The following is a 285,214-nucleotide window of genomic DNA, read 5'->3' on the forward strand; positions in this document are numbered from 1 at the left end:
CGGTGTGCAGCCAATCTCGTAGCTTGGTCCCGTGACCACCTGGCACTTCAGAGCTGAGGCCTTCACTGAGGCCCCGCCGCCCAACCACATCTAAACAGAACCGCAGCTGCACAGCCAGCTCTCCCCAAGGCCCCGGCTGTTCGCCGCAGGACCCTTGGGCCCAGAGCTCTGCACCCGGGACTCCCATTGCTGTCACCTGGGAGCTGCACTCGCTCCTTCACCTTCTCGTTTGATTCTCAAACGGACTCTATGAGCGTCTATATCAGTGATGGCAAAACTTTTGAACTCGGCGTGTCAGCATTTTGAAAAACCCTAACTTAACTCTGGTGCCGTGTCACATATAGAAATGTTTTGATATTTGCAACCATAGTAAAACAAAGACTTATATTTTTGATATTTATTTTACATATTTAAATGCCATTTAACAAAGAAAAATCAACCAAAAAAATGAGTTCACCATCACTGGTCATAGGTTCACCATCACTGGTCTATATGGACGATGGCCCCCTCAGTGGGGAAACTGAGAATTAGTGACATGAGGTCACTTGCATGACCACGTGGTCCGTTAGTAATAGAGCCAAGCGTCAGTGTCCATGCTCTTCCCACTCTCCCCTCTGCCTCCACACCCCGCTCCCAGGGCCTCGGCTATAAATAGTGGGGAGGCCGGGATGCGTGTGCGAGGTTAGCCAGGCCCCCACACAGACACTGACGTCTCCAGCCGGCCTGGCTCGGGCCTATCCCCTTGGCCTCACCAGGACTCGGGCCCAGACAGGCCTCAGCTTATCACCAGCTTCACTCTCCTGGGTTATATTTAGCTCCAGACCTCAGAGAAGGTGGGCCAGCCCCTGCGACAGGGCACCCAGGCCAGGTTGTCTCCTTCTCCCTGGGGAGGGGCCGCGGCTGCTTATCGCTGTATCTGTAACACGGCGTGTGCCGGGGGCTCCAGGCTGCCTTGTTGGATGAACAAATAAATGACTGATGTTCATGTCCTAGAAACCTGGACATCAAAAACAGAGGCACACAAGGTCCTGGGGGAACGTCTTATAAACCCAAATGCATTTCACTCTATTCAATACAGTCAAGTTTATTCAGGAATGGACCCAAGTCATCATCCTCCCACCCCAGTTCTCTTCCCTCCCCCTGATCAGGCATGAAGGCCACAGCGGGAGAGGGAGAGAGAGGAACATCACATCCCAGAGGGTGGGCTCCGAGTGCCCCACGTAGCAGCCACCAGTGTTGGTGGCTCTCGGAGTCCCTGTGCCTGTAGGCGTCCCGATGACAGGCCTCCCCTTTCTCTGCCGTCCTTTACAAGGCAGCCACCTGCAAGAACCTGGGCGGAGCAACTCCATCCGTCCTGCTGAGCACCTGGACCCCCGGGGAGGTGGGTCGGCTGGCAGCTGGGCCAGAGCTCGGGAGCCTGGCTGGGTCCTGACACCAGGGCTGAAAGGGCAGACGCTGGCAGCTCTTGGCTCTTATAAAAATGGAAAAAGCCGCTTTTTTACAATGTAGAGAACCGTAGCGAGAAACAGGGCCAGGGCCAGGAAAATGAGCAGCTTGTCCGTCAGCTCTCGGCGATTGTATTTTGTGATGAGCTTCCGTCCCAGCTGGATGGTCCCCGACATGGACTTGAATTCTTCGTTGGCGTCCAGGATAGTCCGGGAAGAGGTGACTGAAACATAAGAGGGAGGGAGCCTGACTCAGAGGCTGCAGAGCGGATAGTCCAAAGCTGGCCTGCTGGCCGGGCTCCCAGCACGCACACTGCTCTCTGAAGCAAGTTCCCAGAGCAGAGACTGTGAACAGAGACAACCAGAGTGGGGACCAGGACAAACTCCCCTGGGTCTCACCCGGCTCGAGAGCCGTTGTTTCCTATATACAGCGTCACAGGCCACGGCGGGGAGCCCCAGGTGGACCCCCAGGGAGAAGGGCAGAGAGGCTCTTCCTCACCGCAACCTCGGCTTCCTGCCGCCGCCGGGCGCTGCTGAGACCACCCGCCACAAAACCAATCCCGTGACCGCGGATGGCCCCACCAGGTCCGTATGGGGACAGAAGCTGGAGGGCACCAGGCCCTTTAACCTGTGGGGGCGCCCTGCCAGGACACCTGACGGCCAGGTCGCTCTCTGTGGGATCAGGAAAGGCAGGGCTTGGCCCTGCCACCAGCCCTCACACAAGCAAGTCCTTCGGTCCCGGGACACGGCTGTAGCTTTTAAGACGGGGCGCCTGGGCTTGGACACCAAGTGACACCTACCAGGAGGCACTTGTCCCCTCAGGGTTGCTGTGCCCGGGAGTCGACTTTACCGCTGAGCATGGGTACCTGGGCCTGCCACTTGGGAAGAAGGTTACCTGGCACGATTCCCCCCAAAGTAAAGCAAAGCATCACCGGAAGAGCCACAGAAGGCACGTGCTGTTACGTGGACAGCGAGCGTGAAAAAGGTGTGTGAGATGCTTCCATTCAAGGAAGAAAGAGGCGGATGATACCACCTAATTTGCGGTGCCATCCCTGCTAGAGACCGCAGATCGATACAGAAGCAACTGGGAGCCGTGGGCAGGGCAGGCAGCGTGGGCGGGGCGGGGCGGAGGGGCCTGGGCAGGTGCCGGTGTCCCGGGAGCAGCTTCCCCTCCAGCCCGGCGTTACCCAGCGTCTGCATGGCTTCCTCGCTCTGCTGCACCTGCTGGGACATCACCCGGCTGATCCCCATGAGGTTCTCGGTGATGGTGCTGGACGTCTGCGCCAGGTTCTCTTTGGCGGTTTTCCTAGGAGTCCAGAGGAGGAGGAGGAAGGTCAACAAAAGCCTGGCTGCGGGGAAGCCCGTAGGCAAGGGAGACCCGTGCTTCACTCTCTCGCGCACATGCCTGTTTGCTGCATGCTCCTGGTTGTGCCCAGGAGTGTGCCGAGCCTCTTAACGACGGCCAGCGGGGCGTGGGGCTGCCTCTGCAGCAGACAGATACCTTTGCCTCAAGAGGTCTCCTCCCTGGAGAAGCTCTGCCTTCTCTAGGTTGTCGATGGCGATTTTGCAGGTAAGGTTCGCTTTCCTCCAGGACGTCTGATTGCTGGAATCACAAGGGGCACGCATGAGTTTCTGCTGACTCTGCTGGGCTGACAGTTCCAGTCACAGCAGGTCTTCCCTCCGGCAGGTGTGGTGGGGGAGGGCTCGCAGGGGCGGCCCACGGAGTCCTCCCCACCTCCCGCCGCTTCCTCCTCTGTTGCCCCAGCAGTTGCAGCAGCTCAGGCCCCGGCACCTCTCGTCTGGACCCCGGCCGCCTCCGGGTCAGTCTCTTACTGCCTGCACTGTCCCTGTCCCCCGGGAAGCCCGAGGGAGTCTGGCCTTGGCACAGCTCTCTATGCAGCCCACATGGCTCCAGAATTCAGGGTAACCTCCGATCCCCAGCGGGGCACACGAGGCCCGGCTCTGCCTAGCTCTCCCCACACTTCACTGCTCTGCCCTGCGTGTGGTGGGCTCTGCCCCGCGAGACCATGCCTCACCCATGTTTGCATTACCAGCACCAAATTGACAGTTTCTGGCCCCGCTGTTCAGCCAGTATATGTTGTAAGAAGTAAAAAAATCATCAAAAGGCAGTTTTCCTCAACATTTTCCAAGGTCTGCTGTTCTTTATGTCCCATAGACAGATCGCGGATGACACAAACAATGGACCAGCAGGCTGGTGGGACCTGATTTATTGACATGCTTTACCCGCTCTCCCTGGGAGGGACAGCTCCGACTGGGTGAGTGGCGGCCGGGAGCCAGCAGGGCCACCTTTGTGGGTGGACCAGAAAAAGCGATTGGGTCCCTCAGAGAACCAAGCTCGTGCGCTAGAACGCGTAGGCAGCTGGCTCACACCCACCGCGCTCCCCCTGAAACATCTCAAGTCACGCGGAGAGTGCGTGGACTGACAGGCGGTCCTCTACAGCACCCGAGGCTGAGTTTTCAGATTTGTCCCTGATGCCTGACCTGCGGCTGCTATGCCATTTCATGGCTAATGTTCTAAAAAATCAGTGACCCTTTCAAACTGTCATTAGCAAGGGAGTCTGCGTGCCCCGTGATGCAAGATGAATGAGCAACAGTGCCCGTTCGAGGGGCTCACATTTCCTATGAAGAAAGACAAGCAAGTCAACATTCACTGTTCGGTGTGACGAGCACGGGCACCCAGGCAGGCCCAGCTCCCACACACCATAGCCAAATCCTTGACTGACTGCTCGCTCCTCTGCCCTCGACTCCACAACTTTCAGCCCACGCTCAGTGATTTTGTCTGGCATAACTTGCTGTACATTATATGGCGATCCTCCTTACTCAATGTTTGTCATCTAGTGCCCTTGGTGGCCCTGGGAAGCAAAAGGCGTCCTGACACAAAGTATCGCCGAGCCAAGCACTTTAGCTCTGGTCACCGCTCACACCTCCCCCCCCACTTAGACCAGCCTCCGGCACACCCACGGCCTCCTGATCACTGGGTGTCAGAAACACAGCTGCCATCGGTGAGGAGGATGCTGGAGCGTCTCTCAACTCAGAAGCAAAGCCGCAGACAAACATGGATGTGGCAGAGTTCGACCACCTACGCAGGATGAAGGGAACCCTCGGGAGGGGCCCGCAAGGGCTTTCAGGGAGAAGAACGGGCCCCCGTAGGGCTGGGGAAGGTGATGGAGCCTCACAAAGGCTTTTAATTTTTAACATTTTATTTTTATTGATCTCAGAGAGGAAGGGGGAGGGAGAGAGATAGAAACATCACTGATGAGAGAGAATCATTGATCAGCTGCCTCCTGCACTCCCCCCACTGGGGATCGAGTCCGCAACCCAAGAATGTGCCCTTGACCAGAATCGAACCCAGGACCCTTCAGTCCGCAGGCCAACGCTCTATCCACTGAGCCAAACTGGGGAGGGGGTCCTCAAATACTTTTGCAATAAGATCCCTCTTATGATTATGGTACAAAAGTCAAAAGTGAAGGGACAGGTACTGTTTCAGACAATTTTGCTGGAAAAGTCCCCCAATTCAATACCAAGAAATAGCGCATACCTTCAATTACAGAATCAAGCATTAGCGCACAGTCAAATCACCTCAATTTTATATAACATGAGCTTATTTACATGTTCTTGTTTCACTTTTAAGATAAAGTCCCCTTCAAAATTTTCTAAATGCAAATATAAATGTGCTTTTGTAAACTGTGCCTTTTCCACCTACCCAACAGCCCCTGCGTGCCCTCCCCTTTGAGAATTACTCATCTCGAGAGAACATCCAGTCCGTGTGTAAATGACACAATAAGTCACTGACCCCAGGTGTCTCAGGCAAACCCAGGGAGTCTCCCAGGGAGCACGTGACCAGCAGAGGCCACTGGCGGGAGGCCAGGCCGCCTACCTGAGCATCTGCTTCTTGTGGTTCTCCACCTCCTGGAGCAGAACTTGCTTGTCCGACTCTTTGTCTTGCTCTTTAGCCAACTGCTCCAGCTCCTTTGGGGGAAAGCAGCTCTGTGTGAAAATCACTGCAAAGCCAATACGAAAACCAGGGAGCACTTCTGGTTCTAGCCAGGCCATAAGCAGCACTGGAAAACCCTCCTAGAGCAGGGCACTGAGGAATGCCAAACATCCCTTTAGATACAGAGCCGTCGGTAAGAAAATAAGGACAGCCCTAGCTGGTTTGACTCAGTGGATAGAGTGTCAGCCTGCAGACTGACGGGTCCCAGGTTCAACTCCAGTCAAGGGCACGTGCCCGGGTTGTGGGCTCCATCCAAGCAGGGGGTGTGCAGGAGGCAGCTGATCAATGATCCTCTCTCATCATTGATGTTTCTCTCTCTCTCTCCCTCTCCCTTCCTCTCTGAAATCAATAAAAAAATATATTTTTTTTAAAAAGAAAGAAAATAAGGACAATCCCAAGACCCCACAGCGAGGAGGAGCCCAAGACCAGCGCAGACAGCCGTGAGTGGCATGGCTGCCTGAGAGGGCAACATGCGCCTGCCATGCAGCCATGCAGCACAAAAATCTGAACAGGAGACAGACCCCACTTAGACATCATGGGGATCAAAAACCGGATTCTGAAAACTGCCCCGGAAAGTTCCTTTGGAAGACAACACGCAGGGCACAGACATGCCGTTTCTGAGGGTCCAAACAGCCCGTTTCTCCACCAGCTCTGGAACAGACTGTCTTCTCGGGTTCAGTTGTTGGCTGGCATCTGGGGCCTTGCAATATGAAAAACCTAAGGCTTTACACCCCAGCACCACATGCAGGCAGAGCAGGTGCCCAACACCTTCTGAGAGGTGGGCGGCTCTCTGCCATCCTCACTGAAGGCACAGCGCAGAAACACCTATGTCACCCACACCGGTACCTCTCACTGTTATGTTTTGAGATGGCACATATACCATAGTCGCATTCAGGAGCGTATATGTGCATATGATGCGACTGGTGATTACAAAACAGAGGGGTGGAGGCTGGGCAAAGCGACAGCCTCAAAAATTTACCCAGGAGACACTGGTGATGGACTGGGGTGAATGGGTTGGAGAGTGGGAGAGAAAAGAAAGTAGTTCAAGTGACCGCAGAGCTTGAAGTTGAAAAATTCCAAGGACAATGGTGTCCCTGCCACCGTCTGTCACAGCTGGCTGTGCGCTGCATGCCTAAGTTCCTAGCAGTGACCTGGATAGCAGGTTAGTACAGCTCCCTCCCTGTCTACACGTTTAGGAAGAACCTGGACAGCTCTCTGGCAGAGGTCTGTCCCAGGACCGAGCCCCCTCCTCGTTCCCCCTTCCTTAGCATCTCAGTTCTTGGCATCACAGTTCTGTGCTGCTCACCTGTATTCTGTGCCGCAACTGTTGAAACTTCTCTTTCACTTTAGCGTTCAGTTCAGTAAGTGCACTTAATGGTCCTGAACAATCTCGAATATCCTAGGAGACATTGAAGAGATGAGGGGGCCTTTCTCAAGGCAACGAAAGAAAATGAAACCATCAGTACAGGGAGAGCTGGCTTACGCCACAGCTAAGGTTGGCCCCCCGACCGTATTTCAGCCTGGTCTTTGCTGTTTACCTCTGCAACACAAGCAAACACATTATAATTTACACTTTTCTCATCCCTCTTTAAATTGATTGTGAATAGGTAACATAAAAGCATAGAGAGAAACGCAACTCTGTCCTGACTTACTAGTTCCTAAAGTTTAACAAAACGCCACCTGGCAAGTATGAAAGCCTTAAAGTAGCTTGTGTATTCAACTAAAATGTAATCCAAAGCAGATACTACTAACTTGAGACCTTTGGAAATCGGGGCGCTGAATTCCGGGCATCAGATGACAAGATTAGCTTCAATCTGATTTTACAAACCATCTATTATAGAGCGCAGTGTTTGTAGACAGACTCAAGGGTAGGTTTAGAATTCATTTCTGGACAGTCAGAATTAGTGGAGCCAGGTTTTAGAGCCAGACTATTCGGATTCAGATTCTGGCTGTGTATTAGCCGTGCAACCTCGAAAAAAAATCAGTTGAGCTCTGAGCCTCAGTTCTGTCCCTCATCGTATTACCTACTGCATAGACCATGCATGTACAGAAAGCATTTAGCAGAGGAACTGAAGCACAGGAAGAATGCAATGAATCTAGCTATAACCGCTCGTTCTCATTAGATTTAAGAACTGGCCCTGCACTTGGTGGTTTACACACGGGAGAAGGGGAGTGTAAATGTTTACATTAAAACTTGCTCACTTGTTCTCTGGCTTAATCATTAAATCACACTTCCTGGCAACTCATTCGGTTTATTTTGCATCTGGTTTCGGGAGTGGTGGTGGTGGTGGTGGGAGGCCCTACTGTCCTTCTCTTTTTGTCCCAGCTAGTTGCAAACTCTGAATCTACATCTGATGTTTAGTAACATTTATTGGAAATGGAAACGATTTGCCTAAAACCGAGGTTTAAAACTCTTGGTTTCCTTCTTGCTAAACGAAAGGAGCTGTGTTTACATTCCTACCCCTTGCGTGTGCCAACTGGTTTATTGCACTATTACCTTCCACCCTTCAACGGCTCAATGGAGCTAGCGCACCTCGGTGCCCTGAGTCCCTTCTCGGGGTCCCAGTTTGGCCACCACCTGCCTTCAGCTTCAGGCCTCGCCATTGGACTAGGTTTCCTCATTTCCTAAATCACATCTTCGGCCGGGTGACGTTCATTTCCCCCGTGACGTGGGACCCTTGGGGGCCACGGGTCACGGGCAGAGGAGCTGGCCAGCAGGGGGCGAGGCTGAGGCCTCCGGACGCCCCCCAGCGGCGGGGACGGCGGGGACGGCGGGGCCGGGGGGAGGGCTCACCAGGTGGCAGGTACGTGTGAGGGGGTCCAGGGCGAGGCGGCGGCCGGGGCTCCCTACGGGGGGCGGGGGCCGTGGGGGGGGGGCGGGCACAAAGGGGAAGCCTGGGCAGGGGCGAGGGACATGGGAGTCCCGGCAAAGGGCGAGCCAACGCCACCCGGATGGAGGCTCAAGACCAAGGGTCAAGGGGAAGGGGCCAAAGGGGGCCGGAGAGGAGGGAGCCGGCCATAGAGCGGGGCCAGCGACCAGAGAGAGAGACCGGACCGAGCGGGGGAAGCTCGGGAGGGAGCCCGCGGGCTCACAGGAGGCCGGCGGAGCTCGGGTTTAGGGCAGCCGGAGCCCAGCAGGGGCCCCGGGAACCAGTACCTGGATAAGCGCCTTCACCTCCAGGTCGAATTTGACAATCTCTTGGTTACAGATCCGGACGTGGACATCTTGGGCAGCCGCCATGTTGGAGACGCCGGCTACGGGCAGCGGCGGTGGCCAAGTTCAAACGCGTTTCCGCGCCGCGCGGCCTTGCGCCAGCGCCCCCTAGAGGCCGGCCCGAGGCCCGCGAGGGTGGCGGCGCTGAGCCCAGGACTTCCCTCGGCTCGTGGCGGGAATTCAGCCTCGCCTTTTCGTGTGGTCCTAGGGAGAAACAAAACGGAGAGGAAGAGGAGGGAACATCAAGAACACTTTCACGGTGGCCTCTCCCCATCTCCCGCAGAGCAGCCATTCTAAGGATGGCAGATTTTTTTTTTTTTTTTGCATAGAGAGGAGGGAAAAGTTTAAAGCCTGGAAAAGTATCAGTTGGGATGTCCCTGGGAGGTGGCATTGACAGTGTTTTCTATTTCTTTAAGCTTTCCTATTTGACAGTGCACCCACATCCCACCTCTGTGGCCCAGTCCCCCCAGGGGCCACCTGGTGGGAAGCACAGGGTTGGCCGAAGGACACAATGGGATGGGGGGTGGGGGGAGCACCCAGCGCAGCGTGGGAAAGTGGCCTGGGCCGGAGCGCATGCGCGCTGGCTGCTGTTACTACATTATACTGACATTTTGGAGCACTTCCTGTGTGGCAGGCTCTTTGTACAACGTGCTATATGTGTATCATCTAACTTAACTCTCACGACAGCCCCAGGAGGTAGAATTATCCCCTTTTTACACGCGAGGAAACCGGCACAGGGAGTGACGACTGGCCCAGCGTAAATGGAATTGCCAGGTCCAAGGGCATGGGCATTTGAAAGTTCTGGCCCTCGCCACCAAACCGCTCTTCACAGAGCCTGATCTGTGAGAGTTGACCCTCCCTCCGGCATGCCTGCTTCCCACGGCCTGGGCAACATGGTGTGTTCAACACTGGGATGTTTGCCGATTTGATCAAGTGAAAAATGCCATTTTTAAAATCTGCATTTCTCGTGAATGCAGTTGAGAATTATTTGTATTTATTGTCTGCTCATTTCTTCATTGGGTTGTTGGTCTTTTTCCTGTCAATTCCCGGGAGCTCTTTATTTACTGAAGGATTAGCTCTTACCAATGAGCTTTTTTCTTAGTCTATAGAATTTTTAATTGGCTGTTTTTTAACCTTAGAGCCTGCCACACAGGAAGTGCTCCAAAAATTATGTGTTTAATTTTTGTTTCACATAGAATTTATCAATCTTCTTTTATGACTCCTGGATTTGGGATCCAAGTTAGGGAAGGCCTTCGCCCACCACCGAGAATTGTTTCTATGGTTTCTTCTGGGTTTTTTGCTTTTTCACATATAGGTCTTTACCAAAACATATGGTGACTTATTGGTATGAAGTATGTAGCCTTTACTTTTTCCAGAGGGGGGTTACCCAGTTGTTCCAACACTATTTTCTGAATAATCCACTTTTTTCTCACTGGTTCAGGATGCCACATTTACATACTACATTCTTTTTTTTTTTTTATAATATATTTTATTGATTTTTTACAGAGAGGAAGGGAGAGGGATAGAGCTAGAAACATCAATGAGAGAGAAACATCGATCAGCTGCCTCCTGCACATCTCCCACTGGGGATGTGCCCGCAACTCAGGTACATGCCCTTGGAATCGAACCCGGGACCTTTCAGTCCACAGGCCGACGCTCTATCCACTGAGCCAAACCGGTTTCGGCCATACTACATTCTTAAGTTTGAATGTATTTCTAGTCTGTTGGCCTACCAAGTCATTCATGCACCAAAATGACACTTTTAATTATTATAGTTTTGTGTGTCTTAATATCTGTTGGGGATTAAACACCAGCTGCTTTGCCCCCAGTAGCTCCCACCTATAATTTTTCCTATGTGAACTCATATTAAAGTTTGTTTTTTTAACCCCATTGGTATGTCCTTACTGGGACAGCATTCAATTTTCTATTTAATGCAGGAAGACTGACAACTTTGTGTTACTGACTGCTCCTGTTCAAGAACTTGGTCTATCTTTGCATTTGTTCAAGTTTTCTGTGTCCTTCATAGTATTTTCAAGATTTCTTTGGACCTTGTACATTTCCTGTTAACTCCTGGCTGTTATTTTAAGATGAAAACTTTTTAAAGAAATGGAGGTTGGCATTTTTCAGGTCAAACGTTCTGGATCCTCAAACAGACGCTCCCTATTTAGGACAGTGAAGAAGCCTGAAGTTGGCCAGCAGATCTGCCCGAGTGACCTTGGGCCCCTTTCACATCCTGCTTCTTGCTGCAAATTCCTATGCAATCGACAGTCTCCAATTGCATCTCTCTGCAACTAAAAAAGAAAATACAGCTCCCCTTTTCTCCACCCTCCCACACAGTCCCTTCTAACAAAGTGACCCAGTTCTAAGCCCACCAGCTAGAAGCCATCTTTGAGGGATAGGTATGCAATCTGGGGACCCACAGTCCCAATACAACTGCCAACGCTGTTTTGTTCCCTTCGTCTTTCCCCACTGATCCTGAGGCGCTAGCTTTTGGTTCCTCCATCTGCTACACTTGGGCTCTGGTTCTTCCTGGTTTTCAGATTCTAAGCCCTTTATTTCCCAACAGTGCCTGCGACACGGCCTGGTCCCTGAGAGATGAACATGAATTGTCTCACGTCGGCTGGGTCCGGGTGAGTCCCCTCCTCTAAGTCTAGTCTGATGACTACCCACCTCGCTGGGCCAATGAGAGCAGCCGCTGGGTTCCCTGATGGGACAGCACCTGGCGGGGGGCGGCTTCCTGGGCCCCACCCTCGCCTTCTCGGACTTTAACTCCTCCTTGCTGTTCTGAACCTTCCAGTCGAGACACTAAAGTATTTCCCCACCAGTGTTTTCCTTGGTGGCTGAGGAGCTCTCCTGGTTCCCCATCCGTCGGTGAGCTGCAGCCACTCCCAGAGGGTTAGTTTCCTGAGAACCGCACTGACCTGGCTCCCCCAGCTCCCGGTTCCTGGGCCACGGCAGAGGCTCCCATGAGGGGCGGTCTCGAGAGATCAGGTCCTGAAGCAGAACGAGTCCGTGCGAGGCCATGTCCATCTGCTTCCTGTCAGGCTCAGTGTCACTCAAATGGAGCAAAGAGGGCTTCTTCCAGGGCCCAGGCACACAGGCTGGTCAATTCTTCTCTGACACCCCGCTGACGTGGCACCTGCGTCCTCACCAACACTTGGGTGGTAACCTGCCTAGAGCCCTCTGCGCATGTAACAACTCCTGTGTTGTTCTGCAATCCTGTTCACCGCTGCCCCGGTCAGCAGGCCGCAAGTTCCTGCGGTCTCTCGAGTCTCCTCGGAGCCCAGCACCCAGCACAGGCCCTGGCAGGAGGAGCACTCTGCTGTGATGGTGTTCACGCCGGTCCCGGCTCAGGCTCTGTGTATTCTTACTTAAATTATTAAACAGGCAAACGTTTGAGTGAGAAGAGACTCAAAATATTTTATTTCCCACAGAGAAATCGCTTGCCCAAAGAATCGAAGAGAAATAAGTATAAACAAAACTATGCTCTGAGCTATGAAAAATGCCCACGTTTATCAATACACCTACATAACAGCTCAATGTTCCTCCAGGTCCCCGCTGCCTCCAGCTGGGAATCCCCTTGCAGTGGGTGACCTTGGTAAGCCTCCAAAAAGCCAGAGACAGGAAGGGCGAAAACATGAGGCCAACAATTCAAAACCTTTTCATCTTTTTTTTTTATTTTAAATTACAAAGGATGTTGCATACACAGATGAGTCTGTATCTGACTAGAAGTGCCGAGGGGTTGGAAGGTGACAGAGAACAAAGGCAACATTGGAATTGCCTTTTCTTCTGAAAAGAAAAACTGCACAACTATTAACCAACATTTAATAGAATAAATTTTAAACAGCTCATGCGTCAACAAGATAAAATTCTTTCTAGACAAAAGACAAGACTGAATCCAATAAAGTTTCATAGCTCCAGTTGTGGGGGTGTGGGGTAGGGGACCGGGGAACAAAATGACAGAATCTGATAGCATTACAAACAGGATCCTATGCGGCTATGCAAGAGAGGTGGCCACATGGCATGAACAAATGCTCTGAATTCTTGCCCTTCTGCTCCTCTGTGACTTCTTATGCACGGTCAGCCCTAGCATCACTTAACCACCAATGCTAAGTTACAGGACGAACCCTAGGGACAGAAGGTTAAAAAGGCAGGCAGTGGAAAACAGTGTCATAAAAATGTGCTGGGAAGGCAGATACAGTACACACATACACATTTCTGTTATTTGGTTCTGGAAAAAAAAAAAGGGGGGGGGCGAAGGGCAAGACACAGTAATCAGTCCCGCTCCCATCCACCCAGACTTTAATGAGTGACACCACTGTGTTTACATCGTTATGAAAGAGGCAAACCTAGTTCACCTAGAACTTGGCACACGGTTCTGCACTGGTCACCGACAAGTCTCCAGAATACTATCTGAAAGTAGTTTTAAGGTTCTATTCCCTCACGACTACCCCCAAGTCTTTCTTTTCTAAACGAAAATGGCAGTTTGGCAGAATTCAGTTCCTAGGTGCAATGTCTACAACGTCATTCAGTTTACTAAGCATGAGGATTATGCTTCAACACATAACCCTGCCTGCCTATTGAAGCGTTCCACATTCAGTAGTACATTTCATCATCTTTCCCCCACACGCTTATTCCTTAAAACGAAACAACCATCCCTACAGCTGACGGTCATTGTTACATCCCAATGTGTTTGAAATATTAAAAAAGCATGGAGTCATCTTCTCATAATGCCCTTATTAAGATTACAAAGATTACAAAAGAATCCACAAGTATTACGGCACTGTGTGAGACGTATTTGTCATGATTCAAGGGAAGAACAAGACTGGAGTTTTGTGCAAAGTTGTGGAAATGGCCTCAGTTCCATGGGAAATGGTATTCCACAATAGACTTCACTAGAAGGATAACTGAAACCTTTTACTTTAACACTGAAAGCATAATTCAATGCATTCTCAAAATTCAAGTTTCAAGATTTGGAGAGATGCTAACATTCTGTTACATAATGAACTAGAAAATACTTAAACAGAATTTCAGGAAGACTATATAAAGAAAGGGAACCTAAGTTTTTGTTAATTCCTGCTGAAGGCAACTTGAATTCATCTCTTAGAAAGTGAACTAAATCTTAGCAGCTAAAATATTTTTAAATGTATGGAATAAAGAAAAGCACATCCATTCTTGACATTTTGGTGAATAAACTAACAGCTTTATTAATGAAGGCAAACATCAGATAATTGTATGAGTATTATATATAAAAAAGAAATCCAAACTAACAGCATTGTATTTCAAAAGTACTGTACTTCTGTTTCTTTTAAAGAGACTTGTCATCTGTTTTATAAAACAAACAAAACGGGTACTCTTCTAAAAAATTCTGGAAAAATGAAAGAGTTAATTTCAAGCTGATGAACGGAACACACCTTTCTTTAAATGCAGACTATTGCGAAGGAGCAAATAAAGTCAAGCATCAGAAAGAAGATGTATGACAAATTCATGAAAGTCAGTAAAAAGGGATGTAGTGAAATTACCGCTAATCTTTCCCCCTCATATTCAAAGACCATTCAAAACTGGTCTTTCATACAAATATAAAATAACTCTAAAGAGAGGGAATTTGAAACCGTACCCATCTGAACTCCTTCATGATGTTTTTGTAATAGCTCTGATTCTCTTACCAAAAAGGTCAAAGTGAAAGACTGAGGAAGTGGAGGGAATGAAGACGTTTTGTTTCCATGTACAAGTAAGGCACAATATAAAGCCACATCATAATCTGTCATGAAGAATAGAGGAAGGGACAAGAATCATACATGGTACAGTAGAACAAGCAATCGTATTGACTGAAAAAGTGTGGCACCCAATTCAAAACTTAGACAAGATCTTAACAAGAACAACTGGACAGCATGCTTTCGTATGGAGACAGACTCTACAAAGATCCAGTGTATTGAAAACGAGGAAGAACTTTTTTGTGTTTTTTTTTTTGTTTTTAAATCATAGTAGTACTAGAGTCAACGTTCCTATCATTGCTTTTGGAACAAGGGGTTCACTGGAGGTGAATTCACAATGCCTTCACTGAAAGTAGGGTTCTGGACTTCATTATGACTATCTGGATACCATGTATGAACACAGAAAACCGTTAGAGAACTCTTCTCCAACGGTCTTCGCCCAAAAACACATGCCACAATTTCAAAAACAGAACATGTACAATTGTTGGGGTTTTTACATTACCCTTATAAGATCTGTTTGTGTGATACACTAAACGGATATATTTAATGACAATAGAGGAAGCAGATTATTACTGGCATTAAAGTACAACCATTTCTAGACGGTTTTAAATGCCACAGAGTCCCCTGGTTAAAATGTAAAGCTGCACAGCTTGCCTATGTCATCTTTATGATAAGTTAAACAGCAAGAGGATTTAACTTCCACTCTACATTTTACTGCCAGGTTTTTATTGAGATCAAGTATCGCTGCAGCATTCTGACCAGCCCAGATTTAGCAGCAAATGGCAGGAATCATATAAAATGCATTTTTTTTTAACAAAGTGCTTTTCTAAGATATACATACATATATAAATAGGTACAAAATAAAGTGTCAACATTAAAAAGCTCAACTATTTAAAAGCTTTTAACTATTTAACTTAAGTAGTACATATAAAACACTGAAATGCAAGGATATGGAATCTACTAAACAGATTCAAAGTCTTTTTTGAAATGCAAGACCAAAAAATCAAATTCTGGTTTGCAGAGAGGAAAAAAGTATCAAAAACCAGAATTTCTAACAGAGCAGCTAGAAAGGGGCAATTTTATAAACCTCATCAGCTGAATCTCTATCATGAAGTGATTTTCACCTGATTGCAAAACTGCCAGATTTTGGGATACATTTTAATTTGCCAGACACACTCTGTCAAAACTTCATATACTCCCAAGTTACAAACTTGTGCTTTGCCTTCTCCCACTGAAAAAGGAAACACTTTAAACAATGAACTTATATACTCTATTCAACCATCGATCTGAGCTTATCATCTGTTCAGTGTGAATGCACTAAGCAGGTACATTTCCACCCAGCACACAGGAAATCTGGTGCATCACAGTTCACAATGTCAAAGAAGCTTGGTAAGCATTGCTCAGACGTAGCTGCGTGTTTTAGATCCAAACCTTTGTAAGCTATAGCTTCATGTGCTGTCACTTACAAATGGACGGGGGTGAGGTGAGTAAAAGAAAATGAAATACACTATACAGACAAAATATAACTAAATAATAAATTCTCCGACGGGTAATGGAGAAACAGATACTCTCCCAGCAGCTAGGTCTGAAATTTTTGGTATTATTTTTTTCTGGTTAGGTAGGAATTTTTTTTTAAAGTATAGTTTTTTCAGACTTCAAACCACAAGATTTGAGAATAAAACAGTAAGAGAGATAGGATGGAAAGATCTGTGGAAAGGTTTATAATGTTGCCTTGACAAAGAAATTTCTCCTCAAGAGATAAAGCTTTAACATAGTTAAAACACTGACTAATGAAGCTGTTTTATGTGAGCAAAACAGAGCACCTAAAAACTAAATGTGTTAATAGTTCTCAGTTCTAGAAACTATAAAAGAAGTCACATGTAAGTCTGAAGAAGCTAGTTTGAAAATACCTGTACAAAAATATAAAAATCTATAAATTTTTTTGTTTTTGTTTTAAGCTTGTGTTGATCTTTGAAAATATTACATGCACAATAATACATCGATTGGAAAAGTGGCAACTAAAGAATTAGATATTTTTAGCTTTTCTCTTTCTTTACATATATATATGTACATAATGCAATAAAAATAATCTGTATTTTGGTTGTTTGGTGGAAGTATACTAAACCTTTAAATTTTCAAGGCCAAAAACTATTTTATCAATAGCTTACTAAAATGAAATATATTAAAATTTCCTACAATAAGTGCAGAAATAAACAGACAGACACCTAAATGGCCACCAACTTATCTACTATGGAAGCGAACTAGAGGAACAGCAAAATAATATTTCTATGTGTGGATGCTCCTTCTGTAGATAATTGGACCCAAACAGAAATAAAATTCACAGTTCAGTAAGATCCCTAACCCTGACCTTCTCGTTTTCTTCTCTTCTCCTTTCAGTCATACATTCATACAGTATCATGTAAGCTGTGCAAAACTTTACTTAGACTGGCAGTTTGCCATATCAGTTGCATTTGTCTTTGGTACAAAAAATAAAACAATCGTAATAATGTGCAAGTATTTGTCTTCTTCCGGTCAAGTACCGAAATATGAGTTTTCTAGAGCCATCTTTTTTTTTGTTTTTGTTTTTGTTTTTTTTGTTTTTTTTTATACAATACATAGACTCTGTGGCATATATCTACATTTCAACATAGTCCTATATACATTCAAAAAATCTGAAAAAGAGTTGCAACAAAAAAACATTTAAACCCCATAATTTTTCCATCTATATATCTTGTTTTTCCTCATTAGGGTTTTCATCATACAAAATATTACCAGTTTTATAGTTTCCCCAAAATACAAGGCACAAAGAATATGCTTTTTTTCTTACTTGCACAGACATATACATATATATATGTGCGTGTATATGTGTGTGTGTATATATATGTACACATATATATATACACACACACACACACACCATATTGAGCTCAGAAAATGAATATCTAATATGGCACACGGGCATGAGTGCTGGGTTGTGCCATGTACAAGTGACATTAATGGTTGTGGAAAATTCGAACAAAAAGCAATAATTCTAAAAACAATCTAAACTGTTTTTTAAAAATGCTTCCTCGATTTTTTTGTGTGGTTCAGAGCATAAACCTGCCACAATATATGGCATTTACTAATATCTTCACCCCTCCAAAATGTTTTTCTTTAACAGATTTTTGAAATCTGTATCTAAACATTTAGTTAAATATACGAGTTTCAATTCTGATGCCAGTAGCAGTTGTAACCATGGTTTATGCTCTGAAAATGCAATAATCAAGTATTTTGGATCATGCGTCGCTTATGCTACTTAGTTCTTAAAACAGTGTAACCTAATTGTAAATGTGTACATAATGCCAAACTGACATGCAAAACAGAATGAAAATTTACAATGAATAACATAACAAACTCAGACATTTCTGACCAGTGGTCCAATGAAGCTGATTACACTTTTGATGCTGGTATCCTTAGTCCTACAAGGCCTCCGGTGGGGTTGCCTTCTGCGGTCTTCTCTAACACTTGGTTAACAAATTCTGATGTTTGCCCAGCAACTGGGAGACCTGAGGGGAAGAACAAAAGGTGCACTTAGACACAGGAAGGAGAGGGCATTGGTGGGAGTGTGCTGGCCCTCAGCTGACACGGGTCCCTGATGAGTGCTCTGCTCCTGGTTACTGCAGCCCAGAAAATACTTCCACAATTAAATTGGAGCCCACAATTTTAAGATTAAAAGGGTCAAATCAAGGATGACCATAAAGAATAGTTAATCAACATTTTAAAGTAGGGTAGATGACAAGTAATAACAGCCCAAAAGACAAAAATGCAGAGCTTGCAAATTATCAGACCATACAAAAATGAAACTATAAAAATGGATCATACAGTGAATGACATGGGAGAGGCAAAAAAATAAAAAAGCCATATGAACAAATCCTAACAGATCTTTAATGACAGAACTCAAACCGAACATATATCAAGAATAAAGATGAGCTAAACTCACCTATTGGAGAAAAACTGCCAGATTCACTAACAAAGAACATCCAACTATGTATTATACATAATAATCTAAGAGTGAATTTTATGGTATGCAAATCAAAAATTAAATTTTAAATGTGTTTTTAAAAGAGATGTATCTATGTTCAGTGATTCAGAAAGATAGAAATTAAAAGGGTAGGCAAAGGGATATCAAGCATATACAAATAAATAGTAAGAAAGCTGCATTTATGATTATAATATCAGATAAGACCGAATTCACAATGATAAAGACTATATTCCATCATTAAGACCTAGCCGTAGGAATCTTATTCAAACGGCCCAGCATTCAAAAGCAAGACCACAGAAAACACGAGAAGACACTGAAGCACCTTAGAGGGGCTTTGCTCCGTGCTACATAATGTAGACACCCCTACAGAAATAAAGAGGAAAAGAAGACAAGACCTAATTAACCCTTTGCACTCCGCTGACCCCTCTCAGGGGACATCGGAATTCTAGCATATCACTCGGATGTCCCCTCTCAGGGGACATTGCAGTTTATTAGTGATTACGGGGAATTGAGTTATTTCAACGCAACTTTTTGAGACATGCATGTTTCCCTGAAGTTTTATCTTGAAATGGCACAAGAAATTAAATCAAAATATCGTAAAATTACTAAGATATATACAAGAAATGTCAGCGGGTTTTGTGTCGGATTAAACAATAAACTACACATTCCCGATGTGGGACAAAGAAAACGGGACTGCATTGTGTGTTCTAACAGGAAAACACCTGGTGGCAGGCGTCAAACCACTTATTACTGTCAAACATGCACTAATCAGCCTGCAATGCATATTGGGGAGTGTTACAAAACTTATCATGCTGTACAAAATTATAAACAATAAAATATTGTTTTTTTGGCAAATATACATTCCTCGATGTCACCCAATTCATATAAGTCCAATATCATTATAATACGTTACTTGGTTCCAAAATTATACTAAATAATACGAGGGTCTGTAAATGCACGTTTCCGCCGCAAAGTAGCGTCGAGTAGCTGGTAGCCAATGTCCAGAATGGTTCGGAGTGCAAAGGGTTAAGAACATCTAATAGACATGTACTAGAATCTTGCTATAAAATAGAAAATACATCTTCTTTTCAAAAGCCTACAAAACATTTAAAAGTGTAATGATATATTAGGTAGCTAAAGAATCTCAATAAATCACAAAAAATAGAAGTTAATAATAAAACTAAGAAATAACGATCCCTACCTTCTGGAAAATTTTTAATCTCTCTCAATTCTTAGGTCAAAGAGTAAATCAAACCTAAAGTTATGAAGAATTCAGAAAACAATTAAAATACGACATCAGAATTTATGAAATACAGCTAACATAGAGGTTGAAAGAAATTTCAAAGGCTTTTAATGGTTAATAATAAGAAAATAAAAAGAAATGAATTAAGCATTTAACTGAAGAAATTAGAAAAACTAATAAATTCAAGAGCTGGTTCTTTGGGAGATTAAGTAAGACATATTATAACTGACTGACTCAAGGAATAAAGAACACAATAGGTAGCAAATAAAAAATAAAAATGGAACACTAGCCACTGATAAAGAGGAAATTAAAAAACAAAGGCAATTTTAATACATTGAAGGGCCTAGAGGAAGGGAATAATTTTCTAGGAATATATAAATTATCAAAACAGTCCAGAAGGTTATAATCTAACTGACAAATTATCATAGAGGGCATAGGATGTTTTCTAAGTTAATTACCAAAAAACCCACTGGACCAGATAGTTTCAAGGAGTGTTCTACCAAACCTTTAAGAAAAAGAAACTGTATCCTGGCCAGTTTTGCTGGGTGGATAGAGCGTCGGCCTGCAGACCAAAGGGTCCCGGGTTCGATTCCAGTCAAGGGCACGTACCTTGGTTGCAGGCTCCCGCCCAGCCTGGGCCCTGGCCAGGGCTCATGCAGGAGGCAACCAATCGATGTTTTTTTCTCACATCAATGTTTCTCTCTGTCTTTCCCTTTCTCTTCTACTCTCCCTAAAAATCAATGGAAAAATAGCCTCAGGTGAGGATTAACAAAAAAGTAATTAATTAATTAATTTTAAAAAAAGGTCACCAGTTTGATTCCCAGTTAGGGCACATGATCAGATTGCTGGCTCAATTCCTGATAGGGGGCATGCAGGAGGCAGCCAACTAATGTTTCTCTCTCCCCCTCTCCCTTCTTCTCAATAATAAAAAAAAAAAAATCAATAAAAATATACTTGAACAAACAAACAAAAACCCCATAAGCCCATGGAAAATTTAAACAAGTGACAGGAACCCAAAATTCAAGAGGATGGGAAGAGACTACGAAAAGCTGTAAAGCCTGCATGGTATCAACAATATCAATGTTTGTGCGGGGTGAGTCAGAAGAAGTAATGGACCTGGGAACAAAGGAAGTCTAAAACAGCCAACAGGTGAACCGCCGGAAGGCACAGGAGGCCGACAGGAAGACAGCTGGACTGTGAGAGATCTAGTCCAACTGAACAGTGAGTCCGGGCGAGTGCAAGGAGCCCACAGGAAGAGGAGAAGGGGCTGCAGTGTGTAGCCTGTGTGAACTCAGAAAACTGACCAGCCATGACTCCCCTGCAGGACAGGAGCCAATATGGATAAGAATAAAAACTGAGCAAGACAGGGACAATCGGTAAGAAAGAATGGTCCACACCAGATGGGGAGGGACACAGAAGAAGTCTCAGGAAGAAAGCTGCCGTGTGCACTAGTGTGCCAGGCTGGCCCTGCCAGAGCTCCTCTTCTTGCCTCACCTGACTGTGGCCTAATGACTCAAATGAATCAAATAAACCCCCACACCTTTGCTTCTGTACCACCTTGACCCCTGTGAAAGGCACTTCCCTGGTTTGCTTCTCTCTCTCTCTCTCGCTCTTCCCCACCTGCTTGCTCGGGTGCTCCCTAGACTCCGGCCCTGTGCCTCACTGTGGCCTCACTGTGGCCTGCAGTGACCGGTCTCTCTAGGATGAACTTTCTTTCCCTGCTCCTCTCCTGTGTCCTCTCTTGTGGCTGGACATGAATGACCATCTCATGAACAAATACAAATTTTTTTACATTAACCGAAAACAGGGGTTTCTGTGAAGTTTGAAGTTAGAAAAGCTATCGTGAACAAAACTTTCTTTTGAAAGTTCAAAAAACTAATTTCACATACAAATAAATAACAGAAAAGTATCAAGGTCAAAATCCCATAAAAAGTAAGACCGCCGAAACCGGTTTGGCTCAGTGGATAGAGCGTCAGCCTGCGGACTGAAGGGTCCCAGGTTCGATTCCGGTCAAGGGCATGTACCTGGGTTGCGGGCACATCCCCAGTAGGAGGTGTGCAGGAGGCAGCTGATCGATGTTTCTCTCTCATCAATGTTTCTAACTCTCTCTCTCTCCCCCTTCCTCTCTGTAAAAAATCAATAAAATATATTTAAAAAAAAAAGGTAAGACCAAAGAAAATAAGATTGCTACAAACAATAAAACTGTGCCTAAAAGGCATGAATAACCATAAAAAGGATGAAAACTATAACCCATTATTATTTCAAAATGAACTGGAAGACATTAAAGAAAATGATACAAAATATGACAGAACAGCATAATGAGAAATAGAAAAACAGAAATAAGACAGAACTCAGAAAAGAATTAGAAATTTAAAAAAATTAACTCTTGAAATTAAGGCAAAACTATAAGGAACACAAGAGCAAATAAATGTAACAAATAATGCTTTTAAGAGAAACAGAAGTGAAAGGGAGAAAGAATTTTAACATTAAAAATAGGCAAAGAAAAACCAACCCACAGGTAATAAGTCCTTAAAGAAGAAAACCAAAGCACGGGAGTGAGTCCTAAAGAGACTGGGGGCTGAGTTGGGCCGCAGCCTCTGCCCGTGGGTTCCCGAGGAAGCTTGTCCTTCCTCAAGTAAAAAACAAAGCTCTACCTTTGTCCCCGCCAGGACACCCACCGCCTCCAGCTCTCTCCTTTGCTGCTGCTAATGACAATATGACTTGCTCACGAATCGAAAGCTATTTTTATGTAATTAATGTATGCGCTCGTTTATAAATGCCTGATTTAAAGAGGAAAAAAAAAAGAGATTGGAAACTACATACCGAAAGAGCACACTGCACACGAGAATAGCAACCTAAAATTACCAATGCCAAGATACAGTCTAGTAAAACTACTGGGATTTAAAGAAAAAGAAAAAAAATCCTGTCAACTTCTAGGCAAAAATAGCAAATGACTTATAAATAAAAAATTAGGCAATTATTAGCTTTTCAATAGCAACACTTAGTGCCAGAGAAAAATGGAGAAACATATGTAACATACTCAAAGAAAGAAAATGAGTCAAGGATTTTGTATCTGGTACAACTGACTTTTAGATGTAAAGGGAATATACAAACTTATCAACATAGAAGGCCTTTAAATTAAAAAATAAGAAGGCAAAAAAATTTTTCTTACAGCACTAAATTCCTCCCTTTATTTAACAAAGAAAGACTGAAAAGCATTTTGGAGAAGAAGAAACAGAAGACAGAATGTACTGAAAGAATATAAAACAAATGCTTTAACACAAAGAATATGTAACGTAGCCAAAGCCATTTTATGCCGCCTTAGGGTCTTCACGATCGCGCTCTGCCTCAAAGCCCTAGGGATGCTGCTGATCTGTAAGTGATCCGCTCCGGCGCCAGCGCTCTCACGCCTATGCCTGCGTTAGCTGCCCGTTCTCCCGGTCAGGTAGCTGTGCCTGACTTCAGGATGCCCACCTCTGTTCCTCCCCATGTTGTATAATCTGTTCAGGGATGGAAATCAGGCAGTCAAGTTTGTTAGAATCCTGTGGCGTGTATTAGGGGTAAAACGAATAGGAAAGCACCTTGACTACAGTATAAACTGCAGGCCTGACAGCTCAGAGATCTTTGTTTTCCTTTTCCCCAGAGAAAGTTAAGATTGCTAGAAGTTTTTCTTCCTCAAGAATTAAAATAGTTCAGTGATGAGATCTAAGTACAACGTGTGGTAGTGGGCAGTAGATGCTAATGAATGATCAATCTCAAAAGACAGAAGTAGGCAGCCAAGCAATGATTCTCTCTCATCATCAATGTTTCTATTTCTCACTCCCTCTCCCTTCCTCTCTGAAATCAATAAAAATATATTTAAAAATAAAATATATATTTTTAAAAAGAAACAAAACTACTTGTAACGAACAGTAACTACAATGAGATCACTTGAGTTTTTTCTTTTCCTCCTGAAGCATGTATTTTACGCTACATGTTGTTATTAATTATCCAGTATTCTTCTTACCAAGAGTATCTTTAATGAGGATTTCAAGCTTCTGCCCCATGTTGGGTCCTTTCTCCTCTCTTGGATTCTGTACTCGGTTTACAATCTCTTGCTTGATGGAGTTGATTACAAACAATAAATTATCTGTAAGACAGAACAAGACACTTGGAGTGTGTCACTAAAATAGAGGAATTTGCTTTTAATTATGTAATAACAGATATTCAATTAAAAAATGGAAAATGTTTAAGAAAACATTAAGCAGTAATAGTTATAAGCTTTCTTATCCAAGCAGACTAATTTCAAATGATGTGCACTTTTTTTAAAATTTATTTTTATTGATTTCAGAGAGGAAGGGAGAGGGAGAGAGACAGAAACATCAATGATGAGAGAGAATCACTGACTGGATGCCTCTTGCACGCCCCCTACCGGGGACCGAGCCCGCAACTGGGCATGTGCCCTTGACTGGAATCAAACCCAGGACCCTTCAGTCTGCAGGCCAAGGCTCTATCCACTGAGCGAAACCAACTAGGGCTGATGTGCCACTTTTGATGAAACACTGAAGACATGTATCAATGTCCACTATCCTGTAAGCAACTTGCCCTATTTGTCCTCATAGCTTTAAGAACTATGACAGTACCTAGTATATCGATTCATAAGATCTTAGTAAATGTTTATTAAATAAATCAAACAAAGACCTTCAAAGACTAAAGATTTAAGCACAAATTTCCCTATCTTAAAAAAAGCTTAAACAGAAAGAGCAGAATTAACCAAAAGTAAATAGAAGGAGGAAAATAATAAAGATAATAGCAGAAATCAATGAAACTGAACACAAACACAAAAGAGAGAAAGTTAACAAAGCCTAAAGCTGGTTCTTTGAAAACACCAACAAAATGGATACCTCCTCCTACCCCCAATCCTCATCCCCAGCTAGACCGATCGATTATCTCTATCTAGAATGAAAGGGGTTATTACTTCAGAATCTAGAGCCATTAAAAAGATAATAAGGAAATGTTATGCCAACAAATTTAACAACTTGGATGAAATGGACAAATTTCTTGAAAACAAGAAGAAATGGAAAATCTAACAGCCTATTTCTAGTAAGGAGTTGAATTTATCAAAAAATATTTCCCCCCGCCCCCCCAAAAACAGATGGTTTTAATGGCAAATTCGATCAAACATACAGTGAAGAAATAAAATTGATCTTAAAGTTTTTTAAAAAGATAAAGATTATGGCTCACTTCATTCCATAAGGCAAGGAAAGCCCAAAACCTAAACGTGACAAAGACATTATAAAAAGGAAAAATTATAGACTAATATCCCTACTGAATATAGACACAAAAATCTTTAATGAACTATTTGCAATAGACTCTACTATAAAAAGGAAAATACACCATATCTAAGTAGAGTTTATTAATAATGCAAGGTTGGTTTTATATTAAAAAATCAGTTAATGTAATTTACCATATTAACAGGTGAATATGTGATATATTAGTAGGAAAGAAAGGATAATACAACATGATTATTCTAATAAATGCAAAAAAATCCCTTATATGACAATACTAAATACCTATTCTTGATCAATGAAACTAGGAAAAAAATTCAACTTACTCCAAATGATAGAGGCATCTCATCTGCAAAAAAAGCCTACAGCTGACATCATAATTAAATGTGAAGCTACTCACCTCCACCCCAAAATTGCAAACCAAGTAATCACCACTTGTGTTCAATGTCCTAGACCAGCCGTGGGCAAACTACGGCCCACAGGCCGGATCCGGCCCGTTTGAAATGAATAAAACTAAAAAAAAAAAAGACCGTACCCTTTTATGTAATGATATTTACTTTGAATTTATATTAGTTCACACAAACACTCCATCCATGCTTTTGTTCCGGCCCTCCGGTCCAGTTTAAGAACCCATTGTGGCCCTCGAGTCAAAAAGTTTGCCCACCCCTGTCCTAGACATTGCAATAGGCAATGAAAATAAATAAAAGGCATAAAGATCAGAAAGGAAGAAATAAAACCTTCCGTATTTAGCCCTGGCTGGTGTGGCTCAGATGGCTGGAGCATCATCCCATACACTGAAAGGTTGAGGGTTCAATCCCTGGTTGAGGTGCATTTCTCTCTCACATCAATGTTTCTCTCTCTCCCTTCCCCTCTATATAAAGTCAATAAAAACCTCTGGTGCAGATTAAAAAACACAATCTTTTCCCTATTTGAGAATGATAACTGCTTCAATAAAAATCCCAGAGCATCTACATACCTACTACTAGAACTGGTAAACAAATTTAGCAGATAAGATATAAGAATAATACTAAAAAATCCATTTCATATGCATTTATAATCTGCAAAGAGTTTGAAAATAAAGTTTCAAAGATAATTCCATTTACAGCAGTACCAAAAAAATTTAAAATACCCAGGAATAAATCTCACAAAAGATATTCAAGCACTCTATACTGAAAACAATAAAAGAAGATGGAGAGAAATTAAAGAAGCCTTAACTAGATAGAAAGAGATACCAAGTTAATGAATTGGAAAACTCCATTTTGTTAAGATGGTAATTCTCTCAAAATTGATTTACACACACTCAGAGCAATCCAAATCAAATTTCACTAAGCTTTTTCTTAAAAAGATGATACATTAATTCTAAAATTATATGGTCATGCAAAGGACCTAGAATAGCCCAAACAACTTTGAAAGGAAAGAACAAAATTGGAGGACTAGCAATGACTAACACTCCCTGACTTTAAGATTTACTATAAAATACAGTAATCAAGATCGTTTACATAAAATAAAGATAGACAAATAGATCAATGGAACAGAGTACAGAGTTCAGAAGTAGACCCATACATACCTGGTCAATCGATTTAACAAATGCAAAAATATACAGCCACAGAGCTGTATAAAATTATGGATAAATACATTAACTGAACAACACAAAGATAGATGCCAACATGTGTCCAAAGAAACATAGACCCAGAAGGCTCCCGGTGGCCCACCACATCCCCCTGCAGTGTGAGCCAGCTGGGTTCTAAAAGACATACAAATGCAGTGACATTACAATAATTACATCTATACATATTCACAGAGCTCAAACTCAAAATCCTTCAACAGCAAGAAAGAATAGTAGGAAAATGGAGTAGATTTCCATTCCAAGAAGCCAACTATTGTTTCATCTAATTCATTTACCTTGATTAGAATGGCCATTAATAAATAAAAACATCAGTTCGTTTAACAAGTTATAAACTTCACAGCTGGAAATTCTCTTTCTGCCCTCACAAATGGAAACAAGATAATCAAGATCAAGGATTAAGAAAAACTACACAAGTTTACGAGCACCTATGTGCCAGACATCATGCTGGACTTAAGAAAATCTCTAGACACAAATAATAATTGATCATTTGCCACTGTTTCACTTTCTGATACAACTTAGTCGAAAAGCTACACAGTGAAGTTGACAATTTTAGAGGCAAAGGAACAGTAAGAGAGCAAGGGAGAAAGGAGGGACACAGATCAAGCCAGAGCTTTCTAACCCCCTAGTGTGCTATTAACACGTTAAGCGCCAAGCCTATCTTGTCTTCCTTTCCCTTTAGCCCGAGATATCCGATTTCACCAATATGCTGGCGGCACCAGTGACTGATGAGTTCTGAGTTCCGGATGCAAAGTATAGTGTCAGTCATCCGTGACTAACATGGCGCTTAATGTGTTAAGGGCTCTAGATGTATGAAAATGGTCCTCTCTGCCCACAGGGGCCTCTTCCTATGAGTGGGATACCATTATATTATATTCCAGGATGCCTTAGAGATGATAATTTTCTACATGAGCCATGATGTGAAAGGTTGGGAAGTACTGATCTAAACCAACGATTCCCAAAATACGCTAGGAAGGTTGCATAAGAGTAACCAAGATGGTGTTCAACATGTAAATTCCTGGGTACTCCTTGCACAGATTACAATTCGGAGGATCTGGGAAGAAGCCTAGGAATCTGTATTTCAACCTGCACAGAGACAAATCCAACGTGCAATCAACCTTGTAAACCAGAGATCTAAACTATCCATTCAAAGACTAAAATAAACAGTAGTCAATACATCTGGCTAACCCAGCAACACCACTATAAAAGTAAGAAATGACCATGCTCACAAGTAAATGAGCTCCTCAGGGCAGAGATGAGATCTGTCTGGGAAGCCCCAGATGGAGACACTCATGCTAGGACAGGAATGAGTGAGAAGAGCATGTAGCTTACTGAGTGGATTAACAAAAAGGAGGCTGGGCAGAATACAGGGAAAGCAAATAACATAACCTAAGGAAAAGAGTGGTCAGCAAAGTAAGAGGAGGTTAATCAAATTCTTAAAGGTGTAGGTTTACCATATTCTGTGTTGAGGCCCCATAATTTCACTTTATTAGCTTCATACTGGGCTTTTTTCTTTAATCGACAAGCCCTGTGAAAGGAAGAAACAATTAATTCACTTTTTTTAAGTGAACATTCAGAATATAATTCTCTTTATCGCTGTCAGACATTTTCTAATGGTAACCAAAAACCACTGCCTAACAATAGTAACTCATTTACCAAAACCCACAATATAGTAATTTATCCGAACTGATTTTTAAAAAATTTTAAGAAATTCAAAAATAAAGCCCTCATAGATTGCTGGTGGGGATATAAAATAGGACATATAGCTACTTTGGGAAGTAGTAACTTCTAAAAAATTTGCTTTATTACTTTGGAGATAACTACTTAGACAGTTTTTCTTATAAAATTAAACATACACTCCTGGGTATTTACCCTAAAGAGTTCAACTTATGCTCACACAAACACCTCTAAGTGAATGTTTGTGGTGGCTTTACTCACAATGGCCCCAAACTGTAAACAACCCAATTGTCCTTTAACTGGTGAACGGATAAACTGTAGTACATTCCTACAAAGGAATACTACTCAGCAATACAAAGGATCAAACTATTACTCCTCACAGCAACATGATGAATCTCAAATGCATCATGTTGAACCAAAGAACTCAGTCAAAAGGCTATCTGCAGCATGACTCCATCTATATGACATTCTAGAAACTACAAACAAAACACAGATTGGCCGAAACCGGTTTGGCTCAGTGGATAGAGCATCGGCCTGCGGACTCAAAGGTCCCAGGTTCGATTCCGGTCGGGGGCATGTACCTGGGTTGCGGGCACATCCCCAGTGGGAGATGTGCAGGAGGCGGCTGATCGATGTTTCTCTCTCATCGATGTTTCTAACTCTCTATCTCTCTACCTTCCTCTCTGTAAAAAACCAATAAAATATATTTAAAAAAAACAACAACAACAACACAGATTGGTGGTAGTGAGGGGTTAAGGGCGGGAGAAGGGTTTACAAAGGACCATGAGGACATTTTTGAAGGTGATGAAAATGTTTAATATCTTGATTGTGGTGGTGCTTATATGATCAGTCTGTTTGTCAAAACTCATAGAAGTGTACATTAAAAGGGGTGAATTTTAATTACTACAAAATAAACAAAGCACGAGGCTATGATAAAAATTTTCATTGTTATACTAGACTTGTGCCCATTTACCTCTCCCCTTTAAAATCTTTTTCCATTAAGCATAAATAGTGCCTTTTACTTTCAAAGGAAAAATAATTCTCTTTTATAAAAGTTCATTTCTGAATACATGGTTGAGGGTCACATGAGCTTCTACACAAGCTCGCTGCCAGGCTAGCCTCACCTCCTAGACCAGTGAGCTCGGCGTGTCAGCATTTTGAAAAACCCTAACTTAACTCTGGTGCCGTGTCACATATAGAAATTTTTTGATATTTGCAACCCTAGTAAAACAAAGATTTATATTTTTGATATTTATTTTACATATTTAAATGCCATTTAACAAAGAAAAACCAACCAAAAAAATGAGTTCGCGTGTCACCTCGGACACGCGTGTCATAGGTTCGCCATCACTGCCCTAGACTTCACTTACATGAATGAGCATGACCAGCACTGACCTGGAAGCCAGCTTGTTCTTTTCCTTCCTTGACCGTGGCCGGGCAGTTAAGGGGAGCTCACTGACTGGAGTCAGGTCACTGATGACTTTGTTCAGTTTCCGCAGCTCATTGCCTATCTGCAGCAGCTTTTTAGGGTTGGGAGTCAGGTCTTCTACGTCAGTTCTCCTTGACTTCTTTACTGCGTATTTTCCTACAGATGGTTTAAAAGAAGTTTAAGTTACACCGTTTTATTTAACAAGAGATACATTTTCTACAGCCATATTTTAAAACCGCATCTCCCTCGCCCCCCTTTTCTTGCTCAGAAGTCTTGGCATGTTTCAGAAGTCTCAGAATGTTAGCACCCTCTGCTAGAACTGCTAGCCTTCTCTCTTTCCCACCTTGTGACGGCAAGAAATGGGGGTAATATGATGCAGCTCCAGCCTTTCCATTCCTCATTACCTCTAGGTTTCCAGCCCCAGCATGACAGATTCTTATTATTTGCATGATAGTAAAAAGCATCTCAAACTTTAGGACTGGAGTACAAGTTCACCTGCACACAAACATCAGGGCTAGGGTGTAATACCGTATATGGTCAGAAAAAGATTTTGGAGATTTTAGATCTTTGATGCTCTGACTGAAAGTGTGTCAAATATATAGAGTCTTGTGTTGGATTCAAAAGTCCATCAAGTAAAGGCTGCCTTTTTTGAAAGGTCTTCTTTGGTTAGTTTGGTATATAACTCCTGGAAGACTCCAGGGCTCCTGCCCTGTAACAGCAGGCACGAGGGATGGCTCTGTCCTCAGAACCACGTACACCACACAACTTTCCTAGTCCTCTCCACATGCTTTCTGGACCTATTTATTGGTCCTGTCTTTTCACTGAGGTAGAAAAATTGATCTCAAGGCAAAAACTGGATTTTTATTCATTGAGAGACAGTGAAGTATAGACCTGGGTACCAGGGAAAATGAGGCACACATATACTTCTGATCCAATTCCAGTGTCAAAAATGCTTAGCAACTGAAGTCTGCAGCATGAGTGATTATTAAACTGTGTACTGAGCACCAAACTTACTAATGCCCTCCACTATGGGTTAATGTAAAAGGATGGAACAGATTTTGGATTAACATAAAAATAACATTTTTTGCAGAAGGAATTCTATTTAATATCGTCCTGGGTTCACAATTCGAAATTTGACCTAAGATTATAAGCTTCTCTCAACCCTTATTTTCCACTCCTCTCTCTCCATTCCTTCTCACACAACTATTTTTCCTTTCTTTTCCTCCCCCCCTTCTTTCTCCCCACCACTGTGTGGATCCCAATCTCCCCATTTATATTAGGCCTCGAGACTGAATGAGAATGAAAGTGAGTGCTGGAGCCCGTTCTCTTTCTTCCCAACCCTATGGTTTATATAGCAACTGTGACAGGCCAGAAATCAGCAATTCCCTAATCATTTCTTGGAAGTAGCTAGACATGAAATCATTTTTGCACAGGCTTGCCTCCCTGTTTCGGTAATGGTTCTCAACCCTGGTAAAGCAATTTGTGCCAACACAGCAGCTCTACTGCTCTGCTCTCCAGTTTGCTAGGAAGGGTTGAACACCTACATAAAATGATTAAACATGTAAAGTGACACAAAACCTCTGATCACAATACCCTCTTACCATGATGTAAGCCATTTTTCTGATACACATTACTTGGCAAGGTGTCTCGGTTCCATTCAGATGGCCTTAGCATCCTCTCTTGCTGTGATGGTGTGAGCTGTTCACTGTACTCCCAGAAGTACCTTCTCTTACCTCTCTTCCGAGAGGATACTGAAGTCATCTCCTTCAAGTCTTCCATGGAATCATTTTCATAGCCTTAAAAAAAAAAAAGCCCCCACCCCAATGTTTAAGTGCCACAGATTTCAATAAACCCATCAGGACAAACAAAAAGATCCTTCTATTTGTCACTTGATACATTTCCTTTCATCTGAAAACATCATTGCTTATCACTGGCATGTCAAAGATTATAAACCAGGTCTATAAAATAACTTTTCATATAGAATCTCTAACTCAAAATATTCAGACAGAGATACTATCCTCTTGATGTTTCTCTTTGGTTTTCATGCGTTGGTATATGACACTCTGTATCTTCACAGAGGATTGAGAGAATAATGAAATACAGCTACAGTAAATAGATCCAGTCAACTCTGAGCTCCATGAAGACGAGGATCATGTCTATTCTGCTCATCTCTGTACAGCCAATGCCTAATACACACAGTGCCAGACACAAAAGGAGGCACTCAAACATTTCCACGAGCCTTTTCCCTTTTTTTTTTTTTCATTTAATGGGTCACCATACTGATCTCATTCCTTCCTGACATGATTATCAAAAGAAAGTAAAAAAGGATTATTTATTGCCTAAAATTCCAATCACACATCTTTGGCTAGTGAGGATTACTGCCATTAAGCTGGTAAAGTCGATCGTAAAAATGTTTAGTAGGGATTACAAAATAAACTCTCATTCTGGGGGCCCAAGTCTTAATCTTACCCCATGTAACTCCATGACCCCAAGCCATGTAGCCTGACCACAGAATAGGCTCTATTAAAACTTGGGAGCCAGTCCAGAGTCGGGACTGAAACTCCATTTACACCTCTGCTAGAGCTTTGTAGGCTTGGGCACTGTAGCAGCGGACTGCCAAGAACCAGCATCCAGGGAGCTAGTCACCACAAAAGGGCCTTTATAAACTGTCCGCTGCAAATTAAACCAATCAACCCACTCTAAAACTAGCACTCTGAAGAAACTATAACTATTCCCACTTTTCAGCTTCAAAGAATTCCTTCCTGCTTCTCACCAATAATTCGCTTTTGCATCCCTAAAGTCGCTTGCTTAGCTCTTTCTTTCAAGAAACAGGGAAATTTTCATTAGCAAATATGAATAAAGCCCAGTTACAACCACAAAACTGTACTGACTTAAGAATATCATTCATTAACATTTGTGGGAACTAATAAAAGTGATACTAACCAAGGAGGTTGTACTTGAAGTCAACTGAGAGTGAGTGAATTCAATGCCATCCAAACACTCAGCACTGTTAAGTTGCATCAAGAGGAGAGCCAGCCCTAGCTCTGTTTTAAAGCAGCGCTGGTTGCTTCTTCACACCAGCAAGGAAATGCGGCCTAACAGGACAATACCAACTGTAACACCGGTTCCCCTGCCTTATCAGAGTCAAAGGCTGAGAAAATGGAAATGAGGGTCAATCTACCAAGTGCCTCTCTTCATGGACCCACGCAGCTCCCAACACAAAACCAAGTCAAAAGCTCAAGAATGAATTTAAAGTGAAGTTAAAAGTCAAAGAAAAGGAAAGCTAAGACCAGGAGTGGGGCAGATAGCACAGTTCCTTGCCGGGCTGGTGGGACTCACTCACTGATTTATCTGTTCCTTTAAACACCAGCTGGCACTTCCTCTCTCCCACTTTCCATTTCCTTTAGTTACTACCTGTCTCCTGTTGGTCTCCCTTCCCCTACCCTCCTATCCTAATTCTAAACATGTACTCAAAGCAGTAGGGCTGACCTGCCGGACGTGAGGACCACACTGGTCTTCCTATGGGAGGGAGCTGAGTAAACCACCAGCTACAAAGACAGCTTCCCTTGAAATATTTCAAAGCAGATTTCATTAGTTTGTTGAAAAATCTTCCTGCTAAGGAGGAAAGACAATTGTTCTATCTAGACTATACAGAGTTCTACACTAAACCAAAGAAAAGGCAAAACCTCCTTTCCTCCACATTAAACTTAATGTACCTTTTCCTTAGTTGCAACCCCACACCCAAGTCAAACAACTTGGTTGTATCAAATACATCAAGCTAAGCATTTGTGTAATAGTAAGATTGCACTAAAAGGAGTCTTTCAGTAATAACAGTGCTTCAGTGCCTACAATATAGCTACTATGCCTTAAAAACCCTTCCAAAAATTAAATAGCGATGTTTATACTGACTGCTGGCAATTCCAGCAATCATAACAACAAACGGAAAGGGATTTCTTTGACAATGTGTAAGGTTTTGTAATAACTTGATATTGTAGGCGTTACAATATCAACATTATTTCTGAAAAAAAAAAACTTTTGCTTAAACTTGAAGATCTTCACTTCTTTGTGTATTAACTGTGTTCCACTTGGCAATGCCATTTTCATAAATAAACTGCACAAGCCAACAGCAGCAACAGCCCAAGCATGTAAATGCTGAAGTGGACCACTTCCCCACAGGTTTCGCTTTCTCCCTCTATTTGTAAGCGCTCTATATAAATAAAACAGTCTCCTTCATGCTTATTCAATTAGAGCAGGTATTTTTCTTAAGTGGAAAAATACTGTGCAAACAAGAGATGCAGCAGACAAAGAAAAAGCTCTCTTTTACATTATTCACTCAGTAGGCTTTGTTGGTTATAGTCATGAGTAACATAAACCATCATCCCTTGGTTCCCCATTCTAGGGACTCGTAACTTACCTCAACAATAACAGAGGGACTCGTGCATAAAAAGCGAATATTTTTAAGCCAATCAATTCTTGGCATCTTTGCACAGCTGCTCAAGAGAATGATAAATCAGGTCACTTAGCATAAAATAAATTTAGAAGTAGCCCTCGAGGAATCAGCATATGAGCCACAATATGAGCAAAAGTGGTTATTTTAGAGCTGTCTGAATAGATAAAAAGCAATTACATATCCGAGCCAAGATATTAAGTCATTTAATCCTCACACTAAGACAAAGAAAGCATCCACAGCAAAACTTCCTATTTCCACATAAGAGGAGATGACAGGTCAGTCTGTAAGCCTCTAAGCATTATAATACCTGGTTCAGAGAAAGTGTCACTAATATCATCATCCTTGTCATCTTCATAATCTTCCTCCTCCTCCTCCTCTTCCTCCTCATTTTCAGAAAGTTCGTGCTCGCTGCCAAATCCTTCATCATGGTCCTCATCATCGACATCCTCCTCGTCGTCCTCCTCTTCTTCAGGACTGCATTTGGTTGGCTGTTCACCCAAGTTGTCGGAGACAAAAAGGGAATAATTGTGCTCTTCTTTTTTCTGGGATGAATCTGAGACCGATGTGCTGGCAGAAAGGCTGCTACTCTCTCCTGCAGCAATGGCCCCAGGACCCTCCTGGGGCAGGGGACTGAGTAGTAGTTCCTGGGTTTCTTTAAAAGGCAAAGCTGGAGTGGCATGACCCTGGAGAGGCTCCGTCCCTTTCTTTTCTGGCCTCTTTGCTACCACCCCACAGTAGCAGGTGTTCTCCTTTGCTGCGTCTGCGTGAACCTGGCTCAGCGATGGCCGGCTCTGCTGCACTGGGTTGATCTTTACTTTTGCCTTTTTAACATAGTCTTTACATTCAACATGAACGTTCACCTTCTCAGTATGATGCATGTTGGTCTTCACCATGATTTGTGTGCTTGAAGTGGGTTTACTGGCTTTTTGGACACAGTCTGACAAAGGGACCTCAGCTTGGAGAATCTTAGAAGAACACACAGGGGCGGCTGCTCTGCTTGCAAGCTTTTTACCAGGGAATGAAGAAGGCAAAGGATTTTGTTTGACACTGAAAAGTGAATCTGGGTAATACAGGGAATCAGAAACAGACTGCGAGTCTTCACTATTAAGCTGGGCCAAAGTTGGAGTTTTACTTATGACCTCTTCATCTTGGTAAGGGCTGGAAAAATCATCAAGACCCAAGTAATCCACTTCTTTTGTTCCCCAGATGTCACAGCTGGTTAGCTTGGTGTACTTGGTTAAGTCTTCACAGTATGTATCCCACTGCTCCCAGTTGGAGGTTAAAGTGCCCTCGTTATCCAGGACATCTGTGAAAGACTCCAGGTTTTCAATGTCTTTGCAGTCCTCCAAAGAAAGGAAGCTGTCTCTAGGATTCTGCTGGTAGTTCATCTCTCGATCCTGAGAAAGGTTTAAAAAATAACACACCATATTTTAGGAAAGAAATATTCACCTCCATCCACTTTCATATATCAAATTGATGAACAAGTGCTTGAACTCTGCTCTGTTTTATTTTAAGATAAAGGCTACTTACATGAAACTTTACCATTCCATATACGTAACATCATTTCCTTGGGCAAGAAAAAAAAAGAGGGAAAACATGTCCCTTGAGAGGTTGAAGTACGGTGCAAATATCAAGGCCTATTAAACTTTACTTTAAACACTCTTCCTGAAAAGAAGTTTATATTTCCTGATCTTTGACCTAGAAGGATAGTGGAACCTCCTTAGAAACAAGCTCGTTTACAAAGCAAATAGTAAAGACCTTACCTTCATCACAGAAGAATATGCCTTCTTAAATGAGAACTTAAAGTTAGAGGCAAAGAGCAATCCAAAGAGAGTTGGAACTCAGCCACAGAAAAAGAAGCTCTTTGAAGACCTTGTAACAACTTTTAGCCTTGCAAATAAAATACTCCTCATGAGTAGAGATGTAATTTTAAAATGTGATTAAGACTATGCAGCCATTACAAAGAATTCAGTTAAGCTCTAATGGACTAACATGAAAGGCTGCTTGGTCATATACTTTTATGTTAAAAAACAGATATTGCTTGGAATTGCTACTTTTTATCTCATATTCTGTGTGTGTATGCTTTGCTCAATGTTACCATTTTTAAATTTCCCAGCTGAAAAGTCCTTTAGTATTTAGACATATTAAAGAAAGACTGTTTCCCATCCTCATCAAAAACCAGACTAAGGTTATTCAGAAAACCATTCCTCTTACTATTTTCAATGGGCTCATACATCCTTCTAAAATTACTAGACTGACAATCACAAGAATCAAATTTGGCCTTTATAAGTAAAAATCTCTACCACAACACTTTTTACCACAAATCAAAGAATACAAGCAAATGTTACTTACCAGTTCATACATGAAATCTGGATCTGAACTGTTTGCTAAGAGATCTGTGCTCATTAGAGTCTGTTCCGAAAAAGTGTGGCTTCGAAAGGCATCCCCAAAAGGCGGATCCATTCCGCTTACACTAGGCTACAACAGAGAGGTTTTAATTTTAGAACATGAAAGACTACTCAAGACCAATTTATTGCAAATTTGCCCCATCCCCACACCTACTATTTTCAGAAAACAATTGTTTCTTTACTGTTTAGTAGTACATCTAAGACATTTAATTAGCATTTAACTGTGGGCTTATATTAGGAAAATAACTAAATGCATAAAAACAAAAAAAAAAAAGAAATGAGTGCCAATTGTTCCTAATATTTAACCTCTAAAAACTAAAGCTTATTTAGCCACCAGTCAGCATACAGTACCTAATGAATACTTTCATTAGGCTATAAATATTCTTCAAATCCATCTCTAATTACTAACTCTCTGTACTAACTCCCTGAGGAGAAGAACTGCCATTTCCTGGGGTCTACGGAGGTAGCGGGTCAGTCCAACTCTGTACTCCTAAGTGAGTCCTCAAAACAAGCCTGAAGAGAACTTGGGCATCTCTAGTCAACAAATGCCTCCAGGACCATGATGGAGATACAATTAGCCAAATATCCAAAATCCCTGGGTGGCACCAGTAACTGGGAGCTCAGGAGCTTTATCCTGACTCCTGAAAAGCATACAATTCATCCTATAATAAATAAGAAAGGGAAAAAAAGCCTCAGCACCCAGAGTTAATCCATCCCCCTTTTCCATTTCAACATCTCTATAAATCACTCTAGAGTAAAGGCGGGCCTCACACGCCTAAATTGGTCCAAACAAGTAAAAGGCCTCCCTCTGAAACTGAATTTGCATAAAGGGAGAGGATGGGGAAAAATAAAAATTCCCTCTTTGCCTTTTTGTTCTTCTTCAGCAAGTTTCTGCTGAAACTTTAAAAAATTATTAGTCTGTTTACATTTTTGTATACATATGCCTTTATACACTATCATACATACTCTCTCATCATGTTTTCCTTCATTGGAACATCCCACCCCATTCTTTTCTTTCTCCGATTTTCCCCAACCCTACCAGACTGCAAACTCAAAATAAGTGTCTTATAGTTCTAAATTCAAGTATTTGATAAATAGCAAATTAAAACTTGAATGAGAAAGAACTCTGAATGGGTATGTGTGGTCCACGTGGCAGGGAGGCTGGGGTGGAGGCAGGCCGCTGGCCTTTTTAACATCAGCCAGCAAATCCCATTCTTTGCCTCTGCTGCCTGCCTCCGAGTCACTGCACAGTCACAGCAAGTTTCTGACTCCCTTCGCTCGGGGCATAGTTCTGCCTGGCCTCACATAAAGCCACCTAAGCACCCGGGCCCTCTCATTATTTTTAGATCTCTCCCCAGCACTGAACACAAAGAGGGGAGAGGGTAAAAGATAATGACAGGAGGAAGGGAAGAAGTTGTATATGCAAAGTGGGGACTAACAGGGCTTCATTTATTGTTTCAGTGATTGCCTGAAACCAGAATTGATGAGTTCAAAGTAGTAATATAAATGGATATAATCACTCTTAAACATGTTTTGTGGGAGGTATATACAGAGGTGGGCAAAGTAGACTTACAGTTGTTTGGAAAATAGAGTAAATAATACAAGAATAAACTTTTGCGTACTCACAACTGTAGACCTACTTTTACCTACACCTGTATATATGTGTGGGGGGGTGTATGTGTATGAAAGACATACACAATTTCCTCTTACTTTTAAATTCAACAGGCATGAATGGGAAGGAACAATTGTGAAGTAGAAGACAGAAAGAATAAAATAGGCTTTTGGTGGCAGGTTAATTTTCAGGGGAGTTGGTTTAGCTCCCATAAAGCCAGCAGATCTGTACACCTTTCTAACTAAACTTCCATTCACCGAGTTCCCTGTGCCACGCTCATTATTTAAAGCTATATAGCAAAGCAGAAAATAGAAGCAGCAATAGAAAAAAGTTCATATCTTCAAAACTAGCTGAAATCAGAAGGATACTGTCTTAAAAAGATAGTGTGTCAAGTTGTGTTACGAATTGGAGAACTTACAGAAGCAATGATATGGACTTTCTGCCATGGGAAAACAGAAAACCTTACACTTGCTCTAGATGATTTACCTGAGGCATTTCCAAGCCCAGATCCTGTAAGTCCGATTCCAAACTTCTTTTTTTTCTTGTTTGTAAATTCCTTTCCAGCTTTACTTTTAATTTCAGGATCGAAGATGATTTTCACAACCAACGGCAGGTTTCCCTGGAGTGCCTTCAGTTCAGCTGCTGAGATCCCTGCTTTTCTTTTCTGCACGAATCTGTCAAACAGCAACACACAGCAACTTCACTGAGCACCATTAAAAAACAAGCTGACCTTTCAAAACGACCTTAACAAAGAACATTTTAAAGAAGTCAGTCTTGTGGTTGCAATATCAAAAATTTGGTCCTTTCTTAGTACCAACTATTCTGAAATTCACCATTCCTTCCTTTATTTGTTCTAAAATGGAATTGGTCATTAACAACTAGTGACATTAAAAAAATTCTTAAAATATTAACATAGGCTGGTTTTTCTTGTGATATAAAAGATGTACTATACTTAATGTTAAAGTAAAGCTCCCACTCACTTTCTCTTCCGTATGAGAAAATACACTGCAACATTTAATTCCATCTCTTGTATAATCATTTTTATTTCCTGGCTCTTCATTGGGCTCTCCCCTCTGGTGGGATGGCATTCTGAGCTACTGTTCTAGCCTAAGAAACACCGTCAAGTGCCCAGCCTGGGCCTAGAAAGACAATTACTTATGCATCTCAATCCAGTGCTGCAGTCTAAGTGGACTGACTGATCCCTGCTCCTGCCAAAGGCTAATTCTGGCCCAGCTTCTCCTTATGTGGCCTCATGCTTGGTTGGTCCTACTGCTGATGTGTATTCTCAGTCCTCACTCTTCCCCTGGTTCCTGTGAGAAAGAGGTCAGCTGCATTATCTAGAACTATTACTTAGACCCCCAAAAGGCATATAATTCAAGTGAGGCATTCCACAAAGTGGACTAGTGTAATCCTGGCCTACAACCTGGATCTGAGAGAGAAGTCTGATACTCTGTAAAACCTGAAACTTAACCTTCCTAGCAAGGGTCGAAGACTTAAGAAGAGACTGAGTTGTATTCAACATATATTTATTAGCATCTACTAAAGACAACATCTATCAACAGCTTGGTTTATCAGGGAAACACTGGATTAAAAAAGGGCTAAATGCTAGTTGTAGCTTTCACTTGCAAACTTTACAACACTGAATAGATCAATCTTTCTAAGCCTCATTTTTCATCTCTCTGGCTACTGAATTTTCTATGCCATAATACTTTCATACAAATACAAGTATTTATTTAAAATTGTACTTAAACACTTGGCCTCAAAGAAAACTTCAGTCAATGCAGTTGGCAAAAAAGACCACTTGTTTGGGAGACAGGAGACCTGGATTCCAGTTTTGATCCCATACTTAAAACTAAACAGACTTAGGAATTAGAACTTAAATTTTTGTTTTAGCTCGCAGACTGAGGAATTATAATTATTCTCCCTTAACATATAATAGGGATGTTATGAGAATTAAATGAGATGTTAAATTAGGATGTAGTAATAAAATAAATCTAAAAGATGATTATTATCAATAGGTATATTATGCCAATGATTTCTTTTGTCCCACAGCTAATCCAGCTCAGAAACTCAACATCTGTGAGAGCTACTGCAAGCAAGGCTGAATGTATTAAAGACACCCATTCCCAAGAGAGGGCATCCACTATGTAAAGGGTTGAGCTCATTCACCTGGGATACATCAAGGTCCTTAGTTGCCTCTCTCCTAGTCTCTCAGGTAGCAGCAAACAGGATGAGGGGGAAAGGCCAACTCTACCCCAAGCAGTAGAACCTCTTTTCAGTGATAAACTCTTATAATAAATCTCTAAAACTAATGACCCAAGTTCACAACAAATTATCCTCATCCCCGAAGTTTTGCACCCATTTCCCAGAAATGCTTGGTACCCTTCCAAATATGTACTGAGAAACAACATGAAGAACAAAATCTCCCACCCAAAAGTGAAAGGGGACAAAAAAAAGGCTTCTACAGCAATTACCATTATACAGAAAAAAGCCTCTATAGCAGTGGTTCTCAACCTTCTGGCCCTTTAAATACAGTTCCTCATGTTGTGACCCAACCATAAAATTATTTTCGTTGCTACTTCATAACTGTAATGTTGCTACTGTTATGAATCGTAATGTAAATATCTGATATGCAGGATGGTCTTAGGCGACCCTGTGAAAGGGTCGTTCAACCGCCAACGGGGTTGCGACCCACAGGTTGAGAACCGCTGCTCTATAGTAATTACCATTACACAGACTTTTCCATAACGACACAAAACTAACTCCTATACCAGGAAGCCAGATATAAAGGGTACATTAATACTAAGATGGTGGAGTGACACTGAGGAGGAAGGTATAGTAACTTGCTTTTCGGGATGCCTTCACACGTCTTTGGGCTCAAGAAAATCCCTATTTTACTTAAGGCTTTAATATAAAAAGCAGTAGTCTTAATGTGTGACCTAAGGAATAATTGTTCCAAGGAATGTCAGATGTTTATTCAACAGAAGGGTTGTATTGGAAAACACCATACTAAACAAAACTGTTATATTGCCTTTATGCAGGACTTCCTGAAAATTTTAGGGTGCTGGGTGCTAATGCACGTTATAAATCACCAATAGGTGAATAGAACAGACTCGATGTCCCAAACTTATTTGATCATAAAATCCTCCAGTCTATCCTCAAGCTGAACTCAACACTAGTGTTTCTTAAAAAAAAAAAAAAAAAATTGGGAAAGACTTAAATTAATTCCCCTTACTTCTTTTATTCACAGCTCTGTCTCACCAGTTCCCAGTACAGGTTTGTTTTTCAAGGAAGAGAAGACTGTGATCCATCAGAAATAATATTTACCAACAGATTTTCTATACCAGGACTCATTCAAAGCTATTCAACAACAGCTCCTTGGTGCAAGAATACTCTGGTAACCGAGACTAGCTCTCTGAAGCAATGAAATGGGCAAATGATTGATTTATGAGCAGCAATGGTACCACTTGGACACCCAGAGCTTCCATCTTTTTCATTAATAGCCCTTCCACCAGGTCCTACTCTAGATTTTTTTGATTCTCCATTTGAAGATACATTAAGGCTTATATGTACATCAGGCAAGGAGGCAAAAGGTAAAGTAAGGTTTTAAGTAAAGTCAAAGGACTTCTTACAAAAGCTCCTCCCTAGGACTGCTCAAACCACTAATCCAATCTTTAAAAGCCAAACCCAAAAGCTGCCTGGTATGCCCCAGGAAGTTCACACACATCCAAGAGCTCCTAAATTATTCCCCTTCTGAATCTGAGAGTTTCAGCTGATCCCTGACCATCCACATAGAGAAAAAAGTTCAACACCAACCTCTTTGTAAATGAAAATGTCTTATGAATAAGCAGATACTGTCTAGGATGGCCAACATCTCCCTGCGCCCCTCTTAGAGGGCACTGGCTTAGGCCACTGTTCCCTTTAGTAACTTGAGGTAACTGGATCCTCACAATGGCAAACAGCACTCTGAGTCCTCCAACATTCATCAGAGTAGATGCTCAAAAATTTCTGACACGCCCATTAGAATGGCTATTGGAAGGAAGGAAGGAAGGAAGGAAGGAAGGAAGGAAGGAAGGAAGGAAGGAAGGAAGGAAGGAGGAAGGAAGGAAGGAAGGAAGGAAGGAAGGAAGGAAGGAGGAAGGAAGGAAGGAAGGAAGGAAGGAAGGAAGGAAGGAAGGAAGGAGGAAGGAAGGAAGGAAGGAAGGAGGAAGGAAGGAGGAAGGAAGGAAGGAAGGAAATAAGTGTTGGTGAGGACAGGGAAAAATCGGGAACCTTGTGCGAGTTGCTGGTGGGAATGTAAAATGGTACAGCTGGGAAACAGTTTAGCAGCTCCTCATAAAGTAATTCCACATCTGGATATATACCCAAAGGAACTGAAAGTAGGGATTCAAACAGATATATGTCCACAGCAGCAATATTCACAATAGCCAAAAGGCGGAAACAACCCTAGTGGCCATCAACAGATGGACAGATAAACAAAATGTGGTCCACACATACAAAACATTATTCAGCCATAAAAAGGAATGGAATGCTGATACATACTATATCATGGATGAACCTTGAAAACATTATGCCAAGTAAAATAAACCAGATACAAAAGGACAAATATTATATGATTCCAATTATCTGGGGTACCAGAAGAGGCAAATTCAGAAAGATAGAAAGTAGAATAGAGGTTACCAGAGGCTGTTTGGGATGATGATAATGTTCTGGAAATAGTGGTGATAGTTACACAAGATTGTCAATGTACTTAATGCCACTAAATTGTACACTTCAAAATGGTTTAAATGGCAGGATTTGTTTAATTTACCAAAATGAACCATCGACAGATTGGCTGCTTCCTGCGCACCCCCTACTAGGGATCAAGTCCACAACCCGGGCATGTACCCTGACTAGGAATCTAACCAGCAACTTTTCAGTGCACGGGATGGGATGATGCCCAACCAACTGAGCCACACCGGCCAGGGCTAAATTTTTTTTGAGGTAAGAAATGCCGACACATTTACACTGTTATATAATTCATATACCATGGTTTATTTTGATCTTTCATAATCTTTGCTGGTTTATGCTCATCCTTTCTTTCATGTCGGCAGAGTTCTTGGATTCTTTCTTTGTTGTCTTTAAACTGTGCCAGATTCAAAATTCTAAGAGATGGTAACTGTTCTGACCCCAATTTAAATAAATTATTTGAAGCTTAATCCCCAAGTACAGTTGAAAGAAAGGGAAGAAAGCGGAGGGAAGGGGTGAGAGAGGCGGACAAAGGAAGAACCACTGACTGGGTAATCTAAAGGTTTCCACAATATGTATACCACATGAGATTCCCTTGTTTGACAAGAAAGACAGTTATTCATTTGCCCAAGCTCTTTCACAGACCAGGACCCATCGACCACATAGTCCATCCATTCCGCTATACTCCATATGTCCCATTCAGTAATTCCTTTGCTTTTGAAAACGATTCAACAAAAGTTGAACCAAACAGTCCTTCCGATGCTTACTAAATCAAGCCACTACCTGTTTACGGTGCAGCAGCAATCAGAGATCTCCAAATCTCTAAACCACTGAGGAAGCGGAGGCTGCCTATGCAAGGAGCACACTGGGGGGAAGGTGGGGGTTTGGCTCTCTTTTTATTATGTAATATAAACCCTGTGACTATGCCCTGGCCGGTCTGGCTCAGTAGGCTGAGCGTCGGCCTGCGGACTGAAGGGTCCCAGATTCCATTCCGGTCAAGGGCACATGCCTGGGTTGCAGAATCGATCCCCAGTAGGGGGCGTGGGGCGTGCAGGAGGCAGCTGATCAATGATTCTCTCTCAACATTGATGTTTCTATTTCTCTCTCATTTTTCCTTCCTCTCTGAAATCAATAAAAAAATTTTTTAAGAATAATAATAAAAATAAATAAATCCTATGATTACAACTGCAGGCGAAGAGGGATTCTCTATCCTTCAGCAGCAGTTCTCTGAACTCCAAATTTTATAAAGCAGGCAGGTAAACTTCAAGTGAGATGGTTATAGTTTATGTCAGGAATTATTAGCACAAAACCTGCATTATTTATTTTCCAAATCCTGAGGCTGTTGGTCTTTAAGGAGGGAGAGTAGGGGAAAGAGGTAAGGAAGGAAGGAGAAGACAATCTTTCCCCTCAGATTGAGTGAGGAAAGAGCATTTCCTAGCCAAGGAGTACTTACAATGTGAGCCTCCACCATACTACCTAGTGGACTCTGTCTCTGGGTCAATCCAAAGTCTCCTTTTATGCTCACATTCTGAGAGTTTAAAAAATATGGGGCTTGAATTTGTTTTGCCACAAAAACTTAGTTGAACAAAGTAATTTTACTGAGAATCCTAAGGAGCTAAGACACTAAATCTCAAATGTGATCTCTCCTTGGAATGCGGTTTTGGAGGAAGACACAAGACCCCTCAGAATTTTATTTGATTCCTTTCCAAAGGCTTTGCCCAACTTTAATCTTTGGGCTACAGAGGTAACATATGGAAGCTTGGTTAAAATGCTTTGGGAAAGACCATGAAAGCAGGGCTTCTGGAAGAGCTACTTTTTATTCTGAAAACTATCGACTATAAGATATTAGGGGCTTTCTGAAGCCTTGATACCTGTCAATTAAGTTGTTCAGAGTATAAGAATAAAAGCATGGGACAGTTTTAGACAGAACCAAAGAATGCATTTCTAACCCCAGCCACACTTGGTTACCTCTGGCAACAAAATATTCACAAATTTATATTGTTTATAGATTACTAAGGCACACTGCTATACCCTGTCATTTCATATTTGGCGAAGTAGAGTAAGTATTAGCATCATTACCATCCCCCACCCTCTGTCTAACCATTTTTATATTAATAAAAAAGATCAGCAAGGCAAAGAGATTTGCCCAAGGTCATTCAGTAAATGGATGCCTCTGTGCAAGCCTATCATCATAGAGACCATCTCTACTCTCAGTGTCTCAAAGATCCTATCTAGAGGACACCCAAATCTACATCTTCATCTTAAACACCCAAGTGCAGCCTGGCTGGTATGGCTCAGTGGTTGAGCGTTGACCCATGAACCGGTCACAAGATCAATTCCGGTCAGGGCACATGCCTGGGTTGCGGGCTCAATCCTTGGTAGGGGGCATGCAGGAGGCAGCCACTCAATGTTTCTCTGTCATCTATCTCTCTATTCCTCTCCCTTCCCCTCTCTCTCTAAAAATAAACAAAAACATATTTTAAAAATAGTTAAACACCCAAGTGCACAAACCCTGCCATCTGAGATCCAGGTACTTCCATGTTCATTCACATCCCATACCACAGACACAACATGCTACCTCCCCATACAAACATTCTTGTTCTGTCAATAGTACCATCATTCTCAGCCATCCAGGCATGGAACACGGATCTCAGCCTTGACTTTTTCTTCCTCCTCCTCACTCACTGTGTTAAATCATGCCAGTTCTCTTGTAGCAAGAATACACCTATGTTTCCCTTGGCCATTCCCACTTTCTCAACACTTACTTGCCTCCTCATTTTATATTTACTAATCCAATATTTGACCTATATATCTTCCTGCCTTCAGCCCCCCCACCTCTTTTCAGTTATGTCCCATTATAAAATTATTCTTCCTAAACTAACACATCATGTTAGCACTGTGCTCATGTTTTCAGCAACTCTCAAACATCTCTTGGATAATGTTCAAGATACTCAGACACAATGAAACTGTCTTTCCAGCCCCATCTTCTACTACTCTTCTATCAATATAACACTAATATTTATTTGATCTTATAATTTCCACCAAATCCTTGAGGTACTTAAAATCCCACTTCATTAAGGATTTCTAACAATGAGACTCTGGCCTTTCATGCTTTTTTTTTTTTTTTTTTTAATGTTTTCCCTATTCTTCCTCTACCAGATTGTAAAATCTTTCCTGACCATTATATTTCTTTTTTTTTTTAAATTTTTTTAATACATTTTAATTATTTTTTACAGAGAGGAAGGGAGAGAGACAGAGAGTCAGAAACATCGATCAGCTGCCTCCTGCACATCTCCCACTGGGGATGTGCCCGCAACCCAGGTACATGCCCTTGACCGGAATCAAACCTGGGACCTTTCAGTCCGAAGGCCGAGGCTCTATCCACTGAGCCAAACCGGTTTTGGCCTGACCATTATATTTCATGTATGTTTCACTACAATGCCAAAAGCAATGCCTTGCCCAGACAAAAGCTGACTGACAAGAAACAGGAAATCCCTAAGATCATAGGTCCTTCTGGATAAGGAGGTTGGATGACCTTCATATACAAAGGCATTGCAAATAAGTCAGTCATTCAATATATGTTTACTGAACATCTTTTATGTGCTCTGAAGTATCTAATAAGTAGCTTGTTAATTTGAGGCTTCAAACATTGTAGTATCATATATTAAATATATTTTAAATTGTACCCCTTAGTTTTCTTTTAAATTTCCAGAGAGAGAGTGCTATTAGAATTTCAATTTTAAAGACCTGAGATAATTCTTATCTAGGGAGGAGAGGGCAGAGGAAGGAGGAGGATTAAAACTTATGGAATCCACAAGTTACACTCTATCCCTCCCCAACTCTCCCTTTCTCCCCCGCCCCCCACACAGATTTTTAAAATTAAAACAAAATAGTCAATGCAGGTGAAGACGGGAGCTTTATAGAATCATTTTGTTTTAGGAGCTGTTTTGCAGAAATCTACAAAATGTAAAAAGGAAACAATACAATGAAAGTCAGCAGCATAGAAAGACAATGGTGCAGGTGGGAACTCATTTGAGCCATACAGCAAGATTCCGTGGAAATACCCATCACAGGACAACCTGGATGTACCCTAACAACCTCAGTACTCATGTTAGCAAGGATCTGGGCTCTTCCTCAAGATGTACTGTCTCCTTTCTTAGATCTGAACTTTTCAAAAGTAGCATGAATATAGACTAGAGACAATTTGAAATTCCCTTAAAATTCCCCCCTATTCTGTGAAATGGGCTATACCACCAGCCAAGACTATAGAACAGCTGATACAGAGGTTATGGGCTGGGGACACAAAGAGATGGCTAATATAGTTTTAAAGTCATTTCTTTCAACACTGAGAAAAGCTGGCTGCCTCTTTGACTCTAATACTCCTAAAAGGCTTGTTCAGTGAGAAGAAAATTCTAGATTCAAGATATTTGGAACTGATTTTCGCCTTCTTTTATTTGTAAATACAAGAATTCCACTTCTTTCTTTGCAGGGATACTGTGATTCATGATATTGTGTAAAGTATCTAGCCCTGGCACAAAAAAAGACACTCAATAAATGATGGCTGTTTTTTATTCTCAGAATTCTTCCTTGGAATAAGGTGTTCTGGGATGTTGCTGCTACTGACAGTATAAATCCAAACTCAACTCAGAATTCTAGGTTATCTAAATTCCAAACTTTATCACAAAAACCCAACCACCTGGAACGAGGGTGAATAAGGGACATGCAGGCAACACAGGTCATTTAACACCCAGCTTTAAACGGGTGAATGTCAATTATGCTGGTTTAATCAGCAAAAGATCTTTGGGTTCACAGAGTAATTAATTCATAAAGCTGCAAACTAGTCATCTCTGTACACAATAAAGAACTGGCAGATACGTTACAAGGGGAAAGGGCTTCTCCGGAGAGATTATTGTTATTACTGTTCAAACAATCTTTTTTTTATAGTTACACGGCTTCACTAGAGATACTGGGCAACTCGAGAGAATGCACTTATACAAAATTTATCTTTATACCCATAACAGCTTACACAGTTTCTAATAGACACACGCACATACATAGTTTAATGTATACCATATTTGTCTCAACAGGGTTCTGAGTAAGTCAAACAAAGGTGGCTGACTATCCCAAATGCTGGGAAAACATAGCTTGGAATAGAATCAACAGCTATCAGAGAAGTACAAAGTGTAACAAGAATCTGGTCCCACTCTCCCACCAGGCACTCAGAATTCTTATATCCCTCCAATCTAAGGAAATAATAAAATTCACTCATAGTAATTTGTTAGTTTTCAAGTTGGAAGTTTGGACAACCAGCAAATTATGATGCTAATCTATAAAACAAAGGTAACACAATCCTAACAAGTTCAAGTTCATTCTACTAGAAGTATGCACATTTTAAAACAAAACACAAAATTAGCTGAAGATTTAAAGCAAAAGTCTCAAACTGTCCTGCAGCCACAAATCAATGCCTACATATGGGTTTTTGTTCAAGTCACACATCAGTGCTTCCAAAACATTACATTTTAACTGCCAGTACTTACACTGGAAATTTCATATAAAATTTCTAAATCCTGCCGAAACCGGTTTGGCTCAGTGGATAGAGCGTCGGCCTGCGGACTGAAGGGTCCCAGGTTCGATTCCGGTCAAGGGCATGTACCTGGGTTTCAGGCACATCCGCAGTAGGAGATGTGCAGGAGGCGGCTGGTCGATGTTTCTCTCTCATCGATGTTTCTAACTCTCTATCTCTCTCCCTTCCTCTCTGCAAAAAATCAATAAAATATATTAAAAAAAAAATTTCTAAATCCTATTATCAAATGCCACTCTCTTAGGGAGAAAGAAATTAGACCTGATAACATTGGGTACATATTCCTGGCAAGATCACTTGAACTGAATCTCCTGCACTTAAGTCCGTTATTCGTTTAACTGGCCTGTGTTCTCCAACTGTTCCAATCCCCACCCAGTCCCATTTTACAAATGGGGAATTTAAGTTTAGAGATTCTCAAAACCAGAGCTAGCAAAAAGCCCCTTTGTGATTACAGCTAACTCCAGGACTTCCACTCTTACCTCCAAATAAAAGGTAGTTAATGTTAAAAAAAGGTATTTAAAAAACTACACATGAATGTTTACCACAGCTTTATTCACAATAGCCCACAATCAGGAAGCAACCCAAACATCCATTGACTGGTAAATGGATAGACAAATTGTGGCACATCCATACAATAACAAGTACTCAACTGATACTCAAAACAACATGAATAAATCTCACTAACATCCTGTTAAGTAAAAGCAGTCAGACTCCACAAACAACAATTTTGTGACTGCATTTATATGAAATTCCAGAAAAGACAAAACTATAGAGATAGACAGTAATTAGTACTTGGGGTCAGGGTGCAGGGCGCATGAGGGAACTTTCTGTGGTGATGGAAATGTTCCATCCTGACTGTAGAGGTGGTTAGATGACTGACTGCATACATTTATCAAAACTGAAAACTGGGTGAATTTTATTTTATGTAAATTATACTTCAATAAAGCTGATTTTTAAAAGAGATATTTAGAAAATACTTTAAAATTACAGAGAAGAGTACTACCATCTCGACCTGGGAAAGTTGAGGAAAGCTTCGGGAAAAGGTGAGGTTTGAATTGGATCTCATCACAGTAACAACTTTACGGTGCAAAAGAAGTAGAAAATAGCATGTAAGTAGTCATATTCTGCACTGTAGCCTATGAGAAGTAGTATCTCTGAATACACAGGAAAATGCTTCACAAAAGGAAATTCATAGAGATGGATAATTAGTACTTTGATAGGTATCAAAGACAAGTTGAACTTACAAGATTTCCCAAGAGGGAGTCAACTCATATATATTGCTGTTCATATGCAATATAAGCAGACAGTGTGAAAGAATTTTTGTTCTTTTTTTTTTTTTTTAATAAAGCAAAATGAAAGAAAAAGTCAAACAAGCAAGTGAAAGGGAGGCAAGAAATGCACTAGGTCAGAATCAAAGGTACGTTGATACTGACACAGATTAGAAGAGAAAAGAGAGGTAGGTACATCAGACCTTGATAAGAGGCTAAAAGTAAAACTAAAAACTAGGAAAAAAAGAGACCAACCAACCAAAGCAGAGCTACAGAGGAGAGACCAGAGACCTGACAGCAGGCCCAGGAGAATGAGGACAAGGGGAAGGCGAGAAAGTTCTTCTCTCCTAAGTCTCACAAAGTAGTCACCTCCTCTTCCATCTACTTCCCACCTCCATCCCTTCCTTAGGTGAAGCCCTCTCATTCCTAACCCCACCCCACACCTCCTGTACATCGTTCATACCTCCTTGCCGCACTAGAATGCTTCCGTCACTGATCTTCAAACCCCAGTTCCTATGCTGCCTTTTCTGTGAAGCTTTTCCAACTTTCCCATGCAGAGTTCGTAGTCCTTCTTCATTATTTTCAGAATATGTTGTTCTAAATATTATCACAATGTTGAACTGCAATATCTGTCTCCTCCCTCTGCTAGTCCACAAGCAACTCCAACTGAAGATTCAATAGTGAGAACAAAAACCCTTACTAAAAAGCAGTTCAAAATCTGTAAAGTTCCTCACCTTATACAACTCAGGTAGGACGCTAGAAGCCTTGCTGTTGGAAAGGAATCCAAAGTGAATTGTTTGAACAAGAGCGCATCTGCCCTACCTTTCTTAAAGTTTGATTTCTGTAATGCTTTAAGTTTCTCAGTGAATGGCACACATAACAGAGAACCAAGCAAACTGCATCAGGAAGGGCAGATAGCAGTCAAAGAAGGAATTTCCTCTATGAATGAAAGGAGCTCCTTAAACTCTCAGACAGAAGATCTCACTGAAGAAAATAAATGTACAAGAACGTGAAGAAAGCGGGAGCAGGACAAGAAGTCAGCAAGCTCCTGAAGCTTCCATGGGAAACTTAAAAGTCAACAATTCCCAAAGATAAACAAGCAACAACATGACTTTGTAACAAAAGATGGGAAGGTGGTTTTGGTGCTAAAGGGACAGAATGATGGGAAGAGCAGAGTTGAATTAGCAGGGAGATGACTAAGTTAGAAAGCTGTTTAGGGAGCACAGCTTCAATACATCCAGATTTTAGAAGGAAGGTCATGAACTGGTGAAAAGGCACACAGGGCTTGGCTGGAGATGGAATGGGTAGCAGTCACAAAGTACCACTGAAGTCACCTGCATCAAACTCCAGTCCTCACCACAGCGGTGAATCAGAATTAACAAGAATGATTTTACAGTACTAACAGGCAAGAGTCTCTGATATATAGATGAACAATAACCCCAAACCTCTAAGAAATGAGATTCTGCTCATATTTGCCAAACACCCGGAGAACCAGTGTGCCAAGAGCTAAAGACAACTCCAAAGGACAAAAGACAAGGTTTTTTGTGCCTGGAAGGAGTATTCAACAAGTCTAACTAATGGAATTACCTGAAAAAAGTTAGCAAAAGAATTCAAGGAATTTTTAGATATCATCAAAATAGCTTCTATGTAAACCTTCTTAAAAGAAAGGGCCAAAATGTAGCAGGATACAAAATTAACGCCAAGAAGTCTATGGCATTTCTATACACCAATAATGAACTTACATAAAGGGAGACTAAAAACAATCCCATTTACCATCGCACCAAAAAAATTAAGATACCTAGGAATAAACTTGACTAAGGAGGTAAAAGACCTGTACGCAGAAAACTACAGGACACTGAAAAAGGAGACAGAGGAAGACATAAACAGATGGAAGAACATACCGTGTTCATGGATTGGTAGAATCAACATCATCAAGATGTCCATGCTACCCAAAGCAATCTATAGATTCAATGCACTCCCCATTAAAATACCAACGGCATATTTCACAGACCTAGAATGAACTTTCCAAAAATTCATCTGGAATAAAAAAAGACCCCGAATAGCTGCAGCGATCCTGAGAAAGAACAACAAAGCAGGTGGGATCTCAATACCAGATATCAAGTTGTATTACAATGCCACTGTTCTCAAAACAGTCTGGTACTGGCACAAGAATGGACATATAGATCAATGGAATAGAATAGAAAACCCAGAAATCAACCCAAACCACTATGCTCAATTAATATTCGACAAAGGAGGCATGAACATACAATGGAGTCAAGACAGCCTCTTCAATAAATGGTGTTGGGAAAATTGGACAGATACATGCAAAAAAATGAAACTAGACCACCAACTTACACCATACACAAAAATAAACTCAAAATGGATAAAGGACTTAAACTTAAGACAGGAAACCATAAAAATGCTAGAGGAATCCACAGGCAGCAAAATCTCAGACATATGCGGAAGCAATTTCTTCACTGATACTGTTCCTAGGGCAATGGAAACTAAAGAGAAAATAAACAAATGGGACTACATCAAAATAAAAAGCTTTTGCACAGCAAAGGAAACCATCAACAAAACAACAGGAAAGCCCACTGCATGGGAGAACATATTTGCAAATGTTATCACCGATAAGGGTTTAATCTCTAACATTTACATGGAACTCATACAACTTAACAAAAGGAAGATAAACAACCCAATCAAAAAATGGGCAACAGACCTAAATAGATACTTTTCGAAAGAAGACAGAAGAAAGGCCAAGAGACATATGAAAACATACTCAAAGTCACTAATCATCCGAGAGATGCAAATCAAAACGACAATGCGGTACCATCTCACACCTGTCAGAATGGCTATCATCAACAAATCAACTAACCACAAGTGCTGGCGAGGATGCGAAGAAAAAGGAACCCTCGTGCACTGCTGGTGGGAATGCAGACTGGTGCAGCCACTGTGGAGAACAGTATGGAGTTTCCTCAAAAAAATAAAAATGGGACTCCCATTTGACCCAGTAATCCCACTTCTAGGAATATATCCCAAGAAACTAGAAACACCAATCAGAAAGGATATATGCACCCCTATGTTCATAGCAGCACAATTCACCATAGCTAAGATTGAGAAACAGCCTAAGTGCCCATCAGTAGATGAGTGGATTAAAAACTGTGGTACATCTACACAATAGAATACTATGCTGTTTGGTAAAAAAGGAGTTCTTACCATTCGCAACAGCATGGATGGAGCTGGAGAGCATTATGCTAAGTGAAATAAGCCAGTCAGAGAAAGATAAATATCACATGATCTCACTCATTTATGGAATATAATGAACAACATAAACTGATGAACAAAAACAGATCCAGAGACAGAGAAGCATCGATCAGACCATAAAAACCTCAGAGGGAAGGTAGGGGAGGGAGGGGGTAAGAGGGAGAGATCAACCAAAGGACTTATATGCAAGCATATAGGCCTAACCAATGGGCACAGACAACAGGGGGGTGAGGGCATGAGTGGGGGGGGGGGGGAGGGTAATGTGGGGATAAGGACACATATGTAATAACTTAATCAATTAAGAAATTTAAAAAAATAATAATAATAAAAAGAAAAAAGGGCCAATTTTTAAAAGAAGGGTTTTGGTTTTGGTTTTTTGAGCCGATGGTGATTAATTCCTCCCTTCTAACCAAGAAAAGTCCAACTTCTCTACTAATAGTAGACTGACTTTGTTACCTTCCAGATAAGCAGTTTTTAGCATCACCTATTTAAACTGCTCAGAAGCACTAAAACGCGTCAGGCACAGTGGCAAGCACCAAGCACCGGGGATATAAATAAGAAGCTGACTCTGACCTTCAGCCCATGTTAAATGGGTAGAGAAATACTGCAGAGGGGGGCAAATGCTACAAAGACTAGTACTGAGAGGCAGTAAGCTAAGGGAAAAGGGAATCCAGATTGCAGAGGTGGTTTCAATCAGACTGAAGTATAAGCAGCCCCAAGTATTAGCATATTCAAAGTACAATAACAAACAATTGTCCAGTATCTGTGAGCTAGAGATCATCATTAATCCCCACTATTACAAATTAATTGAGTTACTTACAGTCCCCCAGCCAACAGGAGGTTAACTAAAACTAGAAACAAGGTTAAAGGCCACTTAATGAAACAGTTTTAATGAATAAGTCATTATAGTCTCCTTTCTAAACTCTCAGGCTTGCAGCACTTGAAATCCAGTTCACGTCAACAAAACTGACAAAATAACACATTAAAACAAAGCCGAAAGCTACCCATGAAAAAGTATTGCCTGTGTAATATTTTTAGGTTATGGTATATCTCTGCTTCATTTTCCAAGGGAGGGGAAGGGGGGCAACCTGTGTCTTTTTAGGTTCTATTTGAAAAAGTATCCTACCACACAAATATCTCAGGCACTGACACAATCAATGTGGCTTCCAAACTAACTTTATGACATTTATATGTGCCAAGTGTGTTGACTAGTGATTTGACTAACATCTCTTAACCAGTTAACTGCCACGATATTTTGAATTAAAAAAGGTCCACCACTTGCGTCTATAGACGCTTATGGCGTACCAATGGTTAAAACAGCTATACATGGTTTTGTAAGGAATGATATGCTAAATGCACTTTTAAACCTCAATAGGACCATACCCTTGAATACATTAAGGTTCTTAGATATCATATCTTAAAGACAAAGTTTTTTCAATCAGAACGCATTTCTTAATTATAACTTCTTAATATTCCAACATTTGCTTTATATGTTTTTTTTCATGAAAACAACTATTTTCAAAGGAAATAAAAATAGAGAACACAATATTGCCATGTGCTCTAATTCTAAAAACTCTTCAAGGCATGTGCTTTAAGATATGTACACTATGCAAGTGCTCAAATGTTAGCACAGGTCATGTTCTGAACATCGAAGTTCTCAAAACCCAATGACTGACTGATGTCTTGGAACAAGGGTTGACACTACAGCCTTTGACCACAGATTATTCTTATAAATCAAGTTTTATTGGAATATAGCCCCAAACATACAATCTATGGCTTTTTTCATGCTACAGTTTGCAGAGCTGAGTCCTTGTGACAGAAACGATATGGACCACAAAGCCTAAGTATTTACTACTTGACGTCTGTTGATCCCCTATATTAGAATCAGCAGAACCAATGATCTGACATATGTATGGCTAGCCTAAGAGTTTATCTATCCCAGAAGATGAACCACTGAATACAATGAAAAAGAATTCTTCCCCAAAACATCCAAATAGAAACCCACATGGAACAACCTCTACTAATTCAAAGTCACACTGTCAATCTTAACTAAAAACTAAACTTTAAAGGCAAAGAGTAAATTTAGTTCTCTTAATCTTTTCACATCTGTGCCGTGTTCGTAGAATCAACATACAAATTCAATGTACTTCCGTTGTCGTGTGTACTCAGTTAAGCACCACCAGGAACCCTATTAATTACTCCTTTCCTCCTTACGCTGACATCCCAGAACCCACCCACCATGAACGAGGAAAACTATGTAGGACATAGTCTCTGTAAAAGTCTGCTTTCACCTGTTATGACGGAGACTGGGATCGTGAGTGAAGCAAATCTCTTCTTCTGGATTCATTTAGTCTCTTCTATGCTTACTAGCCTAAAAATTCCAAAGCTGCTGTAGCAGTCATATAAAAGAATTACACCCAAATAACTCCTGCTAGATCTACTTGCCATTCTTAAACTAAGAGAAAAAACAAGCTAATATTTTTTACTTGCTGTTATATTTAAGAACTGAAGTCTATCAAATAATCAGGATATATTTTCACATATTCTTAACAGTCAATCATGTCAAATTAATATAGACATCAATAAATCATTTACCAATTATTATTGTTCTCCAGTTAACAAAATAGGAGATGATGCAAATTCCTAAATAAATACAGTCAACTCCTGAATAGCCCCTGCTATTCAAGATATGATATATCTAAGGTGTGTTCCCACCACCCCTAAGTGCTTCACCGAAGCAGCATCAACAGCCTGGTACCCTTGACAATACCAATGCAGTCACAGCTTGTAAGCTGATGTTAACATAAAGCTAAATTAAGCATTTCACAAGGCCAACATGATGCCAAAATAATCACGAGACAAAGTAAAATCAGTGATTTTCTAATTACACATGCCATTTCCCCTTTCACCATTTTTTTTTGGGTGTTTTTCCTGACTATTTTGGATTAAAAGAGGGAAAATATTTAAAAGTATGAGACAACCAGTTTACCACAGATCACAAGATGTATATAGACGTCTTAATTCTGCTTTTTTAAAAGAAAAAGTCAGATCTTGATCCTATTTCTCACCTGTAGAGTATTCATTCACAAGACAAAATCCTAAAGAACCTTCAAACCTAAACACTTTTCTCAACGCTCAGTTTTCTCATGAGCTTCATTTACATGAGCTGCCAATGTGAGGAGGAGCAAACACCGGAGGGCCTGATCTTTAGAGGTATTCGGATGGGGGGGGGGGGGGGGGGGGAGTAAATGGAAATCCCGCCCTTAACTTTCTTTGCTTTTCGAGTCCTGGTGTTCTCTGTGCAAAATCCAGAAAAGCAGAACTTCCTCCTCCCTGCCTGCCTCTATCTGAGGCCTGGTGCAGAAATTCAGACCGCTAGTTAGCCCGGTACCTTCTTAAGGCGGTCTCAGAGCTCAAGTCCGCTCAGAAACAGCAGAAGGTTTGCTTTCTTGGATTAAAGGAGGGCAATTGGGGGGTTGGCGGCTGAGTTTGTCAGGAAGCGTAGGGCCGAGAAAGGGGGAGAATCCGGAGACTGAGCTCCATCCAGTCCCAGGAACCACCCCCAGGGACGGCTGGACTGCCCTCGGTACTTCCCTGCCTCCTCCGCTCGGGCGGGGAGAGCGGCGGGTCAGGGTCAGGCTCCCCTGAGCTATTTCCCGGTCCAATCGGACTCGCCTACGGACACCCGAAACGCCCCCGGCCCGGCTCCCTCGCCCTTTGCCCTGTCTCCTCCCCTCTCAGTGACCCACCACCACTGGTCCCCTCCCATCTAACATGGCCGCACCGCCCGGCCCACTCCCGGCACAGCCTAACCAATTGGGGGGGGCCCGCGGCACCGCCTCTCCCACAGCCATTGGCGAGGCTGCCTCCGTCCGCCTGTCCCATTGGACGGCTCGGCCTGCCACTCCGAGCTGCGGGCTCCGCCTCCGAGCCGCTCCAAGCTGCTTTGAGAAGACATATAAACAAATCCCCGGAGGGAGGCCCCTGCAGCCTGTCGCTGGGGCGGGGACGGGAAGGGGGAGCGGCTACCCCCGAGGCACCCCTGCCCGAACCCCCCACTCCCAGCCCGCGCCTCCTCGTCTACTGCCAGCCCGGTTACAATCTTCGGGGCCCCGGCTCTTCCTCACACGCCCCCCTCTCTCTCCTCCTCCCCCGCCAGCCTCGCCTCCCCTCCCTTCCCCGGCCCCTCCCACCCGCTCGCTTCTCTGACAGGCCGGTTGCCGGCAGCCACGACCCCGGGCTCCGAGGCAGCAGTGAAGGGCCGGGCGGCCCGGCAGGGCGTACGCCCGGCGCTGCCCACCCCTGACCTAGCCTGCCTCCCGCCCGGGGGTCCCTTCCACCGCCGCCCCGCGCTTTTATATAACCGTCCCGGGCCGGGGGTGGGGGAGGGGGCCGGAGCCCCCGTGACCGGCAGGCGGTAGCGGGCGGCCCGCGCGCCCCCAGCCTCGGCCCTGGTCCCGGCCCCCGCCCCGCGCCGGCCCGGTCCGGAGCCCCAGCGCTGCTGCTTCCTAGGCCGGCGGCCCTCCTCCGCCCCCCGCCCGGCTCGTCCTTCAGCCCAGGCGCCTGCGGGGTCCGGGCGGCCGGCAGCGGTGCTCACCTGTGGGTGTGGGGCGGCTCAGGGACTGGGCCCGGTTCCGCTGCAGGGGCCGCGGCCCCTCTCCATGCTGCCTCGGGTTTGTTTTGTTTATGTCCTTCCTGACGGGTTCCCGGAAATCGCGTGACTCGCCCCCCTCACGTGGGCCGCGGCGAGGAGGAGGAGGAGGGAGGCGGGGGCCCGCCAGCTTCGGGCCAATCACGAGGCGTTCTGCAGCCCGGCCAATCGGGAGCTCGGCCTGGCAGGGCACCCCTGTCACATGACGCCGGAGGGGCGGGTTGCCGGGAAAAACCAGGAAGAGGGGGCGGGGCGGGAGCTCGGCGCCGGCCGCTGCGGCGTGGGCGGGGCCGTCTCCGACACCCGCCACGCTCACCTTGTGGATGTTCGTTTACAAAGCGTTCACGCGCGGTGTTTTCTCTGATCTCAAATACGCGGTTGGGCCTCAAGTGTCGGCATGCCCATTTTACAGTTTAAGTTCCCTGAGGCTTGAAGGGGTCCACGGGAACAGAGGGCATTAATTTAAAGGGGGACTGTATCGACTTTCTGCTTTAAAAATGCCCTATCCACCTGAACTTCAGTCACTGAGAGACAGACCTTGCCTTCAGTTGTTCGTTCATTCATTCATTCAACTACTATTCAATGCGTTATTAGACTGTCCCAGACACAGGGATCAGATTGTGTGCACCTTTAAGAGAGAGAGAGAGAACTGTACACAATTTCAAGCCTTTATAACACAGTGGCTTGAGGTCTTCTTGGGCTCCCTAATCCTACTAAAAACAACAGCGATCCTTTATTATTGAACGTGTCCTATGGGGTGGGCTTATCACCTTACCTAGTTATCCCTACAAGCACGTGTACCAGTTTTCGGATGGAGAAATAAAAACTCAGAGGGATTAAGTTATTTGCTTAAGGTCAGGCAGCTAGGACATGATCCAGCTACCACAGCTTGTGCTTCCAGACTGCTCTTTAGACTTCTTAAGGTCTCAGACTATATATTTTGAGCACAGACCAGAAATCTGATCATAGTAAGCATAGGGAATGTTCGATTACAGAGCAGAAACGCTTGGCCGGATTCCTTCAGGATGCCAGTTTTCTCTTAGGAGTAATTGCTTTTGAGATGTGGCTCCTCTTTGCACAGATCTAGGGAAGTAGTATAACGTCGATGTTAAAACTATGGACTTTGGAGTCAGAAAGACTTCTATAGATCACAAGCTTCAAAAGGGCAGGGTTAGCTGTGTTGTTTATCCTCTACCTTTGGTGCCTGGCAGGTATGCAGTCATTAAATACTGGTGGAATAACAACCTGGATTTGAATCCTTGCTCTACCATGTGTGAACCAGCACAGATTATTTGGTCTCTGTGAGGCTTCCATGTAAGTATCTCATGGGATTGAAGTGAGAATTAAGTGAAAAACATAATATAAAGCATTTACCATAGTGCTTTGCATATAGTGAGCAACTAATAAATGATAGTATTACTAGATTGTTTCAAGGACATCATTTAGAAGATCTGCTGTGGGCTAAATAGCAAGTAAGGATAGCTCTAGATTTAGCAGTTAACAGCCGCTAAAATAATGCTTTTGTACACAATAATAGGGAGGTATATGTAGAAACCTAAGAGGAAAGTTAATCTCACCTCTGTATCCTTCAAAATGCCATAGATTCTCAATACCCAATGAGAGAATAAGTATTTTCACTACTACCCAGGAAGTAGTATTTTAAGTCTTACATATACATTCTAATTTCCCATATCAACTAGAGTTTCGATTGAAATCCCAATTGAAAAACTAGGTTGGAAAGTTTGAGCCAGGTTCTCTTACTCATTCAATGAGATTCATGCATTAAATCTCCTTGGAATACATCACATACGATCCTCTCTTGTAAATACTATTTTTAGAAAAACTCCCAACAGATGGTTAGCTCTTCCACTGTTACACTGGCCTCTGGACAGACATTTTCACTGCCTCTATTGGGCAACAGCTCCTTGGGTCAAGGAGCCGCTCGGTTCTTCTAGCACAAGGCTCTACACAGTGAATGGGCTTACTAGTGAATTACAGTGGATTCCCGCCTTTGCATCTTCCGTTGTCTTGGAAAGGATAGAGTTTTGGCTAACAGAGACCTTTCCATCAAGGTTTGTTAATGACTGTATCCTGCTCTGAAGTGAATGAAATCACTGACTGCTCATTGATTTGTGTTTCTCTGGGTTTTATCCTGCCAGATTGTGCCACAAAGTTGGCAGGAAGCTGGGACTCTGGAATAGCACTGGCTTGAGGTTCAGGAGGCTCTTCTTGTTCTAACCACAAAGCAGTAACCAACTGCTATCACCAAAGTGTTTAACCTTGCTCCTGTAGGATCATTTACATACTGGGATAGCCTGAGTCAGGAAACTGTTTTACACAAACACGAGACAATGGGGAAACAAAGCAATACTTAGGATTCCATTGTATTCTTAAAACTAAATTGATTCTTTTTTGATTAGGTAACATATACATGCCACAAAATTCAAAAGGTACAAAAAGGTATTCAGTGAATATTCAATTTCCCTCCCACCCATGTTCCCCTTCTCAAAAGCAACCACAATTGCCCACGCTCTGTAACCTTCTAGAGACATTTCCCCCACTTTAAACCTCAATGTATTTGGAACACTGTTCTTGGACCCAAGACCCCAATTTGAGCTTGACCAACTATGAGATCTAGGGTGAGGGGCTGGCCCTCTCTGTGTTCCAGCTTCTTCACTAGCAGGAATCTGGACTAGAACTGAATGTTCTCTGTAATCCTTCTAACTTGAACACTGAGCTCCTGAAAAAAATTAAAATAGTTGCCACAGGTCCTAACTTTTCTATGACCCAGAGTTTGCACTTTACATGTCATTCTTCACTGGTACCCAGACTAAGCCCTACCTACTGTTCAGGCACCTGTCTTCTAAATGAGTGCTATCCTTTTGAACCTCAGTGTCTTCTTTCCAGACCCTGCTGGGCCGGTGTGATACATTAAGATCTCACAGCTTCAGAACTGAGATTAATTAAATCAAAGCTGGGAGATCTCCAGGAAAGCTGTGTCCTCCTGACACTTGTAAAAACTGATTTCTTTCCTGAGCAGACTTTGCTGAGGGCGAGTCTGAATGACATACTAATTGATGGCTCACAGTTGGCACCCATCCCTCATTCATCTCTCCTAGAAGACATTCGTTGAGGAAGGAGGAAGATCACATCTTCCCATTGCCTTCACGTCTCAAGAGGATACCGTGTTCCTGGTCCCCAACATTCTTTATGTGACAGCTCTGAGCTTCAGGTTCTTACTTCTCCCAGAAAGCAACAAGTTCAGTCCCAAACGCCCTTCCCTAGTCTATCATCTACTTATTTAACCTGATTCCTCACTCTCCAGAACTAGCCCACCATGGGACAGGAGCTTAGTAACAGCTTGTGGTCTGAATGCACAGATTAACATCCAAATCCTATTCATCCTCCATGACTCGAGATCCCACATCCTTCACAAAATCTATTGCTACTACATCTATTTCTGCTCTCATTAATCTTTCTTCTACCACCCAAATGAGCCCTTAATGTACTCATCACTTTTAATATCCACATCATGTATGCTGATATTATTTCCTCAATTAAATCAAGTTGCCTACACACAAATATATCCTTGGATTACAGAGAATTCGAGGTGCATCATTAGACAGCATGTGCTAGCCTGTGTTAAGTGATGAGCAGGGGAAGGGAAGTGAAAGAAATAAGGAAATGGACATTCTTGAGTGTCTAATGCAGCCGTGGGCAAACTACGCCCCGTTTGAAATGCATAAAACTAAAAAAAAAAAAAAAAGACCGTACCCTTTTATGTAATGATGTTTACTTTGAATTTATATTAGTTCACACAAACACTCCATCCATGCTTTTGTTCCAGCCCTCTGGTCAAGTTTAAGAACCCATTGTGGCCCTCGAGTCAAAAAGTTTGCCCACCCCTGGTCTAATGTGTACACGAAGACACAGCCCTGGCCCTGGAGGGACTCAGAACCTCTCGAGGAGGACTGACATGGAAAGCCGACCATACAAGAGCGTTCATAAGAGGGGTGGCTCTGGCGGTTGTTAAGAACATGACGTATTTCAGGGCCGTTTTCTTCCCTATGTATTTGGGTAAGTTACTAACCTGGCTTTCCCCTGATTTCTGTCATAACCGGCCTCTGAGGATTAAATGCAGGAGCTGCTGCATAACGGGTGCTCAACAGCATCGGTTCCCACCTTCCCTCTCTCCCTCCCAGGGGGGATGTGCCTGGAAGCTTCTGAGAAGAGAAGCAGCAGAGAAGGGAAAGCAGCCTGGCCGGCGCAGGTGGCAAGCCCTCGGACTGTTTTAGGGCTCACTGTCTTCAGCATTCCTGTCCAAATGGTTTTGTCTGTTTCACTAGGACTGAAAGCTTCTTGGAAAAACTAATGGTGTCTGTGGGGTTCTGTTTTCGGTTTGGTTTGGTGTCTTGTCAGTGCTGAGCTTAATGTGCAGTTGGGATCAGCAACTCTAACTGATAGCAAAGCAGGAAGCCAAGGGAGCGAGAACAATGTTGTGTTTGTTGTAGGAAAGGCTCCCGAAGGACAGGTACAATGAGACCTTCTTGTCGGCTTGGCCAGAAGTAGGACGATAAAACAGAAAGTGGAGGAACAGACTGATAAGAAGCAGGAACCAAGACCTGGAGCCGCGATAACAGTTCGTTGAACTACAAGTGGACACACACTCTGAAGGACCCAATCCGGGTAAAACTGCGAAGCGGGGTTTCCATTACAGGAAGCAAACCGTTCAGGCGGAGGGCTGACGTGGGGAAGAGTAAAACTTCCACAGAATGGAGGCGAAGTCGGAGGGTCCTCTGTATCTAAGTTCACAAGGTCGTAAATTCCCCTCATGCTGCAGCACAACCAGGGATGGTGCCCACAGTTCTGAGGTGTCACCCTGTGCTCACAAAGCCCAGCCCGGCCAGGAGTGAGATACGTAAGAGCGTGCGAGAGGCTGTACCTGCATTCACACTCCAGTCACCGTGAGACATAAAGCACATTAACAAACCCGCACGCCAACTGTGGGTTCTATCCTGGTAGGAGGGGCAGTACCAGGGGGCCCCCACAACTCAGTGCCCACCTGGGCTCCTGCTGGGCTGTCTGCCTTTCCACACACACCCTGAGGGCGGCTGCTACCTGCCAACCTGGGTGGTGTCACTCAGGCTCAAGCCAGGAGGGTTCTGGCTGCGGGAGTCCTGTGAGCTGACTGCAGCTCCTTCCCGCTGCCCCTACAACCAGCTAGCTCCACAGGGAGGCTGCCCTCCCACAGGACTCACTACAAACTTATGGAGCACCTACTTTCCTACTTTGTGCAAGGCTGCAGGGATCAAACGTTTGAATAAGCCAGAGATCCGGTCCGGCAAAGGGTTCTGCCATCTCGGGGGGGGGGGGGGAGGGGGGGGCATGTGTAAGTTACACCGTAGTGATGGCAGAAAAAGCAAAGGATGGAACCCGAAGGCCACAACCTGCAGAGCGTCCTCAGCCGCTAGCATCCTCCTGCTGGGAGCTGCCTGGGAGTGGGGAGGAGGAGTTGGGGAACTACATTACACAAGGAGGAGGTTTAACCGGAGCAGCCTGAATGAAAGACGTGCCGGAGCAGTTGGGAGCGGAAGAACAGCGGGCTTTTTCTAACCCAGGCAGTACCCCACCACATGAATACCCCGGGCTCCCACTTGTCTATGTGGGTAGAATCCAAATCAATGCTCCCTTTTTATTTCACGGTGCTGTCGTTATGAGCACCTATACAACAGGAGGCCAGTTTTACAAGCTGAGTGCTCTGCCCTCTGCCCTCCACAATGGACACAGTTCATCAGAACTGCTGTGTGAACGTGCTAATTTTCATCGATTGAGAATAGCCTCAGTGTTTGAATAAATCTGACTTCACTTCCCCTGACCCTGAATTACTCTTTTCAGAAAAGGGGGTATGTATTATATTTTTGAAGGAAGTACTAACACTATTATTGCTTCCTGCCCCCTCCCTCCAAAAAAACCCAAAACCCACCATTTTTTCCCCTGATTATAATACTAACACATATTCTTTGTGGAAAATTTGGAAAAAAACACAAAGTTGTAAAAGAAATAATCATTATCAACATTTTGATCTATTTCTTGCCAGGATTTTTGCTATGTACATAAGTTTAAAATCTTTTTTTTTCCTCTTAACATAATGTTCTATTATCTTTCGTTAGTGCCTTTTATTGTTTCTTCTTTTTACTGAAGTGTTACATTTTCACTGGAGAAAATGCTGGAAAAAATATTAAAATCATCTGCAATTACCATCCAGAGGCAGCGTGAATAGTTTTGTTGTCTTTTCAATCTCTTTTCTAGGCATGTATTCTGGGGCGGGGGAAATTATTAAATGCACCACAATACCCCTCCATTTGGATGTAGTATGACTTAGAATAATCATTAGGTCAGTGATAAGGGTGTAGACACCATTATAGGTTTAAAGAAGAAAACAAAAACAATGACCCTGCAAACTACACCTTCAGAAAGCATGCCAGGAAGACTCCCATTCTCGCACAGGAACGGGTGGAACCTGGGAGGACATGTCCCGACACTTAATCTCTGATTGTTCCTAAGAGATCCATCTCCCTGTCAGAGCTCAGGCCTGGAGCCTGGCACAGGCCTTTACTTTTTCTGTAACCCAAAACAAAAGGGAAACCAGAAGAATAAACAATCAGTTGGCTGCCCCCTCTGGGGCATATCTTTATAGAAAAGTAAAAAATAAAATTTAAAAAAGAAAGAAAAGGACTGTCATTAGGTCCAAGGGATTTTGTCATTTCTTTGGCAGATACCCGTCGAGTATAATTATAATTTACAAATCATCTTCACCATCAGCATCTCATTTGTTAACACCCTCATACAGCAGAACGGGCAGGTATTATCCCCATTTTATAGACGAAAAAACTTAAGGCTCAATAATGAAATGATTTGCCCCAAGTCACACAGCTAGCGAGTGATGGAGTGAGATGCAAAGCGAGGGCTTCTCCTAGTCTAACGATCACCCCGAGAGGCCACGCCATGTCCACCTGGACAGGCTTTGCAGGAGGGACCTCTCCAGAACCCTTTCCAAGGGCCGGATGGAGCTTCTTCCCTCTGCGCCGGGCCAGCCCCAGAGCAAGAGAACTGTCAGAGAAAACGATTCACCAGCAGCCAAGGCAGATGCTGGGCCATATTGTAATTAATGGGTCAGTTATGAGGGATTCAGTGAGGAGAAAATACACATCTGAATTTACCTATTAATTGCATTGAATCTTCTCAAGCATTTCCTAAATGAGGAAACAGGCTCAAGGGTTAAGTGACCCGGGGGGGGGGGGGGGGGGGGGGAATTTTATTACGTTCCCTACACAAAATCTGAGTTGATTTCATCATTCCCTCATTTCAACAATAGCAATGTAGCTGGGTGGGGACAGACTCAGTACCTGGCCTCTAGGAACTTGCAACCGATCTTCCTGGAAGGGCTGTGATCTCCAATTTGGCTAGAAAATGAGCTCTTCTTCACAGGCTTTATGCTGAGGCCATTATGACACCATTGGGAGTCCCAGTAGGGTTTGGAGAGAACCCTCTAGGTTCGAGCCTGAACTGCTGCCTTATTAGGGCCTTTTCCCTCCCTAGAAAGCTCACTGAGCCGGATGTCCCTTCTCGGGGACGATCAAACCTCTCGGGCACAGCACCAGCCCCTTAGTGCTCCCGTCCCCATGTCGTCAACACACTCACAGGAATCAGATTCCACCAAAGGGCAAGCAAGCCCGAGTGCAAAAAGCAGTGTAACCCAGTTTACTTCCCACTGTCTAGCTTAGAGCAAATGAAGGTAGAAAAAGGGATCAGTACAGAACGAGGCCAACGCAGGGATGTGGATCAGCCAGGGTTGCGACCTCTGCCTTCAACTGCGCCCTTGAACTGCAAATGTGTCAAACCATGGTCATGACTGAGAAGAGCCCCCAGCAGCCCTCCACACCTGCGGGCACCCTAGCAGCTACTGCCGATGCTGAACTCAATACAGGCAAAAGCAACACTCAAGGGAAGGGCCCTACGTTAGGGACAGCATGAGGCTCAGATCCAAAACCATGGTGGGAGCTGGGAAGGTTTCAGACTGACCCCCAGCGACAATGCACTGACTCGAGAATGCAGGTGCACAGCTGTGCTGGTCACACTTCCCTCCGAGGTCAGGGCTCAGAGACTGCGGCACCCTACGCGGCCACAGTAACCACCAGCACTGCTTTCTTAGGTTGCAAATACTGATTAAGGGTCAGTGAGTTGCTCTGATGGGACTGAGACACAGAGCTGGTTCCTGGCCACAACTGAGCGAGGCAGGGTGGCAAGTGGGAAATGCTGTAGATCAGTGGTTCTCAACCTTCTGGCCCTTTACATACAGTTCCTCATGTTGTGACCCAACCATAAAATTATTTTCGTTGCTACTTCATAACTGTAATGTTGTTACTGTTATGAATCGTCATGTAAATATCTGATATGCAGGATGGTCTTAGGCAACCCCTGTGAAAGGGTTGTTTGACCACCAAAGGGGTCTCGACCCACAGGTTGAGAACCGCTGCTGTAGATCCTACTACCCCCCCCCCCCCCGCCCCGCCCCCCAGCCACGTCCCCATCTGCGTCTAACGAGCTGTGCTGAATTGGGCAAACGATTCTCCCTGTTTGGGCTCCGATCCCTTACCTATGAAACAGTGGGCTTAGCATACACCACTATGGTTGGTCCCTTTGGCGTCAAGTAGTCAGTTTTATGCATTCCATGAAATTAGCTAAACAGGCTCCTTTGCTGGAAATGTAAAGTACTGGTATTGCCTAACGCTCATGAAAACTTCATGTTCAAAATGAAAGTAAAGAATGGAAAGAAAAAAATGAAAGCAGAAGAGTCATTTCAACTTGAAACTCCCTTCGGTTGTGAGACTAGCAAAGCAATGAGTTCCGAGTTTGGGAGGAATAGAAAAGTACAAACTGCAAAACAGGAAATCCATTCTTGGCTGGCTGTCAAAAAGCCTCGAGCTGGTGAAAACTTAGATCCATTTTAATGTCTAAAATGAAAAAAGCCCCCCAAATAGTGCATTACTGAGATGCTTGCTATCGAGAATTGCTGCCCCTGTGCCAGGCTTTTTAAATCACTCCGGGCTTTTCCAGTCCTAGGTCTGAGGGTGTGATGGTACAATGAACCACTGGTTCCAAGTCATCCCTGTGGCTGGTACCGACCTGCTACCTGCTCACCATCACACCCACTTTTTTACGCACACTGGTTCTACACAGACTGATCTTCCTCTCCAAATAGCATAACAGCTCTTGCACTTGCACAGACCACAGATTCTACATCTTTGATTCCTGCAGTGCCTTGGCTAGGGTAGGCCCTCAAATGCTTACTGAACAATTAAGAAAAGTACTTACCAGTCTCTTCAGGCACCTCAAACTACATGGCCACTGTTACCCATTCAACCTGAGTTCGAACTGCAAGGCCTTTGTTAAAGGCCTTATTTAGAGACATAGAAGCTTATAAAAATGAGCTTAACAAACACAAACACCAGATTTCCATAGAAAGCAGGAAAATAATTTATTCCAAAAGATGGCAGAAGTAAGAAATTCATCCTGAAAATAGACTTTGGTGTAGTTCTGTCGGGACAGATCTGCCCTTGAACATGCTCTCCTACGGCTGCTGCACTGGAGTCTCACTGTCTCGTGACAGCGTTTGAACACGTCACTGGTCCCGTGTCATGAGCAGGCAGGAGCCATCTTCAGGTCCACAGTCCCAGGAGAGTGCCGTGGTTCCAGAGCACCTTCTGTCTCAGGGGAGCGCATGAGCATTTGATGGCATGGGCACCGCTCAGATTAAGGAGGCACATAATTCATCAAAGTGTAAAAGGCTAACAGGAAAACACTGCACTGGAGAATAAGAGTCAACTGTGCTGTGGGTGTTTAAGGCAGGATGGCCAGGGCAGGCGAGCCAAGGAAGGCGGCCCAGTGTGGAGGTGACTGCACATCTAGAGGAATTCTCGCCATGACCTGCAAAACAAAGCCGGGCTAGTCACTGGTCCCCCCCACCCCCCAACTCGCAGGAGGGCGCAGGCTGACATCAACGAAGTCAATCAGGCCCGTCACTTAAAACACCCAGGTGCTCAATGAACAGTTGAGGGAGAAGTGGGCTCAGTCAACCTGCAAACGTGGGTAGGCACTGCAGGGCTGTGACAAGAGGTCCCGTTACCAAGGACACTGCTACACTGAGGATCACAAGTAGGTTTGACCGTGTCACAGAAAGAGGAAGAGCCAAGTGACTAAGACTGATCGTACTGGAATCTAATGAGTTCCCTTTGGTTTCAAGAGTCTCTTTCCCGTCCCCTCTCACAGCAAGGAAGCGAGGCTCCCGCAAGCTGTTCTGTCAGGCATCTAAGGAGCACACTGCTCGTCCTTGGAGCTTGAAGTTGCTCCTAGCAAGCTCCCTGTTCTCGCCACCACAAGTGTAAGTGACAAATATGAGTCTTTTTTGCTTGAAGCTTCAAGCTGCAACCCCACCTTTGCAGAGCCAGTAAACATCCAGACCAGGCATCTTCACACATCCAACTGCTAACGTGGTCGCGGAAACGCCTTTATGTAAAGCATGTTTTATAACACTATATAAATAAAGCCACATATGCTACTTCTGAAGTGAAAAAACCAAGTAAGAGAAAATGTCCTTCAGAGGCAATTTCCACACACGGCTGAGCTGGCGGTAAGAGAACGAGCTGGTTATGACCAGTTTGCCAGAACGTTGAGGGTAAGCGCAAGTGGGAGGGGCTAGTTACATTTGGATGAGACGTGGTTGTGGCATGCAGGTCTGACAAGACTGAAGGTCAAACTGTGCAGAGAGAACTGATGGGCCCTTGAGGCTTTCCAAGTCAGTGGGCGGAGCCAGGAGGATCCACAGTGCAGAGTGGCAAAAGGCTCCCAAGGCCGGGGCTCCAGGCGCCCAGAAGCGGACAAGAGACTGGTGCAAGCTAGGGCAGCGCAACTGCCCTGGGTGGTGGCAAGCACCAGGCTGCCGGGACGCCCTACGGCAGGTACATTCACCCCAAGACGGAATCAGAGGACCAGTTTTACAACGTAGCAGGAAAGAACCACAGCAGGTGCAGAGGGGCAGTTCCGGAGCCAGTGGCTCTTGTAGCCCTTCCTCCCCCCCCCCACCCCCCCTCCTCCCATCTAAGGAGCGTCTCTCTCCTCCCCCAGCCAGCAGCACGGCTCCTCTGCACAGACCTGAGCTCCAGGCCCAGTAGGAATTTACTTGAGGATACTGAAGAGTGGGTACAGATGTCCTGTCTGGTCATTTTCTAGGAAGAACATACTTGTTAGACTCCCCAACGTTGAGGCCTTTTTGGACAAATAATCACAAAATGAAAAAGTAGGTCTTCAATTTTGAAAAACCACAAAGAAACCGGGAATAATTTTCACTCAAGCTCAATGATAGCCAATTTAAGATAAATGTGAGTGAGCATTATGTTAAATGGCATACACTTAGGGTTTGCTTTTCGAGTGAATTAAGGAAGCCCGTATTCTAATCATCTCTCTGATTAGACTGGGATGGGGGAGGGGAACTCGACAAAGAGCCCACACCGTCGTTTTAGAAAATAAGGAGATCACTGAGGCTACTTTCAGATAAAACTGAGAATGATGACAACATCAAAACACCAAGGCAGACTAGGAAATCTGTTCAGGGAAGGATGAGTGGAAAAAAAAAAAAAAAAAAATATATATATATATATATAGTTAATCCTCATATGAGGATATTTTCCCATTGTGTTTCAGAGAGTGGAAGGGAAAGGGAGAGATAGGGAGAAACATCTATGTGAGAGAGACACATCCATTGGTCGCCTCCTGCATGCACCCTGACCAGGGCCAGAGAATTGAGCCTGCTATTAAGGTATGGCACTTGACCGGAATCGAACTCGCAACCCTTCATTCCGAGGACCGATGCTCTATCCACTGAGACACACGGGCTAGGGCTCAATATATTTTTATTCAAAGACAGATATCACAAATTCACAAAATAATTCCTTGTCTATTGTTATGTGTAATGTATGTACTTACTACCGGAGATGAATAAGAGGCAGTCAAGCAAACTAAGGGTGTGTATTTAACAAGTCAAGGCAAGGCACCAAATGAATGGCAAAAACTGGGGAGCTAAACACATTTAGGGGGAAGACATTACTTTGAAACCAAGTGGCCAGGAAAGAAGTGCAAGGCCTTGCAGGCTGGACACACCAAGAAGCACCAGGAAGAACCCCAAGAGAATGGGGGAGCAGAGTAAGACAGAAGAATGAAAAATGGTGTTTACTGATCTGCTTTCTAAATTAATGAACGTTGTAGGTAGCGAGAGGCAGGAAAAGGTAGATAAAGCTAAGTAGGTCAAGATCATGAAAACAGTGGGGCTGGAACCACAGGTCACGGAGGAAAGCGGAGCAAAGGCTGCCAAGGCGGTCTGAGGGCAGACCGGGAGGCCTTGACCGCCAGGTCAGAAAGCTGGATATACCAGCAGACTAGTCCTTCTTATCTTTTGTGGCTCAGGGACCTCTGGTGACCCTGACAAAGCTGAGCTTACAACATGTTACAGTGCATTTCAAGGGGCCTGTACCCGCCGAACCCATGGGCCTCAGGTTAAAAAGACCTGCTACAGCCCACGGAGAATGGCGGAGGGTTCCGGGCAGGCCATGAGCTGTTTCAGGAAGTGCTCCCCCAGGAAGACACACAGGGCGCGGTTGTGGATACACTGACTGTAGGAACAGGGAGACCGGATGAGGAGCCATGCAGTAACTCGGAGCTGAGTGATTGGGTCAGAAATTAGGGTGTCGGAAGGAACAGACAGAGACATCAACAGGATCAACTGGATTCCAGGAAGAGGAGAAAGAAGTCATCGGCAGGTTCTGAAGCTAAGTGACAGAAAAAACTGTAACATCAGGAAGTGAAGTGGAGACATGGCTGAGTCTGAAGTGGCAGCAGAATACGCAGAGATCAGATCAAAGACATGCTTTGCACCCACAGCAGCTCGCACTGTTTCGCCGGTCACAGGCCTGGCTTTGTTACACAGGGTTCCCTGCAGTGCCCGCTCAGGGCCATGAGCCTCAGGAACCCTCCCATCTTTTTGGAATGCATAGAAAAACAGCTCCCCCGGCAGAGGCCTAACTACCAATGCCCTTTCTTCCCCTCCGTCCAGACTGTGGACTAAAACAGAACTGCTGCCCTTCAGGGCCACGGCAAACCATGTAAGCTCATCTAACACAGGACAATGATGTGGCAAACCAACTAACTCCGGGACACGGGCTGAAGCCAAATCCACCCCAAGGAGACTACAGACTAGCAGGACACCCCACGGCTGCAGGAAAACGGCACCCGGACAGACACAGCAGCCTTGCTGCGACAGTTCCATAGTGAGGGGGGCAGGGCTGGCAGGGCGACGATGGAGAGAGCACTGTTCTGACCAGTTCTGGGCAAGACTTCCAGCCAATGAATACAACGCGCTAGCACTCAGCCTATCGATACAGGAAGAAAATCACAGCAGGGAAAGTGATTAAAGTAGCAAAAGGTGAACGAGGTGTCAACTGTACTGTTCAGATCAAGTTGACTTCACCTGGATATAAATTTTCTAAAGCTTTCACAACTGCTTCTCATTTTCCTCTTGCTGAATATCATGTCTAGCTTACACCTGCTAATTTCCAAACCTGGGTTCTTAAATCATGCACAAGATCAAACACTTTTCCTCACCAGATGAAGAAGGCCTGCCTGCAGCTGGATTCTACACCTCTTCATCATCCCACTTCATCATCAAAGTTCAAAGCTCAAAATTAGCTCAATCTTTTGAGTTTACCACCAAGAAAAGTGAAGTCCTGTCTTACGAGTTCTGCCTGCTCCAATGCTACACACTCATTAGATCTCTTGATGTGGCTGGTCACTCCAAAGGCCTAGAGTCCCGGTACTGCCATAATCACCACCTCAAACGTGGAATAAACATGACAGGGCGTTCCTAACTACGGTTCGCCTGGCTGTGCCCTTCTACTTCCTGGCACTTTGCTTTTAAAGGAACAACCTTTTAATATAAGGGTTTCAAGCAGCAGCCCCAGTTGGTGCTGTGGACCAGAGTGCAAACGTTAGGAATTCATCAATTAGGTTAACACACACACGAGACCGAGAAGAACGGCCAATGAAACCTTCAGATCCACACACCAGTGTATTCAGGGCCAGAGGCCCAATTCTAAGGGAAGGAGGTGAGGCTCGGAGAGGTCACGAAAGGCAGTGCTGGAAGTGCTCAGCTTTGAAGCCCCATCGGCATCTTTACCTAACATTCACTACAGTTAAAAAGGTTAGAAAACTGGAGACCTTGCGGGAAAAAAGGCAGGTAAGAAGATGTTATGAATCCGATCTTTTAAAAACATCTATGTAAGAGGGAAATCAAAACACCTTTGGGCAAAGAGGAAAAAACTGACTATTTACCTACCAGATTGGCACAAATCCAGCTGAGGAACAGGCTATACTGTTGGTGGGAGTGCAAAAACAGCACAATCCCTAGAGAAGGGAGTGTGTAATATCTAAAAAAAGTATTTTTACCTTTAACCCAGAGATTTCATTTTCAGGGAATCTAACTCAAAGATCACTAGCAAAAATATACACTGTCGCCCTGGCCGTGGCTCAGGTGACTGTCCCATACACTGCAAGGTTGTGGGTTCAATTCCCAGTCAGGGCATAGGTTGCAGTTTCGATCCTCGGTTAGGTGTGTATAGGAGGCAACCTATTGATGTTTCTCTCTCATATCAATGTGTTTTCTTTTTTCTCTCTCTCCCTCCCTTCTACCCCCCTCTCAAAAAAATCAATGAACATGTCCTTGAATGATTAAAAAATATATATAATGTCATATGCACAGGATATTATTGTGGCTTTATTAACAATAGCAAGAGACTAGAAAAACCCAGGAGGACCTCAATGGCTATGAAAAGACTTGCGGAAGATCTCTATAGACTGACAGGAGCAAGCTCTAGGCTTCTGTGTTCAGGGAAAAAGCAAGCTATAGAAGAGTATAGATATCTTTTCCGTAATAGCTGTGTGTGTGTGGGGGGAGGATGGAGATAACACACACACACACACACACACACACACGTATGTATTTGCTTATCCTAAGCAAAATGGAACGCTTAAAGGATAGACTTCTCTGAATATATCTTGCTTACAATTTTGACTTTGGAAATATGTTTTACATATTCAAAATAGCAGCAAATAAAAAAAATTACCATGAATTGAACACAAAATAAAACTTAATCTAACTACATATCAACTTGATAATCCCCAGAAACAATAATTATTTCAAGGATTTCAGAAAACAGCATTCTGTTCTTTATTCATTCTAAGGACAAATAAAGCAGAAAAGATATCCTAAACTGCACTCAATAAAGTTATACTTGGTAGTTATAATGTTATTTTGAAACTATTTTATATGTACTGTAGGATAACGAAAGTAAATAATAAGTTACCGTCTTTAGGAACTAAAATTTTCAGTATATGTGAATGATACTCAAGTATAAAAAACCAAACAAGTAAAAAACCTTAATGTCAAATTTGAATTAGAAATGCTAACATGAACTCATGATCTTTTTCTTCTTAAAAGTACACACCTCTGGCTCTGTCCATTGTAAAGACTTAGAAGCAACAACACCCCAGCAGAAACAGGCGCAATCAGATCCTGACTTGCAAATACCATTCCCACTGAAAGGAACCGGGGTCAGCCAGGCTGGAGGACTGACGAGTGAGCCAGGATCCTTTCGGTGGGAAATTCAGAAAGCAATTGGAGGAGCAGTTGGTTCAAAGCCTGGGCCAGGACACATACAAGAGAGGGGTCTGATGTTGCCAGAAAGTAAGGAAACGAACAAAGACTAATATAAAAGGATATATAAGCCCATCTAGACAGGCTCCCATAGGCCAAAGAAAGAACAATCTATAATAATCTATAATAATAAAAGCATAATATGCTAAGTAGACCAGACAGCCGAACAACCTTTGGGATGAAGCCGGGGCTGCAAGGGCGGCGGCTGCAAGGGCCAAGCCCCTTGCATGAATTTTGTGCATCGGGCCTCTAGTTGAACATAAAAAGGATAATAAATGTAATTGATTACATTTAAAAAGGGGAAAATAAGAAACCTCTCTGGGTATCCTCAAAGGAACTTGAGCACCAACAACTTGTAGTCTGAAAATTTTTAAAAACTTAAATATGTATTCTGCTTTTCCTGTATGATCTATATTTCAAGGTTACTCAATAATCCTCATTGATGAGGGGAAGTTCTTCTTTTTGAAAGAGTTCATTGAATCAAATGTACAACTAGAAACTCACCATTTTGCAATTTCTACGGAAACACTCAATTCAGACTATGCTCAATAATGGATAAAATCACTGGGTGGAAGGCCGACAGAGAACTTCACAATTGGAGGACCAGACTGCCATTACCTGAACCCATTGATCACCTTAGCATCACTAAAGCCAGGGAGCCAGACACCATGTGTCTCCTGACAGGCACAGTACCACCAACGAGGTGCCCTTGCCCCAAAGCTGCACCAGAACCCAGTCAAACATTTAGCACTAACTCCACTTTATCAAAATGATGGAGACAGAGGAACAAACTACATGACAGGCTGTCCGCCTCTTAGCTGGTGTTTAAATCTTTCCGCTCTACCACTCCTGACCTCTAATACTCAGAACGAAATAAAAGCTGCAATTTGAAGACCAATTTTCAAAAAACACCTGTCTCTCTCTATCCAGAGCATTCAGAAAGGCTAATTTCAAAGGCACTTCTTGAAGCTGCTGGGTCTTGTAACATCAACTACCAGTGGTCGCTTTCCTGAACTGTGCCTACAAGACGGCATGCAAAATCAATCCTGTACATCAAACTGGATTTTAAATGGCAGGGTAACAGGAGAATTTAAGAGAATCTTACGGATAAATCCTTCGGTAAAGCAAATGACCTAAGTCCCAAATTTGCTTCTGCTCTTCATGAGATCATGTTTGCTTTCAGTGCCTGCCCTTGCCAAGTGTTAAAGTGGCCACAGAACTCTGAGAAAAAGTCAAGGCAAACTCTAGCTGAGTGACTGACAACACTGATGAGAAAGGTCAAGGGTATAGTCACCTCTATGGCTGGGCAGCGGGTCTTCATCCTCAAGGCCAGTGATGCTTGAGATACCAGATGGTTTCATTTTTCAACTGTGGTCCAAAGAGAGGGTTGAGTTGGGCCAGAATTGCAATCAGCCAACTGAAAGAATAATGGGGGAGGAATGACAACGAAAGTGGTGAAGTCATGCGGGAACAGGACCATTTTCAATCAGGATGGGGGGAAAGGAGCTTTAATAAAACTTGAGTCTACTCTGTTTAGACCAGCCGTGGGCAAACTATGGCCAGCGGGCCGGATCCGGCCCGTTTGAAATGAATAAAACTAAAAAAAAAAAGACCGTACCCTTTTATGTAATGATGTTTACTTTGAATTTATATTAGTTCACACAAACACTCCATCCATGCTTTTGTTCCGGCCCTCCGGTCCAGTTTAAGAACCCATTGTGGCCCTCGAGTCAAAAAGTTTGCCCACCCCTGGTTTAGACCAACCTTCAATACAAGTTCCTAACACACTGTGCTAAAGGGAGCCCAGCTAACAGCTTATAACAAACTGGTTCACAGGACACACCTGGCCTTGGTTTCGACACATATTACAAAGTGAAGCTTCCTCACAGTACAGCTCTGTCTTTTCTCAGTTTCTTCATTCTTCATCTAAGTACCTAAGATTTCCTGAATTCATGTATCTTTACCTCAGAGTGTGTTTTTTTATTCTTTATTGTTGAAAGTATCACAGTCCTCCTTTTCCCCCCGCTACCCCCTCAGAGTGTTTCTACCTAATCTCAAACTCGGGAAAAACTGGTGTTCCTTTATCTATTCTACAAATGCTAAGACCCACAGCCCAGATGCCACACCCACTTGTACTGGTATAGTCAGGTTAAATTTCAGCCCACCATCTCCCAATTAGGCTCTAACCCTTGAGTGCCCCTTCTCTAACCACCACCGCCACTACAATGAGCCCCAGGAAAGGTGAACCAAATGGCTGGCTTTAACAACTGCTCGTTCAGACTGTAAGCGACAGGAGTGGCTCTGGATTATGGGCTGCTTATGCAGGAAGTACAATGGTGTTACATAGAACCCCAGCACAAACTGTCTTTAACGTTTTCTCATACTGTTCACAGTGGTTTTCTATCTGGTAGAATTAGTCACAAACCCAATGACGTCTGAGAATGACGGAGCTAGAACCAAAGCAAAGCAATGTCAGGACCTTGAACTCCCCCGTAAGAGGGGAGCTAGCCGAGCCCCACCAGGCCATTATCTGGTTGGATCTCTATTTTTTCATTTACTGTCATTCTTAGAATTCTTCCAATCAAAGGATCCAAAGGCCGGTGCTGCTCACCTATGACCAGCACTGCACAGAAGCTCGCGCCCACAGAAACAGTGCACCTGCCCTCCCCACCCCACCCCACAAAAGGCGGTTTTGTGACAGGTAACCTGACACCTGAGAAGACGGGGCCAAATCAGATATCTCCAGCTGACTCACTTCATAAACAAAAAGCTAATTCAGATGAGATTCTCTGATCTGTCCTGAGAACTAGAGTATTAAACACAAACAAAATACCAAGACGTGTAGTTGGGGTGTAACATCTCTGACACTGTAATAAAGGAGGCAGGACCGCGCAGGCAGGCACACCGGAACACTCTGTGACTGCAGCGAACACTCACTCACGGTGCGGAGCTCAGTCATGGAAAATTCCACAGACCCAGGACTTCCCCACGCCCAGCAGGCAGAGAAGCTGACCGTAGCAGCAGCCGCCCGTCCTTTCCTCAGGGACTGAGGTAACTGGCTAACGCTTGGACACGTGAAAAAAAGGATGTTAGAACCTAAACGAGACTGTCCCCTTTCTTCACCAAAAACGTACAGCGCTGAATGAAAGCCCAGCTCCCGGCACTTTCTGTGCTGCTGTGCAGCGGGTTCTCCCTCCTGGCTGCACGCTGGAATGACCAGCGAGCTTGTAAAATTACTGACGCTCTGCTTCCCCTGGAACCTTTCCTTTAACCCTCCCATAACACAGTTAAGGAAACGGAGGCAGGCAGAGGCTAAATGATTTGCCTGCGCTCACACTACTAATTAGGTGGCAGCAGCTCCTGAACCAGAAATCCAGTCTGACTAATGCTCCACTACAAAAGCTACCTGGTGAAGTACTGACATTTCGAAGGCATCCCTTTAGCAAAATCTAAACTGATCTGGGGAATAAGGAAATAAGCCATCTGCTGATTATTGATTAAATCCAGGGCAAGCCTTTGGTACCTGAGGTAAGGAAGAGATATCTAGAAGCGAGAACAAAGGCTACTTTGCTTGCTCAGGTCAGTATTGAGAAACTTTTTTGAATTTAATTTTCCATATTATTTTTAATGTTTTGATTCAAGCAAAACATCTCACTTAAAAACCCCCAACAAACCACAGTTCAAGAAAGTTCCTTGGGAAATGGCCCAGGCCTTCCCTCTGAAATTTCATGGGGGAATTGTCCCCCTCTGACCAGCTGAGCTCTGTGCCTGCCCTTCCGACTCCGACCCGACTTGAAATTTCCACAAACACAGTGGAGAACTGGGAGGGGAAAATCCAGTCTGAATTGATGGAAGTGGGTGGAGGAAGAGGTCATATTCCAATGATCCTATTACTTCATGTGTCCAGGAAGAGAGAACGAAATGTACCCTTCAAATCTGCCAAACTGTTCCCCATGTCCCCATAACCTAAGTCCAGCCTCATAACCAACCATCTGAGATATTCAAATGCCTGGGGCAGCTATGGTGCCATGACATCAGCCTGCAGAGCTGGCATGGGCCAGAAGTCAAGTCCATGCTCCTTATTCTAAAGACAGGACACTAGCCCTAGAGAACATAATCCCCCCAGTGAGTCCGTGAAAGGGCCGGCTGGGACCCCGGGCTCTGGGGTCCCACTGTGCCAGCTGACACCAGTGTCCCGGTCTATCCCACTATCGTTACCAATGCCACGCTCCAGGTCAGCTCTGGGGATGCAAAGAGGAATGAGAAGAGGGACCAAGCCCTGCAGGGCCCGTGAACTTGTGAGAGAGAAACCAGGAAGCAGTGGCCTCTGCTCTGGGAGGGTTCATTCTACACGCACTCCCGGCCACTTGTCAGCTCAGCTCTGGGTGATTAGGGTGCTCCAACCAGACGCATGTCCTCCCCACAGAAGAGGCAACACCCAACTCTCTCAAATCTCGCTTTGTTCTTTTGTTTCACACTCAGATATGAGAACAGGGAGCAGAGCGGCATGGTTACTTCCCGGTGACGCACAGATCAAGCGGATAAATGCCTAGCTTCCCTGTTGGTAAGAACTTCTCTTCTGATCCACTGTCCCTCCGGCGAGGGCAATGACACGGGTGACCTGTATCAGTGGCTTCCTTAAGAGACAGCAGAGACACAGAAGAGTGACTTGCACTATGTCCACCGAGATAATTTCTATTATCTGCCCTCATCCCAATCCACTGAAACAAACCCCTTCAAGGGCACATATTATTGGATGCTATTAGAAAATATGAATTCAGTATTGGGCAGGGTTGGGTTTTAAATCCAGCTATCTCCCTATATATATGAAAGGCTAATATGCTAAATGTCCGACTGTCTGACCAGTCGCTATGATGCGCACTGACCACCAGAGGAGCAGGCGCTCAACGCCGGAGCTGCGGAGCTGCGGTGACTTGGCAGCGGCAGTTCTCGGGAGACGCACCCCGAAACCAGAGAGGAGGGAGCCCGATTCCTCACGGGGCTTTGCGATTCCACCTTCGGCCATGGGTTATGTTGTTGCTGGGGCACTGTCGGCCCTAAATCTGGTTTACTGCACTATTGCATTTGCGTTCCACATGCTGTACAACAGCAACTTTGCAGAGTCCCTCTCGCACTCGGGGACCCCTCGGGGATGTCTGAGAGCCGGTTTCGGCCCGATCCCCGCAGGCCAGGCAGGCCGAGGGACCTCCACCTGCCAGAGGGACCCCCTGCTCACTCCGCAGACGCCGGGGAGGGACCGTGGGAGGTTGGCTCCAGGGAGTGTCCAGCCCTTCTCGCCCAGTCCTGCCCCACCGGCTCCTTCTAATTAATTTCCTTTCAATGTGCACAAATCTGTGCACTGGGTCACTAGTAATAAATATTAGCTGACTATCTCCAGGCAAGTGGTCTTACAACCCCAAGCCTCAGTTTCCCCTTTTGTAAAGTGAAGATAATAAACCCGCCTCAAGATGTTAAGAAATAAAGAGAGAATATATGTAAGTGCTCTGTGGAGTAGTTGACAAACAGAGGTTTAATAAATACTAGTTACTCCTTCTCTTTCTCGTGAGACAGCTACAATGCACTGAGGCATGGAATGAGATACAACCTGTGTGCTGCACAGAGGAGTCCCTCAGGCAGCACTGAGTCATCTCCGTCTCCGCCTCTCCTCCCACCCCTCCCCTCTGTGGCAGGCGGAATTCTTGGATGTCCCCCAAGATATCTAACCCCTGGCAGGCTCACCGTCTAAACCCAAGACAGTGAATACGATGATGGTCACTCCTGCGATCAGTGTCTAACAGGCAGCTGGCCTGAGGGAAGGGAAGTCATCCTGGGTGGACGTGACCTACTTGGGTGAGTTCCTAAAAGGGACAGGGCTCTCCCTGACAAAAGGCATGTGGAGCGTGTGTATCACTTATGAGTGATTAGCTCGGACATACCCTTTAGTATGCACTCAGAGAAACTGAATTCCTTTTTTTCTCCTTAAAGAGAGCACGGTGATAAGCTGTCTCGGTAGAGGGAGCTGGAGGGACATTGTAGGCGGGGGCAGGGAGTCTGGGAGTATATTTGGCGAAGCCCAGAACATGGTTGCTCTTTGGTCTCGTAGAATCAGCCTGGAAATAACCTTCCTGCAGGCCTCTGACCCCACAACCAGAGTCCCTGCATGGCCCGCAGGCTCCGGAGGCCTGCTGCACCGGCACAGGCACTGGGCTACACACCCAGGCCCTGGCCACCTGCTCTCCTGCCTGTACTCAGAAGGTGGCACACTGCTTGCCCAGCAGCTCCAGACCAACTCCAGCCTGGCCAAACCAACAAACTGTCTCTGCTGTCGGGTGGACTGAGCCACACCTCCTCCAACAAGGTCTGAATCCTTTTTCAAGTTTGTCTTTCCTTGGGTCTCCCTCAGCCCGAGGATCATATAGAGTTTCCTTATATCTTATACTCCTTTGTCAGAGCTTATAATTTTGTTACACTTCCCCTGCCTAACCTACTGTGTGGTTTTTATCTCCTTATTAGACTCAGACTGCTACAGGATGAGAAGGATTTTACACAAAGGAGACTCTATTGCTGGCTTTGAAGTTGGAAGGGCTGCTCCACAAGGAATGTGGGTAGCCTCTAGGAGCTGGGAATGACCCGCAACTAATAGCCAGCAGGTTGTAGGACCTCAGTCCTACAACCACAAGGAACTGAATTCTGCCACAGCCATAGGAGCTTAGAAGAGGACCCCAAGCTCCAGATGAGAAGGCACAAAATGACTTTTCATTAACCTTATGCCAACCCTATCTCTAATGACCCTTTCATACGGCAGGGATATGCCCTATTTTTGCCAGCCCTTGAAATAGCTTTCCTTTCTTTTCTACATACTTTCTATATCAGGCCTTCCAGTTCAAAGTCTGTAACAATACTCTTACTTTCCAAATTAGAAAGGAAAAAAATTATACAGGCAGAATAAGAAAAATACATTTTTCATCTAGCAGATTTCCCTTCCACTATAAATAGTCAAGAGAGCCAAATATTTTCAATGTATCCGTGAGAGAAATGTAAGTAATTCTCAGACCAAAAAGCTAAGTGAAGGCAAGTACCCAGAGAGGAAAGGAAAGTGACTGCAGATAGCTTTCTGTACCTTGAGACTATATACTAACACAGATGAACTTGAGACCTCACAGGACATGGGGAACAGCAGATAAAGCCCAGGGCCCATGTAAGGTAAAGAATCTAATACAATTTTCACATACCTCCCCGCAAAAACCCAAGACCCCAAGGTAAGGATAAATCAAGCAGAACCCCCTCAAGAGAAATGCTAGGAAAATCACCTGTCTCAAATATAAGTACCAAGAAGGAAGAATTGGTCGCCACTGAGAATTGGTTATCATGATGGTTTACAACTCAAATTCATTCTGTGGTTTTTTAAAAGTAAACACACATCAAGAATTTTACTTAATTTCAGCCACACTGGTGATGGCCTTAGGCATCTAACAGAAGCCATGTAAATCCTTTCTGGGAGGAGCCCACCTTCATACCAGACCTCAAAGAAGTCATACATATAAAATTAAAGGGAAAATTAACAGTTTGCAGTCAACCATAAATAAACACATATGGAAACAAGGTACCATGAGTAGAAGGCAGCAAAGAGCAGACACAGACATGTAAGGGCTTTCAATACTGGAATGATCAGATACAGGTTATAAATAAACTCTGTCTTAAGAAATAAGCTTAAAATATGTGCAGGGAGAAAGAAGGAAGAGGGGGAGGGAGGGAAGGAGGAAGAAAGGAAAAAGGGAGGGGGAAGCAAAACGATAAAAGCAAAAGAACTTCTACAGAAATAAAAACTATACTACCTGAAAATAAAAATGTCAATAGGTGAGGTTCTGGTTCTGGTAATAGCAGAGTATCAAACTCATCCCATAGACAGTACATTAATAAACTCTAATATCAAAATATGAAAACCAACTATTTGATAGTACTAGAGATTGGAAATCTCAGAAATAAATTAAAACAAGAAAAAGAAGAACCCAGTGGAAATTTTAGAACTAAAAAGTATAATACACAAACTGAAAAAAAGAAAAAAAAAACATTGGGTGGGCCTACTAACAGATTGGAAATGAAAGAAGAAATAGTGGACAGGCCTTTTTGGAGAAACTGACAAGGGGATTCTGAAACGTATGTGGCTATTTTACAATAGCCAATAACCTTGAAGAGCACACAGGGAGGACTCAGACTTCCTGATTTCAGTACAAAGCTACAATACCCAAGACAGTATGGTATTGTCATAAGACAAAGAGATCACTGAACAGAACAGATAGTTTGGAAATAGACTCACAGGTATGTGGTCAAGTCATTTTGAACAAAGATGCCAAAGCAATTGAATGGAGAAAGGAAATTCTTCAATCAATGGTGCAGTTGTACTGGGAAACAAAACTACCCAACCGCCGGCCTCTCGACTGCCCGCTTATGGAAAGCCTCAGGTGCAGTTCTCGCCTAACAACAGGAACTGTAAGAACTAAGCTCAACAGATCTCTTATCTTCTTTTATCTCAATTTTTGCCAGAAAAAAATACTTTCCCCCAAACCTCCCAGGACCATGTACCATGATCTAAATTCCTTCCCAGACTGCTCTGCTCATCTCACAACCTGACCCAACATCCCGCCCTTTCCCTTCTCCCACCCGCTTCCACTGGGTTCTCTGTAACTTGCTCCAAGAGCTGCCACTCACTCACACAACTCCTCCTGTTCTCACACTTAGGCTGCCTCCAGCTGCCCTGAAACCTGGCTCCCTGGAAGCTCTCAATCAGAAAGGGCTGACACCGGATGGCTCAGGTTTGGCGATGGGAGTACGAACTTCTTTGCTCCTCTCCCCCCGCCTACCCCCAAATGCTGCCTCCAGAGAGTTCTCTCCCACTGTCATGGAATACTGACTTCCACTTTGGGGAGCATGCCTGCTGAGTTTACTACCCTCTGATTCCTTCATACATTCTGGCCACTCCCCCTACTTCAACAGGGAATGCTCAAGGGTGCCGTTTTCTGGCCCTCCTCACCTGTACACCTAAATGCTGGCACTCCTGAGCTCTGGCCTGGCCTCTCTTTTTAGGGCATGTTCCTCAACGGCAGCGGTACTGACATCTGGGGCTGACTGGTTCTTTGCTGGGAGGAGGGGGCTGTCCTGTCCACTGTCGGAAGTACAGCCGCATCCCTGGCCTCTGCCCCCCGGATGCCAGCGGCAGCCACAGTAGACAACCACTGCCTGAGGAAATCAGTATCAGGCCCTCAACTATCTCTCCTTATATCCGGTTTCCCATTTGACATCTCTCCGAAGTTTCACCAGCATGTCAATCTTAGCCTGTCTCCAGTTGCATTTCTTTTCTCTTTTTCTAAATATATTTTTATTGATTTCAGAGAGGAAGGGAGAGGGAGAGAGAGATAGAAACATCAATGATGAGAATCATTGATCAGCTGCCTCCTGCACGCCCCACACTGAGGATGGAGCCCACAACCTGGGCATCGAACCGTGACCTTATGGTTCACAGGTCGACACACAACCACTGAGCCACGGTGGCTGGGCCCCAGTTCGATTTCTGTTTTGAAACCGACTTTCCTCTGAACTATGAACACAAACTGGTCACAGTGGCAGAGATCCTGGCTTATTCAGAGTTCAGACACGTCACGCCCTACAGAATCTAACCTTCAACTAGAACTAACTGGGAAGAGGAAAATATTGCCACAAACAGAAGGCAATTAAAAAGTCCATGAATGTATTTCAAAACATGACCTTGTCTAGAAAATCCAGTTTCTTCAGGTGTGTCTTCCTTCAAGAGAGGTACTTTCAAGAAATAACTGGTACCTACTAGCACCAAACAGTGAACTTTTGACTTTCTGATTTATTGCAGAATCCCGACCCTTTGTGGAAGCAGGTATGTAAAATATTTAGGGTTGAGTTACACCCATATGTTTTAGACAGATAACTTGCTAATAACTAGGACATATAATCAGGTTTCCAGGAAAAGAAAAAAATAATTTTGGAAATAGGTGCACTACCTCTGTGAATACACCGATGACAGTATGAACCCAGTCAACAAGCTGTCACAAGCACGCTGGTGCCAAGGGAAAAACGGGCTAAAATCTAGACAGCAAGAGGTAGGAGCTCGCCTGTGACTACTCTGCAGTGGCTGTTTTCTCCACGAACTAATACTCAGATTTTCCCCGGGGCTCGCCTGGTGCCACCCCCCATGGAAGGGGAGAAGGTGGACAAGAGCTGGAAACATCTTTCAAACAGTTAAGCTGCAGATCTGCCACTCATGAGGCTAAATAACAGTCTCCCAAAAATATATGTTGAGGATTACCTTACATACCCTAAAATAGTATTCACTCAACAGTTTTTATAAATGAATATAATCTATTCAAATAGATGCTAAGTATTACACTTTTAAATTTAAAAATGTTTGCCCTAGCCTGGATTGCTAAGTGGTTGGAGCGTCGGCCTGTGCACCCAAGGGTCATGGGTTCAATTCCTGGTCAAGGGCACTTACCTGAGTTGCAGGTTTGATTTCCAGCCCCGGTTGGGGTGAGTGCAGGAGGCAACCAATCGATGTCTTTCTCTCTCTCTCTCTCTCCCATCATGTTTTCTCTCTCCTCCTCCCCCTCCTCTTCCTCCTCACTCCCTCTACCCTCTCTAAAGAAAATCAATAGAAAAAATATCCTCTGGTGAGGATTCACAAAAATAAATTAATTAAAAATTTTTTAATTTAAAAAATTGTTCTTACCCTACTTGATTACAATTCTAGCTCAACTTCTGTTCAGCAGATGAACAAAAGTCATAATAAAGAATGGCTTTTGCGGGCAGGGGAGGGGGAATTAACCAAAGAACATATATGCATAGTCCATGGACACAAACAAACAAAAAAGAATGGCTTTATTTAAGTGAGATGGTGAAATATTTAAGTGAAACGAGGCCTAAATACTTCACAATAGTGAAATACAAAGCACTACAATACAATTTCTGGTGAGTATAAACTGTACTTGGGTTGACAGAGGGAGAGAGTATCTGTACAGTTCTTATGTAATTATACTTATATTTAATTATGTAATGGCATAATTATAAAAATTATGTAAATATAAATATTGAACATAGAAAATGTGTTATTTTTTCTTTTTAAAAAATTTTGTGGGGTTTTAAAAATTTTTTTAAAAGTATGCTATTTTTATTCTTCAGACATTATTTTATTCTTCAGGCATGAGGGATAAGCTTCAATGAAACAAAGCTGTAAAGTTTCACAACAACCATGCTCCACTTATTTCATTTCCCATCACATACATTATAAATGCCAAGAATAATACTTATTATTTTAGGAAAAAATTACTTACAAGAGAAACATACTTACAAGAGATAGCAGCAAACTGAACAGGTCACCAACATGGTGATGATAACTCTAAAAAACAATAACAAACAAAAAATTAGATCACTTGCAAACTATGCAGACACTGCAGGATGGTTCAGGTCCCCTTCCCAAGTGATCACACAAGCAGGGACTGTGCACCCAGAAAAGGCACCCCAACCTGTCCCAACACCCACAGACTGCACTGCACCCTGGGGTGCATTTGGTAGAAGTTAAAGTAAATAATTAAACATTATTTGTATGTGAAGGGATATGCACTTATGTCACAGCTTAGATGTCTAATCCAAACCCACCTGAAACTGAACGCAACGGCTGCAGCGACAACTCATTTTGACGTCCAAGCCACTACCCTGTTTGGCATTTCTACCACAAAATGACACTGTGCTGCTGAAAATGGGGCTCTCTAGTGTTGACCTCTCCCCATCTCCATTCCTGTCTGAAAAAGTTAAACCTGGATCTGGAACCTGGCGAATGTCAGCACTCTGAAACTGGGTCCATGCCAACCTCTTCCCACCGCGCCTCCCAAAGGCTCCCCTCTGACCCTCCTGCTCCCCCGAAGCAGCTCTGCCTTCCACCCACACCCCACCCTCATATCAGTCATCTTTGTGCTCATGCCTCCTCTGCACCCTCAGAGTCACCAAATGCTGTGAGTTAATCCTTCTAAAGCATCCTCCCCTATGTGGACGTCTGTCTTCCTTTCCGTTCCCACCCTTAGCATGAGAATGTATCAAGTTTGTCTAGCTGTATTCCTTCCCTTTCATTCTATCGGCAACCACCGGGATTAATCGTTCTAAAACATTCCTTTCACCACATCACCCTGCGGTGTCACACCTTTCAGTGCCCCCACCATCCACAAGAGTCGTGTCCAAAGAAAGGTCCCCACACCCCACAGAGTAAGAAGGACTGTCTCCTAGAAGGCGGGAAGCAAATATCAGAACTCCTATTGCTATTTTTAACTCATCCTTTGGAAGTGCTGTGCGTTGTATTCTCTATGGTTATTATACTGGCACATCCACTCATTCACTCAACAGATTTTCATTGGGTGTCCGGTATGTACAAGGCTCTGGGGAGACAGGAGGGAAGGAAACGGGAAAACCCCTGCCCTGGTGAAGTCTACATGATAGTGGGGGAAGACAGACAACAAACAAGTGGAACAAGAAACAAGATAGATCTATTATCTATCTATCTATCTATCTATCTATCTATCATCTATCTATTATCTATCTACCTATCTATCTATCTATCTATCTATCTGCCAGAAGGTCAGCAGTGCAGATGGAGAACAAAGCAGGAAAGGAGGATAAGGGTGAACAGGGGAGTCTGAGATAAAAGTGCTGTGAGATGTGCACACACAGATACGCACACACTCACTTATTCAGAGATGAAGCAAAAGTGAATACATAATTCCTGGATCTACGTGGTGGTCCAGTATACAGCAGTCAGACTACTCTTCCTACTTTTCCGTATGCCTGAAAATGTCCTGCATGTTTGAGAAAAATGAGCTTATAACTCCTGGCACATCAATTCCTGTGCTTCCTCCCCCAACCTACTGCTAAGGGAGCCGCCGTGAAAAACCTGAAACTTTTAGAGATGTGTGGATTCCTAGAGAGAAACAAGGGAATCATGGAAACAGGAATGGCCAGGAAAGCGGGTTCAGGCACAGACTTGATTTCATCCTTTTATCCTACACTTGTTCAGTCACAGGAGAGAATGAGGAAGGGGCTTTAGGTTACACATAGATTCCGAAGTTTTCCCTTTTGCCCTTTTCTCTCCCTGCCTCGCCAGGTCCCGAAAACCTCATCACCCTATTTTCGGTCTTCTGATGTGCAGGGGTCTCGCAGGAAAGAGGATGGAACCTCAGTCTCCCTTCCTCCCCTCACACGGGGCACCTTTATGAAGGTGCTTTACTATCTCCTTAATGAAGATGTCTTCATGCTTCAAATCAAAAAGGCTCTCCTAGCCCCTGGCTGGTTTGGCTCAGTGGATAGAGCATTGGCCTGTGGACTGAAGGGTCCCAGGTTTGATTCTGGTCAAGGACACATGCCTGGGTTGCCGGCTCAATCCCCAGTGGGGGGCGTGCAGGAGGCAGCCCATCAATGATTCTCTCTCATCACTGATGTTTCTATGTCTCTTTCCCTCTCCCTTCCTCTCTAAAATTATATATATATATACACATCTTATATATATTTATATATATATATTATATATATAAAATATTATAAATGTTTTATATATATTTATATATATAAAATTTTATTTACACACACACACACAGGGGCTCTCCTGTTTTAAAAATTCACCATAGTCCTTGAAGCAATTCATCTCCTTCATGTATTTTAAAAAATTAACTTGCAGTCTTTACAGGAGGCAAAGGAAAACTAGTACTAATTCCGTACTAACATTTCTACTTTACAATGAGGAAATGGGAATGTGGAAAAGTTAACTAAATTGCTCAAGGTCACGGGGATCATCCAGCTAGGGGCAGTGCTTCTCAAAATGTAATACAGGAACTCCTAGGAGGCACTGTGTTTCAAGACCTGCTCAGTCCTGCCAAGAGCAGGAAATATAAGGATTGGGGTGGAGGCTGTGGCTTAGACCCAGATAACGTGTCACTAGCAGGTCAAACCTGAATCATGACACTAGGGCTAGAAACTTTGTAGCCATGCACATTAGGAGGCATTTCATTACCCAGATAACAGCATGGGCATCAAGTCCCCAGGCTGGGCGGGGGGTGGGGTGGGGGGGTGGGGGGGGGCGGTGGGGGTCTTTAAGAAAGGAGTGGTCAATGCTACAAACACATTAATAAATGCTTTTCTGAGTATGAAGGCTGGGAAGGCAGACAGTTGTGTAATGCAGCGATTTTCAACCTTTTTCATCTCATGGCGCATGTAAAGTAATTAGTAAAATTCTGTGGCACACCAAAATATATATATTTTTGCCGACCTGACAAAAATATAGGTGTAATTTTGATTTACAAAAAAATAATAATAAATAATAGTAATTACCTACCCCTTTTGTGCCAAAGTGATTTTTTAAAAAATCAGGTGCCTAAGGATTTTTGGTACCAAAAACGAACCAATCAGATGTAACCTTATCCAACCTGACCAATAAGATGAAACTCGATTATATGACCTATATTTATGGTTCACAACAGGGCATTCTCCCCTGACGGCTATGGTTGTGTTGGCTGCTGTCAAGTTTTTATTTGACAATCCAAGGGGAAGAGGTCAGTGCCCCTGACTGAATAGCCAGGTATTCATGTTTTAAAAATGCTTGTGGCACCACGGTTGACAATCGCTGGTGTAATGACAGAGTTGAAGGCAGAAACTCTAACCCCAGTGGGAGAAACCAGTCTCAGAACTTACATTCGGTGACTATAAACTGCTTTCATAACCCCTGAATTCTGACACTCGATTTCACCTATTACTGCTCGGGAAGATGGGAGGGAGGGAGGCAAGGGGGACCTGATGCTACCAAATGATAGAAATTCATGTACCAGTTTCCCTTCTTGAATTACGTTTTACTTTTAAACTAGCTGGAAGTAACGGGCCTCATAACACACGTTTATTTAAGAGAGCAAGAAAGGGTCCCGGGCACAGAATATTAAGAAGGTAACAGCCTTTCCTTTCCTTCCCTGAAGGCCGCAGAAGTATCCACTCGGGGGATAGTTACTGAATGCTGACTCTGCATGCAAAGCACTGTGAAGCCACCGATTCATGTCCAAGAAAAAATGGTGTTTCTGACAAACGGTGACTTCAGTCTAAGTTTCACCTCACATGACCCTGCAGAGAAAAAATGACTAAGAGGCAAAAGAGGAACGAAAAGGAAAAAAAAAAAAAAAAAAAAGTGTGCCAAAGCTCCTTTGAAGATAAGCCTCTATTTCACACAATAAAAGTTTACTTACAGAATAGGTTAAGCTCTATTTGACCTGGGGGGCGGGGGGAGTGTATTTCTTAACCGATCACCCTAAGAACTTGTTACTCACACACAAGGTCGTGGGGAGCGCCCCCCCGACGGCATGACGCAGGGGTTTCTACACGATAGTCCTGCTCTGCGGTCCTCGTCTCGCTGGGGATCGGGCCCCAACCACCCCCGGCGCCCGCGGGGGGCGAGGCCTGGGCTGGACGTCGCCGCACGAGCCTGCCCCGTGCGACTGCGACAGCGTGAGAAGCGCCAGGGCAACGTCTGCTTCATCTACCCGACCCCTTCCTCGAGGCCGGCCAGGCCTCGTTCGGGTGGAGAGCAGGAGGCCGAGCCCCCACTTCTTCTTGGGGCGGCATAAACCCATTTCCGACGACACCCCCCCCACCCCCGCCCGCCCGCGACGGTGACGGGAAAACATTCCCCGAGAACTGCTGCCCAAGAACGGCCCGCCGGAGGTCACCCTCCTCGCGCTCCGGCCGGGAGTCCGCGACGCTGCTGCGACCGGCTAATCGCGGCCAGCTCGGGGCCGGGGCCACCCCGGCGAGGTCTCCGCGGTGCGGCCGCCCCTCCCCCTCCCGGCCGCCGCTCCGGGCCGCGCGTCCCCCCCACCCCCGCCCTCCGCCCTCCGCCTGCGGGCCTGGCGCACTCACCCCCGGTTGGGACCCTTGGGGATGAACCAGGGCACCAGGAGGCCGACGATGCTCCAGAACACGCTCATCACGATCAGAGGCACCGTGAGGCCGCTGTACGCCATGCTGGCCGCCGACCCGCCAGCCCCTGCCCCTCCGCCGCACTCGGGTCCCACCCGGAAGTGTCAACACCCGGCCGCGTGACCAGCGCGCGCAGGGCCCGCCTCCCGCGTCCTCACGTGACCCGCGCGCCGACTCCGCCCCTCGGGGGGTCTGGAGAGACCGGCTCCGCCCCCACCTGGCGGGGCTGCGGGCCGCTGCTCCCCGGAGGGACGCCACTCACCCCAGGGTCAAGTCACTAGCTGCTCAGCAAGGTTTTCTCATAAGAACGTGGCCCTTATAGGAAAAGAGTGTAGTTATTTACAGCTTTATCTTTTTTTAATATTAACATATTTTGATTGATTTCAGAGAGAGAGAGAGAGAGAGAGACATCATTGATGAGAGAGAATCATTGATGGGCTGCCTCCTGCACGCCCCCCACTGGGGATGGAGCCTACATCCCAGGCATGTGCCCTGACCGGGAATCCAACCGTGACCTCCTGGTTCACAGGTTGACACTCAACTACTGAGCCACGCAGGCCCGGCTTTTATTTTCTTTTTATACAACAAACCTGAACAATTGTGAGTTACTGTGAAAGCTCATAAATCCCTGTATGCGCTGTAACTTAGGAAACATCCCCACTTTGCAGTGGAAGAAACTAAGGCTCAGGGAGGAGGTTCAGGATCTTGCCCAAAGCCACAAAGCTGGTCAGTGGCTGAGCCGGGATTCAACTTCTCATGGTGTGATATTCAAAGCCAGTGGTTGCTTTTTTAAAAAAAATCCTCACCTGAGGGTATGTTCATTGATTCTAGAGAGAGGAAGGGAGAGAGAAACATCCACCTCTATGTGCCCGGGTCGGGATCAAACCCACAACCTTTTAGTGTGTAGGACGAGGCTCCGACCAACCGAGCCACCCAGCCAGGGCAAAGCCAGTGCTCTTATCCTGCACTATTGTGTGCCTTGTGCACCGTGCCAGGTTCTGGGGTTCCAGAAATCAATCAGAACCCCCTCCCGGAGTTCACAGGCTGGTGAGGAGAGGGACTTGCCAAGGGCCACTCAATGGCAGTGGAAGATACAGTGGACAGTAGTGTGGGACTTTCCACCCCAGCCGGTCCTGAGCTGAGCCTTGAAAGAGTAGGGATTAGCCAGGATAATGAGAAGATGAACCTGGAGTACCTAATGCTTGCCACAGATTCTCACATGTGTTGATTACAGCGTGCCACAACCTTGGAACAAGGAGTAAACCAATTCTCAGAGGTCACGGAGCTTGATAAAGCTGGTGGGCAGAGGCAAGGAGGAAAGCAGATCTATAAACCAAATCCAGCGTTGTCCTGCAAGTCACACTTCCGCCCCTCACCTCACTTCCTGATTTCTTTCTTCAACTAGAATGGATTCTTGCGTTAAATGGGAAGTTGGACTGACAGTCTTTCACTCTGTACCAACTCTTCAGACACGATGCCAAGCCTTCATCTGCTCCCCCAAAACTAAGCCTCGGTAGACATTCTATTGTCCTTGAGCCCCAGTCCGAGCACCTCCTCCTCCAAGACCTGTTTCATTCTGTTAGCGCGTCTTTTGTGGCATTGTACTTGTTGGTGTGTATCTTCTTTTTATTAAAAATATATTTGCATTGATTTCAGAGAGGAAGAGAGATAGAAACATCAATGGGCCACCTTCTGCATGGCCCCTACTAGGGATCAAGCCCACAACCCCGGGCATGTGCCCTTGACCAGAGTCAAACCCAGTACCCTTCGGTCCACAGGCTGGCAACCTATCCACTGAGCCAAACCAGCTATCGCTGTGCGTGTATCTTAACCAGCCTCTAAAAGGGGGCGAACTCCTTGAGAACAGGCACTGTGTAACTAACCTATGCTCTTAAGGGACACTGTATACAGAGAATGTATCAATAAACACTTGTACAAATGCAGTGAAGAGTGAAGAAGGGGTGAGATCAGCCAAAACTAAATTAGAGGAAAAAGTTTGCTCCTACTTCCCATTTCCTTTCTTAAAATTTACTCAATTTTTTATTAAGTTATTTTTAATTGAATTTATTGGGGGTGACATTGGTTAATAAAATTATATCGTTTCAGGTATACAATTCTTGTACAATTCTATAACACATCAACTGTATATGTGTTCACCACCCCAAGTCAAATCTCTAAATTTATTTTTAATTGTGGTAAAATATATGTAACATAACATTTACTGTCTTAACCATTTTTTAAAAAATATATTTTATTGTTTTTTTTTACAGAGAGGAAGGGAGAGGGATAGAGAGCTAGAAACATCGATCAGCTGCCTCCTGCACACCCCCTACTGGGGATGTGCCCGCAACCACGGTACATGCCCTTGACCAGAATGGAACCTGGGACCTTTCAGTCTGCAGGCCAACGCTCTATCCACTGAGCCAAACCGGTTAGGGCTTAACCATTTTTAAGTGTACAGTTCAGTAGTGTTAAGTATATCCACATTGTTGTACAGACAATCTCCAGAACGTTTCATACCCATTAAACAATGCCTTATTCCCCCTCCCCAAGCCCTGGGAACCACTATTCTAACTTTTGTTTCTCTAAGTTTGACTCCTCTAGATACCTGATATAAGTAGAATCATACAGCATTTGTTTAATACACATCTGGCTTAATACACTTAGCATAAGGTCCTGCAGTTGCAGCCATTTGTAGCACAGGTCGAAATGATGAGGAAGATTCCACTGTTATGTATAGGCCATACTTTGTTTCTCCACTCACCTGTCAATGGATGTTTGTGTTGCTTTCACTTTTTGACTATTTCGAATTTTTTCCTGATTCTTAAATCAATGCAAAATTTTTTTTAAGTTGATCTCGTTAAGTCTAACTTTGTCTTCCTTTTTGGCAGCCTTTTTGAGAAGCAGATGTTGAGGAGCACAGGGAAGTGACTGTCAGACACCAGTTCTGCCCGTTTTATCCTCTGTGAAATGAGGAAAATTCTAAATCTCGGCATTATATGTGTGATCTAGTATTGGCCAATAGCTCCCTCTACCAGTGAATCTGTCAAAAACACTTTCTCACACTGCCCAAAGGGAAACTAGGGAAAGCCAGCCAGGATTTAGTGATCCACCGAATGCAGAAATACCATCTGCCTTAAAGGCGTTTAAAGACACCTTCAGAAAATAAGCCAGACTCTGGGCGGTGTGCACCAGGGACCCTGGGCAGCCCCTGGGACTCTGCCAGCGCCCCGAGCGCCTCTCTTCCCAACCATCAATCTGTGATGCAGAATTTCCTTCTTGTGCTTCGCCCAAAACATCTTTTGGCAGATTGAACGCAGAAGCACTGTAGGAGTCCGCTGGTCAGACATCAAGGAATTCTGCAACAATGTTAACACCATGTCACTCTTCTCGCCACTTTCTTTTCATTTTATTTTGGAAAAGATAGTTACTTTATATAAAAATGTTAGTCCTGTTAACATGCTTTGGGTTTATTACATTTAAAAATTATTTTTAAATGGATTTAAAGGTCAAGATTTTGTTTTACTTTCTAATGTGGTAAATCACGTGATTGATGGAACCCATATAAATGTGGAAATAGGTGTTGAGACCCAAAAGTGTGAGAGCCACTCCTAGAGGAAAAGCCTCCGAGGCAGCCACCGTGGAATAAAGAAAATAAAGGAGCTGCTCGAAAGGCTATAGGGCGACCCCCGAGGAGCCCCTTCCCCAAGCCCAGCCCCGTAAATCAAACCTGGCCCGCGGAGTCACAAGGCCACGGAGTCATCAGGCTCCTCCTAAGCCAGTGATGGCGAACCTTTTGAGCTCGGCGTGTCAGCATTTTGAAAAACCCTAACTTAACTCTGGTGCCGTGTCACATATAGAAATTTTTTGATATTTGCAACCATAGTAAAACAAAGATTTATATTTTTGATATTTATTTTATATATTTAAATGCCATTTAACAAAGAAAAATCAACCAAAAAAATGAGTTCGCGTGTCACCTCTGACACGCGTGTCATAGGTTCGCCATCACTGCCCTAAGCTGACCTGGAAGGCCTGAAGTTACGGGAGAAGCTGAATGCCCAGCACACTTCACTTCTCATTTGCTCAGCACATATGAATGGAGCACGTGCTGTGGGCAGCCACCAATGATTACAGCATCTACCATGTGAGTGACACCCACGTGCCACTGACCTAGGTGCTTTGAATGACCTGCCTCATTCAGTGCTCACAACACCTAACACTGAGATTATTAAGTCCATTTTACATAGTAGGGGAAAGAGACTCGTATTGTAACTTGCCCAAAGGGTGGCTGTTTTAAGGGGCAGGACTGGGATCTGAATTTGAGCCTTCATAGCTCCTGTTCTTCCCACTAAGCCATGCTGCCTCTCCCAGTTCAAATAGTAAGTCAGCAAAAACCCCTAAAGTACACACTTCTTGACAAGATAGACCTCTATTGCATAAGATGAGACCTCTGAAACCTGTTCCAGATTTAGGATGTGCTTGACTCTATTATTTCTAATGGACAAAGAATATTTTATTTAATATTTGTGAGAGGAAGAGAGAAACATCGATGTGAATTGATTTGAGAAATACAGATTAGCTGCCCCTACCCCCAAGCTCTGCACATGCTCCTGGACCAGGGATCAAAGCTGCATGTGCCCTGACCAGGAATCAAAACTGCCACCTTTTGGAGAACAGGATGATGCTTCAACCAACTGACCCACACTGGCCAGGGCTGCACGTTTCCATTTTAATTACGGCGTTCAGGCAATAAACCTCACACGACTGTTTCAATCTGGATGGCCTACCTTTCTCGGAAGACTTCTTCCTAGATCAAACTTTCAGTAAACACCCATTGTGTATGCATAGGCTACTTCTGGGAGGATACAAAAGAAACTGGAAACAGTTGCTCCTCCTGGGGAGAACTGAGTGCCTGAGAGTCGAAGTGACCAGGAAGCTTACTTCTCACTGTATGCCTTTTGTACCTTTTGATGTTGTACCATATATAAGTATTCTTTTTTAAAAAAAATACTAAAAGGACAATGAACAACGACCAAGCTACCACCAGATGGGAACAGCTCGACGTCTGCAGCATTGGCAGAGCCCGGCGGACTCTCGGTCAGTAGAGTTCTGTCTGGTCGTCAGAGGATTCAGTTCGTGCCTCCCCGGCTCCCACGGGCAGCTCTGTGGCTGAACATCTCGTGCCTGAGCGCAGTATGAAAGCAGGCATTCAGGAGTGTCTGTCTGAAGTTTCAAAGTTTGGAGTCTTCCCAAAATAGCACAAGGGGACTCACTCAAGTGAATGGACATGTGCAAATTTGATGAAAAGGTCAGTAGGAAACTGCTTAATCCAGTCATTCCACAAAACATGCTAATAGCCCAGGGCCTGAACCTTGACAGGCAGGCCCACCCAGCTGGCATTCTCCAGTCCCCATTCCTGCAGCCAAAACACAATACCACTACCCTCAAACCCGCCCCTTCCCTTAAGAACCAGCATTTGTCTGAACTTCCTTGAGAAAAACTTTTCCCTCTGCACCTGTAAACAAACCCACTTCCATTCTCCTTTAAAAGACAATAGCTAAAGTTTTGCTCAACTCTGTGCTTTACATGTAGTATCTCAAGTAATAAGCTCTCAACCTCTTATCCATATCACTTGTATTGAACAAGTTGCTGAAAACAAGCCAAGTCTGACTACTAGAAAACACAATTTTATCAGTATTGGCTGCAGCCTAGGGCTCAGATCAGGCATCAGAATATGTTGTCATGCCCTAGCCGGGTAGCTCAATTGGTTAGAGTGTCATTCTCATATGCCAAGATTATGAGCTTGATCCCTAGTCAGGGCACATACAAGACTCAGTGAATGCATAAATAAGTGGAACAACAAATCAATGTTTCTCTCCCTTCCCTCTTTCTCTCCTCTCTAAAATCAATTTAAAAAAGAATGTCATCCTTAAACCTAATCTAGTATGAAATATGATTTTCATGCAACTTTTGGGGTTCTACAACACGTTGGTTGAGAATAAAGACAGCCCGGCCGGCATGGCTTGGTGGTTGAGCATCGACCAATGAACCAGGAGGTCACGGTTCAATTCCCAGTCAGGGCACATGCCCGGATTGTGGGCTCGGTCCCCAGTGTGGGGGCTGTGCAGGAGGCAGCCAATCAATAATTCTCATCATTAATGTTTCTCTCTCTCCCTTCTCCGAAATCAATAAAAAAAATATTAAAAAATAGTAATTAAATAAAAGAGAATAAAGACAAATCTCAAATACAAACAAACTACAGACCTTACTGGTTGACCTACTCATTATCCTGACTAGACATATAGCTCAGCATGCTAATCACATAGCTGCTGTGTGGGGCACCTTCTCTATTTCATATGCTGTGTAAATTATGGATACATTCTAATCTACAATTCCCCGATCTCAACTGATGCATTTTAATAAACAGATCACTTATCACAGGGGAAAGGCAGGATTTCAGACGTGACCCTGGAGCTAAATTTGAAGAATAATTTTAAGTTAGATGCGGAATCTGAAACTCAGATGCCAGTGGGGGGCAGGCACTCAGGGGCATGAATGGAGTGAGCTGGAAAGGGAGCAGCCAGCCCCTGGCTCCACAGCTGATGCTGGGCAGCATCCGGGCCCCGTGCGGCCAGAGGAAGCACAAGACCTAGGTTTCTCTATGGGTCTCTTAAGCTTTAAATGTTGGAAATTAATTTTTAAAAATCATGAAAAGCAACAGGGCAAACAACATCTATCTGTGCGCTGTTCCTCGCCTACAGGCCATCTATTTTCTGAGTTAGCCCTGGGAGAGAGGAGGGACATTTTAGTAACATGGAAATGGCACTTGCAAAGTCAAGACCTAGACCTAGGGCAGGGCAGCCTGGCTAGGGAGCTGCAGGCCATTTGGTTTGGTGGGAGCATGAGGGAGAGGAGCTACAGGGCAATCCGTCAGGCCCTAGATGTGTGTATGCAAAACAGCACCAGCTGCTCACTGGGGCCGTGTATCTCAGTTCACACCATGACGGCCACTGAGTGGAACGAACCCCTGCACCAGGCAGCAGCCCTATCCTGTCCACCCCATCAGTGTGAGGGTCCAGGCAGGAGCAGGGCCATCCCACCACTATTGTTCTGCTGCTCCACAGATTAAACATATGAAAGGATGGCAACAGGGAATTAACAGTGAGATGGACTTTATCTATAAAACAATGCAAAATCCACTTGAATTAAGAAACATTTCCAATTTTTATTCATAAAATTAATCCAAACAGCAACAATAGACATACAGAGCCACATATCAATAACAAACCAGGAAGGAAACAAAATATTCCAGAGACATCTTGAACAACTTTAAAGGAATACACACCAGGCTAAAAACCTACAGCTAAACCGTGGTTGCACAACAGGTTACGTTTATTCCTGCATTTTCTCAATAAGTTCTTCCTTATATTTGCCTTTCTCTTTTCCAACTTGCCGAGATTTGGCTTTGCGTTCAAGAATTTTTTTCCGATCTTTGTCCAGTTTTAGCCTGGTGATAACCACCTTTTAGGAGTAAGGAAACAAACAAATCTTTGTTTTTTAAGTGTGAAGGTTTATAACCACAATTAGTTTGTACAGAGCGGCTTAGGTTCTTTCTGGCACCCGAACTCCTACCCCTCCAATGCTGAGGACTAGGATAGGAAATGTCGTTCGGGCTGGGAAAAATTACATGACCAGCATCTTTCTGGTTTGTCTAGCCTCCCTTGGCTGGCAAATGCATTAAGAAACATCTGTATTCCCCTGCCAGCTACTGGGCAATACAGAGATTACAAGGTATGAGCCCGACCATTCTGCCCTAAGGATCTGAAACTGGGGAGAGACCCTGCAATTCAGTGTATAAAGTGGGAGTGCAAAGGAGGAACATCATATCCCTCAGGGTGAGTGAGGGCCACGGGAAATGCTCTCTTCTCCTCTGCACATGATCTAGTGGGGAAGTGAGGTCTGGAATGACTCTATCAAGCCTTCCTGGCCTCCCCCAGGAGGTCCCTGCCAGGTCACCTGAGTAAACGGCACCAACACGTCAACAACTCTGACAGCTACACTTGCTGTGACCACCACCGCCCAGTCTCGGGCCTACCTTGCTGGGGTGAATGCCCACGTGGACAGTGGTGCCGTTAGCCTTCTCACGCTGCACCCGCTCGATGTAGATGACATATTTCTTTCTGTACACCTGGACCACCTTGCCGATTTGCTGACCTTTGTAGTGTCCTCGAACCACCTGAGAGAAAATACAAAAGAGACCCCCCCCCCATTTCCAACGCATGGACATTAGTGAGGACACGATCAGGAACACACAGGCTAACATACTTCATACAAAACAGATTAATCCAGGCAGTCAAAAGTCAGCTTTTTTTAGGTATAAATCTGCTTTGTGTTATTCTAAGTCAGGTGGAATTTCTCTACCTGAATTTTTTTCTTTTCATATGTGAAGAACAAAAAATTCCTTGAATTTAAATAGCCATCACAGAACTAATCCTTAGAGCAGTGATGGTGAACCTTTTGAGCTCGGCGTGTCAGCATTTTGAAAATCCCTAACTTAACTCTGGTGCCGTGTCACATATAGAAATTTTTTGATATTTGCGACCATAGTAAAACAAAGATTTATATTTTTGATATTTATGTTATATATTTAAATGCCATTTAACAAAGAAAAATCAACCAAAAAAATGAGTTCGCGTGTCACCTCTGACACACGTGTCATAGGTTCGCCATCACTGCCTTAGAGTAAAAGATATAATCACCGTACACCTAAAACCAATACAATGTTATATATCGACTATATAAAAAATACAATCACTCTGACATCCTAAACAAAGAACGGTTAAAGATGTACTGAGACTCATGCAACCATTTAAAATCTATGTTTTTAAAACATAATTCATGACCTAGGAAAATGCTTTAGAGAAAAAAAGGAGAATACAAAGCTATACATATAGAATACAGTGTGAATCTGAATCTTGTATGTATATGTTTCATATATATAGTATATAACATGATGAGATTGAAATGTATCCAAATATCCATAATGGCTGCCAGTAGACAGAAAGTAGAATTACAGATGACTATTTTTAAAATTTAAATTCTTCCAAATTTTAAGATTTCTACAATTAATACAAATACTTTATAGTCAAGACAATTTTGACGTTAAATTGAAATCTTGTGGGCTATTTTTGCATACTGAAAAACTGCTCACACTCCCAACTCTATTAAAAAATCAACCCAAAAAATAAAGAAATAAAAAGTAAACCAGATTATGGTTTCCCTGAAAGCAAGAGCCTATTTAGCAGTAGTGGCAATATAGGTGATATTCGTTAATAAGCATAGAGGAAATACCACATATAAAGAACTAGAGAGGTACATCTACACAATGGAAAACTATGCTGCTGTAAAAAAGAAGGAACTCCTACCATTTGCAACAGCATGGATGGACCTGGACAGCATATGCTAAGTGAAATAAGCCAGAGAAAGAGAAATACCACACGATCTCACTCATATGTGGAATATAATGAACAACATAAACTGATGAACAAAAACAGATCCAGAGACAGAGAAGCATCCAACAGACTGTCCAACCTGAGGGAAGGTGGGGGGTGAGGGGGTAAGAGATCAACCAAAGGACTTGTGTGCGTGCATATGAGCATGACCAATGGACACAGACAGTAGGGGAGTGGCGGGGAGAGGTCAGTGGGGGAAAAAGGAGACTCATGTAATACTTTCAACAATAAATAATTTAAATTAAAAAAAAAAAACCAAAGAACTGGAGAATTTCAACACTCCAGGTTGTCTACCAAGGCGAGGCTCAGGCTGGAAAGAGAACAGCCTTGCTTCACTGAAAGCCCACCGCACTCGGTAAGACCAGAGACTCCCCCATGGAGGTCTGGGAAGAAGCCCCTATGAACACGATCAGGACTGAAGGTGCTGATAAAGCCGGTCCGAAGGGACAGCTGGGTAAAGAGAAGCAGACCAACGCTTCACCCAGTGAGGTGGGCGTGACTGCAAAGGTGAGGAAGAGGTGAGGTTGGCACCGAGGCTGGCAGGGCAACTGGAAGGATGATGGCTATGCCCTTCTTCCCCAGAGGCACGGAGCACGGGGGAGGAGACAGACTTTAGGAGAAAACATGCTGAATAGTTGGAGACATACACTCTAGGGAAAAATTCCATTAGCAGCAAGAGGGCCGACTGGGTCTGCAACGAAGGCCTGGGAGTGATCTCCTGCAGAGCCTGGTGCAAAAGCCACCCTGAGCAACGCCTGGCAAACTAGCAGCCAGGGGCTAATCAAAAAACAGCTTGCTTGGCGGACACACTCTTTTAAAAAATAAATTCTTAATAGAGAATTGAACCTGAATGCTGTTCATTAGGCGGGGCAGGTGCTCTCTGGGCCCCCATCTCCGGTCTAACACCTCGGGCGGGGTCCCAGCACTTGCCGGGGTGCCGAAGGCAAGCGAAGGCTCTGCCTCCCTCACGTCCAAGCACACAGGGCGCGTTCGGGCCAAGGCGGCGCCGGCGTGCGACGCATCTGGGTCCCGAGAGCCCGAGGGGGCCGAACCTGGACCTCGTCGTCCTTGCGGATGGGCATGGAGCGGACGCTGTACTTCTGCCGCAGCTCCTTGGAGAGCGGGGAGGACATGATCTTGCGGCGCACGTGCGAGGGGGCGTTGAAGTGGCGTTTGCGGTTTTTGCTGCGGTCCGAGGTCACGAAGGGGTTGAACTTCATGGTGACCGTCTGCAAAGAGCACGGCGGAGGGATGGGAGCGGCGTCCAGGGGGGTAGCAGGCGGGGCCTGCTCTCCACCGGGCACTCCTCCCCATCCCCGCGCAAGTGCTCCACAAGGGGTGGCCTCGGAAGGCGGCGACTAGTCGGGGAGCGCGGGACGTGTGATGGGTTTGGGTGTTAAGACCGAGCCGGGGCGTTGCCAGCTGTGTGGCTCAGGGGTTGAGCATCGGCCTGTGAACCAAGAGGTCACAGTTCGATGCTCGATCCCCAGTGGGGGGCGTGCAGGAGGCAGCCGATCCGTGATCCTCATCATGGATGTTTCCATCTCTCTCTCCCTCTCCCTTCCTCTCTGAAATCAATCAAAACATATTGTTTAAAAACTGAGCGGGGCGCGGTGGGGCGTGCAAGCCTGATGGGAGGGGTCGTGGGGAGAGGCGGCACTGGCGCCGGAGGCTGACCGGAGCGGGGAGGGGAGGGACAGGAAGGAATGCGCGGCTGGGGTCCCGCAGAGGGATCTTGGGGGGGCGGGCAGTCCCGGGGTCCTACGCGGCGGACGGCTTCACAGTCCGAGAGAAAACTCCAGCCTCTACTCACCTACCCGGCGCCGGAAGTGCTCCGAGGGTGCGCTCGCCGGGCAGGAAGTGAGGCTTCCCGGCCGCGCAAGCGCAGAAAAAGAAAGCGGGGCCCCATTCCCTCGAAATGAAGCTGAATGGCGCCCCATGCGGATTGGGGTGGAACCGCAGTACCTGGTTTCCAGAGACCCCAGGACGGGTAAGCGGCCCTGCAGGGAACCGCGAAGGATGGCACCTCTGGGGAGAAGGGGCCTATTTTTGTAGGACCTGCAATGTAGGCTTACTGATGTCCTTTGATTTATTTTTAAATATATATTTTTTTATTGGTTCATAGGTTGAAGCTCAACCACAGAGCCATGCCAGTTGGGCTTGATGTTCTTTTAACAGATACACCATCAATAGTCTTTTTCTTACCCCAAACGCTTTCTTTGCAGAAGTTGTCTAGGCATATTTTTGGGGTGTTTTTAATGTCATGATGCTTCAAATGCCATCTGCTGACTTGCTTCTTAAAATCATCGAGAAGCCTGTTCAAAATGCAGACTTTCATGCTCCACCACAGTCCGGCAAAAACAGTCAGTGGTAGGGTTGGAGGTCAGGGAATCTGAATTTAAAGCAAGCACTCCCCCCACCAGATGTTTGAGGATCGTGGCTAACCAACCACCTGGCTTTGCAAAACTTCCCCCCGATTTTTTAGCCCTGTTCGGAAGAGCCGGGGTTGTAACAGTCAGATCTTGACCCAAGTGCCTCTTCATGTTGCTGGCCCTTGGGGAGCTGCCTCCATGTTTCTGAGCCTCAGTTTCCTCATCTGTGAAATGGGAATGATCTTAGCAAGTGCCCCGTGGAGTTATCATGAGGACTAAATGAGTTAATTCGTTTACAGTGTTCAGGGCAGTGTCTGGCACACAGCGCTCAATTACAGTCATCAATATTCCTAATCTCCCAGAAAGTCCCAAACCGGGCCTCGCATTCAGACTTCCCCGATTAACTCTAGATGATGCAAACCGTAAGTTTTCTGTGTTTGATGTAAACACATGCGATGCACCACGCTGGGGGAGCTCGGGTGTGGTGTCTCTTTGTTTTATAACCTCCAAACGCCTCCAGAAAGGCCAACTCAGTCACTTGACCACTCACTTTCCCATCTGAGAAATGGGACTATTGATAGTATTTACCTCATTGGTTAGGTGTCAGGATGAAACAAACCCTTAGCACAATGCTTGGCACAAAGTTAGCACTTAATACTGATAGAAATTACTGTCTACGAGATGAATGAATAGTACAGGCTAGTTTTATTAGGCTGAGCGTTTACTGTCAGGTGTTGTGCTAACAGCTTTACACACATTCCCTTATTTCATCTGTAAACAACCCTCTGAGCTGTCCCTTTTACAGGGGAGAAAGCAGGTTCGGAATGAGATAGGAGTGGTGGGTGAACATGACCCGGCATATGTATTCAATATGGTTGTTACCTGGCAGCCAATAAAGATGATGAGATCTATCCTTACTCACATAGAAAGGTGCCTACTAAGTGAGGAAAAAGCAAACTACAAAATAGTATCAACAGCACGACCCCGTGTCGTTTATGGAAGAACATCGTTAAAATGCTGACAGTGATGACCTCTGATTACTGGGCTTAGGGGTGACCTTTGTGTCTCCTTTTTAACTTTTTGCTCTTTTCTGATTTTCCTCCAACGGGGCTATGAACATGTCTTACTTGTGTCATTAAACTCATGTTTTAAATTTTTGTTTAAGGAAATCCTCAGTGCTCAATGTAGCTTTCCTCTGCAGGAAGGAAAAACAAAAACAAAAACAAAAGTACCCTCACTACTTTCAATATTCCCTTTTTTGGGGGGTGGGGGTGGGGGGCATTTTTCCCTTTTGACACAGATCGGCTCTTGGGGAACTGAGGTGGAGCCATGCAATTCTTCGTCAGCCTGGACTCAGGAGGACGTGGGTGTGCATTCCCACCGCAGCCCCTGCCAGCTGTGTGGCCGGAGAGGCAGTGGCGACATCTCTGTGCTGTCCTTCCCCAAAAGGCCTACCACCCTCATAGGATTGCCGTGAGGGTTAGGACAGGCGAGGCCTGAACCACCACCGCTTGCCTGGCCCGTGGCGGACTCCCAACCTCCGGTAACAAGAGTTACGATAAAACTTTATTTGGGTCAGAATGAAGTGCGTGACCTCATTACTAGGAAACTGAGAGAAGGCAACTGCTGGGGAGGGAACAAGGTCTGAGTGAACGTGAACGTAGCCCTCCTTACAGTCCCCTCCCACCCCGGACCTCCTGCCGCGGGGAGGCTGGAGCTGCTCCGGCCAGTTTCTTCAGAAGGGATGGGGGGTCACCGGTGACCCACCACATCGACAAAATGTGTCTGTTTCTGGCAAGAACCAAAAATTGATGTGTGGCCCTGATGTGTTTGTCCACGTTCCTGCTGTCCCAGCGGAGACCCTGAGGGCTGGCCAGCAGAATGGCACACAGCCATTAAATCAGTCCCTTTGTCAGAGCTGATGATGGTCTCTCTTTGCTGAGCTGAAGGTTGAACCTGGAATGCCAGGTCCTTGGAAATCGAGAACGTATGAAACGCCTTCCTTTATACACCCTCGGCTGGAAACCGTGGGGGAGTGTCAGCCCTGCTCCCAGGACATGGCATTCCCTTGGGAATACTGATATGGATCTACTACCGTGTTTGATACTGATATGGATCTACTACCGTTTTTTGAAAAGCCACCAGGTACCACTTGCCCGCATACATGAGCTGATTCCGACCCAGGATAACTGACGTGCACATACTGCAGATTTAATTTCAGCCACAATCCCACGAAGTTGTGTCACTGTTAGCCCCATTTCCACCTGGGCAAACTGAGGCACTGGCAGGGGAACGAGGCTACGGCTAGTGAAGGGCAGATTCCGGGAACGTCCTGGGGGGACTCCATACAGGAAGCGCTGGGTCCGGAGGGTGACTTCTGATCATCCTCGCAGATCTTTTCCGCATTTCCCAATTCCCCTCCCCTGGATTTAAATTCCCTCCTGGGCCCGAGCCCCCGGGCTGCCAGCCACAGTTAAGTAGAAAGAAACACACAGCAACACTTCTGAAAATCAGCCCTTTAATCTATTTGAACCCAACGAGTGGGGAAAGAACGGACACATTTCCCCCCTTGAGATGTCTGTTTATAATAATGGGTCTGAGGTGTGTCTTCCATAGGAAACTGACATCCCCCACGTCCTCAGGAGTTTTGTTTCTTTAAATGCATCGAAGTGGAATTTCGAGGCCTGTGCACCCCACGCATTTCCTCGCCCTACCCGCCCACCCTCTGAAGGGACTCTTTTTGTCAGTGGGGAACAGAATGTAAAAAAAAAAATCCATCTAAGTGGCCAGAGATACCAGAAATAACCAAATGCACATCAGTCAACACATATGCAAGCGGGGAAGCTGTCCTACTGGAATCCGGAGCCAACAGTTACCAATGGCAGAGACTCGAGCTATCTAGACAGATACGTTACAACTCCTTCCCCGGCACGCCCCTTAATTACAAAAGTATGCAAACAATCTTGATCTAAATGGGAAGCCGGCGGGCTCTCCCTGGGACAGGGCATACCTGAAATTCCCAGGTGGACGCGCGCCTGGACCCCTGCGCCTCCCTTTTAGGACTAAAGGGGAAGGATGAGGGGGGAGGAAGGGGTAGGGACCCACCTCAGGAGCAAGTGGGGGGACAATGGAGCCGCCCCAGGGACCAGGAACGTGCTGGTGTGTGGCCAGCCCCTGGGAAGCTCAGTGGTGAGGGGCCTAAACTGAGGGCTGCAGAGAGGGCCGGGGGCCGGCGCCCCTCGGGAGCCGGGAGGTGGCGGTCCAGACGGGGGAGGGGTGGGTCAGCGTCGCTTCCCCCACCTAAGGCCTTGGGACTGATGGCAGCCGCTGGGAGAGGCCAAGGCATGATTGTTTTAGGGCCGCGGAGAAAGAGGCCCCCGCCTGACATAGTGCACAAACCCTGTCTGGTTCTCCGAGGATGATTCCCAGTCACAACCAGCCCCTCCGCCTGGAGATGCTGCTGTCACACAGCAGGGGGCTGAGGCACATTGGTGGGGGGGTCCAGAGGGACAAGGTAAACTGAGGAAGGGAACCCACCACCGCCCCGTGACCGGGCATCTGCTTCTCGGGAGAGAAAGAAAGGCGTGGGGGTGAGGCCTCGCGGCCTGGGCTCCGGGCCAGGCAGGAGAGGATGCGGCCGAGCCAGGCCTCCCTCTGCAGCGCCGCATCTCAGGGGCCTGCCTGGGAAGTACCATCCTTTGTTGAAGGCGCCAGGTGGGGGGTACCTTTGGGCAGCCTGGTCCAGAGCTGAGTCCAGGTCTGCGGGTGGCTGCCCAAGGGGGAAACCAAGGGACTGGTGCGTCCAGGTCTGCGGGTGGCTGCCCAAGGGGGAAACCAAGGGACTGGTGCGTTCCAGAGGTGGGGGCTGAGAGATTGTCAAAGCCTGGCTGAGAGCTGGTCGACAGGGACTCTGGGCTGGTCCCACAGCCCTCCCAGGAGTGGTCCCCAACATCCCCGAGCACCCCTTGCCTGACTCTGGTCTTGGGGGTCCCCAGGGGAAAGGGCACCACAACTTCAGGCAGCGTAATTTGCCTGACGTTAAGCACGGGGAAGAGAGGTAGCTGCGGAACCATGAGCCACCTGCTACCTCCCCCCACCCCCACTTTGGGATGCAGCCAGATCCTGGGCCAGACAGAGGGCAGGAGGAGATGGGGCGCTGGAGGCCGGGCGGGCAGGTGGTCAGTGCATCTTGCCCAGCTGGATCTTCTTCCAGGCCTCCGAGGCTGTGAAGATACACGAGTCCAGAATGCCAGCTACCGTGAAGGTCCCGCCGATGATGGCACAGATCTGAAAGCGGGGGAGGTCAGAGGTCAGCACTGCAGGGAGTGCCGGGCCAGTCGCCGTCCACATCACAAGACAATGAGCTCAGCAAGGACAGTCGCTCTGCCCCATTACACCCTCCCCACGGCAATCAGCGGGGTCTGGGACACACTCAGGGCTCCAAAAGCCCACCTGTTGGATGATGAAGTTAATACTAATAATAAAAGTGATGAGCGGCAGCTCCTTAAATTCCCATGTGAACCTTCTGAGTGAGGAAGGGGATTTAGTGGATCCATTTCACAGGCGAGGAAACTGAGGCTTAGTTAGGTAACTGCACTGTGACTTGAACTCAGGTATGGCTGGACCCTGGAGCCTGTGGTCTTCTCTAATTGATCAGCGATTTACAATCCCATCTGCAGATGAAGGAAAGGAGGTTCGGAAAAGTGACACCACTGGCCCAAGGTCACACAGCCAGCAAGTGGCAATCCTGGGGCTTGAACCTGTGTCTGACAGGTCCGGCCGCAGCGCTGCCTGTGACTGAGACCTGGGGTGGGCTGCAGAGGCAGCAGTGCCCTGGATGGACCGCAGCGAGAAACACATCTCTCTCTCACAAGCTTGCACGCGACCAGTGGGATGGGTAGTCATCAAATAATCATACTGATAAATGCAAAATTATAACCAAGGCCCCGTGCAACAGAGGAGGGGGCCGGTGGTGCTACCAGAAAGCTCCTATTTGGCGGAGTGGCTCAGGGCACTATTTACTGTTGGGACCGGCTAAGTCACCGTGAGGCTGTCCTGTGCACAGAAGGATATGTGGCACCATCCCGGGCCTCCACCCACAAGATGCCGGGAGTAACTTCTCCCTGTTGTGACAACTGAAATGTCTCCAGACACTGTCCAATGTCCCCTGGAGCTCAAAGCTGCTCCCGATTAAGAACTGCTACAGTAGGGGGATGATCATGTCACCTGTATGTCTGTACTCCGGAACTTCCTGCCACATGACGGCCACAACAAAACAGACAGCGCTGACACCGCGCCTTCCCTGTGCTGGGCACGGTCCGGGGGGGTTCATGCCTCCCATCACGGAACCCCCGGTCAACCTGATCAGCTAAGTAGAATTCTTATGCCTACTTTACAGCCAAGGAAACCGAGGCACAGAGACACCAAATCACTTGTCTAAAGCCACAGTGACTAGTGGCCGCAAAGGGACACAAAACTTTGTGGAGTCTGTCTCTGAACCCCGCACGCTGCCTCTCAGGCACGAAACGTGCCCTCAGCTGACTTCCTCCTTTCGCTGTGAGGATGTCGAAACTGCGCGACTCGGAATTTTCTGACCTACCTATGAGTTGCTTTTTGGTGCCAAAAGAGAATCAGAGAATGCATGTTGGAAAAGAGAAGTTCACAGAAGGTTTGCAAGAGAACTTTAAATGCATTTCCCTCTTGCAAACAAACCTTATGCTGTTCACAAGAACCAATACCACCCTCCACCCCGTGTGCCTGGGGGAGGCACCTCTTCACTCACGTACCCATGTGGCCCAGAGAGGGCGATCACCTGTCCAAGGCCACACAGCAAGTGTGCGGGGCCGAGTCTGTCTGCCTCCAGAGCTCTCACGCGCCCCCACATGCTGGGCAGCCCAAGGGGGCCCCTGAGCCTGCCTGGAAGGCACCCCTGGGGGGCCGGCCAGCATGACACTCGGCCACTGGAGGACCCTGGGAGAGGGCAGCCTGAACGGACCCTCCGGTGCCCAGTGGAGGCCGCCAGGAGACACGGCGGAGGCGAGAGGGAAGTGCGGATCGAACCAGCATTTATTTTTAAAATGATATTTCTACGAGATGAGCTCAGCGGAGGCCCGAGGCCCCGGGCAGACAGAGCGGGTCTGTGGGATGGGCTGGAAGCGGGGCAGCTGGCATTCCAGTAATAACAGCCCAGAAACCGGAGCGGCCCCAGGGAGCGCAGAGGCCGGGGGCGCTGGGGGATTATCCTGGAGCGCTTCAGCGGGCACGGCCCCTCCCTGCCAGCCCCCGAGCATGACGAAGGGGCACTTTCCGAGGCCGATGACGGCAGGGAGCTGGCTTATTTCGGTAGAGTGGGTCAGATGATGGGAGATTTTAGACCACAAAATGCTTTTAGAGCTTGGATCGGAGGATAGGAAAATGTGACTTAAGTGCAACGGAGCAAATAATGAAAAAATGAAAAATAACCACACACACACACACATATATATTCATCTACACCAGGGGTCCTCAAACTTTTTAAACAGGGGGCCAGTTCACTGTCCCTCAGACCGTTGGAGGGCCGGACTATAGTTTAAAAAAAAAAACTATGAACAAATTCCTATGCACACTGCACATATCTTATTTTGAAGTAAAAAAAACAAAATGGGAACAAATACAATATTTGTATTTGCATGTGGCCCGCGGGCCGTAGTTTGAGGACCCCTGTTCTACACACTCTGGACCCCAAGCGCATCGGTGATTCACACACACCTGGTGCCCCGTCTGGAGGCTCCTTTCACTGGGCCGGCCCGGAGCAGCAGTCAACACACGCATTGAGGTACACGGGGAAACACAGCTGTGGGGAAACTGAGGCCTTGGGCGCTAGGACCGGCGGAGGCCCTGCCATGAGTCTGGTGAACCCACCGATGCCCCAGCTCAGCAGCATGGCCCCTCGACCCTACATCTGCCGAAGGTGCTGGTCACCGGCCAACTGAGGAGGGCAAATTTGGACACTTTTTTGGGGGGGGAGTAGGGGGAGCTCAAAAGCTGAAAGATATCTAACAGCCCCCCCGATACTGCCACAGCCATAGACTAGCTCACCCATAGGTGATGACTGGTGTGAGCGGGGCTGGGAGGGGTCCCGGGGGCTCTCAGGCCCTGGTGGCCCTGGATGCTGCCATCTGGGTGGTCACGGAACCCCCAGCACCAGGTTACCACCTCTGGACTCGCCCAGGGAGGTGGTCAGTCATGGTCAGCCCTCGTCCTGAGAAGGTCACGGGGAAGTTAACGGAGCCACGAGGCTGCACAGAGGGTATGCGTGTCCTTGGACTCAGGCCCTACACGTTGGTGGTGAGATTACAGGCTTCCTTCGTGATTCTGTGGCTGATGGGGGGTGACCAGCCACAGACGTGAGGAGGCCGACGCGGATCTCAAGAAGACACTCAAGAGAGCCCTAACTGGTCTGGCTCAGTGGATAGAGTGTCGGCCTGCGGACTGAAGGGTCCCAGGTTCGATTCCGGTCAAGGGCATGTACCTTGGTTGCGGGCACATCCCCAGTAGGGGGTGTGCAGGAGGCAGCTGATCGATGTTTCTCTCTCACCGATGTTTCTAGCTTTCTATCCCTCTCCCTTCCTCTCTGTAAAAAATCAATAAAATATATTAAAAAAAAAAAAAAGATACTCAAGAGAGGGCAGGCGACAGGGAGAGCGGAGACACGGCATCTCCCTGACCGGCGGAGACAGGCCCAGGGTGAATACAAGTGAAAATAAAGCGGATCATGGTCGCGACACTCAGTTCCCACAGCCCGTCGCTCTGCACGCAGCAGAGCGAGGAGAACCGGGCCTCCGTGGGCACAGGGGCCGGGAGGCGGGACCCTCCTCGCTGGACATGGTGAAGGTGGACTGGGCAGAGTGGGGGTGAGGTGAGCACTGGGAAGTCCACTGGGCCCATCCCCACTGTGACAGCAGAAAGAGCTGGTGGCTTCTGGAAGCGGAGTGCTGGCTGTCACTCACTCTGGCCGTGGGAGAGCCTTTCTGGGCCTCAGTCTTTTCATCTACAAAATGGGAAGACCACCCCTACCTTGCCAACTGTTGCACTGCAGGAAATGCCTCTGGAGCTCCTAGCACTTAGTAGGTGCTCAGTAAAGGATCCCCTTTCGGTTGACCGACAGGCTCCAACCTTGTCGCTAGAGCTGAGATTTTCTTAACCTCCCTAGGAAGAACAATGGATCAAACATCGCGTATCCCCCAGGTCAGGCCTCGGGGTCTCCATTTCTGTTTCCTACCTCGCTCTTTAAAAGGAGCATGGCAATTCAGGGAAAGCTAGGCCAGCACAGGCAGACAGGCAGATTCTCTGCAGCTGCCTGGGCCCCATGCACTCCGAGGACCCATTCTACAGATGGGAGAGCTGAGGCGGAGGCATGGTGTTTCCTCAGGGAAGTGCCAAGAAGTGTTTGTGCTGAACAGCGCTGGTTAGGGCAGAGCACCCAGGCCTCAGGGAGCGTCCATTCTTTGGCCCACCTCAACCCTGCCGCGCAAAAGCCCGGGACGGCAGACAGCCGAAGCACCTGACATGCAGTAGGCACTTAGTACACGTTCACTGAGCAGGTCAAGCAGTGATTGAGTGGGAGAGTGAACTGATGAATGAACAAACGAATGAATGACTCGCTCAGAAACGGAGCAGGATTCCTAGGGGGCACAGGTGGCTCTCTCACAGGGTGGAGGCGATTCAGGATGGCCGGGTCCCCTCCCGCCGCATGCTCTTGCATCACCCAAGTGCCCCGTGCCTCAGTTTCCCTACTTTTACAAATGGGAAGGCTAATCCTCACTGGCCAGGACTGCTGTGGGATTGAGTGAGTGTCCGTGCCAGCCTTGAATGGCTGTTCCCTTGGTCCCTCACTGCTGCCAGGCTTTGTACCTCCCGACCAGGCCAAGGACAGTGGGACAACCTCTGTGTGTGTGGGTGGGGGAGAGGGGGAGGAGCAGGAGGGGGAGGAGCAGGAGAGGGATGGGGGTGAAGAAGCAGGACCACTGAGCCAGGAAGGGCCGCCACAGCCAGCACCTGCAAACTCCTCGGGTCGGCAGCCCCAGCTCCAGACCCAAAAACAAGGACCCATTCGATCGCCAGGCCCCGGAGAGTCTGAGACCAGCGCTTCACTCAGCTTCTGGCAGAGTCATCAATAACACCCCTCTATTCCCGCAGGGCCTCCTCCCTGCGGCCTGCCAGCTTCCCGGCCGCCTCTGGCCAGAATGAAGTCAGCTTGTCTACCTTGAAAAGAAGGTGTGTGTGTGTGTTTCCCTTTCGTTTTAATTACGGCTCTTAATTCCTTATACTATGGAAAGGACATGTTCCAACCGCACTGGCTGGGGCTGAATCCCTCCCTTGTCCCACCAGCACCAACCCTTCCCCGTCCGTGGGCACACACACCCCCTCCCCGCCATTGACTTCTCTGTCGCGTGCAACGAACAAGTGTGACAGACACGCCCCACGGGGCGGGGGAGACGGTGGGCTCCGGAGGACACATTCCCCGGGTGGGGTCCCAGCTCTGTGGCTCTGGCCGGGGAAACCCGTTTGCCTCTCTGAGCCTCAGTTTCTCTCATCTGTAAAATGGGGCCCACCGTGAGGACTGCGTCGGCCCCCCGTCTGGCTGCCCGCTGCCCTAAGTGCCGGGAGCCACCCATTCCCTTCCCCGGTCCAGTCAGCACGGCGCGAAGAGCTGGTGGAAAAGCACAGGAGGAGGAAATAAATAATGAATCCGGTGCCATCAGAGCTGGCGGCGGCAGACAGGCTGGAGCCGAGGATGAGAACACGGAGCCGGAGCCCAGCGAGGCGGAGGTGGGGGCTGTCTCAAGGGAAGCCGATGACTGGGCCCTGGGAAGGAGCGGGGGGTGGAGGAGGAGTGGGGGTAGTGCCCCCACCCAGGGGTGTCTCACCTGCCAGAGGGCCCATGCCCACCCGCTAGTGCAGGAGCCCGGGGGACAGGAGCCCTCTCCTTGCCATTTTTATAATGGTAGCAGCTGTGAAATACCGGCCTCCCCCTCAGGAAAAAGCCACCTTGGTTGAGCACCTACTGTGTGCCAGGTCTGAGATGGCTCTTTCTTCTGCCTTCTCATTCAGTCCTTGCAAGTGCCGGGGGAAATGGGCGATGCCCATTCCACGGATGGGGAAACAGAGGCGCAGAGAGGGACTGACTTATCCAAGGTCACACGGCTGCCGCCACGTAGGGCGACCAGAAGCTAGGTCTGGGAGGCTGGCTGCAAAGGGCCCGCTTTTTCCAGCGAGAACCCCCCCCCACTCGCTTCACCCCACCCTACAGCCTCCCTCGGTCCCCATCTTCATGCTCAGGCGGCTTCTTTATCTTTTGTTTTCTCAATCCTGTTGTCAAATGCCCTGAAGGAAGGGGCCCCCCTCAGCCACGTTTATGGAGCAAGAAGCTGTGATGCTGTAAAAACCAGCGTAGTGTGCAAACGGGAGCCCAGTCCATCCTAACGTTCCCTCCGTCCCAGAAGCCGCTGGAGAACAGCTCCCGACCCAACCGAGGCATCCGTTCAGGCCAGCCGGAGCCACCTGCCCCCGGCACGCAGCCTTCTGAACACCACCTTCGCTCAGACGTCTGGAAGGATCTGGACGGAAGCTGTTTGCACATGTCCAGGCCAACTGAGTAACTGAGCTGCTAATCTGGGTTTGTTCGGTTCCTCAGAAATTGCCTTGGGGGTGGAGCCAGGTAGACACCCCTCCCTCCATCTGACACCTGCTTACCACCCGCCCGCGCTGTGGACGATCTGGAGACCCGAGGTGCCAAGATGCAGCCCTGTCCTGGAGCGCACGGTCCCGGGGAGGGAGACACGCGGAGGGAGGGGGGTCGGAGTAGGACAGAATCGAGGCTCTGAACAGGCTGCTGTGCCAGTCCAGCCACGAAGCTGGTCTTTTCCCCGCTCAGTCTCAGCAGGTCACACCGTCTCAGGCTTGTCTCCTCTCAGTCCTTCTTCCCACTCCCCGCACCCCAGGCCCCGGATGCCTTTTGTCTACGGCAGGTTCCTTCAGGTGCCCACACAGCTGAGCGAAAGGGAATCAGATCAGGACAAGGAAACGTGCAAGCCACAAGGTTGGGTAGTTGGCTCTTTGCACGGTTTGCATGTACGTGGCTGTGATGTTTATCACACGTGCTTCCTGCTGTATTTTTTCCTGATTTCCCAGGACAGGAGTCACTGTACCAAAGGACCCTGGTGTCCTACCCAGGGCTCCATGGCCTCATGGGTCTCTCTCTGTTGCAGGAACATCCTTGAGAGCCGTTGTTTTAAAAGAAGGAGGTGGGCTTTGGGGCCAAGTTCCAGCCTTGTCGTTTAGTGGCTGTGTGATCCGGGACAGGCTTCCGTACCTCTCTGGGCCTCATTTATAAAACAGGAATGAGCCCTGACCGGTTTGGCTCAGTGGATAGAGTGTCGGCCTTCGGACTGAAGGGTCCCAGGTTCGATTCCGGTCAAGGGCATGTACCTTGGTTACGGGCACATCTCCAGTGGGGAGTGTGCAGGAGGCAGCTGATCGATGTTTCTTTCTCATTGATGTTTCTAACTTTCTATCCCTCTCCTTTCCTCTCTGTAAAAAATCAATAAAATATATTAAAAAAAAAATAGGAATGACATCATCTACCTCGCAGGGTCCCTGGGAGGGTTAAAGGAGGTAACTATACAATTACCCGGGAAACACACCGATTATAACAAGCGTAGCTGTATGACCACTTCTTCCCGCGGCTGTGCCCCTGTATCTGAGCTCCTTTGTGCTAGCCAGGCCCTGTGCTAGAGTCAGGCCGGGCACTATGAGGCGCGATTGCAAGTGTGGGGGGTTATTTCACTGGCGGGCAGGGGTCATGTCTGATTCCGCCACGCCTGCTGCCCACCGGGAGCCTGGCAGGACCAGCCGGACTCTTTGGTGGGCAAACTCTCACGGCCATCCCGGCCCAGTTTGGTCCTTTGTGACTTCTGGCCGTTGCCCCCAAATAGAATAAAACACACAAGGAAAGCAACGCGCCACCTGAAGCCATCCGATCTGTCACCGCCGCCCACTTGAAGGCCACCTCGAAGAGGGGCGTCGGCGAGCGGCAGGGACAGCTGTGCGTGGGTGGGAGGGGGCACTTCACACTTGCCCGCTGTTGAATGCCATCTGTGTGCTCCCTTAGTGGAATTTTCTGGAATAGCACAAAGCAGAAATCTGAGCGAGGGGGCCTGCATGGCCCGAGAGGGGAGCGCGGGGCAGCCTGGAAGAACCCTCCTGGGACCAGGCTCAGGAAGAGCAGGCCCTTTCGGAGACCCTGGAGGGGCAACTCCGAATACGCCAGGTACTCGATACTTAGAACTGCACTGGGGAGGCCCTCTCACCTCTCCCCTCCATACACTACCCCCCCGGCCCCCAGCCACCGGCTGGACCCAGCCCTCATTCCAGCCCACCCACAGCTGCCTCTGCAGCCACCACATGACGACATCCTGGCCTACGCCCCCTCTTCAGCAGCCTCTCCGAGGAGCTATTTGCAGAGGCCCCCACTTGGAGTCCGAGCTTTGCACACAAGTGTTTGGTTTTTAAAAAGAGAGAAAGAGAAGTCACAGCAGGTGCTGGCCCGCCCCGCCCTGCCCCGCCCCACGGGGGCTGCCGGGGGTCTTTGTGCTGGGTGCCTGCCTGTGCACGTCATCCCCACATCTGCTGTCCCTGTCCCATGACAAGAGCGACTGAAGCTGCACAATGACGCCATCTGCCAGGGACAGCCAGCTGGCTCTCAAGGCTGACCCTGGTTGCCATGGCAACCGAGATGGTGTCCTGGGGCCTTCAGACAAAACGACCAGCCTAATGATGTCAGGAGGTTCCCTGCAGCACGGCTCACAGGGGGTGGAGGGGGGGGCTGGTGCCGGAGTCCTGGAGGCGGGGTGGGGGGGGGTGGGCGCCTCTGGGTAATGAAGGACAGGCTCCTCCCCTGCGCCCTCTGGGCTCCCCCCCAGCCCCCCATGGAAGGAGGCCACTTGGCCTCCACAGGACGCGCTATGCGGGGCACCCATGCATGCACTCTGCTTAAAGCCTCTCTCCTTCCCTCAGCCTGGAACGCATCCCTCACCCTTCCATCCCATCTCTGGGTTTCTGTGCCCACCTCTGTTCCCACCGCGCCTGGGGCCCACCAGCCGGGGAGCAGCCCGAGGGCCGAGGTGATGTCTCATTCATCTGTCTGGTTGCACCGGCATGTGGGAAACTCTAGCAAATGTTCAGCGAACAAATGAAGCGACTTCATTTCTCAGCCACTCGCCGAGGGCCCCAGCGGTCTGGCCTCACAGGAGCAAACAGGAGGGGGGTGAAGCCCTACAGCCAGGTGTGGGCACGGGTTTCCCTGCCACTGTCAAGGCCGCAGGCCACACCTGCAGAGGCACCGACTGGCACCCTGGTTTCTATCTTTTCCCGAATCAGCGCCAAGATCCCCGGAGGGGGCCGCTCCGCGAGGCCGCGGGTGAGATCGCTCGTTCACACGTCCCGACTTGGGTCAAAGGGTTTGGGCATCTCCCTCCGCAGTGGCTGGCCCGGGGCCCGTGCACCGCGTGGTGCGCGAAGGTCCCTTCTATGTGCGGCAAATAGCTTTTCCCTGTCTGGGTCTGCTGTTTTAACGATGGCAGGTGCCCTTTGTGGACTAGAAGTTCAAGTTGTTTATGGAGCCGGGGAACAGAAAGGGCTGTTCTGAGGCTCATAGAAACCCAGACGTCTGGCACCCTCGTATCCATGTGGCTTTCTAGACCTGCAGAGTGCGTGAGTCCCACGCGGCCCTGGGGGAGATGGGGGTGCTATTCCCATTTTGTAGGTTAGGAGATTGAGGGCCTTTTTGCCTCCTGGCACCCGCTCCTCCCTCCAGGGGACTGGCCCCAGATCTTCCCCTTGCAGTCTTTGTCCCTGGGGTCTGGGTGGGGCTGGCCAGCTGCAGGCTCCATTCATTCTCCAGGCCACAAGGGTGACATGGGCCCTGAGCCAGGCCAATGACAGCGCTACCCTACCCAGGACTCAGGGTGGAGTCACTGAGAACGAGGCTGGTAAATTCTGCTTGAAAACGAAGCCGGTGCAGAGGAACAGGGGTTGAAGGAAGGCCTATTGTAGATCTTGTTTATGCCTGGATCCAGCCATGCCTGAGGCCTACCGACCCACCTCAAACCAGCTCACTGTGGGGTCCTGTCTCTTCTGTAGCTGAGTCAGAGCCAGAAATGCAAGTGCCAGGACTGGACCCCTAACCCTGACTCCTTATTCAAAGTATGCAGAGGAGCAGAAAAAGCATAAGGGCCTCCAGGCCTCAGTTTCCCAATCTGTGAGGTAGGGATGATCACCCATCTGTTCACGTCAGCCGGCTCTGGCACCAAACACCTCAGGCCTCTTTGTGGAAGCAGGGCACTGTGACCCGCTGCTTCCCCCGAGGACACGGGGAACGAGAGCCCAGGAAACCGCATACTCGGCAATGAGGCCCAGAGAAGAATGACATCAGCTTGAAGCTGTCTCCATTGGCAGAGACAATGGCAAAGAAGAAAAAAAAGGGACAGGCAGGAAGGAAAGAAAAACCCTGATGATATCAGCATCTCTGGTTGGAAAACAGACGTAGGAAAGAAAACGAGTTAAGCCTTCACTGCAAAATGCACACAGAAAAGGATAAACCGTGCTCACAATAACACCCATGAAAGTGAAAAACTGGAGGCAGCCACGAACATCTAATGGAGCCACACAAAGACCTGCTTAAGCCAGTGGTTCTCAACCTTGGCTGCACATTACAATCACCTGGGAATCTTTTTAAAATCCTGATTTCTGGGCCTTATCCTCCGGAAATTCTTTCTTTGTTACTAATGATGAGGCCCAGAAACCAGGATTTTAAAAAGATTCCCAGGTGATTCTGATGTGCAGCCAAGGTTGAGAACCACTGGCTTAAGCAATGAGCTGCACAGCACTCCCCACTGGAAAACATTTTCTTGATGAACCACCGACGATACCCATGTGATTCTGATGACAGTTCTGCACATTGTAGGGATCAAAGGCTCCTGTTGTACAGCCTGAGCCCCCAGACCTGAGGGCTGTGCCCTGTTTATTTAAGAACCAGTGGAGGCTCCAGGAGGAGGACCCTCCCCCCCTCCCCCCCGCCCACTCACCGTGGTGATGAACCTGTACAGGGGCTGCCGTCTCTCTGTGTACTTGACCGTGATGGGGCTGAGGTCGTAGCGGAACCAGATGGCAGGGATGATGCGGCCCGTGTGGCTGTAGGCGACGTACTCCTGGGTGGAAGAAGAGACGGGGGCGGAGGGCATGAGATGCAGGCACACAAACCGCATCTCACGGTGGGTGGGGGGTGGGTGACAGGGGTTCCCCCTGCCACCCACGAGAATGGGCCTTCCTCCCTCTCTCCCAGGGAGCCAGAGCCCCCGGCCCCGCCTCTCACACCCCTTCCCCAGAGCCTGTGCCGTCAGCGTTGGTCTGGACGGGCATCGTTGCTGGGGGCATTTTGACCTTGGCTGCCGGGAAACTGTCCATATTTTGATCCCAGAAGCAGCGCCAGAATAAAAATAAGAATCTGAGAGCAGAAAGGGAAAAGGACAAGTGTGATTTGGGCTCCTTCTGAATGACGGCCTCTCTTCCGCTTCCTGGGCCGTGCAAAACCCATTCATTCATTCATTCAGCAAGTTTCCTAAGCGCCTCTCCTGTGTGCGGGCGCCATGCTGGCGGCGGGGGACCCCAAGGGAGTGAGCCCCGCCCCATCCCCAGGGGGGTCACCATCTGGGAAACGCAGATGTAACAATATGTGCAATCCTGCGACATGGCGCACGCTGCGACCGAGGGACACGGAGTCCTGCAGGGGTCACGGGACAAGTGACCAAGTCTTCCCAGGGCGTCTGGAAGGCTCAGTGAGGGGGGGACATCCTATGCCACACACGACATCCTGAGGAGTGTGTGCGTGGGTGACATAGAGAGGTGCGTCTGAGACCACGTGGGAGGAAGGAACACACGGAACTGGAAAGCCAGAGGGCTCAGCCCCACAACCGGCCTCCCAGGAAGGCACCGCTGGGGCCGAAAGGATGCTAAGGGCCTGAGTGGGCCGTGTGCCCTCTCTGGTCTGGGTGCGTTGGGATGCTGCAAACCTCTGGGCTCCCCTCATTCACCTCCAACATCTGGAGACCAAGCTGAACCCCCAGGGCACCCCCAACCCCAAACGCTGGGCCGGATCCGAGGCTTCTCCTGAGGATGAGCCCGAGACCGGCCCTCTCTGTTCACCGTCCCCGATGGGCACAGCCCCACTCGCTCTCGGGGCAAGCTGGGGCCAAGGCCACAGAGGGAGCTGAGCAAGCTGTTCTGGGCGCTGGGCCCTGGCCAATGCCTCAGGGGAAGGAGCCTTGGGCAAAACAAGATCAGCTTTCTCCAGGGGAGCAGATGGGGCAGGGCGACTGTCTGGGTCATAGCCTGGGGCTGAGGGTCAGAGAGAAATAGTGAAAAAAGAGCAGCATTTATCCAAAGCCTTATCCAATGCCTGGCTTTAAAGGCACCGCCGCCTCATTTGACAGTGGTCTTGTGAGGTGGGCATCATTTTACAAATGAGTAAACTGAGGCACCAAGGGGTTATGAGACTTAGGGACTGAGCCAGGTCGGGACCAGCTGTCTCCTCCACGGCTCCCCGACTTCTGCTCAGACTGCCTCTGCGTTCTCCCAGCTGTCAGATGCTGTCAGCACCTGAGGGTGACAATGACACGCCCTCCGAGAAGCAGAGAATAGAAGAAACAGGCTTCCTTCTGGGGAGTTTCACCGGAACATCACCCCAGGCGGGTCAGAGCCGAGGGACCTCAGGTCACCCCGAGAGGGAGGACGGCCTGGCCCGCAGCCTCCTGCCCCTTGTTCAGAGGGAATGTCGATGGGACCAGGAGGCCAGGCTCTGGCGCCCGAGGAGAAGCCGGTTCTAAACCCCACTTGGCTACCTTGTGGCTTGACTACCTTTCTGTGTCTCAGTGGCCCAATCTGTAAAATGGGGACAATAATGGTGCCGAAGTCAGAGCTGTCATGATGACTGGAAAAGATGGTGGAGGTATAGAGCTTAGCAGACTGTCCAACCCATTACAGGTGCTCAGTAAATGAGAGCTACTGCTCTATTATTATTATTACTAATTGAGCGAAACACTGTATCACATACAAGGGGTTTGGGCAGCCCTGGACCAGATGAAAAAGGAGAGTCCTGGTGGCAAAGGGGTCTTGTGGGGGGACCTCAACCAACGAGCTTCAGGCATCCATGTCCCACTGGCAGGCAGGGTCCTCTCCGGGGCAGCCTGAGGCCCTCGGCCTGAAACCACTGTTGGTCACCCCATCCCGCTGGCTCTGACCACACCCTGCCCCCCCGAGGCCTGCCTGCTTCTCCGTGACTTGGGGTGTTGGGGTCCTGGGACATTCCTGTTAACCAATGGCCATCGCTGTGATTCAAGAGCCAAAGCGTCTGTCATGTGCTGACCAGTCAGGGGCCAGAGGCAGGGCTGTGGAGCCGGCCGTAACTCCTGGACCTTTGGGGGCGGCCACCTGCCCGCTCTTTCTCAAACTGTGCCCCGACACGTGTAGCTGCTGCGCTCGGCCAGCAGAGGGCGCTGTTGCACGCAGCCGGGCCCCGCGGCCGCTGCCGTACCTTGTTGGCCACTGTGTACTGGTAGGAGTACCGCTGCTTGCCACTCTTGTCTTCGTAAACGGTGGGCACGATCTTCAAGATGTAGTCGTGGGAGGCGAGGGCTGCGGGAAGGACACAGGACAATGAAGCAGGGGGTGGCAGCTCTAGGTCATCTCAACCTTCAACCGGCGTGGCTGGCATTGCTGGCGACTGGGGGGTCGGGTGGGGGCTCAGCCTCCACATTCTCATCCCCGAACGGGTGACCCCGCTTCATCTTCTCCCTTCGACACTAGGCATTGAAAGACTCCACCTCAGGATCGTTACTCCTATATTTAATATCAAAATCCGGGGAACAACACAATGCCCGTTCACAGGGCAGCCTACGGGGTGGGTGCTGGGCCAGGCCATCTGCCAAGAGGAACTGTTACGTAAAGAACCTCGTTACATAACCGGGTGAATAACACGTTTCCGCGCATGGGGGGCAGGGAAGGCTCATGCTCTCCACATGCAAAAATACATAGAAGCATTTTCTGGAAAGATACCCGAAGAACGATGACCAGCCTCAGCCTCTGGGGAAGGCAGCAGGATGTGATAAAGATCACATTTCACTGTGCACCCTCTGGTCCTGTTTGAATATTATTACGTTGGAAACAAACCGGGTTGAGGCTTTAAAAAGAAAGAGCCCACCAACTAGAAAAACGTCATCTAGGAAGAATTAACTTCTTTCCCCATTTTCAGTGACTGGGAGATCCGTGCTCCCCCCGCCGGGCCCTGTCCCGGATTTCACGGTAACGGTCACCTCCACCCCCTGGATGGGGAGGCCGCGGGGGGCAGAGGCCAGCCTGACTCAGCTCTGCGTCCCCAGCACCTGGTGCCGGGCCTGGTACGGAGCGGACAGCGGCAAATGCTTATTGAATGAACGAACGGATGGAGGGATGACTGGTCAGAGGCATGAATGGGAGAGCAGATGAATCAGCTTCTGATAAGCATGAGGCAACCGGAATCCAGCAGGAGCCTCACAGAGCGCTGGCCCCAAGCTGCCAAGTGGCACCCGGGAAAGGTATGCGCTCCCCTGGGCCTCCTGGGATGCTGAGGGAAGAAGCGCCAGGATCCGTCGATGACTGCCTTCTGGACTCTCCAGTCAAGGCCCCTGGAGCTGGAATAACAGAAGTGCGGACCTGCGGGTTCTAACCCTGGTCTCCTGGCTGAGTCAGCCCTGAGCCTTGCACTCATTCTCTGTAAGAGGCGGGGGCGGGGGGTGGGGGGTGCAGATGGTGTGCACGGCCTCTTCCTGCTAACGCCAAGTCTCAGGAAGGAAGGGACAGCGCGGCCTGGACTGTCTTCAGACCTGACCCCTCTGCAAACCCGAGAAGAGCTCTGCAGCCTCAGGGCTAAGCCCACGATGACCCCAATAGTCCTCGGCTGAATCCTGAGTGGTCCTCAGAGAGCAAAGCACTGGAGTCACCCAGAAAAGGCAGGCACCTGGCTCGCCGCCCTCCCCCCCAAAGATTCCTGCTCCGTGGGCCTGGGGTGGGGCTCAGAACCTGTCTGCATTTTAAACCAGGAGCCCACACGTGAAATACAGGACTCGGATACCCATCGCCCCGGATTAAAAACCCGAAGGCCTGAAATCACACCTGCAAGGGTGCCATGAAGCAGAAGGGAGGTCACCGGGAAAGGAGGGGTGGTGGGAGGAGGAAGAGGGTGAAGGGGCCGGATATAAGGTGATGGAAGGAGACTGGACTCTGGGGGCTGAGCCGTCAATGGAGTCCACAGACGTTGACCTACAAAGCTGACATCTCCTATAATGTCATCAACTGATGCTTACAAGCAAGTTACAAACACACTGAAAATAGTTCTGTTACAACAGAGGGTCATAAAGAAAAGACACAGAGACCACTCACAAAGCCACCAGGCACAGGAGACCGTGGATTCGCACTCTGGGGTAGTTTGTTTATATTTCTGAAAACAGGATCATACTGTACCTTCGTCTAAGAACGGGACACCACAGACACCAGAGCGTAGGACATATGCCCTGTCATAGCCCCTGGCACGCAGTAGGTGCTCAGTAACCGTTTGCTGCTTGGATGCCAGCGAGGCTCTGACACACGGCCGTCAGTGGGGGCCCGCGTCCCGCGCGAGGCCACGTACAATGTACTCAACCAAGCCCCCCCCGCCCCCACAACCCGGCTGGACACAGACGCTGTTCCTCCTCTTCCCTCCTGTAAACAATGACCTAATGGACAGTGTTTTCCTAAGTCCTCAGACACTTAATTATTCCCTCGACTGACTTACTTCCTCAGCTTACTCTCTCATGTGCACAACTGACGATGCAGACGCAATGACCATTTCTGAAGGCCTTTGGCACAAGTTGCCCGATGTCCACGACAGCACCTCACACTCCCGCACGGATTCCCTCTCGGCTGACCGCTCCCAGGGGCTGGCGGAGGCCCCCACACCCTCCTGCCCTTCACACATCTTATTATGGGAAAGCGCAAACACATAAAAAACCGGGGACCGTAAAACGAACCCCCGTGTACACATTCCCCAGAGTCAGCAAGGAACAGTGGCCAGTTTTGCTTCATCTGTGCCCCACTGCTCTCCTGCCCCCATTTGATGTTGAAGTTAGTCCCGGACATCACATCAAGTCATCCTCAAACATTTCAGTCATGTCTCCCTCAAAGATAAGAACTCTTTGAAAAAAACAGCCGCCACCACCACCACAATGCCATCATTACAGCTCAAATATCAACAGCCAGTATCTGCAAAGAGAGTGGGCTGAGCTAAGAAGAAAAACAGGTTTGTTCCTTAGGAGGAGTGGGGTTTACTGTAGATAAGGTAATCAGGGAGGGCCTCTCTGAGGTGGCGGCATTTGCGCTGAACCTGAATGACAACAAGCAGCCCCAGTGGGAAGACCCGAGGGCACGGGGACCCTCAAAGGCCAAGGCCCAGCAGGGGGACTGAGTTTGAGGAAATAAAATCCAGCATCTGCTGCCCGACTTACGGCATTTTTCTTGCCATGAGCTGAGCTTTCGTTGGCTGCAAGGTTTTCTGCCCACACCCTCTACTGGCTTGCACCCCTGGGGCCACCTTGAGACAACACGCTGCCCTTACACAGACCTCTGACGACTCCCCACCGTTCGTGACATTCGCATGAACACAGGGGGTATGTGGCCGCTCGGACGCCACCGGAGGCAGCACCCACGGGCGCGGAGCGCTGGGAAGCCACTGGGTAACGTGAAGCAAACCCACAAGCACCAGCGGCGTTACCGTCGGGGTGAAAAACGAGAGGAGACATTTCCCAAGAAAAAACAACGCCTGAATTCAGCCTGGCCGAGCTGGCCTACGGCACCGGCCTCCATCACCGCGGGGAACACCGTACAACATGCGGTTATGCAATAGGCCGAGCACATGGCGCTTTGAAGAAATGGCTTCTGTGTGTGGATGGGCGAGAACTCACAGGGGCACAGAGAACGGACAGGGAGACTCTGGGGGGCAGCTCATGGGGAGATGCCTTCTCTTGCTTAGATTTCTGACGATTAGAGAGCAGAATGTTTTTTAAGAAACAGTAAGAAGCCCGGCCGGTGTGGCTCAATGGTTGAGCGATGACCTATGAACCAGGAGGTCACGGTTTGATTCCCGGTCAGGGCACATGCCTGGGTTGCAGGCATGATCCCCAGTGGGGGACGTGCAGGAGGCAGCTGATCAATGATTCTCTCTCATCATTGATGTTCCTATTTCTCTCTCTCTCCCTCTCCCTTCCTCTCTGACATCAATTTAAAAAGAAAAAGAAACAATAAGAAAAGCCTGTGGATGAAAAAAGGTGAGCTCAGGTGAGGCCATTAGAAAAAGCCAGGTAACCTGTCCTGCAGGACCCAGCGGGCGGACAGGCCTCCCAGGCCGGTGCTGTGCACGGGTCCGAGGCCCCGCGCGTGGGCGCACCCATGCGTGTAGGTGTACGTGTTTCGGGCCGGTGTGTGAAGACGCGGTACTCTCTTTAATCAGCGCCTGAGTGCCGGGGAGCTGAGGCGGGAGAGGCTCGGGGTGGGGGCATCCGTGGGTGGGAGAGGTTCAAGCAGGAAGAGGGGGTGGGGGAGGTGGCCCAGGTGGCCAGACCTGACTGAGCTGCCCACAGACCGGTTCCCATGGTGCCACGTGATCTGGGATGAATTCTGGCTCTGCCGTCACTCCCTGTGGGACTCAGGTGACTAGCTCAACTAAGGACAATTACGTGGCTGTCAGGACAGCAGTGACGCCACAGCGGCTGGCACTCATTGCCACTCACGGTGCGCCTGGGGCTGCCACACTTTCCCAGGAGCAGGGCACTCTCCCCTTCTCTGTGAGATGGGTAATGCCACCCCCCCACCCCCAGGCCAGCCCGAGAACGGTGCCGCCCGCCCCCTCCCTCCCGGCTGCTGGGGTCCCGGGGCTGGAGGCGGCTCCAGGCGGACACGTACGGTTGGAGGTGAGTCTGTCCGCTCCTCCAAGCGCATTGAAGGCCCCGTGGACATTCTGCACCTGCGGAGAAGCACAGCGAGGAGGCCTCAGGAGGCCGCCGGCTCCAGGCCCGGCCCTGGCTGTGAGGGACGGCCACGTGCAATCCGGTGCAGGACCTCGTGGTCTCTGTTTGCTGGTCTGAGTAAGAAACAGCTGGGCTGGGCTGGGCTGGGCTGGGCCTGCTGGGGGGGGCCCTCTGGGTCAGCAGCCAGGACTCTGGACACTTCACCACGCTCCCCCTATCCAATGGCGTGGGCCCGAGCAGTCAGGCCTCGGGGGCCGCGGAGGGGAGTGGGCGGGCTGGTCTGTGGAGCCGGATAGAGCTGCTGGGAGACCCTGGACAAGTGGCTTCTCGGGTCCCAGCTCCACGTCTGTAAACTGTGGGCCCCCTCCCACCTCACAAGGCTGCGGACAGAGAGGAAGCGCCAGCACTTAGTACTCGCTCATGAACAGCGAGGCCCCTTCCCCAGGCCCCAGGTCTGGACCCGAGGTCCGAGGCCAGCGTGTGCTCAAGAGCAATGAACTGGAGAGGCTGTGGACGGAGCAGAGGATCAAAGGGGGCGAGCCCTCTGGAGGGCATCGCTCTGCATCCAGGAAGGACAGACGGCTCGGGGGACACAGCCCCCCGTGTGCCCATCCCTGTGGTGCGGCTGCTCACCTGCAGCGTGTCCCCAAAGGAGAGCTTGTGGATGACATGGGTCATGTCCGGGTTCTGGGGCTGGGCCGAGGCACTGTGCGTGGACACGTGGAAGTTGCCGGGGACCTGGGGAGAGAGGCGAGTGCCAAGAGGTCGGTTGGCTGACCCTGGGGGGGGGGGGGGGGGGCGCACAGGGCTTCCTCCTGGAGTTGGACACGTTTGGATTTGGACCCAGATCGGTCAGCCCACGAGACTCTAAGGAGCCATGGTCCCCCTCTGAGCCCCAGGTTCCTCGTCTGCAGACGGTGTCAGAGCTACCGGAGGGGCTGCTGGGGGATGGGGGCAGAGCATGCCCGCTGGGCACCTGGTACAAGGCCACAGCTCCAAACACCACCACCTCCCAGGCTGTGGGCTCCACAGCGGGTGAGGGGACGACCTTCAGGCTTGCAGCCCAAGGGGCTTCTTCAAACTCCAAAGCAGCACCGCTCCCCCTGAGAGGAGGAAGTGTGGCTTATTTTGCAAGCACACCTGTTTCAAACACTCTGGGTCTCTCTCGGGAACAGTCCTGTCTGCACTGGGGCCTGAGCTGGGGGCTGACATGGGAGGAACCTGGCCAACGGGACGTGACCCGGCCTCGGCGAGCTAGCAATCGAGTGGCTAGCACGGAGCCGGGCCCTGGGCCCAGGGAGCTGGGAGGAGGAGGTGCAGGCAGCCACGGGTTCTAGGGTGAGCGTGAATGGCAGCTCGGTCAGATCTCCCGGGAGGGACACATCGCCCGCTCCAGGGGCCCAAGGACGGTGACAGAGCAGCAGCTGAGTGAGCGTCACACACGGGCCAGGCTGGCCCCACTTCCCAGCTGGGGAGCTCGGGCATGGTCAGTAGCTACTCTGTGCCTCAGTTTCCCCATCAGCAAAACGGGGATGATAACCACGAGGGCTCCTGGGAGGATTCAATGAGGTGACGCGTGCAAGCCGATGGCGGTCGTTACTGGGTTGGGTTAGAGGATGGGTGTGTTTGTCGTCAGAGCCGAGAGAGGACCCTCCTGAAGAGGGCACAGCATGTACACAGCCAGGGCCAGGCAAGAGCCACTGCGTTTAAACGTATTTTAAACGTGCCCGGCTGGCGTGGCTCAGTGGTTGAGCGTCGACCTATGAACCAGGAGGCCAGGGTTCGATTCCTGGTCAGGGCACATGGCCGGGTTGTGGGCTCGATCCCCAGTGGGGGGACGTGCAGGAGGCAGCCGGTGAATGATTCTCTCTCATCATTAATGTTTCTATCTCTCTCTCTCCCTTCCTCTTTCTGAAATCAATAAAAAATATATATTAAAAACACATTTTAAACACCACTTTTACTTCTGTAAATAATACCTGGATACATCCGCATTATAAAAAATTCACATGATATAGTCAGGACCACAGTCCCCGTCACCTTCCACCCCCGGAAATAAGACACGCGTGGCGTCTGGCGTGTCCTTCAGGGCTCCTCTACACGGTGACCTGGGCCCCGTGGACGTGGGCAGAGTTCAGAATCGGGTTTGGGGCCGGGGCCTCACGTCCCAGAGTTAAGTGAGTCAAGGAGCCCGGCTCCTGCGCATCTGCCACCCGCTGCCACCCCTCGGGCTGTGACTCAGTGGCCCGCGCCCCCTCCGCACAGAATCCATCACAGGTGGCTGACTCATGCCAGCACACACTGGGCCGGAGAAAGAAAAGTCGACGCTTTTAGAGCCTGTGACTTAGGAACCTGCGTCAGTGCCTCTGATGGGTTTTAAAAATATAGAGAAGCCAGGCCCCCAACCCCCCGCCGATCCTGCCCGCCTCCGGGGGCGCCGGGTGAGTAAGCGGGGAGTCTGGGCTGCCGTGCAGCTTGAAACACGTGACCTCTGACCTCTGGCTGCTGGCCAGCTTCCTGATGGAGAGATAAGGAGGCCATGGCAAGCGTAAGCCTGACGCTGCGAGATAAAGGGTGGGGCCTGCTGTGAGCCTCACCCGCCCGTCACCATGGCGGGCTTTCTTATCCAAGCAACTGTGAGCCCCTCAAAGGCATGAACCATTCACCGGTCAAGGGTGGGGGGCAGAGGCTGGCCTGAGCTGTGCTCTGAAGTGAATGGACACGCTGGTCACATCACGTGTGACCGAGGTGTGGACAAGAGGAAGCAACAGGGGACCAGGGGGAGGAGCAGGAGTCCGGGGGCCGGGATGCCTGGGTCGTAACGCTTTTCAGTTCGTTACAGCTCGTATATGTCGTCTCCCTGCACCAGACGAAGGTCACCAGCACTGGGACTCCGCCCACCCATTCCACGCGTTGCCCCTGAGCTGATAACCTACCCTGGGCCTTGGAAGGTGCTTGATAAAATTTTTTGGAATGAATGAATGTGTAATAGCCCACTTAATCCTCACACAAACATTGTGAAGGGAGGGGGATCATTAGATGATTATCACCACCCCACCCTCCACCTAAAGATGTAAAAACCAAGGCTCAGTGGTTGAATGTCAAGCTATGAACCAGGAGGTCACAGTTGGATCCTCGGTCAGGGCATGTGGCCTGGGTTGAAGGTTTGACCCTTGGTGTGGGTGTGCAAGAGGCAGCTGATCAGTGGTTCTCTCTCATCACTGATGTTTCTATCTCTTTCTTCCTTCCTCTCTGAAATCAATAAAAATAATTTTTTGGAAGAAAAAAACAAACAATAAAAATAACAGAGCCCTAACCGGTTTGGCTTAGTGGATAGAGCATTGGCCTGCAGACTAAAGGGTCCCAGGTTTGATTCCGACCAAGGGCATGTACCTTGATTTCGGGTATATCACCAGTGGGGGGTGTGCAGGAGGCAGCTGATCGATGTTTCTCTCTCATCGACGTTTCTAACTCTCTATCCCTCTCCCTTCCTCTCTGTAAAAAAAATCAATAAAATACATAAAACAAACAAAACAACGGAGGCTAAGATGGGTTGAGTGACTTGGAGGGCGTTGCTTGGCCAAGAGGGGATGGAGCTGAGATGCAAATGCAGGGCTCAGGGCTGCCAAAGCTGCCGTCTTCTCACCTCCACTCCCTGCCACCCACCCGCCCCCTCCCACCCACCTGCTCCAGCCAGCAGGGGCTCCAAACCCCAGGGAGCCTGGATCCCCCACGCAGACTCTCAGCAGGAACTGCCAGACCCCTGGGTGTTGACCCCACCCGCTGGGAACGCCTGGGGGAGGCGAGGGGGTGCACACTCCGCCATCGGTTTCCGGGGAGGCAGAGGGCCGAGGCGGTGGGGCTGCACAGACGGCTCTCCGTACCTTGTTGATGCTGAACTGGCCCTCGAAGCGGCAGCCCGCCCCGCTGTTCAGTGGGACCTTCATGGAGTTGTCGATGTGCCCCACTTCATGCCTGCCCATCTCATCCTGGATGTCCAGCCCGACCACTGCGAGGACAAGGAGGGGAGTCACAAACAGCCAGAGACACGGGGTGAAGGCCGGCCCCCTCCCCCGTCCACTCCAGGGACAGGCCGGGCTGGGCTCAAGGTCTGGGGCCCAGTCACAGAGGGGAGGTCAGCCATCGGAGGAGGAGAGAGTGACCCTGGACTAAGAGGGAGCCAGCCGCCTCTACACTCCACCCCCACCCCCCACCCCACTGTCTGCGGCTGGAAAGGACGAGGGGAAAGAAATGGGGGGGCAGCAGCTAATGGGGCCAGTGATGGGGGACTGTGGGGTGCAGGGGTGACACTCTGCTAGGTGGAGGCTGCAGCAGACAGCAGAGGGTCAGGGTGAGGAGGAGGTCTGAGGCCTTGCCCTGCCGGCCTTTACCCACCACCCACCCGGGCAGAGGCTCTTCATCTGTCTAGGCCTCCGTTTCTTTCTTGGGAAATGGGGTGACGACAATGCAGCCTTCCTTGGGGAATCACGAGGCTCACACAGCTCATCCGTATCGAAAACGCTCAGACAGGGTCTCATGCCCAGGAGGGGCAAGTGCTTAATGAGCTCAGCACTTCCTGTACCTCAGTCAGCCTCTGGGTTCCCTGGTTAAACCAGCTCATTCATTCATTCATTACTCATTCTTCATTCATTCACACCTTCCTTTACCCCCATGCCTGTTCCTCCAGGCCCGCCCTGCAGGGGCTCAGGCACTTTTTGGGGTTGCTCAGTACACTAGATGGGAAACCTGGGGAGTCCTGGTCCTCGACTCCAGTGTGACTCCACCACCTCTGTGACTCAGCTTCCCAGCCTGGAAAATGGGCAGGCGCATGCCAACTGCTTGTCCTGAGAGGGTCCAAGTGGCAAGGTGGTGGTGGTGGTGGGGTCCCCATAACTACAGAAACGCAGGCACTTCCCTGAGAAGAATGCTAGGACGGAGGTTGCCATATAGAGAAAGGGCAGCTGGAAGCAACACTTCAAGTGAGCTCATCTTAAAAGGGAACCGATTCCTCATGGAGACGGGGACGTGGACCAGGGCCCATCCAGAGAAGAGAACGGGATGCAGCCCTTGACGAGGCTGCTCACGGGTCTGCAGGACATGGGCGTGAGGCTCGAGCAGCGGGTCCCCGTTTGAGTCAGCAGTTCCATCCCGGGAGCCTGTCTCCCAGATGCACACGTGACCAGGCGTGTGCAGGGGGCTCTCAGGCAGCCTTATTTGAAACCGAGACAACTGGAAGCAGCCCAGCTGCCGTCGACAGCGCCTGGTCAATGCAACGGCCTCCTCAGGAATGCCGGGCGGCAGGGATGTGGAGAGGCCGCCCAGGGCAGGGCTGTGGCCACGGGTGTGGGGCTGCACCTGGGACAAGTTACCTAACCTCTCTGTGCTCCAGCCTCCATGTCTGAGGAGGAGAAAAAACTGCGCTAGACACGCCTCGAGGTGCCTCTTAGGTAAGAATGTTCCCTCTGAACACCCCTGTGGGGCAGGTCACATTGTCAGACCCATTCTTTGGGGGGAGACACTGAGGCACAGGCAGGTTAAGCCTGAGATCTCACAGCTAAGAAAAGATGAAGCTTGGATTGGAACCCACGGAGCCCACAGGCCCTTTAGCACACCTCTCGCCTTAACACAGCTCAAGTGTTCCAGGCGGGGCCCGGCCCAGACTCTGAGCTGCAGCAATGGTAGCTGTGGTTACTGTTTCGCTAATCCTATGAGGCATCGAAGAACAGCTCCAAGATATCAGCTGGAAAAAGAAACCCCAAAAGGCCCCAAACAGTTGGGTCTCAATGATGGAAAAAGAAAAGAAAGAATGTTGACAGGCAGGCTGGCAGACAGACAGACGGACACAGAGGTGGGGGGAGGGGTCCCCACTGCTGGCAGAGGCCACCTCTGGGGCGGGTGGCACCCTGGGGAACATGTATTTCTTTTACTTTTTTCTTGATCTACTTCTGTAGTTTGAACATGTATCTTATTAAGAAATTTTAAAAAAATCTGTATTCCTGTGTTAGTTGTGTAACCCAAAAAGCCCATCGTTGGAAAAGCAGGATATGAGACTGCACATGCAGCATGAGCTCAGCCGGGTGTAGAAATGTGCGAAGGGAAAGCCAGCGGGACGGAACGGCCTGGACCGCCAGCCGAGGCTGTCGCGGGGGGTGAAGGATGGGCGATTTCTTCTCTCGCTGCGGCTCTGGATTTTCCAAAGGTACAATGATGAGCACACATTTGTTTCTCTGTAATATAAACTTGCAGTTCTTTTTGAAAAGTTCCAGGGTGTGGGGCTCCAGCAGGAGCCACGAGGGTCGGGGGACGGCCCCACAGAGGGGTCGGACCCCAGGAGCCAGCGCGGCCGCCGCTGGAGGTCGCTGGCCCCTCTTGGGCCGCTGCCTGGAGCTGGGACGAAGCCTAGAACCACATCCCTTCCCTCCCCTGTCCCGCTGGCCCCAGGCCTCTGGCCTAAGAATTTCCTTGTTCCAGAGACATGACCAGTTCCTGAATGAGAAGCTGCCAGATGAGTTATTTTTCTAAGAGAAAGAGGATAAAATAAAAATAAAGCCGACCTATTTCAACAGGTTCCCTGGCTCGGGGCCCCGCTGTGGATTCAGGATTGTGATGCAATTCTCAGCAAAAGCAGTAACAGGGCGGACCCCCTATCTTTGCCTGCAGACCCGCCCAATGTGCTGCCCTTCAATAGGAAGGAAGGGGGGTTACGTGCCAGGCTGGGGCAGAGGAACTGCCAGAACCCCAGTCCCAGGGGGGACCCCCAGTCCACTCGCCCACAAGCCTAAGAACCAGCTTACCACATCCTCTCAACAGCTTCAGGCAACAGATAGCACCAAGCCCATTTTACAGATGAGGAAACTGAGGCCGGAGAGGTTGCCTCAGCCAGAGTCACAGTTTTACTGACCAAAAGAGCCAGAATCTGATGCCACACACCACTCTCCCAATGAGTTCTGTCTACACAAATAATTCATTCTCTTGGTTGAAACAAATGAAACAAACAAAATAGAGCGTGAAGTGAAAAAGGAAGTTTCCCGGCGGCTGCTGACAGCTCAGAGCTGCATCCCTTTCCGGGTGACTACTCTTGGCTGGTTGGGGGTCCCCTTGCCTTGAGATGCTTGGGGGGTTATACGACCCCCACCCATCACCCACACCCCACCCTGCAGCCGTTGGTCAAGGATATCAAGGATGCGGATAATAACAGCCCGGCCCCTGGCTACCAGGAGGGACCACCTGCAGTGTCATTCACAGGCCAAGCATCTCTGCGTGTCCTCTCACCTCCCTGACGCCCTAACATGTTCCTTCTGAGAGTCCTCCCTCAATCAGCCATTTGCAGGCAACCTAACTCCGCTTCTCTGACCTAAGAGACGCCCCCACCCCCGTCAACACACACAGACACACGCACAGACACACACGCACAGACACACACACACACACACACGGCTACTCTCCAGAGGTAGCCCCTGTTAGCAATTTCTTGATTTTTATCCCAGAAAACCACCAAGCGCATTCACATGTGATCACACTCTCCCCCCAGGAGCGTGGAGAATCCCATGCCACCTGTGGTTGGCAGCTTGCGCTGTTTGTTTAGCTCAGTGATGGCGAACCTATGACAAGCGTGTCCGAGGTGACACACGAACTCATTTTTTTGGTTGATTTTTCTTTGTTAAATGGCATTTAAATATATAAAATAAATATCAAAAATATACATCTTTGTTTTACTATGGTTGCAAATATCAAAAAATGTCTATATGTGACACGGCACCAGAGTTAAGTTAGGGTTTTTCAAAATGCTGACACGCCGAGCTCAAAAGGTTCGCCATCACTGGTTTAGCTGGTCCTGGTTGCCTGGCCAATTGTGCACCCGAGCTCTGCCTACACGGGGGGGGGGGGGTGTGTGTGTGTGTGTGTGTGTGGAGTGGCGGGGGGGCAGTGTCTTGCTGAGGGGAGGGCTGCTGGGAATACTCACAGTCACAGTGCAAGTTGGGTAAACTGATGTTCAGGCTGACGTCGATTTTGCCCCCGCTGTCCTTGTCCGGGTCATCGACGTACAGCTCGTTCACACTGAGGGAGACAAGCACGGGAGCCTTGGCTTAGAGGGGGGCAGGGGGCCGCCGGGGACCACCTGGCGTGGTGACTCCAGCTCCGAGCCTGCGCTCCCTCCAGGGGAGCCTGCGCCTGCTCAGGTACAGGCCAGCGGGGCTCCCGTCCCACGGCTGGCGATGGCAGGTGCCCGCCTAGCATTGGAGGGAGGAGTGGGTCAAGGCAAGAGCATGAGTCGGATTCAAGCTCCAATCCCAGCCTGGCCTCTCTCTGTGGGAACTCCGCAGCTGTCACCTCTTCTTCTGTCTTTTCTTTTTTTTTTTTTAAATATGTTTTTATTGATTTCAGAGAGGAAGGGGGATGGAGAGAGATCGGCTGCCTCCTGCACACCCCCTATTGGGGATCGAGCCTGCAACCCGGGCCTGTGCCTTGACCAGGAATCCAACCGTGACCTCCTGGTTCATAAGTCGCCGCTCAACCACTGGGCCACACTGGCCGGGCCCTTCCTCCTCTCTTGAGCGCCCCTCCTGCCCCGACTCTCACAAACCCTGGGCGGGTACCGGGTCTGAGAACACTGGAGCGATGTAGCAGTGTCTTGTGGCTGCTGCAACGAACTGTCAGAAAGTTTGTGACTTAAAAGTTAATGGCTCTCCTGGAGGTCAGAGTCTAGACGCGTTCTGCAGGGGAGAAGGCATTTTCCTGCCTTTTTCGGGGTCCGGAGGCCGCTCAGCTCGCAGCCCCTTCCTCTCTTCCCAGCGGCCTGTGGTGTGTCCTCCCCTCGCACGCCCACCATCCTCTGAGAAGCCCTGTGCTTTCGCCCTGCCTACCTGTGCGACCAGGGTCACCTTCCCATCTCAAGACCCCTGATGTAATCACACTGTAAAGTCCCTTTGCCGCGTGAGGTAACAGTCCCGGGTTCAGGGAGGGGGAGGGGACACTCTGGGGGAGGCACAGTGTCGGGCAGGTGGCTCGAAGGCCAGCCAGGACACCTTGCCGTTGGGGACAACAGCAACACACTGGGATCCGCGAGCGATGCTCATCCATTCAACCTGTAGGTCTGAGCACCCGGCCTGCCCGGCACTGGAGTGAGAGGACCCAGGCGCCCTGGTCTCGGCCCTCCCGGAGCTCAGACACCCCGCCTCCTGGGTAAACAGCCAACCAGGTGACTGCTTGACGGAAAGACATGGGCCCCCCCACCCCCCCCAGCTCCAGAGGGACAGGCGGCGTGGCTGCCCTCAGGAGGGTGGCTGGGAAGACTGCTCTGAGGAGGTGGCCGCTGAGGTCTGAGGGTGAGGAGCTGTCCTGACAAGGGGGGGGGGGGGTCTCTTGGGACAGCGGGGCAGAGGCCTGGGAGTGGGAGGGGCACGGCTCCTTGGGGAACAGAATGGAGGTCGCTAGCTGCAGTGTGCAGCAGAGGGGAGTGGGGGTCGCTGGCTGCAGTGTGGAGCAGAGGAGAGTGGGGGTGCAGCAGTCAGAGGATGGGCGGGGGCCGGGCCAGGTGGGCTCTGAGGCCATGAGGAGGCTTTGCACTTGAACCCGAGCCCAGCGCCACGATCAGGCTGCATGTAATAGCCTCCCTGTCTGCCACAAGAAAGGCTGCCCGGAGGGGCCACCGTGCCTTCGGAGACCGGGAGGAGGCTGCTGCAGGTGCAGGTGACAGCGGGTGCCTGGCCCGGTGTGGGGGGATGGAGAGGAGGGTAGGGGTGCCAGAGCAGGCGGACTCCCTGATGGCCAGGGCGTGACGTCTCCTTCTGGAACCATTCACTGGAAGAGAAGCGGGATGGTGGGAGGGAAAGCCACTGGTTCCATGTGGCTGCTGAGCTCGAGGTGCCTTGGAGACATCCCTGGGAGCCGTGTCGGATGCCTGGTTCCGAGATAGCGCCCCTCCATGGGAGGGAGCTGAATCTACAGGCCTCGTGGGCAGCTACGGGCAGTGCCAGGCGGCCCCTGGGGTCCTGGGCACAGGCTGTACATAAAGGACTGCGGCTCTAACCAGTCCGACCCTGTGAGAGCCTCGTCAGCGGCCACTTCTTGGGGAAAGAATGAGTCAGGCCAGGGCCAGGGCGGTTGGTTTTTACTAAGACCCTGCCTTTGTGCCCAGCCCCTCGTGTGGAACAGTGGGCTCGCTCACAACACATGCCGGGGTCACAAGAGTGTTCCTAGGAATGAGAGCGAGGCCTGCACAGCTCAGCCTTCAGGTGGCTGGGCCTCCTGCCCATCAAGCCGGGAACGGCCCAATCGGGTCTGTGGGCATTCACGTGGTCCCGCCTGACCCTGCGGAATGTCCTGATCCCCATTCTACAGGCAGGAAACCGAGGCTCAGAGAGGGTGAGTCCCATCCCCAAGGCCACACAGCAGGACATGGCTAAGCTGCAACCCCAACCCGGCCCGGTCTGCCTTCTGCCCGAGCTCCAGGGTTCCCCTGGCCTCCTCCTCCTTGTCCTCAGCATCCAGGGTCAACGGGGAACACGAGGGGGGACCCTGGGCCTCCGAGGCCATGGCGTGCGGGGTGGGGGGACAAGGGCCTGTGCTTGGCAGGCTCGTGGCGTTGGCCGGCATTGAAGAACAGGAAGGACCAATGAGCCAGGGGGAGGAGCGCACAGGATGGCAGGGGTGGTGCTGGAGGATGGACATCTCAGGGCCGAATGCTTCAGCGCCCGCTTCCCACCCCAGCCTCAGGAGGGTGGCTGAACAATGAGCTTTGGGGTGATTAACAGAACGGTCACCGGGTCACCGAGAGCCCCAGCCTCCCTTCCCAGCCCAGTGAGACTCTTCCTTGACGCCGCTCACCTCTCCCACCTGGGAGGCGGGCCCCGAGCAGCACTGAGGGATTGTGGGATGATGTCAGCCCTTGGCAATCCTTGGGAGGTGACCTCAGCTCCCAGAGCAAGGTGAGCCTCAGGTGTGGCGCCCAGGTGAGCACGCCCTGGAGGCCCCCTGCGGGAGGCCCCTCCCGGCCCAGGGGCCCTGGCTCCCCAGACAGAGGGGCTGGGGAGGGTGGGAAACCCACTACCTGGCGAGCTCAGGCTGTAACGTGAGGCCAGAGCTGGCCGCTCCCAGGCGCCGCCCTGAAGAGCCCGGGGCTGTGGGACGAACGGTGCGGCCACCTGTGCCACCCCGATGAGGTCGATACGGCCACCTTCCTTCCCAGCGAGTCCCAGGCAACGTTCCAGGCTGCTGGCTTCCTGCCGCTCAGCCGGCGCCACAAGCCCACCCACTGTGTCATCCCAGGGGCCTGCCAGGCTGGCTCACCTCGTTGCCCAGGGCCGAACTGGTTTTCACAGGTGATTTTAAAAGCCCATTGGGAGCAAAAATAAACTTTTTATGGATTCACCAACAATCGAGAAGACCCTGGGGCAGCGACAGACAGATGTGGGCTCGCCCCCTGGCTCTGCCACGGAGAAGCTGGGGGACCTGGGACAAGTCGCTTCACCTCTCTGAGCCTGTAAAACGGTAGAACTTTCTATGAAGTGTAAAGACAGGCAGAATTAGCCCGGCCGGCGTGGGAGAGCATTGACTTGTGAACCAATGAACCAAGAGGTCACGGTTTGATTCCGGGTCCGGGCACAGGCCCTGGTTGCGGCTCAGGCCCAGTGTGGAGCGTGCAGGAGGCAGCCGGTGAATGATTCTCTCTCATCATTGGTGTTTCTAACTCTCTCCCTCTCCCTTCCTCTCTGAAATCAATAAAAAATATATTAAAAAAACATAAAGACAGGCAGAATTAATCTATGGTAACAGAAGTCAGAATAGTGGGGGGCGGGGAGGTTACTGACTGAGAGGGGAGACAGGGAACCTCCCAGCTTGTGGAAATGTGTTGTCTGGTCGGGGTGATGGTGATGTGGATGTCGGGGTGATGGTGACGTGGATGTCGGGGTGAGGGTGACGTGGATGTCGGGGTGATGGTGATGAGGATGTCGGGGTGAGGGTGATGAGGATGTCGGGGTGAGGGTGATGTGGATGTCGGGGTGATGGTGACGAGGATGTCGGGGTGAGGGTGACGTGGATGTCGGGGTAAGGGTGATGAGGATGTCGGGGTGAGGGTGACGTGGATGTCGGGGTGATGGTGATGTGGATGTCGGGGTGATGGTGACGAGGATGTCGGGGTGAGGGTGACGTGGATGTCGGGGTGATGGTGATGTGGATGTCGGGGTGATGGTGACGAGGATGTCGGGGTGAGGGTGACGTGGATGTCGGGGTGATGGTGATGAGGATGTCGGGGTGAGGGTGACGTGGATGTCGGGGTGAGGGTGATGAGGATGTCGGGGTGAGGGTGATATGGATGTCGGGGTGATGGTGATGAGGATGTCGGGATGAGGGTGACGTGGATGTCGGGGTGATAGTGATGAGGATGTCGGGGTGAGGGTGACGTGGATGTCGGGGTGAGGGTGACGTGGATGTCGGGGTGATGGTGATGTGGATGTCGGGGTGAGGGTGATGAGGATGTCGGGGTGATGGTGACGAGGATGTCGGGGTGATGGTGACGTGGATGTCGGGGTGATGGTGATGAGGATGTCGGGGTGATGGTGATGAGGATGTCGGGGTGATGGTGATGAAGATGTCGGGGTGATGGTGATGTGGATGTCGGGGTGATGGTGATGTGGATGTCGGGGTGATGGTGACGAGGATGTCGGGGTGATGGTGACGTGGATGTCGGGGTGAGGGTGATGTGATGTGATGTAAATACAGGCAAACATGCATCAAGTCTCATCTTCGAGCTCTGTGCACTTTGCCGTCTCTAGGCTATAGACGCCTCACTAAAAAAAGGAAAGAGAAACAGGAAGGAGGAGAGGGAGAAAAAGAGGAAAGGAGAAAGACAGACAGACGAAAATGGGCTATGGATTCCGGCTACTCCCCAGGGCTGTGTGAGGACTGGCCATAAAACACAGGCTGCCCGGGCAGGGCTGTCTGCCACTCACTGAACTCTGGTAGAGGGCATCGTGGTGGAAGTCCAGGCTCTCGGGGTCAAATCCTGGCTCTGCCACCTCCTGGCCGACTGACCTTGGCCAAGGGGCTTTGCCTCCATCAGCCTCGGTTTCCCCAGACATAGGTCGGGGGCAACCACAGACGTGGCACGACCTTCGTAAACAGTAAGTGCTCCATAAATGTCCACTACTTTCCCTGCTATTATTCATACCAGTGTTTACTGAGTTGATAACAACAGGTATAGCAACAGTGTCCAGGGTGCTGTGGTGAGGATTAAATGTGTTCACGTGTGGCCTGGCCGGCGTGGCTCAGTGGTTGACCGCCGACCTATGAACCAGGAGGTCATGGTTCAAGTCCCAGTCAAGGGCAAATGCCCTAGTTGCGAGCTTGATCCCCCGTGAGGGGTGTGTAGGAGGCAGCTGATCAACGATTCTCTCGAATCATTGATGTTTCTATCTCTCTCTCCCTTCCTCTCTGAAATCAATAAAAAACGTATTTAAAATAATCAATACATAAATGAATGTGTTCATGTGTGTAAGGTGCCAAGTAAGTTCCAAGGCCCGAGTAAAAGCTGGCCTCTCTTATGACCAATCAGAGGAGACGTCCCCATTCTGGGCTCCCCGCTGGTGGGCTTTCCCGGGTCGCATCTCATTGAATACGCAGGACTAGCCCGGGTTTGATAGGGGTTACTTTGTTCTTTTCACAAGGATGAAACCAGATGGCCTGGCCAAGGTCACACGGTCACGAAGAGGTAGAGGCAGGATCTGAACCTAGAGCCCCGGGAGCCCAGTGCCATATTCTTTCCCTGGAATGACACGGGGTGGGACAGGAATCAGTGAAAAACTGAGGGGCAAGGGGCGCCCCAGCAGACGATGCAGGTGTGACCATCTCACTGATAATCGTCAGGTGCTCACCCCCACCCACAGCCCCAATAGCCACAGGGCCTGGAGGGGCTCAGGGATTCACTCCCTTTGCGCCCCCAAAGCCTCCCTCTGCCGCCACCCGCCACTCGCCACGTGCGCAGCAGCGGACTCCCCCAGGAGACGAGGGCTGAGCCGCCAGCTCAGAGCAGGGGTTCACCGTCTCCGAGACGGAATGAACGGGGGAGGTAACCAGCAGAGCTGGTGGAGTGGGGGGCACATTCCAGGTGGGGGGACGCCAGACAGCGTCAGGGAGTCTGCGGATGGCGTGGGGGGTGGGGGGAGGTGAGCCTTCGCCATGTAGGGAGAGGAGAGAGGAACTGGGGAGGTGTGTGTGGGGAGCGTAGGTGGAATGCAATGGAGGGCCTTGAAATTCTCGGCTGAGGCGTGAGCCCGATGACATCGATGGAAAACAATTTTATTTGCTTTTAAAAGAGCACTTGAATAGTTCGGATTCCTGCCCAAAGTCCCTGACCTCCGTGCTTCACAAGTGGGTTTAATGGAAACTTACACAGCAGTGAGGCCCAAAGCGAGGGCTGGGGAGGGAGGGGGAGGGGAGAGACGCAGGTTATGCAAGCGGGCTCGCGGAGTTGGACACCCTGACCATTCCAGGTGTCATGATGCCCAAGAAATCAGCCCTTCGCAGACACCCAGGCCGGCCCCACGCCTTCTCCACGGCTGCTGCGCTAGGACCCTCGGCCCCTCTGCCCTGGGTCATCGCCAGCCTCCTCACCTGGGCCCTGGCCTCCGGGGTCACCTCTTCCTAAGAGGTGAGTGTTAGAGGCCTGAACCTGACCCTGCCACTGTGCTCAGAGGCCTGCAGGCCTCCCGCTGCTCCTTCACGTGACTACGGCGGCTCTCCACCCGGCCCGGCTCCCGGGCCAGGACCCAGGGTGGGTCTCTGGGCTCCCAGGGAGAAGTCAGCTCCTCCTCCTAGTAAGCTACTGGCCTCCCCGCTCTGGGCCTGCCAGGGGAGCTGCGAGAACACGGGTCACGGTAACCTGCCAGTCCCCACCTCACCTGGAGGGAGCATCGAAGTCCCAGGCAACTATTCTGACCGAGAAGCAGCGCTGCAGGCGCCCAGGGAGCCAAGATGCTCGGGGCAGAGAAGGGTGGGAGACAGGCCCGGCGATGCTCTGGCTCCCCCGCTGACTAACTCACTGACTGGGGTGTTCGCCTCCCGGTGCCTCAGTTTCCCCAGCTGTAAAGTGGGGCCAACGCGAACAGCAGTGCCCACTTCACGGGGTTCCATGAGCCTGGACGAGCTGCTCATCGTGAATGGCTCACCTGGGTGGCTCGCACCCGGCCGCCTACGATACACATTCAGAACTGGAAAATTACGAGGTCTTGTATCAGGCTACCAATTGTCAACCGAGAGTTCCGGCTGCTAGTTTCTTATTACAAATCCTCATCAGGTTAATAATTAAGAGCGGCCAGAGCCTGGGCAGCCAAAGGCTGGAATGTTCCGCGGCCACGTTCTCCGAGGTGGGGGGGCGGGGGGTGCTTGCTGCCCTGGAAAGTCAGGCCTCAGAGCACCCTGGGGGGCCCTTTCCCAGCATAATTAACGCCTGTCCAGGGCCCAGGTCGGAGTCCAACCACCCAAACAAACAGGCTCTCCTCTCTCCCACCGGCCAGGCCAGAATAGCGTCTTATGTCACAGATAACCGCAGGCCAGGCTTGGAGCGGTGTGATCCAACCCGCGGTGACCTCATTTCCGGGGGGGGGGGGGGGGGGGGGGGCGCGAAGGGGGGCTGACCCACTGCGGTCACACAACTGCCAGGGAGGGCCGGCTGCTCCGAAAAGGAAAAGAATGGCGACGCTCCGTCCTCCCGAACCGGCAGGGCCCCCCAGGGGTCAGGCGAGCTTCCAAGGAAGGAAGACCCCATCGGAGCAGCCTATCCCCTCTGGTTTCTCTGTGTCATCCGAGTCTGCACCCTGCAGACTCCCTGTGGGCAACTTGTGTACTATGGTTACCTGGCAACAGGAGTGAGGGGCCGTAGGGTCACTGCAGGCCCTGAATGGAGCCTCGGCCCCCAAAAGGCCTCTCTTCTCGTCCCCACTTCCCTCCCTCTCCAGCCGCTCACACCGCGAATGGAAAAGTGCTCGTGGGCCCAGGGCCGGACGCGGGCGCACACTCGATGAATAGCCTCTTGTTTGGGCTCTTCCCTCACCCTCATCTGGCTTCCTCTCCAGGGACCTGGTGGGACCGGCGCGTCCAGGGTGCCCCCAGGAGCCAGGAAGAGGAAGTCGGGGGGCGGGGGGAGAGGGCAGGGCGGTGGGAACACTGCGCTCCTGGGAAGGAGAGCCCTGCCCTGGGTACACAGGAGCCGTCCAGGCTTGCAGAGTGGCCCTTCACCCAGCAGCCGGGGCCCCACCTGCCCCAGACGCAAGCTCTGACGTCAGAGCTCACCTGCTGGGCCCCCTGCCTCAGCAGCTACCTCGATGGGAGCCGGAGGCGAGGGGGGCGCGGTTCTTAACTCAAGGGAGGGGACGAGGAAATGCACCTTCACGGGGACTGATCGTGCCAGGTGCTGAGCGCCCTACAGCCGTTTACTGTTACCTGGGGGAAACGTGAAAGGAGTAAATGCAAGGAGAGACGGGCCTACTGATATCAAACGTTACACTCGGTCCTTTCAGGAAAATACAGGCAAACCTCGGTTTATTGCGCTTCTCGGGTGTTGTGTTTGTTTTCTGTTAATATTATTTTTACGGATTTCAGAGAGGAAGGGAGAGGGAGAGAGAGGTAGAAACATCAATGATGAGAGAGAATCATTGATCGGCCGCCTCCTGCACGGCCTCCTAACTGGGGATTGAGCCGGCAACTCGGGCCTGTGCGCTGACTGGGAATCGAACTGTGACCTCCTGGTTCCTAGGTCGAGGCTTAACCACTGAGCCACGCCGGCCTGGCTTTGTCCTGTGCCGCTTTCCACCACTCTGTGAGGACCCCTGGGCTAAAGAAAGGATCAGCGGGGCAGGGAAGCGGAGTGGAGGGCAGGAAGTACATCCAGAAGCAAGTTAAGGGGAGGCGAGGCCAGCGGGCCTGCGGGGCCACCTCCTCGCTGCATGACTGTGGGCACGTCCCCGCCTGCCTGAGCCCGTCTCCTCACCTGTGGGGCTGTGTGAGGCTTAAAGGTAGCCATGCTTACACAGCAACACGGCCCTTCTGGGCCCCAGCAGCTGTTTCCGGCTTCCCACTGTCCTGTGGCTGAGCGGGAGGCGGAGGAAACCGAGACGTTCCATGAGTAAAAGAGAAAATTCTGGTGCTGGACGGAGGAGCGAGCGGCCAGGGCTTAGCCCCGTGCTGTCTTTCTAGGTTGTCAACACGGAAACAGAGGCCTGGAAGCCTCGAGCCCCTGGCCAGGGCAGGAAGCTCCTGGGGCTAATTCCCTCTCAGAGGGGCACCCGACGGGCCGTGACTAAATCATTCCATCGGCATCTGTGCTGCACGCGGCCGGAGCACTTACTAGGAATCGGGGATGGATCCTCGGTGCGTCAGCTGCTGCCAGGAAGCCCGCATGGACGCCTCAGCGTGTGGGCCTGGGAACAGGGCCTCCCAGGTTCAGCAGCCTCGCCCCCTCGGGCGGGAAGCAGCTCCCTTTCTCCGAAGCCTCCCAGCTTCAGCATCCAATGGCCCCGGGAGGAGTCAGAGGGAGAAAAAGCTCTAACTTTTAATCCCGTGAAGAGACAGAGGAGCGGCGGTGCCAGGGCTTGGAAAGAGAACTGGGAGGCCTGAGGTTTCTCTCGGGGTTAGAGCCCCTCCCCCTTCTCCTCTGGGGGCTCTCTGGGACGCCCCCCCTCCCCCCGCAAGGGGTAACTTACACTTCTGTGGTTATGAATCCGGTGAGCTCCGAGAGGAAGAGGAAGAGGATGAAGAGGCAGCAGCAGACAGAGACTGCAAGAAACAACAGAGACGCACAATAAGGGTGGAGGCCACACAAGGGAGGCCATATCCCCCCTTACACCCCCTCCCTCACCGCCCCGCCTCCAAGGAAGAGCTGCTTAGAGGGAGTGGGAGAGACCCCCCTGCATACCCTCAGCCCCTTCTTAACTCTTTTTTTTTTAAGAAGTGATTTTATTCCTCTTGCTTGGTATTTTTTAAAAATATATTTTATTGATTTTTTTTACAGAGAGGAAGGGAGAGGGATAGAGAGTTAGAAACATCGATGAGAGAGAAACATCGATCAGCTGCCTCCTGCACACCCACTATTGGGAATGTGCCTGCAACCAAGGTATATGCCCTTGACCGGAATCGAACCTGGGACCCTCCAGTCCGCAGGCCAACGCTCTATCTACTGAGTCAAACTAGTTAGGGTATTACTCTTTTTTTTTTTACATAAAAATATTTTTTCTTTTAGAGAGGAAGGGAGAGGGATAGAAACATCAATGATAAGAATCACTGATTGGCTGCCTCCTGCACACTCCACACTGGAGATCAAGACTGCAACCCAGGCATGTGCCCTGACCGGGAATCGAACCGTGACCTTCTGGTTCACAGGTAGATGCTCAATCACTGAGCCACGCCGGCCGGAAGCCCCTTCCTACTCCTGATCTCCATATGAAGCAACCCCACTCCCAAAAAGGCAGACTGATACGACAGATACTGAGCCTACAGCTCTGGTACTGACCTGACCCTCCAGTGTGGACCAACCCCCTACCGGGCAGCCCCTCCGAGGGGCCAGCCCAGCTTTCTTCCGCAAGAGCCATTTAACGCAGAGGTCAGTCGGAAACACAGGTAGCCAGGTGGTGGCCACCAATGGGTTGCTTGGCTTGAGCAGTACGTACTTTAAAATACGGAGGCGGCATCGAGCAATCTGGACGTTGCGTGTCAAAGTCCAGCTTCTGGCTACTCCAGAGCACTTAAGCCCTGGACCCACATGGGGTCTGAGCTCACCAGTTTGCCACAGGCCCCACTACTCTCTCTTGCCTCCCTGATTCCTCATGTCCTTGCTGGTCACGGGAGCACAGATGTATGAATCCTTTCTTTCTCTAAGCAAACGGCGGTGCAGGGGACACACCCTCTGCTCACCCAGCAATCCAGTCTAAGCAGGTGCCACACCAGTTCATGCACAGTGCCCGCGTGTGATTGCTGTTATGGCCTGGACATGAATTTCAAATGCCTTCTCCCGCTGCTGAGCAATCCACTGCAGGGGACAGTCAGAGTTTCCGGGCTCCCGTCCACCCCTTCTCACCTGCAGACGGCAGCGAGGACGCGGCCAGGAAAAGAACCCCAGCAAGCAGGCCGAACGCCCCCTCCTGGACAGCATCACCTCGCAGGGCACCCACTTTTCAGGGTCGTTTCCACCCTTTCCCCTCCACCCTCAAGCCCCAGCACCCATAGGATGCTGCGGCGATGAACAAGCCCCACCAAGCAGGTGTTTTTGAAGGTCAAGGCTGACTTAGGTCTGTCCGGGTCTCCTAGCTGCCTTCCTGGCCTCCAGCCTGCACAACGGGCCTCACGTCCTCCCTCTGTCCAGGTTGGAGGTGGAGTGACAGGGCTGGCAAAGCCTCTTGCTGAAACCTGCGTGCTTTGTTCAAGGCTCTGATGAAGCCTGGCCAAGCCACAGGCAGACACCAAGGGCCCAACGACCCTGGGTCACTCGAGCTCGGTGTCCACTCCCCCGCCCCCAACTGGGAGGACAGAGACAGGCTCCCGGCACCACGGCGGCCTCGGGGTCTAGCACGGTGCCTGCCTCCGAGGAGATACGAAACACATCTTTGTTGAATGAATGAGTGAAAAGTGCGAAGGCTGGACGAGGGCTTTTCAATCCATGTTTGGGCAAGACGCTACGGCTCTCCGACTCCAGGCTTCTTCCGAGACTGACTCAGGCACCGGCGGGAGGAATGTGACCCCGGGAGAATGCTGGCCAGGGGGCAGCCAGCCAAGGGGACACTGGACCCGAGACCGAGACGCCGGGACGTCAGTGAATGGTCCAAGGCCACACGGCCGCTGAAGGGGCGGAGGCGACCCTGAGGCCCGACCCGTGAGTCCCCGCACCCTGGCCGGTTTCCCCGGTTATTCATAGCATTGATCTCGACGTCAGGAAATGTTTCTGCGTCTGCAGCCCCGCTCGGCCGAGCGCTCCTCCAGGACGAAGCCCAGGGCCCATTCATCAGCGTGGTCCCGGGCTTGGCGCGGGGCCCGGCCCCAGGACCCGGTTCACAAATATTTGTCCACTGAATGGTAGCTGAGGGCTGGCTTCCCGGGCCTCACGCCTTTCCTCCCTCGGGAGGGAACTGCTACCCGGGGGCGCCGTGACAAGGACCGCAGAAGAGAGCACATCTCCGGGGGCTCCGTGGCAGCACCTTCTAAGTTCTACCCCACGCAGGCCCTTTGACCCAGCCATTCCTCTTCTGGGAAAGTTACTTTACAGAAATAACCGGACAGGAACACCGACAGGTATGACCGAGGATGCCTGTGACGGCAATACCACGGCATCAGCCATGTCCACTCTCGCAGGCTGGTCACACACACCGTGGGTCACCCAGCTCATGCCATCTGACACGGCTGGAGAGAAGAGCCTGGTGGCCTACTATGTGCTGGGACGAAGGTGTCCAGGACAAGTCAGCTGGGAGAAAGGCGGGAAGACGGTGTGCACGGCGTGCGCCCGCCTGTGCTGAAAACAAAGACATATGCACATCAACGCCTCGCTATACTTTTAAAAAATTCTAGAAGGATACACGCTGATAGTAAACCTACTGACCCGGGAGAGACTGGAGAGACGGAGAAGAGGTTGGAGCTGTCCGCTGCGGGCAGGAAGGGCGCAGGCCTGCCGTGAAGTTTCTGGCCCAGGTTCATAAAACAGCTGAGCAGGGAGAGCAAGCCCCTTTCCTCTCAAGTCCCCGAGTATCCTTTCCGTGGGGATCAGGCACAAGGCGTCACAGCTCCCGCGGTCACAGACCCGCATGGGCCGAGGGCTCCAGGAGGATGGCCATCCGTGCACCGAGGACTTAGCATGTCCCCCCCGACACGCGACAGGCGTGATGTCCTTTCACCCCCCAGATCAGGAAACGGAGACTCGGAAAGGTGAAGTGACCGGCCCAAGGTCACCCAGCTGCTAAAGGGGAGGATGAACGCAGTTCTGCCGGACCCAGAGCCTGTCCCCCTCCCCAGGGGCGTGGGGACGGCATCCTCAGCTTCCCTGAGCCGAGCTGGAGGGAGGGAGAGCTGGGCGGGGCCAGCCAGGGTGGGGGGTCCCTGAGGTCACCCCTCACCTGACAATGGCCTGCCCTGGGAGGCCACAGGAGACTCCAAGCTGAGGGTCTGACCCCAGGGGACAGTCCCTGGGGAAGGTCCCTCTCCTACACCAAGCACTGGAGAGGCCACGGGTGGAGGTGGGGGAGGGGGAGGAAGGCAGAGAGGCCCACTGAGTCCCAGGCCAGTCCGGCTCTACCTTCTGTGAGCTGTGAAACATCAGGCGAGCCAGCTGTCCTCTCTGAGCCCATTTTCTCCTCCAGAAAATGAGGCTCCATCATTCCTGCCTGCATAGCACTTCTGGCGTGTTTTTATTTTTTATTGTGGAGTAACACTAGAAACAAAGATGGCACAGGAAGTTCCCACACGCCCTTCTCCCAGCTTCCCCGTACTTTAGCTAACATCTGGCAGGTTTGTCAAAAGGGCTTAGCTGCCATTGTCCAATACGATTACCAAATAAGCTATCGTCTTATCCAGAGCCCGTTTCCCACGGTGACCTGCTCCTGTTCCGGGAACCCACCCAGGCCCCACCTTACACGCAGTCGTCACAGGCCTGTCCCGAATCTGCGACAGCTCTTCAGATTGGCCTGCTTGTCAGGCGTCCTGTAAGACGCCCCCCAATCTGGAGCTGCCTGATGCTTTCTCACAATTACACTGGCTTGTGGTTTGGGGGGAAGATCCCTAGAGATCAGGTGCCCTTTCCAGCGCGTCCCAGTGCGTCCCACCGGGGGCTGTGACATTCACATGACATCTCACTGGTGTATCCACAGTAAAGTGACTATTTCCTTTCCATTTTCATTTCTCTCTCTCTCTCTCTCTCTCTCTCAAATATATTTTTATTGATTTCAGAGAGGAAGAGAGAGAAACACCGATGATGAGAAAGAATCATTGATCGGCTGCCTCCTGCACACCCACAGTGGGGATGGAGCCCACAACCCAGGCATGTGCCCTGACCGGGAACTGAACCGTGACCTCCTGGGTCATAGGTCGACCCTCGACCGCTGAGCCACGCCAGGTGGGCCCATTCTCATTTCCTCACGAGCGAGGCACTCAGCCCAGCCCACACTCCACAGGAAGAGAATCGCGCTCCGACTCCTGGACGGGACGTATTCCCATAGCATTTGCAATTCTTCCGTGAGGAGAGTCATCCCTTCCCCCCATCGGTATGGACTCGTGGACCTTTTCCTGGGGCGACGAGCCGATAATCCCATCGCTTATTTTGTCACTCGCTCTGCCCAGCCTCGATCTCCGGTCTCCGGTCTCCCTCTCCCAGGCTGGCGTCCGGCCGACACGCCCCAGCCTTTGCTTCTTCTCCGGCTGCTCTTTGCTTCCTGGCGCACGAGGCGGCCCAGGTTTCTTCTGTACCCTTCCCGCCCGCTCCCGACGTCAGCCACCTCTCCAGGGAGCCCTGCGTCCTTTTATTGACGAACGACATTTAGAACCCAACATCTGGGTGAGATTTTTATTATTTTTTTCAATGGTTAAAACCACGTCAAAAATGCAACTAGTTTAAAAGGCCTGGAGAGAAAAGGAAGGCTCTTCCGGACCCCTGAGCCCCCGTGTCATCTCCCAGGGCAGCGACTAGGGATGATTTCTGGTGCCCCCTTCCGGAAACAGGTGCCGGCATCCCTCACAGGTTAGGGTGAGGACAGAGATGAGACGAGGAGCTATAGGAAGGGCCTGGCGAGATGCCCGTCATTTCTTCCCGCCTCCATCTCTCTGATCCTCTGGCCCAGCAGTTCTGCACGGGGAGTGGGCACAAGAGTGGGATGGGGGAGGGAAGAGGGGGGAGGGGGAAGGGGGAGGGGGAAGGGCTACTCACTGATGGCCCCGGTGTATGTCGGCTGCGTAAGGTCCTTGGGCACCTTCCTATAGATGTCAAACCTGCGGAGAGCAAAGGGGATGGGGTGAGACGGGCAGAGGGCTGGTCTCGGGCAGCAGGGGCCGTGGTGTGGCTGGCGTGTCCCATGGCTCAGCTAACCTCGGCTCTCCCGGGACCAGCTCCGCCAAGAGCCTGCGGGACACCCCGTCTGATGGGCCCCGGGCCCCCACACTGCCCTTATGCTTGTCTCGCTTCCTCAGGACACATGTTGGCGCCTGAGAGGACCTTGACCCACATTTGGTTATGTTTCTTTTTAAAAAATATATTTTTATTGATTTCAGAGAGGAAGGGAGAGGAAGAGAGAGGAAGAGAGATAGAAGCATCAATGATGAGAGAGAATCATTGATTGGCTGCCTCCTGCAAGATCCCAGACTGGGGGGGTAAGCCTGCAACCCGGGCATGTGCCCTGACCAGGAATCAAACCATGACCTTCCAGCTGACAGGTGTCAACGCTCAACCACTGAGCCACACCGGCCGGCTGGTTATGTTTCTCAGTTGGTCTTTCCCATCAGAATGTCGCCCTCATTCACCAGGGACCTGGTGAGGTCTTGTCACCCCTACCACATCCCCAGACCCTAGCTTAGGCCTGGCACATAGTAGGCACTCAACAGGAATGAACTGAACCCCAAAGGGAACAGGATGCTATGGCGTCACCTCTCCACCTCACCCTCTGGTTTCCACCCCCTGCTTCCATGGTCCCTGTACCCGCTTCTTTGATTCTTAGATTCTTCTTTGTTGTTGTGTTGTTGTCGTCATTAATCCTCACCCGAGGATGTTTTTCCATTGATTTTTAGAGAGCATGGAAGGGAGGGGGAGAGACACATCGCTTGGTTGCCTCCCGCATGCGCCCCAACCAGGGCCAGGGATCGAGCCTGCAACCAAGGTACATGCACTTGATGGGAATGGAACCCAGGACCCTTCAGTCTGAGGGCCAACGAGCCACACTGACTAGGACCCCAGAGATTCTTCTTCAGTCCAACATAAACCCTGCCCGGGACCTGGTCTCAGCCTCAGCTCGGCTTTGGCTGTTTCCTGTGGGTTTCAGCCCCAGGCACAGAGTGGACGCCTTTCTTTCTCAGGGATCCCATCAGCGTAGACAGGGTTGTGGGCAGAAGGATATGGGTTTTGGGCCTTAGACAAGCTTCTTGGGTTTAAATCTGGCCAGCTGTTCAAGACATAAGGCCCTGAGTTAGCTGCCCTGGGTTCAAATCACGGCTGGTCTTCTTCCTCGCTGGGTGACTTTAGGAAAATAAGTTCCACTCTCTAAGCCTCAGTTTCCTCATCTATAAAAATGGGGCTCCTACGACCAGACCCGCCAGGCGATCGAGAGGAGTGAGGGACATAAGTGTCGGGCAGGTTTGACACGGAGCATTCACAGGAGGCTCCTCACGCACCTGGCTTCCTCCTCGCACTGGACCCTGGGCAGACGGTCTCGCACACCGCGTTCTACCGATGGAGCTCTAAGCCCACACACGACGTTCCCAGGCTCTCTGGTTAGAGCCCGGCTTGGACAAGAGCCGCTGCTCTGGCCCTGCTGGGTGACGACTGGCGTGGGTGCCCCATCAGGGACCGGGAGAGTTGACGCCCTGCTAACCCAACGCAATGACTTACAAGTCTTGCGTAAGATCTGATAGCTGCCTCCTGTGTGCTCACTCTAACAGCACGTGGACCTGGTGTCCTAAGACCTCAGGGGAGGAACAGTTCCTGTCGGCCGCCGAATTAAAAGGCACCACTTTCTTTCCTACCTGCTCAGCCGGGTGCCAGGGCCCCTAAGGGCGCTAGAAACTGGGGCTGGGAGTGTGTGTGAGGGGTGGGGACCGTGTGACTCAACCACCCATACCTACTCCCCTCCCTTATGCTGACAATGCTTGCCCCTTTCCCGTGAGAGGCACGTGAGAGGGAAGAGCAGGTACTGCAGGGTCTACCTGTCGGGGCTCCCATGTGACTCCGCCACGGTGTGACCTGGGCCACGTCACTGACTTAACCTCCCTGTGCCTCAGTCCCGCCATCTGTAAAATGGGGCAACAGTCCTAACCATCTCACAGACTGGGGCTGGGACCAGAGGGATGGGAGCACCTAAAGCACTTAGAACCGGCTGGGGGCCCAGGAAGTGCTATTTGAGTACTGCTGTTACTATTATTGATGCTCAGTTGAGTGACATTTATGAGCACCTACTATGTGCTGGGCCCTCTTCCAGGCACTGGGACATGGAGATAAAATGGGCCCCATGTGCCTGTGGTTTTGCAGCAGAGACAAAAGAAATGCAAGGAGAAGGCGGTGGTGCTTCAGCATGGGGTCAGCGTGGGGTCACCCGGGGAATCTGGAAGCTTCCTACAGGAGGTGATGCCTGAGCAGAGCAGGAGGACGGGAGGAAGGTGGGTGCAGACAAAGAGGAGCCCAGATAATGAGAACAGCTACAGCAGAGGCCACGTGAAGGGTCAATCGCACTGTGCTGGAGGCTTCCTTCATTTGCACGTGGTACCAGGCAGGGAAGGAGGGAGTGTCCGTGGGAGGTGGGAGGCCCTTACAGTCCAGCTTCCCTGGCCCAGTGAATACCAGTCACCATCCAGGGCCCACAGGCCGAATCTGGGCCTCACAGTTTAAAAACATATGAACCGCCCGGCCATATGGTTGGGTGTCGATCTATGAACCAGGAGGTCACAGTTAGATTCCCACTCAAGGGCACATGCCTGGGTTGCGGGCTCGATCCCCAGTAGGGGGCATGCAGGAGGCAGCCAATCAATGATTCTCTCTCATCATTGATGTTTCTCTCTCTCCCTCTTCCTTCCTCTCTGAAATCAATGAAGACAAAAAACGAATGAATGAATGAATGAATGAATGAATGAATATAAAAAACATATGAACCATCATCTCAAAACTGGGAGTTTCATAGAAACGAAGGCTGCTCAGGGTGACAAGGTGGGGGTGGCCCAGAGCAGAGGATTGGAACCAGGTGAGGGTGAGGAGGGAGGGATGGAGGGTGTTACACACAGGGGACTGATTAAGTGAGTGAACACTGTGCGATGACGGGGGCCGGGGCCTCACCTTCGGGAGGTACGCACAGCGAGAAAGGCAGGAAAACCCTGTGGCGTGCGCGTGGAGACGGAGGGGTTGCTGTGAATTCGTGATTTTCAACAAACACAATACAGGCATCGCCATGTGGATGTACACATGTCACATGGACCTGAATGTCCCAGCTCGTTCTATAGAGAGGGTCCCGGAACTGACAGCCAGAGAGCAATGGACGCCCCTGGCACTGAAATACTGGCTTGTAATGTCATCCCTTACTCAAAGAGACCAGCTTCTTAGAGAAATGGCTCATTCTAGGGCTGGGCAGGGGAAACGCACAATGAACTTGGAGCATCACCTTATGTCAGGAAGCAAGAAAGTGGCCAAGGAATGATGGGGGACATAACAGGACAAGAAGCCAGCTTAGAGGGGCTCCCACTGGCCAGCGAGAGGACAGCGAGAACACCAAAGCCCATGGCCGCAGTAAGAGACCATAACCCACTGGGTAAGACAGGAAGCCCAGACTCTATATAGATACAAAGACATGAATCCACCAGAAGTTTGAGGAGGAACGGGACATTTACGCGCCTTCCAAGTACCTCCCCACAAATCCTTGCGAACTACAAAGGGAGAAAGTGTTCATGTAACCTGACTGTGGAGAAACGTGGCCGACATCATAGTAACCAAGTGACTGGGTGTCAGCAGTAGGAGACACGTCATGGTCCCCCGCACCATCACGCCCTTGGAGATCTTGCTCCAAAGGCACCGCCTCGAATGAATCATGAGAAAACACAAACAAATCCAAACGGAGGGGCAGCGGACAAAATGACGGGTCAGCACTTGTCAAAACAGCAAGGTCAGGAAGGCAAGTTAAGACTAAGGAACTATCAGAGATCGGAGGAGGGGCCAGAGACGTGACAATCACGCGGGACGATGTCCCGAGTCGGAAAAGGGGCATCAGTGGGGCAACGGATGGGATTTGAATTAGAAACTGTAGGCATCTGACCTGGAAGAGCTGCCTTCACACATGTTTGCCGGGTGTACCTGGTGTTTGGTAGGGTATGTCTTTGTTGGAAGTGGAAGGGGGAGGAAGGCTGGGTGAACAAAGGTCTAAGAGAGGAGGTTAGACCTAGCCCAGTGGTTCTCAACCTTCCTAATGCCGCGACCCTTTAATACAGTTCCTCCTGTTGTGGTGACCCCCAACCATAAAATTATTTTCGTTGCTACTTCATAACTGTAATTTTGCTACTGTTATGCATCGTCATGTAAATATCTGATATGCAGGATGTATTTTTATTGTTACAAGTTGAACATAATTAAAGCATCGTGATTAATCACAAAAACAATATGTAATTATATATGTGTTTTCCGATGGTCTAAGGGGACCCGTGAAAGGGCCGTTCGAACCCCAAAGGGGTCGCGACCCACAAGTTGAGAACCGCTGACCTAGACCAAACTACAGGAGGCAACAGCCATCAAAGGGGTGTGCTCCGGGCAGAGCGAGGGCTGCGGCTCTGGCGCGAGGCTCCTTCAGATACGTATTTGACTTCAATATTCACAGTAACCCTGGCAGACACTGCTACCCCATTTTTCCAGGGAGATGACAAAGTTTAGCCAGAAGCAACTTGGTCCAAGTCACCAAGCCCATGATTAGTAAAGCCAGGATTCAAACCCAAGTCTAAGCCAGAGGCCATGGTCCTTCCACTCCCCTGGACCTGCGGGAATCCGTTCAGAGCTCAACTGTTGGTAAATTAAAGTCTCAAGGTTTTGTTTATTTGCTTTTCCAAAGATGCTGCCTCAGAGCAAGTGGGGGCCTCCTGGAAGACAGGGGCCAGTTCAAAATACATTAATTCATTCAACAGATCTTTACTGCAGTGTCCTTGTTGGTGGAAAAACGAAAGAGGTCGGGGTAGACACAGCCCCTGCCCCCATGAAGCTGCCAGTCTACCAATGGCTTTGGCTCTCTGTTTAGGGCCCCCTGGACAGAACGTTCTCTAATAACGATCCCATTCCCACGCTACAAAACCCGAGCTGGGGAGCGGTGGTGGGGTAAAGGGAGAGCTGAAAAAGACCCTGGGTTCAGAGCTGACCACAAGCCAAGTGAGTCAGCAGTGAATGTCACCAAGGAAATGGGCCACAGGGAAGATGGTGAGAACCCAGGCATGTGACAGACCGGGAAGTGAGCCGTCCTCCTTGGCTCATATTAGTCAGCCCCTCAGTGTGGTGATGCAGTGATGAGATTAGCTGTGGCCACTCACTGTCAAAAGAATGTGGAAGAAAGGGCACGGAGAATGGGGGAGGGGAGAGGGTGCTGACTGCACATCTAGTGCACGCCCGGCTCACGCTAGGCCCTCGACCAGCTCCTTCTCATCCAATGATCTCGGCCAACCTACGAGTTAGGGACTGTTAACCCGTTTTTACAGGCGAGGCTCAGAGGGGCTGGTGACTTGACTATGAAGTGCCACAGGGACCTCCTGCTCTCCACACCCTCCACTGCCCAGCCTAGAAGGCTCTGAGCTCATGGTGTCCAAACCCGTTCATCTTCCAGATGAGAAAGTGGGAGCCCCAAGAAGAGGGGGTGACTGCCCGGTTCAAGGTGTAATTCAGCTCAGAGTATTTAAAACGAAAGCCAGCCAGCAAAAAGCTAGAGGCACCCTTGGCCTCTTCAGGCTCTTGCAGTCACATGCCAGTGGTTCCCGGGCAGACGCGGTGTTGTCCCCTAGGCGACGTTGGGCAATGTCCGGAGACGTTTCGGTTGTCACACTGGGGGGCGCCACTGGTACCAAGCCGGTGGAGGCCAGGGATGCTAACATCCATCCTACAGCACACAGGACAGCTCCCACAACAAAGGATTATGGGCCCGACATGTCCCACTAACGCTGGGAGACCCTGTTGCTTGCAGAGCAAAACTACCCGTGAGGGAAGCTCACGTTCCTGGAGCCTGTGTTCTTGCCCCAGTCGGGTCTCCAGCCTTGATCATCTCCCAGGGAGACCGAGGGCCTGGAGGAAGCAGTCAGCCCCCCTCCCTTCTGCTCTGTGCTGAGCAGGCAGAACTCACTTGGGAAGAAATGGGAGAAGGACCCAGCAGGGGAAAAACGCAGCCGATCTGCATTTGTGACCAGTGGTCCAGTGAGTATAGGTGTCACTGGTTTAATCAAAAAGGTGCTGAGCCCAGCCGGGGGTGGCCCAGTGGTTGGGCATCAACTGATCACGTTCAATTCCTGCTCAAGCAAGCCAGCACATACTCCGGTTGCCGGCTTGACCCCCCAGTGTGGAGCGCGCAGGAGGCAGCCAATCAATGATTCTCTCTCATCACTGATGTTTCTATCTTTCTCTCCCTTCCTCTCTAGAATCAATTAAAATTACATATGTTTTTTAAAAGATGCTGAATCAGTGCCTTTCACTGGGTTATTCTTTAGGGTAAAACAAATTCCTCCGGAGAAAACGTACATCCGCGCCAGGAGGCAACGAGCACAGAGGACTGACTTCGCAGAGATTCGCTCTCCGTCCGCCACACGCGGCCTGCAGGGCGAGGAAGGCTGCCTGACCTCCCCTAAAGTAAACAGGCAGCGGGAACCGCCGCTGGGAACGTCTGACTAACGGCTTCTTCTGTCATTTCTTTTCATAGCAGAACGCCTCAGCTTTGCTATTTTAACTTTTGCCGCTGGGTCCTCGCTCCTCCCGGCCCTCGCACACGAGTCTCGGATCACCCTGTGGTCCGCTATAGGTGGGTGGCGCCCAGGCAGTGCTCGTGATGTCACCGTTTCCAAGGCTTCATGACATGGGATGCCATTTAGGAGCAAGTCATTGGAAGTGGTGGGTCACTCGGCCCAAAAATAGCCAGCAAGGGTTTTCGTTGGCACTTGGGCTTGGTCGGCCCTGCCCGCCAGCCTCTCCAAGCCCTCAGAGCCCAGTGCCAGGGGGTTAGGTGAAAAGTGTGCTTGTTTGCTCACTCCTTCGTTTCCTCCACCTTCCTGAGAATCACCGGTGTGCGTGCATGTGTGTGTGCCTGGGTGTGTGTACATGTGTGCGCATGTGCGCGTGCCAGAGAGCCCACAGAGGTCGATGCATGCCCCAGAGCTGAGCCCTGCAGGCACCAGTTCTCATGAGCCCTGGAATCGCTCTCACGCCACCCCCCACCCTGGCCTTGACATTCACACAGCTACCATGAGCTCACCCTTCTCCTGCCCTGTTAAAAGGAAGGGTACAAACATCTGTCTCCATCTCCAGCCGGATGAAGGAGCTTTGGGGGGGTCACGTTAATCACAAAAGCCACCACAGCAAGGCTGCCGCCGCCCACTGTGTGGTGGCTGCCACCATTCTCGCCTTTCCCCAGCCCAAGATGCAGGACTAGGACTCAAACTCCTGCTCCAGGGCACCCACCTCAGTGCCACTGGCCCGCCCGGGACGGGGGACAGCCTCCTGCACCTACAGGTCTGGGTGATGACCCTCTGTGCACACACCTCCACCACACGTGGTGTCCTCCTCCAGCCATCGCCTGGCGCGCTCTCCCTGATCTCGCTGCCCACGTGGAGGTCTCTCTCTACAGGGGAGCCTCCAGCTTCCATCACCTCCCTCTGTGACCGCTCCATGTGAGAATACGCTCTCTGCCCACAAAGCCCTACCCTCTCCCCTCCCCTCCTTCCTACAAAAGCCACCAAATCTGGCCACCGAGGAGGAGGAATAAACCTGACCATGAACTGGAAGGCCCCTCCCCAGGCAGGCAGCGCCCCCCCTGCGGCTCTGTGAATGTGTGTTCCTGGCACAACCCCATGTTGGCTGCAGGGCCCTGCACTCCAGCTGGGCTGGGCTGGGTCAGGTCTGTTCCTCAATCTCCTGTGGGTCGTGCAGGGCTCGGCCCACTAATGGTATTCAGTGAATTGCAGGTGAAACCCCAAAGGGACGTGTACACACGGGGGCCATTCGCCGCGGCACCAGCTGGGACAGCAAGCGACTAGAGACCATCCACAGGGGACCGGTTCATACACTGCAGACCATCCGTGGAGTGGAGGGTGCACAGCTGTAAAGGGGGAGGTGGAGGTCTCTATACAGAAAGAGAAAAAAGCGAGCTGCAGAACACAGTGTTCTGTTCCATTTTGTGTGTGTGGTGGGGGGGGGGGGTGGATAAAAATAAGTGTACATCCTTGCCTGTATCTTCAGAACGAAACAATAGAAGGTGTAACCAAAAGCTAACACAGGTGGTTGCTTCTATTCTTCTTAGGAGATGCATAAAAACTATCAAATATTTCGGGGTAATTTTGACAAAAGAAGTACAAGACCCACATATGAAAAACTATAAAACATGGATGAGGGAAATCTGAAAAGACCTAAAACAATGGAGAAATAGACCGTTAACGGCTCAGAAGACTCGATATTGTTACGGTGGCATTTCTCCCCAAATTGGTCGGCAGATTCAACTCAAGCCAAGCCTAGCAAGCATTTTTGTAGAAATTGCCAAGTGGATTCTAAGATGCACATGGCAATGCTGAGGACTTCGAATAGGCAAAACCACGCTTCAGAAGAACAAAGCTGGATCCCACTTCAAGACCTGCCGCAAATCTTCCAGAAGAAAATGAGAAAATCTTTGTGATTTTAGGTTAGGCAAAGTTGTGTGGGGTTTTTTCCTTAGTAAAGCAGGATCCATAACATAATTGGTAAGTAAGGCTTCATCAAGGTGATAAACGTGTGCTCTTCCAAAGGTACTATTAAAAGAATGAAAAGACAAGCCACGGACTGGGAAAAATACTGCGAGCCTCGTGTCTGATAAAGGATTCATACGCAGTATTAAGAACTCTCAAAACTCAGCAATAAGAAACGACCCATTCAAAACTGGGCAAAAGATCTGAATAGACATTTCACAGAAGATTCATCGATGGCAAATAACCGCATGGCGTGACGCTAACATCAAAGTCATCGGGGAAACGCAAGTTAAAACCACAAGAGATACCGCTCTATGCCGGCGATTTCCAAACGGTGTGCCGGGGCAGGTACCCTGGTGCGCCGCAGGCACTTTTAAAGCTTGCAATACCTGACTATTTAGGCAGGGGCACCGGCCTCTTTTCCCTCAGATAAAAAAATGACAACAGCCAAGACAACAATAACCGTGCAGCGTGAATGAATCAAAAGGACACCTAATTTTCTGTCAGATCAGCTAAAGATACATTTTCTGGTGTGCTGCAGAACTGCAGTAAGTAGTGTATGTGCGCCAGGAGATGAACAGGGGTGGAAATCGCTGCTCTGGACTTACTAGAATCGCTGGCAGTACAAAGAGTGATCGTACCTGGAGCTCTCCGACGCTGCTGGTGCAAGAAAAGCTGCATAACCACTACGCAGGAGGGAGTGGCAGTTTCTTCCAACGTTAAACATGTACCCAGCATACAACCCAGCCACTCCACCCCGGGAGAAATGTGTATGGCCCGAGCCGGTTTGGCTCAGTGGATAGAGCATCAGCCTGCAGACTGAAGGGTCCCGGGTTCGATTCCCATCAAAGGGCAGATACCTCGGTTGCAGGCTCCTCCCCAGTCCGGGCCCTGGTTGGAGCTTGTGCAGGAGGCAACCAATCGGTGTGTTTCTCTCACATCGATGTTTCTCTCTGTCTTTCCCCCTCTCGTCCACTCTCTCTAAAAGTCAATGGAAATGTATCCTCGGGTGAGGATGAAAAAATAATAATAATTAATAAATAAATAAACACATGCATATGAATATTCATGGAAGCTTAATTTGTAATAGCCACAAACTGGAAAGAACCCAAATGTGCATCAACAGGCGAATGGATAGACAAATGATAGCGCAGCCACATGACGAACTATTGCTCAGCATTCAAAAGCAGCGGGGTATTGGCGTGAGCCACAGTAGGGGCGATTCTCAAAATAAGTATGCTGAATGGGAGACAAACCCGGGAATCTTCGGTAGGATTCCATCTCTGCAAAATTCTGAAAAGTACAAACTAACTAGAGTGACAGCAGCCCAGCGGTTGCCTGGAGACGGAGGGAGGGAGGGGCACGAGGGAAGTCTGAGAGGTGAGGGATACGATACGTTCACCCTCTTTAGCTGCGATGGTGGTTTCATGGGTGTACACGCCTGTCAGATTTCTCAAAGTGTAGGCTTTAAGTGTGTGGAGTTTATTTTACGTCAGTTATCCCTCAATAAACTGTTGGGGGGGAATGTAATTGATAGCCATCATTGAAACACATCGAACACACTAACCTCCAGCCCTACATCCTAACGCTCTCGGTCCCTTGCTCCCACCTCAGGCCCTCTGCCCTTGCCGTTCTATCTGGAACGTTATTCCCCGGGATATCTGTGTGCTTGCTCCCTCCCTTCATCCAATGGCACCTCCTGGGTTCCTACCTGATGGGCCAAGCGCCACCTACCCCCTTGACTTCCCCCACTGCGTCCTCCCTGCCAGCCATCAGGTACCGGCAACGAAGGAGAAAACCAGACTCAGAGAGGCTGAGCCGCTTGCCTGACCTTACACAGCCAGCAAGAGGCAGAATCAGGATGGGAACCCTGGTCAGCCTCACCTGGACGCTGCCCCCCACACTGACCCCCTGCAGCCGCCCCCCAGCTCCATGCTGGCCCCCTGGGGCCTTGACTGTCCCTGCTCCCAGCTGCCCTCCTGCGCCCGAGTAGGGCCTGGTGCGACCGCAGGCCGTGGGAACCCAGTGAGCGGGTGGGGGAGGAAGGGTCCCCACTGCGGTGCGGTGCCCCCGAGGCCCTGGCAGAGCGCAGCTGGACAGCGTCCCCTCGCCCGCAGCTGCCTCCCCCACCTGCAATGATGAGCTCATCTGTCCTGGGAGCGGAAAGCTGTCTGTGGAGCCTGGGCTTGGCTGGGAGTCAGGCTTCCTGCTGTCAAGGCCACAGGGAGCGCGGCTGAGGGACAGCAAGGGCCCCAAAGCATTTCTAAGTCACTGGAACCGGGCCACGGCCACGGCCCCACAACAACATCCCGCGAGCAGACGCTATAAATGGAAATGTATTCTTAGAGGGGCAGATGATGGGGGGGGGGGGGGGGGGGTCAGAAGTGACCCATCATCGGATAAAAATACAGACGGCCTTTAAATGCTGAGCGGCAGGAGCTATTTGGGGACTGGGTTCGCATGCCCGTGGCTCCCGGCCAGGGCACGGCCTTCGACAGATCTGAAAGGAAGGAGCTGTTGGGGTGGGTGTATTAAGTACAGGAGGAGAGCGGTGGGGTGGGAGGGTGGGGGGAAATCGGCATGCCCGCACACCTGGGGAAGGGGCTGCCTTTTGGGGGTGCACACAGGTCCCTTGACCTCCACCCACACCTGCCCATGGGGTTCAAGTCCACTCTGGGCTGTGAGCCCACCCTTTGGACAACATCCTCGCCGCCCTGCAATGTCAAGGCGGGGTCCTGGCGAGGCCCGTGCTGGGAGCCTAGGCCGGGACTGGGTTGGAGGAGCTTGCAGGGCAAGGCCTGCGCCACGGAGGGAAAGCTGGGGAGGGGCCTGGTGTGAAGAGGGAAGGGGGATGTTTACTGAGCCAGCCTCTTAGCTGCTGCTGTCTCACAGTCTCCTCAAAGCCATCCAACATACAGAAACCATGTTCACCCTCGTTCTCACAGGAAAAGACAGAGGCGAGGAGACCGTGTGGAGACGGTGACCCTGAGACTGAGGCTGAGACTAGAAAGACCAGCAGAAACGAGGCTGGGAAAGGGTGGGCGGTGTCTGGGGCGCAGTGACCGCCCCTGCTAAGGCTCCCGGCTCCCGAAGCTCAAGGTCACTCGATCAGCACGTGGCCGAGCGGCGGTGTGCTCCCTCCGGGCCCGAGCAGGAATTTGGTTGCTAGGCTGCGCTGGGGCCAGCTGCGTGCTGAAAGTGAGGGCTGGCCCGCCATGAGAAGGCCAGGTTTTTTCAGACAAGCCCACGGAAAAGGGCACAGAGAGAGGGATCGCAGGCTCTCCTCACCCTGGGTGGGAGGTGAGCTGGTGACCGTTTTCGTGTAGGCACATCTCGGGACTTTTCCGTTCTTCTGTACTAAACAGGTTCTAATAACAAACCAGGACAAGAGGAGCCCTGCCTTGGGCTGGCCAGCCCCTCTCTGTGCTTTATCTGCCCCCCACACCCCACAGCCCCACCAGCACTCCGTTCTGGAAAGGCCCCTTCTGCCCAGCCCTGTGCCTTGGCTTGCATTGTGCCCTCTGTCTCTCCCTCGCCAGCCGCCCGTTCTTTCTGTCATTCCTGAGTGCCTACTGGGACCAAGCGCTGCTCCAGGTGTGAGGAATACAATGGTGGTCAGACACGAAGCTCCCTGCCTTCGCCCAGCTCACAGCCCAGCGGGGGAGACAAACAACACATGAACTAACATATGCCATTGCTGACAGGTGCCATGAAGACAAATAAAGCAGGCTAAGGAGACAGGCTGGAATGTGGGTGCTGCTTTAGATGGGGTGCGAGGGGGGTCGGAGAAGGCTTATCTGACAAGGTGACGTGCCAACAGAGGTTGGAGTTCCACGAGACAGGCAGCCACACGGACATCCAGGGAAGAGCATTCTAGGCAGAAAGGAGAGCGAGTGCAAAGGCCCTGGGGCAGGGAGCATGTGTGGCAGGTTCCTGGAATAGCAAGGAGGCTGATGCAGCTGGAATGGGAGGGTAGGTGAGAAGCCCCTGATCTGTAGAACTCATCTTGCACATCCTTTGCTCTGAGAAGCCACCACCACCAGTTCCCAGGCCGGCGGAGGGACCCTGAGCTGCTCTGTCATCATCTGGCCCGTGGTGTGTATCATTAACATGTGTGGACCACAATCCCTGAATGAACAGCGCAGCCTACTCGGGCTCATTAACACTATTGGTGTCTTCCCCTCGAAGCCGTGAACTCAAGGGTAGAAACGGGTCTTTGCATCTTGGGGTCCCCAGCACCTGGCTCTGCAGCCTCAGGCAGGGAGGGAGCACCATCTTTAAGCAACGCCCGTGGGTCTTTCCCGGCCAAGAGGTCACCTGAGAGGTGCAGGTGAGTCCCCCAGGGAGCCACCAGCAGTGAGACTCCACAGACAAGACCTAAGAGAGGTGGGGAGAGAGCAAGTGGGGAGCTGGGGGGCAGGAACCTCCTCCCTACCCCCTACTAGTATTTCCAACATCTGTCTCAACCCAAGCTTTCCTCAAAGTTCATGCCTCTGCTCTAAGAAACACCCACACGATAGAGCATCGGCCTGTGGACTGAAGGGTCCCGGGTTCGATTCCAGTCAAGGGCACATGCTGGGGTTGCGGACACGATCCCCAGTAGGGGGCATGCAGGAGGCAGCCAATCAATGATTCTCTCTCATCATTGATGTTTCTATCTCTCTCTCCCTTCCTCTCTGAAATCAATAAAAATATATTTAAAAAAAAGAAGAAGAAACACCCACACGGAAAAATGAAAATATAAAACCAATTCACCAGGGAGTCATTATTCAAAGATTCCAGAAAACATCGGGCATCCCAAATAAATGAGTGGACCTGGGCATTGATCAGCTGCTGCTCTCACCCAATGAGAGACAGCCAGGCACTACCTGTCTCCGAAAGAACACCGCCCCCCACCCCCGCAGGTGGAAATGCCCGCTGGGCCTAGGCAGGTACCAGAAATGACAGCCAATTTGGAGGGTCCAGAGCCCATCTAATGGGGGCGGAAAGCCCCCCCCCCCCCCCAGCGTGGCCCACGGCTGGGACAAGGAGCCCTAAGGTGGCCAGATCAGTGAAAACCAGAAATCTGGGGTCTTATGTGAAATCACCAACTTAAAAACAATATCAACTAGTTTTTGTTTAAATAAAATAATATGCAAATCAAAGAAAACACTTCTGGGGCCCAGATTCCGCCCGTAAGGCTGACCGTGGGCTCGGTGTGCGCGCGTGGGGACAGAGCAGCAATGTCTGCCGAGGACGTGGGACCGGGGCCCTGGTGACACGCTTCCCGGGTGTTCTCAAGGCTGCTTTAGTCCAGGCCCATTTTTACGGCAGAAAAATCGAGGTCCAGGAAGCTACACCACATTTCCCAGCGTCAAAAGAGAAAACTGCCTGAGGGCCAGCTGGGCTCTTCCCATGGCACCAGGGGCCCTGAAATGGGGCTCTGGGAGCTGAGAGAGCCAGCCCCGAGCCGGCGTGCAGGTCACGGAGACACGGGTCTATACAGCAGTGCATTTACCCACAGCTCCTCAGGGCCAGCACCTTTTCTAAGTTGCGAGGGGTCTGAGCCCTGGCCAGCCCTCTGGGGGCGCTGCCCAGGGCGCACCACTGTGCCGGGGAGGGCCCTGAGCCAGCCGAGGGGGCCTGGCACCAGCGGGAGCCTGGACCCGGGCGAGGCCACGGCCGCCCAGAGCCCGCCCTCCGCCCTCCGCCCTCCCACTCCGTGAGTCACGCCTGGCTCTCGACTTCAGTGTGCTGGCTGCAGAGTCTTCAGTTTTTCTTGGCTCCTGAGCAAAATGTATTTTTCCAAAGCACATAGATTCAACGGAGCCTGAGTTTTGCAATGACCTGGCAGCGGCCGGGCCAGCCTGAGCACACGCTGTCCCGGGGGGTGGGGACCAAAGAATGTGGCTGTCGCCTCCCTCACCTCCTCCTTCCTGCTCCCCAAGTGGGAGGATCGGTCCACCCCCTGGCAGTGCCGGCCGGCCATCCCCTCGGCCTTCCCTGGTCACCTCATTGCAGCCACTGCTGCCCTCTGACTCCCCCCACCGAGCACACTCCTGGATGGATGGGACTTCAAATCACGCCAGCTGGCAGGCCTGGAAGAACCGGACAAGAGGGGCCCACAGAAATCCAGCCAAGGAAGCCCCCCGAGTCTGCAGAGCCACACCCCCTTCACATCATTGCTGGGGTTGTGGGAAGAGCACAGGCCAGGGGGTCAGGCCAGGGGGGGCTCCAGCACCATGTACATTGTGTACCGTCTGGTTTTTATAAAAAAAGGTTTTTGATTGGTGCGGTTTAGATTCACAGCAAAGTTAAGTGGAAGGCGCACAGATTCTCCTCACATGCCTAGCCTCCCCCACCAGGGTGGGGCGTCTGTTCCAGTGGGTGACCCTAGGTTGACATCACTGTCACCGAGAGTCCACAGTTGACATCAGGGCTCGCTCTTGGAGGCGCACATTCTCCGGGTTTGGACAGATGTGTAATGACAGGCGTCCGCCCTTACAGAACCACACAGAGTCGTTTCACTGCCCTGAATATCTCTGTGCGCCGCCCACGCATCTGCCCAGCCCTCACGCGAGCCACCACTCTCACTGTCTCCACGGTTTTGCCTATTCCAGAAGGCCATACACTAGAAACCGTACGGTGCGTGGCCTTTTCGGACTGGTTTCTTTCACTCAGTAAGATGCGTTTAAATTTCCTCCAGGCCTGTTCCGGGCTTGGAGGTCATTCATTGCCTTTTAGCACCGAGTAATACTCCAGCCTCCGGCCGGACCACAGCATCCCGATCACCCAGGTGTGGCCTGGCGGGGCTCTGCCTCCCCACGCACGTGCTGCCTGCCTGTGGACCGATTTTCCTCCGAACCTCCGGTGTCTCTCATTTGTAAAGCGGGAGAAAGAGACGGCCTGCCTCCGGGGAGCGAGGATTACATGTGGAAGCGCATGGAAGGCCCTGATTACAGCTCTCAGCACGGAGCAGCAGGCGGCAGACGCTGGCTGCAATCACTCTCTCACCAGCACTGTGGCTGTCGTTACATTTATAGGCTCTGCCTTCTCTCTACAAAGCACAAGGGAAGTGGAGACACGCCAGCTCTGGGCTCACACGGGCTGGGGTTTAAATCCTGACCATGCTTAGGCAACTGGCTAGCCCTCTCTGGAGCCTCAGTTTACTCATCTGTAAAATGGGGTTCGGGGGAATTACACGTCCCTCCTAGCATGATTTTGAGAAATGGATGCGATCTCTAGCTGAGACTCAGAGAGAGCCCCCGGCACCCAGGGGGCAATCCCGGAAGGTCAGTTCCAGGCTGTGAGGGGAGAGCCCGCCACCAGCCCTTCTGAGTGTAGGATGCAGGGAACAGCGGGGTCTGTGAGGGGAGGGGTGGGAGCCTGTGGCTGCTGCCAGAGAGGAGGGTGGCTTCAAAGCAGAGTGAGCGCGGGGACAGGCAAGTGCCATCCTGCCCAGCCAGGACAGAGCAGAGGTCAGCCAGGACCCACCGACAACCGACAACCGACAACCGATGGTAGACTGTGATACCTCTGCAGCCGGCCAAGGCCTGGCCCGCCTTCTTGGTGTCAAATGACAGCAGAGCTGAAAGGCAGAGGCAGTGGCCAAGGCCAGTCAGCACTGTTCCTGTGGCCTCCAAGGTGAGAGGCAGGGACACGGGGGGGAAATATAAGGGGTCCACCCACCGGGAGGCCCACCTGTGCCCAGAAAGGTCTGGGAGGTGTCACATCCTAACCATGCGGTACCAGTGACCCTGGGAGGGAGGGACTATCATGGTCCCCACTTTCCAGAGGAGGAAGTTCAAGGTCACTGCCAGGGAGCCCTGGAGCTGGGCCTCCCATCCTTGGCTCTCAGATTCCCCATCCCCCAAAGCCAAGCCTGTGGGGAGCTGATATAGGGTTAAGCCTCAGACTGACCTATGGGCAAAGTCATAAACAATTCCCAGCTTAGAGAGCACAGTCCTCCTGGCATAATTAGGCTTGACCTTATGAAGCTCCCTACATCTTACTCGGGAAGCTAATGGGCTGAGGGAAGTGCAACAAGAACAAAAACAAGTGAAACTCACAAGAAGAGTGTAAACAAGTGAAACTTACAAGAACCGTGTAACTATGGAAACCACTACCTTGTTTACCGCTCACTATAAAATAAAGGCTCAGCTTGCCTTGGGATCTTTTTCTGTGGCCTCAGCCAGCCACAGGGAAGATCCACGGAGACTAAGGAAAGCTAGAGAGTTCTGAACGCTGTCTCTGTGTAAAACATTCTTCGCTGACTCCGTCCACACCTTTGGGACCCCCTGGACCCCCTGGGGCTGGACCCCAGCACAAGCCTAGGGTCTACAGAGACACCACTGGGGGACCTCCTCCCTGACTGCTTCCCAAGGCTCTGCATCCGCATTGTTGCCCATTCATTCATTCATTTGGCACAGATTCCACCAATATAACTAGCATCTACTCCAGTGATGGCGAACCTTTTGAGCTCGGCGTGTCAGCATTTTGAAAAACCCTAACTTAACTCTGGTGCCGTGTCACATATAGAAATTTTTTGATATTTGCAACCATAGTAAAACAAAGACTTATATTTTTGATATTTATTTTATATATTTAAATGCCATTTAACAAAGAAAAATCAACCAAAAAAAATGAGTTCGCGGGTCACCTCTGACACACGTGTCATAGGTTCGCCATCACTGATCTACTCTGTTCTGGACGCTGGGCTGGGCCCTCGAGACACAACGGAAGCCGGACAAAGGCAGCGCCTGCCTGCCTGGAGCTGGAATCAAGAAAACTGTGACAAATGTGTGGTCATCGCCGGAGACCGGCGGCAGGAGGCGAAGGCATGGCCGCCTGCCCTCTGTTACGATGGAGGCTGGCGAGTGTATGGGTCACAGGGGCCCGGAGCTGGCCTTTTTGGGTGTGAGTCCCAGCTCCGCCACTTGCTAGCTGTGGCCTTCGGGAACTTACTTCACTGCCCCATGCCTCAGTTTCCCGCCTGTCAAACAGTGCCCACCTCGCTGGGCTGCTCTGATGGGGGCCAGGTGTTACCACATGGAAAGTGTTCGTTGAGCACAGCACCTGGCCCCGTGAGTGAGCCCTCACCATCTGGCCTGTTACTACAAGGTGCATGGTACAGGGGACCACAAGTCTGTCCTCCCCCGCGAGTCCCTCTAGGGCTGGCTCGGCAGAGGTGGCACCCGTGGAGCCAAGAAATTGGGTCAGAATGAGGGGCACACGGAGCTCCCCATAAGGCCAAGATGAAGGCAGGGGCCTCAGGGACCCCGAGTTCCAGCTGCTTCACACAGGCCAGCGTCATCTCCTCTGATCACCTTCTGTCCCTCACCCCTGCCCCCCGGCCTTCACCCCCACTCGGCTCTCTTCCTGCCTCTCCCCGCCTGGCCTTTCCTGCTGGACTCGGTTCCAACTCTCTTGACCTCAATAGCACAGAGCTGAGGTGCTGAATTCCAGAAAGACTTGGAACATTTCAAAAAACTATTTTTTTATCTGGGTTCAGCAATGGCGCGCGCACGCTCATACACATACACACACACACACACACACACACACACACTCACTCCAAGTAAGAATTCATATAGCCCTAGCTGGTTTGGCTCAGTGGATAGAGCATCGGCCTGTGGACTCAAGGATCCCAGGTTCGATCCTGGTCAAGGGCACATGCCCAGGTTGCAGGCTCGGTCCCCAGTAGGGGGTGTGCAGGAGGCAGCCGATCAATGATTCTCTCTCATCATTGATGTTTCTATATCTCTCTTCCTCTCCCTTCCTCTCTGAAACCAATAAAAATATATTTTTTTAAAAAAGAATTCATACATAAGTAGTGAAACTTTACTAACATGCACAGGAAGTATTAGCTCCACAGCGGGGAGACCAGTTATACTGGGGTGGGAGGGGGATGCATCAGAGACGGAACTGTAAAGGCAGAAGAGGAATATGGGGCTGACGGTTTGTTTCTTAACTGGGTGTTGCTTATTCTCTGTGCTGTTTGATGTGTCTATAATACTCTACAAGAAAATTCTTAAAAAGCTCACAAGCACCCAAAAGAAATCAGATGCTATGGAACGAAAAAGAATGAATTACTGACCCATGCAACAACATGAGCGAACCCCACAGGCGTCACATTGAATGAAAGAATTCCGACACACGTACTGTAGGGCTCCATTCGTGTGACCCGGAAGGGCTGGCAAAACTAATCAGTGGTGAGAGCCGTCAGAAGGGCTCCCTCTTGGTGGGGGTACTGACTGGGATGGGGCCCAGGGAGCTTTCCAGGGGACTGGAAATTCACGTCTGGATTGGGGGGTGGGGGTGGGGGGGGTGGCCACATGGGTGTGTATGTACCTGAAGAACCATCCAGCTGCACACAAGAGGACAGCACCTTATGGTCAATTATGCCTCCATTTAAATATTAATTAAAATGTTAAGAAAAACAGATCCTGGGCCAGGTTTGGGAACCCCTTGCACTGGCTCAGGGTCATAGTAAAGGGACTGCTTTTGAATTTCTTTCCATGCCAACTGGATGTTGATTCTGTCACTCATGTATCTATCGGAACCTCCTCTGCGGGCGGTCGTGAGCGAGGTGCAAGTGCAGATGCACAAAGGACACGGCAACCGGTGGGAACCCTGGCTTCGCCCTCTGCTGTGTGGGCCGGGCTAGGCGACGCCCGCTGGGACTATCGTCTCGTGTGCCGACGTGGTCGGGATTAAACAAGACAGAGCTCAGCACTGTGCTCGACCCCGTTAGGTGCTCAGAAACCGGGCCCGGATACTATGGTTTATGCCTTCACGCTTTAGAGCAGTGGTTCTCAACCTTCCTAATGCCTCGACCCTTTAATACAGTTCCTCATGTTGTGGTGACCCCCAATTTCACTGTTACAAATTGAACATCATTAAAGCATAGTGATGAATCACAAAAACAATATGTAATTATATATGTGTTTTTCCGATGGTCTTAGGCGACCCCTGTGAAAGGGTCGTTCGACCCCCAAAGGGGTGGTGACCCACAGGTTGAGAACCGCTGGTTTAGGTGGACCGGCAGATGGCAGACAGGGAGGGAGATCCGCCCGCTCCACTTCCCCAATTCCCGTGAATGAGCGGAGGACAAAGGCGCCTGAGGTACTAGGAGGTGGTTTATCACCTAACGATCTCACTTTTTAATAAAGGGAAGAGCAGGCTTCAGGCTCAGCACCGTCTACTGCCAATAGCCCGGAGCTAGAACTCGCTGCTCAGTGCTCTGAAGTTCAAGGACACCTTGAATTCCTGGCAGGTGACACTGGTTTTCCATTTCTAGGGAGGGATGAGGTAACACGTTCGCCACTTTAAACTCATCTATTCAAGTTTTTAAAAGCAGGCCCATGTAAATGAAATAGAGAGCTCAGAACAGTGTGGGCAGAGGTAAATATGGCAAGGATTGTGACCGTGGCCGGGCGGGGGGGAGGGAGGGGGAGGGTGGACATTTGTAAACGCTGCTGAGGGTGCTGGGCTGGGGACGCCTGGACAGCTCTGCACAGCCCGGCATCGGTGGGCGCCACAGAGGGACCCTCCCAGAGGCAGAGCTCAGGAGGCGAGGACCACGTCTCCGAAGAAAGAGCCGCGTCAGGCCAGCCAGCCCACCGGCTGCTGAAAATTCTTCACAGAAACAGGATTTTATAGCTGCAAGATGCCTCCCGTCACCATCAGCAGCCTTTGTCCAAACACATGCTCCTTCCTGTGGCCTCGATGTCATAACAAAGTCTCCACTCGCCGCTTTCTCCTCTGCCCTTTATCTGTCCCCTTCCTCTCACGTCACCCTCCGCGGCGGTGTCATGAGTCTTACAGGAGAGAACGAAAAAGGACAGACAGCCCCACCCCCTCACCCAGCTTCCCCAGGGTTCCCATCTGACAGAATCACTTTTCGGAAAGGCTCTGAAAGCGAAGACGTGAGCCTGGGTGCAACATGATCGGTAGCCACAGCTTCACTAGGGTGTCACCAGCCCTTCGAGAACATCCTTTTCTGGCCTCAGGTCCCATCCAGGGTCCCGCACCGCCTTTAGCTGCTGCTCCCCCGGCCTGTGACCGTACTACATCCTTCCTTGTCTGCCAACGATATTCAGTGCCCACCGGTGCCAGGCACCATGGACGGTGCCGGGGAAACAGGAGTGGAGCAGAGGGGCGAGGCCCATGAGTGGAGGGATTTATGTCCTCGCGGAGGGGACAGGTAATAAATGCTTTAACCAACAAGAACGGAGATGTGACTGCTCTGAAATGTGCTAAGGGCCGAGGGGAGCACACAGGGTGCTCTGACAGGGCGTGCCAGGGACACTTCAGGCAGAGCGGTCAGACCAGGCCCCTCCCAGGAGAGACCTAAGGAAGGGAAGGGCATTCCAAGTGGAGGGAACAGCCAGTGCTCAGCAATGGCTCAGAGTGAGGCCGACCTGCGGAGGGCGAAGCCCTGGCTGAGCGGCCGGAGCCCAGGGAGGGAGGGAGGCGGGGGGCCGGGATGAGGTCAGCCCAGATGGGGAGGACGGACCCGCAGGGCCCTGCAGGCAGGGGCAAGGGCTCCGCATTGTTCTCCAAGCTGAGCGTCCAGGAGGGAGGACCCGGCTCACCCAGAGTGACCCTGGCGGCCAGTGACAGCCAGGCTCAGGCCAAGGCCGGCCTAGCCTGCATCCGCCCCAGCCAGGCCCTTCCTCTTCCCCCAGCACCGGCCCGGCCTCAGGCAGAACTCCAAGCCCCGTGGAACCGGGGCCTGGCTTTGGAAGATGTTTTTGTGCTCACAAGAAACCTGGCGTGGCAACGCCCTGGACGGCTCCCTTCCTCCCAGAGCGAGATCACTCACACGCCCCGCGCTGCAGCTCCCCACCCGCGAGGCCCTGAGCCCCGGGCCCTCTCCCGGCCAGACCCCAGGGCCTGCGCTCGGCACCAGCCCAGGGCTGCTCCGCCCAGGGGCCCACTGGCCTCGATTCTGCCACATGCACACCTGGGAGCGCCCGCTTCCTTCGCAGTCCTCAGACCGACACGCGCTGTTCCCACTTCTCTATCTAGCAGGATCACAGCCAGGCAGCACCCTGTGGGGGTGAAGGGCACAGACTGGGGAACCAGATGCTCGGCCACTAGCTGGTGACCCTGGGCAAGTCAGTTAACCTCTCTGTGCCTCCGCTTCCCAATGTACCAAACATTCATCATAACAGATCCTACCCACCTCCGAGGTGCAGCCGTGAGGATCACATGAGTTAACAGACGGGAGAAGGCAGGCGCCCTGAGGACGCCACCTGGGGGTTGGCTATTCCCATCGGATCTCGAGCCTCTCCCGTCCTCTCACTGCCTCATAAGCTGTGAGCTTCCTGGGGACAGGAGCACATACATCTGGTGCCCCTGCCCCTCCCGTCCCTGGCAGGGGCCTGGCACTGAATACATGCTGCTTGTTGAAAGAATGAATGAGGAACAAACCCGCAGGATGGTGGGCTGGGTAAACAGGTCAGTGAGATCACAAACTGGGAGTTCCTGCCCGGCCGATGCGGCTCAGTGGTTGAGCGTCGACCTATGAACCAGGAGGTCACAGTTCGATTCCTGGTCAGGGCACGTGCCCGGGGTGCAGGCTCCATTCCCTGTGGGGGGCGTGCAGGAGGCAGCCGATAATGGTTCTCTCCCATCATTGATGTTTCTCTCTCTCCCTCTCCCTTCCTCTCTGAAATCAATAAAAATGTATTTCTAAAAATAAATAAAACTTGGAATTCCTCAGGACAAATACTTTTAACAGAAGGGGCCTCAGGCAGAGCAGAGCTCACAGGCCAGAAACGCAGCAGGGAAAACCCGGGAGTGAACGGAGCCCCAACAACTGACTCTAGAGTGTGGAGTTACCGACACCTGGCCTCCCGGTCCCGGGCCAGCACCTCTGGGCCGTACTGTGGCCTCCGTGTACGCTGGGCAGGCTGTCTGCTGCCCAAGGACGCCTGGCCGGGCAGAAAGCAAGAGCTGGACTCTAGCTCAACTCGGTCGAGGTGTCAGGACTGCAGAGGGCTCCAGGGGCCTTTCAAAGTGACCCCCACAGAGGTGGCTGAGAGGTGACCCGCAGTCCCGGCACCTGCATGGGCTCCAGGAGCTTCCGTTCTGCCTTGAAAAGTGGAGCCGGTGGGAGCAGCTACACTTCACAGGGAAGGTGACAGCACTGTTACACGGTGACACTTTTAAACTCCCCCTCTTCTTCTGCGCAGTGCCTAGAACAGTGCCTGGCACACAGTAGGTGCTCAGAGCATTTGCTGAAGGAATGCACAAACGAACAAATGGACGGGCCAATGGACTTAACCCCCGTCCTTGCCCCACAGGCAGCCTGTAGAAGGGGCCACGCGGTGGGCTCAGACCCAGGCAGGCGTGGCCATGGACTTGAGCAAACTCTCCCATCCCCAGCCTGGAAGGAAACAGAAAGGAGGGGGGCGAGTCTCGCTTTGGGCTGGAATGCAGCCTTTCTCAGGAAAAGCGATAAGGAGGTGAGCATGGGACCCCTGGGACCTGAGGGTGGGGGAGGGACGAGCCTCATTCAGCGGGGCAGGAAGGTTTCGGCCGGTGGAATTCGGCAGGGTGTGGGGCTGGGCCTGGGAGCAGAGTTCCTGAATGACCGGGGCCTCGAGCCCCTCTTGGGAACCTTCACAGCCAAGAGCAGTGTTTCATCAAAACAGGAAAAATCATAGAGGAAAAATGCATATGTCAGGGAGCTGGTATTTACAGGAACGGCCCTGCCTGGACCCAAGGCCTGAGGATGGATGGGGGGTGGGGACACCGAGGAGACATGCAGGGAGCTGACCTCCTGGTAAGGCCGCCCAGTGCCCACCCAGGCCCAAGGGGGGTCCCAGGCAGCCAGGTGAGGAGCCTGGACTAAGTGAAGGAAGATGGACCACAAGCCTCAGGAGTCAGGTCCTCAGAGCTGAGTTCCGCAGCCCCAGGCCCTTTGGGCTTCGGGCAGAACTTGCCCTGATGTTATCCGTCCCGAGGGCCTCCGCAGCATGAGGAAGGAGGGACGTGCTCTCCTGCAGGTGTTCCCTCCAGGGCAGGGAAGCCAGGACTTTGGCCCCAAGCGCCTGGCAGGCAGGAGCCTCACAAGCGCCCAAAGCTGCTCTTTCTTTGGACAACAGGGTGCTCCTCCCCCACCCCAGTGCCCTGCGGGGTTATGAACTTGGATCTGCTGGGCGCACAGTAGGGTTGCTGGCCTGGACCATAATCGCGGCCACATGATAGTGGCCACATGACCGCTTCGATCCGGCCAAGGCCTCTCCGCCCCACCCCAAGCTTCCCTGACACACAATCCTGTGCCTGGGACTTGCTTCTGTATAAACACAAGGATTCTGGTCTCGCTGAGTGCGAACTGAGCCTCTCCCCTGGCCCTGACGAGAGAAGGAACTGGTATGTGCCCTATGCAGGCACCACCCCCGCCCCCCACTCGGCCCCGCAGGAGGCTCCCACCGCTCCACGCTCCCCCTTCCAGCCAAAGTGAGCTTTTCGCAAAGATCGAGCAAGGGCAACGCCGGGTGTGTGTTCTGGAGACAGCCGAGGGGCAGGAGCAGAGCGGGAGCAGCTCACGAGTCCCGGGTGCTGGGTGGAGGGCACATTCCTACACGTTGCATCTCCTGTGCAATACCTTCCCGGGCGAGAGCCACACACGGGAAACCGGCTCAGCCGGTGACGGGGCGGACACCAGGTCCACACCCCACGTCCCCGCACTAGGGAGCCCCACACGGTGGCACGGGCTGGGGCACCGACAGCCACCGGTGGGCTTCAGCAACGGCACCAACACACAGTTCCACACGCGTCCACACTCACACGTACACACCCGCAAGTACACAGGCGCTCCTTCGACAAACAGGCGTGGCTCCCCCCAGAGGCCCTCTCCCTCGGCCAATCCTGCGTGCCCTCTCTCCCCGAGGCTGGTACCACCAGGCTGCTCAGGTAGATGCAAAATGACAGCTGTCACCTGCTGGGCCAGGGTCCCCTGTGAGGGTCGGCATCAGGGGTCAAACACAGAGAGACCTGTGAAAACTCAGCGACAGTCACAGCCACCTGGAGCGGCCACTTCCCTGGCAGTGCCGCGCTGACCGCTGACCTGCACTACTTCACTGGATCTCACTGTCCCCTGGGAAGAAGGCACCTCACCAGTCCCGCTAATGACGCGGACAAGGTGCCGGCGAATCAGAGGCCTGTGGGGGCAGAGCTGCAACTCAAACCCCGGGACACTCTGCTGGCCGCTATCCGACAGTTTTCCAGTGTGCCGGCACTGTCCTAGGCCCAGGGCAGCCAGCAGTGACCGAGCAGAGCCAGGAGTGGCAGCCTGGTGGGACACCAAGCTCGCTTTCACCCTGGTCTCTCCTGTCTCCCAAAGGCCACGGCTCCTTCCAGAGAGAGACCTCCTGCCCGGCTGGTGTGGCTCAGCGGTTGAGCGTCAACCTATAAACCAGAAGGTCACGGTTCGATTCCCAGTCAGGGCACATGGCCATGTTGCAGGCTCCATCCCCAATGTGGGGCGTGCAGGAAGCAGCCGATCAATGGTTGTCTCTCATCATTGATGTTTCTCTCTCTCTCCCCCTCTCCTTTCCTCTCTGAAATGAATAAAAATATATACATTTTTTTAAATGTGTTTAGCTAGTGTGGCTCAGTGGTTGAACCAGGAGTTCCTGGGTTCACTCCCCAGTGTAGGGCGTGCAAGAGGCAGCCGATCAATGTCTCTTTCTCCCATCAATGTTTCTCTCTCTCCCTCTCCCTTTCTCTCTCTCTCAAATCAATAAAAACATATTTAAAAAGGAAATGTGTTTAAATGTGTGGACCAGCCCTAACTGGTTTGGCTCAGTGGATAGAGCATTGGCCTGCGGACTGAAGGGTCCCGGGTTCGATTCCAGTCAAGGGCATGTACCTTGGGTGCGGGCACATCCCCAGGAGGGGGTGTGCAGGAGGCAGCTGATTGATGTTTCTCTCTCATCGATGTTTCTAACTCTCTATCCCTCTCCCTTCCTCTCAGTAAAAAAATCAATAAAATATATTTTAAAAAATAAAAATAAAAAATAACTGTGAGGACCAGAAGATGACATCTGTGACTGGGCAGAATCTAGGCCCCATGCTACCAGTGTACAACCTCTGCTTTTGATCAAGTCTGTCAGGAAGTTGCATGCGCGGGGACAAGGAAGTGGAGAGGCCATGACACTGGACTAACCAACGAGGCGCCAGGAGCTGGGGGAGGCTCTCTCCTTCACGCCGTGCGGCCATCCGGGGAAGCAGGCTCAGAGAGGTGTAGCGAGCTGCCCAAGCACACACAGCAAGGGGGCGGAACCGCCAGGCTCAGAGGCCGTGGGTCCCAGGTCTGCCCGGCCGCACACAAAGGCAGCCCTGGGGAAGGTGAGGCCGGGGTGGCTGACTCGTCATCCTCCGGTGAGTGCGAGTGCGAGGCAGGCGGAGGTCCAAGTGGGTGACGTGCCGGGGCGGCCCCACTTCCAGGGACCTGATCCAGGTGGGGTGAGGTGGGGCAGGGAGGAGGCGGGTGGGTGAACCTTCTCATACCTCCTTGACTCAGGGTGAACTCAGCTCTGACAAACCACCAGGCTTCAACAGTGACCCAGTTTCCCACTCAGCCAACTGAAACGAGTGGGGAGAAGTCGGCTGCCGCCTGGCTGGCCGGGGGAACGTGGGCAGGGCCTCAGCTCGGAGCGGTGGGTCCCCCGCTCCAAGAGGAAGGAGCTGGCTCTATCCACCTCGAGGCCCTCCCGGCTCCCACAGCTACTGATTCTAATCAGCCCGGAACCTGAACACACGCCAACCCTAGGAGAAACGCCTCCCCCTCGGTTCCCCCTCTATGAACGGGAGTGAGCCCCGTTCCACGGTCTTGTTGTGAGATCTGAGGATGAGCCCTAGATGGTGAAGCCCTGTGCCTGACACCCCCGAGGTGTCAATGAGTGACTCCCACCGTCACCACCCCCGCGGCCTAGCACCTGCGGCTTCTCGCTTCCCTCCTTCCAGAAATATCCGAGCGCGGAGTCCGGGTCAGGTCCCGTTCTCTGCCTCTGGGACAAAGGGCCCAAACCCACGGTCGTGTCAGTGTCTCAGGAGGGCCCTGAGGGCCTGCCACTCACCAAGACGCAGACGCGCCCTGCCGTGAACTAGGAAAAGTACGGGATTCACGTTCGGGCGCTGCGTTCCTGCCACCCCTCTCCAGCTGCCTGACCCCCTGAGTCTCAGTTTGCTCATCTGCAGAGAAAGCCATCACCCCACAACACACACATCTCCGAAGGGCTTCCTAAACTCCAGGCCCGTATGACGATGCGTTCATGCAACTTACTCCGTTATTGAAGAATTGTGGCGCTGGGTCCCAGGATTACACTTGAGTCATAATGGGGTGCCCTTGCTCAGGGTTCCCCCACGCACCTGATCCTGCCAATCACTGAGGACACTTGCTCGGTGATTCCCAGGCCCGCCTCAGGCCACCTGGACCGACTGCGGGGAGGGGGTGGGGCAGCCCCGGGCCCAGGTAATACGGAAAACAAACCTGCCGGTTCTAGAGACGACACCTGCTCAACCAAAGCTGAGAAACGGGTGCACCCGGACTGCCAGGGGCGGGGAGCCATCGGAGCGCGTCACTCACTGGGGGCTGAGAGTCTTGAGTCTAAGGCTTGGGCTCTGTTACTTTGCCAGCTGTGTGACTCTGGGCCAGGCCCTCAACCTCTCTGAGCCTCTGTTTCCTCAAAATGAAAACAGTCAGGCGTAAACCCCAGGCTGGGTTGGGGGTGGAACGTCAGGTGTCTCCTTCCCCACCCCCCCGCCCCGCTTCCTCCGATGCTGGGGGTAACGTGCCATTCCAAGCCCGTGGAGCCGGCGGGGATGGGGGTGACTCGGTCACTCCCATTCGGACAGGCAGCTGGCCAGTCACTGCTCCTGTGGTCAGGGCCCGAGTCCTGGCTGACGTCCCGATTTCTCGGGACACAGTCCAGGGGGACCATCTCCCACTCCCACTGCCAAGGAATCAACTCCTCTCGTACACCCTTAGGAGAAACCTGGAAACATTCTCCCAACATAGAGGTATGGCAACAAGCCCCCAATCTGGGTGGAGGTGCACCGCTCCCCAGATCATGAGGGGAGTCTCATCTCACTTGGGGCTTCAAACTCTTTTTTTGGGAGGTGGAAGGTCGGGGGGGGAGGGGGGGAAGGGGGGGGAGACAGGGGCAGGAGCCCCACACCCACAGGCTCCGGATCTGATTCCCACTTGACCGGCCCTTCCCTTCCTGCCGCTTTCTTCCTTGTTTTTTCCCTGAAAACCTCCCCAATAAATCTTTGAATGAATGAATGAATGAATGAATGAATACACAAACTCCCCGCTTCCCTGAGCCTCAACCTCTTTGTCCCCACAACAGGAATGACAATACCTTTAGATCCGGGGCCTCCTCCTGCGAATTTTCAAAGGGCGGGGCTTGGTGCTGGTGTAACTTGGGGTGGGTGGGACATGGGGGCAGGGAAGTGCAGGAGAGAACAAATCACTGGTGAACTCCACCCAGAGTCAAGCAGCACAAAACAATGTCAGGAAGACAAACCCGACACGTGGGGAGCCCTCCCTGCAATAGCAGCAGCCGAGCGGTCCCACGGATGCTGTCACCCAGAACAGGGCATCTTGTGTCACCCACGGGGCCAGCAAATGGGCAGCACGTTCCCAAGCACGCCCAGGACCGCCTTCTGACTTCCTGGCTCCTCGGAGCAGACCCGGGAGGTTGGCATTCCTGGGGACCCGGCGGGTGATGGGAACGGGGACAGAGAGATGGGAGGAGCGGCGTGAATACACAGGACCAGGTCCCGTGTGGCCGCACCTCTGGCAGGAAGCCTGCCCGGGCCAGGCAGCAGCCAGGACAGTGGAAAGAACGCTCAAGGCTGCGGTGCACCCGTGGGGAGAGGGGGCACAGCAGGCCCTGTTCTGGGCCTCAGTTTCCCCTTCGGTGAAGTGACACCCTTAATTCCTCCCTCGCAGGTCAAGGTACAAACTGTAAAGTGACGAGGGCTCCGAGGGGAAAGGGCGATTTTCACCCCCTTCCCCTGCTGCACCAGGATCGGGATTTGTCTGTGCGTGCTGGTTGCTCCCTACGCCAGCATTTCCCAAAGCACGGCACCCAAGCCACCCTCCGGCGGGACTTGGGGTGACTTCAGGGCAGGATGGGGACCTGCTGGTTAAGTGACATCAGAGGTCACAGTGAGGGGGTCGTCCCTGTTGGGTTCTCATTTGAGAACGCCGAGGACATCCAAGGGAAAGTCTCAGGGCAGCAGACGGCCCGGTCTTCGCCGCTCAGCTCGCTAGCGCTGGCTAGTAGCCGTTAGTCACAGACCCAGCGATTCCGGCAGGCACCGGCTAGCGGCGACCTCACAACCTCACAACCTCACAACCTGCCATGATTTCTATCTATTTGCAGCAGACGGTACTACTTTCTCATTTTCAAAGATGTTATAAAGTGATCTTTTCTACATAAAAATGTTAACTTCAAAAAAAAACAAAATCGTTTAAAGAATAATGACTAAGTAAACAGTCCACTTTGTTTAGGAATAGGCCCCAAAAGTCTGAAGATGGTACCGGAAGGTTGAAAACGGACTCAGGTTACCACGGCAGAGACGGTGGCGCACGCATCAAGCCCACCTTTTCTCTTCTTCCTGGACCACATCTCCCGGCCGCTCCTGGAACAGGGTGAGGCCAGGTCCCAGCTCAGCGACAGACACGATGGCGCCACATTCTAACCCTCCACCCAACCCGCTGTCCTCCCTTCTCCCCCTCACCCACTGCCAGGCCATGAGCACACCCTGGAGGCAGGCAGAGCCACAGGATGGACAGAACCTGGGTCCCTGGGGACAGGCGACAGGCAGAGCATCCCTGCCCACCGTGGAACTGTCCGTGAGCGAGAAATGAACTGGTGTTGCACTAAATCACTGAGATTTCAGGTTCATGGGAATTAGCTGACTTAGGCTAATCTAAGGAAGCATCTCGAGACCAATTTCCAGCCAATCCAGAAATCTCCTATGATTTCTGGTGCTTTATTCTGTAACAAATAATTACTAAGCTCCTAACAGATGCCAGGCACAGTCCTAAGGGCTTTGCAGCGATGAGCTCAATTAATCCTCGTGACAGTCCTGGGAGCCAGGCACTACCAGTATTTACTATTCGGCTTGACTTTCATTAAGGCAACCGGGGCCCAGAGCGGCAAAGCGTCTTACCCAGCACCACACAGCTAGGAAGGAGTGGCTGAGACTTGAACCCAGGCCCGTCGAACACGCTCACAACCCTTGCTTTGCCTCAGAGCCACGAAGCCTCCGCTGAGCACTTCGCCCAGGGATTGCCATGCCCTGACTGTGTGCCAGTCCCCGGCTGGGCTGTGACCTCATGGCCTGGAGCCCAGTGAGTGAGACAGGAAGGGAGCCAGGGAGGTGCATGGCACAGAGCCGGATGGGTACAAGAGGGGCAGCAGGGTCAGAGGGCTCCGGGAAAGCCTGGTGCAGCTGGGGGAGCATCGCCCCTCCGGAAGAACAGGGAGGGCTTCTCGGAGGAGGTGCTACTTGCAGCTGGCGAGAGAGGGAGAGATTTTAGCACAAGGAGACGGTGGGGAGATGCTGGCTCACCCAGAGCTAACAGCCACCTCCTGGATCCACAGATGGTCCCCCCGCTCTGTCTACCTAAGGGGCCTAAAGACTCCGGGACAGGTCTCGAACACACTCGTTAAAACCCTCCCCGCGCTGGGTGAAACACATCTAGTCCTTTCAAGCCTTCTCTCACGAAAGGCTCCTACGGGCCTTGCCACCACCTCTTCTTTGACAGGCACGGGGTGCAATGGAAACACTGGGTGGGGAGCGAGTCAGACCACTCAGAGCCAGGAGGGTCCCCGCTCAGCGGTGCCCACCCCAGTGGGCCCTGCACCAGCGGAGCGGAAAGAGGCGGTTAAGTCACGTGAAGCCGCACCGGGACTATAGCCGCTGGCGGTCCACTTCACTGGAGGCGGCCCGTTGACAGGTGGGGGAAAGAGCCCCGATACAGGGGGCCGCCTGGCGAGGCTGCCTGAACCTGGTGCGGAAGGTCAAGGCCACCAATGAGGTCACGTGGGTGTCGGGATGCGCTGGGAAGGGCACTCCACCCACAACCCAGCCTAATTAGCAGGAGACACCGGACAAACCCAGACCGGGGCACATTCCGCAGGATCCCTGGGCCGTGCTCCCCAAGATGCCAAGGGTGGGAAGAGCCAGAACTCTTCCCGACCCCAGGGGCCCGGGGAGACGCGACCAGTGAGCGCAGTGGGGCTGCTGGATTGGATCTGACCTGCGGAAAACAGGTAAAATCCAAGTCAAGCACGAGTTCAGTTAATAATAATAATAATGTACCAACACCCGTTTCTTAGTTGTGGCAAATGTGGGAACGTATGCTGTGAGCCACGGGGAAAACCGGATGGGGGTTCGGTACTATCCTTACAACTTTCCTGTAAATCCAAGTTTTCCCAAAATTAAAATTGTATTTAATTTTTAAAAAAGGGGGAAGAGAGAGAGAGAGAGAGAAGCAAAATACTGAAACTAAAACAGAAGTCTCAGGAGGTTGGGGGCAGGAGTTGCCTGTTTGGCTCAATGTTACATCCCCAGCTTCTAGAACAGTGCCTGGCACACAGTAGGCCCTCAATAAATATGTTCAGTGAACGAAGGACCCTGACAGTCCTGCCAGCGCCTGGCCTGTGGATGGGGGATCCAGAGACGGGCAGAGAAAGGGCAGGATGGAACCCCCACAGGAAGGACTGCACCCCGTTGCCTGCTCCCCGGCTGGCAGGCACGTGGCGGGAAGCGCTGCCCACAAAGACGCACACGACACAGGAAATGGTCAACAAACTATAAACACAGCTCAGCTGGTCTCTGTGGAGGGGCCCCAGGAAATCAAGGCGATAAGGCTCCGGGGCACGAACGTGTGGTTAATAAGAAAGCCTTTGGCATCACCAGCGAGCGCCCGGGTCTCAGTGATGTCATCCGCGGTTTGGGGGACCCTGACCAAGCCCCCCCCCCCCCCCCCCCCCCCCGTGCCCTGCATCCTCATCACGTTAAATGGGAAGAACACTACCTGATGCAAGGATGGACTGAGGGAGTCCAGGAGGACCTTAGCCGGCCACTGGACAGGTGGGCACTACAGTGGGCACGGCTGCAACCACGCAGGCCCTGGGAAGTCCCTGGAAGAGACGCCCCGGGGGCTGAAGGTGTTCGAGGACCTGGAGCGAGGGCTTTGGCCGAAGAGGAACGTCAGGTCCAGTGGCGGAGCTGGCGGTGCCATCCCAGCGCCATCGGGAGGAGGGGAGCCCCAGGCTGCCTCTGCCCACACCCGACAGTCCCTCACTCCTCTGCCTCGGCTCCAAGTCCATGCCCACAGCCCCGTCCCAGGTGTCCGCGGGTCTGCCCGCGTCCTGTGCACCTGGCCAGCCTCTGTGACACACAGGCCACACACTGCCCGCTGCAGGTCGTCGTCAGCCCTCAGCAAGGTTTGGTTTGGCCCAACATGATGTTCAACAAAAATGAAACTGGAAGCGGCTGCTAATCATAGTCACGTTTCCTGAAAAGCTGGGGACTCGGCCGGCAGGCGACCAGCCACAGAGCTGGGCGGCAGCCGCCCCCCCTGCCCACCGAGGCGCCTCCCTGGGCCCTGGGGCATCTGGGCTGTCGTCTGGAGTCACCAGGCAGGTGCCCCTTAGAGAGGGGAGCCCGGCTCCAGGTCTAACTTCCCGGGGGTCCCCACGTGAGCACGTCACTGGCCCTGCAAACCCCAGAGACCCTGGTCTCAGCACGCCCACGTGCCCGAGGCCCCTGCTGATGTCCCCCAGGCGAGGAGCTCAGGCACATGCTGCCGGGCAAGGCCAGGAGGAGGCAAACACAGTCCCATTTTCTTTTATTTGTTTTTATATTTTTATTTATTTTTTTGTTAATCCTCACCCGAGGATATTTTTCTATTGACCTTTTAGAACGTGGGAGAGAGAGGGGAAAGACAGAGAGAAACATCGATGTGAGAGAAACACATCGATTGGTTGCCTCCTGCACGTGCCCCAACCAGGGCCAGGGCCGGGGAGGAGCCTGCCACCAAGGTACGTGCCCTTGACCGAATCGAACCCAGGACTCTTTGGTTCATAGGCCGATGCTCTATCCCAGTGATGGCGAACCTTTTGAGCTTGGCGTGCCCGCATTTTGAAAAACCCTAACTTAACTCTGGTGCCGTGTCACATATAGAAATTTTTTGATATTTGCAACCATAGTAAAACAAAGACTTATATTTTTTATATTTATTTTATATATTTAAATGCCATTTAACAAAGAAAAATCAACCAAAAGAATGAGTGTCATAGGTTCGCCATCACTGCTCTATCCAATGAGCCAAACGCAATCCCTTTTTCTAAGCACATCTGTCCAGCATCCACACAAGCCCATCTCATGCGGGCTCGCAGGAACCAGGCTAGGAAAGGATGAGCACCCAATATGCAGATGAGGAAAACCGAGGCACACAGAGGCGGCGTCCTGTCCAGGGTCCCACGGCGGGTGAACACGGGGAAGGGATCCGAATCCAGACAGACTGGCTGAACAAGCACCATGTGAGGTCCGTTCTGAGGCGGCCAGGCTCAGCCCAGCATGGAGCACGTTCCCCTGAATATCTGGAGACACTGTCTCCACACAAGGAATGTACGCTTGGACCCGCAGAACATCACAGCGGCGCCCACAGTTCTCAAGGGACCTTTTGGTGAAATTCTGTATGTCAGCAGCTGGTGGCGGGAAGGGAAGGCCTGGGGGAACCATGAAAATCAGCCACGGCCAGGCATCAGCGAGGCAGGACCGCACCTGCGGAAGCCCCCGGCTCAGGAATCGGCTCAGGAATCGCCGCGCTCCAGTCTCGGTCCTGACCTCCCAGCGGCCTGCCCTGGGCCAGTCACGTCCCGGCCTTGGCTCCCTGCTTCAAAACGGAATTCATCAAGGGAACAATGAACAGAGCGAAAAACTGTTCTTTATGAAACCCATATACCTGAAAAGGGGTTACTATCCAAAATATACAAGAAGCTCCTTCAACTGCATCGCGCAAAAACAGACAAAAAAACCAACAAGAAAAGAAACACAAAAACAGTAAAAAACTGGGCAGAGGATTTGAATAGGCATTTCTCCAAAGGAGACACACAGGTGCCCGACATGCATATGAAAAGATGCTCAGCGTCACTAATCACCAGGGAAAAGCAAATAAAAACCACAAGGAGACGTCACCTCACACCTGCTGGGATAGCTGCTGTCAACATGAACAAAAAAGACAACTGCTGGCGAGGCTGTGGAGAGAAGGGAACCCTGGTGCCCTGCCGGTGGGAAGGCAGACTGGTGCAGCCACCGTGGAAAACAGTCTGCAGGCCCCTCAAAAACTAAACATAGAGCTACCATATGACCCAGGAATCCCATGACCGGGTTTTTATCCAAAAGAACTGAAATCGGGACCTTGCAGACATATAGGCAGCCCATGTTCACTGCAGCATTATTCGCAGTAACGTGAAGCAACCTAACTGTGTCGGATAAAGACAGTGTGACATGCACATACAAGGGGGTAACACTCGGCCTGAAGACAAAGGAACCCTCCCACATACAACATGGATCAACCCGGAGGGCGGTGTGCGGGGTGACGGAAGGACCGATTTTATGATATCGCTTGTAGGACACATCTAAAGCAGTCAAGCTCACGGAGACAGAAAGTGGAACAGAGGGTGTCGGGCTGGGGGAAGAGGGACGCGGCTCGACGGCTATGAGGTTTCGGTCACACAGGACACGTCAGTTTAGAGACCTGCTCGCCGACTCTGCCCCGTGTTGACCACACTGCTGTGCACTGACACGCTGGCTCAGAGGGTCACCTTAATGTTCTTACTACCATTTTTTAAAAGTGAAGCAATAGTGTGACTATCGCCCGGCCGGCGTGGCTCAGCGGTTGAGCATCAGCCTAGGAACCAGGAGGTTGGGGTTCGATTCCCGGTCAGGGCACGTACCCCGGCTGTGGGCTCGATCCCCAGTGCGGGGTGTGCAGGAGGCAGCCGATCAATGATTCCCTCTCATCACTGATGTTTCTCTCTCTCTCCCTCTCCCTTCCTCTCTGACATCAATACAGATATTTTTTTAAAAAAATAGTGTGACTATAACATTTCTTGGGCTGCTGAAACTGTCCTATATCTAGATCGGGGGGTGGTTACATGATATAATATCTTAAATTTCACAGATGAGTACACCCCAAAAAAAGGTCAATTCTACTGTAGGGTAATTTTATTTTATTTTATTTTTTTTTAATTTTTTTTTTTTTATTTTTCGCTTAAAGTATTACAAAGGGTATTACATAAGTGTCCTTCCCCCCCCCCCCCCCCCCGTAGGGTAATTTTAAAAAATAAAAATAAATTCCTAATAATCATCTCTCTCTCTCGGGACGGGGTGGCCTTTAAGCCCAATGACATGCCCGGCACAGTGCTCAGCACACCCCGAGCAGGGGGACCGTCAGGCTCACTAAGGAGGTCAGCTTGCCTCCTTCCCTCCTGAGATGCAAGCCCCAGGCCAGCACGAGGGACAGTTAACCTCCTGCAGGGGCTGTCTCAGCACCAGTCCCCAGTGCGTCAGGGACCCCTGACTAGACTTACGTTTACTAACAGCCAGGCCTCGTCTCCAATGGGGTCTAAGAGAATATTCAGTCCATTTCCAATGGAGGTTGTGCTGCTCGCCAGGTTCAAGGGGGTGAATGGCACTGTCAGGTTTAGGCAGGTCCCCAGGGCCCTGTGAGGTACCGAGGTGTGACCCAGCAGCTCTGAGGGCTGTTTCCCTGCGCTTAAAACCGCAATAGTGCTGATCCCCCAGCAGGCCAGGGGGTTAGAAAGCACTGTGCCTACGCCCGCGCTGTGGGCAGTGCAACCCCGAGTTCTTCCTGCCTCCCCCGAGGGCGGGGATTTTTTTAACCGAATACGTAGTCGTGTTGGAGGTTCTGTCCCGACCTGTACTTTTTCTGCATATGCAACCAATGTAATTAAATCCACAGACCTAAATGTTAAAAGCTGACAACAGACAATTAGGCTAATTACCACTTCCTTAAAGGGATCAATTAGGGCTGTTTCCCACACCTCATTCTGAGAAATGGTACCCGGCGCTCTATGAGCAACAGGGTGACTTAGACAGTAAGTTTGGCAAAAGCGGGGCTGAACTGAGTGACTCTGGTTCCTTTCATGCAGGCCTTCTCAGACCCTTTAGTACGTCAGCACATGCTGTGACTCTCCAAGCGGGGACACGGTATGGAGAAGCACAGAATGGGAGATGCTAAGTCAAGTCAGTCCCACGGGGCGAGGCACCCCAATCACCGGGGAACCTCGTTAGCCTAGGTGCAGGCTCGGGGGGGGGCGGGGGGGGGGGGGGAGCAGAGACTTCCCTTCTCACAAGCTCGGCGATGCTGCAGCTGCTGGTCTGGGGCCCACACTTTCAACGTAAGGGCATCAGTGGCGAGGTAAGACCCCTCACTGACCACTCGACTGGTGAGAAAAGTCTCAGAGTAGGGAACTGGCTCGCCAGAAGTCACCCAGGAGTGACAGGTGGGACCGGACTCCAAGGCCCAGCTTGCTGTCAGTTCTCTGGGCTTAGGACAGTCATCTCAGTCACGGCTGTGCACTGACACCACTCCACGAGCTTATAAATACCGACGCCTGGGCCCCTCCCCCGGGTCCTGACCACTGGGTCCGGAATGCAGCCTGAGTTTGGGGACTTTGAAAGCCCCTCCGGTGGCTCCCGTACAGCCAGAGTCGAGGTTCAGTGATGCAGATGGCGGGGAGGCCTCACCCCAATGCCCTCCTCTCTCCCTGCCTGCCTGGCCAATCAATGCCCGAGGAAAACTGCCTACAGCCACTCCAAAATAAAGTCTGAAAGGATTACCAGATGGGGAGAGGCACTGAGGAGGCCACAGCTGGCTACAGCCCCGTCTCAAGGTATGATGGCATTGCGGCCAGGAGCCCAAACAGCCTAGGCCCTAGGGAGTGGAGTCTCCATCTCATTCTGTGTCCAGGGAAGCCTGGACCGTCCAGAGTGACATGCCCTATGTTGGCGTGAGACCGCAGTGGGGGTCTTTAAAGGCAATTTCAGAATCGGGCGTCACACCACATGAGGTTAGTGTAGAAAAAAAAAAAAGGTTGCCCAGCCGGCGTGGCTCAGTGGATGAGCACTGACCTGTGAACCCGGAGGTCACGGTTCGATTCGCCATCAGGGCACAGGCCTCCCTGAGAGCAGCGCTCAGGCTCCCTGGGCCTGGGCTGCAGGAACCGCCCGCATCGCCCGCCCCAGGCTGAGGGGGAGGCAGCAGGTGGTACCCGTCCCCCGCCAGCAGGAACTGGGTCCGGTCTGGGCCAACGCCCCCGGATCTGGGTCTCAAGCCCAGTTCCACACCTGCAGGGTTCGGCGGTGACTGAAACAACGCAGCAGAGCAAAGCAAACACAAGTAATCTCTGAAGGCCCAGGATCCTCCCTCTGCACTCTGCCTCCTCCCCCACCCCCAACAATTTCCAGCAAATTCAAGGAAAGGAGGGGGAAAATCACCAACAGCTGAAAACCTGCCCGGGGGAGAGAGAGGTGGCTATCAAACCGCAACCATGCCTTTGGCTTCCTCGTGAGGCATTTCCAAGGGCCCAGGCACGGTTCTAGGAATTACCAATAACTAAGGCAGATACAAATCTCTGCCCTAGGCAGCTCCGTTTCAATGGGAGGGAGAAAGAAAGTATAAGCATAATAATCAAGTGAATTGCATAGTGTTAGGAAACAAAGTTGATTCGATAACACATATATAATGAGAGTAGCGGCCACAATATATTGGGAGCTCACTCGGGGTAGACGTGCTGAACAGACATTATCTCATTTAATCCTCTCCACTGCTCTCGCCCCCACTTCACAGATGAAGACACAGGAGGGAAGTTGCACAAGATCCCATAGACCAGTGGTTCTCAAGCTTCCTAATGCCGCGGCCCTTTAATACAGTTCCTCATGTTGCAGTGACCCCCAATTTCATTGTTACAAATTGATCACAATTAAAGCATAGTGATTAATCACAAAAACAACATGTAATTATATATGTGTTTTCCGATGGTCTGAGGTGACCCCTGTGAAAGGGTCTTTCGACCCCAAAGGGGTCGCGACCCACAGGTTGAGAACCGCTGCCATAGACAATGAGAAAACAAGGAGTATTGATAAAGGAAGGACAAACTCCGCCTGGTGTTGTTTAAGGAGAGCAGACTGAGCAGGAAGCCTGGTTTTCTTCCAGGCCTTGAAGTGGGGGGAGGGGGTGAGGGTCCAATCAAAATATGCCCCTCTCCACTCCCCACAGCTCTTAAAAGAAGTGACAGGGTTGTGGGACCCTCCAAACCCTCCCTTCTCTCCCAGAACAAAGGCTTCGGAGCTAACAGTCCCGAGTTCAAATCCCAGCCCCACCAGCTCACCAAGGCCCTGGGCAAACGGTCTCTCCTCCCTTTGATTTAAAATGAGATTAAAAGTCCCTCTCACAGATGTCCAGACCGCACCCCACAGTGCCTGTACAGCGGTGACTGCCCCGTACACACCCCTACTCCTGGGTGAATGCCCTACGCCCACCCCCCTTCTCCCCTCCAGTGCTCAGAGGCAGGGCCACGTGTCTCCAGGCCCTGCACGTGGGCCCCGTGGCAGAGGGCTGAGCACCGTAAACATTTGATGAGTCAACATGAAGAGGAGGAAATGTCTGGGATGATGGGACCTTCTTCAGCACCTGAGCCCTGGAGGTAACAGATCTTAAAAACTGCAGGTTCCTGGGCACAAGTGGCTCATGCTCCGAGGTGGGAATGTAAAGTGTTGAATCCACTTTCCCCGTTAGGTGGTGAGCCCACGCCCTCAAGCAATCGATTAAAGCACTGTATGAAGCCGGGACCCCCTTGGCCCTGAACCGTGCATCTCAAGGGCCACCAGGTCAGGAGCTGTGTGCGACCTGGGGCCCCAAGCGCCCCCGTCAGTCTAGCACCCGTGAGGTGCAGAGCAAGACCCTGGAACCTCAACTTTCTCATCTGCAGATGGGGGAATCAGGCACAGAGAGAAGGGCTTAAATGATCAAACGCAGTGATTCCATCAAGGTCAAACATCACTGAATCACATGGGGTGAGGAGAGGCAGGAATTAACAGCCTGGGTACGGGGAGGCTCTGTGGGCCCAGGAATCCACGTGCCAATCCCAGGTCTTACAGCCTGGATTGAATGTCAGCATGAGGACAGACCCTGGCTACCATCAAGATGGGGGTGGGGGGTGGGGGGGGTGCTTTCCTTGTTCCAAACAGCCCTGCATCTGCAAGTGTTTGTCTGAGACCCTAGTGCCAGCCTCAGGGCTGCATGGAAGGGCCAGGAAGCTGGCAGATGCTTGCAAGATGGCATCGGTGCCCAGGACAGGCTGGGGTACCACGTCAGCCAGGGCGAGAGCTCCAAGGCCAACCACCTCTCCAGGCCGAACCCCCACCGTGCCACCTGCCATGGGGGTCACTGCCAGGTCTGTCTTCCGGAGAAGGCTGTCACTTGGCCCTGACGTGGTTCACACCTGGAGGGAGGGAGGGACGGGGCGGTCAGGGAGGGAGGGCTCCCTCCTGGGGGTTGGGCACCAGAACCCCTGTTCTGTGGACAAGGAAATGGGCTGGCGGAGAAGTTTCTCACCCACCAACCCCCCACCCGTGGGCTCGAAACCGTACAGGCCCTGAGTAAGAGCTTCTCAGGCCCTCCGTCCTCACAGGTGGGAGTCTGTGCGTAGCCCCAAACCGCAGGTGGTGACAGAGAGGCTGACACTTGCCCGGGTCACCCAGCTGAGCAGCCAGGGGAGGTCTGCACCCCGAGCCTGCTCCCTGACTTCCAGAACGCGCCCAGGTTCTCAGCGGAGGGGGCAGAGCCAGACCTCTAACTCAGCTCCTGCCCACACCAGCCCTCTGTGTTCCTGGCCGGACCCCACGGTGTGGCTGCCTCAGGCCAGGGCCTCCCCTGGGGCTCCGTGGCCCAAGGGGAAGTCTGGTGGAGACCCCTTCCCAGGCAGGCTTTCCGAAGGCCTAACCCCGCACAACGCGGACCATGAGGCGCTGGCCCCACAAAGGGCCCATTGTGAAGACTGGAGGAAGCCAAGGCCACAGGCTCTGGGCCCGCTGCACAGCGCTGCCCCAGGCTCCAGGGCCTCTGCCCCTCGCCATGGCGCCCCCAGACCCAGCGCCCAGGCCCAGGACTGGCTGGGGGTCAGGCCCCCTGCTCTGCCCAGCGGGGGGGGGGGGGGGGGTGGGGGGGGGGGCAGCCTGGGCCTGTGGTAACCTAAACCCCCCAGCTGCTCCCCTGGCGGGATGCGCTGCAGACCCTGGGGTCCCTGGGGGCTCCTTCAACAAGGTGCCCAGGACGCACCTGTCAGCTGGGGTGGGGTCCACGCAAGGGGCTCTGTAGAGGGAGGAAGGGGCAGGCTGTGTGCTCCCACTGGGTGGGGGGGTGGGGGGATCTGTGTCCTAGATGGGGGGTGGGGGGGATGCATATTTGTGAAGCGTGAGACCGGCTAGGGAGCGGGCAGGCTGGGCAGGGGGCTCCGGGGAAGGAAGGAGGAGGCGACCCGAGGTGGGTGGCTTTGCCCACGGAGGTGGGGGGCTGCACGAGGGGGGCCTCCGGGCTCGGGCAGGCTTTGTGTGCGGCGGGCGGCCCGGCCCGGGGTCCCCAGGGCCTGCCGAGGCATGCACGGGGCGGGAGCCGCTCTGCGCGCCAGGCAGGAGGAACCCGCGGCGCGCCAGGCACCCCTGCGCCCGCGGAGGGGGCTTCCCGGGGGCCGGGGGGGCCTCACTCACCTCCTGAAGTCAAAGGGCATCGTGCCGTCGCCGCCGGGGGTGGGAGCGCTGCAGGCCAGGCGGGCCGCGGCGCCGCGTGGGTCCCTACCGGCTGCCAACGCCTCCTCCGCCCGCCCCGCCCCCGCCGGCCGCCCCCCGCCCGGGCGCTCGCCGCTCGCCGCCGCCGCCGGGAAGTGACGCTCCGCGCAGCCCATTGGACGCCGCGGGCCGGGAAGGGGAGGGGGAGAGGCGGGCCTTTTGGGGTAAAGGCTCTCGGAGGGGAAGGGAGCCCCCAAAGAGGCCTTCGTCCTTTGCCAGCCCCCACGGTGTTTTCCTTCTCTCTCCCTTTCTCTGCGCGGCTTTGGGCACACCCCTCTGCCTCTGAGCGTCTGCCGGTGGGGTTTGTAAAACAAAGTCCTTGAGTGTGACGACTCCATGGAAGGGTCCAGGTTTGGGCCCTGCACAGCGTCCAGCTCTGAGAAGGGCCGAAGACTGCGTGAGAAGGGAGGTCAGGCAGCCCCAGGTTTGCAAGGGGCACGATTTTACAAAAAGGCATCTCCCTACTGTGCCTCTCCGGGGAAGGCACTTGGCTTCTCTGAGCCTCACCCCTTTCCACGGTCTGCGCGGAGGAGGTGGACACTTCCTGGCGGGCTTTTTCCTGGGGATCACATGAGAGGGTTGGTTGGAGACGGGCTTAGTGCTGTCCTGGCACCGAGGAAGGGCTCGGGCCCTGAAGCTGTTGTGGTCGGCCTGGGAGCGGGCTCTGCGTTCATTCCAACTGCGTTCAGGACATGCAGGCTGTCCCGGAGGCGGACGGTGGCCTGGTCTGCGCCCTGGCCCAGGAGGCCTCTGTGAGCCTCAGTTTCCTTCTGTGAAAGTCACAGGTAATCAGCATCTCCCTGGACTAGAGGAGATGATAGTTGAGGTGACACAAGACCCATGTAGAGGAAACTCATTCTGAACTGCCCCCCCCCCCCCCCATGCTGTTGTTGGCCCCACCGCCAAGGACCAAGGACCAAGGACCAGGTGACAGGGAACTTGAAAATCCCAGGGGAGGAAGGTAGAGGCTCACGTCTAAAAGCAGGGCCTGCAGGCGGTTTCTTTGTCTATAAATAGAGGGAAATGGTGGCACTTCTTCCTCTGGGAGGATTCCGAATGCAGTTTCAGCAGGGGGTGGGGTGCGGAGGGGCTGGGACAGGGTGGGGCTGAGAACCAAACTCTCCCCCCTGGAGCATACACATGGCCTCACAGTTGCCTCTCCTACCCGCTGACCTCTGGCCTTCTCATTCATTCATTCATTCATTCATTCAAGGAGGGGCTGGTATTCTTGGGATAGAGAAAGAAATCTCAGACCGAACCGGAAACCTGAGGGCAGCAGGAAGGGTGAAGGGGCCTTGGGCAGCCACTGGGCCCAAAGGACTGTTGGCGCTTCTCAGGAGGGAGCTATGCCGTGGGGGGCCTTTGACCACACCTCTCCCTCCTCAAAATGTGGTCCCCGTGCCAACTGCTGGGGCGCCATGGGGCAGATTCTGGCCCCAGCTCAGACCTATGGAATCGCGTGTGAATTTCACGTCACCTCCAGGAGATGCCTTGGCATTTAGGTTTGAGAGGCATTGTGCTAAAGGACCTGGCTCCTGGAAGTGGGGGTGCAGGGGGAGCTTTAGTATTTCCTGTTCCTTTTACCTGGAGCGCATTCCTTCCTTCTTCCACCCAGCCGTATGCGCAGAGGACGCACATGTCTCCCAATAGCCACTCTCCCTTTCTTCATAACTGTGAACAGAGCCCAAGCTGGAGCCAAACGACATGGGTACGCGGTCCAGCTTATCCACTCACTTATTTTACCTCTTTCCCTCAGTCTTCTCATCTGGAAAATGGAGCAATACTAGTACCTTTGTCATAGATCTGTTGTGAGGATGAAATGTGTTGGTGTATGTCAAGGCTAAGGTCCGTGCCTGGCACAGTGCAAATAAATAAAAGCTACGGTTGACTATATTGCTATTTTTGTACGATCATGGAGCTCCCAATTTTTGGCTGGGTATATGGCTGCTCAGAATGAAAGTTTCATTTCCCAGCTTCCCTTGCAGCTAAGGGTGGCCATGTGACCAAGTTCTGGCCATTGATATATATGTAAGGGGAAGTGGCTTGTGGCAGCTTCTGGGATAGTTGGTGTATATCACCCTCTGTGTCCCTTTCTCCATCTAGATGCCCAAACTCTGGATGCCACCATCCTGGACCAGGTGGTGAAGGCCACACTGTGCAGAGCAACAAGATAGAGGAGACTGGGTCCCTGTCACTGCGTGGCAGAGTACCTGTCCTCAAACACCTACCCAGACGTCTAAGCAAGAGAAAAGGAAACACCTGTCTTGCCTGAGCTCCTGTTATTCTGTAGCTTGAGACACTTCCACCTGAACCAGGTGCTAGAGCGCCTGCCCAGCCTCGGCTCAAATACTAACTGCAGTAAAGGTCAGGGGCCCCATTCTATGCTCGCATGGCACCCTCCAGTTTTCCTTGGGAGAACTTGTCACCGTCTGTGACCAGGTTATGGTCATTGGCTAATGTCTACCCCTCCATCTTGGCTCGTAGCTCTCCAGGGTGGATGGGTGTCTGTTGGTTCCGTCGTGCCCCCGCATCCAAGCAGAGCCTGCACGTGGAGGGGGTGTCAGAGCTGGGAGTGGAAGGCCGAATGGAGGCTTCCCAGGGAGGCAGGTCTTCCCATAGAACAGAGGGTGGGGAGCGGGCACATCAATGAGGATCTCTGTGGGGACTGTACCCAGCCAGTCCCAATGATCCGTCCTCCCAAAGGACAGTGGGAGATGGAGCTAAGGGGTAAGTAGGAAAGTTCTGGAGCTCTTTGGCCAGGGGAGAGACTGCATCACAGCTGTGGCTCCCTGTGGTAGCCGGCCTCCTCATATTTTCACGTCCTCGTGCGGTCACCTCCCACAGTGACTAGGGCTGGCCTGGGGAACCGACAGGTCATTACAGAAATGATAGTGTCTGACTCCTGAGGGCCGCTCGTAAAGGGCATCAAGGCTTCTGCTTACACCTGCCGACTCGCTTGCTCTGGAAGAAGCCACCTTCTGCATCACGAACTCAAGCGCCCGGCCCGTGTGGCTCAGTGGTCAAGCGTCAACCTGTGAACCAGGAGGGTACGGTTGGATTCCCGGTCAGGGCACGTGCCCGGGTTGCGGGCTCGATTCCCAGTGTGGCACATGCAGGAGGCAGCCCATCAATGATTCTCTCTCATCATTGATGTTTCTCTCTCTCTCTCTCCCTCTCCTTTCCTCTCTGAAATCAATAAAAATATACTAAAAAAAAAAAAAAAAGAACTCAAGCACCATTACAGAGGGGCCTGTGTGGCAAGAACGGCCCCAGCTGGCTGCTTCTGAATTCCCGAGGCTCATAAACGATGAGAGATAACACACGTCAATCTCAAGCCACTAAATGGTGGGTAACCAGTTCTAGGGCAGGAGATAGCTTATACAGCCTCTGTCTCCCAGCCAGGCTAGTGAAGTGGACAACTAGCCGGGCGACCTGGCCACACTGCTGCACTAATCGGGTGTCTGAGACTAGAAGGAAGGACAGGAGCACCTTACCTGTTGCAGGTAGCCTCTAAGATCGCCGCCCCAGTTAGTCCACCTCTTGGCATCCTTACCCTTGTGTCATCCCCTGCCTTAGAGTGTAGGTTGGACTTGACTCACTTCTAATAAACAGAGACGGCGGAAGTGATGGCATGTTGCTGCTAAGACGATGTCTGAAAAGATGTGGCTTCTGGCTCAGACACTCTTTCTATCGCTCAGATCAATGGCCTGGGCAAGCCAGCAGCCCTCCGGAGAGGTCCATGTGGGCCAGCTTGCCAGGGGATCTTCGGAGGCCTGGCAACAACTGTTTGAGCTTAGAAATGGACCCGTCAGGCCCAGTTCAGCCGTGAGGTGACTGCAGCCCTGCAGAAACGAATACATGGTCCTCAAAGCTTTCTGTGAAGATGAAGTCACAGGTACAGTGCCCAGCACATAGTAGGTGCTTGCCGAATCAATCAATCAATAAACAACTGAATGTTCTATAGGGTAGAATGTCCCCTGGATCCAAATGCTCACTCCCCTTCACCCCTTCCTGCAAACACGTCACTGAAAGTTGTTTAAACGGGAATGGCCGGGTCAGATTTGTTTTTCTGTAATAGGAAACGGGTTTGTGTTCCATGGGTGTGGCTGGTTCCACTGTGGGCTGGATAAAGAGAGAGATTAAGAAATAATAATTCTTTGTTAGTTCAGAGAAGTCTTGAGGGTAACTTGAGCCTTGTAAAAGGTAGGCCTCTGACCAAACAAGTCTCTTTTCTTTTTCTAAGAAAGTCTCATGACCAGCCGGAAGACATTCATTCATTCATTCATTCACTGAACACCTCTTTATGACAGGTCCTCTGGATGTAGAAATAAACATGACACCTCCCTGTTCTCAAGAAGCCAGGGGCAGGGGAGTCCCTAATTCTACCCATGGGATAAGTCAGTCTGAACTCTGTCTCTTTGTGGGGCAAAATGTCTACCTGTAGCTCCAAGCTGATCATTTCTTGCTCAGCAATTGCAGCTGATAAAGACGACAATTTCCTGATAGCTCCAGCAAAGGCTCCTGGGATGACCCTCAGGGGCCTGGCTTAGGTCACAGCCCTGAATGGTAGCCTCCAGGAGAATGGGACCTGCTGATTGGCCAGGCCTAGGCTGAACAGCAGAGCCTAGAGCAAGCATGTCAAACTCAAGGCCAGCGGGCCGGCCCACAACAAATATATAACGGTGTGTAAGAAATGTTTCAATAAACCAAGAGCTGGTTCTTTGAAAGGATAAACAAGATTGACAAACCCCTAGCCAGGCTCACCAAGAAGCAAAGAGAGAGGTCCCAAATAAACCAAATCAGAAATGATAGAGGCGAAATAACAACAGACCCCACAGAAATACAAATGATTGTTAAACAATACTACGAGCAACTCTACTCCAACAAACTGGACAACCTGGAGGAAATGGACAAATTCCTAGAAAAATACAACATTCCAAAACTCAATCAGGAAGAATCTAAAAACCTCAATAGGCCAATAACTATGGAAGAAATTGAAGCAGTCATCAGAAAGCTTCCAGCAAACAAAAGCCCAGGGCCAGACGGCTTCACAGGGGAGTTCTACCAAACATTCAAGGAAGAACTAAAACCTACCCTCCTCAGACTACTACAAAAAATTCAAGAGGAAGGAACGCTTCCAAGCTCATTCTATGAAGCCAGCATCACCCTAATACCAAAACCAGGTAAAGACATCACAATGAAAGAGAATTACAGGCCAATATCCCTCATGAACATAGATGCCAAAATCCTCAACAAAATCTTAGCAAATCGGATCCAGCAGTACATCAGAAGGATCATACACCATGACCAAGTAGGATTCATCCCAGAGATGCAAGGATGGTACAACATCCGTAAATCAATAAATGTGATACATCACATAAACAAATTGAAAGAAAAAAACCACATGGTCATATCAATTGATGCAGAAAAAGCATTCGACAAAATCCAACACCCATTTTTGATAAAAACTCTCAGAAAGGTGGGAATAGAAGGATCATACCTCAACATAATAAAAGCCATATATGACAGGCCCACAGCCAACATCATACTCAATGGACAAAAACTAACACCATTTCCCCTAAGAACAGGAACAAGACAGGGATGCCCACTCTCACCACTCCTGTTCAACATAGTACTGGAAGTATTAGCCATTGCAATTAGGCAAGAAGAAGGAATAAAAGGCATCCAAATTGGAAAAGAGGAAGTAAAACTGTCCTTATTTGCAGATGACATGATATTATACATACAAAACCCTAGAGACTCCATCAAAAAGCTACTAGACTTAATACATGAATTTGGCAATGTAGCAGGATACAAAATTAACCCCAAGAAATCTGAGGCATTTCTATACACCAACAGTGAACTTTCAGAAAGGGAGATCAGAAAAACAATCCCATTTACCATCGCACCAAAAAAATTAAGATACCTAGGAATAAACTTAACTAAAGAGGTTAAAGACCTCTACTCAGAAAACTACAGGACGTTGAAAAAAGAGATAGAGGAAGACATAAACAGATGGAAGAACATACCATGTTCTTGGATTGGTAGAATCAACATCATTAAAATGTCCATACTACCCAAAGCAATCTATACATTCAACGCACTTCCCATTAAAATACCAATGGCCTTCTTCAAAGATCTAGAACGAACTCTCCAAAAATTCATCTGGAATAAAAAAAGACCCCGAATAGCTGCAACGATCCTGAGAAAGAACAAAGTAGGTGGGATCTCAATGCCAGATATCAAGCTGTATTACAAAGCCACTGTTCTCAAAACTGCCTGGTACTGGCACAAGAACAGACATATAGATCAGTGGAATAGAATAGAGAGTCCAGAAATTAGCCCGAACCAATATGCTCAATTAATTTTTGACAAAGGAGGCATGAACATACAATGGAGCCAAGATAGTCTCTTCAATAAATGGTGTTGGGAAAATTGGACAGACATATGCAAGAAAATGAAACTAGACCACCAACTTACACCATACACAAGAATAAACTCAAAATGGATAAAGGACTTAAATGTACGACAGGAAACCATAAAAATTCTAGAAGAATACAAAGGCAACAAAATCTCAGACATATGCCAAAACAATTTCTTCACTGATACAGCTCCTAGGGCAGTTGAAACTAAAGAGAAACTGAACAAATGGGACTACATCAAAATAAAAAGCTTCTGCACAGCAAAAGAAACCATCAACAAAACAACAAGAAAACCCACCTCCTGGGAAAACATATTTGCCAACGTCATATCTGATAAGGGCTTAATCTCCAAAATTTATAGGGAACTCATACAACTTAACAAAAAGAAGATAAACAATCCAATCAAAAAATGGGCAAAGGATCTAAATAGACACCTTTCAAAAGAGGACATTCAGAAAGCCAAGAGACATATGAAAACATGCTCAAAGTCACTAATCATCCGAGAGATGCAAATCAAAACAACAATGAGGTACCATCTCACACCTGTCAGAATGGCCATCATCAACAAATCAACAAACGACAAGTGCTGGAGAGGATGTGGAGAAAAAGGAACACTTGTGCACTGCTGGTGGGAATGCAGACTGGTGCAGCCACTATGGAAGGCAGTATGGAGGTTCCTCAAAAAATTGGAAATGGAACTCCCATTTGACCCTGTGATCCCACTACTAGGAATATATCCCAAGAAACCAGAAACACCTATCAGAAAGGATATATGCACCCAGATGTTCATAGCAGCACAATTCACCATAGCTAAGATCTGGAAACAGCCTAAGTGCCCATCAGTAGATGAATGGATTAGAAAACTGTGGTACATCTACACGATGGAATACTATGCTGCTGTTAAAAAGAAGGAACTCCTACCATTTGCAACATCATGGATGGAACTGGAGAGCATTATGCTAAGTGAAACAAGCCAGTCAATGAAGGAAAAATACCACATGATCTCACTCATTCATGGATAATAAAGACCATTACAAACTTTTGAACAATAATAGATACAGAGGCAGAGCTGCCTCAAACTGATTGTCAAACTGCAGTGGGAAGGCCAGAGAGAGTTGGGGGGCAGGAGGGAGGGGAGTAAGAGATCAACCGAAGGACTTGTATGCATGCATATAAGCATAACTAATGGACATAAGACACTGGGGGGTAAGGGAGGGTAGTGGTTTGTCAAGGGCGGGGGGGGGGGGGAAAGGATACTTATGTAATACCCTTTGTAATACTTTAAGAGGAAAATAAAAAAAAAAAATAAAATAAAAAAAAAAAAAAAAAAAAAAAAGAAATGTTTCAATAAAAATTGTGTAACTTAATTTTTGCAATATCCTGTTATACATAATTATTGATAACGAACTACAATGCTCGCTAATGACTGATGACTATAATTGCGTTGCATTCACTTCCCTTACGTGCCTTTCATGCAGGCGCACCATTTCTCTCCACTAATACCAGCAGCGAATATTTTAGCAGCCGATGGCCACGTCATTAGTCTTGGACTGACTTGTTTGGTGTGTGCAACAGGAAATATTTAGCTTTCAGAGAACAAGAAAATAGATTTATTTGTGTTACGCTTATTAATTTGTGCAGTTTTTCAGTGTCTGGTAAGTGAATGTCGAAGAAAAAACATTGTTATTAAAATGTTCTATTATTTTATGTTAACAGTTTCTCATTTATTTCAGCCCTTTGTATTCAGCATGTCTCTATCGAAACAAACCTACGTTTCTATGAAAATCGAAGCTTTTGTTTTTTTGCGGCCCACATACACTTAAACCTTGTTTATTTGGCCCGTGTTCGCCTTTGAGTTTGACATGCTTGCCCTGGAGCCTGGCGTGGAACCAGCCTCATTCCACACACAGGGATTCAGATGGGAGAAGGGTGGTTTCCAAAAAAAATAAGAGTTAGGGCAACATTGCCAAAGGTGGGGAGGATGTCGGGAGGCTAACCCACCAGCTATCTGCAACAGGGGGGTCAGGAAAGGCTTCCGGGAGGAGGAAGAGTGTGAGCGGAGACCTGAAGAACAAGTAGGTATTAGTCAGGGGAGGAAGGCAGGCGGGTGCCTTACTTATCAATTGCTGCAAAAGAAATTACCCTAAACTTAAAACCCATAAAAACTCAAAGGGACAGGGTCCCCGGAGAGCTTCCAGGTCGGTGAACATGTGAGATATGTTTCCATCCTGGCTCCTCCACTCTCCTGGCTGTGTGACCCTGGCCAAGTTACTGAGCCACTCTGTGCCTTGGTTTGCTTATTGCTAATCTGGGATTCGTAATGCTTATGTCATATTAAGTGACTGGATGTATTTCCAGAGCTTGGCATGGGATTGGGCACATAGTATCTGCTCAATTAAATGGCAGTTTGCCCACACCCTCCTAGTCTGGGGAGAACACCAGGGAAGGTTAATGCAAAAGCAGCAGCATGTGGTCCACACAGGAAGGGGGCCTTTGTCTTAGATCAGTGGTCAGCAAACCACGGCTTGTGAGCCACGTGCGGCTCTTTGGCCCCTTGAGTGTGGCTCTTCCACAAAATACCACGTGCGGGCGCGCACGTACAGTGCAAAGTTGACTTAAAACTTTAAGTAAAGTTTATTAAGTTAATTTTAGGGAACGTTGTGGAGTGAAAGAAGATGTAGTGTCAAGGATTGAGAAAGGTATGTTGAGATGGTTTGGACATATAGAGAGGATGAACGAAAGGAGACAGACAAAACAAGTATACAAGACGAGTGTGGATGGGAAAGTGGGAAGGGGTCGACCTCAGTGAACGTACCTCAATCAGACTGAGGACGTTTTTAGCAAAGGCCAGCTTAGGAGTCCCCTAATTACGTTAATAACAATGTACCTACCTATATAGTGTAAGTTTAAAAAATTTGGCTCTCAAAAGAAATCTCAATCGTTGTACTGTTGATATTTGGCTCTGTTGACTAATGAGTTTGCCGACCACTATCTTAGATAGTGCACCTCTGCCCTGCTTAGGGTCTGGCCGCTCACGCATGCTTTCTGAGAGCTGTGAAGCTCCTGAGTGTGAGGTCTCTCACCCAGACAGTGCGCACTCCTGCCTCCGGCAGCCAGCGTCACAGGCCGGGTGACTCAGTGCCTCCGGCTCACCTTCTCTCTGACCTGGAGCTCACCTGGACCCGTTCCTCCATTGTCTGTGGTGTGGCTTGGGGTTGGGCAGGGCCTGCACCCAGTTCCTCCTGAGCAGGCTCTGCAGCGGCCCCTTCCCCACCGGCTCCTCCCTCCCCTCCTGCTCCTGGGCTGGACCTGGGGCGCGTGGTCAGGTCCTCCTGGGGCCTCAGCCTGAGCCTGTGTCATGGTGCATGGGTGTCGCCGAGGGTTGACATCCAGGGCAGGTGGGCCTGTCCTCCTGCTGATGACTGTGCTGGGCTTCCTCAGAGTTGGCTGGGACTGGCTGGGTGTCAAACCCACCTTGACTCTTAGGAGGAAATAGAAAAGGGAGACCTGGGTGGCACTGGGTGTGACTCCTGTGTCACTGAAGTAAGTCCCTTCACTTCCCTGAGCCACAACCTCTTTCTCTGGAAATTGGTCATCTGCAGGAATGAGAGACCATTCATTCCTTCCTTCCTTCCTTCCTTCATTCATTCATTCATTCGCAAGTTGATGATACACCAGTGAGCAGGATAGCAACTCCCTTCACATACAAGTGCCTAGCACCCCATACATAATGATAAGCGTAGACAAGCCTAATAATATATTCCAGGTATCTCCGGCTAGATCCGCATGGCCCTCGGTGCCTGCAGACGGAGGAAGGCCAATGAAACCTGGCTCCCTGTAACCCCAACAAGTGAGGTCAGGGGTGTGAGAGAGAAAGTTCTGGGGTCGGAGATCGGGATCCTAAGCCAAGCTCAGCCGATTTCTGTCTGAGTCACCTTGGGGATGTCCCCTCCCCGCAGTAGCCTCACTTTCCTCCCTGCAACATGGAGGTCACGCGCAGTTCACGGGGTAGGTGAAGGTCCAGACGTTCATTCTGTGGTCCTGTGGGAGCCCCCCACTGCTTTGGATCTAGTTCCAGCTGGATCTCACCTCCCACGCCCTCTGGTCTCAGGGTCATATTGGTAAAGAGAGACCTGTCAGAACAGCCCACGCTCGCTCTGTGAGTTCATTCCGTTCCATTTTTGTTTTTGTTTCCCTCCCTGACAAAGCAACTGCATGTTTAGCAGACCCTAGACACGGCTTCCTATGTGGCTGAAATTCAAGATCCTCACGGAACCCAGGGAGCACTTGGGTGTAGTGGACAGACATCAGCAGTGCCCTCCCCTCCAGAGCCGCCGCCCAATCTTGTGTTCAGTCACCACAAGGCCAGTGCCCTCTGTGCCCGCCCCTCCCCCAAGCCACCCGTTCACCAAGAGCTCCAACCGGGCCTGAATCAGTGATTAAAACAGGATTAGCTCCTGTGAAACTTAGTCTTTTTTGTTTTCATGAACTAGCTTCTTCATGAAATCCATAGTAATTGTTTCATTTAAAATGTAACATTAAAAAGACATTCAGCCGCCGAAACCGGTTTGGCTCAGTGGATAGAGCGTCGGCCTGCGGACTGAAAGGTCCCAGGTTCGATTCCGGTCAAGGGCATGTACCTGGGTTGCGGGCACATCCCCAGTAGGAGATGTGCAGGAGGCAGCTGGTCGATGTTTCTCTCTCATCGATGTTTCTAACTCTCTATCTCTCTCCCTTCCTCTCTGTAAAAAATCAATAAAATATATTTAAAAAAATAAAAAAATAAAAAATAAAAAAAAAAAATAAAAAGACATTCAGCCTGGGATCAGGGTCCACGATGGAGAACGAACTCCCTCTTGTCCCGCAAGGCGGCCACTGCTGAAGGTTTTCCTCATGGGAAGGGGCGTTTTGGTGCGGGTGGGGGGGGGGGGGGGGGGGGAGGGGAGCGGCCTTTCCTTGGGGAGGCAGGGGAGGCCTGCATCTCCCCATCTTTCCTGCCAGGAGCCCTGAGGCCGGAAGGGAGAGAGGAGAGTGGGCGCTGCCCAGAGTTGAGGGTCTGCCAGAGACTAAAGGGGTGACCTTGGGTCAGGGGTCCGACCAAGACCTTTAACCCACTTCCGAGAGCCCCTTGGACCCTGTCAGGAAGGCCCTCTGCACATGTTTATTGTGTGACTGCGAAGGGCCAGAAATAACGCTGGCCTTGGACTGGGGTCGGAATTCGGGCGGATGAGGAAATGGACCGCGGGAGACCCGCATCCCACTGTCAGCGGGCAGAAGGGAGAGATCACCGAACACCCTCTCTCTGCCAAGCATAACCTGCTGTCAGGTTATGATAAAAGTGATTTTGAAATACACGATGAGCCTAAAAATCCATTTGCCGTGTGAAAAAAATGAAAATGTTGCAGATTAGCCTGAACACCCCTCCCACCCCCCATCTCTAGCTCCAATCTCGGCTTCCTTCCACTCGCCAGAGGTAAGCCCCATGTTCAAGTCGGTGTGAGTCATTCCAACTTTGCTGCCTGCATTTTTCTTTTTTTCTTTTTTTTTTTTTTAAATATATTTTATTGATTTTTTACAGAGAGGAAGGGAGGGAGATAGAGAGTTAGAAACATCGATGAGAGAGAAACATCGATCAGCTGCCTCCTGCACATCTCCTACTGGGGGTGTGCCCGCAACCAAGGTACATGCCCTTGACCGGAATCGAACCTGGGACCTTTCAGTCCACAGGCCGACGCTCTATCCCCTGAGCCAAACCGGTTTCGGCGCTGCCTGCATTTTTCATGCACATATACGTTTTGTTTGTATTTGGTAAGGTGAATAGCGTCAGGCAGGTAACTCGGCCACTGACTCTGGGTGAGTAACGTCTCTGGGCGAGCGTGGACCTGTGCCAGGGCTGTGCGTGGTGCCTCATCGGGCGCTCCCACCAGCCCCACTGCTGCCAGGAGCGAGCAGAGGCCCAGGGAGCGTGAGTGACGGCTGTGACTCCCGCAGCTCTGAGGAGTGCAGCAGGGTTCAGACGCGGGTTTCTCTCTCCAAATTTGAACTGTACCTGCCCTTTACCTAATCTGCCTGTGGCTGTGCCCTACATTTCCTTTGGCTTATGATACCATCACATGTGCCGTTTAAACGGCAGGTTCATCATAAAGCAAAGGATAAGTTGGCCGCCTCCCTTCCCTGTTAAAATACCTCCATGGTTCCTCATACCCAAGGGACCGGGTTTAAGTCCTCAGCCCCATAAGAAAAGATCTTCTAGCCCTGGCCGGTTTGGCTCAGTGGATAGAGCATCAGCCTGTGGACTGAAGGGTCTCTGGTTTGATTCTGGTCAAGGGCACATGCCCAGGTTGCAGGCTTGATTCCCAGTAGGGGGGCATGCAGGAGGCAGCCAATAAATGATTCTCTCTCATCATTGATGTTTCTATCTCTTCCTCTCCCTTCTTCTCTAAAATATCTATATCTATCTATATCTATATCTATATCTATATCTATATCTATATCTATATATTTATTTTTTAAAGGCCCAGTGCATGAAATTTGGGCACGGGGGGTGGGGGTGGGGGTTGTCCCTCAGCCCAGCCTGCACCCTCTCCAATCTAGGACCCCTTGAGGGATGTCCGACTGCCCATTTAGGCCTGATCCCACTGGGCAGTAAGATATCCCTTTCACAATCCAGGACTGCTGGCTCCCAACTACTCGCCTGCCTGCCTGCCTGATTGCCCCTAACTGCTTCTGCCTGCCAGCCTGATCACCCCTAACGACTCCCCTGCCAGCCTGATCGATGCCTAACTGCTCCCCTGCTGTCCCGATTGCCCCCAACTGCCCTCCCCTGCCAACCTGGTTGCCCCTAACTGTCCTCCCCTGCAGGCCATCTTGTGGTGGCCATCTTGTGTCCACCTGGGGGCAGCCATTTGTGTGTTGGAGTGATGGTCAATTTGCATATTACTCTTTTATTAGATAAGTTACATCCCTGTCTCAAAAGAGAATCGAAACCCTCCGCCCACTCTTGATGCTGGCAGGGATTTCCTAGGAGAGGGGCCGGGAGCTCACTCTGGAGGAACTGTTCCCCTCCTGAAGATTGCAGTTACAACTTGTTCTCTCTTAATTAGCATTCTGCTCAAAATCCCAGGGTCCTCTTCTCTTATTACTGGAATGAGGGGATGCCCAAAGCTTTCACCCTTTCCTCTCACTTCCTTTTTCTCTGAACAAATTTCAGGGAAATCTCTCTTCGTTTTTTTTTCTCTTAATATAATGTAATACTTCGTTTATGATGAAAGTACAAAAGGATCTTTTTAAAAAAATAGAAAATAAAAGAACCCCACTACTGAGACACCATCTCATTTAGAGTTCTTCCAGCCTTTTTTCTACATAGTTTTTTTTTAAATTACATGACATATATACCAAAAAGTGTATATAACACATATGTATAATTTAAAGAATTATAGCAAGAATACCTATGTATCCATCACCTAGCTGAAGAAAGTAGACCATCACCAATACCTCAGAAGCTCCCATTTGTCCTTCCCTCCCAACCACCCAGAGGTAGCCATGGCCTTGAATTTTGTGAGAGTCATTCCTCTTGTGTTTCTTAATAGTTTTACTATATATAATCCCCAAACACTGTTTTTTACCTTTATATAATTGGAGAGCATTATTTTGCAATGTATCCCTTTCCTTACTATGCCTGTGAGGTTTGTCTGTGTTGGCCTGAGCAGGTATAGGTCATTGATTCCCACTGCTCTATAGTAGTCCATTGTGTGGGTCTACTCTCCTCCATGCATCTATCCGTTCTTCTCCTGATGGACAGGTGGATGGCTTCCAGGATTTTCTTCATCTTTAAAACATCTTATTAAATAAAATTATTAAGGATATATGTTTATTGTGATAAAATATATGTAAACATGCCCGGCCGGCATGGCTCAGTGGTTGAGCGTCAATCTATGAACCAGAAGGTCATGGTTTGATTCCCGGTCAGGGAACATGCCCGGGTTGCAGGCTCAATCCCCAGTGTGACGGCCAATCAATGATTCTCTCTCATCATTGATCTCTCTCTCTCTCTTCCTCTCTAAAATCAATAAAAACATGTTTTAAAAATATATATGTAAACATAAAAGTTACCGTTTTAAGCATACAGTTCATTTCCATTGTTGTGCAACCATCACCACCATCATTTCCAGAACTTCTTTTCACCTTCCCAAACTGAAACTCTACACCAATTAAACAATAACACCCCATTATTTTCTCCCCAACCCCTGACAACCACCATTCTAATTTTTATCTCTGTGAATTTGACTACTCTAGGTACCTCATATAAGTGGAATCGTACAGTATTTATCTTTTAAATTTTTTTATTTATTGGTTGACTTGATAGAGAGAGAGAGAGAGAGAGAGAGAGAAGAGACATTGATTTGTTGTTCCACTTATTCAAGCATTCATTGGTTGCTCTTTGTATGTGCCCTGACTGGGGATCGAACTGGCAACCTTGGCTCTAACCAGCTGAGCTAACCAGCCAGAGCCAGTACAGTATTTATCTTTTTGTGACTGGCTTATTTCACTTAACATAATGTCCTCAAAGTTCATCCATGTTGTAGCATGTGTCAAAACTTCCTTCCTTTTTAAGGCTGAATAATAGACCATTGTGTATATCTACCACACTTTGTTTATTGAAGGGGAGCAGAGCTTGCGACCCCAAAATATGCCTCTTTGAGATATTGGTTGCTTTAGGCTGGGTGATTTTAAGAAGTTGGAGACATGGGAGAAGCTCTGGAAACCCAGGAGACGCTTCCCTCTGTGAAAGGCATTTACTTTGCAAGGGAAATCTCCATCTGAAAGGGGGTTTCCCTCACTGTCCCAGGAAGAGGAGGCGACCTACATGAAGGGGTAGGTTATCCATGGCATGAACCTCAATCTGCAGAACAACCCTCCTCTCGTTTGCTGCGTCTTACTGGTCACCTCCCATAGCTGACTCCCCAGCCCCAACATCTTTCATCTTTAGCTACAGGTAATACTTAAGGGGATGGCCTCTGCCATTTTGGCAAGCCACTCGGTGTTCCTGGGTCTCTCCCTCCCAGGTACACAGGAGGCATCCATGTGTGGGGGAGGCATACATGTGTGGGGGAGGCATACATGTGTGCGGGAGGCATACATGTGTGGGGGAGGCATACATGTGTGCGGGAGGCATACATGTGGGGGAGGCATACATGTGTGGGGGAGGCATACATGTGTAGGTTCTTTCTGCTGGTCTAATGATAAAATCTACAGGAGACAAACCAGAGAAAATAACCCGATTTAATTACATATATATGTATGGAACCCCACACACATGAGCGAGCCAGAGCCCCCACCCCCCATATGTGAGAGGTTCAGAGACGGACGGGGAAAATGGGGTGTACATGGCATTCCGATCCAAGGATGAGGTCAGGCACCTCGGGGCTTCTGAGGGGAGGAGGTCATGGCAGGAGGATGAGAAGAGCAGATGTTCTGTGGTTAGAAGTGCCCTGCCCTGGAGCTAGGTCATAAAAAGTTATCTCTAGTGATAACTCTAATTATGGGCAAGGCCTCCAGTTTCAATCCTTTGTGGGAGAGGTAAAAGATTCTTGTGAGCCCACAGGGTCTCAGTTGCCTTCAGTTCAATGTAATCCACACACCAAAGTGTCACGTGTTGGGGAGGCCCGAGTTGAACCCCTTCACGGGTTATTGAAGGTCTATTTGTTTTTCTCCCGCTAATCTGTCTCATGTCAATTTGATTATTAGGCCAGTCAGGAGAGCCTTGAAGAAGAGATGACAATTTTTCTTCCCTCACATCATCCATGCATCTGCTGATGAACACATGGGTTGTTTATACCTTTTGGCTCTTTTGAATAATGCTGCTATGAACATGGGAGTGAAAATATCTATCAGACTCCCTACTTTCAGTTCTTCGGGGGTATATACCCAGAAATGAAATCGTTGGATCATACAGTCATTCTGTGTTAAATTTTCGGGGAGCTGCCATATTGTTTTCCACAGCAGCTGAACCATTTATATTCCCACCAGCAGTGCACAAGGGTCCCAGTTCCTCCACGCTCACCAACACTTATTCCCTGGTGTTTCGGTTTGTGTGTTTTAAGTAGTAGGCATCCTAATGTGTGTGTGAAATTATTCCAGGATTTTTCACACAAAAAATAGCTATGACTGCCCTGGCTGGTTTGGCTCAGTGGATAGAGCGTCGGCCTGCGGACTGAAAGGTCCCAGGTTTGATTCCGGTCAAAGTCATGTACCTTGGTTGCAGGCACATCCCCAGTAGGGGGTGTGCAGGAGGCAGCTGATCCATGTTTCTCTCTCATCGATGTTTCTATCTCTCTATCCCTCTCCCTTCCTCTCTGTAAAAAATCAATAAAATATATTTTAAAAAACCAAAACAGCTATGACCTTTCTAGTGCACCTATCCTGGTGTCGATGTGCAAGAGCGTTTCTAGTCATATAATGAAGAATGGAATTGCTGGGTCATAAGCTATGTGTGTGTGTTAGTTTCCAATGCAATATTACCATGTACATCGTCATCAGGAGTAGATAATCCTTCTAGTTGTTCCACGTCGTAACACTTATTATTACCAGTCTTGTAATTTTCACCAGTGTGGTGGGTGTGAGATGATATTTCACTGTGGTTTTATTTGGCGTTTTCATGAGTAATTACAAGATTAAGCATCTTGTCATAGGCTTCTTGCTCATATTTGTCCCCTCTTATGTAAAATATCAGCCCTAAGTCTTTTGCCCATTTTCCTGTTAGATCATTTGCCTTTGTTTTATGAATGTGTGGGATTTCTTTATTTATTCTGGATTCTAATCATTTCTTGATTACACATGACAAATATCTTCTCCAAATCCACGGTGTGTCATTTCATCTCTCCTGATGAAACAGAAATTTTTGATTTTAATCAAATGTGTCCATCTTTTTCTTTGTGGTGGTACGTTCTGTATTTTGCTTAAGAACTCTGTCTCTCTCCGAGATCATAAAGATATTCTCTATTTTCTTCTTAGTGTTTTTCCCCCCAGGCCTGTTGAAATATAATTGACAAATACCATTGTGTAAGTTTAACATGCACCACATGATGACTTAATATGCATACATATTGTGAATTAATTAACACAATAAGGTTAGTTAACACAGCCATCATCTCATATAGTTACTGTGTGTGTGTGTGTGTGTGTGTGTGTGTGAACACTGAAAACCTATTCTCTTAGCAAATTTCAGGTATAGAATACAATATTGTAAATACAGTCTTCATGCTGTACATTAGACCCTCACAACTTATTCCCCTTTGTCTGAAATTAGTACTTTTGACCAATCTCACCCCATTTCCCCCACCCCCCAAATCCTGTCAACCACCATTCTCCTCTCTGTTTCTATGAGTTCGGTATTTTTCAGATTCCACATATAAATGAGATCATGCAACATTTGCCTTTCTCTGTATGACTCATTTTACTTGGCATAATACCCTCAAAATCCATCCATGTGTCATAAATGGCAGCATTTCTTTCTTTATGGCTAAATAATGCACTTAAGAATTATAAGGTGTTTCTTTTATTTATTTTTAAAGATACTTTTTCTTAAAAAAAAAAAACAATTGCTTTGAGAAAGGGAGAGAGTGAGAGAGAGAGAAACATTGATTTGCTGTTTCTCTTATTGATGCATTTATTGGTTGATTCTTGTATGTACCCTGACCGGGAATCAAACTCCCAACCTTGGTGTCTAACAACTGATCTACCCGGCTAGGACAAGGTGCCTAGACCGAAGCCAGACATGGTAAGAACACAATGAAAAATTACTTCTTTTTTTTTTTTTCTAACACAAACTTTTACTTTCCTTCCATTTTGCTGGGTATTGATGACTCTGGTTGAAATCGGTGTTTGAAAGATTTGGGGGAGGGGCAAGGATCAGGGTTTCCGTGTCACCTTCTCTCCCCCTCACACTGACCCTCTTCGTACCCCACTGCTCCCCACTCGAGGGTTGAATCCAGGTGGTCAGTGTCGGACAGAGCCTCTCAGACCCTGTAGTTGACAACAGAGTGGAGAACGAGGACACCTCCTCCCGTGCGGATGCCAAGTCCAGGCTAGCTCTCCAATCTGTTCCTCCTCCCCATTCTCCAGCCGCTGCCTGCCTGAGTCCAGGTCTCATGGCTGGTCCCTGGTCTCTCTGCCTCTTGCCTTTCCCCATTTGGCCTCCTGAGCGAGCCTTCGCACTTTGTACCTTCACCACCTGGTAGTGCCACCCCCTGCCTAGAGCCTTCCATGGCTCCCCACTGCCTTCAGGAAGAACTCCCAGCTCATTGGTCTGCTTTGCCGCCTAATAGCCATCACTGACCAAACTCGTATTCGGTGTCTTACACATGTTGGTGACCTGCGATACAGGATTGCTGGGTAAAAATCATTCTTCCGCCAGCCTGGTGTGACCCAGTGGTTGAGCGTCGACCCATGAACCAGGAGGTCACTGGTTCGATTCCCGGTCAGGACAAATGCCCAGGTTGTGGGCTGGATCCCCAGTAGGGGAGTGCAGGAGACAGCCGGTCAGTGATGTTTCTCTGTCATTGATGCTTCTATCTCTCTATCCCTCTCACTTTCTCTCTCACTCTAAAACAATCAATAAAAACATATATTTTTAAAAAATCATTCTTCCCTCCTGTAGATGAGGACGCTGAGGCTCAGAGAGTGCAGTAACTCCTCCGAAAGCCACAGTTGGGAGGTACAGACACAGGATTTGAACCCAAGCCTCTGGCTCCTGGGCCAGTTTATTTCCCCCTGTACCACTCCGCACTCCCCGCCCCATCCCCGCCTCTCACCAAGAGGCAAAGTCTCAGCTTAATCTGGTGTAACATGCAAATGAGCTCATTCTGCGCAGGTGATAAAGGGGCCTGAAATGGATGGGGAGAGGGCAAAGGTCAAAACACAGCCTGAGATAAAAGATAAGAGAAAGTGTGTCCCCTGGCCTGGCCCTTTACATCTAAGGCTGCGCCGTGTGTGTGTGTGTGTGTGTGTGTGTGTGTGTGTGTGTGTGTGTGTGTGTTGGGGAGGTGGGGAGCCTCAGGGCAGAGGTAACCAGTGAGGTGGCTAATGGGAGGGGCGGGGCGGGGCGGGTGGTGAGGTAAGGGCTGAAGATGACATAAGGGGTGATGGAGGAAGTGAGTAGGACCAGGAAATAAGATGCTGAAACCACCTCAGGAGGATCGTCAAAATATCCCTGGCATCGATGAACATTTTACAAATAGTAACAATCATTGCGTTTTAAAATTCTCCGTGCCACTCGCTTGCCTGGCCTTTCGGTCATGCCAGTAACCCTGGAAAGTGGTTGTCACACGTCCTGTTTGATAGAGAAGGAAACTGAAGCTCGGAAAGCTAAGGGGGCTTGTCAAGGACTCTCAACTAAGATGTGCCAAGATCCGAAATGCGTCCAGGTCTGCCTGGTGGCCCGCCCCCTCGCCGGGCCCTCGCGGGGCGTCATTCTGCCATCACTTTGGTTCTCCCAACTGTAGCCGAGTAATCTGGGGGCCCCGTAAAGATCCCAACTGGCCTGCTGGAGTGAAATATCCCAGTCACACAAAGCTTAGGAGAGGACATTGGCCATCCTGCCGCTGGCTGGGTGCATAGTGACAGCCATCTCAGTGTTAGGGTGCCCGGGGCCGTGCGTCCCCTGCCTCTCGGTTCCCAGGTCCACTTCCAGAGCCTACACAGGCCTCTTCCGGGCCCACCTGACACGGGGACGTAGGGCTGGGCATGACCAAGTGTCTGCTGGGGTGTGGGCAGTGGGCAGAGCAAATGCAGGCTGGGCTGTCCCCACAGCTGCCCAGGGGCTGGGTCAGGGACAGGAAGGGGAGGGGGCAGGTAGTGGTCAGTTCTTTCTCTGGGCGCTGCCATATTAGGGACAGGCCTGAACGGGGGTATAACTACTTTTTAAATGCAAAGTTGATAAACATTCAGAGAAGAAATTAATCCTTCTAAAGAGTGGGAAATGTCATCGTTTCAAATAGAAAAGACCTGTGCAGTCATATGTTCATTGCAGCATCATTTACAAAAGCCTCCCTCCCTCCATCCTTCCCCCCTTCCTCCTTCCCTCCCTCCCTTCCTTTTTATCTCTCTCTCTATATCTATCTATTATCTACTCACTTTTCCTGAACAAAATGGATTATACTTTTCTGCAACCTAATTTTTTTCTTATCCTCATCAGAGGATATTTTTTCCATTGATTTTTAGAGAGTGGAAGGGAGGGAGGAAGGAAAAGAGAGAGAGAGAATCATCAATGTGAAAGAGACACATAGATTGGTTGCCTTCGCACCCATGCCCTGACCAGGGTGGGGATCGAACCTGCAACCGAGATCGGTGCCCTTGACTGGGAATCGAACCTGAGACCCTTCGGTCTTCGGACCAACGCTCTAACCACTGAGCAACCAGCCAGGGCAAGCAATCTAATTTTTAACTTCAATACTATCTCTCCGACAGCTGCCAGCCACGGTCACCCATCACACCTTATCCAAGGCCGAGAGGCATATTTTTTCTTTTAAAAAAAGTTTTTATTGATTTTTGAGAGAGAGGGGAAGGGAGAGGGAATAGAGATAGAAACATCGATGAGAGAGAAACATCATCGATTGGCTGCCTCCTGCACGCCCCCCACAGGGGACTGAGCCCTCAATCGGGCATGTGCCCTGGCCGGGAATTGAACTGCAGCCTCTTGGTCCCTGGGTCGAAGCTCAACAACGGAGCTACACCAGCCGGGCAGGAGGCATATTCTTGAAGGTGGACGAGATCTCACGTCTGTGGGTGGCGTCTGGTGCCGGAAGGGGCTGCCAGCACCCAGTCACCTCTTCACAGGTGCACTGGCTGGGTTCTTGCAGCAGCCTCCCCCCTGCCACCCTCACACAGAGGCCTGCGTCTGCCTCTGCCTGCCCCGGGCTCCTGACCCTGCCCTGTGCCCCGCAGCCGGCCGGGCTCACTCTCAGGTGCAGAGCGAGTGGACAGCAGAAGGACAACCCCTGGGGGAGGAGGGCTTTGGGGACCCATCCGCAGCGTGACTTGGTCCAAGGCTGCTCTTGGCTGGTCTGATCATGAAATAAATTCCCCATTCATGAAAGAATGAAGAAACAGATGAGCCATGAAATGCCTGAGCCGGGAGTAATGATGATTAAGGAATGGTGGGAAAGGGGGGTATTACGAGGCTCCGAAAGCATCCGAAAGCTGGGGAGAGTGGCCCGGGCGGGCGGGGCCGCTGTTATCAGAACCTGCCAGGCCCCTCATTCCTGCCTCGTGAGGTCACCGTGACCAGCCCAGAACAGGGCTCCGTGCCATTGTTTGCACCTCACCTCAGCTCACCCCCTTTTGAGAGGCAGTGATGGGTGGATCTGGGGCAGGGGGCCCTCCAGGCGGGCTCTCAGAGTGGGGGGATGTGGTCTGTTAAATGGGATACACATGATGAGCCACGAGCCACTGAGGAGATGAAGCGAGATCTTGTTGGCGAGTGGGTGGTACAGGACTCGCACCCTCAGCAAATTCGGAGGGAGGACATCTTTAGGGGGCATGTGCCTCCCCCAGAGGATCAACTCCCGGAAGCAGGGACGCTGTGTCTGTCCCCGAGGTATCCCCAGAGCCGGAAGCAGCGCCTGGCACACAGTTAGCACTGCACGCACTAACGCTGAGGGCATGAGTGCACCCATTACATAACCAGCTAACAGGCCCGGGGAGGCAGCTCCGGGGCCCAGCGCCTGGTTCCCACACAGGGTGCCGCAATCTGCCCCTTTCCCCGCCTGCCCCACGCAGCCCTGACAGGCAGTGACCACACGGGAAGATGACTCTCTGGGCACTTCTCTAAACGCTCTCTGAGGCCCATGGAATCCCCAGCGCCTGGCTCATCAGGATGAGCAGAGAACTTGGGGCCCAGCGCGGCCCCCCTTCCCGTTAGCAGAGCACTGACCAGCAGCTGGCCGGACTCTGAGGTTCTGTTTGGGGAAGGGAACAGAACATGCAGCCCCAGGCGGGGAGGGACACTTCCCGGCCCCCTCACGTCGGAAATGGGCCCCGGGCTGTCCCACACCACAGCCTCTGCTGGTCTGAAGGTCACTCCTCTCCCACCTCTGACCTTGAGCCTGCCTTCATCCTGGGGAATGATCAGGCTCTCTGTCGTGAGTCTGAGCAGTATCAGCTCGTTGCTGGGGGTCAAGTTCATGGACCATCTGACGGCAATAAAGTCCTTTTATTGAGCCCTTAACTCCGAGCCAGCTCCTGTGCTAAATGACAATATTTTATTTCACTTCCTTGCAAGAAGTACCACCCAATTGTCCCCCACACTCTGTCCTTTGATGTGGCTGAGTCTTGGCACTGGCTGTTCCTCAGGTTAAAATGCCCTTCCTGGTTGGCTTGGGGTGGCGAACACCCAACACAATATACAGACGACGTATTGTAGAATTGCATCCCTGGACCCTATATAATTTTATTAGCCAATGACACCCCAATAAACTGGATTAAAATAAACAAAAAATAAAGTGCCCTTGGGGTGAATACACACCCCTCAGCACCCAGCTCCTCTGTCACCCCCTATCAGAAGCCTTCCCCATCTTGCCTGAGACAATAAAACTGCAGCCTTCTGTGGGCCCCCACAGCTGTCATTTGGGGTCTGTGTGTTTGTCTGCCCCTGAGCTGTGGCCCGTCCAAGGCCCAGGCTGTGCCATTTTGACCTCCTTGTCCTGCACGTCCACCTCCATACCCAGCACACAGCAGGGGCACCATAAAGTCAGGCTCTCCCCCTCAATGCCTTGGCACTGCGGCACTTGATCGCGTGTACGCCCCTCCTTCCTTTGTCTTTATGTGATATTTGCCTTTATTCCGAGAGCAATGCGCATCGTATTATAGAGAGCTGTCAATGTGAGGTGTGTGATACGAGGGGATCAATGATCTGACTCACAGATAAGAGGTGTTCGCTTTTTGTGCCTATAGAATCCATGGTCACTCCCAGCAAGGAATCATCAGAAGAGTCGGGAAGGAAGAAGTCGGAAGAAGCAACAGAATGGGAGAAGGTGCTGGAACTAACATTTCCTGAGCACCTGTATGTGCCAGGTGTATGTTTCATTAACTCCCTACCATAACCCAGTGCAGTGAATATTATGATCCCCTTCTTAGGGACCAAAGAAATGAAGGCACAGAGAGATGAAGTGTCTTCCCTAAGGTCACACAGCAAGCCAGTGGCTGAGGAGGGATTTGAGCCCCACCTGCCTACCTCCATCGGTTAGATGGAGAAGGCTAGGGGTCCCTGTGGTGTGGGAGTGTGGGGGAAGTGAGGAGGGGCTGCGGGACAGGGGGGAGGAGGTATGTCTGCCCTTCGGATCAGACCCAGCCCCTGGGCATGCATCGTCCCTGCCTCCCAGCTGCCTCATGTCATCCCTCAGGACAGGGGCTTGCTGGCCTGTGGACCCGCCCCAGGCCCCTCCAACACATTTAGCCACTTTCTCTTGAGACAGATCCACTTTTCGAGTCGCTTCTTTTTTCTAGTATTGATCCGTCCTGAACGCTTCCCTCTGAGTCCCAAGACCAATCTTGACCCCACAGGGTTGTGCAACACCCACCGAAGGCTCCAGGAACCCACAACTTCTCAGTTATGCTGAACTGGGTGAAATTTCCCAGTAACCGCCTCCCTCGCCTGACGAATGCTTTCTTAGCCTGGCCATGCAATATCCTATTTTTAAGGGACCCAGTCATTTGGTTTAGATTCTTTGTTTTATTTTAATGAGCTTCTGAATCATTCATTTTTCGACTTCTGAACTGATTCACTCCCGGCCACTTCCTTGTATAAAAAAATCCAACTCCTCCTTTAAGACTCAGCACCAGTAACCACCTTCTGAAAATGACCCTCATCACAACGCCCCCTCCAGGAGGAAGTATTCCCCTCACTCCCCTTACCACTCATCTGGAGTTATTCTATTGTCATCCTCATTAGCATAACGATAAAATTGACATGCCGCCCACTTGAGTTGTTTCTCGTAATGCTCATGATGATGCTGGGAGAAAGTAATTATTACTATTATTATGTCCATTTTACAGGTAGTGAAACTGAGGCTCAAGGAGCCTGCACCTCTTGCTCAAGATCACACGAAGTGAGTGAAGAAGCCGAGGTGCTAAGCCAGTGTGGCTGAACTCCAGAGTGAGTGTCTTTTTTTTTTTTTTATGCATAAAATTTGAATATTTTATGTACTGGTTAAGTTATAAAAGACATTTTAGACAATCAGTAATGTGACTATGGACATAGTGAGTGTCTTGAAAGGTAGCTTTTTACATGGGGCTGCCTGGCTCTGCTGTGATGAAGGTGCTGATGTCCATCACCCCTCCCCCCCCACCCCCCCACCATAAGCTCCATGAAGTGTCTGTTCCCTATCGCGTGGTACACAATCAACTTCTTCCGTGCAATCAACATCTGCACGGAAGAGCTGCTGTTCCGTAGATGTTGAGCAGTGGCTGGAGGACTTCCTGTCCCCTCCTATGTGCTCGCTGCTCGAAGCTGTACTCAATTTTGCATTCTTACAACATCAAGAGCTTGGTAGCAGAAACACTCAATGCACATTGAATGAAGGAAGCAAGGGACCGCCCGGTCCTGGAAGATTCCAGTGGGCAGATTTCCTAGCGGAAAACTTCTATAGGAAATTTAAAAAAACAAAATCATTTCTGTAGCTCAGGAGCAATGCTGCCAGACAAGACCTCCTCATCACTTTTTTTCGGGTTGAACTAACAAAATCTTACAGAAGGGTTTCGTGTAAGTTCACTCAACACAGCTCTGATGGGTGTGGGCCAGGCCTGCGCTCCCAGGCTAGGGCTGGAGGTGGCTTCCTGTGGGTGCCCACCCACCTCCACTCCTGGGAGACAAGCTCCTTTCTCCCTGAGAACAGGCAACAGTGGGGCCTTGGAACCCGGCCGGCGTGGCTCAGTGGTTGAGCCTCGACCTATGAACCAGGAGATCACGGTTTGATTCCCGGTCAGGGCACATGCCTGGGTTGCGGGCTCGATCCCCAGTTTGGGGTGTGCAGGAGGCAACCGATCAATGATTCTCTCTCGTCATTGATGTTTCTATCTCTCCCTCTCACTCTGTTCCTCTCTGAAGTCAATAAAAACATATTTTTTTAAAAAAGAAAAGTAGCCAAAACCGGTTTGCCTCGGTGGATAGAGCTTTGGCCTTCGGACTCAAGGGTCGCAGGTTCGATTCCAGTCAAGGGCATGTACCTGGGTTGCGGGCACATCCCCAGTGGGAGGTGTGCAGGAGGCAGCTGGTCGATGTTTCTCTCTCGTCGATGTTTCTAACTCTCTATCCCTCTCCCTTCCTCTCTGTAAAAAAATCAATAAAAATATATATTTAAAAAGGAAAAGAAAAAGAAAAAAGAAAAGTAGAAGACAGCCCTCTGGACCATGAAGTGACAGTGGAAGAATAGACGAGTGGAAAGGTCCAGGAAGGCTAATGAAAACAAGAAGCCAACTAGGGATGGCACCTGGAGGCAGAGAGCGTTAAAGAGGGTCCATTGCTCTACCCAAATGCGTGGTCCCCTGGGGATGCCAACGAAATGACCCTTCCCATTGCCCTTATCACTCAGTGCAGGGCTTTCCCCTCAAACTCTCTCCCCTGCGCCGTCAGCATCGCCAGCTCTGCTTCCTGGTTGTGTGTCGTCTCCTGACAACTCTGTGCACAGCCTCTCACTTAGAGCCTCACGGGGACACATCTTTGTCTCAGGCGGGTCTTCTGTTTCCAGCATCCCATTGGCTTTCTGGTTTTGGGGGTTTGGGCCCAAATTGCACGCTTTGCCTTGGGGAAGGAGCACTCTATCGGGGAAGCCGTGGGGCCCAGTGGTTATAACAGGCTTCCGGTGCCAGGCTGCCTGGGCCAGGGGGTCTGCTGCCACCCTGCCAATATTTAACAGAATGCTCAGTGCACACCTGGCACTCTCTCTCCTGTTCCCCAAACGTAGGCGGAGAAGATGGGGGAACTGAGGCCCAGGACATGAAGCCAGCCGCTCAAGGGCACAGTGAAGGGACGTTTAATTGGCATGCCAACGGCACCACACATGTGGGTAGATCAGCGGTTCCCAACTGTGGGTCGCGACCCCTTTGGCGGTCGAATGACCCTTTCACAGGGGTCACCTAAGACCATCCTGCATATCAGATATTTACATGACGATTCATAACAGTAGCAACATGACAGTTATGAAGTAGCAACGAAAATAATTTTATGGTTGGGGGGTCACCACATGAGGAACTGTATTTAAAGGGCCAGAAGGTTGAGAACCGCTGGGGTAGATCGATGGACCCTCTTTAACTCGAGAGCTTCTTGACTCTTGGATTAGGCCAGGAGGGCAAGGAGCCCTGACCTGTTTCTTCTCAAGGTCAAGGATGGTACTCAGACCTGTTGATGGCAAAGCAATCGTACAGTCGTGACAATGCCATGTGCTCTGAAGCCGGACAGCCTGGGTGTGAATCTCAGCTCTGACACGGACTGTCTGTGTGACCTTAGGCAAGTTACTTGACCTCTCTGGGCCTCTGTTTTCTCATCTATAAAAGGGGGCTGGTGATAGCACCTTATAATAGATCCCAGCACATGGCCAATGGTATCTAAATATGACTGTTCTGGTTTAAGAAATGTAACATCAGCCTCCACTCTCCTTGGCTTGTGAATGGTGAGTGTATGAAAAAGAAAACCGATAGAAGAGAATGATTCATTGTTCAGAGCTGCAAGCCAAAGGGAAGAAACGTTTCCAATAAAGAAGGCATCGGAGTTGATAGGCGTGACCTGGATTTGCAAATGGGGAAACAGAGGCTCAGAGAGGGTAAGCCAGTTGCCTGAAATCACACAGCCGGCAGACTGCAAGAGGATTTGAACTCAGACCTGTCCGATGTCATGGCTCGTGTCCCTAATCCCAATTCCAATATGGCCCGTCTTGGGGGTCATGGAAAGATCTGGCGCCTGGGCTGCACTGAAAATGGAAATATGAGTCACTGGCTGTCCCCGGGGACGGCTGGGGAGGGAGAGGGGCCCAGCTCCGGGGCAGAATGTTCCGCCAGATGCAGAGGAGCAGCTGCCAGCACCGCTCCGCCTCCTCCATGCTGAGAAGGGAGGCGGAGAGCAGGCGGAGCAGGGGTCACAGCCAGCCGAGCGCAGCCTGGACCGGGGCCACGCTGCGGGGGTGACGTCAGGCTCACACATCTGGCCTCTGGAATGCTGAGGCCCAGAGGGCAGGCCTGAGTTCTGCGGCTCCCTGCAGCGGGCTCCTTTCTGAAACAACCCAGGCGGGTCCGTGGAGAAAAGTCTCAGGCCGTGCGGACCGACTCAGGCGGTGACGTGCGGGGTGGGCATTCTTCACCCAGTGATGAGACCAGGCCCCGCAGACACCGAGTTCAAAGAAGCAAGGCCCTGGGATGGGTTCCTGGCTGGGCCGCCCTGGCCAGCGCCCCGGTGTCCTCCTCCTTTGCTGGCTCTGGAGGATGGACCGCAGGCAGATGCCGGTACCGGGTGGGCGTCCAGGCAACGCTCCTACCACCTGAATCGATGACCGAGCCAATGACCGAACCAGCAAACGTGTTGAATGGCGTCTTGCGCGGTGCCGGTGCAGCTGGTGGCCGCCACCATTGTGCCTGCCCTTCTTTTTCTGGTTCCAGTTTCCACTGGGCTCCAAGGGGAACCAGGACCTGTCTGGCCCCTCCACGCGCCCAACTGCAGACGAGGGACGAGCTCAGCCTTTCGCCCTCGCCCCGCCCGGGGATGGGGCCCCACCTGACTCATTTTCGATGCTTGCGCCGGTTCTACCCGGGAAAGTTTGGGACTGGCCAGTGTGACTTGATGATTCATTTTGGTCCCAAAGGGAACAAAAGCCCAGGTCTTCCCGAGGCCCCTCCCCTGGGGGATGAGTCACCACCCGCCCTCCTCGCTCCTGAAGATGCTCCCCTTTCGCTCTGCCTGGGCCCTCAGAAGTCAAACAGCTGCCATTTCTTTTTGCTCCTGGGGTGGGGGTGGGAGTATATCGAGGGAAGACCACGAGGAGGAATTAAGCCCCATTCATTCCACGGTGGCCACCCAAAGGGGACAGACTTCTCCGCCAAGGAGCGCCCCTCATCACCAGCTGGGTCCCTGCCTGGCTGCCCCTCCAAATCTCCTCCCCCAGCGTGTAAATGCAACCCACCTCCACAGGCTGCTGGAGTTTTTTTAAGTGTCCTTGATGCTATGACTTGCCAGGACACCAGTCACTGGTTCCCTCATATGGTGCCTTCGAGCCACCACAGACCTGGGTTTCCTGCAAATGAAGGTCGTGGGACGGAGCGGGCAAAGCCGTCCTGGGCCACAAAGACGCCGGCGCCTGTGACGCAGGAGGCCCTGGCCGCACGGAACCAGGGGGACCGTCTGTGACTTGTGTCTGTGTCCCCACATGGGGGCTCTGCTTTTTGGGGAGGCTGGCCCCTCGGCTCTCTGGAGCTCAGAGGTGTCCCCGAGCCGCCGACGGGAATGCTGGGTGGTGGCGGAGAGTCACCAAGCCCGAGCGCGTTTCTTGGACCCGTCGGGTGAGACCGTGGGAATAAAGGCAGGGGAAGCGGGATCCCCTCGGAGGCGTCCTCTCACACACTGTGACGTGGCCGGGTCACTTCCCCGCTCTGGGCTGCAGGGTGTGTGTGTGTGTGTGTGTGTGTGTGTGTGTGTGTTTATCAGCAAAATAGAGATAATAATTCCACCTCCCAGGGCTGCAGGGACGTGGGTGTGACCGGGCCATGGTGAGCCTGGCTCTCGGGCCGATCCCGCAGAAGGAGGCTATCTTGCCACGTGGAACCTTCTTGCTCATCCTGGCGGTGAGATGGTCACTGTGAGGATTAGATGTGATAACCAGCGGAGTGTTGGTGGTGGGCGGATCGTACACCCGATAACCGATAGCTACTATCGCAGCGCCCGCTGACTGGTCCCCGGCACACAGTAGGCGTCCCATCGGTGTCGGCTGCGGCGGGGATGCTGATGCTGGGACCGGAAAACACAGACATAGAATCTCGGGGCATTAGCTACGGAAGGGCCCGCGGATGGAGAAACCCGCCTTATTTTAGATCACCCCTGATTTTGCCTCAGGGCATGTGGAGGCCCACAGGGGTCAGTGCCCAGCCCGAGGTCACCACGAGCTCAGTCTTGCCCGGCCAGTGCTCTCGGCCGACCCTGCTCCACCCAGCAGACTGGGGCCATTTAGAGTGAAGCCCTGCTCACGGGCCTCCGTCCCCCCCAGGAATCACTGTGTGGCTGCCCAGGGTGGGGACCCAGGGCTGCAGGCGGACTGGACTCATCCAGAAAGAACCGGAGGGTAGCAGCAGGGGGTTCCCCCGGTGAGTCAGGGGGCCCTGCTCTCGGAAGCAACCCACGTGCCAGCGGGCGCAGCGTGCGGCTCAGAGATGGCCATTCTGGACGATGGCAACGGCCACCATTGGTGAGCACGGACTGTGGGCCCGCCCTGGGCCACGCGTGTGCATCTCAGGAGTCCTCGCGGCTCCCTGCGGGGTGAGCGCTCTCTCGTCCAGTAAACCGAGGCAGGGGAGGCGAAGGGGCTGTGCCAGGCCCCCAGCGAGTCCATGCTGGAGCGGGCACCTGAAGCTAGGCTGTGCAGCCCAGGGCCTGTGACCCTCCACACCACCCTGTTGCCCTGATGGGCATGACTCCTGCCCGTGTCACCCTCCTCACTGCTTCCCACCTTTTTCATGTCTAGGAACTCAAGGCCAACTCCTGCACAGCCCCCTGAGGCTCCAAGGGTCCCACCCTCAGCCCCACACTAAGGAGGGTGTCATCCACTCAGCAGGTATCTCAGAATCTTTCCATGTGCCAGGGCTGAGCCGGGGCAGGCAAGAGGGCGAGTAAGATCAGGGCTGGGGCTGGCCATTCCCCGGCATGTGGCCGGGCAGTTACATAAGGTCATGACTGGGAGTGACAGAGCCGGGGCTGTCTCATCCTTATGGTGAGATGGTCACTGTGAGGATTAAACTCGATCATCAGTGAAGCGTTCGTGGCGGGCGGATCGTCACATCCGATAACTGATAGCTGCTATCACAGTGATCACCGACTGGGTTCCAGGCAATCTCCTCTCCGGCCTCCGTACTGTTCGCTCTCCTTTCACCCAGAGCACCTACTCTGTTCCAAGCGCCCTACTAAGCGCTGGGGCACACAGTGAACAGGCCAGGCCTGCTCCCTGCATGGGTCACAGTCTGTAAAAAGCCCATACGGTGGTATTATTACTCATCTGCGGCAAAATGAAAGATCTCTCTGCCTCGGCTCAACTTCCCCCAGCTCTACCACCGACCAGCTGTGCGACTTGGGCGCCTACCTTCCCTCTCTGTCCATGGCTGGGGAAGGGAAGAGATCCATTCCTGCCTCACTGGCTTGCCGTGAAGGAGTAATCAGGAAGCGCCCGGCCCAGAGAAGGTGCTCGGGCCGCTGTCAGAGTCCGTCCACACTCCCCCCGAGCATGCTCTGCAAAGCTGTTGTCATGGTCACCCTCACTGGACAGAAGAACAAACTGAGGCTCTGAGGGGCCCTGCCTCTCAGGCCGCAGAGTAACAGGTAAAGCCGAAACGGAGCCCTCCAGGGTCCCAGGCGCGCGTTCTCGTCCCCTGACGCCCCGGGGCACCTGCATTCCTGGGACCCTTCCTCTCTGGTCCGGGGCCAGCCGGCCAGGAACCAGTGCCCCCACCTCCCCACCTGGGGGCGGGGAGGGAGAGGCCCTAGGTCAGTGGTCAGCAAACTCATTAGTCAACAGAGCCAAATATCAACAGGACAACGACTGAAATTTCTTTTGAGAGCCAAATTTTTTAAACTTAAACTATATAGGTAGGTACATTGTTATCAACTTAATTAGGGTCCTCCTAAGCTGGCCTTTGCTAAAAACGTCCTCAATCTGAGGGGTCGACCTCAGCGAACGTACCCCCACTTCTTCTAACGCCACTTCTTCAAAATAGACTCGCCCAGGCCGAAAACCGACTTCTGCGCATGGGCCACGAAGTTTCAATCGCACTGTACGTGCACGCCCGCACGTGGTATTTTGTGGAAGAGCCACACTCAAGGGGCCCAAGAGCCGCACGTGGCTCGCGAGCCGCGGTTTGCCGACCACGGCCCTAGGTTGCTGGCGCTGTAGCAGAAACTTCAGGAGGCAGTGAGAGGACTTCTAAGAAAGAGGGAGGCGGGAAGGGACACACTTGGCCCAGCCCGAGGGCCAGAGGTCAGCCTGGTTGCCGGCCCAGAGGCAGCCTTCGAGGCGGCTCAGCCTGCAGCCCAGGGCGCTCAGCCCACGCGCGAGGTCAAGGCCGGCTGCGAAGTGCAAGCCTGTGAGGTTGTGATCTTGCCCCCATGCAGAGCCTCCTCCTGGCTGGCCTCTCCCGGCCTTCCTCGGGCAATGCCTGGAGAGGGCAGTCCGGGCCAGTAGGAGCCCTCTGTCCCCTGTACCCCCCAGGTCCCTCGAGAGCACTGGAGGGCCTGCGCTTTGGGGTCAGCCTGGCTCCGCTTTCGTTTGGGGGAACCCTGGTCATGTGCCCAGTGACTGAGCTCCGCGTTCCTGTCTGTAAATGGGGGAAACAGTAGTAATAGCAATGCCACCTGGGGGCAGGTGGCGCCCGCCTTCCCTCTCTGAGCACCTGGCTCTCGCAGGTGGGGAACAGGTGCTGGGACTCGGCCTTCTCAGGGCTGGGGTGGGGTTTCTCAGTGCTCCCCTGTGCTTTCAGGGGCCTCGATGCCTCCTTTAAGTCACAGACATGGCCAGGGCCCTGCTCTGGGTCAGCAGGGGGACCACGGGGCAGAGTCCCCGAGCACAGCCGGCTCTGCAGGCCTCGGGGTGCGCAGGAGCAGCGCGGGGCCCTGAGCCTGGCCCCAGAGTCCTCAGAGCAGCAGGGCCCTGACACAGCCCCGCGGAGTCCCGTGCCGCGGTTACACTAGGTAAGTGAGCCCTCTGTACCCAGAAGCCTGGAATTTTCCCTGAAACACCCAGAGGCCGGCAGTTGTCTGTGTCAGAGTGAGGTCACTGGGATGACTCACCCCGGACCGTGACCCACTGGAGCTCCGAGTCTGGACTCCTGAGGGGCAGCTGCTTGGGGACCCAGGACCCTCCACCCCCACCTGCACCCCCAGAGCCTGCTCCAGCCCCTGCTTCTCAGTCACCCCAGCCCACGGGGGCCCAGGCTGCCTCTGGGTGTTCAGAGGGGCCCAGGGACTTTCGAAGGGACTTTGGCGGGCTGAGCGGTGCCACTCACCCCCGTCGGCTTCGCCTCACTGGCTCGGCCCCCACCTTGACCTTTCCTTCCCACGGGGCTATTTTTGGGCGTTTCCTGTCCCTTGAATAGGTGAGGAAAAGGAAGCGAAAGAAGCTCAGTGCGCGGCGTCTTTACCAGCTGGCCAGTCATTGTCTTCGTTGTTCGTTGTTAAAACGCTCCGTGCTCGCTCGTGTGACAAGCGGCCACGCCGGAGCAGCGTGGGCATGGGACAGGGTCAGCGCCCCCGCCTGCTGTCCTGCTGACTGATTACAGGCCCTCACAGCCTCTAGAAAAGGCCAGTCTCACCATGAACATCTAGTGAGCACCTACTATGTGCCAAGCATTGGCAGATCCCTCAACTTGCTTCTCTCCTTCAACAACATACGCTGGACATTCCAGATGACCCTGTCAGAAGGTCGCTTCCAGCCCTGGCTGGACATTGCACCCTAGGGAAGAGGTCGAAAGTCCCCATGTCCAGGCCCCACCCTGGGTGAGTTACATCAGCTCGGGGTGCGGCCCAGGTGGCACGGTGCTGTGAGAGCCTCGCTCTGGCTGCTCTGGCCACCTCCCAGCAGCTGGGAGTGGCAGCCTCGTGGTCCGGGGGCTGGAGCTAAGGCAACCAGATTCTTTCTCTTTGGGAAGCTGACTTTGCCGGGGCCAGGACCTGGGTGGGTTGGAGGCTCCCCGCTCCCGTTCGTCAAAGACAGCTGTCAATAGGGACCCCGGATGGCCTGTCCTGTGAGGAGTCTGCCTTCTTGAGGGAAAGGTTTCAATCAAGAGACAGAGTGTAGAGAAGCAAGCAAGAAGCTACTGACCACAGCAAAAACATACCTAGGAGAGTGAGACGAGGAAGGGCGCAGAAGAGTCTTACCCCTGAGCAAATACAGCCACCTGTCTCCTACTGTGTTCATTGCTACAGAAAGAATCTTATAAACGCTCACCCCCATGCTGGAACTGGGAGTTTTGACAGGTAGCTTACTAATAGTGTGTGTGTGTGGTGGTGGTGGGGGGGGGGGGGGGCGTGGGGAGTCTGGAGGAGTCTCTCTTATTCACCTTGTGTCCTCAGCGTCCCAGCTGGTGTGGCCCGTTGTTATAGAATAGTCAGAAGCCAGGACACGCGGAATGGGGAAACTGAGATCGGCAGTTAAACAGCAGTTTGCTGCCGCCTAGTAAATCCCATCTTCCCTACACCAGGGACACGCAGAGTAAAAATGGTTTGTACTTTTCCTCCCCAGCCAGCGGGTGAAAAGCTTACATCCCTCTACTCAGGGAGACAGATAACACATCCAGGGAGTGCCGTTTGCCAACCACACCCAAGGACAGATAAACTAAGAGAATAGATCTCATGTTGGTGCATCCACATAAAATGGTGAATATGCTATTGATCCAGGCGCTCTCCCTCCAGGGAGCATGCCTGTGCCATTCCCTTCTCCCTCCACGCCCTCCACCTCTGCTTCCCCCACAGGTGTGTATCCCCTAACCTCTAAGGGACCCCGGGAGGCTTGCCCCAGGGGAGCAGTGGACAGTGGCAGCTCATCCTGGGTTCACCCCCTGAGCCTGTCTCCAAGGCCCGACTCTCCGACTTCCCGGTGAGCGAAGGCAGCCCAGCCTCGGCCCTCCTGCTGCCGCTCCTGTGCCCTTCCCACTTTCCCTCTCCTGAATATACTTTCTCTGCCGTCAGTCAAGTCTTGCTTGCTTTTCTACACTTGGTCTCTTGTTGGAATCTTTCCCTCGAGAAGACAAGAGCCGAGGCCCCCTCTCCTCCTCTCCCCGGTAACACCGTGACGTGTGTCGGTGAACATCTGCCACGTGAAGGAAGCCGAGGAGGCAGCACTGCCTGGGAGACCGGACTCAGGCCCTGGGCTCGGGGATCCCCGGTTCTCCCGTCCCCAGGTGAGGAACGGAGGTTCTGAGCCCAAGGGGGCTGAGGTGGTGGGTGGCCCGGTCACAGTCACGATCACCCCGTACTCCGCCTGTCCTTCACTGCCCATACCCTTGTCCGCCAGGAGCCAGGCGGCACCTGCCTAGCCGGCCTCCCACGGGCTACCCGCCGGCCAGCTGCGACCTTGAGGCCAGCAGGACTAGGCGAGAGACGTGACCGGGACTCCCTGGTGGGTTTGGAGCTCACCAGGTGTCACTGTGCTTCAGCGTTGTGCTGTGAGCTCATCTCTTCCTCACTCATCCGAGTGAAGCCAGTCCTATTATTATGCCTTTGACACACATCCTCCCTGCCCCTGCCACACTCACAGGAGCAGGGTCCTCCCAGGGCCCGAGGCCCCAGGAGTCTGGCAGCTTCTGCTCTGCCTGCTTTCTCGCCCTCCCTCTTCTCCCTCCCTCCTCTGCCTTCCTCCCTCCTTTTCCTTCTTCTTCCTTCCTCCCTCCTCCCCTCCTCTCCTTTCTGCCATATCTATATCATCAGTACATTCCATTTCCTCACCCGAGGTTTTCACTTATTTGATTATTTTGCCTTAAAACTATAGAAATGGATTCTCTCAGAGTTTTGGAGGCTAGAAATCTAGACTCAGAGTATCGGCCTGCTCTCTCTAAAGACTCCAGGACTTTGCCTCTGTTCCCTCTCTTCTTACTTTCTATTCCCTGTCAACCTTTTACAAGAGAGATTCACTTGCCTACGCACTTCAGTCACACACAGGTGGCTTTCCCCGCTTTGGACCGGCATTCCTATTCACAGGATAAAAACCGCAATACATTAAATAAATTGTGCTTGGCTTGGTCACACTGTCCCTTTGGTCTTTGTTATTCCCACACTCGTGTGGGTCTCCATCCCAGCCCTCACTCATGAGCTCAGGTTCTCTCTCTCTGCTCGGCTCTGCCTTGCCACTCCCTCATTCATTCATTCACTCGGCGAGCCTTGGTGGAGTCCCCCGTGAACAGGGCTTTTTTCTAGGGTTCCACAAATAAACACCAGGTGTTCTTCTCGGGAAGCTTATACAGAGTGGAGAGCCCCATATGTGAGCCAGTCCTGACCCTCCACAGAGGCCGTGCTGGGTACTGTGACCCACTGTGCTCTGTGGCTAAAAAAGGGGGGCAGCCCTAGCCGGTTTGGCTCAGTGGATTGAGCGTCGGCCTGTGGACAGAAGGGTCCCAGGTTCAATTTCAGTCAAGGGCACATGCCTGTGTTGTGGGCTCGATCCCCAGTGGGGGGCATGCAGGAGGCAGCTGATCACTGATTCTCTCTCATCATTGATGTTTCTATCTCTCTCTCCCTCTCCCTTCCTCTCTGAAATCAATAAAAATATATTTAAAAAAATAAAAAAGGGGGGCGTCTATTTCAGCTATGACAACCCAGGAAGGGCTCCTGGGTCAGATGTGAAATGAATCTCCACCTGAACCTGGGTCTTTCCTAACAGCTTTATTGAGGTATAGTTTTAATATCACAAAGTTTACCCTATATCAGTATACAATACAATGCCTTTTTCTTTTTCTTTTTGGCAACTTTACCAAGTGGTGCAACCATCACCATAAATCAACCTTAGAACATGCACTCGGTCCCCTAGTCGGTGGACCCTCCCTTATGCCCATTTACAGGACATCCTGTCCCCACTCCAGCCCTAGACATCCACCGATCTACTTATTGTCTCTACTCATCTGCCCTTTCTGGGCATTTCACATGAATGGAATCATATGCTGTGTGGTCTCTTGTGTCTGACTTCCAGCAACATCATAGCATCTCTGAGAGTCATCCATACGGCAGCCCCTGTGACTCACGTTTGCTCCTTTGTGTTGCTGAGTAGCGTTCCCATGTATGGATCTACCACGTTTCACCTATTAATCAGTTGAAGGGTATTTAGGTTGTTTCCAGTTTTGTTTCGTTTTTTTTGCTAATATGAATAATGCTGCTAAGGACACTGACTCACAAATCTGTGTGTTGACATATGTTTTCCTTTCTCTAGGGTCAATACATACACGTGGAATTGCTGAACCTCATGGTTAAGTTTATGTTTAACAGGGGAACCACTGAACTATTTTCCAAAGATGTTGCCCCATTTTATATTCCCAGGTTTCTGTTTCTCCACACATTAGCCAATATTTGTTATTATCTGGCTTTCTGAGTATAGTCATTCTCATGAGTATGATATAAATCACACTGCACGTTTCCATTTCTGTCATGACTAATGATGTTGAGCAATCTGTTCACATGCTGGGTGGTGGTTGGTATGTCTTCTTTGGAGAAATATCTGTTCATATCATTTTTGAAAAATATTTCTTTATTGATTTCAGAGAGGAAGGGAGAGGTAGAGAGAGATAGAAACATCAATGATGAGAGAGAATCATTGATTGGCTGTCTCCTGCATGTCCCCTCCTGGGGATCGAGCCCACAACCCAGGCATTGTGCCCTTGACGGGAATTGAACCTGGAACCCTTCAGTTTGCAGGCCGATGCTCTATCCACTGAACCAAACCAGCTAGGGCTGTTCATATCATTTTTTGATTGGGTTGTTTGTCAGATTATTGGGTTCTAGAAGTTCTTGGTAAATACTGGATAGAAGTCCTTTATGAGATTTGGTTTGCGAATATTTTGTCCTATCTATTGCTTATCTTTTCATTGTCTTAATGATAGCCCTTAAGCACAAAAGTTTTGAATCTTCATTAATTCCAATTAATTATTTTTTTCTGTTATAAACCATGTTTTCAAATTTTGGCCTAACCCAAGGTCTTGAAGATTCTCCCCCTCCCCCACCCCCCCAAATCCCCATGAATTCTTCTAATAGTTTTATTGTTTTAGTTCTTACATTGAAATCAATGACCCATTTTGAGTTAGTTTTTATGTATGGTGTGAGGTAAGGGTCTAAGTCCTCCTTTTGCATGTAGATGGGTAGCCAACTGTCCCAGCAACTGTTTGCTAAACAGATTATCCTTTCCTTTAATGAACTGCCTTGGCACTTTTGTTAAAAACCAATTGGCCATGAATGCAGTCAAGAATATTGTAATAAATATGTATGGTGTCAGGTGGGGACTAGACTTATCGGGGTGATCACTTCATAAAGTGTCTAATCACTTATGTTGTACACCTGAAACTAATATCATATTGTATGGCAACTGTAATTTTAAAAAATAAAAGAAGAATACCACAACCTTCGGTTGCCCGGTTGCTAGATGTATCATCAGATCAAATGCACAAGGGCTCCATTACAACCTTCTTGTTCTCTAGCCTTAAGTAGGGTCTGAAATGATTGAGTGTAAATGAGAGAACAGAATGATGGCCCTTATAAATGGCTCGTGCTTACAAGATGTATCAGAGAGATCCCTGTTAATCTCCTGGATGGTTCGTTAAGTAAAAGAACTTAGACCAATTTAATAACTTAGTCCAATGTAAGGCTGTTTCTCTAGATCAGCGGTTCTCAACCTGTGGGTCAAGACCCTTTTGGCAGTCGAACGACCCTTTCACAGGGGTTGCCTAAGACCATCCTGCATATCAGATATTTACATTACTATTCATAACAATAGCAACATTACAGTTATGAAGTAGCAACGAAAATAATTTTATGGTTGGGTCACAAGATGAGGAACTGTATTTAAAGGGCCAGAAGGTTGAGAACCACTGCTCTAGATGCATGATTCCCCAGGATCGGCTCCCATAGCTGGTTAAAACCAATCAGCAGAGCTGGGAGAGGACAAATCTCCGTGGATCTGGCAGGTTGCGGGGACCGCGGTTACCTTGCCCGTGGCTGGGGCCCACCTCGGGGGGACAGCACGCAGATGAATGAATGGGCTGTGGATATGGTGCCCTGCACCTACAGGAAGCACTGGATCTGTTCACAGTGGCCATCTCAGCTGAGCCAGCTGCGTTTGCTGACAGCTTCGGTTTCACGCAGGCTTCACCTTGAGGCCATGTGACTGAACCACATTTTATTATGAAAAATTTCAGGCATCGAGACAGGTTGAAAGAAGAATACCATCCCAGAGCACCTTTACGGCCACCACATAGACTCAGCAATTGTCAATGTTCTGCCATATTTAATTTATTAATTTCGTGTGTATTTCCTTCTGAACGTTTAGAGCAAAGTGCTCACATGCTGACTTTTCATTGCTAAATTCTTCTGCGTGCATCTTGTAAGAACGAGACAGTCTCCCAAGTCACCACCAAAGCTAACACGTCCATCGTATCACCTAACATCTGGTCCCTATTCATTCAAACAGCCCTTGTCTCGGCAGAGGGTGCTGCCAAATTTGGGGTTTTTGCCCGTCAGACGCAGTTACTATGATTACAAACGAGCATCTTTTTGTTGTGGTGGTGGCTCATCTTCACCCGAGGATATTTTTCCATTGATTTTCAGGGCCGGGGACCAAGCCTGCAACCGAGGTACGTGCCCTTGACCGGAATCGAACCCGGGACCCTTCAGTTCTCGGGTTCATGCTCTATCCGCTAAGCCAAACCGGCTAGGGCACAAATGAATATCTTTGTCCATGATCACGGTCCTTCTGCGGCTCTTCTTCTGTGAACTGTCTGCCCATGGCTTTTGCCCATTTTAGAATCATTTTTTAATCTCTACTTTTAAGAACTTCTTAAATATTGGTGGAATTCACTTTGTCTCTAAGTTGAATTCATCAAGCTTTTCTTTTATCATTTCTGCATGTTCAGTCCTACATTGAAAGGCTTTCCTCCCTCCTGATAATAAAGGGGTCCCCTCATGTTTTCTTCTACAAGTTGTAAGGTTCGTTTTCAAAATCTAGATCTCTGGCCCATTAGGTATTTACTTAGGTGTTTGGACTACAGTGTGGGTCCACTTTTAATCTCCCCTTCCCCACCCCATGGCTGTCCAATCGTCCCAAGACCACTTATTTTTTATTTATTTAGACTTTTTAAAATTTTTTGATTTGAGAGAGAGAAAGGGAGAGAGAAACATGGGTTTGTTGTTCCACCCATGTATGCATGTATTGGTTGATTCTTGTATATGCCATGACTGGGGATCAAACCCGCAACTGTGGCGTATCGGGGCGATGCTCCAACCAACTTAGCTACCTGGCCAGGGCCCAAGTTCACTTGTTAAAAAGTCCCTCATGTCCCAGTGATTTGAGATCCACCTTCATCATACATCAGATTGCCATGTGTACTGGGCAAATGTCTGGACTTTCTATTCTGTTCCATTGGTCACTCTGGCTATTCATGTTCCCAGCTAACACCACTTTAAGTCATCGAGGCTTTGTGGCATGTTTTAATGTCTGGTAGGGCTCCCCGCCCCCCCACAACCACCACCTCACTGCCCTTCCTTTTTACATTTTTCTGACTATTCTTGATTTTTTATTATATCATATCAACTTCAGAATCAATTTGTTTAACTCCAGAAAAACAGTATTTTCATGAGAATCATATTAAATGGGTGTATTTACCTGGGCCAAATGGACATCTTTGTGGCACTGAACATATTCGCCATTATCAGGGGGCCATCTTTGAGTTACGGGCCCTGTTAAGGGTTGAATGATGTCCCCCCCCAGAAAGCTCTGCTTAAGTCCTAACCACCAGCAGCTCAGAGTGTGACCTTGTTTGGAAACAGGGTCTTGGCGGAGGTAATAAAGCTAAAATGAGGTCACTAGGGTGGAACCTATGCAATATGACTAGTGTCATTATACAAAGAGGAAATGTGGGCACGCACACATAGTGGAGGCAGAGGCTGGGTGAGACCCTACCAGCCAAGCAACCCAGAGATCGCCAGCAAAGCCCCCGGAGCCAGCGGGGAGGCCTGGGTCAGACTCTCCTTCCCAGTCCTCACAGGACCAGCCCTGGCGACGCCTCCGTCTCAGACCGCAGCCTGGGGACAGCATATTTCTGTGGCTGAAACCCTCGGTTGGTGGTAGTTTGCTACGGCAGCCCCAGAGAGGGTCTCGTCGGCCAGGAGTGAGCAGTCAGCCATGACTTTGGGACAGCCAGAGGCCTCTGTGTGCCTTCCTGTCCCTGACACCCCCCACCCCCACCCCCCACCCCAGCAAGCCCAGCCAGGCCTGTTTCTGGTCTGCTGGCGGTTGGATGAGTGAGCCAATGAATGCATTAGAAAGCTGGAGGTGTGACTTCACTCTCAATGGGTGGCCAAAGCCCTTGAGGTCCCAGCCAGTGAATGAATCACTCCGCAGTATAGCTCCTCCGTGAGTCAGGGAGCGCCGGGCAGAGAGCCGGAGTGAGGGCCATATTTCCTTTTCCCGTTCCTTTTGGACGGAGAAGCAGCCCTCTAAAAGCCAGCACCCCAAGAAATAGTTTCAAGGGGCAACGCGCCACCCTCACGCCACACCCACTGTGTGCTATGGAAAGATAGCACAAAGGACTCAGAAAACAGAGGCGGGGAGCAGCGGGCACCCAGCTGAGCCGATTACTGCCCCTTTGGACAAGTTAGTTAACTTCTCTGGGCTTCAGTTAACCTCATCTCTTCACATGGGGGGTCACTGTCATGGTCACACAAGAGGACATGGCCGTGAAGCGCTTGGCAAAGTGTCAGGCCCATAGCCAGCGCTCAATTATTCGTAGTGAGATCTGCCCCCAAGCAACATGCCCACAAAAGCGAAATTGGGCTGCACAGCCTCTGGGTCTTCAACCACAGTTCCCAACACCCCCCTCCCCAATACTGTTTCCTCCTCCTTCCTTCAGGAATAGACACACTATGACCTCACTCGTTCCCTCCAACACTGATTAGTGTTCCCTAATTATGACAATGCAATTATTTCTCAATTTATACTCTGGCTATAAAAAAACAAAATGATCAAAAGAAAGCTGTCACTTCCCCCCGGGATTCGGTGCCCCGGGCAGCAGGGGCGGGGCTGAGGCCCCGTTGGCAGGCTGTGTCCTGGATTCAGGGACAAGCCTGAGTCACCGAGGCCCTGCTACTTCCTGGTCCCTCTCCTGGGCTCCTCAGCGTCCGTCCAACAAACCTGCTCAGAGGTTTGTGCTGGGGACCAAGAGAGGCCAGAAACCCAGCCTCTGTGTCCAGGCTAGTGGGACAGACAGGGACAGTCAGCCACAGGGACGCTCATACGGGCTGCTGGGCTTCGTGCCCCACAGCGAACCTGAGAGTTGGTCTCTTAGGTTATTACTGTCCCACTGGATAGGGGAGGACCCTGAAGGTGTCCAGGGAAAGTGGTGGATAACAGAGGCCTATTGCTCGGATGTACCTCGTACACACATTTCTCTTCTCCATCAGTTCTTGTCTCCAGGTAGACTTCCTCTCCTCGGGCATCTCTCCCTCATACCCCCCTCCCAGCTGAGTGAGGGCCTCTTCTCTGACCTCCCCAATGTCTACCCTGGCCCTTAGCACCTGGGATGTGCCTGTTTATTACCAATCTGTCCCCTGCCAGAATGTCTGTTAATTGAGTGACTACAGAGTTTTAATTCCTGTCCATCTTAAAACTTTTTTACATTCCTCTATTCTTCTGGATTGAAGATGTCAGCAATGCTAAGGCCCCCTCATTAAGAAAGAAAAAAGCTGTTTATTAACTATGATATTCCACTTTGAGGAATGTTAAAATGTGGAAAAAAATGTGCCTGTAATTAGCCTCATCTTACACGTGAGGAACCCGAGTGTCAGAGAGATAACGTAATTCGCCAGAGGACACACAGCAGGCGAGCGCTGGGGCTGGGATTCCAACGCATGCAGTCTAACGCTGTAACTTAAGTTACCCTAAATATAAATATGTTTTAGCTCGAATGTGGTTGCCTGTTCATATTTCAAACTTCTGCTCCTGATTACAAACATCCCACATTTGTGTTGAAAAATTCAAGCCCTACAGTTATAAGGAGGAAAATGAAAGTAACCCCACCCGCTAGAGATAAATGCTTAAGGGTTCAAACATACAGCTCACCACAACCCTGGCTGGAAGCCGAAAGTTCTGAACACTGTGTGACTTTGGCTAGGTTGCCTAACCTCTCTGGGCCCGTGTCTCAAACGAGGTGCCTGCCAAGATGACACAGGCCCTCCGAGGAGGCCTGTTTGTAAGGATTGTGCAACCACCGCTGGCTTTGGCCTAACTGCCTGGGTGTGGAGGGTGAAGTCACCCTTGCCAGCCCCTCAGGAGGTGCCAGGGGCTGCCGAGTCTCCCTGCCCGTGGCTCTCCCCAATCGCAAGCTCCGAGCGACTTCGGAGAGGCAGCGGGGACACGAGGGCCTGCTGTCCCTGCTGACTCTCGGAGGGGGGTCCCAGGAAGCTCAGGCTCCTTCTTCCAAGGCTGATGCCAGGGGCCACTCTGCCCAGCGAGCAGAGTTCCGGACAGGCTGGGGGTCAGAGGCTGCCTGGGGTGCAGAGGGCCCGGCCGGCTGAGGCTGCGACAGCAGGATGGCTGGGTCCACTCCATCTCCCGTCAGGCCAGGCCCGGGGTCTGGACCTGCATCTGACGAGTACCAGCTGTGTGACCGTCCCCTCCCTGAGCCCGCCTCCTTGCCTGTGAAATGGGGATGAGGACCACCCCCGGGATTGTTCGCAATCCCATCGTGACTCGTTCCGGAGATGATGCCTGCAATGCAGGGAGGAGGCAGAGATGGCCATTTCTGTCCTCTTCTCTTCTGATCCTTTCCAACAGTGCCCTTCGAAAAAAGTCCTCCCACCATGTGGGCAAAGTGTGGGCCTACTGTGTGCCAGGGCTGCACCCAAGGTCGGAGGGGGGGGGGTGGTCCCTGAGGTGAAAACCTCACCCTGCCGTCGAGCAACTCAGGGAGGGGAAGATAGGACCTAAGAGAGCTGACAGCATCGGAATGTTGGGACAAAGTCCTCAGGGCCCGCCCGGGGCAGAGAAGTGGGAGACTCGGGAAAGGCTTCGAGTGATGACTGCTTTGGCTGGGTCTAGGTCACAGTGATGGCGAACCTTTTGAGCTCGGCGTGTCAGCATTTTGAAAAACCCTAACTTAACTCTGGTGCCATGTCACATATAGAAATTTTTTGATATTTGCAACCATAGTGAAACAAAGACTTATACTTTTGATATTTATTTTACATATTTAAATGCCATTTAACAAAGAAAAATCAACCCAAAAAATGAGTTCGCGTGTCAGAGGTGTCATAGGTTCGCCATCACTGGTCTAGGAGGATGAGGACAGACCCTGACCAAGCTCAGCGGGGACAGCACCCTGACGGGGAAGAGAGCAAAGGTGTGGGTGGGAAAGGATGAGCAGCAGACTGGGGACACGGCCCACACAGTGTGCCTAGCAAACAGCAGAGAGTCCATGGCAATAGCTGGAGGGGGGGTGGGGGGGGGCTGGCTGGTGGGCGAGGCCTAGTGGTGGTGGGCTGTGGACTGGGTGGGAAAAGGGGAGTCATGGAGGGTCCTGAGCAGAGGGAGGCACCACCATACAGCACGGGGGGCGGGGGCAGTAAAAGAGCTGGGGGTTCTGACTGTGGGGGCCAGCGCCCTCCTGGAGCACCCCCCCCCCCCCCCCCCCGCGACCCGGCCAGGCCCTTCCTCACATGGAGTCTTAGTTAGTCCCACACAGATTGTATTCCCAGGTTCCCCTGGGGAAACCAAGGCTCAGATTTTCGAAGCCTCCTGCCCAAGGTCGCAGAGCAGACAGTGAGCTGGGGCCACTTCCAATCACCTGTGAGAGTGCCACCCTCCCTCCTCTCGTGACCCCAGGACGATCCAAAGTTGACTTGAAGGGCAGGATTCGGACAGCAACTGTCTAGGAATGCCAACCCCAGCTACATTGGGTCTTCCCACAGCGCCCAGAGGTGCGCGTTATTACCGCATCTCCGGAGAGAGGGAGTGGAGCAGGGGTCCTCAAACTTTTTAAACGGGGCCAGTTCACTGTCCCTCAGACCGTTGGAGGGCCGGACTATAGTTTAAAAAAAAACTATGAACAAATTCCTATGCACACTGCACATATCTTATTTTGAAGTAAAAAAACAAAACGGGAACAAATACAATATTTGTATTTGCATGTGGTCCGCGGGGCGTAGTTTGAGGACCCCTGGAGTGGAGGCTCAGTGGGGAAGTGACTTCCTCAAGGCCCCACAGTGAGGTGGGGAGTCCAGGCCAGCCCTTCCCCCGCCCCCACACCGCCCCCAGGTTTACTCCTACGCACATCTAAACTTGGAGAGTCAATGTCCACTGACTCACCCTCCCTGGTGGCCCACAGCTCCAGCCCCTCGCGCTCCTTCTGCAGTCACCGCAGGGGAGATGTGTGGGCCCCTCTTTGGCTCCACCTCCAGCCAGAAGCAGCATCTCCGATGCCTGGACTCGGTGGCTACCCCTTTGCCACCAGACTCCCTGCCCAAGCCATTGTGTGTTAGTTGGTCTGAAGGAGGGACCTTTCCCGGAGCCGAGCCTCTGTCCCTACCACGCCTTCTGCTGTCTTGTGGGGACCTTCTCTCCAGGTTCTGGTGCCGGAGCCCAAAACACCCAGAGGCATGGAAATGTAAGGCCTGCTCTGCTGGGAAGAGGTTTAGTGAATCCCGGGGAAAAGGGGTGCAGTAGGGCCTGGGCTCCTTATACCCACCAGCTCCCACCTGGGCCTCAAACCAACCACAAAGCAGGCAGTTGTGAACCCATTGTACAGATGCGCACTCAGAGGCTCAGCTGGCGGAAGAGGCTGGCGTAGGATCAGCCAGCAGTAAAATGACCACATGGGGTTCAAGCTATACCCTTTCCAGAAAGGGTTAAAGAGGGGAAACCCACAGTGCTGAGCAATTTCTTTTTTTTAATTTTCAAAAGTTTTCTTTTTAAAAAATGTAGGTAGGGGGAGGTATAATGAATGCTCTTGGTAAAAAAAAATGAGGCAGATCAAATTGGTATGCTGTGAAAGGTCAGCAGCTGTAACATTTTATGATTCAATGCAAAAAATATGCTCAGCTCCTCAGCTGAGTAAGTAGTATAAACAAAACAATTTTCTTTTTCCTTTTTTTTTTTTAAGATACAGGGTGGGTGTTGCCATTTTCTGAGGACTTCTTTGCTGCCCTCGGCCAATATTCATCTGAAGACAGAAAAGGCCATAAAAAAAAAAAAGCAGTCAGCCCAGAATCTTTCTAGAACTTCGGCAGACGGTGAGAGCATGTGCACACACAAGCTGAGCGAGGCAAATGCAGAAGTGGCCGCTGTGATACAATCACAGATCAACGACATAGGGTGCCGTGAAGTCCCCCCTCCCCGGAGGAGAAGGGAAGGAACCAAACCGCAGAATGTTCCTGACTCGGCACCCCGACCCGGTGGCGCAATGTTTATGTTTGGGTACCTAGCAAGTCGGTGCCGCCGCATGTGACTCCACAGTCGGGGGGGGGGACGGGACGGGGGGGGGGGGCGTCACTAGGGGCTCAGGGCACGGGGACCCAATGGGGTCTTCCCAAATGTTTGCCCAGGCCCTGGGATTCCTCCTGAAGCGCCTTAGGGTTGGATTTCGGGAATGCAGCCCACACCGAAGGCGAGAGCCAGGGCGAGGGTGTCAGGGCGGCTCCCGTGCCGAGGTGGACCCCAGCCCAGAGCAGAGCAGCCCCCAGTCAGTACCTAGTCGCGGAATAGGGAGGGGGCAGCTCCATTTGTTTCAAGCAAACGCGACCAGGAACGTGCCTGGTGGCCCCTGGGGGGCGCTATCACCTCCCCCAAACCGCCGCACCCCTCAATCCACAGGAGCGCCTGGCGACCCGTCATTGAGACACGAGCTCCCCGACCCGCTCAGTCTTCTGAGGACCACACCGCGAAGGGCATTTTTTCCACCAGGGGTCTGATTGGAAGGCATTTAACTTGTTAAATGTACTTTCTTTTTTTCAGTCACAGGAAAGTCTGGGGACAGGAAAACATTTTCCTGAATTCCTCCACCCCAACTCAGCTCTCTTGTTCTTGGTAGGAACACTTCTATGGGCAAGTTCACACCCCCCCACACACACTCCCCCCACCCCCCGCCCCCGGCCCCGTGATGCTGGGCAAGTAAAACGCTCTCCTTGGGCCTCTACCCCCCGCCGGGGACGAGGAAATGAGAGAAAGGGGCACGGCGTTTGCAAGAGCGCAGGAAGCCCCTTTCCGCTCCGGAACGCGGCTGGGAGGGGAGGGAGAGGAGGGGACCAGGCGGGGGCGCGGGAGGGGGCCAGCGGCACGCCCCCTCCCCCTCCCCCTCTCCCTCCCAGCCGCCCGCTCCCTGCCGGCCCCGGGCTGGCAGCACGCCCTCCTCCTCTCCTCGCCGCTGCGCCCGGAGCGGCGCGGGCCAGGTCCCCGGGGACCCGCGGGAGCGGGCCGGCCGGCGGGCGGGGGGGGCGGGGGGCCGGGGCCCGAGCCAGCGCGCAGCCAGCGGATCTCGCTCTGAGGCCGATGACGTCTTCGCCTCTGGCTCCGCCGGCGCCAAGCTGGGCAGGGCGGTGACGTCACCGCCAGGTCACGTGACGCCCATTCAAATAAACAAACCCCCTCCCCCTCCGCGCTCGCTCGGCTCCGCCCAGGGGCTGCGAGTTATAAAGCTCTCCCGCGGGCCCCGCTCGCTGCGGACACCCGGGCAGGAGGTACGAGCGGCCTAGAGGGGCAGGAACTAGGGGCGGCAGCATCCAGAAACCCGCGCCACAGCCCCGCGCTCAGTCCAAAGGCAGTTTCGGGTGCCGCGCCAAGAGAGTCGCCAGGGTCGGACTTCACCCCGAAAGCCGCCGCCTCCCCGCCCTTGACTCCCGAGGACAAAGAGCACAGGAAGACCCGCACGCTGGGGGCGCTGGGGCTGGCCATGGTCATGGAGGTGGGCTCGCTGGACGCCGGGGACCTGCGGGCGCTGCTGCGGGAGCGCGCGGCGCAGTGCCTGCTGCTGGACTGCCGCTCCTTCTTCGCCTTCAACGCCGGCCACATCGCCGGCTCGGTCAACGTGCGCTTCAGCACCATCGTGCGGCGCCGCGCCAAGGGCGCCATGGGCCTGGAGCACATCGTGCCCAACGCCGAGCTGCGCGGCCGCCTGCTGGCCGGCGCCTACCACGCTGTGGTGCTGCTGGACGAGCGCAGCGCCGCCCTGGACGCCGCCAAGCGCGACGGCACCCTGGCCCTGGCCGCGGGCGCGCTCAGCCGCGAGGCGCGCGCCGCCGCTCAAGTCTTCTTCCTCAAAGGTACGGCCTCGGGGAGACTCGGGGCCCGGCCGGGGCTGGCGTGGGGGTGGCGGGTGGTTGGAGGAGGACTGGCCCTCCGCTCCCGCCCCAGCTGGAGCAGTTTTCCGGGGGCTTGTCCTTGGCTTTGTTTGGCGCCAGAACAAAGATTCGGGGTAAACTTCCAGCCCTGGTGGGTGGGGGAGTGGCGTGAAGGGCCCTATCCCAGCGGTGCTAATGGGGAAAATGTCTCTCTGTGTTCCCAGGAGGATATGAAGCGTTTTCAGCTTCCTGCCCGGAGCTGTGCAGCAAACAGTCGACCCCCATGGGGCTCAGCCTTCCCCTGAGTACTAACGTCCCTGACAGCGCCGACTCGGGGTGCAGTTCCTGCAGCACCCCACTCTACGATCAGGTCAGTAGGGGGCCGTGCCAGAGGGGAGAAGGGACAGCTGACAGGCCTGGGAGGGCAGTGCTAGTGAGAATATAGAAAGTGACCTGCATTGTTGTTTAGGACGGAGAGGGTATTATTTATCCCGCGGTCAAGTGCTCTGATGAGCTGAGCCTCTAAGACTGGCACCACAGAAATGACCACTGGCCTTGCCCAGGCAAATGGGCTTAGTCCCTACTTATTTATACCCCAACAACGGTGCTGAGAGAGTTCATCCAGCATCTGACACTGACTTACAGCAGGGAGGTCTGTGGGTGTGGGCACCGGCATTGACTTTGAGCAAAGCTTGACAAGTGTTGGATATTTTTGGATTCCAGGGTGGCCCAGTGGAGATCCTGCCCTTTCTGTACCTGGGCAGTGCCTATCATGCTTCCCGCAAGGACATGCTGGATGCCTTGGGCATCACCGCCTTGATCAACGTCTCCGCCAATTGTCCCAACCATTTCGAGGGTCACTACCAATACAAAAGCATCCCAGTGGAGGACAACCACAAGGCGGACATCAGCTCCTGGTTCAACGAGGCCATTGACTTCATAGGTAAATGGAGCGGATGCCTGAGACTTCTGCCTCCCTCCCCCAGCTTAGCCACTGAGCCCAAACATGTGGCAAGGACCTGAGTGACGTGCTTCTACGCCTTCCTCCAGACAGTAAATAGCAGTCTGGTGCGGGTAACATCCCCGCAGACTTACGGGTGCGATGCCCCACTTTTCAGACGAGCAAGCCTGAGGCTTAGAAAGTTGAATTGATTTGCCCAACATCCATTTGGTTAGTGGATGGCCAGTCTAGGTTTAACCCTGTGCTTCGCACAGTGGCTCCATTGCCTCCACGAACAGTGTCTTGGTGATGCACGAGTCGATGTTAAGCATCTCTGCACAGGACACGCATGATGTTTCTTAGACACCCGGTGCCTGGGGGCCAGGGCCGCGCTCGCGAGCTCTCGGGTAACCAGCGCCCCCCTTTGTTTTGCAGACTCCATCAAGAACGCCGGAGGGAGGGTGTTTGTCCACTGCCAGGCGGGCATTTCCCGCTCGGCCACCATCTGCCTCGCGTACCTCATGCGGACTAACCGGGTCAAGCTGGACGAGGCCTTTGAGTTTGTGAAGCAGCGGAGAAGCATCATCTCCCCCAACTTCAGCTTCATGGGCCAGCTGCTGCAGTTCGAGTCCCAGGTCCTGGCCCCCCACTGCTCGGCAGAGGCGGGGAGCCCCGCCATGTCCGTGCTGGACCGGGGCGCCTCCACCACCACCGTCTTCAACTTCCCCGTCTCCATCCCCGTCCACTCCACGAACAGTGCGCTGAGCTACCTTCAGAGCCCCATTACGACCTCTCCCAGCTGCTGAAAGGCCACGGGAGGCGATCTTCACCACCCACCGGGACTCCAGGCTCCCCCTTGAGAGAAAATGCAGTCACTCCAGGGAGGGGCTCCTGAGGGCTGGTCCTTACTTATTTATTAACTTCCCCCGAGTTCCACTGGGTTCCCAAGCAGCCACAGTGATGGCTGAGCATCGAGGCGTTCGCTGGACTCGGCATATTCGGGACCAACGTCGAGTGGGTACCTCGAGTCCCCCCCCTGACAAAGAGGGGCAGAAGGGAAAGGACTCCGCGTGCGAGCCGATTCTTTTCGCTTGCCCCCATTTTTCTGTCCACACTTCATGCTTGACATACGTACCAGTGTTACCATTCCCGACGACACATGCATATGCGAATATACCTTATTTATTTTTGTGCGGGCGACCCGCCCTCACAAAGGTCAGTGTCGCCTCCTAGAAGAACCAAATACCTCAGTTTTTGTGTTGAGTACTGTCACGTCCTGTAAATACAGCCCGAGCAGGCTTGTTCTCAGCACTGGCGGAAGGAGGCGCCAGTGTTGCTGTTTTGAGTTGCCAACAGTTGTCTGTTTGCTGATTATTTATGACCTGAAATAATATATTTCTTCTTCTGAGAAGACATTTTGTTACATAAGGATGACTTTTTTTTATACAACAGAATAAATTATGGCATTTCTATTTGAACTCTCAGATGCTTGCTTTCTTGGGCAGCCCCCGATCCCTAGTAAAGAAATTGGGGTGCATCAGCAAGGGCTTCCGGAATGCACGTGAGGATCTGATGCCACACTCCTTGGTGGCCTCAGTCCCATGAGATATAGGAGTTGTCAGGTGGGTAGAGAAGTGGGATCGATCAGGAAAAACCAGGTGCTGTAGCTGATTTGTGTTAACCTTGGGTTCCAGTGTCCCTCCATAGATCCCCTACCGTGCCACCCAGGGGGCTGTGTCCCCAGAGCCAGCGCTAAAAAGAGATGGGTTGCTTTCTCATTTACTACTTTCTCTGAGATAATACAACAGGCCTTCCTTCTCTCAGAGCTGTGCTGGTTGTGAGGGTGATAGTTTTCCAAACACTTCACATAAATAAATGTGTTCCTACTACATGCAAGGCAGCGAGTGCTCCCTGCAAAACAAAGCACCCAATCCTTTGCAAAGGCGCTGAGACCCAGCCTAGCGAAGGGGCGGGAGTCAGGGAGCTGGGCCTGCCTCTGACCTCTGTTTTGTTTTTTAAGCCCATGTGCTTTGCAGTTACCTCTCTCACATGCTCTTGTTTTGCCTTTGAAAAGACCTTTATTGTGAAAATAATACCTCAGATGGTTAAAAACCCAAGCACTGTAAGCAAATACAACATAAACAAAGGACCTGAATTCCCCCTCATCCCCCCCCTTCACCTGCCCATCATGAAGGCTTTGGAGCAACGGTTCTCAACCTGTGGGTCGCGACCATCAGAAAACATATAGCATATCAGATATTTACATTACGATTCATAACAGTAGCAAAATTACAGTTATGAAGTAGCAACGAAAATAATTTTATGGTTGGGGGTCACCACAACATGAGGAACTGTATTAAAGGGTCGCGGCATTAGAAGGTTGAGAACCACTGCTTTGGAGCATATCCACCCGGAGCCCCAGCCTGGGTACATAGGATGTTCGGCGGCTGCCTCCAGGTCACTTGCTGCTCTGATTTCATAATTTTGCTGAAGAAGCCAGGCTATTAAATCCAACGTGCTCTAGGGCAACATTCTGGATTTTTACTCTCTCTTGCCAAACAGGCCAAAGCAGAGAAGGTGTAATCAACCACTAACCCATGGTCCAGTCTATAATGTTGAATTAAAATAGCAGCGAACTCCCTGGCTCACCGACCCCTTAGCTCCTGCCCCCACCACTTGTTTCTGGACCGAGCGTTGTCGGAAGCAGGGAAGGAAACATCCGCCTGGACTTGTCCAGTAGCCCCCTGGGCAGTGGTTCGGGTGCAGCCCACCTGGACCTTTCCCCATCAGTTTACCACCTGCCACCCGATTGCCAGGGCCCGAGAGAGCCCTGTGTTCTCTGAAGTTCTCAGAACTTACTCCGGGTTGGCAGGCTCATTTCCTCGGCTGGGCTTCCGATTTCAAGTGTGTTCACGCCTGTCAAAACAAACCTTATCCAGTGTTGTTATCAAACGCTAGACATTTACTATTGCCCATCTGTCCCTTCGTGGAAATATACCAGCGGCTCCGAGTCTGTGGCAGATGCCATGGCTGACTTCCCCGTGGGCTGGGGCCATCACTTTCTGCTTGGCAGGCGCTGGTTAGACCAAAATTAATCTCCACTGTGATCCATGCAGTGGAAAAATACAGCGGCTGCCTCAGGGAGCCTCCAGTGAAAGTTCCCTCACTTCTCCCAGCACAAGCCACTCACCTCCCACCACCCCGGAGAGCGGGGTGACAGCCCCCTTCCCGGTATATCTGATTCCCGGTCTTCGGGCTTTTCTTAGGGGGAAAATGTACCTCAGTGGAAAAAAAAAAAAGATGCTTATATTATTAAAACGTTTGCTTCTCAATGGAAGATTGCAATAGAGACAACTCAATCATTTAATACTGATCGTGTGGTGATGACAGAGCTGTCGGGTTTAGAGCTGGCGCTGTGTGCCCACCTAACTGCCTTGCACACCTTTCCGTTAAACCTTTCGCAGCAGCACCCACTGGACAGAGGAGGAAGCTGAGGCTCAGAGAGGGGGAGGACAGTCCTTGAATTCTAGCTCAAGGTCGTACAGCAAGTACAGGGGATTGCAGAGATTGGAACGTGGGTCTGTGAGAAGACTGGGGACCCACGTCCTAGTTCAGTCCAGAAGACAGCTTAAGGGAGAGGGGAAAGATGAGCTTTGTAGCCAGCCAGACATCACCCTGGTCTTCACGTGTAACTTGCGGTAGGACATCTATTTATGTGTTTGGGCCTCAGTTTTCTCATCTGTAAAATGAAGATAATAAAGCCAGCTCCCTCCAGAGGAGGAGGAGGAGGAGGAGGAGGAGGAGGAGGAGGCCTCATGAATGTAAGTCCCTGGCAAGGAGTGGGCCCTGGGGAAACATCTAGACCAGGGGTGGGCAACCTTTTTGTGAGTGCATGCCAAAATCAGCAAAATCTCTGACTCAAAATTTTTCTGCGTGCCAACCCTAATTTTTTGAGAACATGTTCCGCCTACTTGATATCTCTTAAGGCGTACATATGTGAATAACCTTGAAGAAATAATAAAATTCATTCGAGCGACAAAAACAGTATATGATGATGAAAAATACATTTAGTTTTTAATGTATACATGTACAGTGATAGTCCGACAGAAAACTTTATGACTCCGTTTGATATTATCAGTGGGACTTTTGCTGCTGCATCACTGATGACAGAGATTTTACATCAGGTTTACATTTCATGACCTTCAGAGATATGCACGAGCTACTACTTTCAGACGTCAGGCTACTCCTGTTACGAGACTTAACAAAATTCATCACTGAGAACAAAGATTCACAAGCGTATGTGGATGAAACCAAAACACTGGTCGGATCTAGGAAGGCAGGGAGAGTTAAGGCAGAGGCATAGAAATTGCTCTTCCCCTTTCTCGTCAATCCATGTCTATGGTCTTTAAGATAACTTGTTATATAAAATTATTTATTTATCTAAGATGCACCTACACTGAATTTATCTGAAAAATAAAAAAGTCGATATTAAGAAAAAAATTGTAAATGGAAGATTAAAAGAGAGGGTTTCGCGTGCCAGCAAAAGTTACTGGCGTGCCATGTTTGGCACGCGTGCCAGGGGTTGCCCACCCCTGACCTAGACCCTTTCCCAGCTCCTAGCGAGCTGCTGCCACCGCGGGTCTGTTTTCCTCCCCATAAAATGACCAGGATGCCCTGGATCTAATAGGTAAAGCTCCTCTCAGCCCTCAAATTCTAGGCCATGGAAAATGCATCAATGCAAAATGCTTTTCTGTGGTTTCCAGGCGCCCATTATCCCATTAGGATAATTCCAACCCCAAACACCTCCACAGCACCCTCTCCTTTCCTTGGAATTTTGCAAATCTGGGGCTAATTTGCCTTGAACTTGCAGCCTCCGGCGTCCATTTCCCTCCCGCCCGCCCCCGCCCATGTCCACGGAGGATTCCATCCTTGTGTGTACACCTTTAAGATGATATAGATCTGTGATTATCCAGTGGGTTCCATCCCCATGGTAACGCGGAGGAGTTTCCCTTTCGTGAGGAAAGCTGTCATGTCACTTCCTGGTGCTGACAAATCAGTTTAGGAGATTAAAATGCCGGGAGGACGGGTTCTGCAGAAGTGCTGGCCGCGGTGGTTTCTGGTTGCCATACACAGAGGCAAACAAAGCGGCGAGCGGCAGCCCCGCCCCGCGCCCCGGGCTCCCCACCCCCCACCCCCACCCCCCGCCTGTGGGTCCCGTCATCCGCGCTGCTTTTCTCTGCAGGTCGCATTCTGGGGAGCAGGTGGGAGGGCTGCCCACCTCTGGGGGCTTCCCGGGACTCTGCAGGGCAGGTCTGGGGAGAACAGCCTCTGGGGCCAGACGGGCGTCTGCGCCCCTCTCTTCTGAGAACAAAGGGTCCGCAGTGAACAACTGCTCTGCTAAGGAACATGCCTGGAAGCCCCCACCCTTCACCGACTGTGGCTTTTGAAGCCTGAACATCAGCCCGTTCATTCACTCATCCATTCATTCATCAAATATCGACTGACTTTCTATATAGGCCCAGGGATGCTTAAGTGCAATGCAAAGTTGCCACTCTAGTAGCTAACCTTGGGGTGGGGGAGGGCATCTAAATGAGTCAAGAAATAAGGATGAAGACTCTAAAGGTGGGATAATAAAGAGGGGAGCTCTTTATTTTTAAAGTTTATTGACTGATGGATGGATCTTAGAGAGGAAGGGGAAGAGAGAGAGAGACATCGATTTGTTGTTCCACTTATTTCTGTATTCGCTGTATGTGCCCTGACTAGAATCAAATCCCCAAGCTTGGCCCTAGAGGGAGGACGGTCCAACCAGCTGAGCTGCCCCCCGCCGGGGCCAATGAGGGGCTCGGGAAGAGGGATCCAGGCGAGGCAGGCGGCAAAGACCTGGGGTGTGGGAGGGATCTTTGTGGGTTGGTGGGTAGAGCACTTGACTCGGGGTCAGCTAGACCGGAGTCCAAGTCCTCCTCAGTTCAAGTCCTGCCACTGCCACGTCTTAGCTGTGTGACTTACTGTAAGTTACCAAGCTCTTTAAACCTCAGTTTAAACCTGGGTCCATGACCTCTGGCCTTTCAAGGCTCTTGAAGGATTAAATGAAAGGGGGTCACCTCTGAGCACATCAGAGAGGCTTGGAAAGGCTCCTTGTCCTCTTGTGACTCAGCTGGTCCCCATTCTGTCACTGGAGCAACAGTGCCCCCCCACCCCCACCCCCAGCAGTGGGTTATCCTGCTCCATCCTGACACACCCCAGGCCTGCACTGCTGTGGGGCCTTTGTTTGGAGACCACCAGCCCTGCCCCATGGACTGCAAGGTGCGCTCCCGTCTCGGCCTCAGTTTTCTGTTAGAGGCGCCTGAAGTGACCATCTGTCCTCTCCTGCCCACGGTCAGCGTTCCGCCCCCGCCTCACCCACGCCTGGGAAGGCTCCGGAATCTCTGTACTTCCCACGGGCTGGTTCAGGGAGACAGGAGGGAGAGGAAATAAGACACTTTCTGGGAAAGGGCAGCCGGGGTCCTGCACCTTCGGAAGGTGGGTTGGTGTCATGGAGAGGCGACTGCTCCCTCCACAAACGGCCCATCACAGACACCCACCCACCAGCCCACCCTTCGCTCCAACTCTGGGCAATCCTTTGTTGTGTACCACACGGCCACATTCAGGCTTAAAAGCTTCATCAAGGCCGCCACCAATGGACACTTGTGGTTGGCTGCCTCCTCCTCCATTCTTTGTGTATTCATTCATGTATTCATATATTCATTCATTCAACAAATGTGTACCTTTGGTTTGCAAAACACTCAACATATACCTCCTCCAGCCTCTGTGTGTGCGTGTGTGTTTCTGTGAACTTGTTACACTCTCCAGACCAGATCCACTCAGGCACGTACTCCACGGCCCTCCAGGATGTGACCACTGCCGTCATTCCCAGCACCGTCCTCCCTGTCACCACGGCTGTCCTTCACGCACGTTGAGACTTGCCGTGGTCAGAGTACAATATGCTCTTTCTTGCTACCCTTATGTTTGTACGTGCTGTTCCTGTGGCTTAACTATGAGTCAATCAGTGAAGCCTTCATTGACCATTCAGACTTCCTTGTCGGTGCTTCTAGCTACATCCCACTGCAGAACCTGAGGGTCTGAAAGTCAACCACCTCCTGGACCAACCAGGTCACCTAATGGAGAACTGGGCCACTGGAGACCAAGGAAGTTCACCCCAGGGAAGCTGCCATTCAAGGTGGAAATGTAAGCTCAGGGTTGCCGGTCCTTCCGATTTTTAAAAGAAGCCGGGAATTTGTGTTTTTATTTGAAATCTCCTGATTTCAGAAAGTGTGTGGGGGCCAAACAAAAGAGCTGCAGCCTGGCTGTAGCTGATCCAGCCTGGTGGCTGTGAGTGTGTGCCTGCTGCTGGCCACCTGTTTGTGAGGCTCTCAGAGTCAGGAACCCCCTTTAGGCATCTCTGAGCCCCTGGGACTCCGCCCAGGGCTTAGTGAGCGGCAGGTGCGTATGCACGCCTTCTGAATAAAAGACAAGCCATAATCCCCCAGAAGGTGCGCAGTGGATGTTCCAATCATACAAAGACAGTCTGGGATCTTGTTCTAAGTGCCTGGGACAAAACTGGTAGACAACTAAGATCCGTGTGATCTGGATGGGTCCCTTCTCCTTTCAAAGCCTCCGGTCTCACAGCTTTCAAAAGAGAGTGCTGAAAGTATTTGCTTTAGATGGCAGTCAAGATTAAGTGAAATAATGAGCATAACCCGTGGACACAGACAGTAGGGGGGTGAGGGCATGTGCTGCGGCCGGGGTGGGAGCGGCTGGGGAGAGGTCAATGTGGAAAAAGGAGACTCATGTCATACTTTTAAACAATAAAGAATTTAAATTAAAAAAAAAGATTAAATGAAATAATGTACATAAGTGTTTTTGCACAGTATTCCACACGCAGTAAACAATAAGTGTTAATGATTTTATCATCACCATGATAAGGGAAAAATGCAAAAAAAGGACATATATATCGAAGCTATCAAATTTTATTCTCTAGCCCAAACCTCTCCCCTAACTGCAGACTTGTATATCCAAATAGCCTTCTTGACATATCCATTTGTTGTTCCAATAAACTTCCAAATTTGGCAATTCCAAAACCCTTTCATTTACCCCCAAACCACCTCCTGCGGCCTTCCCACCGTTGTTAACAGCTATTTCATCCTTCCATTAACTCAGGCAAAAAACTTTGGAGACATCCTTCACTCTCCCCATTTTCTCATAACCTATATTAACTTAGTTGCAAATTGAGGCAGGTTCATTTTCAAAACATAACTATTTTCAAAATATACCCACTTCTCATCACTTCTGACACGACCTCTCTGGTCCAGCTACCATCATGTGTCGCCTACAGTAGTCCCATGCTATCCTCCTCCCTGCTCCTGCACCGGCCCCCTCAGAGGCCAAAGCTGTCATTTTACCATTGCATATGGGACAAATTCTCTGTTCCTGCTCCCATACACACGTTTTTATTTACCTTTATTATTAAAAAATGTTTTCACTGGACAAAGTATTCTAGTTTCAACCTAATTTTTTTTTAACCACGTTGAAGATACATTCCAAGGTCTTCTGACTTCTGTTGTGTCTTTTGAGAAGTCAGCTGATTATCTTAGTGTTGTCCCTGTGAGGGTAATATTTTTTATTTTCTGGCTGTTTTGAATTTTTGCTTTGTCTTTTTTCTTTAGCCGTTATGAATGTGTCTGTAGTTTTATTCATATTTATATTGCTTGTGATTTGTGGTGCTTTTGAATCTGTGGCTTGATGTCTTTCATTAGAAAATCCTCAGTTATTTCTCCATTTCTATCCTTTTTATATTAAACAGTTATTTTAATGTCTGTGACCAGTAGCTATCTGGATCCTCTTGTGTGTATATTTATTGCCCACTGTTTCTGTTGCTTTTAAAAATTAAAACATGATTTAATAAAACAAAGCACATTCCTTCATATGCCTGGTTATTTTTGGTTGTCAGGCTCTGCAGATAAAAACTTTTAGAGATGATTAGCCTTAAGGTGGTGTTAGCCTCTTCTAAAGAGGGTTTTCTTTATTGCAGGTGGCAAGGGGGCCTAGGAATCACAGGTCATCTTAATCCAACCAGATACTGAGATGTTTTGTTGGTTTTTTAAAAAAAATATATATTTATTGATTTCAGAGAAAAAGGGAGAGGGGAGAGAGAGAAACATCAATGATGAGAGAGAATCATTGATCGGCTGCCTCCTGCATGCCCCCTACTGGGGATAGAGCCCCAAACCCAGGCATGTGCTCTTGGCTGGAATCGAACCTGGGACCCTTCAGTCCACAGGCCGACGTTCTATCCACTGAGCCAAGCCGGCTAGGGCCTGAGATGGTTTAAGAGGACTTGAAGTTGGGCTTTAGGCTCTGTGATGACTGCTTTGGCCGTATCCTTTAGGGAGGTTCAACTAAAAGCTTGGGGATTTACCAGCCCCCCGCCCCCCCCTCTGCCCCAGTCTGGATTACTTATTTGGGTGATATGCAAAAAACCCTAGAGATGTAGTAGATCCCTCTTGGTGTGCCCGAACTCTCCTTTCTGTCCCATTAGACTCACGAGTCTATTAAAAGCTCTGCCCCACCTCTTAGCCTTTCAGTCTCGTATTTCAGATGCCCTTCAGATACCCAAAAGGCAGATGCCCTTTGGGGAAAAGAGGCCCCACTTACTGTGCGCTCACTCTGGGTTTCCTTCTCCCAGGTCTTGATTTTATAATTCCTCCCTGCCTTTTCAGCGCTTGAAGGCCTTCAAACGGAAATATTTGTTAAATATCTGGTCCAACTTTCCTAGTCCTCATCCGTAGGTGGTTCTGAATTATGTGGTCAGCCATGACAGAAAGGGAGTTTGGCTTTTAAAAACCCAGAGTGAGACTCCTAGCGCATCAGGTCATGTTCTCCTCTACTCAACACCCTCCCACGGCTCCCCCCTCACCCAGAAAAGAAGGCCATGTCCTCACAGAGGCTGTAAGACCGGACTTGGCTTGTTTTGCTGATATGTCGCTGACCACACCTTCGGCCACTCTCCCCCCTCACTCACCTCTTCCAGCCAAGCTGGCCCCATCGCTCTTCCTGGCACAGGCCAAGTTCCCTCTAGCTTCAGGGACCCACGCTTTCCCTCTGCCTGGACTGACCTTCCTTCTGCTCTCTGTTCAAAGGTCACCCCATTCCCTGACCACCAACCCATCTAAAATAGCGACCACCCTGCCCCAGCCGTGGCTGTCCCCTGTTTCTTCCTGCTTTATTTCTCAACATGGCACTGACCACCACTGGCAGTTGTCTGTGTGTGGCCTATATCCTCACTCGGATATAAGACTTGAGGGCAGGAGCCTTGTCTGTCTTGTTCACGGCGGGGATCTCGTGCTCTTAGTACAGTGCTTGGCATGCAGTGGGTGCTCGATAAATGTGATGAATCCATGAAAACACTTTGAAGATATTGAACAATTTCCCCCTTTTTGGGGTAGGTCCTGGGCTCCAGCGAGGGGGAAGTGATTCTTTTCTGCTCAACCAACCTCTTTCCCTTCCACATGAGGCAATTTCCCTTGGACACATTCCAGGAACACACGGTCGTGTGCAAGTAAAGTGTATAAACACACTTTGTAAGCAGGAAGCAACACGAGGGTCCGGCGGCCCAAGGCCTGCCATCTGGGGCTCCGTTCTTGGGGTCAGGGCTGAGGTTCTGGAAAGAACAGGGGTGGTAAGCCTGCTCAGGGACTCCACTCTGACCCCCATTTTCCCACCACTTCCCCCCAACTTCCCCCTCCCATCGGAAGGAGAATTCCCCATGGCGTGTGCCTCTAATGAGGAGAATGGGGCAGTGGCTGATTCATGGGGAAGTCTGTGGGGCCACTTGGGGCGCGTGACTCACAGCTTCTCCTCTAGAGGAGGCCTAGCTATCCATGCGGAACCTCCTGGAAATGTCCTAGGTCTCCAGAGAGCGTTGGGGGTTCTCTCCCTCGGAGTGCTCAACAGCGCCTTCCTGGCACTCATCACTCTGTGTCATTGTATGTCTGTTGTTGCCCAATCAGTATGTATGGAAGGGGCAGAGGCAGGGAGGCTAGAAGTGAGGGGGTGGGGAGGAAGGAGAGGGGGAGGGAATAGAGAGGACACCAGACTGGGAACCGCTGAGGGCAGGTTCATGCCTTTCCGATGTCTGAGTCCCCAGTCCCCAAGGCACAGCTTGGCATATCGTCTGGGAACTGGACGGTTGAATAAATGACATACTTGGAGGTTGTCTTGAGACCTCATTCTATGATGATGCCAGCCTGACAGAGTCTCACGGTGGTGGTGGTGGTGTTGTTGGTCGTGGTGGTGTGTGTGTTGTCAGAGCCAGCTGGTTTGGGGTTTGGTATCCACTGTGGATGACACTAGAGAGGCTAAGGCAGAGGGTCCTGGTCGAGATAGGTGCCCTAGCCCACAGCCCAGTCGTGAAACCAGCCCTCACTGAGCTCTAACTGGTGCCAGGTCCTGCGCTGGACACAAAGGGACGGAGAAGACACGGCCCTGACCATGGCTCTCCTGGCAAATGGTGGAGACTGATGGGTCAATCCATGAGTTCGGCGTGGTGATCTGGGAGCCTGCGAGGTGTGGGCAAGGCCAGGGGATGGGGCGATGCAGGGAGGAGCGAGTAGAGGGGAGGATAGGTGGAAAGGCTTTCCGGAGAAGGTGGCCCTTGGTCCCTAGAAGTCTGGCACAGCAAGGACTCCTGCTCCCAAGGTGACGAGCAATGGTCTGAAGCCAGTTTATTGTTGTTCGGTAGATTTTACGGAAGAAAGGCCCCAGGACTTGTTGGAGGCCGGGCCTACTTGCCCTAGAACTGAATTTCCATGTCCCCACAGGGGTCCTGCTCATATGCAAAAGAGCCAGAGCCCGGAGCCTCTGTGTGGGCTTTTCGGAGTGTGGGCACTGGTGCCCTGAGGCCAAGGACAGGACTCCCAGGGAAGAAAGACCGGAAAACACTAGCTTGTCATAAACTTGGAAACATACAATGTGTAGCCTCTTCAGATTGGCTTCCTTCACTTCCCATTATGCACTTAACTTTCCTCTTTGTCCTTCCATGACCTTACAGCTCATTTCTTTCTCCTTTTAATGTTTTATTGATTTCACAGAGGAAGGGAAAGGGAAAGGGAGAGAGAGATAGAAACATCCATGATGAGAGAGAACCACTGATCGGCTGCCTTCTGCACACCTCCTACTGGGGACCGAGCCCGGAACCCAGGCATGTGCCCGGACGGGGAATCAAACCATGACCTCCTGGATCATAGGTCATCGCTCAACCACTGGGCCGCACAGGCCGGGCTCATTTCTTTTAAGAGCTGAAAGTAATCCCTGGCTGGATGTGCCGCAGTGTATTTCTCCATTCACCTACCCAAGGACACGTTGGTTGCTTCCAAATTTTGGCGATTATGAATAAAGCTGCCATAAACATCCACGCGCAGGTTTTTGCGTGAACACACTTTTTCAGCTTCTTTGGGTAAATAACAGGGAGTACAGTGCTCCATGGTACTGTAGGAGTGTGTGTACTTTTGTTAGAAACTGACAAACTGTCTTCCAGAGCGGCTGTCCCATTCTCACCAGCAGTGAATGGGAGTTCCTGTCCTCCACATCCTCACTCACATTCACAGGGTGGGTGGGGTCAGGGTTTGGGGTTCTGGCCCTGTTAATAGGAAAGGAACAATAGCTCATTGTTGTTTTCATTTGCATTTCCCTGATGACGTATGAGGCTGAGTATCCTTTCATGTGCTTGTTTGTTCTTTACATCTTCTTTAGTGAGGTGTCTATTCGGATCCTTTGCCTGTTTTTTAAAAATCAGGTTGTTTTCTCATCGTCGAGTTTTACGAGTTCTTGGTATACAGTTGGATAGCATCCTTTATCACATGTGCCTTGTGTAAATATTGCCTCCCAGTTTGTGGGTTGTCTTCTCTTTCTCTTGAATCTGATGGGCATTTGAGGGTAAGAAAAAGCTATATTTCTATATTCCCATGTTGTTTAAACCACTGTGAATGCTGGGCTTTTCTTGCAACGGAACCTAATTTTGACTCATACATGAAGTCACACTTCTGCTTAGAACCTTCCAGTGTCTTCCTTTCACACCCAGAATAGAGGTCAGCTCTTTGTGTGGCCTCTTTGGGCCCAGTTGGTCATATCCCTGACAGAGCAGCAAGTTAAGAGCAAGGCCCATGGGGTTCAGATTCTGGTGGTCACTGCCTCTGTCTGTGTGACCTGGGGGTGGGGGTGGGGATGGGGGGAAGTCGTTCAACTCAGGCTCTTCGTCTGTGCAATGGCCCAACAAAAGGACTACCTTCCTGAGCTGTGAGGGTCACGTGAGTGACTCCAGTAAACACGGCGTTTAGCACGGGGCAGTGCCCAATACACATCGCTACCGGCACCCACCTCTCCCCCAGCCTCTGCAATGAACCACAGATTTCTTTTATTTCAATAAACTGAGCTTTACCTCTGCCTGGAACTCTAATCCCCCCCTCACCCCCCTGCCACCCCCCACAACACTCACTCCCTTGTGAGGCTGGCTCCCCCCCACTCCAGAGGGCCTGCCTGCCTGCCTTTCCTCCTCCCTGGCATCCTGCTCACCGATGCCACACCCCTCTCCATTCATTGAGCAGCAAGACCACCAGGGTGGTTCTAGCTTCTGCTCTAGGGTTACAGCGGTTTATTGCTGCTCCTCAGCCTCCCTGCCCCTCCCCCCCCCCCGCCCCCACTGTAAACATCAGCTGCTGGGCAGGGCCCTGCCGATCTTATTCATACCCCCAGCTCTAGCACAGGCCTGCCGCCTAGTAGGTGCTCAGGAAATATTTGGGGGATGAATGAGTGAGCAGGACCGCAGGTCGTCCGGTCGGGGAGGCACCCTGTGCACACCACCACCAGTGGAGCTGAGGTTGAGTGAGGGGCGAGGACCTGGCCCGGGTCCGAGCATAAATGAGGGTGCCTGACCGGGACCCCACTTCCTGCCTCAGAGCTCGGGTCGTGTCCAACCCCAGCAGGCGGTTCTCCTTCTGCTTTCTCTGGGACAAGGATGTGGCCTCTGCTGCTCGGTGGCGGGTTCCGAAACACACTCCCTCTTCCGCTTCCATTTCCCCCACAGAGAGCAGCCGGGCGGCAGGCTAGTGTGGGGTGCGGGCACCCCCGGGGGTCCCGGCCCCAGCCCTGAGGCCTCTCCCCGGGCAAAGCACCTTTATGCCTGTTGCTACCCAGACCAGGCCTGTGAGGCTCTGGCCAGGAGGCGGGGCCGGCATTGGGAGCCCCCACCTGCTCCCTAGGTGTCCTCCTGTCTGGTGGCCCTGGGTGCTCACAGACATGGTGGGAGGCAGGTAGGGGCCTTGGAAATAGTGTGAAAGTACATATTCAACCTTTATCCCCCCCCCACCCCCCCCCACCCCCACACACACACCCCAATGACAGGTACAGCAGCACAAAGCAAGTTTGACAAGAATCACCTTGGGGGTGGGGTGGGGTAGTGAGAAACGGAGGCGAAGGTACTAACGATTCGGAAGCACAGCCTTCAGAATGTGGAGGCATCAGGTTGTGAAGACGGGAGTCTGACATCAGAGCGGGTGTGGCTGTTCTGGGGGCGCAGGTGGAGGTGGGCAGGGACGGAGCAGCTGTGCCCCAGGTGTGAGCGCCCGGGGCCTGTCTGGACCGAGGGGCAGGCTGCCATGGGGCAGGGGGAGGGACAGCTGGCCGGGAGGCTGAGTGGAGCAGCCTTTTCCGTGTCCACTGGCCTCGGTCGGCCAGCCCAGCGGAGGGCATGGTCATTTAAGGTGCTGGCCAGGCCGGGCAGCCTATTGGGTGGCAGGCCACCCGGGGCAGAGATGGCGCAGGCCTTCCAGGGGGCCCGGGGAGCTATTTTTAGTGGCCCGGGCTGACTCCCAGATCCTGCTGACTATTTCTGGCACCAGATCGCCCTGAAGGATGTGGAAAATTTTCATGTTAGGAATGTCTGGTTTCCCTTTGGCTCTGCAAGGGCAGAGTGGGGAGATGGGGCCAAAGGGCGTGGGGCCCGAGGGCTTCTGGGAAAGTTCATCAGCGCGGGGAGCAGGACATGGCCCCGTTCCTGCCCTTTGGAGACGGAGACGAGTATCGGCTTTTGAAAACACCAGCAGCCCTGCGGGGGACGAGCCCTCCCAGTTTGCCTGAGGTGCCCCCGTTTTCAGCAACAAAAGTCTGGCAGCCAGGGTCCCCTTCAGGCCCAGGCAAAGCAGGGGGCCCGGTCCCCCGAGCCCCACGCCAGCACCTTTCAGTTCCAGATGTGAAATTAGGGAGAAGGATCAGAGCTGAGCCACATGCGTCATCTTCCAGGTTGTTCATCATCGTCCTGTGCAGTAGGTACTGCTCTCCCCGCTAGTTTACAGGTGGGGAAACCGAGGCACAGGGGTGGTGCCTATTGTGGAACAGCTGGCTGAGTGCTGGGGCCGGATTTCATGATGCTGGGAAGAAAAGGGGGGCTTTGGACCCAGGAAAACGGGGGCTCAGTCACCCTCTAATTACTTAACTTGGGATAAATAACACCTATTTGTCCAAAATGCCCTGAGGGTTACATGAGAAAGTGTCATTGCACGAGGCCTGACACCAGCAGGTGCTTAGTATTGGCTCGGATCCCCACTGCTCCGGCCACCCTTTGGGGATGGCAAGCCCTGGCCATGGGCATCGCCCTGGCTCCTGGCGGCCAGATTGCTGCCCTCCTGGCCCCCTGGCTCCCTGGCGGACAGGGAGGGAGGGGGGCACTGTGTTGTGGGGGAGAGAACAGGCCTGGAGCCGCCAGCCCAGTTCCACGGTGGCCTCTAGTGTCCTTGCTGAGCTCTGGCCTCCGCTTTCCTCGCTGTAGACTGGGCGAAGGAGTCCGCTCTTCTCTCCTGGAGGGGAAGGAGGTTCAGGGCGATCGCCTGGGACCTGGCTTCTCCTCACTCAGGTGCGCAGCCCACCGCACCCGGGGGTGGGCGGCTGGGGGAGGCGCGGGAGGGGGCGGGGAGGTGCTGACGTGCCTGCAGCCCCCGGGCACGAATGGAATGCGCAGCCCCAAGTGGGGCCTGGAGACACGCTGTTCCTTCCGCAGCCCTCACGTCAGCCCCGCAGGAAGGGCGGCCTGGTTCCCAGCCATCCCCTGGGGCTGGGGAAGTGGCCGAACAATAGAGCTGCTGGAGCCTGGACCCAGTGTGTGTGTGTGTGTGTGTGTGTGTGTGTGTGTATGTGTATGTGTGTACCCAGCGTGTATGTATGCACCCAGCATGTGTGTGTGTGTGTGTCCAGTGTGTGTGTGTACCCAGTGAGTGTGTGTGTACCCAGCATGTGTATGTGTGTCCAGTGTGTGTGTGTACCCAGCATGTGTGTGTGTGTACCCAGCGTGTGTGTGTGTGTCCAGTGTGTGTGTGTACCCAGCATGTGTGTGTGTGTACCCAGCGTGTGTGTGTGTGTGTCCAGTGTGTGTGTGTACCCAGCATGTGTGTGTGTGTACCCAGCGTGTGTGTGTGTGTGTGTCCAGTGTGTGTGTGTACCCAGCATGTGTGTGTGTACCCAGCGTGTGTGTGTGTACCCAGCATGTGTGTGTGTGTACCCAGCGTGTGTGTGTGTGTGTCCAGTGTGTGTGTGTACCCAGTGAGTGTGTGTGTGTGTACCCAGCGTGTGTGTGTGTACCCAGCATGTATGTATGCACCCAGCATGTGTGTGTGTGTACCCAGCGTGTGTGTGTGTGTGTGTGTGTGTGTGTACCCAGTGAGTGTGTGTGTGTGTACCCAGCATGTGTGTGTGTGTCCAGTGTGTGTGTGTATACACTCTGCAGGGAGCTGTGAGGCAGGGAGGGCAGGGAGGACCCTTACTGGGTTGATGGGAGTGTCAGGCCCATGGCCGAACTCTCCTACTCCGTGCCCACAGCGGCCTGCAGGGCGGCACTGGCACCTCAGGCACAGGCGGTGGCCGGGCCACGAGTTCGCGCATTGCTTAGGGAAGGCCTGCGGCGGCTTCCAGCAGCGGGTGTGGGGCTGGGCTGGGGCTGAGGCTGGGGGAGAGGCTGAGAAGCCTGCAGGTGCCCAGGTTGTGCCGTGTGCGGAGGGCCTGGCGCTCGGTCCTGTACCAAACGGATTCAGCTCCTAAAGGCAGGGGAAGGGTCATAATTAAGTCCATCTTTGCTCGACCAATGGTAGCGGGGGCATCAGCTGGGTGGAGAGGGGAAGGTCCTATTTATAGATTATACCTGCTTGAAATCGTAGGAACGTTAGAGTCAGGGACTCATCCCGGCCCCACCCCCACCTGCCAATGAATGGACGGACAGCCAGCTGCTCACATCACACAGAGGCCTCGGGCCGAGCCCCTGAGGGAAGAGGCTCCTGGAGTCATCTTGCCCCAAACGCAGACCTGGACACGATCAAGCGCCTCATCCCACCACCACTTGCAGGAACGACAGGGACAGAGGAACAGGGGGGAGGCCACCTGGGGATGCAGCCGGCCAGCGCCAGGCTCGGGAAACTGCTAATAAAACAACTTGATTTCTTCTGCAAATAAATTTAGAGAGAGAGAAAAAGTAAATAAGTAACTAACTAACTAAATAGATGAAGGGAAATCCATAAAGTAAAGGAGATTTGGAGATAATACCAACCAGCCACCAGATAGAGAACTCATCTGGGATCCTGACATAAACAAATTGTAAAACTAACAAAAGATTCCAAATAAATGAAGACCATGTATGAAAGGAGAGATCTGACTAGATCCCTAGGAATCAACTGGGTGAGCACGGGTGGCCTATTTTGAACCCCATGGGATTCCTGGGGTCAGACAGCTTGGAGGCCACTGGTACAGGGTCACCTGGACCTGCCCCCGGGCACTGGTCCTGCCCGCCTCCCGGCACAGCCACTCACTGGACTCAGGGGCAGGAGAGAGAGAGGGAGGTGGGAGAGCGGTCTCTCTGTCCTCTGCCCTCAGGGGCATCTTTTTTTAGTGCACACATCTTGGAGGTGCCAGGATCTGTCCGCCCAGAGCCCCGTGTTTAAAATTAGACCCCTTGAGCCAGGGGCGCTGGCAGCCTGCTCCCTGGGAGGTGGCATACACAGCAAACTCCAGTTGTTGGCACATAGAGTGTGAGCCCACACCTGGGGGGCCAGGACGGTGAGTCTCACACTTCTGAGGACAGTCCCACGGAAACCCGGGGGTGGCCCTCGGCCTGGATCGCCGTGCGGGGCCCTGCTCCCTTCCCCGGACGGGCTTTCCAGTTTAAAGACAGGGAAGTGGAGTCACCAGGAGCCTTGCCCAAGGTCAAACAAGTCATTGCTCCTGTTAATTCATACAGATCGGCTTTCGACGTTCTGCTCTAGAGTGGCCTGCGACAGGTGCCCGCTGGCTCAGTCGGTCGAGCATGAGACCCTTCAAAGGGCTTGCTGTCATTTTTACGGGCTCAGTCGTGTCCGTGGCGAAAGTCACAAAGCATCCAAGGCTCTGAACTGTGATAAGCGTCTCTTTCCACACCTACCCCCGGTCTCCCAATTCTCCATGCGAGGAACGGATATGTGTCCGATCAGAGATGGGCTGGCAGCCGTTCTCAGTGGGTTCCACTGGGTTGTACGCTCCCCCCCCCCCGCCCCCCCCCGCCCTGCCGTCCCCGGTCACTGTGTATCATGAATCAGTCTTTCTCCCCTGCATCCCGAGTGGAACCAGTTATGCACCATCCTTGGGCGAACGGAGAATTTGTCCCTCGTGTCATTTTCTGTGCCCTGTGGTCAGACCCTGACCCCCCGCAGGCCAGTTAACGACCTGTTTGATAGGTTCTTCCCTGCTCGCTCGCTTTGTCATGGAGGTGGCTTGTTGTTACGATGCCGAGAGCTGCCTCTTTGCTCCCGCTGCTGGTGCCCCGCCATGTGGGTGCGCGGAATTCGTGAATCTGCCTCTGGGATGAGCACACAGGTTGTTGCCAGTCGTTTGCGTCTACACCTGATGCTTCAGGGCGTGTCCTCATGAGAGCATGTGAGATGTTTCCCGGAGGAAGGGACCTTCCTGATTTGTGTCAGAGCCGGTCCTAGTGTCACAGCTTCTGGGACAGAGACAGGAAGGGTCTGCAGCCAGTCGGGGAGAAACCCGGCCGGATGTGCAAACAGTTTGGAAGCGAGATGAGGGGAACAAGAATTCCAGGTGGTCAAGGACTCACTAGGTCAGGCATTTCCAGGTTGCCTTGTGTCATTCTCCAAGCAGCCCGGGGAAGTGGGTACCTGGTCCCCTTTCACTGCAGAAGCTCAGAGAGGTTAAGTCACTTGCCTGGGGACACACAGTGGGCAAATGAGCCTGAATCCAAAGCCTGTCTTTTCTTCCCCACCACCTGAAAGGCTGCAGATGTTTCCGGCACAGCCAAGGACCAGGCCAGCATGCTGCACCTGCAGAGGGTACTACCCACTCTCACCGCAGTCGGTGTGCGTGGCCTCCCAGCTCTGTGCAGTGCACAGCCCGTGAAGCCGCACGTGGAACCCTGCTGGGATGCCCACGCTCTGCTCCCAACAACAACATCCCTGAATACAATTCCGGCCTTTAAGAGCATGTACCGGCAAGCCAGGTGGTTCATGGATTCTTTCTCTCGTGTGTTCATTAAGAACTAGCCCTAGCTGGTTTGGCTCAGTGGATAGAGCATCGACCCTTGGACTGAAGGGTTGTGGGTTCAATTCCGGTCAAGGGCACATAGCTTGGATGCAGGCTCAATCCCCGGCCCGGGTGTGGGAGGCAGCCAATCAATGTCTCTCTCACATCGATGTTTCTCTCACTCAATCTCCCCGCCCCCTATAAAAAATTAATGGGAAATATCCTCGGGTGAGGATTAACAACAACAAAAAGAATGATTAGTGGAAACTAATAACATTAAAGCTGAGAGAGAGGCTGTCTTCCACTTTCCCAGGGCTCTCAGTCACTGGGACTGAGAGGCACCTTGTGATTCAGGAGGAGGATTGCACTGACCCTGTTGGGCTGAGGATCAGGGAGGGCTTCTTGGAGGAGGAGGCAGTTGGCTGGGCTCTGGAGGATGAGTAGGAGTTTTCCAGGTAGGAGAAAGGGTGAGGGGGGAACGAGGGGGGAGGAAGGGCATTTCAAGCTGAGGGAACAGCAGCAGAAGGCACACGGTGTGCAAAAAGCAGGCCCTTCAGGAACTGAAAGTGGGTTCCCATGACTTGGGTGCAGGGAGTGTGGGAGGAAGTGGGGAGCAGGTGGGGGCCCCTCAGAGGGAATTAAAACGCACAGACACATGCACATGTGTGCCCAGTGGGCAGAGAAGGGACTCTGGAATCTGATCTTGCTGTGCGACCTCGCGACCTCGGGCCTCTCATCTGCATATGAGGAGGGACAGGGGGTTGTGTGTGCCCCGCTGTCCTGGGCAGTGTGTCTCACCTCCTTCGCCATGGCCCGCCCTCCCTGGGTCAGGCCCAGCCAGTCAGTCCTGGGTGTGGAGAAAGGCAGAGGGGGCAGGGGAAGGACAGGCTGGCTCACCCGGTCTCGTCTGAGTACCGGCTGGGCCGGGCACGCCAACTGGGAGACTCCTTCCTCCCGTCACTGCTGTGGGGGTGGGGGCAGCCAGAACCAGGAAGCCTGGCATTGAGTGCCTACTGTGAGCGAGGCCTGTGCCCCGCCCTCCAGTCACACCGGCTCACTTTGCTCTCACCCGCGGGTACCTTATTCCCATGTCACAGATGGGGGAAGCCATGGTTCTCATTCCCACAGGTAGAAAGAGGTTCCCAGCCCACGGCCATCTACTCTACATTCCGGGTTCTTTCTATTCGAGTTGGCCTCCTTGTTATTCCTGCCTCAGGGCCTTTGCACATGCTGTCTCTTTGCTTAGACCAGTGGTTCTCAACCTTCCTAATGCCGCGACACTTTAATACAGTTCCTCATGTTGTGGTGACCCCCAATTTCATTGTTACAAATTGAACATAATTAAAGCATAGTGATTAATCACAAAAACAATATGTAATTATATAGGTGTTTTCCGGTGGTCTTAGGCAACCCCTGTGAAAAGGTCGTTCGACCCCCAAAGGGGTCGCGGCCCACAGGTTGAGAACCGCTGGCTTAGACCATTCTTTTTCCAGTTCTTCACACATAGGCCTCTTTCTCAGCCACCTCCCCAGAGGAGCCCTCTCCCCATTCCCCACAACCAGAAGGAGCTGTTCTAAGGACTCACAACCAACTCACGCCCCTTCATTTGTCTGAACAGCACCTCTAACATGATCTGCATTTTTTTCTTTCCTTTAAAAAAATTGTGTATTTTTTTGTTGTTCCATTTGAGCAAGAACTCTGTCTTATCACTGCTGTGCCCCTAGAACGGTGTTCAGTACACAGTGGGTGCTCAGCAAAGATTCGTTGGACACATGTGTGCGAGCGTGGCTGCGGGGGCTGCGGAAGGGGTTTAATCGTGCTCAGGCGTCCATCGCTGGGAGGCGAGCGCCTCCAGAAACAGCTGCGAGGTCTGAGGGCCTCCAGCTGAACGGCCCGGGCATCCGAAAGCAGAAATGCAGATGGGATTAGTCACCCCGGAGCCTGGCAACGCTGGCAGCGAGCACACTCCCCCTCCAAACACATCACAACACTGCGGCCCGCGTCTCCAGGGCCCAGGTGGCAGCTCTGGCATTTGAAGCTGGCAGCAGCTGAGCACTGCGGGCGCAGCAGGCGGGGAGGAGTGTGGAATGGGCTAGGCCCAGGGCCACGGACGGTGTGGGGGTTGGGGGGGGCGGGGGAGAGGGTCGCCTGGCCTGGAGACAGGCAGTGGTCAGGGCCAGGGGGGTGGAGCGGGGACTTCTGAGCACAAACGCTGAGAAAAGTTGCCTTAAAAAAATGAGCTTGAAAGCTGATGAAAAAGAAAAATTCCACTCATAAACCAAAGCAGACCACTCGATTGTGCAATCCCTCGCATGACACTTTGTGTGCTTGAAAGGGGAAATTCTCTCCTTTCTTTCTTTTCTGTTTTATCACGGCTTCATTGGGATACAATTCACATGCCAATTCCCCCTTTTTAAAATGTACGGACTCTTTTGTTTAAAAGAATATATTTTTATGGATTTCAGAGAGGAAGGGAGAGGGAGAGAGATAGAAACATCAATGATGAGAGAGAATCATTGATCTGCTGCCTCCTACACGCCCCACACTGGGGTTGGTTGGAGCCCGAAACCCGGGCATGTGCCCTGACCGGGAATTGAACTTGGGACCTCCTGGTTCATATGTCGATGCTCAACCACAGAGCCACGCCGACCGGGGTAAAATGTATGACTCAGTGGTTCCCAGTAGAGTCTCAGTTGGACAACCATCACCACAATCAGTTTGAGAACATTGTCTTCACCCCCAAAAGAAACCCCCTCTCATTAGCAGTCGCTCCCCATTAGTCCTTCCCACCAGCACTTGGCCGCTGCCAATCTGTTTTCTATTGGTATCGATTTATCTCCTTGGGACACAAGATACATGGAATCATCCATGACCTTTCTTGCAACATGATGTTTTCCAGGTGCCTGCTACTGGGAGTGTCCGTCCGTCCTTCCTCCTCATGGCTGAATAATATTCCATTGTGTGGCCATAGTACCACCTTTTACCTATTCATTCATCGGTCCACGGACCCTGGGGTGGTTTTCATTTGGGGGTCTTATGAATGCTGCTGCTGTGAGCACACCCAGGCAGGTGCTGTGTGCACATAGGCCTTCGTTTTACCTGGGGAGACATCTAGGAGCGGAACCTGCTTTCTTCTCGAAGGAAAAACTCCCCAGGTCAAGACGCACACGGCGTGGAGGGGGTTTAAAACGTCGCCCGTGGCAGTTGCGGAGCGAGCAGCGCCATGAGCACAGCTGTGCCGGGCACGTCCGCAGAGCCATGAGCATGTTTGAATGAGTGCCAGGTTCTTACTCATCCTGGTGTCCTCAGCGGGGAGGCTCGGGGGTGGGATCGGGACGAAAATGGGTCTCGATCTAGTCGTTCATTCAGTAAATATAGTAGCACAGGGCAGTTAAATGTCGCTTGAATTTAAATTATTTCTGGTTGTTCATCCTCACCCGAGGACACATTTTCCCATTAATTTTGAGAGAGAGAGAGAGAGAGAGAGAGAGAGCGAGAGAGAGAGAAACATTGATGTGAGAGGGACACTATCAACTGGGCCGAACCGGCCTGGGCGAGTTTAATCAACTATTTCCAGTTTCCTGGACAAAACGGAGAAGCTCCAAGCCCTGCGTGTGGAGCTCCGCCGGGAAGGGAAGATGCCGCTCCTGGCACAGGAAGAGAGAAAGGGCTCTTCTGTCCCCTGTCACTGCGGGGCTTCCTCCCCGAGCCAACGACATGTCCCCCAACTCCCAGCGTGGGATGCCCCTGGCCCCCAGGGCGGAGCCAGCAGTGGGCCTGGGAGGCTCCGCCTACGGGAGACCTTGGCTGTGACCGGCCTCTGAGGCCCGGTCCTTGGGGCACCCCGGCTCCTGGGTTTTGTCTGATATTGAGAACCTTTTCTGGAATAAAGCACATCTCGCCTGTTGCCTTTTCTGATTGTCGATTGGATATATTTCCACTGGACTCCTGAGTCAGCCCAGGCTGTGCTGGGCGCCTGGTCTGCAAGACACAGGTCCACGAGCATCGCAGAGGGAGACAGGACTCAGAGGGGCCTCTGGCATGGGAACTGGCCTGGGGGCTCCTGTCTGCGAAGCTACAACCTTCTATGTCAGTGGTTCTCAATCTTCCCAACGCCGCGACCCTTTCATACAGTTCCTCACGTTGTGGTGACCCCCAACCATAACATTATTTTTGTTGCTACTTCATAACTGTAATTTTGCTTCTGTAAACAATATGTAATTATATATGTGTTTTCCGATGGTCTTAGGCGACCCCTGTGAAAGGGTCGTTCGACCCCCAAAGGGGTCGCGACCCACAGGTTGAGAACCGCTGTTCTATGTGTTATCACCTTGTCAGACATGTTCCCATACCCTTTCCTGGTATACTTCCTTTTGTCATTTTTAAAAAATATATTTTTTATTTATTTCAGAGAGAAAGGGAGAGGGAGAGAGAGATGGAAACATCAGTGATGAGAGAGAATCATTGATCGGCTGCCTCCTGCACGCCCCACACTGGGGATCGAGTCAGCAACCCGGGCATGTGCCCTTGACCGGAATCAAATTCAGTCTTCAGGCTGACGCTCTCTATCCACTGAGCCAAACCAGCCAGGGCTCCTTTATGTTCTTAGAGTTTTAACGTGTATCCTTATTTTATATTTGCTCATTCACAAACATTTATTGAGTACCTACTATGTGCCAGGTCCTCAGAGGGACACAGGGACAAGTCTCCGCCCTGAGTGCCTCGCACCTAATCCATCGAGAGAAAGACCAGGAAGTGACGGAGCCCTGGGCGTGTGCTGGGGTGGGGGCTGGGCAGGGAGCGCCTGCCTTTTATTCTCTCACACGATTTTCTCACTTAGAATCCGTAATAAACACACATAGGGATGAGTTTAGTCACACATCTTACCTGCAACCTGCTCTCTTCTGGGTTACGTGTAATTTTATATGTTAGTTTTGCTTTACAATGCTACACTTTTACTTGGCTCATCCAAAAAAAATTTAAAAAAAGGTATTTCATGGCTTTTTACTATATTGTTGAGTTTCTTTCTTTCTTTTTCTGTTAAAAGATGTTTTTATTAATTTCAGAGAGAGGAGAGAGAGGGAGAGAGAGAGAGAAACCTCAATGAGGAGAGAGAATCATTGACCGGCTGCCTCCTGCACGCCCCCCAACTGGGGCTCCAGTCTGCAACTCGGGGATGCGCCCCGACCTGGTTGTGGGTCCATGCTTCACCACTGGGCACACCGGCCAGGCGAGTTTCATTTTTTAAATACATTTTATCTCTTTTTTAAAAGCCTTTCCCTCATGATTTGAATGGCAGTGTGCTTTCCACGGAGACAGTTGAGAAACTACGGAAGGAAGAAGCACATAAGTAGAAACTGCTCACAATCTCGCCGCCCGGGGACAGGAATTGTCACCCGGTTGCTCTTTCCTGCTAGTCTTTCTCCTGGCGCTATGCGATATCATGCATGTTCTTGTTAAGTCACACACAGTCTTACCCGTATGTGATTCGAACGCTATAGCAGGGGCCTGGGGATTTCGGAGGATGAAGCTCTACACCTTTCTCCCCAGGGGGAGGCCTCGATGCTTTTCCTCTCCGGTCTCCAGCTCACCCCATCGTGGGCACTGAACTCGGGTGCCGGGGAGGGTTTCTGGAAGCCTGGGAGGAGGGCTCTGAGACGGTGCCCAAGGTCGGGGAGCCGGCTGGCTCCAGAACCTGAGCCCTTGCTCACTGGGGTGGACAGGGGGAGGGGGAGCAGGTGAATTATTGTGGGGGGAGCGGGCCCCCTACCCCAGCAAGGGTTCTAAATAAGGCCCTGGAATCTGCTGTGTCAAGTGACAGCTGAGAATCCCATGGCCCAGTGTCCTCTGCCACCAGCCCCAGAGGGACATGGGGGAGGGCCCTGGAAAGCCAAGACCCACCCCCAGCCTTCGCCGCCCTGCGGCCTCTCTGAGCAGGACCTTCTGGAGGAAAGGAGACGGATACGCGTGGAGCACTGCACCCGCCGCCTGGTCCTCCTGATGGCTTGGCCGTGGCCAGTTTGCACTCGCTCGACGTGAAAGCGCCACCAGGAGAGGCTTGGCGCTGTGAACAGTCGCAGACCCTCGTGACAGCGCAGGGACGCGGGTATCACTGTCCCCTTTCCAGCCAGACGGGACACGTGGCTTGTCAGCGGTCCCACAGCGTTGGGGTGGCTGTAGGACAGGCGCTGTGCCCCCCTCTGCTCTCCTGTCCTCCTGGCCGGCTTTCCGTGCCCTGACATCCCTGCTGGATGCATTACTCACGCCCCAGCCCCCTCCACCCTCCCCTCCTCGCTCCCCGCCTCCCTCCATCCCTGCGCTGGCAGGACCGCAGGCTCCTCACCGGCTTCCCAGAGGCCCCAGCCCGGCCTTCGCATGTAAATATTTATGGAGGGAATTCATAAACACGAAGAGCAGGCCGGGCTGCAGCTGCCGCGGCGGCAGGTACGCCTGGAGGTCCGGCCGGGACGTGCGTGGCTGCACGGCTCTGTGGGGTGGGGTGGGGTGGGGTGGGCAACAGGAGGTCAGATGGTAGGTGCAGCGGCTTCACACGCAGACTCCGGAGCCAGGCTGCCGGTCGAGTCCCAGCTTCCCGCTGTGTGACCGCGGCCCGGTTCCCACCCTCTCTGTGCCGGCTCCTCCTCTCCCTCCTAGCTAACACGGCAGCGCTGGTGCAGGAGCCGGCCCGGAGCCCAGCACACAGCCACAGATCTCAGGGTGACGCACAATAGCGGGGAAACCGAGTCAAGGCTGGAAGAGGAAGGAACTGATGACCAGGGGTGGCCACTCGCAGGGCAGCTCCTCCGCGGAGGCGTCCGGCTGCTCTGGATTTCTCCTGCCCCCCAGAGCCGACCAGCGCGGGCTTGTTTATTGTTTCCGTGGCTCACGAGGCTCCACGTTGTCTGGGGCCCAAGCTACCCACTCGATTTTGTCCCACAAACCTGCTCCTCCGGTCACGTCTTCCCCACCCTGGCCCCACCAGCCCAGGCCCCCCACAGCGGCTCAGCCCCACATCCTGGTGCTGTGGTTGGCTCTCTCATCCTCACAGCTTGCATCCTGGGGGCCCCTCCAAAATGTGTCCTTCACCCCACCACCTCCGAGGCCTGCACCGGCCCCTCCACAGCCTGGCCCGTCCCCGTCTCTGTGGCAGGAGCCTCCACCTTGGGCCTCTGCTTCTGTTTGCACCCTGGGCCCAGCCACACTCTCTGACAGGGCACCTCTTGGTGTTGCCCTCCCCAGGGGCTTCCTCATCATGCTTGCAAGGAAACCCCAAATCCTTACAGCCCTGAGCCCCAGGGCATCAGGGCCAGGGCCCTGCCCACCTCCTGTCTGCCCCTCCGCGGTGGCTCTCACCTGCTTTAGCCACACAGGCCTCCTCGTGGTTCCCTCAGGGCCTGCGCACCCACCTTCCCTCCCCATGTCCTTCTCCACAAGTTTCCACGGCAACGCTGCCCCTTCCAGGTCTCTGCCCAGATATCGCCTCCTCGAGCCTCCCCTGGCTGCACCTGCAGCCAGACAGCTCTGTCAGACAGCACACCCTGGCCTCCTCTTCACCCCTTCCCATCTTATTTTTTCAAAGTGCGTATTTCTACCTGAAGTGACATTTTAATTTTATTTATGAAATCTATATATATAAAAGCCTAAGCGACCGAACAGCTGGTCGACCGGTTGCTATGACGTGCACTGACCACCAGGGGGCAGACGCTCAAGGAAGGAGCTGCCCCTGGTGGTCAGTGCGCTCCCACAGTGAGAGCGCTGCTCAGCTGACCTACCAGCGCCAGATGCTGGACTCACGGCTGGCAGGCGCAGCTGCGGCGGTGTGAGCTGAGCTTCTCCCACCTCCGCGGTAGTGCCACCAGGGTGGCGGCAGCAGGCGCAGCGGGAGCAGCACGGTGCCCTTCCTGGGCTTGAGCTCCTCCCTGGCCGCATGCTGCTTTGTGCACTACACAGGGGGATCGGGCTGAAACCAGCAGTCCGACATTCCCCGAGGGGTCCCGGATTGCGAGAGGGCACAGGCCAGGCTGAGGGACCCTACCAGTGCACGAATCCATGCACTGGGCCTCTAGTGTATAAATAATTTTACATTTCTACAATATCATCTGTCTCTCTAAAGCGTAAGCACCAGGAGCACAATTATTGTCTGAGATAAAGAGGGAGGGAGGGACAGGTGAGCCCAGAGGTTCGGATGTTCGGACAGCAGGTCTGGCTCAGAGAGATGGCACAAGGCACTGTGGCCACTGGGGTGGGGGGTGGGGGGGTGGTCAATTTTGGGAACAAAGCATATAGAACTTCCAACACCAGAAAAGGGAAGTGTGAAAACCAGAAGCAGAATTCAGGTTGGACCCTAAAACCTCTTCCTTCTCCCTGGAGGCAATGCTTCTAGAACGGCCAGTGAGGGCCTGGGCCTGGGGTCCTCTGAGCGGCCTTCCGACCACCCTCCTAGGCCGAGGGCGGGCGGGCGTGGACTCGGATCCGGGGCCAGAGCTCGCGTCACCCGCCCTGGAATGCTGTGGCTCCGTGAACTCCCTCCGGATTCGCCCAGTTCCCGTCAGAACATGAAACCAGAGGAAAAACCCAAGGCCCACACTGATCCGCTCAGAACTTAGCAACAGCACAACAAGCCGTCGCCAGCCCACTTCTGCAGCCGGTGGTTTCCGCGGGGAGCTGGGAGCTGGGAGCTGGGAGCTGGGAGCTGGGAGCGGGCTCTGCTGCCTGGTGGGCCTGCAGGGCCCAAAGCCACCCCACTGGCCGTCAGGATGAGATGGGTGTGGAACCACACGGGTTCCCAAGAATGGCCCGAGTTCCCACCCTACCCCTGTGCTCCCTGCGGGGAGCCCGAGAAAGAACCATTGACGGGCATCCCCAAGCTCGGCCCCCTCGGGCCTCCTGGCCCACTCAGCGGGAGCTGGCCGGGCACGGGGGCCTTCAGAGTTGTAGAAATATTCCAATGATCCCGGCATCTCTCGGTGAGTCACGGCCTCTGGGCTTCTCCACCAGCACATCTGGACGGCAGGAGCCTGGCCCGTTGCTGCCCCAGCTCCTCTGTCCTGCCTCCCTCCTCCCAGGCCAGCCTCACACTCGCTGGGCCAGCGGGAAGATGTCTCCGCCGTGGAAGAGTTCAGAAACTCACACTGCAAACCCTGGCCCCCTCCTGTTGAACCCCAGCTGCCTCGTTTGCTTCTGAACTTTCACTTCTTCTCGAAATAAGACACGTGTCCCCGCTGTGTGAGCACAGCCACGGAAGGTAGTGGTGACAGTCGTGGCACATAGTAGGTGTTCAGGAGGCAGTGGCTCCCCTCATATGGTTGCATCCCATCTCCTCCCTATGAGGCAGGCTGTCTGAGGCTTGAGGACAGAGAAGGCCAGATGGGGCTTGAGGCCACTTGTCCAGGAAAGAGACCAGGACGATGAGTCTTGTTGGGAGCAGAGAGAGAACAGCCACTGGTCCCCCAGTGCCGTCCCTTTCTGGGGGTGCAGGGGGAAGGGCCATCACCAGGCTGGGCCCCTCCGAGGGGTGCTGAGGACAAGAACCCACCGGCCAACAGGGGCTGTGAGGGAAGTTGCCCTGATTTCCCTGATGCAGTCATTTGGGGAAATTGAGGCAGAGGTTTCTCCAGGGATGGGGTGCTCTGGGCTCACCAAAGTGCCCCTTTCTCTCTCTCCGCAGCAGCCCAGTAGGACCTGGCCTGGAAGACTGGTTGCCCAGCCGCAGGGGCAGGAGGTTAGGGCAGATGTGCGGCGGCTGGCAGGGCCTGGGGACGCGGCAACCCCCCGTCTGGTCTGCTGACCAAGGACTCTGACTTAGTGACGGTCAGAGCAGCTTACTGAGGACCCACCCTGTTCTCCAAGTGGGGGTCCCCGGGAACCCCAAGTGCCCAGGATGGAGTCCCTGCACCACCACCGGGTGGCCCAGCAGGTCGTCTCTTTCCTGGGTCTCAGCGCTTCATCACCTGTGAGCTATGCGGAGCGAGGGACCCAGGTGGCAGGTTCCTGGTACCCCCGCACGGTAAATCCCGGGCTGCTCCTGCCACCCTCTCCCCCCGGGGTCATTCTCAAGCAGCAGCTCTCCAAGTGGGGTCCCCACACCACCAGCCGCAGCATCACTGGGGAGCCTGTGAGAGATGAACATTCCCAAGCCCCACACACCCCACACCTAGAACCAGGGGCTCTGAGGTGGGGCCCGGTGGCCCCTGTTTAACAAGCCCTCTGGGGGTGCCCATTCGCTCACGTCTGGGCATCATTCTCTTAGGACAGTGGTCGGCAAACTCATTAGTCAACAGAGCCAAATATCAACAGGACAACGTCTGAAATTTCTTTTGAGAGCCAAATTTTTTAAACTTAAACTATATAGGTAGGTACACTGTTATTAACTTAATTAGGGTACTCCTAAGCTGGCCTTTGCTAAAAACGTCCTCAGTCTGATTGAGGTACGTTCGCTGAGGTCGACCCCTTCCAACTCTCCCATCCACACTCGTCTTGTATACTTGTTTCGTCTATCTCCTTTCCGAAAACCGACTTCTGCGCATGGGCCACGAAGTTTCAATCGCACTATACGTGCGCGCCCACACGTGGTATTTTGTGGAAGAGCCACACTCAAGGGGCCAAAGAGCCGCATGTGGCTCGTGAGCCGTGGTTTGCTGACCACTGTCTTAGGGCATCAACCTGCCTGTATCACTTTCCTGCGCTACACCCTTCCATGGCTCCCCATGGCCTCTGGGTAAAGTCCAAGGGCTCTACTGTGTTCGTAGCCCGCCCCAGGGGCCCTGAGTGTCCCGAGGGGCCCGGCCTGTTTCCCTGGTGGGATGACTCGGGCCTGGGGCCTGTGTGCCTGGCCCCCAGCAGCTGGCAGACTGGGAAGAGGGCAGGAGAAACGATGCCACGCGTTGACTACGTGAGTGGCTCCCAGTGGCAGCCTGGTGTCCACATACTGGCCCTCGCTCTGCTACTGTAACCCGGGCAAGTCACTTTCCTGTTTAGAGCCTCAGTGTCCTCATCTGTCAAATGGGTACAATAACACTGTCTGCTGAGTTACCGCGAGGGTTAAACACAGTCACCCGTGCAAACGCTCAGCCTGCCGCCTGGCAATCGCCTTCAAGCAAGAGTCCCCAGTTCCTGGCCCCAGACTCTTGGGGCTGGAGGTTTCAGGATCCTGAAAGATTTTCAAAAGGAATGACACCATTTATCACACGACAGCTCCCACGGGGGGTCTTCCAGAAGCAAGCACACTGATGCTTCTCATCGAAGGGTATACCTATGCCAAGTCCGTACAGACAATAGACTGTTCACAGATAGTTTCCCATTAGTCCAGGCCATGCGAAGGCTCTTGGACTTTTCCAGAAGGTAATGGGGAGCCATCGAAGGCTCTAGACAGGAAAGTGACACGGTCAGATTGATGCCCGAAGAAAGTGGTGCCCACCTGTGAGCGGGCATCAGCCTCCCCAGGAGGGCTGGGTAAATAGACCACCGGGCTCCTCCCACGGCGGCTCTGGCCTCAGGGAGGGCGTGGTCACTCTCCCATTTTACAGAACATTTACAGATCACTGAGGCTCAGGGCGATGAAAGCACCTGCCCGGGACCTCACAGCTAAGTGCTGGGGTTGGGACTTGCCGAGTGAGTTTGGGGATCCAATTTATAAAAAACCTTTCAGTTTTCAGAAATGAACCGCACTCCTGCTGGCCCAGAGAGAGGCCCGGGACAGAAAGAGAGAACATGAGCTCGGGATCCAAGCCCGTCCACCACTTTTCGGTTATTTCACTCTGGCCAAGTGACCTTACCTCCCGGAGCCTCAGTTTCCCCATCTGCAAATTAGGATTAGCAGCCGTTCATTGGCAGCGTTGGAGGAGGGAGCACTGAGACAAGGGTGCTGGGTCCTGGGGAGGCGCAGCCCTGCCTGGTTCCGGCTCAGCGAGCGCCAGAATTCCCCAGGCCCCACCCCCGGCCCACACACCCACCTGCCTGGGCCTGGGCCTGGCGCGGGAGGAGCCCTTCCAGCCCGTGTTGCCCAAACACTGCGGAGGCCTGTTGGTGTCTCTCCATGGTGACAGCACCCTGAGCGGGACCGGGCGAGGGAGTGCCGGTGCCAGGCACTCGCAGGTGCTGTCCCTGGGACACGACAGGAAGCAGGCCGCTCACCCGGGCTGGCACGGCCAATGCCACCCACAGGGCAAGCTGGGCCTCCGCACACCAGCCTTCCCAGGGCCCAGCGCATGGGTGCCCGCTGAGCCCAGGCCTGGGTGCTCCCCAGCTATGCCTTCCACGCCAACCCAGGCGCTGACTGTCTGTCTCTCTACCTCTTTCTCTCAAAATGTTTCTTTCAAAGTAACATTCGCTGAGCAGCACAGCAGACTGAGCCCGAAGGGTCCAAAGCCAGAGGCCTGGGTTCGAATCCCAGCTCGGCCAGTGGCCGGCTGTGTGAGCCCGGGCAGGTTACTGGTTTCTCTGCGCCTTCGTGTCCTGTCTGCAGAGAAGGGGACCCCTCTGTTCTTCTAGGGGCTCAGATCAAATCCTCAGGGGCATCCTTGACTTTGCTCTTCCTCTCACCCCATCATCCGACTCCCGGGAAACCCAGTCGGCTCCCCCTTCAAATACATCTAGCCCAGTGGTTCCCAGCGTGGGGCCCAAGGCCCACAGGGGGGCAATTCGAAAGTGAGCTATTAACAGTGAATATTTCGCATTTCTTATGGCTCTAGGGGCCTCAGATACAGAAGATAAACATATATTGTGACATATTTATGCACTTCAGTTCTCTATTATATGTTTTGAAGCTTTATTTGCTATTTTTTCACATCACTTCATATTATTATTATTATTTTAACAATTTCTTAGTGATTTCTTCCTCGGTACTTCACTGTCCTTTTGTTCTTTTCTTTTTCTCTTTCATGGATGCCATGTTCTTTGGAAGCTTGTTTAGACCAAGTGAACGGCCCTTTAGGCTTCCTCCATGTGAATAGCAGTTCACTTTTTGAACAATAAGAATTCTATGTCGCAGGGGGGCATCCAGGTTTTAGAGATGCTTAGGTGGGGCGTGGTCAAGAAAAGGTTGGGAGCTGCTGCTCTAGAACCCTCCCTCTGGCTCTACTCCATTGCTCATCGCCTTCCTCTCCTTCCTTCCTCCCCCCTCTCTCCCTTCCTCCTTCCCTCCCTTCCTCCCTCCCCCTTTTCCTCTCCCCACTTCTTCTCTTTCCTTTGCTTAATGCTTTGAGAGTATATTGTAGATATTATGACTCTTTGCCCCTAACTATTCAGTACCCACCCCACATAATCATAATCTGCATTTGACGTGACATGATTATCTTAAGTACAGTTCATACGATCATATCACATACCGTATTGCTACAGTACAGCTTGCTTATGGAATACATGCATTCTGTAAGATGTTGCCAATTGTTCCGATATCACCCTTGAGACCATTTCTCTTCCCATCTGGAATCCAGCCCAGTATTGGGCCTGGATCTAGTTGTCCTGTCTTTATTCTCTCCTTTAATCTGGACAGTTCGTTCCTCAGCCCTCTCTTTCTCCCATGACCTTGACCTTTCTGCGGAACACGGGCCCATCATTTTGTAGACCATCCTCATCCTTTGGCGGGTCTGCCAGGCCGGTTGCTCACCATCAGAGCCAGGTCCTGGATTCTTGGCTGGGATGGCCCCGTGTGAGTCTTCAGCGCATCACAGCAGGAGACACGTGACCTCAGATGGTCCCAAATGATCTCTTGGCTGAGCTGGTGTCAGCCAGATCTCTCCGCTGTAAAGGGGGACTAGTGGGTAGCCGGGAGGCTGACACTGTGAGACTGTGTGCAAATCCTGCCCACCCCCAGCAAGCCTCCCCCCACTGGCGATTCTTACCCAAATCAATGTGCAGGCTGTGGAGCCAAAGGGTTCTCTAACTCCGTCATCCCTGGAGGGTGACTCCCGGCACCCACTGGTGACAAATGAATTAGTCTTCACTATGATGGTTGTCAAGGGGTTTTATAAATTCCTCACTTCCCTGTCATCTTCCTGGCATTCTTCTGTAAGGAAGAGCTTTCTCTGCCTCATCATTTCTTCTCTTCCTTTCTCCCTCCTTCCTTTCTTTTTAAAAAAAAATATATTTTTTTATTGATTTCAGAGAGGAAGGGAAAAGGAGAAACATCCATGATGAGAGAGAATCGTTGATCAGCTGCCTCCTGCACGCCACACACTGGGGATGGAGCCTGCAATCCAAGCGTGTGCCCTGACCGGGACTATGACCTGGCTCATAGTTTGACACTCAACCCCTGAGCCACGCCAGCTGGGCCCTTTCTTTTTCCTTCCTTTCTTTTTAAAAAAAAATATGTTTTTTAAATTGATTTCAGAGAGAGAGAGAGAAAGAGAGAGAGAAGCAATGATGTGAGAGTGTGAGAGAGACACATCTATCTGTTGCCTCCTGTACATGCCCTGACCAGGGATTGAACCTGTGACCTTTCAGCTTATGGGACGATGCTCCAACCCACTGAGCCACCCGGCCAGGGCTAGTGATATACATTTTTATGACAACCTTCTCTTGATGGGAAGTGATCAGGCTTTCCATGCAGGATGCGGACGCAACATTTCCTTTTAAGACTCACTGAGTTCCGTGAGCCAGTGGAAAAGACAAGTATTCTGCGGATTTAGCAAAACTCGTCAAAGCACCACGGCATGAGGTGTGGGCCCTTCCCTCCAGGCTTCCTTGCTGCCCCGGCTTTTCAATAAAATGATGTAAACATTGCATCCTGTCTCCCTCCCTCTGCCCTCCTTCTGCCAATAGCAAGGACCAGCGAGGTGCTGCCTGGCACTGCAGCTCCCCGGTGAGTGTGTCCCGAAGCAAGCCTTCCTCCTGGAATTCACGGTCGAGTCGGTCTGGTCTAGTCGGGGAGGCAGACCAGTAAGCAGGTAATTACTACCTGTGGTAATTGCTCTGACGGCTTAGCATGTAATTGGAGCAGAGGAGTGGGGCAGCCTCCCACAGCAGCGGGGGTGCTGGTGGGCGGGGCCCGTACTGTTCCCAAGGCCAGAGCTGCATTTTGAAGACCCTGTCGGAGCTGCTGGGGTGAAGAAGAAGATGAGGAAGGTGTTCCCAATAGTGTCCGGTCTCGTCGCTGTGGCATCTTTGCCGTGAACAGCTCTGACGCAAGCATTTTTGCTGCAAACATTTTTGCCATGTAACTAACAGTAATGCAATTGTGCCCAAAAAAAAGAGATAAAATCACATAAAAGAGGGCCATTAAAAAGGCCATAACAAAATCAAAAAGACTTTATTGCAAAATGCAAACTATATGAATACATTTAAAAATGTGTGTGGATTTATGGTAACACTGTGCAAAGAACTGGTTTCGTTTTGTAGATTATACCTGAGCACTTGTCTTCTATGGGAAATGTGGGTTCAACGCTGTGCCCTCAAAGAGACCCTTGGCCTCTATTTCTCCTCCCAATTGGGTTTCAAAACCAGAAACCAGCTGCCGGGCAAATCTTCGTGCCCTGGAAGAAACACTGACGACTTCAAGGCCATCCCTCCCACCCACCTCCTCCTCACTGTGCACACCATCCTGAGGGCGGAGATTTATATTTATATATTAAAAAAAATTTTTTTTTGTTAATTCTCACCCAAGGATATTTTTCCATTGATTTTTAAAGATTTTTTTAGAGAGAGTGGGAAAGAGAGAGAAAGACAGAGAGAAACATCCATGTGAGATAAACACATCGATTGGTTGCCTCCTGCGTGCGCCCCGACCAGAGGCCTGGCCGAGGAGGAGCCTGCAACCAAAGTACGTGCCCTTGACCTGGAATCGAACCTGGGACCTTTGGCCTGCAGGCCAACGCTCTATCCACTGAGCCAAACCACCTAGGGCAAGATTTATAGATAATATAAAAATGGGGGTAACTGTGAGAACTTTGTCCATGGAGAAATGAAACCAAACTTACTCCAGCTTAAATACATCCCGTCTGCCGGAGGTGGTTGATGGATTCCCATCAATGGAGAAATGAAACCAACCAGCCAACCAACCAGTTACTGTATCTTCTTTTTGGAAAATATTGTCTTATGGCCAATTAGTTATTCAGCAAAAATGTGTGCGGCAAAACTCCCTACAGCGAGGACGCTACAGCAAAAGCACCTAGAGCCGTTCCCGGCAGAGGGCACACTAAGCAAAGTCGGGGTCCCCTCACCCAGCCCTGCATGCTCTGGCTGGGTGGTGCTGGGAGCCTCAGTTTCTTCATCTGCACCATGGGCAGAACCCCACCCGCTCCAGGGACCGGGGGAAGCTCGGCCCTGGCCACAGCGAGTCCTTCCTGCCGTGTACAGGGCCGGGTCCACGCATGGGGCTCGCACCCAGTTTCTCAGACGCCCAGAGCGCCTGGCTGAGTCAGAGCCTCGACGCGCTTCACCGCCCCTCCTCCCCCTCCAGACCCCACCTGCTCCTGCCCCTTCCAGAAGATACTCTAGGTCACGCCTTGGGGTGCTTGTCCTTCTGTGTCTGGCTTATCCATCTTGCTGCATTGGCAAGATTTCCTGTGTGAGTATAGACCACATTCCATTGTGTGCATGGGCCGCATTCTCTGCGACCAGCCATCTGTCTGGGAGCGTTTAGGTTGTTTCCGCATTTGGCTCTTGTGAATTGTGTGAGCATCAAACTAAAAGGTTCCCGCACAGCAAAGGGACCAATGAACAGAGTGAAAAGACAGCCTAGAGGAGGGGGAAATGTTGGCAAACCATGTATCTGCTAAGAGCTGTATCCCCAAAACATACAAAGAACTCCCACAACTCATTAGCAAGAGAATGAATAACCCGATTTAAAAACGGGCTGAAGATTTGCCACGTCAGAGACATTTCCCTGGAGAAGACACACAGACGGCCAACAGGTATATGAAAAGATGTCCAACATCACCAATGACCGGGGAAATGCACATCAAACCTCACACCCACGAGGATGGCGGTTATAAAACAGACAGAGAGATGCGTGTCGGTGAGGGTGTGGGAAAGCTGGGGCCCTGGGGCACCGTGGGTGGGGATGCGACATGAGGCAGCCACTGCGGAAAACAGGTGGAGGCTCCTCAAGAAATAAAAAGTGCAACTACCATACGATCCAGCAATTCCACTTCTGGAGGTTATCCAAGAGAATTGCAACCAAGCTTTCGTTCCAAGTGGCCAGTTTTCTCCTTCCCCAGGTGTCCATTGGCCAGCAGTCAGCGGCATTCCCCCAGTCCCACTGCGGCTGGACCAGACACATCGTTGGGTGCTCGGGAAGCGTCTGCTGGTGGGATTCACGGGCCTGGAAACTCAGGGGCACCTTCACTTCTAAGTCTGGTTTCTCACCTGCCCCGGAAAGGTTTCATTGAGGAGCCCTCACATGGGCGCTACAAGGGACCTCTGCCGCCACCTACTGGGCATATGGGAAAAGGGCTCTTACACTCACCCAAGGAGTCCCTCCTGTTGTCTGGACATCTATATATATAAAAGCTTAATATGCAAATTGTCCCCTCGGGAGTTTGACCAGGAGATTGGGGGTTCGATTGCTTGCTATGATGTGCACTGACCACCAGGGGGTAGCGCAGAATGAAGGAAGGCCCTGGCTGGCAGCTGGAAGGCCCCAATTGGTCCTGATCGCCGGCCAGGCCTAGGGACCCTGCCCGTGCACAAATTTCGTGCACCAGGCCTCTAGTTGATAAATAAATGCCAACAACAACAGCAATAACAACAGCCAGGAGTTATTACATGATTGCTCTATGTCAGACGGGGAAGGCGGGAGGGCAGAGTAGAGGCCCAAGGAAGGGCTTTTGGGAACTCCTGGTGCCGTTCCAGGAAGGCTCGCTCACAATGACTTTCAGGCACCCGTGCTGTCCCGTGGCCTTGCTCCGAGCCCTCCTCAGGACATCCTCCAAGCTACCTGGGTGTGCATGCCCTCCGCCAACATCACAGCGGGGAAACCGAGGCGCGCAGGGGTGGAGAACCTAGACCGCGGCCTTCAGGGAGTTGTGGAGCTGAGGAGACTCCAGCCCTTGAGCCTGGTGCTCAGGGGCCCAGGCGATCGACCTGGAGAGGGGAAGGCAGATCTGCACACAGGTCTCCATGGTCCATGTCTGGAGGCCTGAGGTCAGGTGGGCGGAGTGGGAGGCACAGATTTCTGGGTGTGTGCTCCGGAATGATGGCTTTGCCGCAGTCAAGGGCCCTCTCTGCCACGTCAGGCTGTGTCTCCAATGGGAAGCACGTCACTGGTGTCAGAGAGTCAGCGCCCTCTTCCTGGCTCTGCCCCTGTCGAGCTCTGTGATCTTGGGCAGCTTCCTCCAGCTCTCCGGGTCTCAGTTTACCCTTCTGTGAAACGGGACCATTCACAGTCCCTACCTCTTTAGACTCCACTGGGAATCCGGTGAGAACACACACATGAGAGCCCTGAGTGCCTGGGGAGCGTGAGGTCCCTGGCACCACAGACCCCGGTGGACACATACCGGCCGTGCCTCAAGGCGGCTTCACGGCTGCGAAGCAGGTACAGGTGTGGTGGCTCCGCGGAGTCTGGGAAACAGTCACCGGGCCAGGAGTGCCTGAGTCACAGCCAGTGCTGGGAAACCGCCCCCTGCCACCTCCAGCAAGGCCGCGTGCCTCTGTGCTGGCTCCGGGGCCTCCTCCCCCCGCCCCCCCCGGGGCCCCCGGCCAGGCATGTTAAGGAAAGGAGCCCACCGCAGCCGGGCAGGCTCAGTCCTGTCACATGTGCCTGAGGAATGGAGGAGCTGGGAGATGCGCCTTCCTCCCCACTCTACAGATGCGGACGGGGGCGTGGAAGGGGAGGCGCTCTGCCCAGGGTCACCGCAGTGTTGGGGTCGGACCTGATGCGCCCCCTGCCGTGTCCCGCAGAGAAAGCTGGGCCGCCTTGCTCCACCGGGGCTGGTTCTGCCCCAGCTCAGGCCTGGGATCAAAGGCTGAGCAGCAGCAGGAAACCCTTCCCATCCCGACTTCCGTGAACTAGGACACGCTTTGACGTCAGCACGTCCACATTCCTGCCCTTGAGCCCCAGGGCGGGGGCACCGATTTCCTCCCTCCAACGCTGGCATCGCAAACAGGAAGCTGGTCATGCGGGTGGGTCCGGGCCAGGCCTGGGACAGGGGGTGGGAGTCCAATCCAGGCGTCAGTCCCCTGCCGGCGCCTGCCTGGCTCTGGCCCCCACAGAGAGCCGGGGGGTCCTGTTTCATGGCCCCCCCAGGGCCGCACTGTCCCTAAGGCACCAGCACAGGGCCCTCAGGCATGGCCTCCCTTTGGGTCTTCACCGACTGCGCACGTGGCCATGAGGGTGGGCTCACTGGTTAACAGCAATGGCCAGCATGACTGAGCACTCGCCCCAGCTCTACCCGGTTCTTAGGAGCAATCGTCTTGTCTTCCTGTGACAGATGAGGCAGCCGAGGCAGGTTAAATCCGCTGTGCCTCGTGGGCAGGGACCTGGGCCTCGAGGGTCTGGCCCAGAGCTGGTCCTCGGAGCCCCCCAGGGCAAGGCCTGCTCCCCACCTCAGCCCCTGTTCCTGCTAACCTGGCCATGTCTCTCCCCGCTCGGGCCTCCCAAAGACAAAAATCCGCGCCCTTTATCTCCTGCCGCCCCACTCCCCAGCCAACCGTCCTGTTCTAAAAGCACCGAGCCTTTTCTGATTCCAGAAACCAGCTTCGTGTCTCCATTCTGACCACCTCCCATACAGAGGACTCCAAGGCCCGCAGAGCCCAGGAGGGCAGAGTCGGAGCTCACCTGGGTCTGGCTGCCCGAAGCCCCTGTGCCTGAGGCTCCCCAGTGTGACGGTTCAGATGGCAGCTTCCCGGGCCCAGCCTGGGAGAGGCAGGGCCTGGGCACCTGCACGGCCAGCCATCGCCCCGCTGAGTCTGAGCGCCTCTGCTCCCAAGCCTCTGCTGCCCCCAGGCCTGTGTTTGGGGGCCCAGTTGCCACAGAAGCGATCGGACTTCCATCCTTTGGGCTTGTCCAGCGGGTGGGCCCTGCCTTCCCCGGGCTCATGTCAGCCAGGGGCCACCTCTCCGTGGAGCAGCCGGGACTTCTCGCTCCTCTCCCGCGGGGCCCCGAAGTGGCCGCTCCTTGCTCCCCTCCTCCCCGTCCTCACCTTCCCGAGGGCAGGTGCTCCCCACACCTGAGGAAGGGCTGGTGCAGATGCGTTGTCACACTGGTTGGTGCTTGAGAATGCCCTCATTTACTTATTTATTTATTTAACATTTTCATTGATTTTAGAGAGAGGAAGGGAGGGAGAGGGAAACATTGATATGAGAAACAGCGATAGGCTACCTCCCCCACACACCCTGACCAGGGATCGAACCCGCAACCTGGGTACGTGCTCTGACCAGGAATTGAACCCACTACCTCCTGGTGTATGGGGGTGACGTTCCAACCACTGAGCCACACGGGCCAGGGTGAGGATGCCCTGGGGCTGTGAGACACAGATGGCCAGGTCCACCCTCGGATCTCAGATTTGGAGGTTTGGGTGGGACCTCAGGGCATGCATTTCTTTCTTTTTTTCATTTTTCTTTTTCTTTGTGTGTGTGTGTGTGAAGCCATTTTATATCCCTATAATTCCCTTCAACTAAAAGCACAAATTCTCCAAATTCTTAAACGGGGACCTTTAAGTTAGTAGTACTGTATACCTTTAGCAATAACTGACCATGAGCTCTATTGAGGATATATTTCTGGGCCTTTCCTAGAATTTTCAGCATGGCTTCTCTCTCCAGATCTTCTTTCTCCAGCCATACCCATCAGCCATGCCGCATTTCTGGGTCATTCAAGGTGAACCGCCACATAGGACTCTTCTGTTCAGTGTCAAGGTCTCACCAGGTGTGGACACTGAAGGATCTCAGAGGCCTGTGCCCTCACCAGCAATCCCCCGAGCACCACTAAGATAGACGGTGTGGGAAGATGCCTGGTCCCGGGGGCCGCCTGCCTGTGGTTGGGGGAGCATGAATTCTAACGAGTGCTCTGGCCATGCTGCTGCTGCCCTGAGGAACACACTTTGAGAACCCCTGGTGGGGCGGAGGCCGGGGATGTGGGGGCGGAGGGGGACACCAGGTAGGGGGGTGGCGAGGGGGTCACCAGCTCTACCAGGTACAGCTGGGCCTCAGTCTTCTCGTCCACCAAACAGGTGGACAACAAGACCTGCCTCTCAGGGTTGTTGTGAGGGTTGAAGGGCACATGAGAATAAGGAACCAGTAATTGTCTTATTTTTTCCCGCTCAGAAGTCTCTCTTCTGGTGGTTTTCTTCCACGCGTGTTTCTGAGTAAATAATGTAGTTTCTCCCTGCCGTTCCCGGGCTCCGGTTCCCACTGAGAAGGGAGAATTTTGCCATCACGGGGAGTTCTGTGAAGCACCAGGTCTGTGGGGGAGGCGCGGCTGGCTCAACAACCCCATTTAACAGATGGAAACACTGAGGCGGAGTGTCCTCCAGTCACACAGCTGGGGAACCGCATGGGAGGGGGCCAAACCGGGGTTCAGTCCCTAGTGGCCTACAGAGCTTGTTGGGGAGCTCACGGGGCTCACCCCTGAGTGGGGAGGCCCCAGGCGCCCGTGGGAACCTCAGGCCTGAGTCCTCTGGGTGATTTCTCAGGTCACAGCGCCCTCTGGTGGTCAGCGGACAAGGCGAGGAAGGAACGGAGCCTGGCTCCAGACCTGATGGCTCCCCTGGGCGAGGGATTTATCCATTCCCTGTTCATCCATCCATTTCACACACATTCCCGCAGCGGAGTGCTCCCCACCGGGGACTAGGACACACGATGGCTGCTCTGGCCACACGTGCTGTCTCCCGGGAGGAGGACAGAGCTGTTCACACACCTGTGCAGATGCATAGACAGCCGTATCAGAAATGTGTGGGGGAAATTCAGGGTGCACGAGGGTGTGTGCCTGAGGGACCGCCTGTGGCCAAGTCAGCCGAGGTTCCTGAGCTGAGAGCCTCCTTAGGCGTTAACGGGGGGCGGGGGGGGGGGGGGGGGGAGGCGGGCATCGTGGGGGAGTTCCGGGCAGAGGACACAGCAGGTGCCCAGGCCCTGAGTGGGGAGGACGCCTGCTGCGTGTGCAGGCCGGAGCTGAGCCGCGTGGGACAGGTGGGGGGCAGAGTGGTGGGAGAAAGGCTGGTGGGGGGGGGGGGGGCAGGTGCGATTTTGCAGGGTCTTCTGCGTGGGGGTGAGGCGGCTTCTGATCTCCTTGATGCATAAAGACGGTGTCACGGCTGAGAGTGTGGGCTCTGGCCTCAGGCTGCCTGGGTTTGAACCCTGGCTCTGCCTTTTGCCAGCTGGGCGACCTCGGGCAAGTTGCTTAAGCGCTCGGTGCCTCAGTTTCCTCACTCGGTTATTTGGGACGGTAACAGGTAGCCACGTCCTTCCGTAGGACTCCCGTGGGGGAGGAATCAGTGAGCCTGCACAATGCTGCTCCGGACCGGTGCGGGCTCTCGGGGTGCCCTGGGGGTGCTGGCAGATGTTATTCTTGTCGTCTTGTTCCTGGAGGGGAGTGGTGACAGGATCAGAACCCCACCGGCAGGAGGACGGCCTCTGAGGGGGTGGCCTGACGGGGCATGGAAGCAGGGAGGTCAGAGGGGGGGCTGCAGCCACCGGAGGGCAGGGGACGGCTACGGGGACCAGCGCGCTGGACCAGGACACATTCTGGATGAAATTAAGGAGACAAAGTCAATGGGGCTTGGTTAATGGACTGGATATGAGGGTGAGGGATAGAGAGGCCCCAACATGACCCCCAAGACCCAGGACTTCCCAACTGGATAGAGCAGGAGATAGGGCCCAGGGGGCTGTTCCTGGATTGATGGATGGATTAATTGACAGATGGGGAGGGTGCTTCAATAACCGCCCACACAGGTGACCCAGACTCCCTTCCTTTCCTGGGCCACCCTCTGGGCTCTGTGCCCTGCAGCCTCGTCTCCTGGTCGGCTCCCCCCGGCCACACCCAGGAGGCACACGACCCCTGGACCCCCTGCGGGAGGAGGGGTGCAGAGGTGGGCAGGGCGGCCTGGTTCTGGGCGCCAGGAGAGCTCACCTGCATGGCCGGTTGGGGCAGGGCGGCTGGGCAGGACCCTGGGGTGCAGTTCCTGGGTCCACCAGCACCTGGCTCAGGGCCCTCCTTCCTCGGAGTCCCGCTCAGCCTAAACCCTCCACGTGCATTCTCCCTGCTTCCCTTATTTATTTTTAATATGTTTATGGATTTCAGAGAGGAAGGGGAGAGGGAGAGAGAGATAGGAACATCAGTGATAAGAGGGAATCATTGATCAGCTGCCTCCTGCACGCCCCCCACTGGGGATCGAGCCTGCAATCCGGGCATGTGCCCAGTGACCTCCTGGCTCATAGGTCGACGCTCAACCACTGAGCCACACCAGCCGGGTCCCATTTAAGTCACTTTAATCAGGAAACCCGTGTCCACTGCTCTTTGAAGTCTCTTGTCGAGCTTCCAGGACCTCCTAGTCTACTAGCGTCTGTTTCTTGCCACCTGGCCTGCTCAGCAGCAACCTCCCAGGTGACTTCTCCGTCCTGGTGACACACAGGCTCCTCTGCGGGCCCGGCCGCCTGCCTCTGTCTGACCTTGGGCCCCAGGGATCGGAGCTCCGTGCTCTCCACTCACACCATCCCGTGGCTCTAGACCAGCTGTGGGCAAACTACGGCCTGAGGGCGGGCCCGTTTGAAATGAATAAAACTAAAAAAAAAAAGACCGTACCCTTTTATGTAATGATGTTTACTTTGAATTTATATTAGTTCACACAAACACTCCATCCATGCTTTTGTTCCGGCCTCCGGTCCAGTTTAAGAACCCATTGTGGCCGTCGAGTCAAAAAGTTTGCCCACCCCTGCTCTAGAGTCTAGACCAGTGATGGCGAACCTATTCATTTTTTTTGATTGATTTTTCTTTGTTAAATGGCATTTAAATATATAAAATAAATATCAAAAATATAAGTCTTTGTTTTACTATGGTTGCAAATATTCAAAAAATTTCTGTATGTGACACGGCACCAGAGTTAAGTTAGGGTTTTTCAAAATGCTGACACGCCGAGCTCAGAAGGTTCGCCATCACTGCCCTAGACCCTCCCTCTGCTGTGACCGCCCTGTCTGTGCCTTATGTCAAGGCCGTCTCCCTGGCTCCAGCCGCCGATGCAGCCCCTCCTCTGAGTGTTTCCCAGACGCCTCCACAGGAATGCATCCCAAACAGAGGCGCAGGCTTTCCCCGAAAACTGCCCCTCGTCGCAAGTCTGCGCCCCGCTCCCCAGCGGCTCCAGCTGGAAGGTGAGGGCCATCCTCCATTTCTCTCCTTCCCTCCCCCCCAGTCCGACCCACCAGCACATTCTGTTGCCCCAGCCCGGAACACACCCCACTCTGTGCACCGGGTCCATGGCCCACACCCCAATGGCAGACCAGCCCCTCCCCCCGCCCCCCCCCCGCCCCCCCCCCCCCCCCCCCCCCCCCCGCCCGTCTGCCCCGGACCATTGCGGTGCCCAGCGCATCTCTCCGCTCAGCCTCTCCCCTCCCCAGGGTCATCGTCCACAGCAGCGGTTCTCAGCCTTGGCTGCACATGAGAATCACCTGGGAATCTTTTTAAAATCCTGATTTCTGGGCCTCATCCTCCGGAAATTCTGTTTCTTTGTTATGGGGTGAGGCCACAACGTTAGTCACAAAGAAACAGGATTTCCGGAGGATGAGGCCCAGAAATCAGGATTTTAAAAAGATTCCCAGGTGATTCTAATGTGCAGCCAAGGTTGAGAACCACTGGTCCACAGCCTTCTTCAGAGAGTACTGAGCACATACCACGCGCAGGTGCTGGCGATAGAACTGAACAAAGTACACCCGTGCCTGCTCCACTCACCTTCTATTAGGGCGAGGGGTGGGGGGGAGAGAGAGCAAACGGACAACTCACGGTCCGTGCCATGGAGAAGTGAGCGGCTGCTGAGACAGACCACGGCTGTGCACATGGTCATGAGGAGTATTTCCAAGCGACTGACGTTCAAGACCCACCTTTGAGGTGGGCAGGGCCTGACTCGCCCGAGCAAGGAGCGTTGGGCCAGATGAGAGAACTCTGAAGGACTGGAGCAGAGGAATGATCTAATCTGGTTCAGGTTTGAAGAAAATCCTCCGCTGCTGCGTTGACAATGGATTGGGTGGGGTGGGGGTCAAGGGGGAGGTGGACAGCACGGATTGGCCAAGCCACGCGCAGCTCTCAGCCCAGAGGATGAGCTCAGCCTCCTGCCCCACAGGAGCGGGGTGGGGCGTGTGGGGAGGGGTGGGGATGGAGGGGGAGGGGTGGGGGGAGGGGGAGGGGTGGGGGGGAGGGGGAGGGGTGGGGTGTGTGGGGAGGGGTGGGGTGTGTGGGGAGGTGGTGGGATGGAGGGGGGAGGGGTGGGGGGGAGGGGGGAGGGGTGGGGTGTGTGGGGAGGGGTGGGGGGGGGAGGGTGGCTCCCTGAGGGAATTAAGGTGCTGCAGGAAAAGGAAGGCTGGAAAGAAGGAAAACGAGCCCCCCCCCCGCCCCGGTCAGGGGCCACAGTGGAATGTATCAGAGGGAAAGGCTGGGAGAAGAAGAGCATGAGAAAGTGAAGGGACCTTCCAGGGCTGGGATGTGTGGGGGCTCAGTGAGTGATTATTTATTTTTATTGTTTTTAAAATACTAGAGGCCCGGTGCACAAAATTCATGCAGGGCGGGGGGGGTGGGGGAGGGTTCCCTTCAGTCCAGCCTGTACCCTCTCGCAATCCGGGGCCCCTCGGGGAATGTCTGACTGCCAGTTTAGGCCCAATCCCTGCAGAAACGGGCCTAAACCGGCAGTCGGACATCCCTCTCGCAATCCGGGACTGCTGGCTCCTAACTGCTCGCCTGCCTGCCTGATTGCCCCTAACCACCTCTGCCTTGGCCCCCTGCTGCAGTGGCTTCGTCTGGAAGTATGTCTGGAATGACGTTCGAAAGGTTGTTCAGCTGTCTGGTCTAATTAGCATATTATGCTTTTATTATTATAGATATGTTTATTGATTTAAGAGAGGAAAGGGGAGAGAGAGAGAGAGACATCAATGATGAGAGAGAATCATTGATCAGCTGCCTCCTGCACACCCCCTACTGGGGATCGAGCCCGAAACCAGGGCATGTGCCCTGACGGCTGACGTCAGTGAGCGTTTATTGAATGAAGAGCTGGCACAGACCTAGTACGAAGGCTCTGAGTGCCAGAGCGAGAAGGCTCTCTTCCCTTCTGCGGACCCAGGAGGCGTGCGGAAGAGGCAGGAACTACCTGTCACGGCTCCTCTCGGATGTCAGACTCACAACACCACGGTCCCCGCCGTCCAGTCCAAGAAAAGCCCCCTGGGATCAAGACCGCGGTCCAGGGAACAGGTGTCAGGGTCACCCGATTCCTCTCCTTGTATTTCTCAGTCACCAGGCAGTCACCTCCTGCCTTCCTCCCCCACTCCTGGGTTCTGAGCTCTTTTCCAAATCCCACTACGTTTTCCCCCAGCACAGCCTGCAGGTCTCGGTGCTCCCCCCACGGCAGCAGGTGGGAGGCAAGGAAGGGCCAGAGCCCACCCGTGGGCCCAGCCAGAAGCCAGTTCCTGCAGAAATGGCGCTGTCTTAGCTGCCCCCCTCCACCCTCCTCCCTCACTGGGTTACCTGCAGGCTACCTGTGGGCATCTGCGAAGGGGGGGGTGGGGGTGGCACTGTCCTATCTCTACGCATGCGAGTCCTCCTGGGGCCTCATGTATTCGGAATCGCACAGATGTGTCCCCTGTGACAGGCTCTGCCACTCAGCACGGTCTCCAGGGTTCTGTCATTGCATTCCCCCCTGCTTGTTTTATGTCAGTGTGCCGACACAGGGCCCCATGTGTGGGTTAAACCGAGCCGGTCAGCCCGGCCAGTGTGCTCAGTGGCTGCGCATCGACCCATGAACCAAGAGTCAGGGCGCATGCCCGTGTTGGGGCTCCATCCCTATTAGGAGGCGTGCAGGAGGCAGCCAATCGGTGATGTTTCGCTCTCATCCACGTTTCTATCTCTCTATCCCTCTCCCTTCCTCTCTCTCTAAAAATCAATAAAAACATATTTTTAAAAACCTGAGCTGGTCAGATGGGGGCCAAGCTGGGGCCCAGCTACCATCCTCCCGGCACTGCCGGGTCCTGGTCCCTGTCCTCCCCCGCAGCCCGGCCCCACTGTCACCCAAGACGGCCTCCTCCAGCTCACTCAGGCCACCAGGCCATTTGCGGAGCTGCCTTCCCAGGTCACCTGGGGCACCGAGGATCTGCTGGGGGCGGTCAGCGCCTGGACCTTGCCTGTCTGTCCAGCTGCTTCTTTCTGCTCAGGCCTTTGCGGCCCCTCATGGCGACCAGTAGAGGGCGACAGCGCCCCACCTTCTAGACAGAAACGGCCAGTCCCTCCCAAGGTGGAGCCCAGAAAGCCCCCTTCTCTGGCCCTCAGGCCTGCCAGGCTCACTGCTCATGGGTGAGGAGAGGAGCAGGCGCTGAGGGGACGGGGCCTCATCACATGGCTGTGCTGCCTCCAGGCCCGTGTCCAGGCCGCCCTGCTGCCCAGGCCGCTCCACTGCCCCTTGCCCACGTGTGTGCAGCCTGCGCCAGCCGGTGGCGTGGGGGGACCTCTTGGAGGAAGAGAGGCTGGTTAGAGCTGCAGGAACCGTCTCTGGACACCTTTGCCCCCACCCTGGGCTGCTCCTCCGACGTGCAGCCTGCTCCCTCGTGCAGGGCGTGCTCCGTGGGACCCGCTGCTGCCCACCCTCCAGGCCCAGCTCCTGTGGGACCCCTTCAGGGAAGCCTCCCCCTGACCGGGAGCTGAAACAACCCCTGGGTGCAGATCCAGAAAGGCCGGCAGGAGGGGTGGCCCTGGGGTGGGTCTAGACAGCCCCGGACCCCTGTGGGGGGCAGAGGTGTAAGGGAGCGGGGATTGCTCAGAACAGTGGAGGGGCTCATTGTCACAGGTGGGAGGTGACCCCAGGGAAGGCAGGGGCAGGTCTGCTGGCACCGGAGAAGGGGGTGGATGGGGAGTGGGGGGCGGGGGGAGGCCAGTGACCGCTCACTCTCCTGGTGGCAATGAGTCTTCTCCCAGCGCCGGCCTCCATCCCACTGTGGTGGGCGGACCTCCCTGGGGAGCGAGGTGGGCCTGGGCTGCGGGATGGCCTGGGCTGCGGGATGGCCGGGCTGTGGGATGGTCGGGCTGCGGGATGGCCTGGGCTGTGGGATGGCCGGGCTGTGGGGTGGCCGGGCTGTGGGATGGCCGGGCTGTGGGATGGCCGGGCTGCGGGATGGTCGGGCTGTGGGATGGTCGGGCTGCGGGATGGCCTGGGCTGCGGGATGGCCGGGCTTCGGGATGGCCGGGCTGCAGGATGGCCTGGGCTGCGGGATGGCCGGGCTGTGGGATGGCCGGGCTGCGGGATGGCCTGGGCTGCGGGATGGCGGGGCTGTGGGATGGTCGGGCTGCGGGATGGCCTGGGCTGTGGGATGGCCGGGCTGTGGGATGGCCGGGCTGTGGGATGGCCGGGCTGTGGGATGGCCGGGCTGCGGGATGGTCGGGCTGTGGGATGGTCGGGCTGCGGGATGGCCTGGGCTGCGGGATGGCCGGGCTGCGGGCAGTTCTCAGCTGCGCTGCGAAGGCCGGGCCCTTCCCACGCCCTCCTGGAATGCGGGGCTGCTCCTGGGAGTTGAGCAGAAGTGCGACTTTCCCTCTGGAGCCCGAGGTCAGCCGGCCTCCCAGGCCCGGCCGGCATTCCTGACGGGGAGCCAACACAAGCAGGGGCGAGGGGCCGGGGAGCTGAGAGCCCCAACCCCGCCATCGGATGGCTCCTGCTCTCATTCCTCTCGGGAAGAGGGTGTCTGATGCCAGAAGTTCCGCACTAGTGGGCGTGGGAGGGCTCAAAGGCGGGGCCGGGAACCCCAGGCTCTGCTGCTGGGGAGCCGCTGAGCTGGTCACCTGCAGATGCTGCAGCAAAGAGAGTTTTCTTCTTTGCGAATCAGTGAGTGCAGCCTCGGCATCAACTGCAGACACACTCTCAGGGGGTAGGGAGGGTTAGGCAAGGGGGTTTTGGTTATGGCTTGCTTTTAATTTATTGGGTTAAAAAAATTTTTTTTATTGATTTCAGAGAAGAAGGAAGAGGGAGAGAGAGATAGAAACATCAATGAGGAGAGAGAATCATTGATCGGCTGCCTCCTGCACACCCGCTACTGGGGATCAAGCCCACAACCTGGGCATGTGCCCTACCCGGGAATCGAACCATGACCTCCTGGTTCAGAGGTTGATGCTCAACCATTGAGCCACGCCGGCCGGGCAATTCATCTTTATTGTTGAAAGTATTACAGATGCCCCCGTTCCTCCTCCCCCCCATAGATCCTCTCCACCTCGATTCCGCCCGCCCCCCACACAAGGGTTTTAAAGGTGAGAGTGGCCCACTGACCAAAAGGATGGGTTGCTAGGGAAACAAGAGCATCAACTGACATCATTCATTTTCTGATGGGTGGGGGCCACTGGATTTTCAAGGGTCGGCTGGCTCAGTGGTCAGCAAGTGGGGTCATGAGATGAGAACAGTGGGTAGTTCCTACTGACGCACGCTCAGCTGGTAGTCACAGGATGTGGCCAACAGCTGGAGTCATAACACTGTCAGCAAAGCGGGGGGTGGGGGGGTGGGGGGTGGGGGGGGGGGCCCGCAAGGCAGGGTCCGATGCCTCAGTTTCTCTTGGAGTCTGCAAGATAAACTAGTGAAGGGACTTCTGTAGTGAAGAGGACAACGCGGAGAATGCAGTTGGTCGGGTGGAGAGCTGAGTGTGAACCGCCAATGGCCCAGTCACGCGAGCAGGGCCAGAGCCCAAACTGCAGAAGAATCCAGATACTCGCTCACAAATTATGCCACTAGATGCTCATGGCTAACGGTGACAGGGTTGACTCGCCAAGCAGTACAGGGCCCGACGGAGGCCCGGGGGGCTGTGGGGTTCAGAGGGGCAGCCCTGAGCCCAGCCAGGATGGGGGTGGGTGCCGCAGGCCCTCCAATCCCAGTAAAAACAGTGACCATCATCACTGAGCCCCTCCTGGTGCCTGCCAGTCCCTGACACTACACCCCGACATAGTCCATGAGG

At 51.3% G+C, this 285,214-nt stretch overlaps 6 protein-coding genes across 10 annotated transcripts; 1 reads left to right on the plus strand and 5 right to left on the minus strand.

Moving 5' to 3' along the window:
* Positions 1–422: 422 nt before the first annotated feature.
* On the minus strand, positions 423–8,783 carry BNIP1 (BCL2 interacting protein 1). Of its 2 annotated transcripts, XM_070414397.1 has the most exons (6): positions 8,618–8,783; positions 6,767–6,859; positions 5,344–5,435; positions 2,947–3,048; positions 2,633–2,751; positions 1,378–1,669 (listed from the first exon to the last, which is right to left on the minus strand). In XM_070414397.1, exons 1-6 carry the CDS (start codon positions 8,699–8,701, stop codon positions 1,473–1,475), a joined length of 687 nt encoding a protein of 228 aa, XP_070270498.1. In that variant the 5' UTR covers positions 8,702–8,783; the 3' UTR covers positions 1,378–1,472. The 2 variants fall into 2 exon arrangements, with proteins under 2 accessions (XP_070270497.1, XP_070270498.1); XM_070414396.1 differs by lacking the exon at positions 5,344–5,435 and having other exon boundaries at positions 423–1,669.
* An 11-nt stretch (positions 8,784–8,794) lies between these two features.
* CREBRF (CREB3 regulatory factor) lies at positions 8,795–57,670 on the minus strand. Of its 4 annotated transcripts, XM_070414392.1 has the most exons (10): positions 57,558–57,670; positions 38,606–38,793; positions 36,452–36,577; positions 34,407–35,496; positions 31,251–31,445; positions 29,616–29,805; positions 27,998–28,071; positions 23,659–23,781; positions 17,798–17,933; positions 8,795–8,878 (listed from the first exon to the last, which is right to left on the minus strand). In XM_070414392.1, the coding sequence occupies exons 2-9, from the start codon at positions 38,612–38,614 to the stop codon at positions 17,818–17,820; spliced, it is 1,923 nt and encodes a 640-aa protein (XP_070270493.1). In that variant the 5' UTR covers positions 38,615–38,793; positions 57,558–57,670; the 3' UTR covers positions 8,795–8,878; positions 17,798–17,817. The 4 variants fall into 4 exon arrangements, with proteins under 4 accessions (XP_070270493.1, XP_070270492.1, XP_070270495.1 ...); XM_070414391.1 differs by lacking the exon at positions 8,795–8,878 and having other exon boundaries at positions 12,331–17,933; XM_070414394.1 differs by lacking the exons at positions 8,795–8,878; positions 36,452–36,577 and having other exon boundaries at positions 12,331–17,933.
* A 9,454-nt stretch (positions 57,671–67,124) lies between these two features.
* ATP6V0E1 (ATPase H+ transporting V0 subunit e1) lies at positions 67,125–89,575 on the minus strand. Its single transcript, XM_070414398.1, has 4 exons — positions 89,392–89,575; positions 84,803–84,850; positions 74,726–74,848; positions 67,125–67,598 (listed from the first exon to the last, which is right to left on the minus strand). Exons 1-3 carry the CDS (start codon positions 89,493–89,495, stop codon positions 74,755–74,757), a joined length of 246 nt encoding a protein of 81 aa, XP_070270499.1. The 5' UTR covers positions 89,496–89,575; the 3' UTR covers positions 67,125–67,598; positions 74,726–74,754.
* A 7,084-nt stretch (positions 89,576–96,659) lies between these two features.
* Positions 96,660–100,813, minus strand: RPL26L1 (ribosomal protein L26 like 1). The gene is made up of 4 exons (XM_070414400.1): positions 100,780–100,813; positions 100,019–100,195; positions 97,550–97,690; positions 96,660–96,975 (listed from the first exon to the last, which is right to left on the minus strand). The coding sequence occupies exons 2-4, from the start codon at positions 100,184–100,186 to the stop codon at positions 96,847–96,849; spliced, it is 438 nt and encodes a 145-aa protein (XP_070270501.1). The 5' UTR covers positions 100,187–100,195; positions 100,780–100,813; the 3' UTR covers positions 96,660–96,846.
* Positions 100,814–103,839: 3,026 nt separating this feature from the next.
* On the minus strand, positions 103,840–187,085 carry ERGIC1 (endoplasmic reticulum-golgi intermediate compartment 1). The gene is made up of 10 exons (XM_070414399.1): positions 186,892–187,085; positions 146,363–146,424; positions 141,168–141,240; positions 131,432–131,526; positions 127,353–127,477; positions 124,102–124,206; positions 123,404–123,464; positions 118,968–119,068; positions 116,464–116,586; positions 103,840–105,625 (listed from the first exon to the last, which is right to left on the minus strand). The coding sequence occupies exons 1-10, from the start codon at positions 187,083–187,085 to the stop codon at positions 105,518–105,520; spliced, it is 1,047 nt and encodes a 348-aa protein (XP_070270500.1). The 3' UTR covers positions 103,840–105,517.
* Positions 187,086–234,034: 46,949 nt separating this feature from the next.
* DUSP1 (dual specificity phosphatase 1) lies at positions 234,035–237,063 on the plus strand. Its single transcript, XM_070414401.1, has 4 exons — positions 234,035–234,627; positions 234,870–235,015; positions 235,369–235,588; positions 236,021–237,063. Exons 1-4 carry the CDS (start codon positions 234,258–234,260, stop codon positions 236,389–236,391), a joined length of 1,107 nt encoding a protein of 368 aa, XP_070270502.1. The 5' UTR covers positions 234,035–234,257; the 3' UTR covers positions 236,392–237,063.
* Positions 237,064–285,214: the final 48,151 nt, after the last annotated feature.

The sequence above is a fragment of the Myotis yumanensis genome, unplaced genomic scaffold (genome assembly GCF_028538775.1).
Source record: "Myotis yumanensis isolate MYYU_CA2020_CCGP unplaced genomic scaffold, mMyoYum1.0.hap1 SCAF_5, whole genome shotgun sequence".
In the NCBI taxonomy this organism is placed as follows: domain Eukaryota; kingdom Metazoa; phylum Chordata; class Mammalia; order Chiroptera; family Vespertilionidae; genus Myotis; species Myotis yumanensis.

Excerpts from the sequence above, each read along its gene's own strand:
- BNIP1 (XM_070414396.1), bottom strand. The coding sequence starts at position 8,701 with ATGGCGGCTGCCCAAGATGTCCACGTCCGGATCTGTAACCAAGAGATT. Across the intron at positions 6,860-8,617 it reads AGGTGAAGGCGCTTATCCAG|GATATTCGAGATTGTTCAGG; the intron begins GTACTGGTTCCC and ends AATGTCTCCTAG. Across the intron at positions 1,670-2,632 it reads GGAAGCCATGCAGACGCTGG|TCACCTCTTCCCGGACTATC; the intron begins GTAACGCCGGGC and ends CTTATGTTTCAG.
- CREBRF (XM_070414392.1), bottom strand. Across the intron at positions 23,782-27,997 it reads GGGCCTCAACACAGAATATG|ATAATTTATTGTTTGTAATC; the intron begins GTAAACCTACAC and ends TCTGTCTTACAG. Across the intron at positions 17,934-23,658 it reads CCTCATTAAAGATACTCTTG|GTCTCCCAGTTGCTGGGCAA; the intron begins GTAAGAAGAATA and ends TCTTCCCCTCAG.
- ATP6V0E1 (XM_070414398.1), bottom strand. The coding sequence starts at position 89,495 with ATGGCGTACAGCGGCCTCACGGTGCCTCTGATCGTGATGAGCGTGTTC. Across the intron at positions 84,851-89,391 it reads CCCAAGGGTCCCAACCGGGG|AGTTATCATCACCATGTTGG; the intron begins GTGAGTGCGCCA and ends ATTGTTTTTTAG. Across the intron at positions 74,849-84,802 it reads TCAGTTTGCTGCTATCTCTT|TTGGCTGATTGCAATTCTGG; the intron begins GTAAGTATGTTT and ends TTATTCTTTCAG.
- RPL26L1 (XM_070414400.1), bottom strand. The coding sequence starts at position 100,186 with ATGAAGTTCAACCCCTTCGTGACCTCGGACCGCAGCAAAAACCGCAAA. Across the intron at positions 97,691-100,018 it reads GCAAGGACGACGAGGTCCAG|GTGGTTCGAGGACACTACAA; the intron begins GTTCGGCCCCCT and ends ATTTTCTCTCAG. Across the intron at positions 96,976-97,549 it reads TGGGCATTCACCCCAGCAAG|GTGGTTATCACCAGGCTAAA; the intron begins GTAGGCCCGAGA and ends TACTCCTAAAAG.
- ERGIC1 (XM_070414399.1), bottom strand. The coding sequence starts at position 187,085 with ATGGGCTGCGCGGAGCGTCACTTCCCGGCGGCGGCGGCGAGCGGCGAG. Across the intron at positions 146,425-186,891 it reads ATGCCCTTTGACTTCAGGAG|GTTTGACATCTATAGGAAGG; the intron begins GTGAGTGAGGCC and ends TGCTCTCCGCAG. Across the intron at positions 127,478-131,431 it reads ACCCAACTTGCACTGTGACT|TGGTCGGGCTGGACATCCAG; the intron begins GTGAGTATTCCC and ends TTGTCCTCGCAG.
- DUSP1 (XM_070414401.1), top strand. The coding sequence starts at position 234,258 with ATGGTCATGGAGGTGGGCTCGCTGGACGCCGGGGACCTGCGGGCGCTG. Across the intron at positions 235,016-235,368 it reads GCACCCCACTCTACGATCAG|GGTGGCCCAGTGGAGATCCT; the intron begins GTCAGTAGGGGG and ends TTTGGATTCCAG. Across the intron at positions 235,589-236,020 it reads CGAGGCCATTGACTTCATAG|ACTCCATCAAGAACGCCGGA; the intron begins GTAAATGGAGCG and ends TTTGTTTTGCAG.